Source organism: Bubalus bubalis, chromosome 2, assembly GCF_019923935.1.
Source record: "Bubalus bubalis isolate 160015118507 breed Murrah chromosome 2, NDDB_SH_1, whole genome shotgun sequence".
Classification (NCBI taxonomy): domain Eukaryota; kingdom Metazoa; phylum Chordata; class Mammalia; order Artiodactyla; family Bovidae; genus Bubalus; species Bubalus bubalis.
In genome coordinates this window covers 150,530,512-150,818,869 of record NC_059158.1, presented here as the reverse complement: position 1 = coordinate 150,818,869, position 288,358 = coordinate 150,530,512, and the positions used below count along the sequence as shown (strand labels likewise).

The 288,358-nt window shown below is 37.8% G+C and overlaps 1 protein-coding gene and 2 long non-coding RNA genes across 3 annotated transcripts; 1 reads left to right on the top strand and 2 right to left on the bottom strand.

Annotated features, from left to right (window-relative positions):
• Positions 1 to 53,854: 53,854 nt before the first annotated feature.
• LOC123332174 lies at positions 53,855 to 65,138 on the bottom strand. Its single transcript, XR_006548940.2, has 2 exons — positions 64,127 to 65,138; positions 53,855 to 54,415 (listed from the first exon to the last, which is right to left on the bottom strand). It is a non-coding gene; the product is annotated as an uncharacterized LOC123332174 (long non-coding RNA).
• A 1,043-nt stretch (positions 65,139 to 66,181) lies between these two features.
• On the top strand, positions 66,182 to 66,996 carry LOC123332175. Its single transcript, XR_006548941.2, has 2 exons — positions 66,182 to 66,492; positions 66,828 to 66,996. It is a non-coding gene; the product is annotated as an uncharacterized LOC123332175 (long non-coding RNA).
• A 45,263-nt stretch (positions 66,997 to 112,259) lies between these two features.
• On the bottom strand, positions 112,260 to 256,980 carry CPS1 (carbamoyl-phosphate synthase 1). The gene is made up of 38 exons (XM_025278184.3): positions 256,710 to 256,980; positions 236,384 to 236,493; positions 232,733 to 232,877; positions 231,943 to 232,032; positions 227,544 to 227,600; positions 221,561 to 221,653; positions 218,647 to 218,736; positions 217,042 to 217,170; positions 216,373 to 216,479; positions 215,066 to 215,204; positions 214,364 to 214,441; positions 210,045 to 210,143; positions 208,199 to 208,294; positions 204,880 to 205,069; positions 203,431 to 203,588; positions 201,795 to 201,923; positions 198,643 to 198,787; positions 196,680 to 196,890; positions 194,675 to 194,873; positions 190,570 to 190,746; positions 186,690 to 186,808; positions 163,765 to 163,906; positions 162,355 to 162,420; positions 161,823 to 161,886; positions 159,935 to 160,116; positions 148,553 to 148,747; positions 148,064 to 148,131; positions 146,297 to 146,372; positions 140,947 to 141,024; positions 135,089 to 135,196; positions 133,267 to 133,356; positions 130,863 to 131,033; positions 128,066 to 128,140; positions 125,179 to 125,277; positions 116,876 to 116,935; positions 116,039 to 116,151; positions 114,073 to 114,202; positions 112,260 to 113,354 (listed from the first exon to the last, which is right to left on the bottom strand). The coding sequence occupies exons 1-38, from the start codon at positions 256,833 to 256,835 to the stop codon at positions 113,256 to 113,258; spliced, it is 4,503 nt and encodes a 1,500-aa protein (XP_025133969.1). The 5' UTR covers positions 256,836 to 256,980; the 3' UTR covers positions 112,260 to 113,255.
• Positions 256,981 to 288,358: the final 31,378 nt, after the last annotated feature.

Below are 288,358 nucleotides of genomic sequence, written 5' to 3'. Positions count from 1 at the left end.
TTTTCAATGCAAAGAGATATGAATGACTGAATCTTATTCCAGGTGCACTATCTCCCTCCATATAGGACCAGCCTTCTGCTGTAAGATACATATTAATGTGGCTCTCTAACGGGTACTTAGATATTTTCCTCCTGATTTTCTTCCTTTATGTAACTGTAATATCTAAACACCAAATGTGCCAACCTTCTATTCACAGCATAAATTTTATGAGACATCCAGTAAGTCATTATTCTATCGTTTTCTATCTGTAGAGATCTTAATCATAAATAGGTTAACATGCTGGGATTTTTTTCAAGTTTGTTATGGGATAGGTAAAACTGTACTCATTTTAATATCTGAATATGTCCTCCAAGTCTAACTTAATTCCCTGAGCAGTACAGAAGGTACAATTTAAACAGTTCAGGTAGAAATGAATCATTTATATAGAGAAATGGTTCTTGCTAATAGCATCTAAAATGATTTCTATTTATTCACCGAGACATGAGACAGAATGTTTCCCTCTACTGATGACCGTCACATTAAGATAGGGGTCACATAGAAGTCAAAAGTGTAATTATTAGCAATAAATCTTCCAAAGGCAAACATTTAGTCCTATTTTCATATCATGTTAGATATTACTATTTAGCACAATAACTGGAATATTGTAGAGTCAGTTTTTGAACAAATAAATGAGTTAATGAGTAGATGAGTGAAATATATCAGCAATTTAGTAACTTAATGAACTCACTTTGACCTAAAGTAATGAGCCTGATAGTAGACACAAGATGTAGTTTGGAATAGGGGGAGGGACTTTAGAATCCATTTTCCATAATCTTTTCCCAAAAGGCATTGAAATAAAACATGAAATCTAAGTTAAAACAGTCTCCATATTTCTATGCAGACTTCAGTTCAATAGTCAACTGATACGTCATCTCAAGAAGACTGCCCCAAATTATGCCTGTTTTACAAAGAAATTCTAGAACTGCAATTCAATGACTAAGCCAATATGTAAATATTCCTTATTTTCCTCCCAAATATTTTGTTGAAATTTCCAAAATTCTATACAAGTCTGCCACTACCTTTCTCAATTATTCTGAATCATTAGAATATCAGCCCTACAGGAATAGGGGATGTTGGACTTTCTTGTTCAATAATGTATTTGAAGTACCCAGAGAAGTGCCCTGAAGGTAACACACACTAAATAAATATCTACTGCAATTTCTTTAATGTTCCACTCACCTCAGGGAAGGACTGCCCTGGTGGCTCAGTGGTAAAGAATCTGCCTGCAAAGCAGAAGACACATGAGATGTGGGTTCAATCCCTGGATCAGAAAATTCCCCTGAAGTAGGAAATGGCAACCCACTCCAGTATTCTTGGCTGGAGAATCTCTTGGACAGAGGGGGCTGGTGGGCTACAGTCCACAGGGTCACAAAGAGTCGGACACAATGGAAATGACTGAGCAGCAGCGCCTCAGGCAAACACACTGCAGCCTTTGGTGCCTCATGACACTGTGTAACAGTCTGCCTACATTTATCCCTGGTTATTTGATTTGATATCGTATTTTCCAAATTATTTTTTCCTTAGTCAAAACCAATTTTTAAAAAATGGAACACCATAATCAGCATAGTGGAGACAGTCATTAGTCTGTCCAAACAGACTCCTATTTGGACACTGTTTCTTTGGGTGCCCAATAGTGACACACTATAGACTTTTCCACTTAGTGAAAAATCAGGAAGATACTGAAAAAAGAGGGTGAAATAACCATCAGCAGCTCCACTTTGAAAAGCACCGTTATATATACGACTTTATTTAATCTTCATACCTGTTTTGTAGAGTCAGAAAGATCTTATTTTCTCAATACTTAGTAAAAGAAGTTGAGGCTCAGATAGGCTGATTTGCCCAAAGTATATAAAACTAGTAAGTTTGACTCTTCCCTTCTGCTACCCATTTCCCTTGGAAATTTGCTTTCTATCCAATACTTTAGGCCCAAATGCAGCCTACAGAGTTATATGCTCAGGAAGTTATAGACAAACCAACAAACAGAAAATAGAGACAAGGATCATATTCACCATTTGGATTGTGGTGCAGTAGCTTTAATAAAACTGATGAGTAAAATACAAACTGAAGAACAAGCCTTAATCTGTTTGAAACCAGCCCTCCAGTGAAACAAATCTACATGCAGGAAAAATTGGAAACCTGTGAGAAAAGCAAAGTACATAAATGCACAGGTGGACAACCTTTCAAAGTGAAAAAGATAATTGTAATTCTGCAGGGATATCCACCCTCCAGTCCATGTGGCAGCTGCTTTCTAGACCTCTGTCACACTCTGCTCTTCGTGCCCCCAAAGTCAGTGGGGGGAAGAGGGCTTCCTTCCTTTCTCACTAATCATCCTTGACATCCAGTTGGCACACCCATCAGGGACAGTCTATCTGTGGCTTTCTAGGGCAGCCTGGCACTGTGCAAGGAGAGTGTCAGTATTTATAGGTAGCCTAGGGTTGTAATTAGTGCTCCTATGCATCATTTGGGGGAGCTCTGGGGTACCTTTGCTGTCGCTGGGATTCAATTTGCAGATGTGTTTCTGTGTCCTTTGAGGGAGGCAGGTTCAACCTTAAGTTAAAGATGCTTAAGCTGCAGGGCCCCTCATTTGCAGTAGGCCCCTTCTAAGATCCTGGGAAAAGTTAACTACCTGCACATAGTCATGTATTTTGTAAAATGTGTAAAAATTGCTATATTCTTCTATCTACTCCTTTATTATATTTTCCCCTGTGTCTGGTGACACTGACATAGCTACTAGTACCTTTTGGAGCTAAAGTGAGTTATATTTTAGATACATTAATTTGGGCTTCCCTGGTTGGGTCAGAGGGTAAAGAATCTACCTGTAGTGCAGGAGACTCGGGTTCAATCCCTGGGTCAGGAAATCCCTTGGAAAAGCGAATGGCTACCCACTCCAATATTCTTGCCTGGAGAATTCCATGGACAGAGGAGCCTGGCAGGCTATAGTCCATCAGGTCACAGAGAGTCAGACACAACTGAGTGACTAACACTTTCACTTTTGTATGGTTTACAGTCACCTCCCTCAATAGTTAGTTCAGGTCAGTCGCTCAGTCATGTCCGACTCTTTGCGACCCCGTGAATTGCAGCACGCCAGGCCTCCCTGTCCATCACCAACCCCCGGAGTTCACCCAAACTCACGTCCATTGAGTCAGTGATGCCATCCAGCCATCTCATCCTCTGTCATCCTCTTCTCCTCCTGCCCCCAATCCCTCCCAGCAGCAGAGTCTTTTCCAATGAGTCAACTCTTCACATGAGGTGGCCAAAGTACTGGAGTTTCAGCTTCAGCATCATTCCTTCCAAAGAAATTCCAGGGCTGATCTTCAGAATGGACTGGTTGGATCTCCTTTCAGTCCAAGGGACTCTCAAGAGTCTTCTCCAACACCACAGTTCAAAAGAATCAATTCTTCAGCACTCAGCCTTCTTCACAGTCCAACTCTCACATCCATACATGAGCATAGGAAAAACCATAGCCTTGACTAGATGGACCTTTGTTGGCAAAGTAATATCTCTGCTTTTGAATATGCTATCTAGGTTGGTCATAACTTTCCTTCCAAGGAGTAAGTGTCTTTTAATTTCATGGCTGCAGTCACCATCTGCAGTGATTTTGGAGCCCAAAAAAATAAAGTCTGACACTGTTTCCCCATCTATTTCCCATGAAGTAATGGGACTGGATGCCATGATCTTCATTTTCTGAGTGTAGATAAATATGCTACAATTCCCTACATCCTATCCATATACATCTTCTTGTACATACTCTTTTCTTGGCCTGAAATGGCCTCACTTTATAATATTTCTACAGATTCTTATTAAATTCTTATTGATTTAATATGAAATACTGACATTCATAAATACAGAATTCATGCCATGCTAATACTAAGAGGACACCAACGACAATTGCCTAATAAGAGCTGTCAGATCAAACAAAATTTAAGAATGCTCATGGAAAATAAAAATTTGTAATGCCTTGAATTCTTACACTTCAAATGAGAAAGATTTTTTTTATAAATTAATAATTTCAAGATATTACATGACAACACCAATAAAGAGTTTTAGAGACAAAAAATACTTTGCCAGGATGTCATTAATCAAATGTAATTTTTTAACAACCCTGGTAAAGAAAAGACTTAATCATGTTTCTCTTTTCTCTATAGAAAATGATATTGCAGAATTGCTGGTCAAAGATCATGCAACCAAAATATAGGTTAAAGGTTATTACAGAGGTGTGTTATTTACTAATAAAAAATAGTGTTCTATTTTTCTGGATTTTATGATTTGTAGCATTTGCTGCCCTCTTCAACATGTATACTTTCTTGCTATTTCTTTTTTCACTCTACATATTTACTTTGCTTGCATAATTTTACTTTCTTTTTCTTAAAGAAGACCCCCCAAACTGTACAAGCTTCAAGCACCACAAAACATGACTTTGTTGAAGGAAGACTTCAAAAGAAAACACACATTAATGGTGTGTCTACAGATCTGAGTTTAGATGATCTCAGGACAGCACAAAGAGTCTCCCTGGCAAAACAGAGAAGATGCAAGTCACTTGGAAATGACGGAATATTAATAGACTCCTGCCCCACTTAAGAATTCAGCAAAGGAAGCCCTGGGGATTCAGGAATGTGACACTCTGTATGGTTCCATGGATTTGTTTATTTATGCAATCATAAACAATACAGAGAGGATTCTTAGAAAAGTTGCTCTCAACAGATTTGCATTTCAGTGGTTCTGATGCTGGACAGCTCCTTGGGGAGCAGGTTCTACACAGCTTCTAACTGGGAGGAGGCCATATAGGACAGCCTCAGGGAATTACCACCAAGGACTGCTGAGACCAGGATATCTGAGGCCCTCAGTGGCAAGTCAGTGGTGGTAAAGGGGCCAAGAAGCATTTCACTGAAGCTATTGATCCATAGGATGCTAAGTACAGGATAAGACCTAATGTACAGCACAGCAATTCTCAGTGGGAGCCATGTCACACATAGAGAATGTTTTGGAAGTTTCTAGATCTGTTTTTGGGAGAAGGCAATGGCACCCCACTCCAGTACTGTTGCCCAGAAAGTCCCATGGGAGGAGCCTGGTAGGCTGCAGTCCATGGGGTCGCTAAGAGTCAGACACGACTGAGCAACTTCACTTTCACTTTCCACTTTCATGCATTGGAGAAGGAAATGGCAACCCACTCCAGTGTTCTTGCCTGAAGAATCCCGTGGACGGAGAAGCCTGGTAGGCTGCAGTCCATGGGGTTGCACAGAGTCGGACATGACTGAAGCAACTTAGCAGCAGCAGCAGCAGATCTGTTTTTAGTTGTCAAATGATTATGGAGCACCACCAGCTTTAGTGAGTAGAGACCCTAGATGGTACTCAATGTGCAGAACAGTCAAGCTTAATAAAGGACTATTCTACACCCTGCATTTCAAATGTTCTACTGGGTAGTGATATAGAATGGGTGATAACCCTGATAAATATTGTGTCTTTTATGTAAACACAAAGTACTTTTTCATGGTTTTCTTATAAACTGAATTTTATACTATGTAAATAATGGGAATTAGTTTATAACTTCCACCAGGCTTGTTCATCTTTTCCAAATATCATGGCCCTCCTGGCCAAGCAGTATGTTTCATTTTCAATACAAATATGCTGTACCTGAGTCATCCTTTATTTGCAGCTGCTGCATTTATAGAAACTGTACATATACATAGAAATACCCTTACATTTCATTGATTTAAATTGTCAAATGGAAGGAAAAGATTTTTAAAAGTCTTAAAATCTGTGTCATACAGAGTGAAGTAAGTCAGAAAGAGAAAAACAGGTATCATATGTTAACACATATGTGGAATCTAGAAAAATGATACAGAAGAACCTAGTTCCAGGGCAGGAACAGGAACACAGTAGGGGAAAGGAAGGGTGTGATGAATTGGGAGATTAGTTTTCACATATATACACTACCATGTGTAAAACAGATTAGCTAGTGGGAACCTGCTATAAAGCACAGGGAGCTCAGCTCAGTGCTCTGTGAAGACCTAGAGGGGTGGGATTGGGAAGTAGATGGGGAGGAGGATCAAAGAGGTAGGGGATATATGTATACATACAGTTGATTCACTTCATTGTACCGCAGAAACTAACACAACATTGTAAAGCAATTATATTCCAATTTTTTAAAATTATATGGAAAATAAAACATTGTAAATGAACTATACGCCAATAAATTTTTTTTTAAATATAAAAATAAAAATCTATTCACTATAAGTAGAACGTGTCGGACATGTGCTTTGACATGTTTATAGTGTCAACAAATAATTCAGAGATGTTCACAGCATTATTTTGTCCACTAAAAACTGGTTTCTCAAATATGAACCAGTAAGCTTGTAGGCTGAATAAAGTAATAAAGGCAAAAGTCAAATTTACAAGAGAAGGAAAGAAAGCTATAGGTCTGGGAATAGTGAATAATATGTATGAATTTTTAGCTAAGCCTATCAGCTGGAAACTAACATGGAAGTATTTTGAATATAACCAGGATATACAAAAGAAGATAATTTCAGTTATTTATAGATTCTCTAAAAAGCCTTGAGCATCCCAGACATAGGCATTCATGGCAGGTTGTATATGTTATGTTCCCATAGTTAGGTCTGCACTATATCCTTTATTAGAGTTTTTAAATATTGAAATTGTTGTTGTTCAGTTGCTCGGTTGTGTCTGACTCTTTGTGACCCCATGGACTGCAGCTTGCCAGGCTTGCCTGTCCTTCATTATCTCCCAGAGTTTGCTCAAACTCATGTGCCCTGAGTCAGTGATGCCATCGGACTATCTGGCCCTCTGTCATCTCCTTCTCCTGCCTTCAATCTTTCCCAGCATCAGGGTCTTTTCAAATGAGTCAGCTCTTCACATCAGGTGGCCAAATATTGGAGTTTCAGCTTCAACATCAGTCCTTCCAATGAATATTCAGGACTGATTTCCTTTAGCATGGACTGGTTGGATCTCCTTGCAGTCCAAGGGACTCTCAAGAGTCTTCTCCAACACCACAGTTCAAAAGCATCAATTATTCGATGCTCAGCCTTCTTTATAGTTCAACTCTCACATTCATACATGACTACTGGAAAAACCATAGCTTTGACTTGATGAACCTTTGTTGGCAAAGTAATTTCTCTGCTTTTTAATATGCTGTCTAGGTTTGTCATAGTCTTTCTTCCAAGGAGGAAGCATATGTAATATTTTATTTTAAACTACTTTACTTCTTTTTTATATTACTATAAAGATATTATATTAAGTTTTTAGGAGTTAAGTAAGTAGATGGGTTACATTATCTATGACTTTCGTATTGGGAGAATAGATGAACTTTACAAAAATATGGGCTACAAAAAAAGGAGAGTTGAGTCTGACACAGCTGAGGACCAGAGCACTGCATGAGCAGTAGGACAAGTTCACATTCAGAGATCAGGATTCACCCCTTGATCACAGGAGTCTCCCACAGGCAGAAAGGGGTCCAGAGTAATTCAATTCATGTTTAACACATGGATGGATGGACTTAAAATAAAATTAGGTTTCCCTGGTGACTCAGATGGTAAAGAATCTACCTTCAGTGCAGGAGATCCAGGTTTGATCCTGGGTCGGGCAGATTCTCTGGAGAAGGGAATGCAACCCAATCCAGTACTCTTGCCTAGAGAATCCAAACCCCATGGACAGAGGAGCCTGGTGGGCTACAGTCCATGGGCCGCAAAGGGTTGGATATGACTGAGTGGCTAACACTATGTGCCTCTGGAAAGAGAGTTTTGTTTTTTCATTTTAAAGAAATGATTTGCTGAATAGAAAGGTGATCTGACAAGTTGGCTGTTTCAGAGAAATTGTAGGCAGAGAAACAAGTAAAGAAACTCAGAATTTTCCCTCAAAAATCTTTTTGATTTGACCTGAGGAAGCTCAGCTGAGCACTTTTTAAAAAATCAATAATTTTAAATTTTACTAGGCATAAAAACATAAGCAGGTTCATTTGCTATCATCAATAAAGTTAAAATTTTGCTCCTAATAACCAAAAGCAGCTAGGCCATGTTAGATATGTTTACAGTCAAAAAGTTTATGGCTTTACAAAGTAAAAAGCTGAATCAATCTGGATATTGCATTATTTCAGAGAAGGTGTTTCACAGATCAGAGTACATACATCTCAGAATTTTACTCCATTAAAAACAATCTCATCATGATGTTTCTCAAAATGATGAGACTGTCATACATATATGTGTATGCATCTGTGTGTGTGTACGTGTGTATAAATGTATACACATACACATGTTAATCCATAGACTCTTGTTTCCCTCCCAGAGTAATAGATTAATACCCATAGTATGTTTGTCCCAGAACCACAAAGCCATTATCCTTGAAATGCTTCTCAAAAGGCTATTCATTCTGCTGCATTGATTAGGATTTCATCTGGCCAAGTCCTATTTATAACTAATAGAAAAATTCCAGTCAAATTGAGAATTTTGCTTATGAAAGTATATATTTATGAATATGATAAAACAAGTCACAAACCAAGAAGAGATATTTGCAAAGTACACAACCAACAAAGCATTTAAATCCCAAATTTAACTAAGTTCAAAATATCACTAAGAAAAAAAAAAAATATATCACTAAGAACATGACAGAAAAAATTGGGGGGAAAGAAAAAGAACAAATTCCTGAAAGGAGTGTCATAGATGAGCAAACATGAATGCTCATTACATTAAAAAAAAAAAATCCAAACTCTTATATAATTATAGAAATACAGATGCAAACCAAAGTGAGATATTTTTTAAAACCACTAGATTGGTAAAGATGTAAAGTTCTAAGAATATCAAGAATTAATAAATACATAGAACAATGGGAGCCAGTGAAGTATCTAACAATGAGAAAAGATCTAATGAGAGGATTTGGTAATGAGTTCCAATCGAATAAGCGGAGGTAGTTTGGGCCAGGAATGGCAAAGGCAGATGGCCATTCGGTTCCTGGAAACCAAGAAGCCCCAAGGCAGATAGTGGTGCTGAGGGGAGGAATATAACATGAAAGAAGCCTGAGAGTCAGTACCTGGGTCCCTACTGAATACTGGGTTCTAATGTAAAGCTCCAGGGCTGAAAACTAACAGGAACAAGCCAGGGCATGGACCTCAGAGGAATTGGCAGTGAGAAATAAAAGTAGAGACAGAAGTTCATGGAAATGAGATCACCATCCATTCTCAGAAATTGAGGTACAAAATACAAAACTGGTTAGAAGGAAGAGTAAAAGCAGGAACCAGGTTGATGCAAGAAGCAGGTCAGAGGCTGCCAACAGCAAAGCTGATGATGTTCATACACTATCTCAGCTGCTGGGCTGGGGTTTTTCAAAATTGCCTTCAGGTGAGAAGTCTTGCACCTAAAACAGGCCTGAACTTGGAGTACACCAGCTCTAAGGACTGAAGTGCTGAAAAAGCTAGCAGTATAAAAGACTCTTGCTTCATTCCAGCAGGCAACTACCCACAAACAGAAATTGCTCACCTAGAGTTGGGTTTTAAAGCTGGCCACAGAGGACAAAGAAGCAGAATAGCCATGATCCCAGCTGTTCCTATCCACTCCCAGAGCATAATCTTTGAATCCAGCAGCACCTCGAACACATACTATAATAGTCTTCACTAAATACCATTGAATGAATGAATGAATGAATGGACAGACCCACACGTATAGATGGAATTGCTATTCCCCATAAACACATGATTTGTCAATAGCAACATAAATGTTGCAGAGAAATCTCTTGGTGGGAAACTTGAAATCTGTAGTCTATCTCTTTCAAAAATAAGCTAGACATTGTTGTTTCTCAGTTACTAAGTCATGTCTGACTCTTTATGACCCCATGGACATTGGCATGCCAGATTCCTCTGTCCTTCACTCTCTCCCAGAGTTTGCTCAAATTCATATCCATTGAGTTGGTGATACTCTCTAACCATCTCATCCTCTGCCATCCCCTTCTTCTTTTGCCTTCAATCTTTCCCAGCATCAGTGTCTTTACCAGGAGAGTAAATCAACCTGATACATAGGGATTTCCAATCCACAGGTAGCATATTTTAGATCACCCCTACCCCCAAATGACTCCCGTCATCTCATAATTCCTTCACTCCAAGCAGCTTCTGTAGCTCTGCTGCTGCTTCTAAGTCGCTTCAGTCATGTCCGACTCTGTGCGACCCCATAGACAGCAGCCCACCAGGCTCCCCCATCCCTGGGATTCTCCAGGCAAGAACACTGGAGTGGGTTGCCATTTCCTTCTCCAATGCATGAAAGTGAAAAGTGAAAGTGAAGTCGCTCAGTCATGTCTGACTCTTCACGACCCCATGGACTGCAGCCTACCAGGCTCCTCCGTCCATGGGATTTTCCAGGCAAGAGTACTGGAGTAGGGTGCCAGCACCTTCTCCTTCTGTAGCTCATTTCCACACAAAAAGTACCTGTTAGAAATACACATCCATATTTATTATTCTCCCTTTCTAATTTGCACAGGTCAAGATCAAACGTTTTAAACAGAGCTTGAACTTCCTCCTTAAGTTGTAAAATGTATTCATACAATTAACACATATTTTATATATATAACTAGATAGCAAAATGGTTCTTCCAGTGGTCATGTATGGATGTGAGAGTTGGACTGTGAAGAAAGCTGAGCACTGAAGAATTGATGCTTTTGAACTGTGGTGTTGGAGAAGACTCTTGAGAGTCCCTTGGACTGCAAGGAGATACAACCAGTCCATTCTGAAGGAGATCAGCCCTGGGATCACTTTTGAAGGAATGATACTAAAGCTGAAACTCCAGTACTTTGGCCACCTCATGCAAAGAGTTGACTCATTGGAAAAGACTCTGATACTGGAACGGATTGGGGGCAGGAGGAGAAGGGGACGACAGAAGATGAGATGGCTGGATGGCATCACTGACTCGATGGACGTGAGTCTGAGTGAACTCCAGGAGTTGGTGATGGACAGGGAGGCCTGGCATGCTGCAATTCATGGGGTCTCAAAGAATTGGACACGACTGAGAGACTGAATTGAACTGAACTGAGATAGCAAAATAAGTGTTAGTAAAGATTTTGGTGCTTTTTCTATATATAGTCATTAATTTGAATCATCTAACCTACCATCTAAAACCCTCTCTTAATCATTGAAACTGACAAGGACCCTGTGGCACCTTCCCAGAGACAGACCTCTCTCTTAGGTTCCCAACCTGGTTCAGTCCTAGGCCTCTCTAAGTTCCAAAGAACAAATTTAATTAGAGAAGTGAGAAAATGCAGAAACAAAAGAAAACAGTCAAGCAAGACAAGATAACAATAGTTTACTCATAAAACAAAACCAAGGACCTTAGTTCCTCCTCAAGGGCTATAAATAATATACTGAGCCATATCCTTGAGTTGTTTCCCAGATACTAAACCCCCCTCCAGGTGGAAGCAGCTTATTGCATGCTGACCACCAGCACTTAGACTCCAGAGCAGTTGGAGCCAGAAAACTGGTCACTGAGACTTTCTATACATCACCTGTTACTTTACCATCAACCAATTAAAGCATTGTGCTGATAAGGCAGCCTGCGATCCACACCCCTAAACTTCCCTTCAAAACTCCTTCCATAAAAGCCATCTGGGAGTCTTCTGAACATGAGTTGCCTCTTCTCCTTGCTTGGCCTTCAGTAAACACTTTTTTTTTCTTCAGTACAATCCAGTGTCAGGAGATTGGCTTTACTGCACATCAGGTCAATGGGCTTCCCTGATAGTTTAGTTGGTTGGTAAAGAACTCGCCTGCAAAGAAGGAGACCCTGGTTCAATTCCTGGGTCGGGAAGATCCACTGGAGAAGGGATAGTCTACCCACTCCAGTATTCTTGGGCTTTCCTGGTGGCTCAGCTGGTAAAGAATCTTCCCACAATGTGGGAGACCTGGGTTCAATCCCTGGATTGGGAACATTCCCTGGAGAAGGGAAAAATACCCACTCCAGTATTCTGGCCTAGAGAATTTCATGGACAGTATATCCATGGGGTCGCAAAGAGCTGGACGTGACTGAGCGACTCTCACTTTCAGGTGAACAGGCCCAAGTTTGGTTTGGTAACAATATACTATATGGTCAACTTAAACTTCCTACTGGCATTATAAATGAGCCTATATCCCAATAACATCTCATCCAAGTTCTTTTTATATCTCTGTTGTGCCTCTGTTGGTACTTTGAATTGATGCTTTCAAACTGTGGTGTTGGAAAAGATTCGAGAGTCTCTTGAACTACAAGGGGATCAAACCAATCAGTCCTAAAGGAAATCAACCCTGAATATTCATCAGAAGGACTGATGCTAAGCCAAAGCTCCAATACTTGGGCACCTGCTGCAAAGAAATGGCATCATCAACACAATTCACATGAGTCTGAGCAAACTCTAGGAGATAGTGAAGGACAGGGAAGCCTGGCATGATGCAGTCCACTGGGTTGCAAAGTCAGACACGACTGAGTGACTGAACAACAACAACTTCTGTTGGAACAAACCTCAAAATCAATTCTACTTTTCAAGGCTTCTCTTGCCAGTTTTTGGCTTCCTTCTTACTGGTGGTCTGCTCCTGTCCATAAAGACCAGCAGTTTCAATGATAGGTACGGGTATATAGAAAAGACTTACTAGAAGTCATATCTCTAGAGATCTCAAAAGTTTCTCAGCATTATTATATTCAGATTTACTGTAGAATGTCATAATAATAATTACTTCATTCATTCATTCACATACTGTTGAATAATAGTTACCTTTTGCTTTAGGTGTAGAGAGTGATTTGACATTCAATATCCTATCAGCTAGTCTCAGACTGAACACAGTCCCATCATGAGACCAACAAATTTCCATCACTTGGCAGCCTGCTGCCAAAATGGCAAAAATAACATTGGGTCTCTGACAAAGTTCTTTTGCTGTGCAAGAATTTCACATGAAACTTATCAAAAATTAAAGCTGCTAAAAATTCTCTTCAGCTTTTTGGAAGTTAATGAAAACACCTGTGATGTAAAAATTGGGCAATTTAAAAAATCTTTTCTGAGTCTCTTTCATGAAGACATTGTTAAGCAGAATTCACATCCTGAAATCCTAAACCTTCTTTCTTGAATGTAAACTGTAGTAGCTGTAGCCTTGAAATACAACCACAAGAGACCACATCTTTGGCATTAATGTGTGCAACAAGGGCATGAAGAAAATAGTCAACTCGGTAAAAAGCAACACGTGATCTCAATGCCGTTTTCCACTTACATGTTTTCAAGATATTTTTTCTTTAGTCTCAATATGGTAACCCTGCTTAACAATAACCAGGCAGGACATTGCTTGCTACTTACAAAGAATTAAAATAAAATAAATAAACTGAATTGGATTATTTGACTTCAAGTACTTACATTGCTGATCTCTCCTTTCCAGTAGCAGCTGGGGAAATGCAGGCAAAACACCACGCTTCAGTTCAGCTTTACTTTATAGCTTGACTGACTCCAGATGCTAGGATTATTTGGGAAATGTAATTAGTTTCAATTAACTAACATCTGGCCAAACATAAACATCCTATTTGGGATTCAGGTAAAAGAAAGTACATTTCTACAGAGCAAGCTTGTTTACTGAACAGTCTGAATAGTTTTAAAAATTCTATTTATGTCATTGAAAAAGAACTAGCTTATTAGAAGTGGCTTTTAAAATGTATTCCTGAAGATTTTCTCCATGTCTAGGTTTCTGGATTTACTTTCAATATAGTTGCATGGTTTCCCTAGTGGCTCAGGCTGTAAGAATCTACCTGCAATGCAGGAGACCCAGGTTTGATCCCTGAGTCAGAAAGAACTCTGGAGAAGGGAGAAATCAATGAACAGAGGAGCCTGGTGGGTTACAGTTCATGGGGTTGCCAAGAGTTGGAGATGACTGAGGGAAGGACACTTTCTTTCACTTTTCATAATTACATGAACCAAATCTGTTTGCATAGTACCAAGTCAAATCCTATCCCAGCAAATACAAAGTCATCTGAAATCTCTCTATTTCAAGGAAATTTTAAAATCTATTTTCAGCATGACAAAATAAGCATCCCTTTGGAATTGTCTGTAATAGGATTTGAGTGGCTCTTCCATGTAATAATATGTTTGAGGGAAGAATCTGGCTTTGTGATAGTCAAAAGTGATTCTTTACATGGGAGCTGTACATGACAATATAAATGATAAATCTCTAAGTTGATGTGCTAAATGTAGAGGCCAAACTAAGACCACCAGGCTTAATGGGGATAAAAGTCACACTTTATTCAAGAGAACTTTTTCTATACATGAGTTTTGGGGCCATCAGCACATACACTTCTATTCATACTTGAGACTTTAGAGAATGTAAACCTGTCAATTGTCTACATAGAGAGCAAGTTTCAATCTGTAACTAGAAAAATGGCCAAGAACTCAAGTCCCGTAAGACCTAAGTGGGAAAATATGTGGTTTCTTGCTCATTTCCATATTTGTAATATTCAGATAAAACTACCTTTAATCATCATCCATACAAAAGACTCAAATCAAAAAGCATGTTTAAACTCATGAGGTTGAAAAAAATTTGATGCTAATGTAGCCTGAAGTCTTCTACAAATACAGGTTTGTAACACATTTTGACATTCTACCCTTCTGTAACCACAGAAAGAGATTAATTGCAGAGGTCACATTTGACTTCCTAAAAATCCTTTCTTATTTTACCTGTTCTATGTGGAGAAGGAGATTGTCCTTGGTGACAAATTTCAGTCATTCTACTAGCATCACTGCCATATTCCTCACAGCCTCGCTTAGGTATATAGATCATACACATGAAATAAATAGCACACAAAACTAAGGAATATATACAATAATGACAAGATATATTGTTAAGCAACTAAAAAGCAACTTCAAATTTATCTCTTACTTTTGCATTCATGCATACTAAATTTTCCCTTTTAGAAAGGAAAACACACACACCCCCATACACATGTGCACAAATGTGCACTATAGACACATTTCCCTAATACTATATACTTCATTCCTTGTGAAATTAAAAGACGCTTACTCCTTGCAAGGAAAGTTATGACAAACCTAGACAGCATATTAAAAAGCAGAGACGTTACTTTGTCAACAAAGGTCTGTCTAGTCAAGGCTATGGTTTTTCCAGTGGTCAAGTATGGATGTAAATTTGGACTATAAAGAAAGCTGAGTGTCAAAGATTTGATGCTTTTGAACTGTGGTGTTGGAGAAGACTCTTGAGAGTCCCTTGAACTGCAAGGAGATCCAACCAGTCCCTCCTAAAGGAGATCAGTCCTGGGTATTCATTGGAAGAACTGATGTTGAAGCTGAAACTCCAATACTTTGGCCACCTGATCTGACTCATTTGAAAAGATCCTGATGCTGGGAAAGATTGAGGGCAGGAGGACAAGGGTATGACAGAGGATGAGATGGTTGGATGGCATCACCAACTCAATGGACATGGGTTTGGATGGACTCTAGGAGTTGGTGATGGACAGGGAGGCCTGGCGTGCTGTGGTTCATGGGGTTGCAAAGAGTCAGACATGACTGAGTGACTGAACTGAACTGAACTTGTGGTCAAAATTCTAGACGGAGCAATTTACATTGATTCTTTAATTTTTCTCCTCTACTCTCTTTCCCCAAACCATGCCCTCCTTTCATCCCTTCACTGAAAGACAGGAATTTCTCAATGCTTTTCTTGCATTATCTCTATGCTGAGTTGAATACAATGAACCTTCCCTCTACTTGAAAATATTCTACAATGTTGGCTTTCAACAAACTTGCTTCTGTCCCCAGCTCCACACCTATACCTTCCCTATCTGCTGGCTCCACTTCCTCTGTGTTCTCTTTAAACGTTAGTGTTGCCTTGGATGTCCTCATGCTGTGCAGTCTCCATGGCCCTCCCATTTATGACTTCAACCACCTTTATGCTGACAGCTAAAGAATCTATATCCTGAGACCATTGTTTATTTTTAAGTTCCAGACCTATATTTCAAACTTCCCACTATTTACTCAGCCTGATAATGATTGTTCTTTAGATATCTCAAACTCACTGTGTTCAAAATGAACCTGCTCAACACTGCTCTGTAAGAACTAGCTCCTTTTTTTTTAATTTAATTTTTTTAAATTTACAATATTGTATTGGTTTTGCCATATATCAAAATGAATCTGCCACAGGTATACATGTGTTCCCCACCCTGAACCCTCCTCCCTCCTCCCTCCCCATACCATCCCTCTGGGTCGTCCCAGTGCACCAGCCCCAAGCATCCAGTATCGTGCATCAAACCTGGACTGGTGACTTGTTTCATATATGATATTATACATATTTCAATGCCATTCTCCCAAATCTTCCCACCCTCTCCCTCTCCCACAGAGTCCAAAAGACCGTTCTATACATCACCGTCTCTTTTGCTGTCTCGTATACAGGGTTATTGTTACCATCTTTCTAAATTCCATATATATGTGTTAGTATACTATATTGGTGTTTTTCTTTCTGGCTTACTTCACTCCGTATAATAGGCTCCAGTTTCATCCACCTCATTAGAACTGATTCAAATGTATCCTTTTTAATGGCTGAGTAATATTCCATTGTGTATATGTACCACAGCTTTCTTATCTATTCATCTGCTGATGGACATCTAGGTTGCTTCCATGTCCTGGCTATTATAAACAGTGCTGTGATGAACATTGGGGTACACGTGTCTCTTTCAATTCTGGTTTCCTCAGTGTGTATGCCCAGCAGTGGGATTGCTGGGTCATAAGGCAGTTCTATTTCCAGTTTTTTAAGGCTCCTTCTGCTGAATCCCCAATCATCATCTACACAATTTCCCAGACCAGAAGCGTGAGTACCATCCCAGTTTTCTCTGTCTTCTGGAACTACTGCTTTAAGCATCTCTCATTTGGATAATTAAAAAGCCTCATATAAACTCCTTGCTTTGGCCTTACCACCTTTGACCCCAGGCCTTGACAATCTGTATGTCAGAGTCTAGATGCAAATCCGATCCTGTCAGTCTCCTGAGAACAATCTAAAATGTCTTCCCAGTAAAAGTCAAATTCTTTCTGTAGGAAGAAATCTGATCTTTTTGTATCAGACCTGTATCAACTTTTTCAAGAATTGTATGCCACCAATTCTGATGTGCTTAAATGATCATTTGTCCACTTAATTTCACTGGGAATGGTTTTATAGAATTCCCTTTTCTATAGAATACCAGGTTAGAATTGACCAAAAGCAAGACCAAAGGAGACTTGAGAAGCAGAAGTAAAGCAACAACGAATACACTGTGAAGGCCACCGGTGTTCAGAGGCCAAGGGAGAGAGATGCAGACATGCTATAAAGTCTCAGCTTGGTCTCTTCCCTTTCCACTTCCAGCTTCCATTCCTGATTGCTGATTACGCTAAGTGATAGAAGCTTCAGGCTGGCAAAAATGTACTTTACTATAAATACACAAAAGCAGTAGCCACAAAGATTGACAAATGCCAGTGGACTTGTCTATCCCAGCTTCCTTAGAAGCTCTACTCCAGAAGCAGTTTCTCTTCACAGATTTTTCTTGCCAGCTCCATACTAAGGTTGGTGAGTGATATTTTTTTCTTGTCCTTCAGCTCTATTTTGGACCTTTGATCGTTCAGTCCCTGGGTCGGGAAGATTCCCTGGAGGAGGGCATGGCAACCTACTCCAGTATTCTTGCCTGGAAAATCCCATTGACAGAGGAGTCTGGTGGGCTACAGTCCATAGGGGCGCAAAGAATTGGACGGGACTGAAGCAACTTAGCACGCACATACTTGTGTTGGGTCCAATTCGTATGCTGCTGCTGCTGCTAAGTCGCTTCAGTCATGTCCAACGCTGTGTGACCCCATAGACGACAGCCCACCAGGCTCCCCCGTCCCTGGGATTCTCAAGGCAAGAACACTGGAATGTGTTGCCATTTTCTTCTCCAATCCAATTTGTATGACAGATTTCTTATTCTGTAACCCCATCTGACTAAACCCTGACTGACACTTCTGATGCACAATCTTCTTGCACTATATTGATGTAATTGAGGTTCTACATACACACCCTGCTCTTAAGTACAGGTGCCCATGCTGTTCCCTTGGCCTGCTATTCATCTGCCTATACTAGTCTTCTCCCCACATTTCCTTGACTAATTTCTGTCAATCTCAGCCTTCACTACATTATCACTTCCTGTTGGAAGGATTTCCCCACAATGCACCCACATAATAACTGACATTAATATATCAATTACTATAACACATGATATTTAAAATGTATATGCTATGCTAAGTCACTTCAGTCGTGTCCAACTCTGTGCGACCCCATAGATGGCAGCCACCAGGCTCCCCCATCCCTGGGATTCTCCAGGCAAGAACACTGGAGTGGGTTGCCATCTCCTTCTCCAGTGCATAGAAGTGAAAAGTGAAAGCGAAGTCACTCAGTTGTGTCTGACTCTTAGCAACCCCATGGATTGCAGCCTACCAGGCTCCTCCATCCATGGGATTTTCCAGGCAAAAGTACTGGAGTGGGGTGCCATTGCTTTCTCCAAAAATGTATATAATTTTTCTAATTACTAAACTACATAGTTTACCTAGGTTAGCCCTAGACTATGAGACCTCTGAAAGCCAGCACAATGTTTATCCTGTACCTTCAAAACCTGGTATAAAACATAAGTGAGATCTGAAGTAGTACCCAGGTAAGAAAAAAAAAACTCCAGCCAACCAAATCACCTGACATCAAGATCTATGGGACAAAATTCTTTACTTACAAAGATTTTGACCTCAAAAGAAACCATGATAACTGAGATAGGACCTTTGATAGCAAATAGAGATATTTTTTCAGAATTCAAAACTCAAGTTCAGTGCCCAAAGGACTGCTATTCCATTTCATTTTAACAACCTGCTTAAAACTTTCTAGGTATAGCTCATCCTCTGCAGCAGTGGTTTTCAAAGTAGGTCTTGAAATCCTGAGATTTCCTGGAATTGCTTCAATGGACCATGTAGAAGAGAAGGAGTTGCTATATCCTAAATGGAAGAATATGAGGTGTTATTTTATTCTCTAATCTTACTACATGAAATTTCCATGTAGATATCTTTTTGGTAAAAGAAAGATGTCCTTTATTTAAGAAAAGCTGAAAAACACTAGCTTACAGAATAATGTCAAAGTTCCTTAGCAGAGCTGGTCAAGGTTCCATGAACTATGTGCCCTAACTGCAAATTCATCTCCTGCCATCTCCTCTATTTATATTCTAATAGTTCACAACATAGAGCACCCTGGTTTTCTGCCTTGCTTCACACTATTCCCTCTGCCAGGAACGTCCCTCCCACCTCCTGACTAAATATACCTGTGTCAAAAATAAACTTCAACATCATTGTCTCCAAGGAAGCCTTTCTGAAAACACAAGAAAAGTAAGTTTTCATACTCTCCACTTGTGCGGTACCCCCAGATACATCTCTACTGTAACACAAAATTGCACTGATGTTATCTTTTCAACCAGCTGTTTCATATTCGACCATGAATAGTCAAAAGATGTGTCTTCTTCATTCTTGTGCCTCTAGGGCTTAACATAGGCACTGACACAGTGTTTGATAAATCAGTATTGAATAAAACACGTCCTTATATAAAGATCTTAACTCATCAAAAAAAAAAAAAAAAAATAGACCAAAGGAAGAAGAGGAGAAAAGGAAATAGAATTTTTTTTTTTTTTTCAGATCCCAGAATTTGCTAGCTGGCTTCTATACACAGCCTATTTGAGTCTTACCAGATCTGACACTGATACCATTGTTCTCCCTCTACAGTTAGGAAATTGTGGTTCACAGAAGTTAGGTAAATCCTCTGGGATTGAGTATCTAGGAAGAGAGTGAAAGGATTTGATCTCAGGGTTGCCTGACTCAAAGTCTAAGTCTTTGTGCCATTCTACACATGTGATGGTTAATTTTCTGTGTCAAATCGACTGGGATAAAAAGGATGCCCTAATATGTGACACAATTGAATTTCTGGGTGTGTCTGCAAGGATGTCTCCAGAAAAGATTAGTATCTGAATCAGCAAATTAAGTAAGAAGATCTCCATCACAGATATAGTTGGGCATCATTCAATCCATTGAAAACCTGAATAAAGTAAAAAGGTGGGACATTTTCCTTCCTTGTTTGACCTGGGATGTTCATCTTCTCTCGTTCTTGGACACCAGCATTCCTGGTTCCCAGACCTTTGGACTCGGACTGAAATCTCCACTGTTGGCTCTAATGGTTCTCAGGCCTTTAGGTTTGAATGGGAGCGACACCATCGGGTTTCCTGGGTCTCTAGCTTGTGGATGATGGCAGATTAATACATATTAAAATATTACATTAAAGAAAACTGGCCAAGAGAGTGCACTTACTCTACAAATGACCCCATAATACTGCTTATTTTTTTTTCAAGTTTTCCTGGCAACCAAAATTTTGAAATGAAATATTCCTTTCAAAGAACAGCCATCTATTTCTAAGTATATGCCATCTACTCAGTCAATTTAATAAACATTTATTTAGCACCAACTAAATGCAAGTCACTAAATATAGCCTTAGGGGAGACATCAAATGAGAAAGGCATGGTCCTTGCCCTTCAGGAGCTCATAATCTAAAAATACACATTAATAACTCTGAATGGAGGCAGATGGTGATAAGTGCTGTAATAGAGGTACTTACAACGTGCTAAGGAAGCATAAAGTGGGGAGAGATTAATTCCAACCAAGGAGTAATAAAACATCTTGGTAAACGTATCTTTCACTACACACCAAGAAAGTCTTTTATGACCCAAGCCAAAGAATGCATTTCTTTGTAAAATACCAGAGCTTATTCAAGAAACTAACAGGCATGGGTTTTGTTAGCAAGAATAGAATTTAACAATAGAAGCAGCCCTACCTATATGTGTTTTCCATACCAACTGGAGGAAACCAATGGGTCTATTGATTTAAAGGGCCCTCGTTCTGTTTGGAAGAGACTATACGTGGTCCTGCCTGCAAATCTATGTCTATTCATAGCATTTCTTTTCAGTCCACTTGTGCACTTAACATGAAGCTCTGAATAGTCAGTCTTGACACAGGAAATGTATATTTCAAAGAATATAGCTCAGGCCTAACCAATAAAAGATGAAAGCAAATCAGATTTTTCTTTAATTTTAACAAGAAGCAACTACAGCAACTTAGCTAGTTGAAATCTTGATTCTAAGTACTTAAATAACTGTGAATGAGGCCAGCGCAGCTAAATGAATTCCTCCATGTGCCAAGTAGATTTATTAGGCACTGGCACCACTGTACCAGACTAAAGTGGTTAGACTGGAATTAAAAGTGAAGGCGCAGACAATTCTGCAGGATTAACTTACAGAATCTGTTTCTTTAGAGATGTGTATGCTGCCTACATGAAGAAAAGCAGATCATTCACACTAAACATGTTTTAAAATAAGGAAATCCATTTAATGTAAAAATAAATGATATGTATTTTTGCATATTTTCTTTTAATTAGCTGTATTCCCAAGAAAGATATAGTCATAGAAAACAATATAAGTTCCATGTGTTGCTATTTTTAAAAGCTGTCTCTCTGATAAACAGAGAACAAGTGGGATCTGACAAAAGCCAATAGGCCATTAAAAGGTCTTGTTTCCGTAAAATCTTGAATCTGCTTAGATAGAAGAGGAAATTGATGAGAAACTACCCATGACCTTATTGCCTTCCTAGTCTACTGCTACCAATATATTATTCTAATAGACACAATCGTCCTTCCCTTTGATTGGGACAAGCAGTTTATAGTACCTGTGTCTACTTTTTTTTTTTAACCAATGTTCTGTGCCATATCTATTAAATCTGGCCTTTATCCTAACTATTGCCATTGCACTAAAATAGTCTCAATATTTATCAATTACACCCTCCACATATGATAGTCTTCTCTTAGTCCTTATAAAGGTGATCTCTCTCTTCTACCTCTAACCACTTGTTAGGGGAACATTTCTCACCATATTTACTGTGAATGATCTGTGAGGACACAGTCTCTATCCTCAAGGAACTTACATTTGAGAAGTATTAGAGATCCATAATTACAAAGTGTGAGAAATAGTATGGGAAAAATGTGCTATTGTAAGAGAAGGAATTGATTTCCATTGAGAGGTGAGGGAATGTCTTGCTGGAGAAGAGACATTTCACCCGAAACTTGAAGAATGGTTGAAGTTAGATGAGAGTCGGAGGAACTTGTGGGGCTTCCCTGGTGGCTCAAATGGTAAATAATCTGCCTGCAGTGCAGGGCACACAGGTTCAATCCCTGGGTTGGAAAGATCCCCTGGAGAGGGAATGGCTACCCTCTCCAGTATTCTTGCCTGGAGAATTCCATGGACAGATGAGCCTGGAGAGATAAGGGCCACGGTGTTGCAAAGAATCAGACACAACTGAGTGACTAACATATCAGGATACATTATCAGGAAAAACTTGTTTATTTTGGGGGGCTCCAAAATCACTGCAGATGGTGACTGCAGCCATGAAATTAAAAGATGCTTACTCCTTGGAAGAAAAGTTATGACCAACCTAGACAGCATATTGAAAAGCAGAGACATTACTTTGCCAACAAAGGTCCGTCTAGTCAAGGCTATGGTTTTTCCAGTGCTCATGTATGGATGTGAGAGTTGGACTGTGAAGAAAGCTGAGCACCGAAGAATTGATGCTTTTGAACTGTGGTGTTGGAGAAGACTCTTGAGAGTCCCTTGGACTGCAAGGAGATCCAACCAGTCCATTCTGAAGGAGATCAGCCCTGGGATCACTTTGGAAGGAATGATGCTAAAGCTGAAACTCCAGTACTTGGCCACCTCATGCGAAGAGTTGACTCATTGGGAAAGACTCTGATGCTGGGAGGGATTAGGGGCAGGAAGAGAAGGGGACAACAGAGGATGAGATGGCTGGATGGCATCACTGACTTGATGGACGTGAGTCTGAGTGAACTCCAGAAGTTGGTGACGGACAGGGAGGCCTGGCATGCTGCGATTCAAGGGGTCGCAAAGAGTCGGACACGACTGAGCGACTGAACTGAACTGTAGCTCTTACAGTGAGATCAGAGATGTTTATTATACTTCATATGTGACTGCATGTATAAATATATTCAAGTTTTAAAGGTTATTAAATAAAAAGAAATTATCATAGGAAGATGAGCTTTTTCTAGAACTATAGGATAAAATTTATTACAAGTATATGGTTTTTTATGTACATATACACATACATATTTCTTACAGGAATCAAATAAGTTTAACAAATGGCTAGAACTGAATCAGACAAACGCCCTTGGGATCCAACTTTTAAAAATCTGAATCTTGCTCATCCAGGACATTTTAAAATGGATTTGCATCAAGAGATATAATATATATGGCTTTCATGTCACTCACACTGCAGCATCTCCTTTAAAAATAGATTCAAAGTAGGAGGTTGACTTCCAAATTCATTGATTCCAAATCCATGACCCTCATAGCAAAAATGATGAAGGGGATGAATATGAAAATTACAATTTATAAGGCAGAACAGGAACATTATAGTCAGATGGTCCTAAAGTCATATCTCAGATATAAATTCACTTTCCTCATAAAATTCTACTCTAAAAAAATGTTGATAGTGCTCTAGAAGCAGCCTCTAGATAATATTCTTATTATATCCCAGAACAGCACATTCCAACTTAATCTTGACATCGTCTTGCAGGTGTACAGCATGGAGTTATGGGGGAATGCTCAGAGTTGCTACATGTAGCGTTTTATGTCTTAAAGTAGGAGCTTAATTACTCATATTATTTTCATTGCTTCCTTTCAAGACATCTTATTTATAAAGGTTTTTGACAAATAACAAAATTATTATGCTAAAACTAGTTCAAAAACTTTAATGATATTTGTTGCAGTTAAAATAAAAATTCAGAGAATGTGTGGTAAACAGATTATTACATAAATATCAACTTTCTTTTTTAACATCAGGATATATTTTATAAAGACAGTTTTCTAAAGAATATGTGCAATTGTTCTCAGACATGAAATAAATAGTAAATGTGTTTCTTGTATTGGCTAAACTGCTGCTGCTGCTGCTGCTAAGTCGCTTCAGTCGTGTCCGACTCTGTGCGACCCCATAGACGGCAGCCCACCTGGCTCCCCTGTCCCTGGGATTCTCCAGGCAAGAACACTGGAGTGAGTTGCCATTTCCTTCTCCAATGCATGAAAGTGAAAGTGAGATCATTCAGTCGTGTCCGACCCTCAGCAACCCCATGGACTGCAGCCTTCCAGGCTCCTCCATCCATGGGGTTTTCCAGGCAAGAGTACTGGAGTGGGGTGCCATTGCCTTCTCCATTGGCTAAACTGGTATTTCTAAATTTTAAACCAAGTAGTGATTTTGGTTTATACTGTTAATTGATAACCTGGGATATATTATAATTTTAAGAGTTTATTTGAGCAAAAAGTGACACACATTAGGAATCATTCAATCTGCCAGATAAAAAAGAGTTCCAAAAGAGTTTAATAGGCAGAAGAAAGTAGAATAAAAGGAAGTAATACTAGGCAAAAAGGCGGACTGATTATTGCAAAGTTATTTCCCTTTGGGGATTACAGGGGAATATCAAGCAGATTATCTAACTAGTGCTAATCAGGCAATTCATGATCAACCAGTTTAAAATTCCATTTCTGGAAGAGATGAAAGTCTTGGTTTGGTGATATGGGGTTTAGTATAAGGAACTCCATTTTGGGCCTATTATCTAGTTTTTAACAACATTTAAGGCAATTTCCATGGTGTGTGCTCAGGGGTATTATTAGCCATTTAAAAAATACAGCCCAGGGTTTCCATCTAGATTTCACATCCCCCTATACCTCAGACTAGAGCTTAGTCCTAAAGGGACTGGTGCTCAGAAAGTATGGCTCATTTCCCACAATATTTAAGGTTTCAACTACACAGTTAAGAATGAAAAATGAATAAACAAATTGGACTTGCCAGAGCTTGTATTACCAGTCAGAAAAGCAGAGAAGGAGAACAAAGAGAAAAAAGCTTATGTATCTTTGTCCCATTTTAAGCAATGTTAACACACGCAGTTTAGGAAAAATCTCTTAGCCTCCATTTACCCAACATGGAGACCGATATTGCAGTTCTAAGGCATGCAGGAAGCACATACTCACACAAGGAATACAACAGTGAATGACTTCTACAAAAATATCCCTTGCTTCACTCTATTTTCCTCTAACGCAGGATCACATAGAGATTGCTGACAATGTCACATGTTAAATTCACTTTGTGCTTTAGTGGGCATGATCTGTTCTCCTGACAGAGACAGAAATCCCCTAGGGACACCAATGGGACTGTCACACTCATTTCACTTGGGTGCTAAAATAGATTGAAATGCCAAGAGTGGTACAGTGGAGTGCATGAAGAAGTGCATGCTGGACCACTCAGCCTTGTTTCTTGGCTAAATCATGGAAGCACGGCTGATGCAGGCATCTTCCCCAGCTCTTAGCAGCAAGAAATCATCAAAACTCACCGAATACAAAGCAAAAAAGAATCAAAACATGGTACAATTTTTAGTTTAAAATGTTTTAGGGGACATTTAAAATGTTTAGGGTTATTTTAAACAGAACTATCCCACTCTGTAAATGAATATATAATTTGATTCCTCCCCATCCACCCAATACCTCTTCAACCACTCTTCACCCTCAAGCATCCCCACAACTTCCCCCAACAAAGAGCAATTAAACCCCATTAACCTTCAGCAGGACCACTCAGGCACAACGGTCACTGCCAGCTTGTGAAACAGTCACCAGTCAAGGTGGCTCAGAGCTTCCAGCAAGAGCAGCGAGTAGCTTTTAGCCCGGAGCTCTGAAAATGCTCTAGCCCTCTCTCTGGAATCCTACCTATTCTCAGGGAATCCTGACTCCCAGCTTTTTTAAAATGATCAGTTGTTACTGGAACAAAGTCTTCTGAGACTTCCAGAAGGGAAAGCAGCTGCCTGCCTAGTCTATTTCCCACAATATCTAACTGCCCCCAGTGGGAGTTCTTAATGTGAACTCATGGGAAACTTGAGGGAATAGAAGTGTTACTGTCATTTACATATCATTAAAGAAAGACCCATGGCGAACTGCAAGATGCTATCTGGTCACCTGAGACCGTCATGAATGTCCTGTGGCAAATTCCAAACTTGTCATTCTTTCTTGTCTCTGGGTACCACCTGCTCTGAGAACCTGGTTTGGAGACACCCCCCACCCGATCTCATATCAGTATGTTCCGCTCAGTGCTCTCCTTCTGCCACACTTTGTGAGGGGCAAGCCTAGTTTTCATAAGTCACATCAGTCTATTAACCTTTAAATATCAGTATGTTCCAGTCTTGCAGGTAAATGAATCTTGTATGAACTGTTGGTAGGTGTGCAGCTCGAGGGCAGCATTCAAAGGCTCCTGGCCTGACTCAGAAAGGGCAACTGCCTCTAGCTTCCCTCAGTAGACCCTTCAGCAGGCAATGAGAGGAATAAAACCTTAGTTTTGTTGTTTCTCTTCATCTCAGAGATGCACAGAAGTAGATAAATGGAGTGTAATTAACAAATATGTCCTGAGTGTTTGCTGGAGGTAAGGTATCCATAGAAGAGGGGGGAAGGGAGTTATGAAGTAATCCTTCCCACAAAATTAAAAAGGAGGGGAGAAGAAACAAAGGTAAAAGCATTCTTGTTTGCATATTTATATATAATGAAGTCTATGGCTTTTAGGTCAGCAATAAATTAATTTTACAAACTCCTGGTTTATAAACATTTAGAGAAAAAAGGTAAATATTCAGCTCATAGACCAAAGAGCCAAAGTGGACCTTAGAGATTATCTGGATTAACCTTTTCCATTTGCTGACAAGGGAAACAATATTTCTGGGAAGTAAGTGACTGAGAGAGCTCACACGTTTCTGTGTAAACAGAGTGGCTGTTTCTTCAACAAACAAATTGACTGTCTCCCAATTAACCAGAAAGTCAGCAGCAAACAATTAAAACATCACTGGACCCCCAAGCACGTGTGTTTTCTTCCCCTATTTTTATATATGTTATCCAGCCCATTTATGCAGATAAAATGCTAGGAAATCACTGTAACAGTAAGAAATATTTATCCACAGATGATGAAAAACAAAGAAAGGGAAACAATAAATGGATATCATAAAATCTAAGTAATTCAAACTACGGGGATGATAGGCAGGGAGAATTGCTCTATTTGGGTGAAAACTTTTATATATTTTATATATTTTTAGGTAAAGGCAGAAATACAGCAGCAAAACATTGTCTTACAGGGGAACTTTTAGATCAACTTTTATGAAAATGAGTATACTTTGCTTTATATGTGGATGTGCTTTCTAGAAAGGTATGTGATGGCGATGATATCTTGAAAATCCTCCAGGTTATTTTATCTTTGTTTTCATACAGATTTTCCCTTCTGCATTTTCCCTTCTTGTCCCCTCCTTTTGTTTCATTAGGGATGGGATAAGAGACTTTTGGTCTGCAGAAACTATAAAACTCCTAGAGGAGAACATAGGCAAAACACTCTCTGACATACATCACAGCAGGATCCTCTATGACCCACCTCCCAGAATATTGGAAATAAAAGCAAAAATAAACAAATGGGACCTAATTAACCTTAAAAGCTTCTGCACATCAACGGAAACTATTAGCAAGGTGAAAAGACAGCCTTCAGAATGGGAGAAGATAATAGCAAATGAAGCAACTGACAAACAACTAATCTCGAGAATATACAAGCAACTCCTACAGCTCAACTCCAGAAAAATCAATGACCCAATCAAAAAATGGGCCAAAGAACTAAGTAGACAGTTCTCCAAAGAAGACATACAGATGGCTAACAAACACATGAAAAGATGCTCAACATCACTCATGATCAGAGAAATGCAAATCAAAACCACTATGAGGTACCATTTCACGCCAGTCAGAATGGCTGCGATCCAAAAGTCTACAAGTAATAAATGCTGGAGAGGGTGTGGAGAAAAGGGAACCCTCTTACACTGTTGGTGGGAATGCAAACTAGTACAGCCACTATGGAGAACAGTGTGGAGATTCCTTAAAAAACTGGAAATAGACCTGCCTTATGATCCAGCAATCCCACTGCTGGGCATACACACTGAGGAAACCAGAAGGGAAAGAGACACGTGTACCCCAATGTTCATCGCAGCACTGTTTATAATAGCCAGGACATGGAAGCAACCTAGATGTCCATCAGCAGATGAATGGATAAGAAAGTGGTGGTACATATACACAATGGAGTATTACTCAGCCATTAAAAAGAATACATTTGAATCAGTTCTAATGAGGTGGATGAAACTGGAGCCTATTATACAGAGTGAAGTAAGCCAGAAAGAAAAACACCAATACAGTATACTAACGCATATATATGGAATTTAGAAAGATGGTAACAATAACCCTGTGTACGAGACAGCAAAAGAAACACTGATGTATAGAACAGTCTTATGGACTCTGTGGGAGAGGGAGAGGGTGGGAAGATTTGGGAGAATGGCATTGAAACATGTAAAATATCATGTATGAAATGAGTTGCCAGTACAGGTTCGATGCATGATACTGGATGCTTGGGGCTGGTGCACTGGGACGACTCAGAGGGATGGAATGGGGAGGGAGGAGGGAGGAGGGTTCAGGATGGGGAACACATGTATACCTGTGGCGGATTCATTTTGACATTTGGCAAAACTAATACAGTTATGTAAAGTTTAAAAATAAAATTAAAAAAAAAGAGAGACTTTTGGTCTAAAAGAGGGAAGAAGTAACATGTATTATAGAAAGCAATCCACTTCAAAGGAATAGAAACTATGGGAAAAAAACCTTCCTTTGGAGTCAGCTGCTGTATATGTTTTGGGGGAAGGGATGGTGGAGCCTGGAGCAGAAAAGAACTGACAGATTAAGAGTGAGATGTAACTGTTTTCACTGTATTCCTTAAGGTCAAGACATGAAGAGAGGGGCTGATAGAGGAGGAAAAGCTGGAGGGGTAGATTAGATATAGTATATCTACCCCTTGGAGATATCTAGTTCAGTTCAATCACTCAGTTGTATCCAACTCTTTGTGACCCCATAGAATGCAGCACGCCAGGCTTCCCTGTCCATCACCAACTCCCAGAGTTTACTCAATCTCATGTCCATCAAGTTGGTGATGCCATCCAGCCATCTCATCCTCTGTCATCCCCTTCTCCTCCCACCTTCAATCTTTCCCAGCATCCGGGTCTTTTCAAATGAGTCAATTCTTTGCATCAGGTGGCCAACGTATTAGAGTTTCAGCTTCAGCAGATATCCAAGAATAATTCAGGAGATATTCAAGAATATAAAAATTAGGTCCCCACTGGTCTGCACACAGACTATGGAAAAATTGTCTTAGGGAAGCCTTGGCTTTGGTACAGTCCTGAATCCAACATGGCATGGCATTCTCTCCATAAATCAGCTATAGCTGAGCAGGTACCTGAGTGCAGTCTCTTGTACCATGCATATTGCAGATAAGTATGCAGAGAAACAGTGAAGGATCCATGTGTGCATTTTTGGGAGGGAAAGTATACACTGGGCTCATATGTATTGAGAGGCCCGATAGACTAGACTTGGCCTGGAATAAAAACAAGGTATCAGTAGAGGCCTATGAAATCCATGGCTTTTCATTTGCAAATATCTTATATTTACAGATTTTTCTCTAAATCTCCCATTAGCTGCTCTAACTGAAACCTAGCTCTGTCTTGAAGACATTGCCTGTAAATGGCAGTGGCTTTTATTTCCTACTCTTCACATTACTGTCTTTGGAGGTGGAGTACGTATTCTTCTTGCTCCTTCAATTTTCTTAAAACCCACTCCATCTCTGTACCACCCACTTCCACTCCCTTATCACAATAATTCACAGACTTGAGAAGGTGGCAGAGATGAACTTTTTATTTCATGAAACTTAAGACCCTGCTTCACTGATGCACCCAGAAATAACTACCTGTGTCATAACTGGTATTTCAACTTCCACACAGTTACATAGAGAAGCTTCCAGTATGCTGGCTTTTTAATTATTTGATTTGTTCCTTGATCTGCTCTTCACTGATAGCATCTTCCACGTGCTCCTGTAAATATAACTAGAAGTCACTTTTGACTCTTTTTTTTCCCTACTCCCAACTATCCTGGCAACTTGTTGAGCATCTGACTCATCTCCAAGTAGCTCCTGTGTTTCAGAAGATGCTTCTGGGGTGGGAAATCAAGGGAAAGTATGATTTATTGGGGCTAACTGCATGCCTCTAGCCACAGTGATTGGTTCAGAAATGGGAACGTGATCTGCATACCTCAACAAAGGTGAGGAGATGTTTTTAGGGAGCATATTTCTTGATGAACTGAGATAACTACCTGAAGAAGTTCTTACTCTTTTTCTGAACAAGGTGGTATAAAGATTTGTCATCTGGAACTGCTATAACTAGCTCTGCTATGACACTGTATACCTGAAGTTAGGTGAGCAAATAAACCCTATTCTCTATTGTACTGATGCACTAAGCCAAGGAATGGGCTAAGTGATGCAGAGACCAACAATGCTAAATTAAGTAAGTAACCAAAAGCTAGATTTGCTGAAGACATATCAGTGGCCTAGAGAATTCCATGGACTGTATAGCCCATGAGGTCACAAAGAGACGGACACAACTGAGCGACTTTCACTTTCATTTTATCAGTAAGCTAGGCTTCAGCAGTACGTGAACTGAGAAATTTCAGATGTACAAGCTGGACTTAGAAAAGGCAGAGGAACCAGAGATCAAATTTCCAACATCCATTGGGTCATAGAAAAAGCAAGAGAATTCAGAAAAATATTCACTTCTGCTTCATTGACTATGCTAAAGCCTTTGACTCTGTGGATCACAACAAACTGGAAAATTCTTAAAGAGATGGAAATACCAGACCACCTTACCTGCCTCCTGAGAAATCTGTATACTGGTCAAGAAGCAACAGTTAGAACCAGATGTGGAACAATAAACTGGTTCCAAATTGAGAAAGAAGTACTTCAAGATTATATATTGTCACCCTACTTATTTAACTTAAATGCAGAGTATATCATGTGAAATACCAGGTTGAAAGAATCACAAGTTGGAATCAAGATTGCCAGGAAAAATATCAACAACCTCAGATATGCAGATGATACCACTCTAATGGCAAAAGGCAAAGAGGAACTAAAGAGCCTCTTGATAAAGGTGAAAGAGGAGAGTAAAAAGCTGACTCATTGCTCAACACTGAAAAAGCTAAGATCATGGCGTCTGGTCCCATCACTTCATGGCAAATAGACGGAGAAAAATGAAAACAGTGGCAGAGTTTATTTTCTTGGGCTCCAAAAATCACTGAAGATGGTAACTTCAGCCATGAAATTAAAAGACACTTGCTCCTTGGAAGAAAAGCTATGACAAACCTAGATAGCAGAAACATTACTTTGCCAACAAAGGTTCATATAGTCAAATGTTCATTGAAAGGACTGATACAAAAGCTGAAGCTCCAATACTTTGGTCACCTAATGTGAAAAGCCAACTCATTGGAAAAGCCCCTGATGCTGGGAAAGATTGAAGGTAGGAGGAGAAGGGGTCCATGAAGGATGAGATGGTTAAATGGCATCACTGATTCAATGGACATAAGCTTGAGCAAACTCTGGGAGATAGTGAAGGACAGGGAAGCCTTGTCTGATGTAGTCCATGGGGTCACAAAGAGTTGGACATGACTTAGCAACTGAAAAACAACAACAAAACCATAGCTTTGATATGTTGAAGACATACAAGTAAATTTTTGGAAGAGGCTCATCTCTTCTTTGAATTGGGGTTGGTAAATTTAGTAAGAAACAGAAATGACATATTTTTTTCAGTTTTATTCTCTTTGAAAACTTATGATCACCTGAACAGATTAACTGTATTAACCACAGAGGGGTTTTGTCTTATAGAGCTGACACTATCCTAAGTAGTGTGTGTGTGTGCCACATGCACACTCAGTTTCTCAGTTGTGTCTGACTCTTTATGATCTCCTAAACTATAGCCCTTGAGGCTCCTCTGTCCAAGGGATTTTCCAAGCAAGAATACTGGAGTCGGTTGCTATTTCCATCTCCAGGGGATCTTCCTAACCCAGGGATTGAATCCACGTCTCCTGTCTCCTGCATTGACAGATAAATTCTTTACCAGTAAGCCACCTAATAAGCCCACGTCTAACTAGTACAACCTTGTAAACACGAGTAAGAAGTTTGAATTCTATTCTTCATGCACCAGGGGAAAGCCATAACAAGATTAAAGTAAAACATAAAACAAGTAAGTGATATTTTTCTAAATTTTCTTAGATACTCTAAAAATTTGAAGTCTCAAAACACAGATTCTGACTGAAAACTGGGCCCTAATACAGAGAAACATTTCTTAAAATGCTGAATTCACATAAAATGATCATAGCCTTCATTATGTACTTGGGTCTCCCCTATGTTGATTTCTTTTAGTTTTTCCCCAGTAATCATTTAAGGCAGTTAATTGATTCAGAAACACAACCAAGGAAACTTTAGATAACTTCCATTTCTATCAGATCAAATCAGATCAGTCGCTCAGTTGTGTCTGACTCTTTGCGACCCCATGAATCGCAGCACGCCAGGCCTCCCTGTCCATCACCAACTCCCAGAGTTCACTCAGACTCACGTCCATCGAGTCAGTGATGCCATCCAGCCATCTCATCCTCTGTCGTCCCCTTCTCCTCTTGCCCCCAATCCCTCCCAGCACCAGAGTCTTTTCCAATGAGTCAACTCTTCGCATGAGGTGGCCAAAGTACTGGAGTTTCAGCTTTCGCATCATTCCTTCCAAAGAAATCCCAGGGCTGATCTCGTTCAGAATGGACTGGTTGGATCTCCTTGCAGTCCAAGGGACTCTTAAGAGTCTTCTCCAACACCACAGTTCAAAAGCATCAATTCTTCAGTGCTCAGCTTTCTTCACAGTCCAACTCTCACATCCATTCATGACCACAGGAAAAACCATTTCTACAAGTTTATCCAAATAATTGTATTTCTCTGGCTTTTTATTTAAAATGGTCTTCATGCTGTCTACTGCTCCCACTTCAGTTCAGCTCTATGGATCACAACCTATAGAGTCACTCAGGTTACAGGCTTAGTGGGGCCGAGTTTTGGTTTAATGCCATTTTTTTGCTATCTTCAAATCATTTTGGACAAAAGGACCCACATTTTCCTTTGCCCTGGTCTTCACCACCACTGTACATACACATCCACACACACACCGACAAAGACTTCTGGACCAAACTTCACAGACTCTCTGAGCCCTCTTTTTGACTAGCCCTCTACTCCCCCACCCCTGTTGTCTTTGGCCTGCCCATCAGCCCAGTCTTCACAAAGAATCCCAAGAAGTCAGTTCAGAGAATCCTTCATTGTTGATACCTCATCAGTTTCTTCCTCTCCCATCTTTGATGTCTGAATCCTTGACCTGTCTTTAGCAAGAATCCTATTACAACAATTAAGCAAGAATTCTCCTACCCATGATGTCTCCACAGAGTAATTTTTATCCATTGAACCCCACATTTCACATCAGCTATCAATCCCCAGCTATATTTGCTGTTTTTGGAGTTGAGCCCAATCTTTCCCACTGCAATGCCCTTATTATAGTAGTTTGAATAACTCTTTCTTACCATGAACAAGTGTCAGAATAATTTTCCTTTAACAAAACACACACACATACACACTTTACTCCATTGCTTGCCTTCTTGAATAATAACTAAAATAGCTAAGGTTCAATAGCTTCATTCATATTACACACAAGACACTATACTTAATGCTTTAGAAATAATATTTCATTTAACCTTTATAACAACCCTGTGAGGGAAGGATGTTTACTTTTTCTATTTACAGTAGAGACAAGGAGAGATCCTGTACATTTTTACCCAAATTTTTTCCAACTTTCAAGAGACTGGACTCTGATTTGAATTAAGGAATTCCCTTTTAATCACTCTGTTATGCCATATAAATTTAAAGTAGACTTAAGATTTCATGTTAATAAAAGAGGAGAGGGAAGAACACACTCTGCCTAGCTCTGCTTTCTGGTTCAAATAAGTATTCTTGTTTTGGATCAGGACCATGTATACGGTCCCTATGAGTATTAAAGCCATAGATAACAATGACTTTTCTTGAGTGAAACTCATGGATCTGTGGTTTCAGTATGAGAAGCAAATTTATTTCAAATTATATTCTCCTAGTATTCTACAAGGCAGCTATGAAAACTAAAATATATGCACAATATTCTCCTTAATCTCCTTAAATATCAAATTTTGACTCATCCAGTTGTTTAACATTCAGAACATAATGTTATAGGAGTTGGGGATGAATTATTAATCAGAATCTGAAAAAAATCATAATTACATATTTATAAAAGTAATCCCTATCTTTGCTTCTACACTTACGGAGAAGAAAAGACAGCTGAATATCTGCTAGAAGGATCCAGCTGCCAGCTCCTTTCACTGCAGCACGAAACAATCCCAGATGTAATGTCTTTTAAATATGCTTAAGACGCACATTTAAAAAATACTTTATTTCTAAAAAAATAAACTGGGAAATATTAACACACTATGGTGTAATTAATATCAATTCATTAGTAAGAAGCAAAGGCCATTTACCCATTTTTAAAAGCAGGTTAAATTTTTGAAAATGTCTCAGATTGATTGCACTTAACATAGCATGCTTTTTCTTATCATTTTGGGCACTTGAGGCAAGACAACCCACTCTACCAATTAGAGATAGATGATCCCTTCCTTCTGTCCCATCAACTACTACTTTAGGATGTTCTTTTCAAATCACCATTTCACCCTCCCCTTACTTGCAGAAGATGAACCATACTTATTCTGGCAATTACTCACTTCACTTTCCAGCTTAATGATGAAAGGCCCCAGTGAGTTTCATTTTCCTACCCTATAGGGTAGCAACGTAAATTGTCACTGCATTTATCTTCAAACTATTCATGTTTCCTTTCCTTTTAATCTGGTTTGTCCTCTTTGGGGGTTATTTCTTTTCAATTTTGACTGCATTTTTCCCATTCACAATAAATCACATCAAAATTATTTCCAATTTTCCTGATACACCCATGTCTTAAACTTCCTTTATTTAAATCACAAGGCAAATGGATACAATCCTTCCAAAGTATTTCCAAAGTACTTTCAGAAGCACTTTCTTAAGAAGCCTTCCCTGATTCCACCTTTCCCAACAAATGTGGTAGGGATCAAATGTCTCCCAGAAGTTTTCCTTTATTATAGCTTGGATCACACTATATTGTATAATAGTCACTGGTTTTCCTGACTCAGGATTTGATCTCAGTTCTGTAGGAGAGGAAAAAATATTTTGTCTCTACCCTTCTGAGTGGGCGGCTGTGCAGTGCTGGAGTGGCTGAGAGGAGATACCCCACGCCAAGGTTAGGAGTGGTGGCTGGAACAGTCATAAAGAGATACTCTATGTCAAAGGTCAGGAGTGGCAGCTGAGCTTCACTGGTCTGGCCATGAGGAGATAACCCACATTCAAAGTCAGAGAAACCCCAGTAAGATGGTAGGCACTGGAGCAGCTGTGAGGAGATACCCCATGTCCAAGGGCAAAGGAGAAGCCCCAGAAAGATGGTAGAAAGGGGGAATTCACATTTACAATCAATCTCACTCCCATCAGAGACGCTAAGAGGACTCAAACAAACCTTGTGCACACCAGGACCCAGGGACCCCACAGAGACTGAGACAGAACTGTGTTTGAGTGTCTTTTGTGAAGGTACAGGTCAGCAGTGGACTGCCACAGGGATAGGAGCTTTGGGTGCAGCAGACTTGGGTATGGAAAAGCCCTCTCGGAGGAGGTCACCATTAACCCCACGATAGAGCTGCCAGAACTTACACAGGACTGGGAAATAGACTCTTGGAGGGCAAAAACAGAACCTTGTAAACCAGGACACCCAGTTGTGGATGTGACGTGATGGAAGCAAGCTCTGATGCTGTAAGAGCAATATTGCATAGGAACCTGGAATATTAGGTCCATGAATCAAGGCAAATTCAAAGTGGTCAAACAGGAGATGGCAAGAGTGAACATTGACATTTTAGGAATCAGCGAACTAAAATGGACTAGAATGGGTGAATTTAACTCAGACAACCATTATGTCTACTACTGTGGAAAAGAATCCCTTGGAAGAAATGGAGTAGCCATCACAGTCAACAAAAGAGTCCCATATGCAGTACTTGGATGCAATCTCAAAAACGACAAATGATCTCTGTTCATTTCCAAGGCAAACCATTTAGTCTCACAGTAATCCAAGCCTATGTCCCGACCAGTAATGCTGAAGAAGCTGAAGTTGAGTGGTTCTATGAAGACCTACAAGACCTTTTAGAACTAACTCCCCCAAAAGATGTCCTTTTCATTATAGGGGACTGGAATGCAAAAGTAGGAAGTCAAGAAATACCTGGAGTAACAGGCAAATTCAGCCTTGAAGTACAGAATGAAGCAGGGCAAAGGCTAATAAATTTTGCCAAAAGGACACACTGGTCATAGCAAACACTCTCTTCCAACAACACAAGAGAAGACTCTACACATGCACATCAGCAGACGGTCAACGCCAAAATCAGACTGATTATATTCTTTGCAGCCAAAGAATATAGAAGCTCTATACAGTCAGCAAAAACAAGACCAGGAGCCTACTGTGGCTCAGATCATGAACTCCTTATTGCCAAATTCAGACTTAAATTGAAGAAAGTAGGGAAAACCACTAGACCATTCAGGTATGACCTAAATCAAATCCCTTACGATTATACAGTGGAAGTGAGAAATAGATTTAAGGGACTATCTGAAAGACAGAGTGCCTGATGAACTATGGACAGAGGTTCATGACATTGTACAGGAGACAAGAGCAAGACCATCCCCAAGAAAAAGAAATGCAAAAAAGCAAGGTCTGAGTAGGTCTTACAAACAGGTGTGAAAAGAAGAGAAGCCAGAAGCAAAGGAGAAAAGGAAACATATTCCCATTTGAATGCAGAGTTCCAAAGAATAACAAAGGGAGATAAGAAAGCCTTCCTCAGTGATCAGTGCAAAGAGATAGAGGAAAACAATAGAATGGGAAAACTAGAGATCTCTTCAGGAAAATTCGAAATAGCAAGGGAACATTTCATGCAAAGGTGGGCTCGATAAAGGACAGAAATGGTATGGACATAAAAGAAGCAGAAGAATTTAAGAAGAGGTGGCAGGAATACACAGAACTGTACAAAAAAGATCTTTATGACCCAGATAATCACGATGGTGTGATCACTCACCTAGAGCCAGACAGTCTGGAATGTAAAGTCAAGTGGGCCTTAGAAAGCATCACTATGAAAAAAGCTAGTGGAGGTGATGGAATTCCAGTTGAGCTATTTCAAATCCTAAAGATGATGCTGTGAAAGTGCTGCACTCAATATGCCAGCAAATATGGAAAACTCAGCAGTGGCCACAGGACTGGAAAAGGTCAGTTTTCATCCCAATTCCTAAGAAAGGCAATGCCAAAGAATCCTCCAAATACTGCACAGTGCATTCATCTCCCATGCTAGTAAAGCAATGCTCAAAATTCTCCAAGCCAGGCTTCAACAATAGGAGAACCATGAACTTCCAGTTGTTCAAGCTGGTTTTAGAAAAGGCAGAGGAACCTGAGATCAAATTACCAACATAAGCTGATTCATGGAAAAAGCAAGAGAGTTCCAGAAAAACATCTATTTCTGCTTTATTGACTATGCCAAAGCCTTTGACTGTGTGGATCACAAAAAACTGGAAAATTCTGAAAGAGATGGGAATACCAGACCACCTGACCTGTCTCCTGAGAAACAGTTAGAACTGGACATGGAACAACAGACTGGTTCCAAATAGGAAAAGGAGCACATCAAGGCTATATATTGTCACCCTGCTTATTTAACTTATATGCAGAGTACATCATGAGAAATGCTGGGCTGGATGAAGCACAAGCTAGAATCAAGACTGCCGGGAGAAATATCAATAACCTCATATATGCAGATGATACCACCCTTATGGCAGAAAGTGAAGAGGAACTAAAAAGCCTCTTGATGAAAGTGAAAGAGGTGGGTGAAAAAGTTGGCTTAAAGCTCAACATTCAGAAAACGAAGATCATGGCATCTGGTCCCATCACTTCATGGGAAATAAATGGGGAAACAGTGGAAACAGTGTCAGACTTTATTTTGGGGGGCTCCAAAATCACTGCAGATGGTGACTGCAACCATGAAATTAAAAGACTCTTACTCCTTGGAAGGAAAGTTATGACCAACCTAGATAGCATATTGAAAAGCAGAGACATTACTTTGCCAACAAAGGTCCATCTAGTCAAGGCTATGGTTTTTCCTGTGGTCAAATATGGATGTGAGAGTTGGACTGTGAAGAAAGCTGAGTGCCAAAGAATTGATGCTTTTGAAATGTGGTGTTGGAGAAAACTCTTGAGAGTCCCTTGGACTACAAGGAGATCCAACCAGTCCATTCTAAAGGAGACCAGTCCTGGGTTTTCATTGGAAGGACTGATGCTGAAGCTGAAACTCCAATACTTTGGCCACCTGATATGAAGAGCCAACTCATTGGAAAAGACCCTGATGCTGGGAAAGATTGAAGGCAGGAGGAGAAGGAGACGACAGAGGATGATATGGTAAGACAGCATCACAGAGTCAGTGGACATGAGTTTGAGCAAGCTCTGAGAGATGGTGAAGGCCAGGGAAGCCTGGCATGCTGCAGTCCATGGGTCACAAAGAGCTGGACATGACTGAGGAACTGAACAACAACAAAGTTCCAAAATTAATATCAATGAATATTAGTTGACTTATTTAACAATAAATAAGGATAACCCGCAATGCCAAGAGGACAGCCAGTGTGGTGTAAGTTTGGAGGAATGGCTAAACTTCAAAGCTATGTATTCAAAGGAAATGCATCACTACTTTGGAAAACAGATTCAAAGACCCTGAATATTCCACGTTAGGTGTGAGGCGAATTTTTATTTGTGAAAAGAGCTATTTCTCTTCTACATTCACTTAAAATTTAGAACATCATGTATTTATTGTTAAGTATTCTGAGCAGTGAAATGTGTTGACAAATCAGCACACTTACTTTATTTAAATGACCTAATAATCTGTCATTTGTATTTTACAAAACAGAAAGAGAATTTAATTCAGTGTCTCACCAGTTTAACCACTGATCTAGAGTCTTTCATATGCCAGTAATTTTGATAATATTTGCTCACAGAAAACAAATATAAAGCTTGTCCTTGCAGGATCTATAAACTCATTTATATGAATAATCACCAACAGATTATGGCTGTGATACAGCTTCACAAATCCCTGGAGTGTAAAACTGAACATGGAAATTAAATAAATCACAATAGCCCCAATCAAACTAAGCAAATCTCTCTTCTCACTGGATTTTACATTAAATTCCACAAGGTCATTTGACTTACCCTGAGGTTGCCAGGATTACCCATGTACTATTAAATTCCCTGCCTTTTTATTTTTTTCTAACAAAATTAGTTGAAGTTGCCACTCTTTTCTGAGACATCCATTTTACTTCGAGTTGAGTCCCTCAGCAAAACTGCAGAATGATTGGGATCTGACAGAGCCACTGGTAAAGACTGCCCACTGGCCGTTCCTGCTGTAGGAATAGCTTTCGTTTCACACGTGGCACACAGTCAACCTCCAATGTTCCTGCCAGACCTCATGTTCTAAGTTTCTGGATTTAGAGATAGAATCACTACAACCCAAGAAATCCCTGCAAATACACTAAGAAAGAGATAAATGTGTTTTATGTACGACATGCTATGGTTCAAAGTTAGAGCTTTGATGCCTTTGGCCTCTCCCATCACTTATGGCATTCTGTTGTTAAGGAAGACCAGCCAAAGGGAATCTATACCAAAGAGGACTGTTTCTGAAAACTTGATCATCATTTGCTTTTTACATTGCTCCATGTGTGTGCCCAGTTGAGTCTGACTCTTCATGACCCCATGAACAATAGCCTGCCAGGCTCCTCTGTCCATGGAATTTTTCAGGCAAGAATACTACAGTGGATTGCCGTTTCCTCCTCTGGGGGATCTTCCCAACCCAGGGATTGAACTTGCTTCTTTTGCATCTCCTGTGTTTCCTGCATTGGCAGGTAGATTCTTTACCACTAGTGAGAGAATTAATTCTTAGATGGGTTGATAAGGAGTCTGGGGCCCTTGAGGAGGAGAAAGGGGTCCGGGGCCCTCGAGGAGGAGAAATTCTCTCCTCTGGATCACAAATCCGACACCGTTCACCATAAGCTATCACTAGCACCACCTTGGAAGCCCTACACTGCTCCAACAGGAGAAAATTCCTAACCACAAAGCAGAGCCTCTCCTCTCCCCTGAAAAACCAGCACCCAGAAATCAAACCATACTGCAGCCCTTCCTTATCTAAGTCTCTTAAAAATTTTGTTAAACATGAAATCAATCTTTTAGTTACTTTCACTTTCTAGCTCATGCATTTTCAGTTTGTGCTTTTAATGATTAGATCAGCTTCCCAGGTAACTCAGTGGTAAAGAATCTGCCTGCCAATGCAGGAGACATGGGTTCAATCCCTGAGTTGGAAGAACCCTTAGAGGAGGAAATGACAACCCACTCCAGTATTCTGGCCAGGGAAAGCCCATGGACAGAGGAACCTGGTGGGCTATGGTCCATGGGGTCCCAAAGAGTTGAACAGGACTCAGCAACAAAACAACAATCAGATTAAAAAAAAACAAAGAAAAAAGTAAGCCTATCTTCTTTACCAAGATCATTCATAAACTCTACATTTTATCTTAAGATTCTTAATCATGTTTTCACATGTATTGATTTCTCTAGGAAGTTTATTCACTCAGTTGTGAACAGTGCGGTCATACTGAATTATCTTCTTCTTTATACATAAACAGTGTTTATAGCAACTATTGTTACCAAATTTCATGAAGTTTCTACTTTAGCCAGAGGAGTCTCAGCCACAACTAAATAAAGCAGTGAATTGGCCAGTGTTTGTGCTAAAAGTGGGTTTCTCTTGCAGTTTTTAGGCACAGACAAGATCTAGTACTCAAGAAGTACAATAATCATTTAGGAAAAAAAAATTTAACAAACCAAAATGTGTAATTTAATCAGAAAATCCCATTATACCTTTTTCATTCATTAATTCATCCATAAATCACTCAACAAATCCTTACAGAGTCCCTACTTTGGATAATCTTATAGGTTGTGCAGACAGGTTAAAAAAAAAGTCAAACCCATGCCTTCTTGGAATTTATATTTTAGCAGAAAATGACGGAGTAAACTGGCCAGATGAAATATGTAATATGTCAGATGGTCACCAGTGCCAGAGCCAAAACAAGCAGGGAAGTGGGGTATGGAAAGCAGAATCAAGAAGGGACTGGAAAGGATGAGGAAGATAATGTGGGAAAGACCAACTGGAAAGGAGTGTGTGAACAAATATTGAAAAGAAATGAGGTGAAGTTACAAGCCATGTGAATATCCAGGGAACATTCCAGGTGGAGACAGCAAATGTCTTTGGAGCCAAATGAACCAGAGCAAGAGGATTAGAAGATAGAGATGAAGAAAGAACCATAAAGATGAAATTTTGACTGGGGGTCAGGAGGCTGACCATGCAGGGCACTAGGGCCTGGCCAACACGGGAGGTGCTCGGCATTTACTCTCAGGAGGCCAATGGCATTGAAATGTTTTGAACAAAGGAATGACATGATCTGGCTTAGGCATCACTATGATTATTATAATGAGAAAAGAGTTTGGAAAGACAATGAGAGAGCAAAGAAACCTTCTTACTGTCCTTAACTGTCAAGCAGAACTTTTCATCCCTCCTTCTCTAATAAAAATTCTCAACATCTGTTTTCTCATGTGGTAAATACAAAAGTGTACCCATCATGTCTTTGATTAAGAAACTCCTCCACAAATACCAAGGCAACTTCTTGTATGTTAAGAGTCATTCTATCAACACAACCAAAGCTCCCTCTGGGCTTAAATGCTTTGAGAGAGCATCTTAATTGCACCTAATTAAAAAAGCATGTAAACAATCTTAATTTGAGATGTCTATGTGAGGATGGATTTTAATTATTTAATATTAAATTTAAAAACTCTCCTCTGTAAGTGGAATTTTTCTCATATGAAAAATTGATATAACTACAGTCCCTGGACTAGTCACATGGTGAGGTAGCCTCATAGCCAAGTAAATATAAGCAATTTAAATCTGATACATGCTTAGAATTCTATAATATTGGTATTAAATAAGTTGCATACAAAACATTTAGAAATATACAAGGAAAAATTTTTAAACATTTTTGTGTTTGGAAGAGTTTCTTTAATTCAGAAAATAAATCATCATAGGATTCCGATAAACAGAAATAGTAAATTATTGATATGCTGATATTAATATATTTAAGAAATATAATTATTCTTGAAAAATTGAGACTTCCAACCTGGGCTACTGGGGTTCATTACTAGGTTTCCTAAAGTCTTCATTATTAGGTTTCCTAAACCTCTTAAATTATGTGCAAAGTTGTCTGTGTGTATGTAATATGTATTTTAGTATTTATTCTAAAAGTCTTTTTCCAGGGTCTTCTAACTTCAGAGTCAGAAGCATATTCAAATATTTGGTCCACCTGATGCAAAGAGCTGACTCAGTGGAAAAGACCCTAATTCTGAGAAAGACTGAAGGTAAAAAAGGAGAAGAAGGCAGCAGAGTATGAGATAGTTAGATAGCATCACCGACTCAATGGACATGAACCTGAGCAAACTCTGGGAGATAGTGAAGGACAGGGAAGCCTGGTGTGCTGCAGTCCATGGGGTTGCAGTCAGACAATACTTAGCGACTGAACAACATCAATGTCAGAGTACTGGAGATCTCACAGAGAGACTAAAGCAAGATCTAACTGTCCTCAAACTTATGTTCTTCTTTAAAAGATAAAGAAAATCTACAGAAAACAATTCAAGGAAAAGGCAAGGACATGATCTTACCAAGGATTAGAAACCCAATCACAATGAATTGAGTAAAACATAATGTATTATAAGGAATAGGAAGACTTAACTAGACCCCAGGTATGCACCCGGTGGCTCAGGCAGTAAAGAATCCACCTGCATTGTGGGAGACTTGGTTCAAACCCTGGGCTGAGAAGATCCCTTGGAGGAGGGTCATGGCAACCCACTCCAGTATTCTTGCCTGGAGAATCCCCACGGACAGAGGAGCATCGTGGGCCACAGCCCATGGATTCGCAAAGAGTCAGACATGACTGAGTGACTAAGCACAGCATACACACAGCATAAGTATGCCCAGCTATGATATGAACTGAGATGTTCTTGCTTGCTCCCCCTCAATCTCTCTTCTACTCTGCAGTTTATCCGATTCACATTTTTGTCTGCAGATATCTCTAACAGGCTTCTAAGTTTTGCTCCTCCAAACACTGCTTACTATTGGCTTTGTAGAAGCCATAACACTCATGCTGAATTCCCCATTTGCCGAGATTCTAGGTATCCAAGCTTAACAAAACCTGATTCAGGTCTCCATTTTTTTTAAGACTGTATTAATTCTTTAGAGAAAGGGAATTTGATATTCTCTGCTTGGATTCTGAATCCATCTCTGGACAAACAAGGCATAAAATCATCTGATAGAAGCCTGGTCACTGGCCCCTCCTTCAAGGAAGGCAAGTAAGCATATTCAGAAATGGTTACACAGTATAGGCTGACAGCCAAATCTATCTATCTCAGTGGTTTATGACTCAGTGTGTAAACCAATAAGTGATTTGTTTTATCTTGAACGTGTGAAGCACCTAGGATATCACTGGGCTTCACTAAATATTAGTGTTTTCAACAAACATGCCCTCCATCAGTCTCATACATGCACTCAACAAATACAGCTGATTACAAGATCTTCCTTATGTACTCAACCACGAAAAGGATAACAATAAACATAAGTCTCCTTTCTGTCCTTGGGGTCCTTAAAATCTATTACAATATTAAATAGTATTTGATGAATACCAAATAGGTGATTAATATAACAGTGCTATATCTAGAATTGACACCTGAAGCAGATCATTTTTTAACACACCCCTCTTGTTATGACAAAATTAAGTTCAGTAATGAGCTTCAGATTAGCTGTTTTGTGGCAATAAACACCTTTAACAAACACAATATTTACATACATGTTAATTTGAATAACTTCTGATATATTTGTAACGAGCCATTAGTGTTCGAGTTTGTATTGGGCTCAGTGCTTATTTTCAACTTACATGATACCATGTATTTCTCCATCTAAGCAGTACGTTTGAAATAAACTGTGAAAAGAGTAACAGTTAAAAAAAAAAAAAACAAAACAAAAAAAACCGAGTTACTTCAAATTTCTCATTCTGTTATTCTGGAGTTTTTTATGGGATTTTAAATGTGATCTAGAAACAAATCTAGATTTATAATCACTTAACTCAACCTCCAAGCAGAATACCTGATTTAAGAGGTGTTCAATAAGTATTTGTTGAAAAACATGCCCAAGAAGAATCCAAAATACTCTCAAAAGTATATTAAACTTTCATTTGTTGTTGCTATTGTTTAGTTGATAAGACATGTCCAGCTCTTTGAGACCCCGTGCAGTATAGCCAGCCAGGTTCCTTGGTCCATGGAATTTCCCAGGGAAGAATACTGGAATGAGTTGCAATTTCATTCTCCAGGGGATCTTCCTGGACCAGGGATCAAATTCACATCTCCTGCATTGGCAGGCTGATTCTTTATCGCTGAACCACCAGGGAAGCCCAGTGTTACTGATAATAGTCTAGTAAATAGAAACTAATACAATCATAGTCTTCAAGGTGCTAAAAAAACCTGATTTGGTAAACAGTTGGAGACAGAAGGAGACAGAAAAATTGCATGATAACCACAGAAGAATTTTAGGGCTAATGTTTAATGTAGATCTGTGATGTGGATGTGTGATGTGAAAGATAAGTCTTGGTTTACCTTTTTGGTCTTGCTAAATGGACATGGGTTTGGGTAGACTCCAGGAGTTGGTGATGGACAGGGAAGCCTGGCGTGCTGCGGTTCATGGGGGTCACAAAAAGTCGGACACGACTGAGTGACTGAACTGAACTGAACTGAAATACAGTAAAGGAAAATAGGGGTGGGGAATCACAATTTTAAAAAATGATCAGTTTCTTGTAGGTTTTCTCTCCACTTGCTCTTCTTGCTTTTGACCTACAGATATTTTGAAGAATATAAATATTTCTCGCTAAAAAGTTTAAAATCATAAATCTTTCCTTGCTCCAGTTAAAAATTTTTTGAGAGAAACCCACCTGTCTTATCTCTGTGAAACTAAGAGGTAGGCAATACTTTTTCTTCACCAGAATTCCATCAAGATATTATATCATTAAATTCTTTTATTTGTTTTTCTTCTTTTGTAACAACAATGACAATGAAGAATAATTGGGCCACATTAAGTTACTGGTGACATCTTGATCTCTACCAAGTAAAGATTAAATGGATATGTGATCAGTATTTTACTGACTACAAAACTAAGAACTGTACAAAAAATATCTTAATGACCCAAATAACCACGACGGTATGATCACTTACCTAAAGCCAGACATCTTGGAGTACAAAGTCGAGTAGCCCTCAGGAAGCATCAGACAAAGCTAGTGGAGGTGATGGAATTCCAGCTGAGCTATTTCAAATCCTAAAAGACGATGCTGTGAAAGTGCTGCACTCAAAATTCCAGCAAATTTAGAAAACTCAGCATTGGCCACAGGACTGGAAAAGGTCAGTTTTCATTCCAATCCCAAAGAAGGGCAATGCCAAAGGATGTTTAAACTACCACACAACTGCACTCATTTCACATGCTAGCAAAGTAATGCTCAAAATTCTATAAGCTAGGTTCCAACAGTATGTGAAATGAGAACTTTCAAGTGTTAAAGCTGGATTTAGATAAGGCAGGGGAACCAGATAGCAAAACACATAATTGCCAGTATGTAAGATACAGAGGTAAACCACAATGTACCATAATATGGAGATGACATATATTTAAATTCAAGATAAAAAGAAATGAATGTGATAGCTTTCCATACTAAATGTTTATGTAATAAAATTAAGAATCTCATATGGTAAAGAGTAATTTTCAGAACAGTTAATAGATTTAAATGCATCTTTTTGGGGGCCTCATTTCTTCATTGCTTTCTAGTATTTTCCAGATATGAACTCATATGGCCACTCCTAGGGTCTTGCTAAAAAATCCAAATGATTTCTTAAAATTTGTGTCTGACCTGGATATTTCATGTTATCACTATTACTTATATATTTGTTGGAACATGTTCTATATTTGAAAATTTGTTATATATATGTTCCATAAAATAAAGAAAAGAGAGGTTTAACAACTTTGGTAGTATTTGAAATGTGACTTTAAAAAATGCTTTCATTTAAGCCCAAATACCTACAGTGACTAGGCAATGAAGTGGGTAAGTGTGAAAAAAAAAAAAAAAAAAAAAAACAGAAAGCAGAGACTATTAAATTGGAAATACTGTCCATGTGAACAGGAATAAAATCTCTGAATTTCAGTTGAGATTGGCCATGTGGGAGCTTAACCCCGCATTGCCAATACCTTGAATTTTCAAGAAAGTCAGAAATCTAAATTTCATATTATTTTTAAATGTCAATAATGAACTTTTTAGCATTCAAAACTATGTGGGATGACAAAATGGGAACCTGAAAATGACCTATCATCAGATCTTTGGCCACTAACCTATATTGGGTTGGCCAAAAAGTTAATTTGGGTTTTTCCATAACATCTTACAGGAAAATTCGAACGAACTTCTTGGCCAACCAATTTATTCAAATGAGACTTAAAATGCTTAAAATAAAGCATAAGATAAAGTTCATGTCATACAATGTTTCTTAACTGAAACAGAGTGCTACCTATCTCAGATGCTCAGATATATTGTGAGCTATGAATCACAAAACTAATTCAGAATATAAATCTTATTCCTGTTATAAAATTATGCAAACTAATTGAGCAATATTACCTTACACATGCGCTAGGATTGGGGTAGACTTATTTCAATTAGGCAAACACACAGTGCTCTGACAGGCAGAACATATTCTCAGAAGAAAAACACCAGGAAAAAGCCTGTATAAGCAATTCTGTTATGATCACAAACTGTTTCAAATCAACATCATCAATCTGTTTTAAATAAGCAATAAACAACTAATTAAATCCAGAATCATAACAGATTCAACAGTTAAAATTCTTACTGCCAAACCAGCTATTTTTTTTATCTAGAAATAAATCTTGAGTTGACATACACATAAGTTATAGCTTCCAGGCTTCTATTACATACCCGCCTCCCCTTTATAAAGGCAAAGATAACATCAATTAATTATTTCACAAGTACAACAATTATAGGGTGCAACCCCATCAGAAGTCCTGTCAGCTTCCAGGCTCAAAAACACTCAGAAGCTTGGCTAGAGAAGTCTGCTTTATTGTCCAGTGCTGGTAGCCTGCCTGTAGAGGTCCCTGGTATTTATTGTTTTACTTTGGACATGAAAAGTCTACTCACATAGAGAGGTTGATATGACTGTTGACAGTTTTTAAATCCAAGTGTTAATATGCAAAGGAATTAACATTTCCCAAAGCTTCTGAAAATGCCTCCCTACTTCTAAAACTCCAGATGACATCCCAAAACTTAACCTTGATATTATAGCACTTAACATAAATCTTGCTTTGTTTCAAATAACTTGTGTATATGCTGTTCTCCACTGATTTGTATCAGTACCTGAAAAGTGTTGGTTTGGTCTTTTTTTTAACATTTATTGTTTACCCACAGGAGACCAACCCATCATAAATCCTTATGTAGATGTGTACAAATACTCAATATATGTGTACAAATTAATCAAAATATGAAAATCTGGAGATTCAGAGATATGGATGCAAACCATCCTTTCCATGGTACTTTATGTTTTCTGGTTGGTACCCAAAACTGACCTGCAGGTGTCACCCAATAATTGCATAAGATATGCATCATTGTATTGTTAAATTATATAGAAGAGCTCTTGAGTTTCCCATTTGCCATGGAAGATATCTCTTAAGAACATGAGGATGAGACGTACACATACATCCCCCCCTTAACTACAATATGGAGAGTGATAAGAGCAATTATCACGTTATATGAAAATCAAAATTATACAGACCAACAATAAGAACAAATAAAAACATACAAATTCTATGTTTTCAGCAAAACTAGAAGACAGGACATAGTAAATTTCAGATTATCTAAAAATGGAAAAATATATGCCAATTCCCATCAGAACTATTTCTTGGGCTCCTGCCACAACGTTTTCAGGAAGTTAGTGACATGTGGAAAATGGTCCAAAAGAGAGAAAAGGGGTTTGAGATAAAATATACTCCCAAGGAAGAAGAAAAAATCAAAACAAAACTGAAGAGCCTATTACACCAGAACAATGACAAAAAGAAAAAAAAAAATCTGATTTCCAGAGTTATTACATCCAAAATATGATTGTTGTATAGGCAACAAATAGATGCCAAAATATATTTTTAAAAACTGACCAAAAAGACATTAAAAGGTTAAATTAAAAAACAGAAAAACAGGGCATAAAATATATAATTATAAAGGCAATTGCTAGGGGAAAATGTATAACCTTCTTAAATGCAAAAATATCATTTTTTTTAAATAGGTTAAAATCTTCATATCAAAGTACAACTCAAAACAAAATTTTAAATGTTATCATCTAAAATCACAATTCACAAGTTGAAAAAGTTGTGACTATACATCAAATAGCATAAAACAACTTTAAAAATTAGAAGCTATTGAAGACACAAGGAAACATACACTAGTAAGATTTGAACATATTACTTTTAATACAAGAACAAAGTGCACAAAAATAAGCCTGGATATAGAATACTTAAACAACATAGTAATGTAGACTATGTGTGTGCGTATGTATAGTTAAACTTTATACCTTAGCAGAGAAAAAATCTTTAATACAGGAAATAGTCACAAAATTATACATATTTTATTACAACCCCAAATATTGTCATGAAGAAAACACTACTGACTTCTATAAACTAGAAATATTACAAAACAAAATAAAACTAGAAATTAATAACAATATTAAGAGCCTTTCTATATAGAAATTTAAAAGAACATATCAAACAACTCTTGCATGAAAGACAATACAAACTAAAATGATAAGATTTATCATCACTTTTGAGAACTTCTATGCATCATCATAACCTGGACAATACTGCAAGCAGTTATCAGATGAAAATTTACCAGCAGAAACTCATCAATTAAAACAGAAAAAATGAACTGAATGAATTAAATTCCCCAATTAAAACAATAAAGTAAAAAATTAATGAGTAAAAGTAGTACTGATCACTAGAACTTTCAAGTGTCTACGCATATAAAATGTAATTTAAAAATAAGTTGTTTTATTTGCAACAATATGGATGAATGTCAAAAACATCAGGCTGCTTGAAAGAAGCAAAAGACAGATAAAAGAGAAATCTAATCTACAGAAGTAGATAGTGGATCAGTGTTTATACAGAAGATATGAATAGTATGCTAATCTTTGGACTGAAAACTATCTTAGGATACACATATTTGTTTATACATGTTAAAAATGATGCAATACATGTATATAAAAACTCAGTGGGAACTACACATATAGTCAAAAGATATTTTTTAAAATATATTTTACTCTTAGAAACTTTTTCTCCTAAACAAGTAATCTAGCATGATATGAAGTCAATATATGATTAAAAAAAAAGTACTGAAAATTGATAATCAAACACTTTCCAAATGATTTACAATGGTGGTAGAACAGGCCCATGGTCCCCAAACTAAAATTTTCAGGCCAAATCTCAAAATTCAGAATTACTCAGACCTTAGAAAGATAATACACAGTACAGCCCTCGTGTATATGACACCTCCAGTGAGGTGTGAGGCAGTGCCCCTTAATCAAGCACATTAATATTCTGTGGTGAAATGTATAATTATTCAAATTGAGCCAAGTTTTAAAAAAGCAATATGCTACCTCAGCTCAGTTGAAGCAGATTTTGCAGCCAAATGACTGAAAAGAAAACTTTTAGTGTTCTGAGATTTGGGATTTCAGAAGTGTAGATAAGGAAATCAGGATCTTTATTTGCCCACAGCATTGGGCATATAGAAGATTTTTTTATGGACCTATTAACTGGGTGATTGCCTGATAAAAAAACTTCATCAAAACATTCATGTGTGACATCACCCACATTAAGTTCAGCAGTTTAGCTAGGACACATGAACATTTCAAGACAAGAAAGGTCTGCTAAGACCAGGAAATGGGGCTGCTTCCCAGTGGGTTGCCTCATTAGAAGATCTGTAACAGTTTCTGAGTCTGGATTGGATTCTTGTTAGGATATTCAATAGTTTGGTTTCAGTTCTTCCCAGATTCTCAAAATACAAAGAAAAGGAAATAAAAAGGATTTCATTAAAGAGGAGGAGGAGGGAAAAAAAGGTTCTCATGTATCCAAGTTCAATGGAAATTTGCAATTCAGCATTCATTGCTATAATAATGAAAATTTTATAAAAGCTTTATCTTGTCTTCTATACTTTTAATGTTATTAATATAATCCAAAGACTGTATAAACTTTATCATTTCCAAAAAACACACATCCAAATAATTTTCTTGATGTGATCAATTTGAAGAGTCTTCAGACAATGATTTTTTAAACAAAAGGTAATGCTAATTTTGCTTGTTGCTACTTTTGTTTGTGCTCGTTTGAATTTACACTAATTATTTAAATGTTCGTGTATTTAATTAATAGGGGAAATGAGTAGAATGCTTGGATTGATGGAGTGAAAGGTCTTATAATTATGCTGACAATTATTAATAATTGCAACAATAATTCTGAATAAATTAATTTTACATGTACTGAAATCAATAAGGAAAACTACATACTAAGCCTGCAAACATTATTATAATCAATTGTAATTTCTTTCTCAGCAAATTTGTTTTTCATATCTGGCATACATACATCAAAAGCTATGGATCTCTGAAGCCCAGAAATAAAGTGAAATAATCCAATGGGCAGTTCTAAACTGAGAAGCACTTCTAAGTGGAAATCTCATCACTATCTCAAATTCCTTATTCTCTTTGGCCAAAGTCACCTTTAGAAAGATAATCAATAAAGGGAGATAAATATTAAGAAGACTGCTATTTTCAAAATATTAAAAAATATTCCAGTTTTAAACGTCATACTCCTGTTGATTTATCTTTATGAGATTTTTTTTACTATCACCTTCCTGTGTCCAGTGGATTTGCTGAACTGTCTGCAAACCCACTAATATACACACAAGCATCTGTCCTCATTTCTGGGGTACAAAAATTAGCACTTAATATCAGGGCTAAGGAAAACTAGCAAATTTTAAATTTGACTATTCTTTGACTGATGTCTTAGAGGTCCAAGAGAGGGATTAAAGGGCTTAAAAAAAAAGAAAAAAAAAAAAACAGCAGTTGTTTTCAAAGCCTCTTGTTTTACCCACTACATCTGATAAGAGAGTTTATGAGAAACTGGGTTTCATCCCTTCCCTTTAAACGGGTACTTCCAGAATAAAGTTTCAAACTCAGTGAGAGAACCATCACTCTCACTGACCAGGTTGGGAAGTGTTTCTTTATCATGCTCAAAGCTGAGAAACAAAGCTTATCTTTTCCCAAACCAAAATAAATCACTCGACGTCCAGTTTGACACTAATACAAAAGAAGTCAAGGGCCTCTTTGGGTTTGCTGAAGGAAAGGAAGGAACATCTAGTTCTTGCAAGTGCCAGTTGCAAATGATTAATGAATCAAGAGAAACTAACAGGAAGGGGAGTAAATCAACACAGGGCCAAGTGGTCCAGATGTCAAAAGGCCGGGCAAATAGGTAATTTGTTGAGATGCTTATGAAGGATTTTCCCAGAGAAGGTCACAAAGTTCTGTGACTACAAATAAGAGCAATGGAAACTCTTCCACAGACCTACTGGGAAGAACTGTCTGCAGACCCACTGGACACACACAGAAGCATCTGTCGTCACATGCCTGCTGATCTTGTTAGAGGAAGTGAGATGGCATCTTGAGAACACCTTCTCTCTACTCTAGTTTATTGGAACAGATGAACAGATCTTCAAGTGCACAAAGTAACTATTCAGGGAAAGATGAGGGGACCAGGAGTGGGAGGAATCTCAGAAGTAGAAACAGAGAAAAACAGAATATGAACCCTCATAAAATAGAGTGAAGAATATAAGAAAATCTGGATCTTTGTTTATCAAAGATTCATAGTTAAAGCATCTGCCTGACAATGCAGGAGATGCAAGAGATGTGGGTTCAATTCCCTAGATTGGGAAGATTCTCTGGGGTAGGAAATGGCAACTCACTCCAGTATTCTTGCCTAGGAAAATTCTGTGGACAGAGAAGCCTGGCGGGCAGAGGAGCCTGGCGGGATACAGTCCATGGGGCTGCAAAGTCAGACATGACTGAGCACACACACACACATAGTTTGGCAGAAATGTTAATAAAAAAGCCACAGGAACATACTCTCTATTGAATATAAAGATGGATTGCTTAGGTCACAACAGGCAAGAATCTGTTTCATACCCATAAGTGAAGTCTTTCTGAGGAAAAGAAAGATAACTATACTCATACCAGTTGTTATTAACCACTATTTTGGTCCTAATAACCATGACTATAGTAAAGGCTGTTGTTCTGCCCAGACAGAGCAAAGACCACGTTAACGCTTACCCAGCACACAGCCTGTGTGTTCACCTCAGAAGAGTGAAAAATACCTCCAGAAGCAACTAGGATTGGTCTTTAATGCAAAGGTACTTCATCTGGTTTCCACAAACACTATTTAGAAGTCAAAAATCAAATTTCACTACCTCCCATTCCCCCCACCGCACACAGAGTACATCAATGAATCTATGTTCATTGCTCTGAGTATCTGATAGCTTCCAGCAAGTTATCAGGCGGTTCTTAAAGGATAGTAACTACCTATATAATACCCTACCCATAAGGCCAGTGGAGAAGGAAATGGCGACCCACTCCAGTATTCTTGCCTGGAGAGTCCCAGGGACGGAGGCACCTGGTGGGCTGCTGTCTATGGGGTCGCACAGAGTCAGACACGACTAAAGCGACTTAGCAACAGCAGCAGCAGCAGAAGGCCAGTAGTAGATAGAAGGGTACTAAAAAGGAAAAAGTAGTGACCATCCATTTAGTTAGCTAACCCAAGAAGAGAGCTTGTTTCATGGAACGTGTGTATGTGTGTGTGTGTGTGTGTGTGTATACTTGAGAAAAGTAAAACAGAATCCAATATCCTGGCATTTATTTTTAATATGAATAATCCTAGAATTCTTATCAATTTTACATCAGAATAAAGAATTTTAGCAAGGGACAGGAAGAATGTCAAAGAAAACTGGGGAAAATTGTTAGGTAGGATATCTGCCAACTAATCAAAATGTATTTAAATTGAAATTTGAAGGGAAGAGAAACTATTTTACAAGTTTATAAGAAGATACCAGACACGGCGTCAGAAGAGACAGAATTGTGGTGACACCGAGGGAAGCAACTGTCCCTCAGGTTTCATTGGTTTATATTAAAAATATAATAGATTAAATAATTTAGTAAGTAAGGAGTAAATATTTCACATATTCTGCTCCCTTTTCATCTCACTGGTGTATAGTGACCTAAATTACTCTAAAATCAAAGGTTTCCTTGTGAAGTATTCATGTAAGATTCTTCTGTATAAGTGGATAATAACCCTTAGCACTGAAAAACCTCCTGGGTTTTAAAACTGCTTATAAAAATAGTATAGAACACATATGAGAAAGAAAGTAAAAGTATTAAAATTTTATTGTTTTTATCTTTTAAAAATAAAAAAAAATCAAAATGGAAAAAATAGATATATTATTAAGTGATAACTGTAATTAAACATAATATGGATAAGAAGATAATTAGCTTCTTTTTAGAAAAATAAAATCCAGGAAACAGAAAGAACTTATAGATGAAATTCATCATTTTCTGAATCTTCAAATTATGGAAATTTTTAAAAGAGGTATTATAACATCAAACACTGTTAAATACCTTGCTTTTCAGAAAGAAGAGACTATTAAATTCTGTACATGCCAATGGTTTACATTAGCATTGTTCCCTGGCCAGAGTTTAGAATAAGTTATTAAACAAATGGATGATGAGTACATAGAAAAGAAAGTGAAGATACTAATGGCCATCATGGGTTCACTGGAAACAGTTATGCCAAGTGAACAGAGTTCCTTTTAACAGCTTCTAGTGCCAACTGGGAGAGTGAGTTCTAAATCTTCAAGCAGATTCTGTAGGTGTTTTCCCTTGTTGCTCGACCATATTTCTTATCAGCGACTTTTAGTGAAGGCCTGAAAACTTAAGAAGAAAAATGTCTGACTAAATTGGAAATAGTAAGAGCAGTTATGGTAGCTGAGAGATTCAAAAGTACAAAAACTAAAACTGGGAGAACTTGAAACCAACATAAACAAGATTAAACTGTGGCAAACTCAAAGTACTCCCCAGAGGATGGGTGGCTGTCAGTTACTTCTGGAAATTGAGAAGGACAGTATGCGTCTGAGCAGCACCTTGGCAGGGATACCTTAATTAATATCAGGCTGCCAAGTCCTGGCTGGCTCGTATGCCTAAGTATTTGATGGGCTTATCAAGGGAGGATAAGATGCCTGGGAAAGACCCCAAGACAAATAGCTCTAAAATGAGGACAAATTTTCAATTGTTGACTTGCTTTTTAACTTCTCTTATCTTTTTTACCAATGACCTCATTGCTTATCATGGAAAGGGTGCTACTAAAATGATTAGAAAAAACCATTAAAAGGTTATTATGAATGATCATACATAATATGTTGAGAGATACAGTCTAAATAAACTTGTCGACTCTTATTCCTTTGAGTTATGTTTTAAAATATTATCATATATTCTCTTGATGCCAACATGCATTTTGAAATCCACAGATCCCTCTAAGATTTCCAAGGAGAGCATGTCTACTACCTGAGGCATGGAGAAAGGATAAAATGAATAGATTTTCAAGGCAACAACTTCAATTGGGTAAAATTAAACAAAAAACCAAAACAACAAAGAAAATTGGGTCAGGAAGAGGGGAAGGTGGAAGGCCAAGAGAAAATATCTGGCTGAACCTGACTAAACTCATCTTTTATGTCAAGTGTGGTGCGAGTATGGTCAATGCCCTGCAACACTTAGTTTCTACTCTTTAATGAGATTGTAAATTTCCATAAGAATAAAGATCACAATTTTATTGACCTTCTTCCAAGCTTTGTCCTGTTCTGAGCTTCCATAGTCCTCATGTCAAAATTACTTGATTTTTGTTTGTCCATTGAAGTATAATTGATTTACAATGTTGTATTAATTTCAGGTATACAGCAAAGTGACTCAGTTTATATAAATAAATATGCTTAATATATTGCAGCTCAGAAAATCAAAGACCAAATATTTCTTATGTCATAATGACCACTCAATGACTTATTTTACCTTTTTTTCCACTCTTCAATAATTTGTGTAATAGTGATGCATCCAAAGAATGCAGAAAGAATGAAGGGATGGAGCCAAGGCAAAAATAATGCCCAGCTGTGGATGTGACTGGTGATAGAAGGAAGGTCCAATGCTGTAAAGAGCAATATTGCATAGGAACCTGGAATGTTAGGTCCATGAATCAAGGCAAATTGGAAGTGGTCAAACAGGAGATAGCAAGAGTGAATGTCAACATTCTAGGAATCAGCGAACTAAAATGGACTGGAATGGGTGAGTTTAACTCAGATGACCATTATATCTACCACTGCAGGCAGGAATCCCTCACAAGAAATGGAGTAGCCATCACGGTCAACAAAAGAGTCTGAAATGCAGTACTTGGATGCAATCTCAAAACAACAGAATAATCTCTGTTCATTTCCAAGGCAAACCATTCAATATCACAGTAATCCAAGCCTATGCCCCAACCAGTAACGCTGAAGAAGCTGAAGTTGAATGGTTCTATGAAGACCTACAAGACCTTTTAGAACTAACACCCAAAAAAGATGTCCTTTTCATTATAGGGGACTGGAATGCAAAAGTAGGAAGTCAAGAAACACCTGGAGTAACAGGCAAATTTGGCCTTGGAATATGGAATGAAGCAGGGCAAAGGCTAATAGAATTGTGCCAAGAGAATGGACTGGTCATAGCAAAAACCCTCTCCCAACAATGCAAGAGAAGACTCTATACATGCACATCACCAGATGGTCAACACCGAAATCAGATTGATTCTATTCTTTGCAGCCAAAGATGGAGAAGCTCTATACAGTCAGCAAAAACAAGACCAGGAGCTGACTGTGGCTCAGATCATGATCTCCTTATTGCCAAATTCAGACTTAAATTGAAGAAAGTAGGCAAAACCACTAGACCATTCGGGTATGACCGAAATCAAATCCCTTATGATTATAGAGTGGAAGTGAGAAATAGATTTAAGGGACTAGATCTGATAGATAGAGTGCCTGATGAACTATGGACTGAGGTTCATGACACTGTATATGAGACAGGGATCAAGACCATCCCCATGGAAAAGAAATGCAAAAAAGCAAAATGGCTGTCTGGGGAGGCCTTACAAACAGCAGTGAAAAGAAGAGAAGTGAAAAGCAAAGGAGAAAAGGAAAGATAGAAGCATCTGAATGCAGAGTTCCAAAGAATAGCAAGGAGAGATAAGAAAGCCTTCCTCAGTGATCAATGCAAAGAAATAGAGGAAGACAACAGAATGGGAGAGACTAGAGATCTCTTCAAGAAAATTAGAGATACCAAGGGAACATTTCATGCAAAGACGGGCTCAATAAAGGACAGAAATGGTATGGACCTAACAGAAGCAGAAGATATTAAGAAGATGTGGCAAGAATACACAGAAGAACTGTACAAAAAAGATCTTCATGACCAAGATAATCACGATGGTGTGATCACTGACCTAGAGCCAGACATCCTGGAATGTGAAGTCCAGTGGGCCTTAGAAAATATCACTACAAACAAAGCTAGTGGAGGTGATGGAATTCCAGTTGAGCTATTTCAAATCCTGAAAGATGATGCTGTGAAAGTGCTGCACTCAATATCCCAGCAAATTTGGAAAACACAGCAGTGGCCACAGGACTGGAAAAGGTCAGTTTTCAATCCAATCCCAAAGAAAGGCAATGCCAAAGAATGCTCAAACTACTGCACAATTGCACTCATCTCACACGCTAGTAAAGTAATGCTCAAAATTCTCCAAGCCGGGCTTCAGCAATATGTGAACCGTGAACTTCCAGATGTTTAAGCTGGTTTTAGAAAAGATTTGTTAGTGGGAAGCAAACACAACATTAAATAGATAAAGTTTGAATTGGACATACAGTTACTGAGGCATTTTGATTTGTCTTTTTAATTGCTTTGTTATTATTATTTTAAATGATTTGCTTCTGTAAACTCTTGGGACCACCAGTATTGCAGTAGGACCTGGATAGGGACTGGAAGTCCTTGGCAGGACAGCAGCCATCTTAATACATTTCATATCACATGTCCCCTTGTGCACATGCAGTTAAATCTTACACTGTGGTGAAGGGATGGTTTTTATAATGGTGTAGTAAAATTGGATTACTTAGGTGTCCTTGTCTGATACTTAAAGTAAATGTTTCATATTTCCACATGGGGGGAAAAAAAGCATCATGAGAGAATAAACCTAAGCCTCTAAAAGTTCCATGAAGCATAAATCTTAAGGTATTTCTATCTTGTTTAAGTCAGTGCTGTTGTTGTTAGGATTACCTATAAGTAACAGAGATACTAAGCAAATAACAACCACCCCATCATTGTACGTGACCACATGATTCAGACTGGCCCTTTATAGTGTTCCCTATCCCCACAGTGCTTAGAATTCCCCAAGCCAGGCTTCAACAGTACATGAACTGTGAACTTCCAGATGTTAAAGTTGTATTTTAGAAAAGGCAGAGGAACCAGAGATCAAATTGTTAACATCCATTGGACCATTCAAAAAGCAAGAGAGTTCCAGAAAAACATCTACTTCTGCTTTATTGACTACGCCAAAGCCTTTGACTGTGTGGATCACAACAAGCTGTGGAAAATTCTGAAAGAGATGGGAATACCAGACCACCTGACCTGCCTCTTGAGAAACCTGTATGCAGGTCAGGAAGCAACAGTTAGAACTGGACATGGAACAACAGACTGGTTCCAAATTGGGAAAAGGATACATCAAGGCTGCATATTGTCATCCTGCTTATTTAACTTATATGTGGAGTACATCATGAGAAATGCCAGGCTGGATGAAGCACAAGCTGGAATCAAGATTGCCAGGAGAAATATCAATAACTTCAGATATGCAGATTACCACCCTTATGGCAGAAAGTGAAGAAGAACTAAAGAGCCTCTTGATAAAAGTAAAAGAGGAGAGTGAAAAAGTTGGCTTAAAACTTAATATTCTGAAAACTAAGATCACAGCATCTAGTCCAATCACTTCATGGCAAATAGATGGGTAAACAATGGAAACAGAGAAAGACTTTATTTTTTTTGAGCTCCAAAAATCACTGTAAATGGTGACTGCAGCCATGAAATTAAAAGACACTTGCTCCTTGGAAGAAAAGCTTTGATCAACCTGGACTGCATATTAAAAAGCAGAGACATTATTTTGCCAACAAAGGACCATCTAGTCAAGGGTATGGTTTTTCCTGTAGTCATGTATGGATGTGAGAGTTGGATTATAAAGAAAGCTGAGTGCCAAAGAATTTATGCTTTTGAACTGTGGTGTTGGAGAAGACTCTTGAGAGTCCCTTGGACCGCAAGGAGATCCAAGGAAATCAGTCCTTAATATTCATTGGAAGGACAGATGCTGAAACTGAAACTTCAATACTTTGGCCACCTGATGCGAAGAACTGACTCACTAGAAAAGACTCTGATGCTGGGAAAGATTGAATGGGGGATGAGAAGGGAATGACAGAGGTTGAGATGGTTGGATGGCATCACTGACTCAATGGACATGAGTTTGAGTCAGTCCCAGGAGTTGGTGATGGACAGGGAAGCCTGGCATGCTGCAGTCCATGGGGCTGCAAAGAGTCAGACACAACTGAGCAGCTGAACTGAACTGATCACCACAGTGGCGGCTGGCTTAGCAACAAGCACAGACTCTAAGTTGGATCAATCTGGGGGCTTCAGAGAAACTTAATCAATATAAGTGTCTTTCCTTTGGGCTGTTAGTCTGAATGATGTAAGTATAGCAATGGTTGCAACCTCTAAATGTCTCCTACCACATGAAGACAGTTTCCACAGTAAAAGGAATGTGGAAGGAACACAGAGGAAAACAAAGATAGAAAAAAGGAGAAGAGACAGAAAAATATTTGACATTATGTGACTTTATGATACCAACTGTGCCCATAGATTTACCAGTTCCTTACAGTACTCATTTGGTGGTGAGGGAGAGGTTGATAGAATTAAGGTCCTTGAGTTGAGTTTCTGTTACTTAATCCTATAAGAAATCTGACTTAACAAGTCACTTCTTATAAAATGGCCATTCCAGAAGACTAATTGTTTCAAGTGTCATACACATTTCCAATCCTCTTGGTCTTTGTAGATGTTTTTACTACCTAAGTTACAATGGGGAAAAAAGGAGAATCCATCACATGAAATCTCCTTTAACTTTTTAGACCACCCTAAGCGACTGATCTGATCTGATCTGATCTGAATAATAGTGTGAAATAAAACCTGTTCTATCCACTGTTATCCTTCTCTCCTTCGGTACTATGATTGGGAAATCTGCCCAACTTTCTTTCCCAAACTAATATTCAGCCTCATCTTTCATTAATTTCTTCTCTAAACATGCGCTGAGTATTTGTTACTATGCACTGGGCACCAAGTTTGACTCTGGTAACACATGGATGACTAATTCTCAGCCCTTGTGCTATTCTGTGCTTAGTCGCTCAGTTGTGTTGGATTCTTTGTGACTCCATGGACTGTAGTCTTCCAGGATCCTCCATCCATGGGGACTCTCCAGGCAAGAATACTGGAGTGGGTTGCCATGCCTTCTTCCTCCAGTGAGTCTTCCCAACCCAGGGATCAAACCCATGTCTGCCACATTGCAAGTGAATTTTTCACTGTCTAAGTCACCTCTTAAGAAACTCACAACCTAGAAGAGTACACGGATATAGAAATGGACAATTGATTGTTATTGTATTAAATGAGTAAAAACATGCATAGAGGTTTGGGAAAGGAAGGAAAGCAGTTCTCTAACCAAGCATGCAAGCAAAGGAAGAAGGAATGAGAAATAATATCTGGGAAAATCTAAGAGAAGAGAGACAATCTAATTGTAAGAGTTGGTGGAGTCAGGCAAATAGGGAGAAAATATTCCAGTCAGAGGAACCGACTGTAGAGGACACAGAGATTAACAGCACAGTGTGTGCAGTAAGCCACAGTTCTGAGCTGGTGACAAAGTAAAGTCAAATGAGAGAGCCACGAGATAAAGTCCTTATGGTCATAGTAAAAGGTTTAACAGAGGGTCCACCCTGGAAAATGGAATTATTGGAACATTTTAAGCAAAAGAATGACATTATAAATTTCTATTTTATAAGCTTACTCTGGATGCTCTGAAGATCATAGAGGGGTATAAGATGAGGCAGAGAAATCAGCTAACAGAATATTTCTGAAATCCAAGGGATGAACAATGTGGCTTGCAAAAGGGTGAAAGTGGTAAGAAATATTTCAAAGCTGGAGCTAACAGGATTTTATCAATGGGTTAGAAATGAACAAGAGAGGAAATGAATGGTACCAACAGTTTTGGCCTGAGCAACTGAGGAAAGAGAAATGCAATGTATCAGGATGAAAAAGATTGAAAGAGAAACAGTTTCTAGAAGAAAATAAGGACATTATTTATGATCACAGAATGATGGAGATGAAAATTAAACATTCATATAGAAGTCTGGGCTAAGAGGATTAATCAGGATTGAAGATAAATTTAGAATCCAGTAGTACATATACATTATCTCAAGATAGGAGGCTGTGTAAGATGACTCAGAGAATAGACTATAACCAGAAGGGATCTGAAAACTCTAAGATGTTTCAATATTCAGGGGCCTTTACAAGATGAGGATTCAGCAAAGGAAAGAGAGGAAAGAACTGCCAATGAAATTCAAAGATATCAGAAAGGAATATGTGAGAATGTTTCTAGGAGGAAGAAATGCTAACCAAATGTTACTGAGTGCTTCGTTTTCAAATTTAGGGTTAGAAAATGTTTCCAGCAATATCATTCTGTCACCATTTTGTGCACCCCCCAACTCCAGCCTTAACCCTTATTCTGTCTCCACTGTAGCCCTGCCACCTGACAACTAGTTCTTGCCTAGCAGCTAGGAAACTGGTCCTCCTAAGTTTTAGCATCTCTTCCCAAAGATAGGGTAACTAAATCATATTTAATATGTATCAGGGGGCAATAGTTTAATAGTGTGCAAGACAGCAGAAGCCAAGAAAAGCAGACTCAAAAAGCAATTACCTTGGACATAAAATTAGAAGTTTTTTAAATTGGGTGAAAAATGTCACAATCCTTTATGCTTTTCTAATTTTCTTGCCTCAACAATTCACTGAGGCAGCATTACATACAGCTCAGGGATTACCCAATTTGAGAGCTTCAGTTCTTTCCATTTGGAAAGTGATTCTGATGGATAGTATTAATATTACAGTAGTGCATCAGAAAAGCTATCAAATATTCATTTTTAAGTAATTGTAACACCAATTTTCATTACCTAGAATGATAGCAGAGATCACCTAGGAGAGTACTGGCAATTTCACAAATAAATCCTAAGATGGATCTAAAAGTTTTGTTGATTTAACATGGAAGCAAAGACCAGGTCATCATGTCAGTTAAAGTGGCTCTTAATGTATGGTCCCTGGACCAGAAGCAGCAGCAGCCCCTGGAAACTGCTGGAAATACACATTCTCAGGTCCCAATGCAAACCTACTGAATTAGATACTCCGGGGGTGGAGGCCAGCAATAGTGCTTGAACAATCTCCCCAGGTGATTCCAATGAACAGAAAAGTTTGATAAACCCTGGGTTAAGGGATGAGAAAGGGATACAGCAGCAATAGAGAAAAGGAGGACCAGGAAGAAAAGAGTCGGGGGGAGAGAAAGAAAAGATGAGGGCACAAGAAGGGGATGAGGGCTAGGGAAACTGAGTGGGAGGCTGAGAAAAAAGATGGGAAGGATGTAGGAGTGTGAGAGGAAGGGAGAACCACAAGTGTCCTTTGATGCATATCTAGGGCTTTCCTGGTGGCTCAGATGGTAAAGAATCTGAGTGCAGGAGACCGGGGTTCTATCCCTGGGTCAGGAAGATTCCCTGGAGAATGAAATGGCTACCCACTCCAGTATTCTTGCCTGTAGAATTCCATGCACAGAGGAGCCTGGTGGGCTAAGTCCATGGAGTCACTAAGAGTCAGACACACCTGAGCGACTAACACTTTTCAGTTTCACATGAGTACTTACACGTATATGATCAACAACTTTGTTCTTGTTTAGTCACTAAACCATGTTGAACTCTTTTGTGACCCCCAAAGACTGTAGCCTGCCAAGCTCCTCTGTCCCTGGGATTTCCCAGACCAGAATACTGGAGTGGGTTTTCACTTCCTCCTCCAGGGAATCTTCCTGACTCGGGAATCAAATCCACATCTCCTGCATTGGCAGGTGTATTCTTTACCACTCAGCCACCTGTGAGGTGGTATTTCGAAGTGAATAATAATTACCTCACAATATTATAAGAACTCATCTGAGAAAATTAAAGTAAAATGCATTTCTGGCACCTAATATGGGTAATCTGTATAAAATTACTAACCCCCAAACAGCTTAATATTAGCTCACAGCCCCTTCAAAATCCTAATTTTCCTCCTTTATTAACTATTATTTTCATTTATTTTCTCCAAGGCACATCTGTCTTAGGAGGCCTATTCTCCATCTAACTTGCCTCTTGGTTTACTTTAATTTTGCTTTCATTATAAATCCTTCACTACTTCCTTGAAACCCCCTTTACTGCCTATGTTCAAACTCATCCAGCTGATTTTCAACCAATAAAAAAGTTGAAAAAGATGCCATCTGGGGAGTGGTGAGACTTAGACGGCCATGTAAAGTCCACCGTGTAACATAATCTTAGCAAAGAATCATAGATAAGATTAATGTTTGTTCACATGGAGACAGGAACACTTTTCATTTAGAGCCAGAGAGAAACAGACTCAAATTATTTTAGTATCATTTGACTTCCTTATGGAGACCTAAGATTTCCTGGAGTTTTATTACCAGCAGAAAGTACCTGAGAGGCCAACTAATTCCAAAGATTCAGCTCTTCTTCGTTGTTTAATAAAAATCATAAAATACACCTGGCTAGGAAATTTAAAGCTAAAAAAACAACTAATTAAACTTAATTGGGTCAGTCTGGGCAGGCTGATTACTCTGATTGGCCTCGGGAGAATCTGATCATGGATTCACCAAGAGAAACATGGCAAAGGAAAGCTTGAAATCAGGACAGGTGCTATATTTCTGTCTGACTGGAGATGTAATTTTTAGTGAGAAATACACAAAAGAGGCTAAAGAGGAAACAGGGTATTGGGGGAAGGCACAGTCAACTATAAGCAAGTCATTTCAGGCCCATCCTAATTTCTCAGAGGGAAGCAGAGGGAATTATTATAATAAGGTCACAGGCTTATATTATAGGCCCTGGATTTCTTTTACCTGAATTAATCAAATACATTTTATCAGTTTTTGTTGATATTTTGTTGGGGCTTTTATTTTTTTTGCAAATGCTTTCTTGCTGGCAACCCAGAAGAGGAACTAAAGAAAGCAGTGTAGAACGACCATTGATGATGGTCACATTTGTCTGAGGAACCCAGACTACTATACAGTAGAAATGTCAATTCCTAGAATTTGAGCACAATCTTATCCCACAAGCATATATGCTTATGATAATTATTTACTTGTAACCTCTTCTTTTGAATTGTAGTATTACTCTGGTTAATTAATATTGATTTTGATTACATCAAGATAAAAATGATTTTTGCACTTAGAAAACCACTTTGGAATTTCAGTCTTACCTTATAGAAGAACTCCAAGGATTAAATGTTTTATTTAAGGTTATATAGATCCATGCTACTCAAACTGACCCGTGGAACTCCTGCGCTTAACTCATTAAAAATATGGCTTAAAAATATAAATTTCTAAGCCCTAACCCAGGCTACCAAATCAGAGTTTCTTATATTAGTTTCAGGGAAATGTTCCTTTTGTTTGTTTGTTTTCTAGTGCTTTCAGGTGGCTATGATTCACTCTAAAACCTGAGAAATGTACTTCCTGATTATGAGACAAGAAATGCCGGGCTGAGGAGCACAGTAGTAAAGGGTGCCAGCTCCATCATACTATAAGTGGCATAATTTACCTTAAGCAAGTCATTTTACCACCTTGTACCTTGTTCCTAAAATGAAAATATTATTATCCCAAAGTATTATGGCAAAGATTAACACATGGCAAGTGTTTAGTACATTGCCTTGGCTCTTACTGCTGTTATTAAAAGGAAGGTTACCGGGGTAAAAATGGTAGGCCAAACAAAAAAATGTCTCAATGATTCCATGAGGTGATCCTGTTTTACTCTTGCACGTTTCAGTTCCTGCACTATTCTAGACACTCTTTAAAAGCTAATTTTTATGCTTGTTGAACCTTCTTTTTTGTCTTTTACTGTTACTCCTAACACGATCAATCTCTTGAAAGAAAATAAAGCAACAGACAAGGAAACTTTCTAAGACACAGGGATAACACGAGAGATCCAGGTTTAAAGAGACGTGGCAGGGATATCCATCATGACCATAGGAGGAAATAGCTGTAGATCTTATGACCTGCAATTACCCAGCATAAAGGGTGATAGAGCCTAGAGAAAGAAACTCAGACACAAGCCACATTATTAAAAAAATTAGTTTTGTGTCTTATGAAGTATGTTTCTTATCACTCTGAGATATGTACATTTTTCATCAAAAAAATAACAAGATAATGAGATGCATACCATGGAAAAGCCACAACCAAGTTATCTGTGCTTAATCAACCATAGTTTTTATGCTGTTCCTACAGATTGATATGCATGATTTCTTTTAATTTAATTCTCAGAAAACTGTGCAAGGAAGATAGTCTTTTTCACAGGGAAGGAAAATAAGTTTAGAGAGATTAAGTAGCCTGCCTAGGGTGGCACTCTGCATTCAGCTGATGGCTGATTGTTTCTGGCCCCAAATCCTGTTCTTCATCACTTGACCTGAGCAGTAGATACACAGCAGCCTGCTGGGTGCCCAACATTACTAGCAGCTGAGGACACAGCCCCAACCTGTCCTCCGGAAGCTTTCAGTCTAGCAGGAAAGCCAGAGAATGAATACTTTCTGAGCAGCATTACAAGTGGACCATGGGAGACATAAGGAGTTCTAAGAGCATATATCATGGAAACTAGTTTTACTGCAAGGATGTGAAAAGGCCTCCTCAGGGAAGGGCCATTTAACCTGAGAAATGAAGTGTGAGTAGGGTCAATAATGGGTAGGGAAATAAAGTGTTGGTAATGGAGGGAGCAGCATGTATGAAAACACCCAAGCTACACTGAAGGAAAACTATATCCTGGAAGGCTGGAGCACTGAAAGCAAGAGCTGAAAGGAGACTAAAGAAAAAATAATGGGAAGTCTTACAGGTTATGTAAGGTTCTTGGAATTCATCCTAAAATCAAATAATAATAATACTTTAAATTAAAAATTCAATAAAGAGATTAAGTAGATGAAAGATATGTGCAGATTTTCTGATTTATAAGGCTCTCCCACATCAGTGACTGGCATAGAAGATTCTACATACTATGCCCAATGCATGTTTGAGCATCAGATCCATGGCTCTCGATACTGTACTCTTGCCAGTTAAACTGATGCACCACAAATACAATAAATACTATAAATATACTGCAATTTCTACTAAACTATAGCTCTAAGCACCACCTCTTATCTTGATTTCAAGATGTACATCATCTGTTTCTCTGTTGGCTTATTGTCTGCAGCTGTGTAATAATGACACCCCAAGCACCCATTAGAGTCAATTTTATGGGTAACTTCTGCTTACTTAGGAAGACTATCATTAATCAGCCTCTGGCAATCAAAGCCGACCACAGCCTCTGCTCTAACATATACCTGCAGTCTACCAAGTACCAGAACTATGAGGAAAGACAGAGCAATTAAAAACCAGCAAACAAAAAAACTCTGTATAGAGAAATGGCCCTTCTGTGTCTCATTGATAAGACACTGGCTACCTTAGTTTTTAGTTGGAGTCACTGCTGACTGTAGAATGAAATTCACTGTGTTCATCTTGACTAATATCTTAGCCTTGAATGCTCCTCACACCTTCTAAACTTTAAAAAAAAATTCATTAACTGATTAACTGAAGATTTTAGAAGGTGTATGAGTCAATAGCTGAGCTGATTTTATTCCTCTTTTATTTTGATTTGCTACTGAACTATAAAGCAAGATTACAAAGTCCTTCCTTTTGTCTCCTTACTGTTCTTGTTCTTATCTCATGTATACATTTGTCTCCTAAAATCCTCCCCCTGGCTAACCCAGTCCTGCTTCTTCACACCTTTCCTCTCCCAAAGTTCTCATTTTCAACATTGAGTTTGGAACTAACAGTTTGCAAGGATGAACTCTGCTCCTCGGAGGCTGAAGCCACAGAATGTAAAGGAGAAATGGAAAATAAATAATGTATGTTGTAATCTGATGTTGTGATTCTCATCAGAACCTCCAGAGCAAATACAGGAAGATCGGGGCACTACCTGGAGAAAGATTCTGCATCAGGGAGGCTTGGAAGGAAGATATTCATCCTGCTCTTCTCCATGAACTGACTGTTCAACTACTAACTCGCCACTGACTCTCCTAAAATTAAATAAAACCTTGTAGACTGGCAAGTGTTAAGTATTCTTTCAAAATTTTCCTAGTATAGATTTTTAGTGGACATACCCTAAGGTGACCCCAATGAGGCATATAATTACCTCCCTTGGAGCGGGGATGGAACCTGCTGCTGCTGCTAAGTAGCTTCAGTCGTGTCCGACTCTGTGCGACCCCATAGATGGCAGCCCACCAGGCTCTGCCGTCCCTGGGATTCTCCAGGCAAGAACACTGGAGTGGGTTGGAACCTGCTAGAGCTTCTAAATGATATATTATGGCAAAAATGAAAAGATATCAAGCCTTTGATTAAGGTGGTTTGTATAGCAAATGTGATGTGGTGTCACTCCTATGAATACTACATAAGACTCTGGCTTAGAAGACTGGAGAGAGAAATTCTCCTGGTGGCCTAAATGTAAGGCTGTCGTATTGTGAGATGGCCCATCAAGAAGCTCATGTTGTATTGAAGTGGGGGGCCTTTGGTAGCTGAGAACAGCCAACAGCAAGCAATAAAACAGGGACCTCAGTTTCACAAGTGCAAGGAGTTAAACTGACAGCAACCACAGAGAGCTGAGAAGCAGGACTTCCTCCAGCCAAAGCTCTGATGAACCTGCAGCTTGGCTGGTACTGAGAGAGCAGACTGTAAGATCCCAGAGGAACCATTTCTAGCCAAGCTGAGCCTGTGCTCCTTCCCGACAGACACTGTGAGATGATCAGCTGGTTTTCACACCACCCCCTCCATTTTCCTTTAATACTTGAGTAATAATGACAACCCACTCCAGTACTCTTGCCTGGAAAATCCCATGGACAGAGGAGCCTGGTAGGCTTCGGTCCATGGGGTTGTGAAGAGTCAGACATGACTGAGCGACTTCACTTTACTTTTCACTTTCATGCACTGGAGAAGGAAATCGCAACCAACTGCAGTGTTCTTGCCTGGAGAATCCCAGGGATGGCAGAGCCTGGTGGGCTGCCATCTATGGGGTTGCACAGAGTCGGACACGACTGAAGTGACTTAGCAGCAGCAATATTTCATTATCTTCTTACAACTAGTTTTCTGTTGCAAAAATTGTGACTTACAACTGATTTGGGGTTTTTCGTAGGGATCCCCCCTTGTTCTATTGTAGTTGTTAGAATTTTCATTTTATCTTAACCAAATTGGGATTTATATGGATGGCACAATCTCAAGAAAGCACAGATACAGACGTTTCTGAAATAGCACAATAGGAGCTCTGTTGACCCTATTACTGGTGAAATAACCATAACCGGTGAATATAAGTGAAATTAAAAAAAAAAAAAAAAGTCTCTGGATATTGCCCTAAGGACATAAGCAAATGGAGAAACACTTAAAATCTATTCAGCCTAGGTAAGAACACAGAGTCTGTGTTATTTTAACCCTCTACTTTCCTCCCCCCAGCTCACCATGACTGTGACCTTAACTCCACCTCAAGCAGGTTCAACCAAGAACCCAGGGATCTCTTCCCCTGGGGTCACACCATCTCCCCTGGCAGGGCAGGCTGCCAGAGCATTTCATGCTCCAGCTCTGTGCTACAGAAGCCATATTCCAGGCAAGTGTGGCTGAGTGGTCCAATGATCCCTTCTTCCACCCAGCTCTCACTCAAATCGTGGAAGCCGACTTCCCCCTGCATCAGATTAAAAATACTGGTTCCTGATTGGCTCATCTCTACTGGCTTGTAGATAGGACAAAGTTTCCACATGTGAAGAGGCAAGCCAAGGCCAGAAGCTAATGCCCCACCCAGTGGCCCACTTGTGAGAAAGGAATGTCATCTCTTGATAAGTGGGTTATAGCCCTTGGCCTCAGCTCTGGAGCAGTGGTACAAAGGTTTGGTGGTAAGCAATTAAAAGGAGCAAAAGAGACACTGATGTATAGAACAGTCTTTTGGACTCTGTGGGAGAGGGAGAGGGTGTGATGATTTGGGAGAATGGCATTGAAATATGTATAATATCATATATGTAACGGAAAAAAAAAAATAGGAGGCCCATAGCTCCTTAAATAAGCAACCAGCTAAACCTTAGACCCAGGAGAATTTTAACAAAGAGCACCAGGGAAAGAGACAGACAACTAAGAGGATCCCTTCTGAGGTCAGAACAAACCTCAAAGGCACGCTTCAAAGACTACCCTGCAGAGAATGGACTTAAATTGGATTGGACTGTGGAGTGGTTTATGCCCCAGGACATTGTCAAAAACAATAGAACAATCAGCCAGCAATTAGAGGAGGCTGGCAGTGGGTGTGATACCATCAGAGGCAGACAGTTTAACAGATCAGGGAAACAGAGAGATCAACTAAAGCCACTGTCATCCCAGGGTACCTGTGTGTACTACAGAAGGCTACATTCTCTGACACTGCATCCTGTGAGAAAACAGATTTCACTAAAATGTCCAGCCAAGCAACTAAAAGGATAAACAAACATCAGCAACCACAGAGAGCCCTGGAGGGACAAATCAGTATCCAGAGATAGAACCCACAGAGAAGACTGATGGAAATAAAAAATGGTGCAGTCACTTTGGCAAACAGTCTGATGGTTCTTCAAAAGATTCAACAGGCAGCTACCATATGATCTGGGCTTCCCGGGTGGCTCAGTGGTCAAGAATCCGCCTGCCAATGCAGGAGACACAGAAGAAACTGTTTCAGTCCCTGCGTTGGGAAGATCCCCTGGAGGAGGGCAACCGACTCCAGTATTCTTGCCTGGAGAGTTGCTTGGATAGAGGAGTCCAGTGGGCTACAGTCCATAGGGTCACAAAGAGTTGGACACGACTGAAGTGACTGAGCAGACTGAGCACACATGCACACACCACATGATCTAGCAATTCCACGCCTAGGTGTATACTCTGCCCCACAAAAGAAAGCACACATCAACTGAAATAAAAGCACACAATGTGAAAGTGATGAGTTTCAGTTTTATTTGGTGACTTCCTGAGGACTATTACAGCTCAGGACACAGTCAAGGACTGCAGTCCTTGGGTCAAGGACCCAATTCTTATAGAAGTGGGTTCAGTTCAGTTCAGTCGCTCAGTCTTGTCCAACTCTTTGCAACCCCATGGACTGCAGCACTCCAGGCTTCCCTGCCCATCACCAATTCCTGGAGCTGATGCAAACTCATGTCCATTGAGTCAGTGATGCCATCCAACCATCTCATCCTCTGTCGTCCCCTTCTCCTCCTGCCTTCAAATCATTCCCAGCATCAGAGTCTTTTCAAATGAGTCAATTCTCCACATCAGGTGGCCAAAGTATCGGAGTTTCAGCTTCAGCATCAGTCCTTCCAATGAATATTCAGGACTGGTTTCCTCTAGGATGGACTGGTTGTGAACAACATTTCTTGTTGCCACAAGTATGGGTAGGCCATTCGAGATGGCTGTTGTCTGGCTCTCTGTATATCCCATGTTTGACCAACTCTGATTCACTCATAGGACCATCTAATCTCCTTAATTATGGACCTTAATTAGTAACTGCACATAAGCTGTCCCCTGCCCCAGCTGCTGGTTTCCGTGATAACTGATAAGCCACCTTGACATCAACTCCCCTTATAAATGGTTGCCTTCTCCCCCAAGTAGTGAAAATTACTGCCATGTTCTTCCTGACCTCTGCCATCCATGGTGGGGTGTCAGTCCAGAACCTTTGGTTCAGACATGTAAACTCCCCTGTCCAATAAATTGTTGATTTCTCCGCTGCTGTCTTTAAGGTCTTTGTTCAGTCTTAAGACTGGAAAACTATCAGGCTTGCAGGCCTTTGGGGTGCAGCCTAATTGAACGTGTTGTTGTTGTTTATTCAGTAAGTCATATCCAACTCTTTGCAACTCCATGGACTGTAGACTTCCAGGTTCCTCTGTCCATGGAATTTCCCAGGCAAGAATACTAGAGCAGGTTTCCATTTCCTTTTCCAGAGGATCTTCCTGACTCAGACATAGAACCCACATCTCCTATATTGCAGGCAGATTCTTTACCACTGTGCCAACTGGGAAGCCCTAACAGAACATGCCTCCATACAAAAACATACACAAATGAACATAGCATTATTCATAATAACCAAAAAAGGTATCAGATCAGATCAGATCAGTCACTCAGTCATGTCTGACTCTTTGCCACTCCATGAATCGCAGCACACCAGGCCTCCCTGTCCATCACCAACTCCCAGAGTTCACTCAGACTTATGTCCATCGAGTCAGTGATGCCATCCAGCCATCTCATCCTGTCGTCCCCTTATCCTCTTGCCCCCAATCCCTCCCAGCCTCAGAGTCTTCTTCAATGAGTCAACTCTTTGCACGAGGTGGCCAAAGTACTGGAGTTTCAGCTTTAGCATCATTCCTTCCAAAGAAATCCCAGGGCTGATCTCATTCAGAATGGACTGCTTGGATCTCCTAGCAGTCCAAGGGACTCTCATGAGTCTTCTCCAACACCACAGTTCAAAAGCATCAATTCTTCAGTGCTCAGCCTTCTTCACAGTCCAACTCTCACATCCATACATGACCACAGGAAAAACCATAGCCTTGACTAGATGAACCTTTGTTGGCAAAGTAATGTCTCTGCTTTTGAATATGCTATCTAGGTTGGCCATAACCTTCCTTCCAAGGAGTAAGCGTCTTTTAATTTCATGGCTGCAGTCACCATCTGCAGTGATTCTGGAGCCCAAAAAAATAAAGTCTGCCACTGTTTCCACTGTTTCCCCGTCTATTTCCCATGAAGTGATGGGACCCAAATATCCAACACTGGTAAATTTACAAATGAAATGAGGTCCATATATCCATATAATGGAATATTATTTGGCAATAAGAATGATGAAATACTGATACCTGCTATAATATGAATAAACCTTGAAAACATTATGCTAATGAAATAAGCTACTCATGAAGACCACAATTTGTCCATAGAGAGAGAGGGTGAGTGGTTGCCTAAAGCTGAGGCTGTTGGTAAGAAATGGAAAGGGACTGCTAAAAGTTATGACATTTCTTTTTGAGGTTATTAACAGTTTCTCATGTTGATTATGGTGATGGTTACACAACTGTGAATTTTCTAAGTGAAATTGAACTGTACATTTTAAATGGGTGAATTATATGGTAGGTAATTTATATTTCAACACAGCAGTTTTTTAAAAACTAGCAATTCAACTAGTTACCTTCCTTGATGAACTAACATACATACACTATTAGGATTTTACCTAAAATTTTGTGCTTTTTCCCAAAATTTTTAGAGTATTCCTATAGTTATGTGGTGGAGAGAGGGGACATTTTTAAACTACTTTGCAGGCTCTTTTTTCCAGTAGTAAAGTACGTGTTACTGTAGATGAACACATGGCCAGGAATTGAAAGGTTCAGTATTGCTCTGGGATGTGAGGTTTGCCTCTAAAGACCTGAGGCTTAGTAAATAAGATCCATAGTTTTCCTTCCATCCCCACATCAGTGATTGGCCTAATTCATTATTAGTTATGTATTCAGGTATACAACGTGCTTCGATGCTGTGCTTTGAGTTTAGGGGAGTCAGCTCTTAAAATTAGGCTTATTTACCACTCAACAATATTAAACCCATAGTTTTTGTCACCACACCACATCTGTGCTTTTTAAAAAAGCTATTTATATTTAAGAAAAGAGATTAGAATATATCTTATGATACCAAAACATAACCCTTTATTAAAGCAAATAAATATAAGAAATATTGGTCAATGAAACGTAATTCTTTTAGAGAAAGATTCCTTTCAGAAATAAAAACCTAGGATGTATTTCTTAGCAATTCCTTTAAAGGGGTTGGGAGTGGGGAAGACCTCAGACATTTCTCTTTTAACACATATCTCAGTATGTGCTTAAAAACCTCACCAGAAGTTTATTCTCAGCCATCCCCAGTATTTGAGTGTCCAAGGCTCTCTTAACTTCTCTGTCACAGCCACAGACTGTAAATCAGTGTCCACATTAATTAAGGAAAACATTGGTTTACCTTTTCTACTTGAGGGTAGAACTTCTGTATTTCTTCCGTGCACTTAGCAGAAAAGATAAACTTCCGCACATTTCCTTATACACCTTTCACATGATGATGGTCATTCAGAAAGTCCATTTTCAAAGGGAGCAGTACAGTCATTGGTCATTTCTTTCCATGAATCTTTTTAACTCCTCCCTCCCAGCAGTCATTTGTCATTTGGTGCCAGATGTCACTTAATTGATGTGTATCTGTTTACATTTTGAAAACAATCTAAGGTAGGCCCCATCAAAAAAAACTAAATTGTAGAAACTATCCTAAGGCACTGAGGTTCCTTAAATGATCACAATAATTTGAAAACAACTTAAACTAGACTTTTAAATAGAAATAGTGCTTGTCAAGCAGGGCAAAATGCTGAACCGTATTGGGCATCAGTAAGAAGCATGTATCTAGCCAACCACATCCAATCCAGCAATCAGACCCTCTCCTAGCTTGTGGCAGCCGCAATAAATTGATGGCAATGATGGATCATTAAATTCTGGTAATTAGTGGGATATTATTCCTTCTATCAAATTTAAAGTATAATTGATTAATCCCTTAACTTCGAGATATGTCACATCAATTTATTTGGCTTGTCTCAATAACAATCTTTCCATGCTCTTAATAGTTATTCCAAAATTATAGGTCAAACAATCAATACAAATTTACAAGTGACAAAAAGATGTGAGTTATTATGCTGGACTTTATGAGAAATACATTAGATAAAATCTCTTTTGTTTCTAAGTCACTTAAATTTTAGATGGACAATTGGGAACTGCTAGGGAGGGGGAAATTTCCCCTCTACCCATATTGTGTTCTTGTGGCCAAACTAACCATGAAATTGACAAAAAAAAAAACAGGTTAATAGAAGAAAAAGAACCAGATTTTAATTCAGGCATGTGGAGGTCTCAAAGAAATGAAACCTAAGAAGTGGCTAAAGCAGGCAGCTTTTATACTTTTTGACAAAAAAAAAAAAAAAAACCATTTAACATATAAGCAATTGACAGGAGGGTGCTGAATTAACAAAGAATCCAAACAGAACTGGGGCTTGTGTAGTAAATTAAGGAGGTAATAATATTTGTTTATACAGGCTTCTGGGCCTAAATTCCCTATCTCTGGCATTAAGGGTGCCCTTGTGCTTCCACATGCAGGGAACGTATCTTCCATATGAGAGATTTATTTCCTGTTTTCAGGGAGCAGGAAGGAAGGGTCAGAGTGTCCCTCTTGTGTTGACTGTTTTTTAAGTAACTTTAATTCAAAATAATCAATATGCCATTGTGGCATATTTGGGGGTGGGCTGCCTTGAGACCCAACAGAATTAAATAAATTTTTTTTTTTTACATAAAAGAGAAAGAGAGAAAATGGGATGTAATAAGTATGCCAATGAGTGGTTTGAATCTCTTTAAAGCAATGACCACCATATTGGTCTTCAGATTATTATGCATCAGGTTTATTGCTCATAGTGTTCACATTGGTTGACCAAAACTTCTCGTACTTGGTGGTATAAATAAGAATATTTTCACTTTCTTCAAAAATGAAAACTACAAAACAGCATTATTTCTAGTGGCAAAGGTATTTTTGTTTTGACTTGGCATTAAAAAATATTCACCTTCAGATTATTGCTGAAAATATTGCTTAAAGCATTCTGATAATCAATTATTACTTTCCATACTAGGCTTTCATATTTATTAGTGAATATTCTAACAACTATGGTATAAACATACATTTTGGAAAAATGTAATCTACCAAACCAACTAAACTACAAATTGCAGAGTTGCCTATGTTGTAGTGAAAAGGAATAAAGGGGAATGAGTTTTTCTCTTTCCCTTTCCTGAAAACAAAGAGGATAAAGAGAATAGTGAGTAGACCTGAACATTCCTAGTTTTTTACTTTAATTGCTCCTAACTCTAAATGTCTGTAACTAAATTTGCTTTTCTGCCCCCTAACTCTTCAAGAGCTACAATTCACTTTTTTCTTTTCCCTTTGACTCTATGCTAAATACATCCCGTATCTAGTTTTACCCTTACAACACCATTCCCATTGTATGAGAAAGCAGACCTCAGAGCCACCGAACTGCCAGACTCAATTACTGGGTTACTGACACCAGTTCATGACTGTCTGAAACAATGCAAGAGGAAGAAATCAAGATCCTATCACCTTTGTTCCTCATCACCAACTTCTGACTGAGAGCCTTTCCTTATACAAGACCCTAGACTCCTCATGGAGGGGGTCACAGTTCTAGAGGCATGAGCCTGTGTTCCCCTCTCCTTCAGCTGAGAATTAAAGCCACCTTTTTATTTCCTCCAAACTTTGTCTATGTATTTTTTAAATTTGGCTTTGGTAGGCAAAGAAGGCCAAGATTTTGGCCAGCAACACCTACACTTCACACAGCAGGAAAGAAAAACATTGACAGCTTGGAAGAATTTTGAAATATATAGATTAGGCAAGCCATTGAGTGTGCATTCACGGCTCAGTTATTTTAATTTTCATTGCTCTTTTTTTTTAAAAAGGAAACATTTCACACCAGATTATTTAATTAATGATGGATGTGTGACCCTGTGTACATTTCAATCCACTCTAATTGCTGGCTACACCAATAATTTATATCAAGGAAACTGCGTATATACAGGAGAGAGAAGCAGTGACCTGGAGCACCATTATCAGCCTCATCTCTAGTAGGTGTCATATCATAATTCCTTCTTCCATTTCCTTTTAAATTTGATTAAACAAGAGCAAATATGTTACTGCTGTGCAAGAATGACACATTCATTAATCACAATACAATTTACAACTATGAGCTACATTTGTTTTTTATACTAAAATAATAGCTGTCATAAGAATAACTAATCTGACAATAATATTCTGTTAAGAACATTCAACAGCGCATTATAAATCTAAACTACAGAGAGAAATTAGAGTGATTGGAGAGTCATTGTGTTCCAAAATAGAAGCTATCGTATGCCAGCTATTGTCATGAGATGGTCATTAGAAAATACATAAGGCACAAATTCCATTGTGAAGATACCTACAAGTAAACACAGAGAAGAAATATTTCCTTTTATCCTTCTAGCATCTTAACTTCAGTTATAAAAGCTTTTATTCAAAGAGTACATGAAGGCTTAGGGTTATTAAAGCAATACGTTTTATGATATGTGCACAAAGATAAAGGTAACTACAAATGTCTGCCTTCTAACTCACGCTGATAGTTCAGAATTTTCTCTTTTTCACAAATTCATGTTTCTTCTAGATAACAAGCTGCCCTGGGGAAAGGGGCCCTGGAGAGAAAAGGGTAGTAGCTATTACTGGGAGTTTACAAAGTGCTGCACTCCATTAACATTTCTGGTTCCCTGGGAGGCTGTTTCTGAAAGCTCCCAAAGCTCAGCACTAATGCAAAAGCTTAAACAGGTGGATGGTGGGCTGTTATACGGGCACTGTTGCATTCTGGAAATAACACAAGTTTAAAATCACACAGATCTGGGTTTGAAACATAACTGCCACCTACTAACTCTGCCCGCCTTGAGTAGATGATAATCTCCTGAGTTTTAAGTTACTAATATGTAAAATACATAGAGAATTCTTTACCATCAAGGTAAAATGATATAGTGCATACAAACATCTGGTAAATCTATAAAGAAAGTGAAGTGAAAGTGAAAAGTGAAAGTAAAGTCGCTCAGTCGCGTCTGACTCTTTGCAACCCCATGGACTGTAGCCTACCAAGCTCCTCTCTCCATGGGATTTTCCAAGCAAGGGTACTGGAGTGGGTTGCCATTTCCTTCTCCAGGGGATTGTCCCAACTCAGGGATCAAACCCAGCTCTCCCACATTGTAGGCAGATGCTTTACCATCTGAGCCACCACGGAGTCCTAAATCTATGTGTTCAATTAATTAAGCTAAGATTTACTTGAAATACTTAAGATCCATAAACCTTTGGTACCTGACATGAAGAGCTGACTCATTGGAAGAGACCCTGATGCTCGGAAAGATTGAAGACAAAAGGAGAAGGGGACAACAGAGGATGAGATGACTAGATAATGTTATAGACTCAATGGACATGAATTTGAGCAAACTCCAGGAGACAGAGGAGGAAAGAGGAATCAGATACCACTTGTTCCGTCCCTCAGTAGTGTCCAACTCTTTGCGACCCCACAGGCTACAGCACACTAGGCTTCCCTGTCCTTCACTATCTCCTGGAGTTTGCTCAAACTCATCTCCATTGATGCTATCCACCATCTCATCCTCTGTTGCCCTCTTCTCCTCCTGCCTTCCATCTTTCCCAGCATCAAGGTCTTTTCCAATGAGTCAGTTCTTCCCATCAGGTGGCCAAATTATTGGAGTTTCAGCTTTAACATCAGTCCTTCCAATGAATATTCAGGACTGATTTCCTTTAGGATGGACTGGTTGGATCTCCTTGCTGTCCAAGGGACTCTCAAGAGTCTTCTCCAACACCAGAGTTCAAAAGCATCACTTCTTCAGCACTCATCCTTCTTTACAGTCCAATTCTCACATCCATACCTGACTACTGAAAATACCATAGCTTTAACTATATGGACCTTTGTAGGCAAAGTGGTGGCTCTGTTTTTTAATACACTGTCTAGACACAATTTTGAAGAAGGGAATGGGGCCCCACTCCAGTACTCTTGCCTGGAAAATCCCATGGACGGAGGAGTCTGGTAGGCTGCAGTCCATGGGGTCACGAAGAGTCAGGACACGACTGAGCGACTTCACTTTCACTTTTCACTTTCATGCATTGGAGAAGGAAATGGCAACCCACTCCAGTGTTCTTGCTTGGAGAATCCCAGGGACAGGGGAGCTTGGTGGGCTGCCGTCCATGGGGTCGCACAGAGTCGGACACGACTAAAGGGACTTAGCAGCAGCAGCAGCAGATACAATTTAGCAACTGAATAACAATAACACCATGTGGCAGCTACCATGCTGGGAGATAGTGGTGACTAAAGTAGAGTGACTTAGCATGACCAACTGTCCTCATCGGTCCAGGATTTTCCTGGCTTTAGCAAAGAAAGGTCTTCATCCTAGAAACTCCTCAGTCATGGACAAATAAGGACAGTTTGGTCATCCTACCAGAGTATTCAGCCAAACAGACTATACCTAGATGCCAGCAAGGGTGTGAGTACAGCGTGAAATCGTAGCTTTAGAGGGTGGTCAAAAGGGAAAGTAAAATTGTCATCTCTCATCCTGAATTGAAGTGAGCCTGAGAATTATTGGATTCTCAAGGGGTTGGTGAGAGAATAAAGAACTGGATTATGAACAGGGAGTGCTAGAGAAAACAGCTCAGCAAAGAGATAACAGAGCCAAACAAGATTCCTTGAAGCTCCAGCCTGTCTATGAGAAAACTTTCTGTAGTATGTGACCTACCTATAGGCAGCCAATTCAGAAAGAAGGTATAAAGGAAGCTAGGCATGTGTGTAGGTAAACATACCACTTGATGAGGAGCCAAAACATAATATATTTTGCAAGAAAGGATCAGTGGGCAAAGCCTGACTAGACCAGAGAAGTGAAGTGTTCTATGAAAATAAAAGTGACTCAGTTGTGTCCAACTCTTTGAGACCCCATGGACTGTAGCCATGTAGCTATAGTCCATCAGGCTCCTCTGTCCATGGAATTCTCCAGGCAAGATTACCGGAGTGGGTTGCCATTCCCTTCTCCAGGAGATCTTCCTGACCCAGGGGTTGAACTCATGTCTCCTGCACTGCAGGCAGATTCTTTACCATCTGAACCATCAGGGAAGTGTTGTATACACTTGGATAATATCTCCATGGTGTCTCCATCAAGTAGTGATAGAAACTAAAGCTCCAGATGTTACTCTCACTCTTTCCTTTCAGAGCCACTCTTCCTAATGTAAGTGAATCCTCTGGAGATTTCCCTTGGTGGTTTAGTGGCTAAGACAACGAAATCCCATTGCAGAGGGTCCGGGTTGCATTCCTGGTCATGAAATTAGATCCCACATGCCACAATTAAGATTTACAAGACCCAGCTGAGCCAATTGGGCTTCCCTGATGGTTCAGATGGTAAAGAATCTACCTGGAATGTAGAAACCTGGGTTCAATCCCTGGGTTGGAAAGATCCCCTTGAGAAGGGAATGGTAACCCACTCCAGTATTCTTGTCTGGAGAATTCCATGAACAGAGGAGCCTAGGAGGTTTACAGCCCATAGGGTTGCAAACAGTTGGACTCTGAGCAACTAACATTTTCAGTTTCAATGCAGCCAAATAAATATGATAAAATAAAATTTCTTTTTTAAAAAAGCTCCTCTGTTTTTTCTTCCTGTCCCAGATTTTTATTCCAATACTGCTCCAAGCTTTATGCCTCCACTGCCTGCCTTCCCAACCAAACTTTCCTACAGCCTCCAAAACCTGATATTGTTATTGGTATTTCCCATCAGATTTTACCTGCTTCAGCAACATCCACCTTGTTTATCCTCTCCTCTCCATTCCATTGCCACTGCTTTTGTTCACACCTGCATTGCTGTTCTTAAAGGCCACATCAGGCTCTAATTAGTCTCTGCCCTGTTTCATCCTTTTCCAATGTAGCCTCCAAAGCTGGCAGCATCCAAACTTCCAGAGAGAGTTCTAAAATGAATGCTTCATCATATCAGTTCCCTGCTTTAAGACCATTCACACACTCACAAATAATAATGAGGTATGAGAAAACTTCTGGAGGTGCCAGATACATTTAGGGCATAGATTGTGGTGGTAGTTTTATGGGTGAATACTTATCTCCAAACTCATCTAGTTTTATACATTAATTCTGCACAGCTTTTCATTAGTCAAAAAGAAACTTTTTTAATTATTAAAAAGAAAATTTTAAGAAGTTTAGGGCTAGCAGAATCATGCTAAAGGAAGTATTTTATATTAAAGAAATATGATTCTAAATAAAAATACTGGTTTCAGAAAAATAATGATAATTAAAGACATTGACAAATGTGTTGAGTTAATGTCAAAACTCCATTCAGCTGTCTGCCCACACGTTCCCAAAATGAAGTCTAACTTTTTTTTTCTGGGTTGCAAATAAATCCTGACCTTTTCTTCTATAGTACATTCATGTTTCCCAAAGTGAGCACCACGGAGTAGCATTTCTGTGTATTGAAAGTGTTGTATTAAAACAGGAAGTTCTTTGGTACAATAGGTTTGGTATTAAATGAAGTTTAATAATATCAGTTCGGTTCAGTCACTCAGTCATGTCTGAACATTGCGACCCCATGGACTGCAGCACATCAGGCCTCCCTGTCCATCACCAACTCCTGCAGCTTGCTCAAATGCATGTTCATCAAGTTGTGTTGACGTCAAACCAGATCATCCTCTGCTGTCCCCTTCTCCTCCTGCCCTCAATCTTTCCCAGCATCAGGGTCTTTTCCAATGAGTCAGTTCTTCACATCAGATGGCCAAAGTATTGAAGCTTCAGCTTCAGCATCAGTCCTCCCAATGAATATTCAGGACTGATTTCCTTCAGGATTGAGTGGTTTGATCTCCTTGCCATCCAAGGGACTCTCAAGAGTCCTTTCCAACACCACAACTCAAAAGCATCAATTCTTCAGCTCTCAGCTTTCTGTAAGCCCAACTCTCACATTCATACAAGACTGTTGAAAAAACCATAGCTTTGACTGGACAGACATTGTCAGAAAAGTAATTTCTCTGCTTTTTAATATGCTGTCTAGGTTGGTCATAGATTTTCTCCCAAGGAGCAAGTGTCTTTTAATTTTATGGCTGCAGTCACCATCTGCAGTGACTTTGGATCCCATGAAAAGAAAGTCTGTCACTGTTTCCATTGGTTCCCCATCTATTTGTCATGAAGTGACGGGACCGGATGCCATGATCTTAGTTTTTTGAACGTTGAGTTTTAAGCCAGTTTTTTCACTCTCCTCTTTCACTTTCATCAAGATGCTCTTCAGTTCCTCTTCACTTTCTGCCAAAAGGATGGTGTCATCTGCATATCTGAGGTTACTAATATTTCTCCTGGCAATCTTGATTCCAGCTTTTCTTCATCCAGCCTGGCATTTTGCATGATGTATTCTGCATGTAAGTTAAATAAGCAAGGTGACAATATACAGGTGTTATGTATCACTTTCCCTATTTAGAAACAGTCTGTTGCTCCATGTCCAGTTCTAACTGTTGCTTCCTGACCTGCATGCAGATTTCTCAGGAGGCAGGTAAGGTGGTCTGGTATTCCCATCTCTTGAAGAATTTTCCACAGTTTGCTGTGATCCACACAGTCAAAGGCTTTGGCTTAGTTAATAAAACAGAAATAGATGTTTTTCTAGAGTTCTTTTGCTTTTTCTAAGATCCAACGGATGTTGACAATTTGCTCTCTAGTTCCTCTGTCTTTTCTAAATCCAACTTGAACATCTCGTAGTTCTCAGCTCATGTACTGTTGAAGCCACACTTAGAGAATTTTGAGCATTACTTTGCTAGCATGTGAAATGAGTGCAATTGTGTGGTAGTTTGAACATTCTTTGACATTGCCTTTCTTTGGGATTGGAGTGAAAACTGACCTTTTCCAGTCCTGTAGCCACTGCTGAGTTTTCCAAATTTGCTGTCATGTTGAGTGCAGCACTTTAACAGTATCACCTTTTAGGACTTGAAATAGCTTAGCTGGAATTCCATCATCTCCACTAGCTTTGTTTATAGTGATGCTTCCTAAGGCCCACTTGACTTCAGACTCCAGGATGTCTGGCTCTAGGTGAGTCATCACACCATAGTGGTTATCTGGATCATTAGGATATTTTTTGTATAGTTCTTCTGTGTATTCTTGTCACCTCTTCTTAATATCTTCTGCTTCTGTTAGGTCCTTACCATTTCTGTCCTTTATTGTGCTCATCTTTGCATGAAATGTTCCCTTGGTATCTCTAATTTCTTGAAGAGATCTCATTCCATTGCTTTCCTCTATTTCTTTGCATTGATCACTTAGGAAGGCTTTCTTTTCTCTCCTTGCTATTCTTTGGAACTCTACATCCATATGGGTATATCTTTGCTTTTCTCCACTGCCTTTAGCTTTTCTTCTTTTCTCAACTATTTGTAAGCCCTCTTCAGACAAACATTTTGCCTTTTTACATTTATTTTTCTTGGGGATGATGTTGATCACTGCCTCCTGCACAATGTCATGAACCTCTCTCTGTAGTTGTTCAGGCACTCTGTCTATTAGATCTAATCCTTTGAATCTGTTTGTCACTTCCACTGTATAATCATAAGGGATTTGATTTAGGTCATACCTGAATGGTCTAGTGGTTTTCCCTACCTTCTTCAACATAAGTCTGAGTTTTGCAATAAGGAGTTCATGATCTGAGCCACAGTCAGCTCCTGGTCTTGTTTTTGTTGACTGTATAGAGCTTCTCTAACTTTGACTGCAAAGAATATAATCAATCTGATTTCAGTGTTGGCCATCTGGTGATGTCCATGTGTAGAGTCTTCTCTTGTGTTGTTGGAAGAGGGTGTTTGCTATGACCAGTGCATTCTCTTGGCAAAATTCTATTAGCTTTTGCCTTGCTTCATTTTGTACTCCAAGGCAAAAGTTGCCTGTTACTCCAAGTATCTCTTGACTTCCTACTTTTGCATTCCAGTCCCCTATGATGAAAAGAACTTTTTTTTTTTCGGTGTTACTTCTAGAAGGTCTTGTAGGTCACCACAGAACCATTCAAGTTCACCTTCTTTGGCATTAGTGATAGACTTGGATTACTGTGATATTGAATGGTTTGCCTTGGAAATGAACAGAGATCATTTTATCATTTTTGAGATTGTGCCTAAGTACTGCATTTCAGACTCTTTTGTTGACTACGAGTTAATACTATAGGGTTTCTTAAAATGATAATCTAATCAAATATTTTTAAATCTCCAGAAGAAGGATAAAATTATTTGTTTCTCCAAATCAACTAAGTCCAAAATAGTTGTTTTCACTGCTTCTAGCGGAACTAATATTCTTCAAAAGATATTTGGAAAGTGTTATTCTAGCCTCACCTTCTACTACCCTCTACGTTTACCCACTGCCTATGGAACTTCTGGAATCCATCACCTCTTGTCAACCTCTTATCTTTTTAGTTCCAGAAATGTTCTGCTTTCACTCTTTTGCCTAGCTAACTTATACTGGATCTTCAAGATTAGGTTCAAACACATCTTAGGCCCCTCTATCCTGTTTACACTCCCTGCCTGTACCTCCAGAACACCCAGTTCATTCCACTTAGCTGTTTCCCAAGGGAAGTGGTCCTCTTCTTTGCTTATGTTACTTCAGGGATTTTTACGGTATCTGACATATACTAGATGTTTGCTAATTTTGAGCAAATAAGATGTTGAATACAATAGAAAATAAATCATTGAAATAAAATTCAATGGAATTTGGATGAGCAGTATAGCAACTGCAAAATTAATAAGAAGAAGCAAAGCTGTCTTTCTGGAGTGCTCTTAGAACAGGAAAATGAACTGCATGACCTCTGGGGTCTTCTACTTGCCTTTGGAGTCTGTAAAGTTCTGGGAGAATAATACATATCTCTATGAGTTTGATCTAGTCCTTTCAAATGGATTTATTATTCTTTATTTAAATAATATATAGCTTATGCTTTCAGCTGAATATCAATAGGAAAAACAAATCTGATCTTAGATTTCCTAATGTATCCAAGTTAGAATCACATTCAAATTCAATGAGATTAAAAGACCTTAGTCAAAAATTATTAAAGATTTCTCTCCATTATTTAACTGTCACTTGTATGGTGTTTTTACATCTATTTTGACTTTCCAAATCTTTGTAGAGATTTAAATTATCCTTTCTTGACTTGTTTAGTGAAAACATTTGAATCTACAGAGGAAATTTGTTGCATTTATAACCATCTTTTTTTTTCCTTTTCAGATTTTTTTCTGTTCTTTTATGACATTTTTTTTTCCCACTAATCTACTCTGCCAGGGACTTTGACAGCTGAAATATGTGATTATTGCCATTTTATATCTCAATGTATTCATTTAAAGTTAGTCACAGTGGTTCTAGTTGAAGTTTTGATTTGTCAAAATATTTTAGTCTTAAATGAAAGCTACCCACACATGCTTTTTACAAAAACAATTCTTGCATAAAAAGATTTATAACTCTCTTTCTTAGTCATTTTGAATAGGTGACCTGAAGCATCTAAAAATGAAGGTTTCATTTCATTTTCTAAATTTTGGGCTTAGATAGACACAGTAAAATTTTTCATGCATACCAGTACTTACGATTCAATAAAGGAGCTAACTTTCTTCTCTTTGGAAAGTACTATTTGCTATCTTCTCTGCCCCCACTTCCTGTTCACAACACACTCAAGTGTGGCTTGCAATCCAATACCTCATGAGAACATTATTTAAAATTTTTTTAACCTTTGTGACATGCCTCAGCGTTGTGTGAGAAGTAGGGGGAAATTAAGTATTTCAAATTCTTATACAGGTAAGAAAAAATAAAATTTTATAAAATTTTAACTTTTAGGGCTTCACTGGTGGCTCAAACCATGAAGAATTTGCCTGCAGTGCAGGAGACCTGGGTTCAGTCTCGGGATCAGAAAGATACCCTGGAGACGGGAATGGCAATCCATTCCAGTATTCTTGTCCAGAGAATCCCAAGAGGACATAGGAGCCTGGTGGACTACAGTCCATAGAGTTACAAAGAGTTGGACATGACGGAAGCAAAAACAAATTTATTTATGTAATACCCTCTTTAACTATGCTCTATAAAAGAAGTTTGTTGCTCTTTTTAAGGAGATGTTTTACTAGCAAAGCCAGAAATATCTCAATCAAATGTGTATATATTAAAACATATTGCTCTAGAAATAATTTGGTTTTAGTCTAAATATGGATTTATAAATGTAAATTTAATATTTGAAGAGTGACAGAAGGGCCTGGTGGGCTTCCGTCTACAGGGTCACACAGAGTCGGACACGACTGATGCGACTTAGCAGCAGCAGCAGCAACATACAGTGAAAGTTTTGATTGTGTAGATCACAACAAACTAGAAAATTCTTAAAGAATGGGAATACCAGACCACCTTACCTGCCTCCTGAGAACTTTGTAGGCAGATCAAGAAATAGACATGGAACAACTGACAGGTTCAAAATTGGGAAAGGAGTACATCAGGCTGTATATTGTTATCCTGCTTATTTAACTTATATGCAGAGTACATCACTTGAAATGTCAGGATGGATGAATCATAGCTGGAATCAAGATTCCTGAGAGTAATATCAACAACCTCAGATATGCAGATGTTACCACCCTAATGGCCGAAAGCCAAGAGGAACTAAACAGCCTCTTGATGAGGGTGAAAGAGGAGAATGAAAAAGCTGGCTTAAAACTCAACATCCAAAAAGCTAATGCCATGGTATTTGGTCCGATCGCTTCATGGAGAAAAAGTGGAAGCAGTGACAGATTTTATTTTTGGGGGCTCCAAAATCACTGTGGACAGTGACTGCAGCCATTAAGAAATTAAAAGGTGCTTGCTTCTGGAAGGAAAGCTATGACAAACCTAGACAGCATATTAAAAGCAAAGACATCATTTTGCTGAAAAAGATCCATATAGTCAAAGTAATGGTTTTTTCAGTAATCATGTATGGCTGTGAGGTTGGACCATAAGGGCTGAGAGTGGAAGACCTGATGCTTTCAAATTGTAGTGCTGAAGAAGGACTCTTGAGAATCTCTTGGACAGCAAAGATATCAAACCAGTCAATCTTAAAGGAAATTAGCCTTGAATATTCATTGGAAGGACTGATGCTGAAGCTCTAATATTTTGGCCACCTGATGAGAAGAGCTGACTCATTTGGTAAAGATCGTGATGCTGGGAAAGACTGAAGTCAGGAGAAGAAGAGGGTGACTGAGGATGAGATGGTTGGATAGCATCACCAACTCAATGTACATGAGTTTGAGCAAACTCTGGGAGATGATGAAGGACAGGGAAGCCTGGCATGCTTCAGTCCATGGAGTAACAAAGAATTGGACACAACTTAGCAACTGAAAAACAACAACAAAAGTTTTAATGTGAATATTAAGAAAACAATCTCTTTAAATTCAAAACATAATTAATTCCTTGCTTTCTGTTTCTTTATCTATAATGACTATCACACAGGTAGGCACACAATGTTAGTATGTAAAAAGCACTCCAAATTGAACTTAAAATGAATGATTAAGGCAAATGATGGAATAATCAAAGATAGGCAGATTTTAACTTCTGATTTCAAAAGCCACCTGTTGGCCTTACCAATCACCACTCCACAGGGAGATTTTATTTAAGATAGTAGAATTACCTTACAGAGCAAACCTACCACAAGACTTTCCTCAGTTAAGCAACAAAGGAAGTTTGCTTTCAAATTGCTTCTCTGTGGTCTGGTATTAAAGTACATTGGAGAGAGACAACACAGAAACTCTTTCAGCCAGGCTTGTGTTGCCAGGGTCATATCTTGAATCTTTCTTTTGCTGTTACTGTTGTTTGTTGAGCAATTTAAAAATAAATTAATTGGAGTATAGTTGATTTACAATGTTGTGTTAGATTTTTAGATAGCTCCAAACTGTTGAAGAGAAGTAACACAGTGGGGCACATTTATGTTTTCGCAACTCATCAAGGCCCTTAGGACTGCCTGCCTTGCTTTCCTACTCTCATTTCAACATTTCTGCTTTCCCCTGATTTTCAATCCTTCTCTATCCTCTGGAATTTCAATGCAAGATCCCCTCTCTGATTTTGCAAATAAATTAGAAGCACAATTCTCATCACCAAATACATAGACCTACTCATATAGGCTCCCAGATTCACCTCTTTTTCTACTTTAAAATCGGAGGAAATATCCTGCCTCCTTAAAAGGGCCTTACCTGTCACCATCCATAACTTCTCAACTAGAGGTTATCTTCCCTGGCTTCTCTGCTATCTCTCTTTCAGGCCCTGTTGTTGTTATTGTTTTGTCACCAAGTCACTTCAGACTCTGAAACCCCATGGACTGAAGCACACCAGGCTTCCCTGTCCTTCACTATCTCCAGGAATTTGCTTAAATTCATGTCCATTGAGCTGGTGATGCTATTTAGACATTTCATCCTTTGCTGCCCTCTTTTCCTTTCTCCTTCAGTCTTTCCCAGCATCAGGGTCTTTTTCAGTGAGTCAGATCATCACATCAGGTGGAGACTTAGCAGTAAACATTGGCTCAACAAATGAAAAACCCTTCACCAAAACGATTTCTAATCAGCCCATTATACTTATACTAATAATTTTCTAACTTTTCTAAGGAAACTGTTTTTAGAAGGTTTAAAGCATCTCGTGCCTCTCACGGTTGGGAGGCTGTGAGCAATCACATGTGGCCGGACAAGCCTGTCAGGCAGGCTAGAGAACCTTCAGATGAGTTTGTAGGTTGAAACATTCCTATCACACCCAGGAATTATTATTAACTGGAGCTCTAAGTTAACTCCTTTTCTGAAAGAGGTGGTGGGGGACAGCCCCCCGTAAAGTCAGAGGTGTAGGTAAGAGCACAAAGTAGTAAAGTAGGCAGGCTCTGGTTATGGGGGTAGATGCTCGAGGATTTCCAGGGGGACTCCTGAGGCTCGATCCCGCCTTTGTGTATGTCAAGCCTCCTTCCTCATGACCTTTGCCATGGGCGGAGTGCCTCACGCCGGCCCCCAACAATAGGCAATATGTTTGTGTGTGAGTCTGTCTGTCTTTTTGTCTGTGTGTACACGTGCATTCAGTCTCTGAGGTGTGTCTGACTCTTTGCAACCCCATGGACTGTAGCCTACCAGGCTCCTCTGTCCATGGAATTTTCCAGGCCAGAATACCGGAGTGGGCTGCCATTTCCTACTCCAGGGGACCTTTCCGACCCTGGGATAAAACCTGCATGTCTCACACCTCTTGCATTAGCAGGCAGATTCTTTCACCACTATGCCACCTGAAAAGCCCCCTTTTTATATTTAAACTTACTTTAATCATTCCCTTAAAACATAAGAAAGATAAATCATCCTTGGATCCTATGTTCCCCTAACCTATTCTTCCCTTTTCTCCCCTTAACTCTTGTAAAGATTTCTCTGCCTTTACTCTTTTTACTTTCTATTAACTCTTCAAGCCATTCCAGTATGGCTTCTGTGATAGCACCAATGAAAGCATATTTCAATAAGGCAAATAAGCTTTGTGACTCAAAGAAAGTTTTGACTCTTCATTTTATAGGACTTCATAAAAGCATTTCCCATAATTGGCCTCTCTTTTTAAAATACTTTCTTCCTTAGATTCTGTGACCACAGATTTTCCAGGGTTTTCTTCTAGGTTGCAGTGACCAGCCATCTCTGTTTCCTTTGATAAAATCATTTGAAAATACTTTAAGAAGGAAAAAACAGAAAAAGCAAAAGGCAGGTAAGAAACAATAACTGGAAAAAATGCCACAAAGCAGATAAAAATATAGGCCAAGCTTATTGCCATGTTCAAAGTAACTAAGTAAATTAATAAAAGAGCTCAAAGAACTATAAATCCCAGAAAAAAATACACTGAAACAGTAGAGTGAGAAGAAACATAATCATAATCCTTAGTAAAAACTAAGGAACTATGACTAAAGTATTGACTTTAGTTGATAATATGTCACTATTGATTCATTAATGAAATATACCATATTAATGTAAAATGATTATACTAGGGGAAACTGAGTATAGATTATATGTCAACTTCCTGTACTATCTTTGCTATTTTTCTGTAATTGTAAAAGTATTCTGAAAAAAAAGGTTGACTATCAAAAAGCCCAAAACAGCAACAACAAAAAAGGAATGGACACATAAAAATCAAGCCTAAATGTTGACTATGTGAAATAAATGCTTGTGCGTTTAAATAAATGTGACTTTGAAGACTGAAAACAGCATTATGAACAAAGACTTACCTATCACATACAAATTTAAAATCAATAAATAATAAAATCAAAATTTGGCCATAAACATAATAGCTAACCAAGCTGGATATAGAGACAAAGGTATTAATAATAAAATAAGGTAGGACATTTTTAATGATATTATGCTATGTCTCGGAGAAGGCAGTGGCACCCCACTCCAGTACTCTTGCCTGGAAAATCCCATGGACAGAGGAGCCTGGTGGGCTGCAGTCCATGGGTCGCTAGAGTCGGACACGACTAAGCGACTTCACTTTCACTTTTCACTTTCATGCATTGGAGAAGGAAATGGCAACCCACTCCAGTGTTCTTGCCTGGAGAATCCCAGGGACAGGGGAGCCTGGTGGGCTGCCGTCTATGGGGTCGCACAGAGTCGGACACGACTGAAGTGACTTAGCAGCAGCACTAGCATGCTATGTCAATGGAATATGCCATACACAAAACTCAATATAATATATGCAATAAAGATCATCCTACCTTGAACACTTTGTGCTAAACAAATCATTAAAATTCAAAGTATAAAATCTATAAGAAAAATACACAAAAGTAAATTTGCCTATCTCTCCATGATATATCAAGTGGACAAAATAAATAAATATCAAACACTATACATACTTTCTATATACTCTTGGAAGTTCAATTATACCCACCATATGTAAAGGCAAAAAAAAAATCCATTAAAAATTAAGAAGTGTAAATATAGCAAACAATATGATTTTTTTTCAAGATGTTTAAGTCTAATTGCTCTTGTTTAGTCACTAAATCATATCTGACTCTGCAACACTGTGGCCCACCAGGCTCCTCTGTCCACAGAATTTCCGAGGCAAGAATCTTGGAAGAGGTTGCCATTTCCTTCTCCAGGGGATCTTCCTAACCCAGGGATCAAACCCTCAGCTCCTGTGTTGCAAGAGGATTCTTTTTAACCACTGAGCCACCAGCGAAGCCCCTGGATATTAATAACAAGACACAAAAGCAGTTAAAATCAAAATACTTGGAAATGTAGGGCTTTTTATTAGAGAATTATTTGATTTAAAATCAGGATTCAAACTGCACATTAGTTAGGAAATACCTGAAGTAAAAACAACAGCTATGAGGTTCTATTGAAAATTCATATAAAATGGTGGCTTAGAGTATTGTTCTTAACATTGGAGACACATTAATTATAGAGAAAGAATGAAAATAAATCAGTAGATCAATCATCAAATGATGTCACAAATAAAATATAGTAAAATAATGTAAGAAAATTGGAAGAATAAGTCAAGGGAATAGTAGAAATCAATGACAGGGAAAAAGAAATTTTTAGAATTATAAATAAACCTGGATAGATTAATTGTGAAGAGAAGGAGAAAAAGTGATAGAATACATTACCTATTAATTAACATAATGAAGGAATAAAGGATGGGGGAAAGCACGAATACACGAGAGAAGCATAGTAATGGGGATCCAATCATATAAAAATTTTAAACATAGAGATACCTTGCTTAACTCTAAATAAATTTATTCTAAAGCACAAATTAAATAAATAACTTTTCTTGAAAAATATAAAGTTCCAACAAAGCCCTAGAGAGATTAAAAACCTAGATAGAAAAATTATTTTAGATTAAGTGATGTTCAGAAGTCAATCACTCCTCCACAAAAATAATGCCAGTCCTGGAAGCTTCACATTGGATTGATATCATGTCTTTAATTTTTAAAGACTTAATATATCAGAGATATACAACCAGACTAAGATAAAACATAAAGGAACACTACAGTCTAATTTCATTTACTAATATGGATATAAAAATTCTAGATACAGTAAGAAGAAACTGATATTTTTCTTAATATGATTATGCTTAATGGAAAAAGTCAAGAAACACTCCCCCTCCTTAAGATCAGAAACACAACAAAACATCAACTATCACGATTATTACTTATAATTCTTTTTGAGAAATAGCTAGAAGAGAGCAGAGTGAAAAAAAAGGAAGGTGAACAGAAAGAGGAAAAAAATTATTTGCTTAAAAAACTCAAGCAACTGTCAGTTCAGTTCAGTCACTCAGTCGTGTCCAACTGTTTGTGACCCCATGAATCACAGCACACCAGGCCTCCCTGTCTATCACCAACTCCTGGAGTTCACTCAAACTCACATCCATCGAGTCAGTGATGCCATCCAGCCATCTCATCCTCTGTCATCCCCTTCTCCTCCTGCCCCCAATCCCTCCCAGCATCAGGGTCTTTCCCAATGAGTCAACTCTTCCCATGAGGTGGCCAAAGTATTGCAGTTTCAGCTTCAGCATCTGTCCTTTCAATGAACACCCAGGACTGATCTCCTTCAGAATGGACTGGTTGGATCCCTTGCAGTCCAAGGGACTCTCAAGAGTCTTCTCCAACACCACAGTTCAAAAGCGTCAATTCTTCAGTGCTCAGCTTTCTTCACAGTCCAACTCTCACATCCATACATGAGCACTGGAAAAACCATAGCCTTGACTAGATGGACCTTTGTTGGCAAAGTAATATCTCTGCTTTTCAATATGCTATCTAGGTTGGTTGTAACTTTCCTTCCAAGGACTAAGCATATTTTAATTTCATGGCTGCAATCACCATATACAGTGATTTTGGAGCCCCAAAATATAAAGTCTGACACTGTTTCCACTGTTTCCCCATCTATTTCCCAAGAAGTGATGGGACTGGATGCCATGATCTTCATTTTCTGAATGTTAAGCTTTAAGCCAACTTTTTCACTCTCCTCTTTCACTTTCATCAAGAGGCTTTTTAGTTCCTCTTCGCTTTCTGTCATAAGGGTGGTTTCATATGCATATATGAGGTTATTGATATTTCTCCCAGCAATCTTGATTCCAGTTTGTGCTTCTTCCAGCCCAGCGTTTCTCATGATGTGCTCTGCATAGAAGTTAAATAAGCAGGGTGACAATATACAGCCTTGATGTACTCCTTTTCCTATTTGGAACCAGTCTGTCATTCCATGTCCAGTTATAATTGTTGCTTCCTGACCTGCATATAGGTTTCTCAAGAGGCAAGTCAGGTGGTCTGGTATTCCCATCTCTTTCAGAATTTTCCACAGTTTATTGTGATCCACACAGTCAAAGGCTTTGGCATAGTCAATAAAGCAGAGATAGATGTTTTTCTGGAACTCTCTTGCTTTTTCGATGATCCAGTGGATGTTGGCAATTTGATTTCTGGTTCCTCTGCCTTTTCTAAAACCAGCTTGAACATTTGGACTGTAAATAACTATAAATAATTAAAGACTTCAGTTATGATGGCTGGATACAAAATCAATGTATGAAAATAACAGCCTCAATATATAAAAATAAAAGTCTACTAGATGTTATGATGGAAGAAAACATATTCTTTATAGAGCTAATCATGGAAAAAAAAGTAATGTAACTAGGAATACTCTTAAGAAAAGTAAGAGATCTTAATGTAGAAAAATCTTAATGTGTTACTTCAAGGATTAGAAAATACCCAAGGAAGCCTAGGATAAATATAAAAGCAATCCTTCGTCTTAGATGTCAAAGCTTCATGAATTAGCTTATAAATTTAAGATGACCTTGTTAATTAAAAAACAAGCAGTATAATGGAGATAACTTTTAAATGAATAAGATTAGGAAAGCAGTTAATCCTAACTACTCTTAATACTTCATATTCTGTAAAAATAAGTTCTAGATAGATTATAAATGTAAACATGAAAGAGAAGTACTAAGTTCCTACTTTTAAGATATAGGCAAACACATCATGATATTTAGTTAGGAAAAAAATCTGAAATGGTGTACAAAATATCCAACCAAAATGTAAAATATTGTTAACCTTAATAGTTTAAGCTTAAGAATTGTCAAAATATGTCATAAAAATCTGAAAAAAGCCAATCATGGAATAGAAGAAATATTTACCCTACACAATCACACACATTCAATAATAATCAACAAAGGGCTCAAATCTAGACTATACAAAGCACTCCTATAAATTAGTAAGAAAAAAAAGATAACCCAATAGAGAATAGATAAAAGATTTAAACAAGCAGTTACAATAAAGGGTGTCCTAATGACCAAGCATGAAGAGCCATTCAGTTTTATTTATCATCACAGAAATGCAAATTTAAACCATATTATAGCATCACCACACGTCCACCAGGTGAGCATAATTACAAAAAAAAAAAAAAGGAAAAACAGAAATTTTGATGACAGTCTATAGCCAATAAAACATTGATTTTTGGCAGGAGTGTAATAGTTTCAGCAACTTTGAAAAATTGCTTGGCAGTATCTGCTGGAGCTGAAAATGTATGCACACTCTTTGACTCAACAGCTCTTTCAGATAAATGCCCAACATAACTAAACTCCTATCCACCAAAAGAGAAGAGGATGTTCATAGCAGTATTATTCAGAATAGCCAATTAAAACAGCTATTTAATGAGGCAGATGAACCTAGAGCCTATTATACAGAGTGAAGTAAGTCAGAAAGGGAAAAACAAACATCATATACTAACACATATCTATGGACTCTTTAAAGATAGTACTAATGAACCTTTTTGCTGGGCAGCAATGGAGACACAGACATAGAGAACAGATTTATAGACATGGGGGCAGAGGTGATGGAGGGGGTGGGATGTATGGAGAGAGTAACATGTAAACATATTTTACCATATGTAAAATAGATAGCCAATGGGAATTTGCTGTATGACTCAGGGAACTCAAACAAAACATGGGCACTGCAATAACCTGGAGTGCTGGGATGGGAGGGAGGTGGGAGGGAGGTTGAGGAGGGAGGGGCATAGGTATACCTATGGCTGATTCATGTTGATGTTTGTTAGAAACCAACACAATACTGTGGAGCAATTATCCTTCAATCAAAAATAAATAAATTTAATTAAAAAAAACAGCTGTTTAATAACAACTCAGTGCTATTCTCCCAAATCTTCCCACCCTCTCCCTCTCCCACAGAGTCCATAAGACTGTTCTATACATCAGTGTCTCTTTCGTTGTCTTGTACACAGGGTTATTGTTACCATTTTTATAAATTCCATATATATATGCGTTAGTATACTGTATTGGTGTTTTTCTTTCTGGCTTACTTTTTTCATGTATGAAACGAGTTGCCAGTCCAGGTTCGATGCACGATACTGGATGCTTGGGGCTGGTGCACTGGGACGACCCAGAGGGATGGAATGGGGAGGGAGGAGGGAGGAGGGTTCAGGATGGGGAACACATGTATACCTGTGGCGGATTCATTTTGATATTTGGCAAAACTAATACAATTATGTAAAGTTTAAAAATAAAATTAAATTAAAAAAAAAATAACAACTCAAGTCCCCATTAAGAGTTAGAATGGGTAAATAAGAAATAGTGTATTCACACTACAGACTATGATTTAACAATGAGAATGAACAATCTACAGCTATACAAAACAATGTGGGTGAGTATTATTATCATATTTTTAGCCAAAGAAGTCAGATACCAAAGAATATGTATACAATTCTGTTCTGTAAAGTCCAAAGCAGGTACAATGAATCTATGGTGTTGGTAGCAAGGTAATGGTTACCCTTGTGAGGAAGTAGAGGCTAGAAGTGGCATCTAGGGAGCTGGTTAAGTCTTTCTCTTGGTTTGGATGATGATTAAATGTGTATGTGAAAATTTGTCAATCTGTATATTTATGATTGGTGCACTTCTCTGTATATATATATTATAGTTCAAAATCAAAGTGACTAAAGCAGACTTTTAGAAAAAGATATGACAAATTTTATATACAAACACTAACATCAACAATTAGCTGGGAGATTGTAAAAGTTGAAATATAACAAGAAAGGACAAATCTTTTATTAAATCATATCTCAATAAACATATAATAGTGTAAAGTAGTTATTTTCTGCTTTTTTTCCTACAAATTCATTGTTGTCTTTGTCTACCCTGCTCTGGACAAGAGACATGACTATCCTGGGGGATAGTTATGGCAGGATGAGATGATGTACTTTCTTATCATATGTACCATGTGTATAAACTGCCTATCTTAAAAGTGAATTAGTCATGGTATTTTAATACAATATTTTCCCATTGCTCTTAAGATATAATCTAAACATTTATTGTTGCCCAGCCTCATCCCTCTCTCAGTTGGCTTGGTGAGGCTGTCAACAGTTGAGAATAATCTTTGTTATATTGTTTAGTCACTAAATCATGCCCAACTCTTTGTTACTCCATGGATTGTAGCCCGCCAGGCTCCTCTGTCCATGGGATTTCCCAGGCAAGATTACTAGAGTGGGTCACCATTTCCTTCTCCAGGGGATCTTCCAGATCCAGGGATCAAAGCCACGTCTTCTGAATTGGCAGGTGGATTCTTTATCACTGAGCCATGTGGGAAGCCCTGAGAATAATTATCTCACTCTTATTTTCAACGCAGCCCTCTATTAAGAAGGCCCAAGGACCCAGGTTATAGAAAGCAGACTGTCTACTATGTTGGCTGACTTAACTGGTGAAACATCTATCTTCTCCCTGCCTCAAGAAAAGACCGAAAGTCCGAAAGACAGGATGTCTGTATATACTGATCACACGTTTTATTGTCATCAACTAAGAGTAGCCTCAGTGGATAACTAATTCTGTCACCTTATTACTAACAGAAAGTATGGCTTAATATACCTACTTGAAAGCTTTAAAACCTTTTGGCAGGCTTCCAAATCTTAATTGGCTTATAGTTAACAACTTTATATCATAGGTCAATTCAATTAGTTACCTAGATGTATGTTTTTCTCATCACAGTTTATGTTGGAGATATACCAGGAATTGTGTTGGGCTAATATTAGGCATTCTGTTGTTTCCTTTTTGATATTTTTATGGCTATCATGAACAACTGGGAATGCCTTCTTTGGCTTTGTTTTTTCAGAATAAAATATTTATAACCATGGTATATAGTTATCTGGCATAGAATTTGGGGAACTCAAATGCCTCTTCATTCATTTGTTGAATTCTACATGACACTAAAAAATGCCTTGGGATCATATGGCTTGTGAAATGTTCTCCCCAAATTCAGATAATAAGTAGAAGTGAGAAACAGCTCTTAAAGGAATTTCTGATTTCCAAGGCTTATTGGAGAAGATATTTTCAAATCATCTGATGTTCAATTCTTTAAATAGACAGGAAATAAAATTCAAAGAGGATTTCAAGTACCCATTTTTCTAAACATTCCAAATCCTGAAACCTGTTTTCCACTGCCCTTAAAATAAAACCCACATGTTTTACCACAGATCACTATGTCTCCTAATTCCATTCACTATGGTCCAGTCACACCAGTTTCCTTGTAATCTGTCCCACTCAACAAAACTGTTTCTTTCTCTGGAAACTTGAAATTACTTTTCTCTAATAACTTTTTTTCCTAATATTTTCATGTCTATTTCCTTAACATTAAAAATGTGCCTCAAAAAAGTGACTTCCCTGGTAGCTCTAGTAAAGACCCTGCCTGCAGTGCAGACCAGGGTTAGATCCCTGGGTCAGGAAGATCCTCTGGAGAAGGTAATGACAACCCACTCCAATATTCTTGCCTGGAGAATCCCTAAGGCAGAGGAGCCTGACAGGCTACAGGCCATAGGATAGCAAAGAGTCAGACACGACTGAGCGATTAACACACAGACACACACATATATTTATCCACCCAGTTATTCTCCATCACATAGTCCTGTTGTATCATTTTCGTTATTTGAAACAAATTTAGTTTTGGTTTTGGTTGTTTTATTGCCTATTTTCCAAACAGTACCTCATTTCTGAAACCATATCTATCTCCAATGTCTAGAACAGAGTTCACCACATAGCAAATGTTCAATATTTTAAGTATTTTTTAATTGAATAAATAAATAAATCTAGATTTTTAGAGTAGTCACCTACATTGAGGGACAAGCAGCCATAAAATCTCTCATTTAAAAATTTGAGAATTTAATCTACCGTATTTCACAGTATTCCTTTAAAGGAGTCATAGGAGTTATTTATTTTACATATTTATATACAAGAGCAGCTAGCAACTTGTATACTCAGACCTGGGATCACATATCTCTTGTACCCTATCTTGTTTCTAATCTTTGCTGCCAAGAAACCCAGGACCAAATCTGAGACCCACCTCCAAAAGCCAGACAGAAATTTATGATGCATATTGGGAGTCCTGAGCTCAACCCCAGAATCATTGCATAATATCATTTTATCCATCTCTTATTTTATTTTAGTGTTGACCTGTATGCATTTCCATAAGTTGTTTCAAATTCTATTTGGAATGAGACAAGTTGAAAAAAAGAAAACTACGTAAAATATGCATGTCATTTGGTGTCTGTAGGGAGCCTAGCTCAGGATTTCCTTCTGCGTAAATTTTCCAAGTGCTTAATTTTTTCAGAATGAAGGTGGCTCTTGTCCATTGACTACAATCATATATGTTGGTTACAGTTCAGTATTTGGTCAAATACTGTCTTATAGTATGTTCTAGTTGCTTTGTAACATAGATTCCATAAGACTTTAAGTCCTTAGGTATCTACATATGTTCTCCACAGCACTTAGAATAGTACCTGCCACATAATAGGTATTCAATAGACCTCTATTAAATTAGTAAATTGGAGAAGGCAATGGCACCCGACTCCAGTACTCTTGCCTGGAAAATCCCATGGATGGAGGAGCCTGGTAGGCTGCAGTCCATGGGGTCGCTAAAAGTCAGACATGACTGAGTGACTTCACTTTCACTTTCCACTTTCACGCATTGGAGAAGGAAATGGCAACCCACTCGTGTTCTTGCCTGGAGAATCCCATGGACAGAGAAGCCTGGTAGGCTGCAGTCTGTGGGGTCGCACAGAGTCGGACACGACTGAAGCGACTTGGCAGCAAATTAGTAAATGAGCAAATGGCTTAATATGGCCCATGGCTCAATGAAAGGATAAAATTGTTTTAAAACTTCTAGAAAAAGAGAAAAATCCATTCAACCTTTCTAATAGTCTTTAATCATACCAATCAAAACAACAGGAAATTAGGGAATTTTTTGTCTAATAGGTTTCCTACAAGAATAAAGAAAGCATTGATGATGTTCAACTGTATAAATATTAAGAGACAGTGTATGCCATGCTTTCAAAATACAGAATTTTACTAGACACAGATTCGTCAACTCTGCAGTGTTTTTGTATTGATTCTAAAGTGCTTTTTGGATGAACTTTGAAAGCCATTTGCTGAGTGTGGGATTTTGCATACTTGGGGTTGTCAATAAATATGTTTTGCTGTAATTATTAACTATATGTTCTTGCACCTGTGGGGACGATGAAGCATCTAATTTCACGTTCAGCAATAAACATGAGAAACTGTCTGCAGGATTCCTCTTTTGATTCCAGCTGCCAACAGCTTGGAATGCTTTGAGTCCGGCTAACTCTACATTCCCTCATTAGCTGGTGTCCCCATTTATTTTTCTGCCTAAATGGGTAGAAAAGTCATTTTGTTTAGCTCATTCGGATCTGTTGAGAAAGATACCAGCAAATCAACACCTGTCACTTTTCAGTAAATCCTAAGAGGCACTGGGGCTTTGTAGCAGATTTGCCTTGGCAGGAAACAAAATGCTTGAGGGTTGCAGTAAATGACTGGATTCTCTGAAACTGCCATCTCCTCCCTTAAAGTGGAGAATGAGCATCAGTCTATTATGGACATAATCCAAATCACTTATAAGATAATAAAATTTAATTATGTATTCTTAAAAACTGAGAACCCACCAATTGTTGTTAACAAGCTTTTCCTCATTTGTAGCTAGTGAATTAAATTTGTTGAGGCTATTTTTCCAACAGTTAATTTTTTAAATACCATTTTATTTTTAGTTAAGTAGCTTTGGTATAACATTGCTTTTAGTGGTAGATTAAATACATCCATTAATTTCAACGTTCCTACATTTTGGAAACCAGGAACTAGATTCCTGGGTGTGTCTTTATATAATTGTAATTCTCTACACCTTAGAGACTTTCTCTGTTTATTATCTATTAGGAGAAGTATTCCCCTCTCATCTCTGAACAGCTGGGCATCTGTCTTTGCATTGATTTTTAGGTACCTCTGTGCTTGAGAACACAAACATGGCAAAGCATTTCAAAATTCATTCTGATTTGGTCAGATCCTGTTTTGAGTTAACTGTTGTGAGTGAGATTGTCCCTTAACAAGGACATTATGGATTTAATGACCCTTATATCCACAAAAGGTTAAACTGACCCCAGAAATCTGCAGTTCATTCTTAAAAAAGTAATTTAAGAACTGACACATTAATTGTTTTGCTATGTACCAGATATTTTGCTGTAGCAGTCTCCATGGTTTATCTTTCTTTTTCTTTTCCATGGATTATATTATTTACCTGAACTAAAATATTCTATAAACCAGATACTATATCACCAACCCTCCTTCAATTCAGTTCAGTTCAGTTCAGTTGCTCAGTCATGTCCGACTCTTTGCAACCCCATGGACTGCAATAAGCCAGACTTCCCTGTCCATCACCAACTTCCAGAGTTTACTCAAACTCATGTCCATTGAGTCAGTGATGCCATCCAACCATTTCATCCTCTCTCATTCCCTTTTCTTCCTGCTTTCAATTTTTTCCAGCATCAGGGTCTTTCCCAGTAGTCAGTTCTTCTCATCAGGTGGACAAAGTAATGGAGTTTCAGCTTCAGCACCAGTCCTTCCAATGCATATTCAGGACTGATTTCCTTCAGGATGGACTGGTTGGATCTCTTTGCAGTTCAAGGGACCCTCCAGAGTCTTCTCCAACACCACAGTTCAAAAGCATCAATTCTTCGGTGCTCAGCTTTGTTTATAGTCCAACTATCACATCCATACATGACTACTGGAAAAACCATAGCCTTGACTAGATGGACCTTTGTTGGCAAAGTAATGTCTCTGCTTTTCAATATGCTGTCTAGGTTGGTCATAACTTTTCTTCCAAGGAGCAAGTGTCATTTAATTTCATGGCCACAGTCACCATCTGCAATGATTTTGGAGCCCCCCAAAATAAAGTCTGTCACTGTTTCCACTGTTTTCCCATCTATTTGCCATGAAGTGATAAGAACAGATGCCATAATCTTAGTTTTATGAATGTTGAGCCTCAAACCAACTTTTTCACTCTCCTCTTTCACTTTTAGCAAGAGGGTCTTTAGTTCTTCTTCGCTTTCTGCCATAAGGATGGTGTCATCTGCATATTTGAGGTTATTGATATTTCTCCTGGCAATTTTGATTCCAGTTCGTGCTTCATGCAGCCTGGTGTTTCTCATGATGTACTCTGCATATAAGTTAAATAAGCAGGGTGACCATATACAGCCTTGATGTACTCCTTTCCCAATTTGGAACCAGTCTTTTGCTCCAAGTCCAGTTCTAACTGTTGCTTCTTTACCTTCATAGAGGTTTCTCAGGAGGCAGGTAGCATAGTCTGGTATTCCTATCTCTTAAAGAATTTTCCAGAGTTTGTTGTGGTCCACACAGTCAAAGGCTTTGACATAGTCTATAAAGCAGAAGTAGATGTTTTTCTGGAACTCTCTTGCTTTTTCAATGAACCAAGGGATGTTGGCAATTTGATTCTCTGCCTTTTCTACATCCATCTTGAACATCTGCAAGTTCATGGTTCATATACTGTTGAAGCCTGGCTTGGAGAATTTAGAGCATTACTTTACTAGCGTGTGAGATGAGTGCAATTGTGTGGTAGTTTGACCTTTCTTTGGGATTGGAATGAAAACTGACCTTTTCCAGTCCTGTGGCCTAGGAACTGAAGCACAAGGAGTTTAAGCAGCTTTCCCAAAGTTACACAGCCAGTCAATGGTGAAGACATACTTTAAACCCAAGAAATCCAAATTTTACTCATGATACTCCTATTCCCTCACTTGGCTATAGGATAGAAAAGTATGCACATATACATGTTCATTCATTTCTCTAAAGCCTATACCATGCTTACTGTCACAGACCGCTGTGATCAATACCATAAAACCCCATATGTGTGTAGACTCTATGTAGGTGCCTTTTTGGTAGATCATATCCAAAGTAATAGTTACTGCCAGATGACAAGTCGCTCCTAGTTGTAGCTACACAGCTGTTTTAGAACTCCCTGCCTGTCTCTTTTTAAGCCTTTTACAAATAGAGATTTCTGGCAAGGATTCTCTGTTTTACTTTGAGTCCGTCAAAATTGCTATTATTATAGATCTTGACCTCAGTTGACTTTAAAGTATCGCCTAACCTTCAACAGAATTACTTTGTACTGTGGGAGAGTTGGGTTTGTCTTCAAATAAGAAAATACTGTTCACACACTGCTGATAATATTTGCATTGTGAATAGTGTTTGCAGCCATGATGGTGATGATGCACAGATGTCTTCAGGCCCATGAATCAACTGAAATAATTTGCAAGTTATCTAATAGGAGTTAGGGGTGTGTGATAATTAAATACAGATATAAATTCTTTACTACTTCTCCCACTAAGAGGTGGAGTTTAATTTCTCTCTCTCCTTGAATCTGAGCTTGCCTTATTGGTGTATTTGACCAATTTCAATGGGGAGAAGAAAGTGATAAACTGGGAATTCCAAGGATGGGTCATAAGGCAAGAGCTTCTCCTTACGTCTTTCATTTGTTTACTCTGGGGGAACCCAACTACCTTGTGAGAACTTCAACTTCCCTGAAATCACATGTTGCAGATGCCAAATATAGGTGCTCTGGTCAGCAGTCTCCACTGAGTCCAGCTTCCATTCATTCTTACTATCTATTGAGTGAAGCCAGCTTGGACCTTCAAAACCAACCCAACCAACTACAAGCTGAGTATACAAAGTGACCTCAAGCAGTGCCACAAAAGCAGATGAATCATATAGCCAAATCTGGCCCAAATATCTAAACTACAAAATTATGAGATACAATAAAACATTGTTTAAAACCACTGAGTTTGGGAGTAGTTTGTTATGCAGCAATGGATAAATAACCACAACAGAAAATGATAGATGGCTCTGCCACAAAGGAATCAAATATGACATTCTACCATCACATAACCTCAAAGTCCCCAGGCTCTAAAGAAGTCAGTTCACATTTATAAGCAGATTTCACATCCATTTTGGGATTCAACTCAATAAACATGGGTCTCTGACTCTACTTTATTGCTGCCCCCTCAGAGTACATGCCCCACGTATTCAGAAATGAGTCCAGGGACTTCCTTGATGGTCCAGTGGTTAAGGATCCACTTTCCAATGTGGGCTCAATCCCTGGTTGGGGAACTAAGATCCCACATGTCTAGGGGCAATTAAGCCCACAGGCACAACTACCGAGCCTGTGTGCTCTGGACCTCATGTGCTAACACAAGACCTAAAACAGCCAAATAAATGAATAAATAAATATTTTTTAAAAAGAAATGAGTCCATACAAGCTGACTGCTTTCCTGGAAGAATTCTTTATCCTCTTGGCCAATTGAAAGAGCTTCAGTTCCCATAGCTTCTGACCATAATTCATATTTTCATTGACATCTTCACCTGGACACAAAAATCAGTTCATGCAACTAAATAAGTATTCAGACAATGTCCAATTCTTCTTTCATCTGCATTTCCTCCCCTTCTGCCCTCCTCTGTCAACTTCTTTGATCTACCCCTTGCTCTCATTGATTCTCTCCCCTGCAGCTCCATCTCTTTCCCAAACATGCTGCTTCTTTCTGCCTCCTCCTTTCACTTCTGTTTGACCTCAGGCAGTCTCTTTACCTCTCCTCATATTTGTAAATTAGGGATGGAGTGAACATTAAAATTAGGTCATGTGTGCATGCTAAGTTATTCAGTCGTGTCCAGTTCTTTGCGACCCTCTGGACCTGGTAAACTGCCAGGCTGCTCTGTCCATGGGATTCTCTAGGAAAGAATACTAGAGTGGATTGCCATGCCCTTCTCCAGGGGATCTTCCTAACCCAGGGATCAAACCTGTATCTCTTGTGTCCTGCATTGGCTGGTGGATTCTTTACCACCAGTGCCTCCTGCATCACATAATTTAAACATTAACACAGGATACAGAGTAAGTGCTCAAAATATTTTCACCGTATTAAAACATCATTACTAATATCCTTCAGCCTAAAGGAATAGTGAGCTTGACACTCATCTCATGCCAACACAGGCCAAAAAACACTTGTCTGACTACGTCTATTACAACATGTCAAAACTCCTTCTCATAAAAATCTAAATTCCATTTGGGCTCATTCAGGACCACTTCTACCATAATCAAAACGTTCAAATCAAAGTAACCACACTTCCCAGGAAAAGAGTGTGCCACGGTGTGAATAAGTATAATGCCCAATCCTAGCGTGCAAAGAAACTATCTATCAAACTGTCACTGAGGTCATTCCAGAAATCCAAATTATGCAACAAAATTACTCTTTTTAATTTCATAGTTTTGTTCAATACGATTGCATTATTTTTAATGGACATATCAAAATTATTTTAAATTGAATCAATCTTATTAGCAAAATATCAAAATTTATTAGGGTTTCCCATTTGGTGCTAGTGGTAAAGAAGCATACTATGATACTGAAATACATTTTCTTATCAACCAAGAAAAATAATAATTCTTCCTAGAATACTTTTTTATTCAGAGATCTCTAAACATTTTAAGATTATATGAATTTCACTTTTATAATATGATAAGGTCAGTAATAACTATTAGAATTTCCCCTTTAGGATTCTTTTCCCCTCAGAATATAATATATATTGAATAAGATGGGTACCTACTAATAACCAATTTTTAAAAATAAACATACAGCTGCCCACTAGACTTCTCTATTTAGATGTTCCAAAAAATAACATCAACAACAATCATAATAATGACTGAAACTTACCACAGCACTTACACTGTACTCAGCACTATTTGGAGTACTTAATTTACATTTTCTCAATCTTATCATCACAGCTGTCATTGCAACAAGCCTATGTATAGGGATTACTATTCCCATTTAATAAAGGAAACTGAAGTATGAAAGTTTAAATAATCTGCTCAGGATCACACAACTACTGAGTGTCAGAGCCTGGATTTAAACCCAAGAAGACTCCCAAGTCTGGCTTTTAACCACTGCTTATACACCTGACCCGCCTCTTGAGAAACCTATATGCATGTCAGGAAGAAACCTATATGCAGGGAAGGTTAGAACTGGACATGGAACAACAGACTGGTTCCAAATAGGAAAAGGAGTACGTCAAGGCTGTATATTGTCACCCTGCCTATTTAACGTCTATGCAGAGTACATCATGAGAAACGCTGGGCTGGAGGAAGCACAAGCTGGAATCAAGATTGCTGGGAGAAATATCAATAACCTCAGATATGCAGATAACACCGTACCTTATGGCAGAAAGTGAAGAAGAACTAAAGAGCCTCTTGATGACAGTGAAAGAAGAGAGTGAAAAAGTTGGCTTAAAGCTCAACATTCAGAAAACGAAGATCATGGCATCTGGTCCCATCACTTCATGGCAAATAGATGGGAAAACAATGGAAACAGTAACAGACTTTATTTTTGGGGACTCCTTGGAAGGAAAGTTATGACCAACCTAGATAGCATATTAAAAAGCAGAGACATTACTTTGTCAACAAAGGTCCATCTAGTCAAGGCTATGGTTTTTCCAGTGGTCATGTATGGATGTGAGAGTTGGACTGTGAAGAAAGCTGAGTGCGGAAGAATTGACTCTTTTGAACTGTGGTGTTGGAGAAGACTCTTGAGAGTCCCTTGGACTACAAGGAGATCCAACCGGTCCATCCTAAAGGAGATCAGTCCTGGGTGTTCATTGGAAGGACTGATGTTGAAGCTGAATCTCCAATACTTTGGCCACCTGATGTGAAGAGCAGACTCATTTGAAAACACCCTGATGCTGGGAAAGATTGAGGGCAGGAGGAGAAGAGGATGACAGAGGATAAGATGGTTGGGTGGCATCACCAACTCAATGGACATGAGTTTGGGTAAACTCCAGGAATTGGTGATGGACAGGGAGGCCTGGCATGCGGCGGTTCATGGGGTTGCAAAGAGTCGGACATGACTGAGTAACTGAACTGAAACTGAAATACACCATTTCAATTCTGCCTTTCACAGACACCTGAAAAATCTCATGCCTAAAACAGAATGTACCATCTTCAACCAACACTCAGCACTAACTCCTGGGTTCATTAATGCCAAAAATATCATATGACCTTTTACCTATTGCTCGGGCAAACAGGCAGCTCTGAATCTGAGTAACTTCTCTGAGTCATCCAAACATATTATGACAGTTGTTTCTCCCAAATATCAATACATCATTCTTCTTCTTGCTTTCTCTTTCCTATTCTAGTCCAAGTGATTCTGTGTGTGTGTGTGTGTGTGTCTCCTAGATCAGATCACTGTATTTGCCTCTTAACTACTCTCTGCCTCCAATCCTGGTTCATTCAGTCCAGTCTCAATTCTGCAGTCAAAGTGACTTTCTTTAAAATACTGAAGCAATTATGTCACCTTCTAACTTGAAAAAAAAAAAAAACTTCAGCAGCTTCCTGCTATCCTTAGCAAAGTGTCCAAATTCTCTAACATGGCTTCCAGGGCACTTAGGTCTTAGTCTGAGCTATTTCTCAGCCTTACCATCAACCCTGCCTGCACAGTGCTCCAGTCACACTCAGCTGCCTTCAATTCTTCAAACTCAATATATTTCCTTGCCTCAAGGTCTTCACACACATTATTTTCACTGTGCATACACACTGTAGAACACACCACACTTCTTCACCTGGAAAATTCTTACTTATCCCCTGGGTTCCAGTTTAGATGTTCCTTATGGAAGCCTGCCAGGATCCACCCAGGCAAGTGTTCACACAGACCCTGAACTTTCTTATGGCAGCATTAATCAAGTTGCACTATAGTAGTTATCTTTAAATTCTCTTCATCCACCTCTAAACTATAAGCTTCATTAGTCCAAATTTACTGTATTTTATTTATAAATACTCAATAAATGTTTGTGAATTTAATTAATGAATTTAAGACACAAAGCACTAAAGAAAGGTGATATAGATATTCTATATATAAGAAACTACATACTCCAAAATTATCTATTTTCTACCAGAAAGTATATTTGCATTACTATTCTGTATGAAATATTCTAAAACAAGCCATTAAAAAGATGAAAAATGGTAAATGAGTGGTCATGAACAAACTATAATGGAGAAAGAGTAAATGAAGGTACAGATTAAATATAACTTTTGGAGGTTGATAAACACCTAAGATGGTTAGATAGCACCACTGACTCAGTTGACATGGATCTGAGCAAACTCTAGGATATAGTGAAGGACAGGGAAGCCTGGCATGCTGCAGTCCATGGGGTCACAAAGAGTCAGGCACCATGGTCACAGAGATATACGCAAGTATTGATAAGATTACTGAAATAACTAAGATTGAAGAGGATTCTTTGGATCTATGATAATCTTGAGGGGAAAGTTGACTGAAGATTTTGGAAAATTAGTGTTTTCAGGGTTTCCTTTACAAACTCTTCCAGCCCCTGAATATATGAACAGTGAAGTTAAGACTGGAGGCCCGATGTAAACTGCTGCTGCTGCTGCTGCTGCTAAGTCACTTCAGTCGTGTCTGACTCTGTGAGACCCCAGAGACGGCAGCCCACCAGGCTCCTCCATCCATGGGATTTTCCAGGCAAGAGTACTGGAGTGGGTTGCCATTGTGGGCCTCCCTTAAGCCAAGGGAGGAGATAGGAACTTATAACTCAAAAGGAGGACCAGAAAACAATTATTCTGATGAAGCACTTTGTACCACAATCATTTTTTGGAGTCAAAACTGTGTGGAAGCTATAGTTCTGAACACCTATTAGGTTCCAGAAATGTAATAGTCAATAGAACAAGTATGTCCCTACCTTCCATAGATCTGCATAAGAATCAGAGACTCGCAACTGGCTCTCAGCTTTAGCTTTCAGGTTAAAGAAAATAGGTGTTGAGATGATCTGAAATAATTGATAGTGGAATAGCCCCAATAGATCAAAGGAAATCATCATTGATTAAAAGCAACCCTGTCATAATGACATTAGTACAAATATAGTAACCAAAGAACCATGTATTTCATGTATTTCTAAAAATATCTGTTTGAACTCACCTTTCCAGAGAGATTAGCATGGCAAAACACAAACAGGGTAAGCCAAGGACCATTCTCTGACAAATCAGTCTACAAAGTACCATCTGTTTACATTTAGAAGTCCCTGAGTGCATGTGAGCTAAGTCACCGCAGTGGTGTTCAACTTTGTAACCCTATGGACTGTAGCCCCCCAGGCTCCTCTGTCCATGGGATTCTCCAGGCAAGAATAATGGAGTGGGTTGCCATGCCCTCATCCAGGGGATCTTCCTGACCCAAAGATTAAACCCAGGTCTCCTGTGGCTCCTGAATTACAGGTGGATTCTTTACTGCTGAGCCACCAGGGAAGCCCTTATAAGTCCCTATGGCCCCACAGATCTATAGATTTCAACAGAATCAGACTCTAGAGTGAGTGAGTTACTTCTGAAAAGACTAGGACTTCACAGAGTACATCAAGGCATGTAATGATAGATTTAGCACAAGGTAATATTTTTTTGCTCTGGAGGCTCCCCCAGTGTTGTGAAAGTTAGTATTGCTTTGTCTTATTGTGATATAATGAATAAAGTATGAACTTAATTTGCATCAAATACTTGTGCCTCATGGTTTTGAAAATCTCTGAAAACTCCTACTCATTCACATCTTTACTGCAATGAGACCATTTTCCCCCTGAAGCTCCCTATATATTTTAATTATGAGTGGGAAGAAAAGTGTATCAAACCTGGCAAATAATATGACATTATGTCCTTAGTTTAATTGGAAAACAGTCTTTAAAAAGGATCCATATGTAAATCCTCTTGAATGGAGAGATTAAAATGAATGTTACAGTCTAATTAAATTATTTCATATAAATTTCCTTTGCAGCATTCTATGTGAAAATTTGTAAAGAGTTATGGGAAACACTTAGCAGAATATTTCTTTTATGCTAATGACCTCAATGCCCTGCTATATTTCATCCTTCAGGACCTTGCATAGGCAGGTAGAAGAGAGAGTATGAAAGAGATTACTGAATGTGCTTAAATTTCAGAAAGAAAAATACAATTATCTAGACACTGGATATTAGAATGTATTTTTATTAATAAAATACATTTTCAAATTATTTCTCTTTTTTAATAACTTGCTTTGAACTTTCAGATTCTTTCTCCTTTCTATGTACTCATATCTTGGTCTTCATTACAGCTGCCAGCAGCACTAAGATTTGTGTGGGAAATTGTCATTTGGGAACACAGCATCTTTGACTTTTTTGTGTGTATGAGACTGCTGTGTTGCCTCCTTTGATGAACAAAAGCACTTCTCTGGGGTTTGTGTGTTTCTTCTAGGAAACACCTTACAGAAATAATTAGCTAGGCTGGTAGTTTCAAGAGAGAGAAAGTGAACCTTTACTGCTATCAGAAAAGCCTATTTTTTGTTTTGGTCAACAATCAATAGTTTTCTTTGTGAACACAAGTCCTTTATAAAATGAAAGTTGTAAAGACTCAAAAAATGATCTTTCAGAAACAAGGAGCTCTCACAAATGGTGCAAATTTTGCTTTGCTGAGGGTTTTTTTTTTTTTCCATTACTGCATGATCTCAACAGCTGTAGGTACTTAAACTCTCTTCCTGGAACCCTTGCACCCTACATTATGCACAAGAGAAGTAGCGACAATTATTACCAATTTTTCACAGAACCTAGGGAGCCACTCAGGAGGATAGACATTCTTGCTCCTGCCACATTCCTTTCACACTCACCAACTGCAACAGCATCTCATAAAATAGCACAGTAATATTCACTAGGGAAAAGAAAATTTTATATATAAGAACAAAGGAAAAGGAAACAGAGAAAGAAGGGAAAGAAAGTTAAGCCAGTCTTTTTCTAGCTAAGGTTGTCTAGAATGATATGTAATGAAAGGTCTTTGTGGATTTGATTGGGTGTGTGTGAGTATTCGTGGCACCTGTGCCTGCAGGGGGGCTGCACCAGCAGCCAAATGGTAATACTGGTGTGTAATTACAGAGCACTTAACTGCATTCAGCCTTGGTTTGTTTCTCTGATAATTTCCACTTTCATTGTTCAAGAGGCTGTGGACACTGTGGAAGCTGAGGTTCAAGTACCTGCAGCTGTTGAGATACATGAATGTAGTAGCTGTTTTTAAAAGTTTCCAGTAGGAATGCTGTTTAAGAGGAAAGTTTAACAGAAGTACAGTTAAAATATTATACTTACCTTTCCAAAGCCATAAAATCCTCCATCTTTAACTGGATCATTCTTTAGTCCTCTTTCTTCTTCATTTCACAAGCTGGCTGAGCTCTCTTTTCACCCCACCCACTAGAGCTGGTCCTGCTTCCCTGCTATTAAATTCTCAGTGTGGAAAAAGCTACTTCAATTCCTATTCCCCTTTACAGACATAGCCCCCATGTTGTATGCAGTTGTGATACATAACAGATTCAGACATTTTAAAATGTGTTAACCTGTTTATATTAAAAAATACAAATATTCCAAAAGGACAAAGACTTGCCAAATCTGAACACAAATATGCTTTCATTTGCTTCCACTTCCCTCCTCCAACCAAACTGTTGAATACAGAATTTGTGTTTAGTTTTCTTAAAGGTTGGAATATTGGAAAACACAAAGGTAACACAAACAAAAATTAATATAATTTCATTTTCAGCACCTTGGAGAGAGTGTATGTCATCTGTTTTCCCAAAACCCTTAATTTCAGGAACAAAAATATGGGGATTATTTAGAAACAATACTGCTTGATTAATTATTATTACTCTACCATTTTATCATATTTTATAAATAGTCTGTTCAAATTAATATAAAAATTGAGAGCCTTTATTAAATTTCCACAGTATAAACCTTAACTATTGCTTCTCTGACAGCTCAGTTGGTAAAGAATCCGCCTGCAATGCAGGAGACCCTGGTTCAACTCCTGGGTTGGGAAGATCCCGTTGAGAAGGGAAAGGCTACCCACTCTAGTATTCTGGCCTGGAGAATTCCATGGACTGTATAGTCCATAGGGTCACAAAGAGTTGGACACGACTGAGTGACTTTCACTTTCAATTGCTTTGAATATTTGGTACTTTCAGCAAGCAATTCTGTTTGTTTCAAATTATGAGTTAACCTTTTGAAATTGGTCACTAACAGTGTGCTTACTTTTGGCTAAAGTGTAATTGTTCTCTTCCTCTGAGTATGCATATACATATGTGTATTTAGATAGGTGATAGATATTAATAGATTGATTGATAGAGGATAGATGGAGTAAGCAATAATAAATCAAATGGGATCAAATATTACCGATAGGTAAATCCGGATAAAATGTGAACAATTTTTATGTTTGCAATTTTTTAAGTCCAAAATTCTTTCCAAATAAAAAGTTTTGAAATTTCTGTGTGATTCAAACACGTACAACCAAAAATTCAGTCTCAACCTCAACCCTTAGTCCTTTCTCTTCAAACATAGCCTGAGCTCCAGTTATACCACACTGCTTGTAATTTCTTCAAATTAATGTCCTTATCCTCTTGTCTACCTGGAGAATGACAACACATGGTATAAGACAGGGCATCTCCCTGGAAAAGCATTTCCCTGATGTCTGCAGGCAAGTGTTTTCTTCACCATAAGAAATGAATTCTTTTACATATCTGTCTTCATCAAAATACAAGATATTAAAAAAAATGAAACTGCATTTTTTTGTGACTCTGGGTATGTTACTTGATTTCTGGTATTTGACTAAAAGACGCTTACTTCTTGGAAGAAAAGTTATGTCCAACCTAGATAGCATATTCAAAAGCAGAGACATTACTTTGCCAACAAAGGTCCGTCTAGTCAAGGCTATGGTTTTTCCAGTGGTCATGTATGGATGTGAGAGTTGGACTGTGAAGAAGGCTAAGCACTGAAGAATTGATGCTTTTGAACTGTGGTGTTGGAGAAGACTCTTGAGAGTCCCTTGAACTGCAAGGAGATCCAACCAGTCCATTCTGAAGGAGATCAGCCCTGGGATTTCTTTGGAAGGAATGATGCTAAAGCTGAAACTCCAGTACTTTGGCCACCTCATGTGAAGAGTTGACTCATTGGAAAAGACTCTGATGCTGGGAGGGATTGGGGGCAGGAGGAGAAGGGGACGACAGAGGATGAAATGGCTGGATGGCATCACTGACTCGATGGATGTGAGTCTGAGTGAACTGCGGGAGTTGGTGATGGACAGGGAGGCCTTGCGTGCTGTGATTCATGGGGTCGCAAAGAGTCGGACAAGACTGAGCGACTGAACTGAACTGATCTGATCTGCAATGTGGAGATGATAGTACCTACTCATAGGGATATTTTGAGGATTAAATGGGTTAACTCATATATAGGACTTAGAACTACCTGAGGAATAGCAGGTACTCCATAATGTTACCAATAGTTATTTATTATGCTGGTGCTCGTGATATGATGGTGCAAAGTAATACAGCATCAGAAAAGTACTAGACTAGTCAGTGTAGGAGGGATCATAGTATATTATACACTAAAACTTTTATAAACTCATTAAATATTTTCAGGAAAATGAATGGATGATCATGGAGTGCATTGCCAAGATCTTGTGAGGAAGAAGTAATGAAGGTCTCAACCAAGGCCATAAAAAGAGGGAAATAAGATAAAATCAACTCTGAAAGACTTTGTGTAGATCTACATCAAGAGAAGGGATAAAAGTCATGTTGTCCTCATTATCTTAGAAACTTCACAAATCCACGTCTTAGGTGGTATTTCTAGGCTAGCTATGGTGTCACTGCGGCCCTTGATACTGTCTATCAGACAATATGGATCAGCCTCTGATTGCCTTCAAATACTTTTCTCTGTGTTACACAAGACATTTTTTAAGCTTAATTTATTATATATGTATGGAAATCTTTGGTCAGTATGTGATTTTAGCTATATATTTGAAAGAATCTGGGCATGACATACTGGTCCAGGGGTTAAGAACCTGCCTGCCAATGCAGGGGACGTGGATTTGATCTCTGAAAGGGAAACTAAGAGCCCATATGCTATGGAGCAACTAAGCCAGTGCACCACAACTACTGAAGCTCACGCAGCTTGGAGCCCGTGTGCCAGAACTAAGAATCTGTGCCCTGCAACAAAAGATCTCGCGTGACACAACTAAGATTCTGCATGTTGCAACTAAGGCCTAAGGCAGCCACATAAATATTAAAAAAGAAAGGCTGCAGATCAAAGGTAGTATATAACCATGTAACAAGAGAATGAATTTTTAATGAGATTTATAAGCAAGGGATGGGAGGAGGAAAAAAAGAGAAATGAACAGCTTAAACTTCATTATTTTTAATATTAATTTGCTCATACCCTATAGGGCTTTGTGTGGAAAAAAGAATAAAAAAAGATGTAATCCTGGTACCAAGCCCTGTTTCATCGAGAAATGAACCGATTTTGTGGATCAGTGTAAAGATAAATGAATAAATAAATGCAAGAATACCACTGTCTTCTCTTTCAACAGTATTTTATTTAAAAGTTCACAATTAGAGCACTTGTAATAACACAAAAACTTTAAAAGTGACAAAGGCTGCCCTGTAGGAAAGATTTTTCTTGTATGGAGAAGGAACAAGGACTTTGTGCCTAAAATGTACAAAACTTAACATTGCATCAGGGGACTCAGTAGATCAACAGACTCTGTACTCGAACATAATTTCCAAGTTATTCCAAAGTGGGCAGAAAGGAGGAGGGTGGCAGAGATGGCATAAATCTGAAGATTTCACTTGGCTCAGGTTAAAAATCCAAAGAGAAACAAGAACAAAACCTCAGTGGTATCTACCATCTGCTGACATACTACAAAACACCAAATTGCAAACCAGTATCCTTTAAATAAATCCATACTTTAAAGACCTCTGCCTCACTTCTCAATTTCAGCTCTGTGGGAGGGGATGTGATATTCCTGTATAAGCCAGAGAGAATGATTATTGAAAAGCAACAATATACAGACATCACGATGGAGGAGTTCTTAAATTAAATCCATATTTCATTTGAACCATTTTTAGAGTATTCTGCCTTGTTATGTGAAAGTATCCTGAGTATGGCAGATGCTGTTTAAAAACGACAATAGTGTCTGTAAAGGATATATAGAAAGAGTTCAGAAGACAGAGCAGCAATTTTTTCTACCTTGATCATCATTAATCAGCACTATACAATGTTAGCTGCAAAGAAGCACGTAGATAAACTTGGCCCACCAAAAATAAGGCATTAATAAGTGAAGGCTCTCATGAAGAACAGTTACTTAGGGAGGCCTCTCTAAGTAAAATTTTTAAAAGGTGACTGACAACAATTTAATTGTGAAAGAAAAGAATATTAAGGCACACCTAAGTATACTGAAATAAAGTTTGGTATCAATATTTGTCTCTAGAAAAGAAAGCTGCAAATCAGTTCCTTTAGATAAAAAGTGGCTTAGGTTGATTTAAGAATGGAGACAGCGTGTCTCTATTTCTCTATAGTTCTTTCCCAGCACTGTACTGCCTGTAGTGGAAGAGACTCTTGGAGTCCACATTGCGAGCTTTCTTCACAGCTTCAGCAAAAAGTTTGGTCACCTGAAAATATGAGGGTAGGAATCTTAGCAACACATGAAATAAAAGTGAATGTTCAATGAAGCAGGAGCAAAAAGTCACAGTTTCTGTTCCTGATTTTCAAAGGGGTATGGGATGAAAGACACAAACATTTTTATTTAATGGGGACTTTCTCCAGTATCTCAGACCTCAACATGAATAAGCTTATTTCCCCCCACCATTCACAGAAACTAAAACTGACTCAGGGAGAAAAAAATACAATGGCCAGAAATTTATAGGGTCTTGACAAACAGTTCTCCAAGTGATAAATTTGTTGGGTCATGTTCAAGTAGAAGAGAACATGCCTTCGTAATCATTTCCTGTGGACTGGACAAGTGCTTGTACTATATCTGCGTTTTCAATTACCATTAACCTGTTGCTTTTATGCGGTGCCTTTCATTTAGACACAATAGAATAAAATTGCATATCTTTATTACGTGCCATACCACACTTTTTATTTAGAGGATATTTGTATGTGTAATGAGAGAACCATGGTTATCCATGGCTTCTGGTTATCTCAACTCCTTGATTACCAACTGTCTCAGGCCATGACCTACCATAATAGACCATTAATTTAGATTCTATTTAGAAATTCTTCTGCTTTCTGAAAGTTACAAGAAAGAGAGAAGAGAGATGTGTACTCTCAAGAGAGGCACAGAAATAAAGACTCTTGTGTGGACTATGTTTGAGGAAAAGAACATACCTGGAAATTAGTGAGGAGAGCAATTCCACTGTCAACAGCTGTCCTCCGAATCACATAATTATCATGGACAAATTTAGTGTTGTTATTGGGGAGGTTAATCACCAGGTCAATGCTGCCATCTCTAATCAATCTGGAGAAATAAACAAATACAAGCTTGCAGGTGATGATGTATATTTTATAATTCGTTTTCAAACTACTAACGTAAATTAGTCTCAAAATCATTCAAGTCAATGGCATACTGAATTGACTGACACCTGCCCTCCTTTATTCCTAAGTAGATTTTCAAACTATACATATTTGGGGGCTATAATATTTTTATTGTGTTCTTGAAAGAATGCTGTTGAATGTCTAATTAATCAAATGGAAATTTGTTTTATCTTTAAAATGCTACTGATAGCAAGAATTGGTAATTTGAGAGACAGTTACTTATTTTACAAGGAGGTGGTTCTTCCAGCATTGAAGGCCACTCCCCTCCCCACCCCTCACACCCACTTCAGATCAACTTTACTTCACTGCCTGCTTCCTAGTGTCTCAGCTGATGTTATGAAATACAGGCTGCCTGATTTTGAATTAAACCACTTCACATTCTGTTGCTGGGCTGTGATAAACCTTAGGAGATATTTAAATGTCAAAAGCAGGAAGCAGAACTAATTCTTGTTTAACAAAGCCCTAAGAAGGGCCTCTGGGCTTCCCTTGTGGCTCAGTAGTAAAGAACCTCCTGCCAATGCAGGAGACACAAGACACGCAGGTTTGATCCCTGGGTTGGGAAGATCCCCTGGAAACGGAAGTAGCAACCCACTCCAAAATTCTTGGCTGGAAAATCCCATTGGACAGAGGAGCCTGGTGGGCTACAGTCCATGGGGTCACAAAGAGTCAGATGCAACTGATTTACTAGACAATGACAACAAAGAAAGGCTTCTAGCATCATTGGAATAATTTGCCTTCTTTTATTAATTTGATAATGATTTGTAGGTTACTTTCTCAAGAGCCCTAACAGATAGTATATCATATACTGTTTGTTAGTTAGGACTTAGCCATCCAGTAGGCTGTAACATCCTGGAGCAACTGAGAATTCTCTCCTATGTACCTACACCACATAGTTCTGTATGTGTTAATGTGTCAGTGTTTCTGAAGGTTCAGGCAGTGTGCTGAAATAAATGTCTTACAAAACCTAATGAGGAAATAGCCTAAGGCATAATAACCAACCTGATCAAAGAATGGCAAATCAGGTAATCTAATAGGTGACATTATCATATCTCTCCCCATGGTGCCCTTCAAGTAGCAAGTTCTCAATAAATTGACTGTTTCATTGATGCACAACCTCAGTGAAATGCAGTTGGTTAATCTTACACTTGATATACACATATATACACAATGCAAGTTGACATAAAATGCAAAGCACTGCATTACTTTCTTTAGGCCCATGATTCTCATCACTGAGATCTTGGTTGCTGTCCGTCAAAGGAATGGACATTTACTTGGAAATAGTTGGAAGACGCTACATATCTCCATGTACATATACGGCATTATGTGTTTTACAATAACAGCAAAGTTCATGAGAAGGAAGCTTTACTATCATGCACAAATTTCCTCATTTTAAGTTGGTTAACTGAAAAGATTTTTAGAAGACTTGCAATAGGGTAAGGTGATATATTTATATCATGCGTGTGTACATACTCAGTTGCTCAGTCACGTCTGACTTTTTGTGACCCCATGGTCTGTAGCCCACCAGGCTCCTCTGTCCATGGGATTTTCCAGGCAAGAATACCAGATTGGCTTGCCATTTCCTCTTCCAAGGGATCTTCCTGACCCAGGGATAAAACAAGTGTCTCTACGGCCTCTTGCACTGGCAGGTGGATTCTTTGCCACTGAGCCACCTGGCAAACCTCATATTTATATCATACTAGTTCCCAAAGCTAATTCTCCATCTATTTTGTTATCTCAGAATAACCTGCCCAGTTCTTACTTTCTGATGGGCGAGAGGCTGGGATTCTGTCCTTCTTGAGATGGCCATGCCACTGGGGTAGCAGGTACATTGTTGGCATTGAGCCAGTCTGATGTGGCTTCTGTGGCAAAGAGCTGCATTTAAAATTTTTTAAAAAGTCAGTTACTGTATCAGGAAAAAGCTTTCATGAAGCAAAGGGACCCATTAGGACATTTGAGTCATTTAAAACATAGAGCAGGAAAAAATGGTGAATATGAGATGCAAAATGATGTCAGAAATAGAGATTAATACATAATCTAGAGTAATAGACATTTTAAATATTTTTAAAATATTTGCAATAAGAAAAAAATTAATAACCTCAACTGTAACTGCTTTTGTAGGAGAGAAAAAGAAAGAGTTATTGGTGACTGAAAATTCAGTTATCAGACCAATAAAGCCTCATGACCACAGGCCCACCCTGAGCCTTGGGACTCATTCTGTTTTACAGAACCAGGCTTTGTGTGCAGATATTCATGGCAAAGAAGTTTCGCCTGTAACTGTTGGAAACTATGACTTCATATGGAAACAGGAAAAGGGAAAATATATGGAAATGCATTGAAAGTTTATCCCAGTTCTGTGTTAGGAAAACTCTCTAGGTTTTTATCCAGCAAATTTAGTAAGTTTGTGAATTGTGCTAAAACTTAAAACTAGTCTTTCTAATTAGTTTAGTTCATTGAAGCTTTAAAATTATAAAGTTAGTCATAGTTTTCATATGGAGAAGTCACATCTTGCATGATTTTATTCCCCAGTATTCTTCAATATTCTTTTTTGTGGATAGATTGCTGACAGAAAGCAATTAAGGAAAATAATATCACATACCTTGAAGCCTTCATTGTGTAATTGTTCAGCCACACCAAGGAATTGTGGACGGAATGATTGCTGAAATTAAAGGAATTTAACAAAATTCACTTTCTAAATACACGTTATTAATTAGTAATGCAATACAGCATTCTGTTATGTCATAAAAGGAAATTCCATGTATTGCCTGGTGCTTTATATTCAAAGATGACAAGTTTCATCCTCCTAGAGTGATTATAAACTCTTACTTATTTTCTCATATAGATGAAATTCCATCCACATTGTATTGCTTTCTACTGTCTTACTTTTTACACCTCAAATTCCTTTACTCATTGCTTAATCTATTGAGTGTCTGAGTATAGAGTCAGATTTACCCCTGGATTTACTTCTGGATGGATCATTTTCCTGGTTAGAGAGAATTTAAAGTCATCTCTCTTAGGTGCTCAATGCCACATCAGCCTCTTTGGATGTTCTGCCTTTCAACCTGTTCTAATTGCTGAATTCTAAGTTTGGACTGCACTTCAATTCCTAGGCCTTGACCTAGCAATTCATGCAAAGTTCCCTACAAGTTAATCATTTGGAACTCAGTTGGGCATTTACTGTAAAGCAAAGAGCAAAAGAATGGACTCTGGAGTCACTAAGCTGCATTTCACTCTGTCTTTACCATGCATTTGTATAAAAAGTTAATGTCTTTGAGCCTCCATTTCCTCATTTATAAAACAGTGACTCCGATATTAGTGTATCTACTTCGTGATGGTCCACAATAAATTGTGTGACCTTGACCAACTTACTTAATCTCTCTGTGATGAATAGGAATAATAGTACAGAGGATGAGATGGCTGGATGGCACCATCAACTCAATGGACATGAGTCTGAGTAAACTCTTGGAAATGGTGAAGGACAGGGAAGCCCAGCATACTGCAGTCCACGGGGTTAAGAGTCAGACACAACTGAGCGACTGAACAACAAAATGTCAGCGGGTCCCTGTGAGTATTCAATGAGTGACGTCCACCATAAGTGTTAGTACAGTGATCATGCTCGATTACTCAGTTGTGTCCAATTCTTTGCAACCCCATGGAATGTAGCCCTCCACGCTTCTCTGTCCATGGGATTCTCCAGGCAAGAACATTGGAGCAGACTGCCATTTCCTCCGTGGGACGGGGATCTTCCCAACTCACGGATCGATCGAACCCGCATTTCCTGCATTGGCGGATGGATTATCTACCACTGAGCCACCTGGGAAGCTGCCAATTTAGCACAATTGCTGGCTCATTAATAGTTATAATTAAATATTATTATTAAAATGATTGTTTTTTCAGCCTCACAGAGGCTATATTCCTGTCCCTGCACTCTAGCTCTGAAGCCTGGGTTCCTCTACTGGCTGTCACACTTAGAACACAAACCAGTATCATCCTCATATATGTTTTCCTTCCCACCAGGCTCCTTAATATTCAATCTTGCCATTCAGATATTTTCTTAGAATTGTGTGCTCTTCTGAAAACCCCAGCTGGACCCATTCAATTTCTGGGTCCTGCCTTTCCTGGACTGCCTGTCGCCATCAGGGTTCCTTAATTCTGAACACACTTCCTTCCTGTGACCAAAAGCACATATTTGCAATACAGTGATCAGGGTGGAAGAAAACAAGCTCAGTAGCCTACCCAATCGTCAACTTCTGACCTTGACCCCATTAACATGAATGTCTGAGTAATCGAGCTAAACAAATATGCAAAATTGTACAGTGTTAAAAACATATCCATTCTGCTTCAAATGAGAAATTTTCACATTTTTTGAACTATTTACAAAAGTTTGTAAACAGATGATATAATTTGGTTACTTTAGGAAATATTTTATAATCTATTAGAAATTATATTAGTAATGGTTGAGAAAAGTCATGGATATGATCTTATTTCAGTTTCAGAGAAACTAAGAATTGTGATAAAACATCCAGATCCTTGCACAATTTTGATAATGTTCAGCCCACAAAACTTCCTAATACTTACTTGTAGAGGCTTTTTGAGAAAAGATCTAAATCCTAGGTAGAGACCCCAAGACTACGTTCAAATATAAAATTCTTTCAGAATCTGGCCCTCTCAATCCCAGAACTGCAATTTTATGAGAAGAAACTATTGGCAAATAGAAAAGATAAATGCAACAGGATGAATCTCAGCTAAAGCAGGCTCAGGGGTTATTCATGACAGCCTTCTAGAACACAAATTGTAACCATGCCCAAGGCAGTAGCTTTTCATTCCCACTTAGGACCCAACAGGAAGAAATGGGCTTAGATGCAAGAAGTTCATGGCTAGATATAAAATTAAATAAGTATAAAATCAGAGAGTAATTCAAGACATTAAGGTAATTTAATGAGTTTTGTGGCAGTCTCTTTAAGAATAGATTAAGCAGAAGATTAGGACAATCTTTTACTCATTTAATTCTGCTTAGAAAGCAAGGGACTGAATTAAATGGCATTTTAGGTTTTCTTGGTGTTTTAGATTTCTTGAAATATAGCAAATACATGTGAAATATTCTAAATAAACCTCTGAATTTCATCAAGCACACCTAAAATGGAACATTACCTTGTGAACCTCTGTTAAACACACAACAAACACAAGGAAGCATCAAAGCACATGGGAAGCTCACCATAAAGGTAACCCATAGTTTTTGATCTGTTGATACATTAATCAGGTACTAATCTCAATCTCTTACATTTCCCCCTAGCAAAAAGTCACTAATAATATACGGCCATGTAATAACATAACATTGCATCGATTTTCTAAAATACCATTTCACAGGTATAATAGTTCTCAAGATGTGGCCTCCAGAGAATCAACATTGCCTGGGAATTGGCTTAAATTATGAAAACTTGGACCTTACCTCTAGATCTATAGAATTAGGAACTCGGGGAGTGGGTCCCAGGGATCTGCAGTTTAACAAACCCTCCAGTGATTCTGGTGTGGGTTTACATTTAGAAATAGGAAGGAAGAGGGGATAAGAGGACTACCCTTCATTCATTTTGTAATTCAAGGTGAAGATGCATTAACCTTAGCCAAAGACACTATGAAAAAGGTTGAGGGAGGAGTACTAGACTATAATTTTTTTTTCTTTGCCATTTTAAAGTAAAATAAATCAGCAAGTCCTCTAAGTCCTGCAGACACCAGTCAGAACCTCATTATGGAGCTGTTTCAGTGCTGTCCCCCAAGTGGAAAAGATAAATATTCGACATGACAGTATTGGCAGTTTCCAGCCAGGGAACTACTCTGCCTTCTGGTCTGGGGTGTTGGCTTTCATAGTCACATTATAAACTTCTATCAAACATGTATTGAACACTTGTGACACATAAAATAGCCTCTCTACAAAAAGAAATTACAGCTGTCAGCTTGCATCTGAGTAGCCCCAGATTTAATAGCTGAATGAAAATACCTGGGTAAGAAACCATTTGTTACTAAAGGTGAAAAGTGCAAGCTGATTTATTTCCTGGAAAACATTTGTAAGAAAGAAAGTCCTTTAAAAGTGAAAAAAAAAAAAAATATATATATATATATATATTTCCTCCAATTATCATTTCACATTAATCCAAATTCTGGCTACAGAACCGAAAGCCAAGTTAAGATGGTGTGATGTCTGTGGACTCTACAGGGATGTCAGGATTGACAACTCTATGGTTGTTCATAATGATTCTGTATAGAAGATAAAAGGTTATTCATGTCACTTGGAGTTGTCTTTTTCAAATAAAATGCTTGCTTTGTGTTTCTGAGCCATGCTGAAGCACAGATGTCAGGATGGGGGCTCTCTACGAGCATCACTGAATAGCCCAATCAGAGGGCGAAAAACAGGAAGGGCTCTTGATCTGCTCTAGAGTAAATCATTTATTGTTGAAGAGTGTTCCAGAAAACTTCAAGACAAGGCAGATTGCCCACTCATAGAAACTAAATAAATCCTGATGGCATGAAAAGAGGCTGGAAATATTGCAAGAAAAGCAAAGATGATTTTGTTGCCACATAAACCTACATTATGCCTTTCTTATATTAGGATCTTTGCTTTAAAAGGCTCTTGGTAGACACACAGTGCCTATAATAGTTAAGTTAACAAGAATCCTTTGATAAAACCCGAATCTTGATTTTTCCCCCTAAATCCCAGTTATGCGAGATTGATGTTATCAAAATATTTCAAATTTCCCAGGTAATTTGACCATAGGATTAATAGTGAATGGACAGAAACAGTCTATGTGCATAAAGGAGTAGGATAAGAAAGAGAAGAGAAAGAAAAATTAGGAAAATTAATATAACCAACAAGAGTGTATATAAACTCACATGCACATACACACACACAATCTATTTATTAAATGTTGAAAAGTGGTTGATACTTGCTAGTGATAAACTGCTACTTAAAATATGTGTTAAAAAACCAGCAATAAAAAAAATATTTCCTGTATCAGAGTCACTTTTGCCTTTCCTCCATAGTTCTCTTTTCCCCCTAGTTTTCTCTTGCAACCTGTTGTGAAAAATCAGAGTTAAGGTTTCTTCAATTAAGTCCTTTACTCATAGCAGCAGCTGCCTCAGGAAGGGGTGATGAAGAGAAAAGAAGGTTTTTTGAATTAGTTTATATGAATTCTTCTGGCTAAGTGAAATGGTGTTAAGATGATTTTTTTTTATTTTATTTTATTTAACTTTACAATATTGTATTGGTTTTGCCATATATCAAAATGAATCTGCCACAGGTATACATGTGTTCCCCATCCTGAACCCTCCTCCCTCCTCCCTCCTCCCTCCCCATACCATCCCTCTGGGTCATCCCAGTGCACCAGCCCCAAGCATCCAGCATCGTGCATCGAACCTGGACTGGCGACTCATTTCATATATGATATTATACATATTTCAATGCCATTCTCCCAAATCATCCCACCTTCTCCCTCTCCCACAGAGTCCATAAGACTGTTCTATATTCAGTGTCTCTTTTGCTGTCTCATATACAGGGTTATTGTTACCATCTTTCTAAATTCCATATATATGCGTTAGTATACTGTACTGGTGTTTTTCTTTCTGGCTTACTTCACTCTGTATAATAGGCTCCAGGTTCATCCACCTCATTAGAACGGATTCAAATGTATTCTTTTTAATGGCTGAGTAATACTCCATTGTGTATATGTACCACCACTTTCTTATCCATTCATCTGCTGATGGACATCTAGGTTGCTTCCATGTCCTGGCTATTATAAACAGTGCTGCGATGAACATTAGGGTACTCGTGTCTCTTTCCCTTCTGGTTTCCTCAGTGTGTATGCCCAGCAGTGGGATTGCTGGATCATAAGGCAGGTCTATTTCCAGTTTTTTAAGGAATCTCCACACTGTTCTCCATAGTGGCTGTACTAGTTTGCATTCCCACCAACAGTGTAAGAGAGTTCCCTTTTCTCCACACCCTTTCCAGCATTTATTGCTTGTAGACTTTTGGATCGCAGCCATTCTGACTAGCGTGAAATGGTACCTCATAGTGGTTTTGATTTGCATTTCTCTGATAATGAGTGATGTTGAGCATCTTTTCATGTGTTTGTTAGCCATGTGTATGTCTTCTTTGGAGAAATGTCTGTTTAGTTCTTTGGCCCATTTTTTGATTGGGTCATTGATTTTTCTGGAGTTGAGCTGTAGGAGTTGCTTGTATATTTTTGAGATTAGTTGTTTGTCTGTTGCTTCATTTGCTATTATTTTCTCCCATTCTGAAGGCTGTCTTTTCACCTTGCTAATAGTTTCCTTTGTTGTGCAGAAGCTTTTAAGTTTAATTAGGTCCCATTTGTTTATTTTTGCTTTTATTTCCAATATTCTGGGAGGTGGGTCATAGAGGATCCTGCTGTGATGTATGTCAGAGAGTGTTTTGCCTATGTTCTCCTCTAGGAGTTTTATAGTTTCTGATCTTACGTTTAGATCTTTAATCCATTTTGAGTTTATTTTTGTGTATGGTGTTAGAAAGTGCTCTAGTTTCATTCTTTTACAAGTGGTTGACCAGTTTTCCCAGCACCACTTGTTAAAGAGATTGTCTTTAATCCATTGTATATTCTTGCCATAGATTCTAATTACTTTATTCATAGTTGCTATGAGGTTTTGGTTTATCCCATTCTAACTAAGATGCCCAGTGAGTTAGCTATCTCTGATTAGCACATTCTATCGTATTGTTCAGTCAAATTTATGACTATACATTTGAAAAAAATCACTACAAGTTAAAATCTTCCATATAGTAATGAAGAGATTATACACTGACTATTGATGATGGCAGCTTTTCTTTGCTTCCCATATAAAGTAGGTTAGAAAATGGTTCCTACCTATCTCTAGAGATTTAGAATCTTGATGATTAATTTTACCACAGCTGCAAGTATTTTATTAAATATCAGTTTATTAAATATTTCCTAGAATATACTTTTAAGCTCTGTAATTAAAATATGTATATATTTAAATTCCTAATATTATGCACGCATGCACAGAAACAAAGTTCTTTGCAAAAATTCATGTAGCTGATAGAACATTGATTTCTTTAAAAAAGAATAAACTGAAAGGTAGAACATTGCTTTTAGAAGTCTCTTTTCCCTATGAACTTCCTTCTTTCCCTACAAAGCAAAAATTCTGTTCACTATTGCCAAAATCATACTAGTACTTCATAGGGATCAAATTAATTTTTGCTTTATATTTCCCTGCAGCACTGGAACCAAACAAGGCACAATTTTATACATCACTGCCTTCTTAAAGTGGTATTTTAAAATGTTAGCACTATTATGATTAGTTGTGAGGAGAGGGACTAAGGGCATGGTCTCCTCTGAATGCCCCCAGGTCTCACATTAAACTTTAAGCCATAACTGGAAGCTGGACAAATACTCTCACACTTGTGACTTAATAATACTTAATACCCATTATAATGTGATGAGTCTCTCATATGGTGTGATGTGTCTCTAAACTGCCATTAAGCTTCACAATGGCAAGTCATCTTGTTAGCCTCTGTTCTAACTGTTCTCCATCGCCCTTCTGGCACCTTTATGAAGCAAAATCCCAAGTTACTCTTTGCAGAAACTTCTCCAAAGCCACCCATCCAGTCTCCAGAGTCTAGTTTGCTGATACTAAGGCACCCTAATGCAACAGCATCTATAATAACAACCCATTACTTGAAAATACCTGGTATTATTCTAATTATAATTTTATTGACCTGTACAGAACCGTGCAGGGTTTGAACTGATTGAAAGAATGGCAGGGGTGGTATATCAGACCATCTATTGTTTTTATAGGCCCAGGGATTGCTAACCTCCAATGAAAGTGAAAGATCAGTTGAGAAACATCTAGTATTTTTTAGAAACTTTATAAACAAATAGTTTGTATATTCTTGCAATAATTATTCCAAAGAGTAATGAGTTTCCTGGCTCCCATTTTGCCCTAAGATTTACAGTTGACTTGCAATAATAAACCAGTGATGTCCTTTTCATCGTATGAAGATATTCACTTACAGTTACTACACCCTGCTTTGACTTAGAAGGTTTACGAGGTAATAATATTTCAAGAACTTCCACAGTACACTGTGGGATGGGCTGACTTTCTTAAGCCCATTAGGCCACTGCCCTTTAAGAACTTTCAGTCAGTCATGGAGAACTTTTAATTACGTTAAGAAAATTTCCAGATAATGCCCATGTCTTCTTCAACTCTGAATCTTTGATATTTAGTAGAAATTGAAATGTGAACGAGTAAAGGAAAGAACAGAGGTTTGGAGGGGGTAATATTCGTTTCAGTTTGGGATATGTTGGTTTTGAGACATCCAGATGGAGGTATCCAGCAAACTGCTGGAAACAGGGGACGGCTGAGGATAAAGACTTAAAGATGATAGTTTGAAATGGGAGAGTGGATGGACATGAATGAGCTGGCAAAGGGGAAAGTCAAGAGAAAATGCTAGACACAGTCACAGAAAGAAGCTGTGAGACCAACTTAACGGAAAGCTTATATTCAGAGGCCAAGGAGACAGTACTAAGAGTAAGCCATGTAGAAAAGATGTAACCAAGGGAAAGAACGGAGTCCTTTTAAAGGTACCCTGAATCCCATTCAGAATAAACATCCTTCACTAGAGCTTTTTTTCTTTCTTTTTTTTTTTTGTTTATTCACTTATTTGTATTGGCTGCTACAACAGAAAAAGGCAAAAAGTCAAGGAACATACAGAGAAAAAAATGTCCATTATTGCTCAAATTTGCTGGCTTTTTAGTGGAATTTAAAAAATATTTCCCCTCTTCTCTAGCACCATGAAGGTCACTTCCCCCACCAGCTCCCAGCACGTGTCCACAGTCATGCACACAAGCACACACTACCCACCTGAATTCCAATCAGGATGCCTTTCTGGGGTAGCTTAAATCCTGTGGAAAGCATTGCCTTTAGGAAAGCTGTATGAATACCTTCACCAAAGCAAGCCACCTGTTTAGAAGAAATGAAAAAAAATAAAGTAAAAGGAAGCAAATGACAGTCACCCAACCCTACCAAAAAAGAACCACAAATGAAGTCATAGATTCCTATGCTAGATTTTATTGAGTTGCCCAAAGACCACTCAGTCTGAATCTAGGGATTAAAAGTCTGGCTAGGGCAGATGTATCTTATGTTTTTAATTAAACATAATGAATGAATAAGCAATTCTTTCTCCATCCAACAACACTCCATGGAGCAACATAACTGGATTCTACTGTGAGATATTTGGATACAAATTACAGCTTCTGGCCCATAATATGGTGAGCTGCCAAATGTTAATACGACTTAATGTTTAAATAATAGTATATGTATGTATACTATGCAACAGTGCATGAATTCATGGGTCAGTAGCACAAATGCATAACTGCTAATCAATTGGTTAGGAGTTATTTCATACACATGGGAAAGCCTTCTGAAAAATTCAGTAAATCTGTGAAAATCTCAAAGGAACTTCTTCATTATTATTGCCTTCATAAAATGAGGCAATATACCTTGCTATCAGTTCTTAATACTACAGCCCAAAGTTAAAAAAAAAAAAATCCAAATTAATATAGTGTTGGGATATACAGAGCCTTCCTGTAGGGTAATAGCACTACAATATAACTACAAGTTGATTAGCTACCCTAACTATAGAATAAGGGGTTAATCTGAGCATGATGGAAGTAAGCCTCGCCATGTCATCATTATTTGACAAAGGTACAGAATCACCATTAGAGTAAATAACACTGACGGCTAAATTCATTCTTTAAGCAAGTGACTCCTTTACTGTCAAAGGAAAGTTCTCATGACTATGATTTTCAGTGGACCACTAGGACCTGCTGCTTTTTACAGCACAGTGAACATTTTCTGTGTTCAAGTACTGGCTAACCAACTTAAGGAATGTCAATCTAAGTTAATGGGACCCAAACCCTACTGAAAGAACCTAGGCAATTTCATCATAAGTGCATATACAAACACAAGGTTTCAGCAGTTTTCTACGAAAAAAAAAAAAAAAAAAAAGAAAGTAGTTAAGGAGGTGCTAATGGTAAAGAACCCGCCTGCCAATGCAGAAGATGCAAGAAACATGGATTCAACCCCTGGGTTGGGAAGATTCCCTGGAGAAGGGAATGGAAAACCACTCCAGTATTCTTATCTATAAAATCCCATGGACAGAAGAGCCTGGTGGGCTACAGTCCATGGGTCACAGAGAGTCAGACACAACTGAGCACAAAGATTAAGACTATCATCCCCACCTCATCATTAGGAAAGCTAAAGTTTTATTTAATCCCACAACAAGCCATTTTAACACTGAAAATGTCTCTGGAGCATAACTGAGATTTCACTGAGCTAGAATTATTATTCTGATTTCAGTAATAAAATAGAACTTGTAACATCACACTAAGTGACATTTGGAAATATGATTCTAATAATGGAAGAGGAATTATCTCTCTGTACTTCTAAAACAGATACGAGGAAGGAGAGGGCTGAATTTCTAATTCTCTCATATGTTCGTATTTCAACAATTCCAATAATGTATGTCTGGAGGCAGAATGGACACAGGTGCTGAAAACAGATTTGCTACACCAGAGAAAACAGCATGAAGGAAAGCAGATCTCACCCTGATCTGAATCCTAGGCTAGCTGAAAACAGCCCTGCTACTGAGTGACCATGGGATCAAGATGAACATCAGGGGATCTCCTTAAACGGCAGAGAAATTCAACGTTAATGTCCCTTGTCTTCAAGTTAGGTTTTCTCGTCTATTAAATTAACAGAAGCAGCAAAGATACTAAGAGAAGGCAATCAACAGTCCAAATACAAACAAGATAGCCATTTATTCCTCACTGCCTCCCTTCCTGTCTCACTTGGCTTCTCATCACAGATTTTGCTTGTAACTAGGCAACCATATAAAACATCACATATTTGTTGCAATTAAGTCTTTTCCCCTCTCAGGTTTTCCTCAACACCGAGAGGAAACAATGATGCCTCCCAGTCTGATGTTGCCACTCTGGTGTGCACTGATGAGAATCTGAAGGTTGTGTACAGTAAGTCTGTCAAGGGCTAGGTGATTCATACAATGTCCTGACACTGACATGTAGGGAACTCTCTGGAATCTGACAGCTTTCTACAAGAAACACATTTCACATTCTTAAAGAAACCTCCAGCTGACAAAGGCTCCAACACAAGTGAAGAGGGACATCCAGTGGTCAGTCTCATTATAGTTTTTAGATAATCTCCAGGTGGCTACAGTTGCTTTGAAAAACAGTGGTTCTGGGACTTTGCATATACCTGCAGATCCCACCGTATTATGGCCCCATTATCTTTCTACTGTTGTACATTCATTCTACATGTTGCTATTAAAAGCTCAATGATCTAATTTCACAATAGCAAGGCAAATTAGAGGGGATGAGAGGTGCTTTACAGAGATACCTGAGACCCTTAAAATAAAAAGACCTGGAAGGTATTTACCTAGACATCTAAAGAAATATTTGAAAGATGCTCTCAATTTGTAATGTGAAAACGAATGAAACACACAGACAATATAGCCAACTGTTGAAATATAAGTGAGAATTTAGACTCTGGGCTACAAAATTCAAGGATTTTTTTCTTAGCTCAAAATTCCCAGGCCATTTCAGACTTATTCTGATCACAAAAGAAGTGTCTCGCTTACTACTTACTAAATTACTTTATTATATTCTGATCATAAAACCATAGACTTCAAAGTAGATTTAATGAAAGTGTTCATGGATCATTAACTAGTTACCTCTCCAGTGGAAGCCATCTCACATCGTAGAATGGGGTCAGCGTCTCTCAACCGGGGCCAGGAAAACATTGGAGCCTATCAAAATAACGGGTAGGAAAAATATGTGAAAGAAGGGTATAACAAGAATAAAGGAGGATAATTATATTTAGTGAATCATTTCTCATAGGATTCATTTAGGCTATGGTAGACACGTAAAAAAACATCTTTGGTCCAAGCAACTGACTTGAAAAATAGCTTTAAACCTGTGTTCCAAGAATTTCTTGAGCTTTTGGCCCAAAATTGGGTTAAATAATCACAATTTATTTCTGTAAATAGGGCCCCAGTGACCAGTCTAAGCCAATGTTTCTGATCTAGCCTACACATACTCTTACTGGAGTGATTTCAAACAAAGTCTACTGGGCATTGGTCTCCCCAGACACAGAGTTCAAACACTTTTTCCTTGGTAGGCTTTTGAAACATTCTTCTTCTTGTTCTGATCATTTGGACTTACAACAAGCCACCTTGCCAGAAATGTCTGTCTGCAAGCTGACTTCTGAGACATTAAGCTGTTGTTGACACCTCTTAAAAAGCTTTGAAAAATATTCTTCTTGGAAACACTTTTGCCCAGAACTTTCATATGAACTAGAACATAGATAGGAGTGCTTTCTTTCCATTTATTTTATCAATGCAGTTCACTAAGAATCAAATTTTTGTTTCTTTCATATATCTATTTATCCAGCCTAGACTATTCCTTCTTTGATTCGGGCATGCCTCTAAATCATTATGGCAATTAATTCTAGCTTGGAGTTATTTCACTGGGTCATCTCAGTCATTATTACATTATATTCCTGCGTTCCAGCCTCTCTCTACCTCAACCATTGATATCTACCCACCTCACTAGGACAATATGAAGATTGACTATGAAAAAGTAATTTGACCAAAAAATCAAGATTAATGTACAAGGATAACTAGGAAGAAGTAAACTAGAAGACAGTGAATTTTGAAAAATTCACATCTATCCATCAGTATTGTTACTAGTTGGAAATTGTTTCAGACACATGTGTGTATATATGTGTGTGTGTGTATTCCTGTGTCTAAGAATAAAGAAACATGAGTTTGAAATTTGTATTCAGAATCTCCAGTGGAAAAATATTTTGGGGGTCCTTCTACTTACTGGTCTCAAACAATAAAACCCTATGTGTATAGAGTCCCATTGAAAATTTAACAATTTGTGTCGTGTCATAGCATCCAGGAATAAAATGCTACCCTAAAATAAGAAGTGACATTCTACCTCAGTGTACTGTAAAATCCAGGGAATCCTAAATTATTAAGTTAAATAAGATTAATAAATATTTTTTAATTTACAGCTTCAACTTAAAACTTCCACTGTAAAAGTCAGAAGTCAGAGTCTCAATTGTAACACAATTATGGTTGAGGCCACTAGTATATATAAGAACAGAAAGCTCTGAAGGCACCCAGAATATGTAAATATCACATAAATATATTATACAATATAAATTAATTTCATTGTGTGCTTTATCTAAAAAATTCAGATATATTTATATAATATCTCACTAATCCTCATACTGTCCAGTGAGGTAGTTAAAGGTCATAATTATAAATACTCTGTTCATGGGCATACTGAGGCAGCTAGAGGAGCACAATGGATTTATTATTAAGTTATTTGAAATATACAAATATATACAGGCATTTCTTGTCTTATGATGCTTTGTTTTATTGTGCTTCGCAGATAATGAATTTTTTAAAAATTGAAGGTTTGTATATTATGGCAACCCTACGTTAACCAAGTCTCTTGGCACCATTTTTTCCAACAGCATTTAATCACTGTGTCTCTGTGTCACATTTTGGTAGTTCTCACAGTATTTCAAACATTTTCATTATTATTACTATTGGAAAAAAAGATTATGACTCACTGAAGCCCCAGATGATAATTAGTATTTTTGAGCAATAAAGTCATTTTTAATTAAGGTATGTGCATTGTTTCTTTAGACATAATGTTATTGTACACTTAACAAACCACAATATAGTGTGAATATAGCTTTTATATGCACTGAGAGGCCAAAAAATTAGTGTAGAATTAATGTGGTGGTCTGGAACCAAACCCACAATATCTCCAAGGCATGTGTGTATTTAGTGAACAAATCTTACATTTTCCTGGTCATTCTTCATAAAGGTGCCATCAATTTCATTACCCTCACAGTACCACTACAACAAAATTATACCACTAAAGAAATCGGAACTAAGCAAAGGTGGTCAAGGCAATAAAATTTAAGTAACACCAGAAGGTAACACTTTTACAAGACTCATGCATTCCTGAAAGCCTTGGCATAATTCAAGCCTTATCCTAAAAGTTATATCCAGAATTTCTATTTACCAACTAAACTGGCAGCATTAAGCATCACCTTCATAAATGCAGTTTATGTCACTCAGCTAGTTGGTTTCAAAGTTATGTAATTCTAAATATTTTTTTTTAATTTTTGAAATGCACAAGAGTACACATAAAGTTGCCTATAGAGAAACTGCATTGCATTACTCAAAGCAAACATTATAAATCCCTAGTCTAGCACTTTAGTTAGAAGGTTCATAAAGTATCAAGATTATTTTCAAAAATTATTTTTGGCTAAGCTGGGTCTTTTTTGCCCCATGGCATGTGAGATCAAACCCACATCCCCTGCATTGGAGGGCAGATTCTTAATCACTGGACCACCAGGGAAGTCCTAAGATCATTTTTTAATGAAAAATTATTCCTTTAATTCCTTTAGAACTTAAAAAATGACTAAGATTTTTGAAAATATACCTTAATTGCAACATAGTCGGCTGGAATTATGGGATGCTCCAGTGTTGGAAGGGGTTTCTCATCAATGTGCTCCCCAATCATCACCTTGGTGGCCACATCAATGAAGTCGATTCCAAGTGTCTTGGAAACAAAGGGGAAGGATCGAGAAGCTCTCAGGTTACACTCAATCACCTGTAGAGATAACAAAATTCAAAAGAAGAGAAAGGATGGTGAGAGACAATGTCAATATTCATCTGCTCCCTGCAACTTGGGCCCAGCTCTTGCTTTGCCAGCCTCTTCCTTGTCTCCCCTGATAGACTTTTTTTTAAATTGATTAATATTTTAATTTAAGGATCATTGCTTCACAAAAGTCTGTTGGTTTCTGCCAAACATCAACATGAATCAGCCATATGTATACATATGTTCCCTCCCTCTTGAACCTCCCTCCCCATCCCACCCCTCGAGGTTGTTACAGAGCCCCAGTTTGAGTTCCCTGAGTTATGTAACAAATTCCCATTGGAGATCTATTTTACATATAGTAATATAAGTTTCCATGTTACTCTCTTCACACATCTCTCCCTCTCCTCCCTCACCCCCGGTGCCATGTCCATAAATCTGTTCTCTATGTCTGTGTGCCTCTTGTAGACTTTTGCTAACTGGTTTCCTTTTTGGTCCCGTGGTGGCTTAGATGGTAAAGCATCTGCCTGAAGTGCAGGAGACCCAGGTTCAATCCCTGGGTTAGGATGATCCCCTGGAAAAGGAAATAGCAACCCACTCCAGTACTCTTGCCTGAAAAATCCCATGGACAGAGGAGCCTGGTGGGCTACAGTCCATGGGGTTGCAAAGAGTCAGACATGACTGAAGGACTTCACTTTCTTTCTTTCTTCTCAGTCAGTATCTTTGAACTCTGACTTTTTCCCACCCCTTTGTGCGGTTCCATCCCCACACTCTCTTGACATGCATGCTTGTGTACTCGGTTGTTCAATCATGTCTGATTCTTTGCGACACCGTGGACTGTAGCCCACCAGACTTCTCTGTCTGTGGCATTATCCCAGCAAGAATAGTGTAGTGGGTTGCCATTTCCTCCTCCAGGGGATCTTCCCAATCCCAAGAATCAAACCCGCAGCTCCTGCATTGACAGGTGAATTCTTTATCACCAGCGTGACCTGGGAAGCCCCACAAGCTCTTGACAGATTTGTTTTTATGCAGAGTTCAGATCGTGCCACATCCCTACTGGAAAGTCTTCAGTGGATTTCTACTGGCCCTGATAGTGAAGTCTAGTCCTTGACAGCCTTCTATCCTCTTGCTTCAGTATAGCCCTCTATGTTATCTTGTACCACTTTCCTGGTCTCAGTCTTTCTTTCCAAGTTTACCTTCTATGATTTCTCTGGAAAAATAATCTTGATAAACTGAACTGGTCACTATCTCCTAAAACGCACTGAACTTTCCCATAGATGTTGTATGTGAACTGCCCTCTCTATCTTCCTTTACTTGTTATTCATTCCTTAAGACCCAGCTCAAATTACAAAATCTTCCTTGAAATATTTTATTATCCACCCAAACCAGGCATATGACACTCAAGTACATGCTCTACACACGTGTAGGCACAGACCCCCACCCTCACCACCCGCCCCCAAACACAGGCACTCCCTATTCTATGCCTCCAATATCACTTTATTCGTACATTCCTTCCAGCAGCTATTATATGCTAACTTATAGTTATCTATAAATTCATCTTTTTCCCAGTTCTCACTAAATTATGAATCTCTGAGAGCAAAAACTGGGTTCTATACATCTTTGTTGCCACCTTAGGACTTTGCATAGTAGGTGAGAAACAATATTGGTTACTGACTAGTTACATTAAGTAGATTAAATTAATTAAGACTAACCTCATCACCTTAACCTTTTTTTTAATTTCTTTCTTTTTTATTTTATTGTTTTTTATTTATTGGTAAATGGTATCCAAAAGAGCTTTCTTTTCCAGCAAATGAATAAAGCAAAACTCCAGTGCGTGTAATTATGACTGCTGCTGCTAAGTCGCTTCATTCGTGTCCGACTCTGTGCGACCCCAGAGACAGCAGCCCATCAGGCTGCACCATCCCTGGGATTCTCCCTATTCCACAGTAACCCGAACAGATTACTTTGTGATGATCACCACATCCATCTACACTGTACTGCAGGTGGCAGACAGTGATCTTCTTTCCACTGGATCAGGGTGTTTACAAAGCTGTCACTGACACCATCAGTGCCTCCAAGGCCAGTGTTTTCAAACAAGGCAGGTGTTATATGCTGTGCAACACCCCACACTAAGACACAATCAGCTGCCAGGGTCTCAGCTGCTCTGTGGCTGTGTTCACAGAGGAACATAAACCAACAGGACCTAACAGAGCAGTGGTGTCCCTTCAAACAGTTTGGCATTTCTTACCAAGACATCATTTCCTTTGACAAGAAACTGGACGTTGAACGGGCCAGAGATGGCAAAAGCCTTTGCGATCTTTCGGGTAGCATCCTTCACCTAGATCAAAAGGACAATGATACTGTACTAAAGAACATTCCTTAGTTTAAAAACAAACAAAAAAGGTACAGCACCTTAAATTTAGATTTCTTTCATTTCTCTTTACAAAGAACTATATCTCTACTAATAATGGAGTCATACTATGTAATAATAATAATGGAGTAATAATAGAAGCCATTCTTAGGTTTCTATTAACAAAATAATAATTATACTAAATGTTCTAAATATTCACACCAGGACAGCAGGGAAAAGAGCAAATAATGGTACAGGATTATCTTTCTGCCAAATGCCCCATCTACCTACCATCATATACTCTGGTTTTATTCTGAGGGCTAAATGGAATCCTTTCAGTCTGGTTGCTTCAGCACCAAAAGCTGCAGTCCAAACTCTGTCAATCTAATGACCTACCTGCTGAGAAGTACAGGCCCTGAAATTATATGGTACTGCAAAGACACCAGAGAGATTCTTTTATGTGCTTTTCTTTTCCCCTGGACTCTGCAAGGGTGGATATTATGGTCAGAAGGAAACACATTCCCTTGCAGGGAGGTGTGTGTAATCTATAGGGATTCCCATATCCAACCACAGCCAGAAGGGTCACATGCAAAGAGAGGGCACTAGCTGCTGGAATCAACAGCTCCTCATTCACTTATCTTACATGCCTTTGCAGTTCAGCAACTCAATCAGTTACAAAAGGAAGTAGGGTCCATGACACACTGAGCTTTGAGAGATTTCAAAATATCTGCGTTTTGAGATCATTTATTCCGATATGAAAAATTAAAGCACATTTGAAATCCCAGGATACTGTTCCTTCATGCTGCTGCTAATCGCAAAGAACCTGCTACCTTCACATTCTAGAACAAGGCAAGACCTTTGGAAACCAGCCCAACATACAACTAGCCAGAGAGGCTGCCGAGATTTTGATGGCAGGATTATTGGGAAGTCTCATTTAAATAGCTAATCCTCACCTCACATACCTGAAGACTAAAGGAACATCCCCAAGTTATTTATGATGGCAGTCTTTAAGATGAAACCTAGCAATGCATATTGAATACTGAGGCAGAATCATCATTCTTGGAAAGGTCATTAAAGTAGCAGTTTCAAAACCACTGGAAGACACATATCTTAAAGTACTTTTTGGGTGAAGGTAAGGGTAGACAGTGAAAGCATTGGTTCCAGAATTGGTTCTCATGTGACTGCTGCATATCTGCTTCTAACTGAGAAATATTACTTTAGGTGCTGCTCACCTGTAAGTGGCTCAAATATTAGAATCATCTGCAGCAGTAGTTATCCAAATGTAGTCCCTAGACCAGCAGGAATAGCATCACAAGGGAACTCAATAAAAATGCAAATTATGGGGCCTAGAACTACAGAATCAAAACTGGGGATGGAATCCCACAACCTTTTAACAAGTCCCCCAGGTGGTAACAGTGAGCACAGTTAGAGGACTATCGCACTAGAATACAATCAAGAGTTCTAAAGGGCAGAAAAGGAAGCTGCTATCTTTAAAATACACAGCAAACTCAGAGGAAGAAGTCCCCTTCATCATTAAATTTTACCTGGAGTATGTCGTATCCTACTACTTAGTTTAACTTGTGGCGGATTCATTTTGATATTTGGCAAAACTAATACAATTATGTAAAGTTTAAAAATAAAATAAAATTAAAAAAAGAAAAAATAAAATAAAAAACTTTTAATCTTTTCCCCTCTTCCACCTTTATTTATAAATGATGACCTTTTCAATGGCTCCTTGGCTGATGGTTTGTGTGGGCAGCATCAGAGTAGCATCCCCGGAGTGGACGCCTGCATCCTCCACATGTTCAGAAATGGCATGGGAGATGACCTAGCCAAAAGAAGATTTGAGAAAGGGTTGTCAGCTCTTCTTCAGTGAAGCTGCTACCTGGTGTACCCCTTAATTCTAACAGATACTTCCAGCACTGAGCAGTTTCTTTGCTAAATCTCCAATGAGGGGGCAGAAGGAACTGCACATGCAGCCTCACCAAGCTTCCCTGTTCAGTGACAGATCACCTTGTGGGGCAGCTGAGAATGTCTGAGAGCTTACCTCCCTATTCCATTGATTAGAATCGGTATAAATGCTAGGAAAAGAAGGTAACTAAGCCAACTCATGGCCCTACTGGTAAAGAACCCAACTGCTAATGTAGGAGACACAAGAGACATGGGTTCAATCCCAGGATTGGGAAAATCCCCTGGAGGAGAATACAGTAATCCACTCCAATATTCTTGCCTGGAGAACCCCATGGACATGGGAGACGTGTTGGGCTACTGTCCGCAGGGTCTCAAAGAATCAGACAGACTGAGCGACTAAAACTTTCACACTAAACTTTCAAGCCCGACTAAAACTTTCACACTAAACTTTCAAGCCAACTTGCAATGACTTTTAAGAATAGATAGGAAACTAAAGCATTCTGGGGGCACTGGAGACATCTTTGTCCTTTCCTTCCAGGTTAAGTTTTAAACACTGGAAAAGAAGACAGAAGAGGTGAATTAAAGCTTAGGTAAATGTCATAACTTAGGTGGGTCAGAAAGAAAATGTAAGATCTGAAGTTCAAGGGATTCTTATCACCTCCACACCATCACACCATAACCAAATGAGCTAATTCACCACCTACAAGAGATCTTTAAGTGAAAATTTGAGACAGGAGGGAGTGCATCTTTGGTCACTCAGTCATGTCTGACTCTTTGCAACCCTATGGACTGCAGCTTGCCAGGCCCCTCTGTCCATGGGATTTTTCAGGCAAGAATACTGGAGTGGGTTGCCATTTCCTCCTCCAGGGGAATCTTCTTGAAGATAGAAGGAAAACAAGAGGAAAATATTCTTGTCCTCTTTTAAAGGTAAGAAAATGAAGGCAATATAAGAATAAATAATGCAAGTACAAGTGTCTATATGACCAAGACAGGATTTTGAGCCCTTAGCTGTCAGATTGCAAAGTTTATGGCCTCAGTCACCATAACCTAAATGTTAACAGCATGTGTGTCTTCAGAAAATGATAAAGCTGAGAGTGGGGGAGAATAATTGGATAACTTTAAAAGACTTTAATAAATTACAGTGAAAATTTGTTTGTCAGATTTACAGATGACTTAAAGCAAAGTGTCATTTGAGTGCCAGTACTCCTGCTGTCGCTTCCCTGAGAGCTCAGTTGGTAAAGAATCTGCCTGCAATACAGGAGACCCTGGTTCAATTCCTGGGTCAGGAAGATCCGCTGAAGAAGGGATAGGCTACCCACTCCAGTATTCTTGGGCTTCCCTTGTGGCTCACCTGGTAAAGAATCCACCTGCAATGCAGGAGACCTTGGTTTGATCCTTGCGTTGGGAAGATCCCCTGGAGAAGGGAAAGGCTACCCACTCCAGTACTCTGGCCTAGAGAATTCCATGGACTGCACAGTCCACGGGGTCACAAAGAGTCAGACATGACTGAGCAACTTTCACTTTCACTTTCATTCCGGCTGTCACTTATGAGTTCTGGGACCTGGACAAGGTACTTTAGATGTTTAGCCGTGGTTGCCGATAGGAATGAAGATGGTATCTGCCTCATAGAATGAGGATAAACACAAGTACAGTCTGGAATGATATTTAGTGTGGAGTAAGCACTCAAATTTTTTATACTGTCCAGAAATGGGCAGGCAATGTCCCACTGATTAAACCAGTCAATCCTAAAATAAATCAGTCCTGAATATTCATTGGAAGGACTGATGCTGAGGCTGAAGCTCCAATACTTTGGCCACCTGATGCACAGACCTGACTCACTGAAAAATACCTGATGCCGGGAAAGACTGAGGGCAGGAGGAGAAGCTGGCAACAGAGGATGAGATGGTTGGATGGCATCACAGACTCAATGGACATAAGTTTGACCAAACTTCAGGAGATAGTGAAGGATAGGGAACCCTGGCATGCTGCAGTATAGGAGGTCACAGAGTCAGACACAAATTAGACACTGAACAGCAACAATGTCCCATTGAGCTCTGAAAACATTATAACATGTCTGAAGTATGATGTCCATTTCTGAGTGTGACTGTTTAAAAATTATGTGAACAACCTGAAATACTTCCAAAAGAAGGAATCCAGAATGGTAAGCAATGTTGGGGGTCTAAGAGAAGCTTAGGGAAAGAGCATATCCTAGCAAATTGGAACTAAATAAGGCCAACAGACCAGCATTACTTTACAGCACAATATTTGAAAAAACACAAATGTATGTAGGTCAGTCTTACATTCTCCACTTCCACATTGGTATAGTCACATTTCTCTTATTTTACACCTCAGTCTCAAATAGGTAAAATGTTGAAAAGAGGGAAAGATTAAACATATGCTCCATAACTCTGGAGGTCAGGAGGTCAGGGATGAAAATTCTAGGGAGGCGTACATTAGAAAAGGAATATATTAGAAGTCCAAGAAATAAAAGCAAAAACTATATACATATATATATATATGTATCATGTTGCATTTTTTATGCTTTGTATAACCAAAAGAGTTAAACAGAAAACAAATGACAACTCTCCAGGGATAGGAAGGAAAACTAAGACAAACTGAGATAGCATATTATAAAGCAAAGACATCACTTTGCCAACAAAGGTCCATATAGTCAAAGCTATGTTTGTTTATTTGTTTTTTCCAGTAGTCATGTATGGATGTGAGAGTTGGACCATAAAGAAGGCTGAGTGCTGAAAAATTGATGCTTTTGAACTGTGGTGCTGGAGAAGACTCTTGAGAGTCCCTTGAACAGCAAGGAGACCAAAGCAATAAATCCTAAAGGAAAACAACACTGAATATTCATTGGAAGGACTGATGCTGAAGCTGTAATACTTTGGCCACCTGATGTGAAGAACTGACTCATTGAAAAACACCCTGATGCTGGAAAAAAGTGAGAAGAGGGCAGCAGAGGATGAGATGGTAGATAGCATCACCAACACAATGGACATGAATTTGGCAAACATTTCATGCAAAGATGGGCTCAATAAAGGACAGAAATGGTATGGACCTAACAGAAGCAGAAGTGTTAAGAAGAGGTGGCAAGAATACACAGAAGAACTGCACAAAAAAGATCTTCATGACCCAGATAATCACAATGGTGTGATCACTCACCTAGAGCCAGACATCCTGGAATGTGAAGTCAAGTGGGCCTTTGGAAGCATTACTATGAACAAAGCTAGTGGAGGTGATGGAATACCAGTTGAGCTATTTCAAATCCTAAAATATGATGCTGTGAAAGTGCTGCACTTAATATGCCAGCAAATTTGGAATACTCAGCAGTGGCCACAGGACTGGAAAAGGTCAGTTTTCATTCCAATCCCTAAGAAAGGCAATGCCAAAGAATGCTCAAACTACCGCACAATTGCACGCATCTCACACGCTAGTAAAGTAATGCTCAAAATTCTCCAAGTCAGGCTTCAGCAATACATTAACCATGAACTTCCAGAAGTTCAATCTGGTTTTAGAAAAGGCAGAGGAACCAGAGATCAAATTGCCAACATCTGCTGGATCATGGAAAAAGCAAGAGAGTTCCAGAAAAACATCTATTTCTGCTTTATTGACTATGCCAAAGCCTTTGACTGTGTGGATCACAATAAACTGTGGAAAATTCTGAAAGAGATGGGAATACCAGACCACCTGACCTACCTCTTGAGAAACCTGTATGCAGGTCAGGAAAACCAACACAATATTGTAAAGTAAAATAAATAAATAAATGAAACTGAAAAAAAAATTTTTTTAATAAAGTTAATGTAGAAAAATTGGGGGGGGGGGGGGGGGGGAAGAACTGGACATGGAACAACAGACTGCTTCCAAACAGGAAAAGGAGTAGGTCAAGGCTGTATATTATCACCCTGCTTATATAACTTCTATGCAGAGTACATCATGAGAAATGGTGGGTTGGATGAAGTACAAGCTGGAATCAAGATTGCTGAGAGAAATAACAAAACCTCAGATATGCAGATGACACCACCCTTATGGCAGAAAGTGAAGAAGAACTAAAGAGACTCTTGATGAAAGTGAAAGAGGAGAGTGAAAAAGTTGGCTTAAAGCTCAACATTCAGATAACTAAGATCATGGCATCCAGTCCCATCACATCATGGCAAATATATCACTGCAGATGCTGATTTCAGCCATGAAATTAAAAGACTCTTACTCCTTGGAAGGAAAGTTATGACCAACCTAGACAGCATATTAAAAAGCAGAGACATTACTTTGTCAACAAAGGTCGACTAGTCAAGGCTATGGTTTTTCCAGTGGTCACGTATGGATGTGAGAGTGGGACTATAAAGAAAGCTGAGCACCGAAGAATTGGTGCTTTTAAACTGTGGTGTTGGAGAAGACTCTTGAGAGTCCCTTGGACTGCAAGGAGATCCAACCAGTCCATCCTAAAGGAGATCAGTCCTGGGTGTTCATTGGAAGGACTGATGTTGAAGCTGAAACTCCAAAACTTTGGCCACCTGATGCAAAGAGCTGACTCATTTGAAAAGATCCTGATGCTGGGAAAGATTGAGGCCAGGAGGAGATGGGCACAATGGAGGGTGAAATGGTTGGATGGCATCACTGACTCAATGGACATGAATTTGGGTAGGCTCCGGGAGTTGGTGATGGACAGGGAAGCCTGGCATGCTGCGGTTCATGGGTTCACAACAAATCAGACATGACTGAGCGATTGAACTGAACTGAAGGAGATGGTGAAAGACATAAAGCCTGGAGTTCTGTAGTCCATGGAGTCACAAAGAGTCAAACATGACTTAATGACTATTCAATAAAAGGGTGCTTAAACTGTAGATTATATAAGAGGTCATCATTACTATAAATGTAATTTTTTTTAATAACACTACTTTGAACTGTTAATCTGGAAGAAAAAAACAAACAGAAAAAAAACTTTATCATTTTCAGTAGAGTGTAAAGTAGAAGATGAAGTCCAAGATAAAATCCATTTTATTTCCTTAAAGCAAATAGAATGATATGGACTCTAAAATACAACTTTCTCTGTTTCAAGATAAGAATAAATGCCTTACTAGTACAACCTTAAAACTAAAGAAAGGCATTCTTCATACTTTCATTTCTCCCTGAAGTTAGAGACATTGATTATATTAGTGCTACCAGATGTGATGTGGTAAGTCATTTTTATATTATTATCTTTATCCATCAACTCTATTTAGTTTTGTCTTTATTAACCCAATAAAAAGAGGGAGAGTGGAAAAATCAAGAGAGACGAAGAAGTAGGGATTCAGTTAGGAACTTCAGAAAGAAAGTATCAGATTTTTTTGTGATATCCACTGAAACATAAAAGGAAACCCACAGACAAAGGAAAATTAGAGAGAAAATCTATTCAAAAAGAATGAGTACAGGATGATAATTAATTTTGAATATCATCAAAGAGAAATTCTAACAACATGAAAAGCAGAAGAAATGATACATATGACACAACTGAATCGTCAGTGAATTTGAACATTTTTTTGACTGAGCAGCTTGTCCATTAGTATTAGAGACTATTTTGTAGAAATCATGAGCCCTAATCTGTGCTATGTTTCTAAATTGCCAAGGAAAAAAAATTGTTGAGAAGGCAGGGATGGGGGAAGAGAGGGAGGATACAACACTTACTCGTCCATCTTTGCCAACAGCATCCATTTCCACTTCCCGGGCCCCCTCAATAAATTTCGTCAGCACCACTGGGTGTTCCTGTCATCAAGGAAAACGGGGGGGTAGAACCTTTAGCTGAAATTTTATGTAAAGTGTCAAGTAAATCATGTACCAAGTCAATACTTGGGCAATACTTGAAAAAAACTGCTCAACACACAGCACAAATTCATCAGCCAATTTGTCTGGTAAGAACAAGGTCACTCTCTGCTTACAGTGAGGAACAGGAAATCTTTCTCCAATTTTGAGTCCTCAGTGTATTGAACATGAGTTTTGAAATTTCAAATGTAGACTCTAGGTGAGTTAGAGAAAAAAAGGAGGCAAAGGAGAGGACAGAATGAGGTTCCTTTTCTCATCTCCAGAATTATAAATATCTCTCTATTTTATTTATATCAGTTTTTGGATCAGGTATTGTTTCTCTTCCTTATCTTTTCCAAGCACTACAATTTCCTCAGTCACTTCTCTACATGAGAATCGAGAATGAACTTAGAAGGAGAGAAGTATTTTGTTTCAGTTTTGTTAGACCAAAGATGGAATTATTTACCTGAAATTGGCGTGCTTTAAATCACTTCTACAGTATGACATTTGCAACTGCAAAATCAAACATTCTTCAAAATGTTCTTGCTTTCTCAGCTGTTTCAGACCCCTCAATATTCTTTAACTTCTTCCCCCTCAGCTCCTCCACAGCAGTACTGCAATGCCCTCCACAGCCCAATCACTATGTGCTTTTTCCAAACTAAATGAAGTGGTTGAATGAAGACCTCCAGAGTTTAAACATCTCTTCTCCTCTTTGCGCAAGACCCTAGCACACTGCACACTTGTTTTCTTGTCAAAACCTGCCTTTACCTATCTCCATGCCTCTCCTCCCCCAGTGTACACCAGCTTCTCTCCTCACTTCATCTTTCAAATTTCAACCCATCCTTCAAGGCTTGGCTCCAATACCACTTCCTCCCTGAAGCCTTCTCTAAACATCTTTTTGCTCTGAACACAAACCCCTTTTGCCCACTATTACGGAATTCATCATCTTTGGCGTGTGTGTTGAATTTCATCTATCTTATCGCCTTAGCAGAGCACTTTAACTAGAATGGAATTTAGTGAAAAATTCAAAATAACCCATGTCTTATGCCATAAATAAGCTGTTCTCTTCTTACATTTATTATTAAATGAAGAAACGTTCCCAACTCCCTTTTCTTCAAAAGCCTATTAGGCATTAAACTGTTGATTAGCCACACACATACACAAAAAAACTTTTTAATCTCTGTTCCTTCTTTTTAAAATATTGAATATTTAGTGTTGGCAGGCCTGGTAGAGCTGTATTGGGACCTTTGTGAAAATTTTCCACAAAATATATAATGATAAAAATATAACTGCAAAAAAAAAAAAAAGAAAAGTTCAATAGCTGTCTTAGTTTCTCTAGCCAAGCCTAAGACAGGGGTTCTTATTCAAGTGATTTATTAAGGGATTGAGAAAAGCAGGATGGGACACAGCGAAAAAAACTAGGTAGTTTGTGGGGTCACTGGGGACTGGATTCAGCTTCACCCCACAGGGAGCTCTCAGTTACAGCACAGAGTAAGTCCTAACTTGAAGCAAAGGGCAGTCACTGTCCAGGGTTTGAGGGTGGTGGTGAGGTGAGGAGTCTTGCTTCCTGGTGCCAGAAGCTCCCATTTGACTGAGAATAGTTATCCTGAGTGGGCTTCCCAGGTGGCACAGTGGTTAAGAAGCTACCTGCCAATGCAGAAGAGGTGAGTTTGATCCCTGGGTCAGGAAGAGCTCCTGGAACAGGAAAAGGCAACCCACTCCAGTATTCTTGCCTGGGAAAGTCCAAGGACAGAGAAACCTGGTGGGCTACTAAGTTGATGGGGTCATTAAGAATCGGACATGACTTAGCAACTAAACAACAAGTTATCCTGAGAAATGTAGCTGGGAGGTATCATCAGCTATCACAGCAGCTGGGGGGGTGGGTGCTCCCACAGGTAAAGGATCTGAGAGGGGCAACAACATCATTCTCTATCTTGACCAATTAAATACCTTTACAAATAGCCCTTACTATGTTGAGGGAGAAGATTTCTTAATAAATTTCAACCTTTCAGCAGTTGGCTTTCTTAAAGCACTTTCTTCCTTAGGTATCCATGATCACATTTTCATGCTTCTTTCTCAGACTCCTTCATGGTTCTTTCTTCCCTACTCAGCCCTCAAATGCCAGTATTCTTTTCATCTCTTTCCTAACTGTTCCTTTTCCTCTATACTCTCCCCAGTGACTGCTTCCAATCTTAAAACTTCAGTTACAATAATATGCTATTGACTTCCAAATCTATATTTAGCTCTCTCTCTTTAGCTGTGATCTTGATCTTCAATTTCAAATCTATATAACCCTCTCCTTTCAAAACATCTCTATTTGAACTCTTCACAGGCACCACATATTCAAAAGGTCAAAAATTAAATATGATTTCCCCCTCTAATATTTCTCTCCTTAAGTGTTCCTTGTTTCAATAAATGATGCCTCTGTCCATCCAGCTGTCTAAGGCAGAAACTCAGGAATCATCCTTCATCCTCTCTTCACCCTCCATCTCCATCCATTCACATCCTGAATGCACATCCTCAGTATTTTTAGAACACATGCCCTTCCCTCCATATGTACTATTTCTGACCTTTTTTTTCTTTTTTTGGCCCCAACGCAAGGCACGTGGGATCTTAATTCCCCAACCAGGGATCATACTGCACCCCTTGTCTTGGAAGTTCAGAGTCTTAACCACTGGACTGCTAGGGAAGCCCCTTTACTCTCATTATTCTTTTATATATACATATATATATATATATATATATATATAATTTTATTTATTTATTTATTTGGGGGTGTGCCAGGTCTTTATTGCTGCAAGGGCTTTTCTCTAGTTGCAGCAAGTGAGGGTTACTCTCCAGTTGTGGTGCATGGGCTTCTCACTGCGGTGATTTTTCTTGTTGCAGAGCAAGGGCTCTAGGGTGTGAAGGCTTCAACAGTTGCAGCAAGAAGGCTCAGTAGTTACAGCTCCCAGCTCTAGAGCACAGGATCCATAGTTGTGATGCACGGACTTAATGCTTCACGGCATGTGGGATCTCCCTGGATCAGGAACTGAATCTGTGTCTCCTGCACTGGTAGGAGGATTCTTTACCGCTGAGCCACCAGGGAAGCCCTACTATCATCATTCTGATCCAAGGCACCTTCATCTCTACCCTGAGCTACACAATAGCCTCCTAACCTCTTTCCATGAATTCAGTCTTGTCCCAGATTTATTTCACTCTCTGTACTGCAGAAGAGAAATTTTTCTTAAACTTTCAATTGTTCCTTTTTTAAAATGGAACTATAATTGATTCACACTATTGCATTAGCTTCAGGAATACAGCACAGTGATTCAGTAAGAAAATATGACTAAAATCTAAACTCAATGACTGACAAGGTTCTCTCTATCTGCTCCTTCACTTTCTACTCTATCATCATTATAATTAATACTTCCTACCATGTTTGGCATCCTAGGCATAAAAGTGAGTGCTTTGTCAGTTTCTAGAAACTTCATGCCCTTTCTCAGCTTCAGGCCTTTATACTTGCTGTCCTTTCTTACTTCATACCCATGATGTAAACCTTTTAATTCTGAATCAACAATTCTGAACCAAATTAAAAGTCCCTTCTTCAGGGACTGGTCCCTAATTCTTTTATACTTTCCCTCAACATCATGTATTTTGCTCATCATATTTAATCATCATTATTTGATGTCTTATGTTCCTAATAAAGAGAGTCATCTGTGAGCACAGAGACTCTCTTTTCATGAATGTAATTTCTGATTCTGAGAATACTGCCATTATATAGCAGGTGCTAAATATGAATGGATACATAATAGCTCATCGAACTTGGGTCTCCTGCATTTCAGCTAGATTCTTTACCATCTGAGCCACCAGGAAAGCCCTACATAGCAGGTCATAATGAGTGGTAGTTTTACTCTAAGATCACTGAATTGAGAATCCCAGGTCCTGCTGTAGTTTAATGGAAGACTTCAACCTAGTACTCCATTAGGACATCTCTATGATACAACTTTGGGCCTGTTAGGATTCTACCCATATGAAAAAAAAATTTTTTTAAATATTCTACCAAATAGAGGGCCTATGAAATCCAATATCCCAGACAGAGAAAACCTGCCTCATCACTCACATGAGACTAGCTGGGTGTAGCTGCTGTTTTCTCAAAACATCAGAGTTGCAGGATCCCTCTCAGGGAGTGCAACAGAGAAGAGGACCATGTCTGACTTCAGAACATATTAATGAAAACTGACCCGTTGGAGAGAGTCCCTCCTCAGTTATCTAACTTTCACACAAAAGTGAATTCAAAATCCACTTGGTTGCTTTTTTTTTTTTTTACTCTTTGTCTCTCCTCACTCTTTATCATTATCCACTCTTTACAGTGAACAAATTTCTATGGGGAGCAGCTACCACACAGAGAGGAAGCGCCGCTTCATGGTTGCAGGGACTATCCACACTCTTTATTCCCCTTTGAAGCGCGTCTGATTTCACTGCCTGGCTCCCTCCAAACTCCACTTGCCTAACATCAAACTCGTCTCTATGAGTTGTGCTTTCTCTCTCTCGCCTTTTTTTTTCTTTTAGCCCCAACTAGCTTTTGAAAGCTTTTAAAAAGAAAACGTTACTTTTATCCTCTACAGTATGAGGTCTGCAGATCAATAACCCCACTGGGTAAATCTTAAATGGATCACACTGAGGTAACGCTGAAGGAGAAAGTAAAAGCTGGGGGCAGTGGAGGAAGGTGGTTGAGTGGCCAGAAAATTATAAACATTTTCATTAACTTACAAATGGAATGTACCAGAATGAGAAAAATCAATAGGTGAGTGAGGGGATTTACTATTAAATTTGCAGGGTTGACTAAGGCAAAGAACATCTCTCCAGGCCTGAGAATTAAAAATCAGGGAAGCCTCACTTGTTCGTGATGACCATGGTTGGGCTGCCCATAAGGTTGGGAATCCCAAGGGTAACTTGACCAGCATCTAACTCATGAACAGACAAAGTTCACACTTATTCAGCCTTGCTCCTGGAGACTAAGATTGTATAAAACTCTATTATGATAAAATATTCACTGGTCTTCCCCTTCTTCCATTAACCCCAAGGATCCAAATATAATTCAATGCATTTGTGTTTTCTCATTTCTGTATTTGGGAGAATAATGGGTAGAAGGGAAAAAAAAGGAAAAACATCCTGTGCAAAGAAAAACAACATATAAAACAAGGTAGCAATTAACCGAAGAGGTAAAAGTCACCAAGAGGAAACAGGACACTACCTGAGAGACTCTAGTGGCCTCCTCTAGGAATTTTTTCATCTCATCTTCGGAGAATACCACATTCATGGCAGACCCGCTGAGTAAGAAGGAAAAAACAAAACAAAACAAAGAGGTCAATTTCTTTCACCACTTCGGAAGTAAAGCATGCTAGACACGATTGCTTCTCAGAGTAGTTCCAGGAAAACTCAAGTTTCAATTTAGGGTGAGTAAGAAGGTGTCTCTTTCTACATTGAAACTTTACGTAATCAACAGGACAATCAACCAAAGTAAAAAGTCCCCCAGGTTGGAGACAGGGAAAGGGGGTGAGAACTGTGAAAATGCCCAAAGAGAACAATGGTAGGTCTTAGAGATGACACATTCTCAAGGTTCATCCTTTCTCTTTATCGTTTTAACTCTCTTCTGGTTCCAGGTAACACTTAAAACTGTAACAAGATCCCTGCCAGGACATAGTTTTCTAAACTTGTGTCTTCAGAGTTCAGTACCTACAGCAGACTTTAACCCACAAATATGCTGTCAAAGCAGTTCATTCCACTATCTCAGCTGGGTTACAAAAGAATCAATTTTTTTAGTAACATTTGCTAATATAATGTACAGTATCTGACTGAAATGTATTCAGCTGTGTCCTTTCAAATTCTTGAGAAAGGATACTATCTGAAATCAATTTATTCGGAAAGCTTGCATTTGTAGAATGGGATAGGAGGGGAGGAAAGAAGGAAGACTAAGAGGAAGGGAAGCCATAAAGAAGAAAAATATCACTTTCTACTTCCTTTTAAAAAGTATCATTCGCCTTACCTTTTCTACTATACTGCAAATTTTATGCATAAAGAGCTTTCCATTTCTTCATCTATTTAAGGCAAGAAGGCTAAGGTAATAATAATGTTGATAATTCACAGCCTAAGAAACTAAAAGATATGGACTGAAATGATGAGAAGAAGCACAGAACTCAGAGTTGCTTTCTGCAATCCTCCTTAAATGTCTGTGTTGTTGAAATTAACTTACATTAATACTTCAGAGAAGTAGTATTATCAGAATGTGGTTTACACAAAATGTCATTTAAATAAAAAGGAAAGTTTTCCACCTCATTTGAAATTTTTCATTATTTTAAAGGATCGCATCTCCAATTCCATTTACACTTGCAAATTGTGCACAGCAAATTACATTTCTCTTATTATCCCCTGTTCACTGAAATTGTTCCTCACATGTGGTAACATCTGAAGAAAATAAGTAACAATTGACAACTTCTCCTTTGATAGTAAAACTTAGTTTCCAAGTTTATTATAAAAGACACTGTCCATGTCCTCCAACATTATAATTCACTTATTAAAAATTGTGATCTCAAAAAGACCCCACAATATTCAAACCACAAGCACTATAGGAAGGAGATGACAAGAGTCAAAGATTAACTTTCATTTCTGAGTATCAGAAAACAGAGGCTGCTGAGAGACACCCCAAGCTTGTTTTTGCTCTTTGGTTTTTTTAATTGTCCTCTTCTCTAATGTAAAGATATCGTCCCTTTGCTTGGCAAGGAGAGGGCGTAAGCCATGCTTCTAGGATGTAGGACTGGAGACACTATTGTCACTCCCAGAAGGAAAAGCACCAACTGCACTGAAGAACCGTGCCCAGGTCTTCACCCTGGCTTTGTTGGCGTGGGGATTGTCGATGGATTTACAAATTACTACACATCAAAGCCTAGTGCTCCTAGCATGCAGAATGCAGTTTGGTGTCTCCTCTTTCTGAATAATTGTTTCAGAATACAATATATATTACCTCAAAACATAGGAAGGTCTCAACAAGCAGGGGTAGCCCACAGACTTCGCAAATTCCAATGCCTCGTTCTAATGAACAGAAACAACAACAAAATGCATGAATAGTGTAAAGTGGTCAATAAAAATGCAGAATGGTATCATTAGAACAAGTGGTAACTCAACTCCTTTTATTCTTCCTCTCAAAAGACACCATTAAAATGTAAATTGGACATGGAAATACATAAAATTTCTAGTTTCTAATTCTAAATATCAAATCTAGTTCAAAAATAGTGTGAACCTCTTTTCATTGTCGGAATCTTAATGAGAATACTCCTATCAATTTATAACCCCCACTTAACTGCAATCATGGAAATACAGCGACTTTAAAAAGTAAATTCACTCAGCATAGTGTATTCTATCTGCCCTGCAGTTAACATCCGCAGTAGCTAGCATTCAGGTCGTGACTTTTCAAAAGGAAATGTTAAAAACAGACACGTGATTCTCTTCTTACCAAAGTGTTAACAGCTTTCCATGGTGCCTGAGCCACCTTCAGCTCATCCAAGACAGCTGAGAAGATGGAGCGATCCTCAGCCCTGTCAATCTGCAGAGGGCTCGTGCCCATGATCTTGACGCCATTCTTGTACAGGGGGACCGCCAGGTTGTTTGGAATCTGGCCCCCAACTGATATGATGCAGCCACCACACGCCTGAAAAATATGTCCTCTTATCAGCTATTGGATGATGAACAACTGGGCTAATACTACTGCCTCCATTTCCTTACCGAAAATGTGGAACATGAATGTGATATTTTCATTATTCCCATCAATGGATAATATTAAGTTATGCCACAGAAAGATAAACGGATTTCGTCCTGACTTTCCAGGTACACACACATGCACACGCACACTAGTCACTCAGTCTTGTCCACCTCCTTGCAACCCCATAGACTGTAGCCTGCCAGGATCCTGTCCATAGAATTCTCCAGGCAAGAGTACTGGAGTGGATAGCCATTCCCTTCTCCAGGGGATCTTCCCAACCCAGGGATCGAACTTGCGTGTCCTGCATTGCAGGCAGAGTCTTTACTGTCTGAGCTACCAGGGAAGTCCCCAGGCACACAACATCCAAATCTTTGATAAGCTTTGGAAAACTACATGTGATTAGCATGAAAGACTCCTGTATATGATTACCAAATATGGCTTCCATACAATTGCATGTCAATGTATGACATTTGCATGTGTGGCAATTAAAAAATCAAGTCAATGAATATTTTCATCCTGTGCTTTATATTATATTCAATTAATTCTTGAACTACTGTTGTAATTTCCTGAATGGATACAGATCTCTCCTTTTAACACTCATCTCTGCTGTTCTTCTCCACTCCAGCACTTCATATTTAGATTGTGCATGCGTGCTAAGTCGCTTCAGTCACATCCGACTCTTTGTGACCCGATGGACTGTAGCCCGCCATGGACAGGCTCCTCTGTCCATGGGATTCTCTAGGCAAGAATACTAGAGTGGGTTGCCATTTCCTTCTCCAGGGGATCTTCCCAACCCAGGGATCAAACCCACGTCTCTCTTACATCTCCTGCATTGGCAGGTGTGTTCTTTTACCACTAGTGCCAAGTGGGAAGCCACAGATTCAGACTAATTGTTCACAAGACTCCTCACCAAGTTACTACTGTATTCAGAGTTCTCCAAATGTTTCTGTTGCCTAAAGGGTAAAGTGTTAACTCTTTACCACCGGGGCCATTAAGGCTTTCCAGTCTTATCTACAATCACTCCTCTCAGCGCCAGGAAGACCACCTACCCCCGTCACCACCTACATGCATTCCCACCAGCAAGCTCTCTCACTGCTTAACCTTTCCCGACCTTGTTTCCTTCCTTCCTTCTCCTTCCCCTTATCTAAACTAACCACCCCTGAAGTGCAGTCTAAATCCTAATTCTCACTTTGACATCCTCTCCCCTTCACTGCTGCCTTGGTACCTGTCTACAGTACCCATAACTGATTTTAGTTCCTATTTCCTATATAAGCAGTCCTTGAATCATTAACATTAATCTCCTATGAATAGTCAAAACACTAAATTTTTTTTTAAGCCCACAAAATCTCAAATTTCTCAAGACTAGTGTTATCGAGATGATGGGGGAATCAGTGAGGGACGGTGGGGAATTGAATTTGGGCTTAGAAGTCCCTCCCCTTCCTGGTTCCCTCTGTGAAACTCTCCCTGGGGTTCCATCCCCTTGTCTATAAAATTAGGATAATAATACCTGCCTACTTCATAATATTTCTATGTATGTAGATCAAATAGGGTAATAAACATTAAAGGTGTTACACCTTGTAAGCATATAAATAAGACATTATTATTTATATTAGAAAATATTACAATATCAGATAGGCCATTGATCTTGGCATAATTTATCTTTGCCTTAACAACCTACAATTGAATATTACTGAAGTAATAGATGGCACTAGTGTTAAAGAATCCACCTGCCAATGCAGGAGACATAAGAGGCACAGGCTCAATCCTTAGGTGGGGAAGATCCCCTGGAGGAGGAAATGGCAACCCACTCCAGTATTCTTGCCTTGAGAATCCCATGGACAGAAGAACCTGACAGGCTACAGTCCATAGGGTTACAAAGAGTTGGATATGACTGAAGTGACTTAGCACACACACAAATGTTTTTTTGTCAGTTTGAAATTATTCTGAAATATTACTGAAAGGGGCAAAACTAATTTCTCTCTGATAAGAGAAATTATATACTGCCTAAGCAAACACCCTGCAATTGAGTACTTAAATGCATTGTAAACATTATGGAAAATAACAGTCCACATTTCTGCATACTTATGAGTACACTTAAGCTGCTTTTATCATCATTTTTATGTTCACTATTTATTTTTTGCAAAACTTTTAATAAAAATTATTCTCTTAACTACAGTATTTTTATTTGCTTATTATTTTAGTTTATTAGTGGCATTAATATTTTAGAGACCTAGAAACTAATTCTTCAATTAAATATTAAATATATACAAAAAGTCTCTTATGTGAAAGTCTTCAAAAATAAATTCTAAAATTAAGGGAGAAGTAACCAGCTATGAGCAAATATTAGAGTCAATTGGACTAAAATAGGCATTTAAAGATGAATTAAAAAGCTGTGTATAATAAATATATCAGTAGTTTAAATAACTCTATGGAATTGATTTCAATTTTTCAATAAATTAACAACTTTATAAATAATAATATAAACTGCTGCTCCTGTTTTGTGTCCAACTGTTTGCAACCCCATGGACTGTAGCCCACCAGGCTCATCTGTCCACAGGATTTCCCAGGCAAGAATACTGGAGTGGGTTGCCATTTCTTTCTTCTAGGGATCTTCCAGATCCAAGGACCAAACTGGGTCTCCTTCTTGACAGGCAAATTCTTTACCACTGAGTACCTGGGAAGCCCCATAATATAAACTACTACTACTTAAATACGTTGTGTGTGTGCATGCTAAGTCACTTCAGTCATGTCTGACTCTATGACCCCATGGACTGTAGCTCATCAGGCTCCTCTGTCCATAAGATTCTCAGGCAAGAATACTGGAATGGGTTGTCATGCCCTCCTCTAGGGGATCTTCCCAATCCAGGGATTGAACCTACATCTTTTATGTCTCCTGCATTCACAAGTGGATTCCTTACCACTAGTGACACCTGGGAAGCCCATTTAGTACATTACTATACATCTAAACTACATTTTGACCTTCATGGTTTTCACTCTGAGGCAGTTATTACTTATCCCTATTTTACAGCTAAATAAACAGGCTTGGTGAAGGTCAAGTGACTTGCCGATATTTCTTACCTAGCAAACACAGAATTACTTGAATGAGATTCTGCATATTGTAAAGCAGCTGCTGCTACTGCTAAGTCACTTCAGTCGTGTCCGACTCTGTGCGACCCCATAGACAGCAGCCCACCAGGCTCCCCCATCCCTGGGATTCTCCAGGCAAGAACACTGGAGTGGGTTGCCATTTCCTTCTCCAATGCATGAAAGTGAAAAGTGAAAGTGAAGTCGCTCAGTCGTGTCCGACCCTCAGCAACCCCATGGACTGCAGCCTTCCAGGCTCCTCTGTCCATAGGATTTTCCAGGCAAGAGTACTGGAGTGGGGTGCCATTGCCTTCTCCGTAAAGCAGCTATGCTTACCTAATATGCCAAGTCTGAATTTGAAACCAATCCTGTTTTTCTGGCTTGTTTCAAAGGTGGTGAATGTTAAAGGGTAGAAGAGATATTTCTCAAACATTCTTTCTGGGAAGTAGTAGATAGAAACACTTTCACTCCAATATCCTATTCTCATCATTGACCTCCAAAAATAAAGACCATTATTTGGAAGACAAATCATATCCATAGGAATGTTTTAGAGTAATGGTGTGATGGTTGAGTGCAGATTTTGCCTGCACAGCAAAGGGAATTCAGTAAAAGAGAACGTATTTGAGGGATGAAGTTAATAGAGGAGAATTTTGTGGAAGAATTTTATCTTAGATTGGTCCCAACTCTAAGCACAGAGCTTGTAGAGACTAAGAGAAGAGAATCTGGTATCTACACAGATGAATTAATATCATATACAATCACTTACACTTAATTTCAAGTAATTTACTGAAGCAAAATATTCTAAAATGCAGATTTGTTTCACAGATTTCTAAATATGTTAGGCCTAAAATAATTCCACTAGGCTCCCAAAGTTCTACTGATCTTACCTAAACATGTTTGTAGCTTAGTTTCCTAGTTTTTAAACCTGATATCATGAAGCTAAGGCATTACCTTACAAAAATATTTCTGCAATAATTTTTAAGCTGAAATCACACCACAAATTTATTTTTAGTGGTGAGGAATTAACAGAAAATACTTCAGATGTATTTCAGATCATTTCAGTTTCTTTTATATATGAATCACTTAGGTCAGTCCTTATTTTACAGACAAATTAAATGTTTTAATATAGACAGAATGCAATATAATAAAGTTTGTCTTACTAACAGATATACCATTTACTTCACCAAAAAATAGCCCTGATTTTTGTAATTTCATGTATTTTCTCTAATTTACATCTTCATTATTTATATATCCATCAGTGAGGTTGCACATGCATTATATTTCAGTAATTCACATTTTAGTAAAACATTTGTAACATTTCAGACAGAATCTTAAGATTTAATTGCAATGAAACCAATTGCTAGGAGTGAAACCCAATTCTAGTTTAGAGTGATCCATTCCCTGAGGTATTTTGTCTATCACTAATTCATGGCTGTCACTCTTTCATTCACTTAACTCAAGCTGTGGTACAGAGGTACCACTGTCTATTATGCATATGATGTGCTTAGTTGCTCAGTCGTGTCTGACTCTTTCCAACCCCGTGACCCATTTGCTGACTGTAACCCGCCAGGCTCCTCTGTCCACAGGATTCTCCAGGCAAGAATACTGGAGTGGGTTGCCATGTCCTTCTCCAATACATACGGCATCAGGTGTTAAAATTAGGAGAATTAAATCATTAATCAGAGTACATCTTTATAGGGTATGATCCAGTAAATTATACATTGTAAAAGAAAAAAAAATACATAATCAGGACTCAAATCATACAGGACATCATAAAGTGTCAAACATGTTGCCTGAATTTTTAAACTCGACCTGTTTTTTAATGAGCAAATACTAAAAGAATTAAGAAATGGGTCCTAAGTAGGGTTTGGAAGTAAAAGAAAATAAATGTGATTTGTTTATAACTTTTCAAACCATGAGTCTCCAAAGAAAGAAAGGGAAATGTGAAGTTAGAAAGGATCTGTGAAAGTCTCCCTTATCATCATAGTCTATAAAGATCATTGCATAACCCATCACAACTGAAGCAACTTAGCAGCAGCAGCAGCATCCCAGGGAAACAGATCTAACAATAGATCTAATTTAAAAAGGGGCTTCCTAGATGGTGGGGTGGTAAAAAATCCATCTGCTAATTCAGGAGATGCAAGAGACATGGGCTTGCTCCCTGAGTTGGGAAGATCCCTTGGAATAGGAAATTGCAACCCACTCCAGTATTCTTGCCTAAAAAATTTCATGGATGGAGGAGCCTGGCAGGCTACAGTCCATGGGATTTCAAAGAGTTGGACAAGACTGTGTGACTGAGCACACTAATAAAAGAGAAGATCAGTGTTAGCACTTCTATAAACAAAGTAATTATTTTCAACTCATATACCTCAATATAATTTGAGAACATCTTTTTCCTTTTTAAGGAGTGTCCTAAACAAAACTGAACCAGGCAAAAAATATCATCCATCAAAGCCATGTAGATGGCGTGCTAAGTCACTTCAGTAGTGTCCTAGTCTTTGTAGTCCCCCAGGATCCTTTATCCGTGGGGATTCTCTAGGCAAGAATGCTTGAGTGGGTTGGCTTGCCCTTCTCCAGGGGATCTTCTGACCCAGGGATTGAACTCATGTCTCTTAGTCTTCTGCATTGGCAGGCAGGTTCTTTACCACTAGCACCACCTGGGAAGCTTTATAGATGGCAGACACCCACTTCTCAATGTCTTGGCTCTTCTCCACACTCACACACCAAAACATAAAAAATAAAAATGCAAAGCTCTTCTCAGGGAACAGAATCCATGAATACAATCATAAGGAATTAATGACTTCAGTTTAAAGTGTTGCCCTTTACAACTACAAAAAAAAAAAAAAAATGCCTGAAGCTAAAGGGATATATCACTACAAATTTTTCTATTAAAAAAAAAAAAAAAAGAAGAAGTGGGAAGGAGATTTCAGCATTTCTAGCATCCTCTCACACTCAACTTCTGATCCAGACGTCCCTCCAAAGCAGCCTGCTTTTCTCACAGGGCACATCACTTTTCTGACTTCCCCTTAAGGTTTTCTTTCGAGGTGCTCCTTTGATGCCATGGAAACAAGCTTGGTCCTGAACTCGACCAAGTGACCTGGACCAAGGGACCTATCATATTTTCTATCATCCCATGTAGCTATGTACCCTTGGGAAAGCCTATTGCCCTTCTAAGTGACTCAAATGTGTGCTTTTAAATAAGATTAGACGTGCTTCCAATTTTCTTCAAATTTACTACTGAATGCTTCAGTGCTTTCCTGATCACCAGGGGCATCCAAGGTCGAACAAGGGCAGCCTCCTGAAGGTTGATGCACACCCCTTATGAGAGACAATGCCTGTAAAGCCTGCTGTGAGGAGATACATAACAACCTTATACAAGGAAATGTATACACAAATATATATACATATGTGCCTGATATGTGCATGTGATATATTAAAATCACATTTCTTGTAGGGTAGCATAAAGAATATATCAATGGTATACTGTTCTTATGGTCTTCAACACAACATTTAAAATTACCTCAGTATATGTAGTGGCATTAAAAAAAAAAAAAAAACAATTTTAGCTTCAAATAAGGGCCAGTTTATTTATTTCTATCATACTGAATTCAGTTATAAAAGGACTTCATTAGCATTCATATGTATGAAGGCAACTATAGAAGTTTTTCATCTTTCCTTAAACCAATTCATACAGAAATCATTAACTACATGTTAAATGCCTGCCACTATCACTTGTAATGCTTGTTAATATTTTTTAATAATTATGTAACTTTTCAGATATTATGTCATTCAGATCAGATCAGATCAGATCAGTCGCTCAGTCATGTCCGACACTTTGCGACCCCATGAATTGCAGCACGCCAGGCCTCCGTGTCCATCACCAACTCCCGGAGTTCACTCAGACTCATGTCCATCGAGTCAGTGATGCCATCCAGCCATCTCATCCTCTGTCGTCCCCTTCTCCTCTTGCCCCCAATCCCTCCCAGCATCAGAGTCTTTTCCAGTGAGTCAACTCTTCGCATGAGGTGGCCAAAGTACCGGAGTTTCAGCGTTAGCATCATTCCTTCCAAAGAAATCCCAGGGCTGATCTCATTCAGAATGGACTGGTTGGATCTCCTTGCAGTCCAAGGGACTGTCAAGAGTCTTCTCCAACACCACAGTTCAAAAGCATCAATTCTTTGGCACTCAGCCTTCTTCACAGTCCAACTCTCACATCCATACATGACCACAGGAAAAACCATAGCCTTGACTAGACGGACCTTTGTTGGCAAAGTAATGTCTCTGCTTTTGAATATGCTATCTAGGTTGGTCATAACTTTCCTTCCAAGGAGTAAGCGTCTTTTAATTTCATGGCTGCAGTCACCATCTGCAGTGATTCTGGAGCCCAGAAAAATAGTCTGACACTGTTTCCACTGTTTCCCATCTATTACCCATGAAGTGATGGGACCAGATGCCATGATCTTCATTTTCTGAATGTTGAGCTTTAAGCCAATTTTTTCACTCTCCTCTTTCACTTTTATCAAGAGGCTCTTTAGTTCTTCACTTTCTGCCATAAGGGTGGTGTCATCTGCATATCTGAGGTTATTGATATTTCTCCAGGCAATCTTGATTCCAGCTTGTGTTTCTTCCAGTCCAGCGTTTCTCATGATGTACTCTGCATATAAGTTAAATAAGCAGGGTGACAATATACAGCCTTGATGTACTCATTTTCCTATTTGGAACCAGTCTGTTGTTCCATATCCAGTTCTAACTGTTGCTTCCTGACGTGCATACAAATTTCTCAAGAGGCAGATCAGGTGGTCTGGTATTCCCATCTCTTTCAGAATTTTCCACAGTTTATTGTGATCCACACAGTCAAAGGCTTTGGCATAGTCAATAAAGCAGAAATAGATGTTTTTCTGGAACTCTCTTGCTTTTTCCATGATCCAGCAGATGTTGGCAATTTGATCTCTGGTTCCTCTGCCTTCTCTAAAACCAGCTTGAACATCAGGAAGTTCACAGTTCACATATTGCTGAAGCCTGGCTTGGAGAATTTTAAGCATTACTTTACTAGCGTGTGAGATGAGTGCAATTGTGCGGTAGTTTGAGCATTCTTTGGCATTGCCTTTCTTAGGGATTGGAATGAAAACTGACCTTTTCCAGTCCTGTGGCCACTGTTGAGTTTTCCAAATTTGCTGACATATTGAGTGCAGCACTTTCACAGCATCATCTTTCAGAATTTGGAATAGCTCAACAGGAATTCTATCACCTTCACTAGCTTTGTTCGTAGTGATGCTTTCTAAGGCCCACTTGACTTCACATTCCAGGATGTCTGGCTCTAGGTCAGTGATCACACCATCGTGATTATATGGGTCGTGAAGATCTTTTTTGTACAGTTCTTCTGTGTATTCTTGCCATCTTTTCTTAATATCTTCTGCTTCTGTTAGGTCCATACCATTTCTGTCCTTTATCGAGCCCATCTTTGCATGAAATGTTCCTTTGGTATCTCTGATTTTCTTGAAGAGATCTCTAGTCTTTCCCATTCTGTTGTTTTCCTCTATTTCTTTGCATTGATCACTGAAGAAGGCTTTCTTATCTCTTCTTGCTATTCTTTGGAACTCTGCATTCAGATGTTTATATCTTTCTTTTTCTCCTTTGCTTTTTGCTTCTCTTACTCCCAGTTTTATTTCAATGTCTCAAAGGTAAGGACCTGGTTTTACAGCTCTCTATCCTCCCTGAATATTTCTCCCTTATGGCAGAAAGCAAAGAAGAACTAAAGAGCCTCCTGATAAAAGTGAAAAAGGAGAGTGAAAAAGTTGGCTTAAAACTCAACATTCAGAAAACTAAGATCATGGCATCTGGTCCCATGATTTCATGGCAAACGGATGGAGAAACAGTGATAGACTTTATTCTTTGGGGCTCCAAAATCACTGCAGATGGTGACTGCAGCCATGAAATTAAAAGACGTTTGCTCCTTGGAAGAAAAGTTATGACTAACCTAGACAGCATATTAAAAAGCAGAGACATTACTTTTCCAACTAAGATCCATCTAGTCAAAGCTATGGCCTTTCCAGTAGTCATGTAAGGATGTGAGAGTTGGACTATAAAGAAAGCTGAGCACTGAAGAATTGAAGCTTTTGAACTGTAGTGTTGGAGAAGACTCTTAAAAGTCCCTGGGAGTGCACTGGGACAACCCAGAGGGATGGTATGGGGAGGGAGGAGGGAGGAGGGTTCAGGGTCGGGAACACATGTATACCTGTGGCGGATTCATTTTGATATTTGGCAAAACTAATACAATTATGTAAAGTTTAAAAATAAAATCAAATTAAAAAAAAAAATCCCTGGGATAGCAAGGAGATCCAACCAGTCCATTCTAAAGGAAATCTGTCATGAATGTTCATTGGAAGGACAGATGCTGAAACTGAAACTCCAATACTTTGGCCACCTGATGCAAAGGAGCTAACTCATTGGAAAAGACCCTGATACTGGGAAAGATTGAGGGTGGGAGGAGAAGGGGACGACAGAGGATGAGATAGTTGGATGGCATCACTGCGTCGATGGACATGAGTTTGAGTAAACTCTGGGAGTCGGTGATGGACAGGGAGGCCTGGCGTGCTGCACTCCATGGGGGTCACAAAGAGTTGGACATGACTAAGTGACTGAACTGAACTGATCTTGCTGAACCTGAGTTTTAGAAGATACTCAAGAAATATTTGTAGAATATGTACTTGCTTTGATCCCCACCAGTTTATCTAAAATGAATAAAGAAATTATGAGAAAAATCTGGTCAGTGAAAGAACTGGAAATTGTGTATATTCTACCTAATGGTTTGTGTGCTGTGTGCAGTTTTGTCCAACTCTTTGCGACCCCATGGACTGTAGCCTGCCAGGTTCCTCTGTCCATGGGATTTTTTAGACATGAATACTGGAGTAGGTTGCTATTTCCTCCTCTAGGAGATCTTCCTGACCCAGGGTTCAAACCCTCATCTACTGTATTGGCAGCCAAATTCTTCACCACTTAGCCACCTGGGAATCCGTACCTAATGGTTTCGTTTCATTATATTAAAAGATTAGTAGGCCAGGCCTAAATAGAAAACTATGATGATACATTAATCCTAAATTTGTCTATTTCTTTTCACAGTAATAAAATCATCACATTGTTCCAACACTATATTTATACTTGACAATGCGATCTCAACCACAAATCTATGTTACCATCACAAAACCTACATGTACCATGTTTTAACACTCATATGATTCATTAACAAAAATAACAAAGATGAAGCACAGAGGATTTAAATAACTGGCACAAATCAACAAATTTTCAAGTCAAAAATTTAAGTCTTATGGCTCCAAGTTAATTGTTTTTTCCTTAAGTGACCATATTTTATACATAGGGATGATTAATTAATTATAACAGCATCAAAAGGCATGACTAAAATTTTCAAGTAGGCATTTTTTTAATTGTAAAATAACTTGTTAACCTAGGATCATATAAACCCACAGTGAAGATACACTCTATAATATTGGAGTGGAAGTAGAAGAGAAGGCTATAATGCTACCAAAATCATTTAGAATGAACTCATTGATTTTTACACTGAAGACTAACAGCTTCATCTGTAGCACAAAGAATTAACCAGTCTTTTGTGAATGACAAACCTGTCTCCTCTGAGAAGTGGTCATCATTAAACCACAACAGGATGTGAACTAAAGAGAGGCTTCTTATCGTGGGTCTCCATGATCAATTAAATGGCTTTACAAAATATCTATTGGGGCGGTCTTATGCTAATTAATATGTGTCTGGCACATGTTACCAAGAAGAATTTTCAGTATAGATGGAATGCTGAGAAAGAAAAGGTGTATTGTATATGAAAAAGAATTACTCTGTGCCACGGCCTCAAGAATCTAAGGCTGGGGTGATTATTTTTCAGAGTTTCATTACTAAATTAGACAATGGAAGACACCAGAAGCTCTTTCTCTGAAGGTAACTTGCAATATAAATCCACATATATGGATACACATATATAAAGTATGCATTGTATATATTTTTATTCTTTTTTTTTTCTTTTCTTACCTCCTGATGGTAGATGTCTAGGATTCTTTCCAAGGACAACTCTTCAAAGTACAGTCTGTCACACTCATCAAAGTCTGTGCTCACGGTCTCAGGGTTACAGTTCACCACCACTGTCTTCTTGCCAAGCTGACGCAATGTGCGGATACTGGAGACGGCACACCAATCAAATTCCACACTGCTACCTACAGAGACAATGAAATTGGGGAGAGAGGGGAAGAGAAGCCTGAAGTTATAACACAAAGAGAAGCAGAAATATATTGCCAGTCAGTCAATGCTAAGGGAGCTAATGCCCTTTCAATTTTTTTCCAAAATATAAATGTCAGATCTATTGATATTATGCATACTATTTCCTACTATATTATTAGTAGGAAAAACAGGGACTCGTTAAACCACAACGACGGGTTGGCTTGCTTTGTATACTAAGTTCTGCAAGAGGTAATCTCCATATTTGGAACATTCAGAACCTCAAAGTTAATGCAGGAGAACTATAATAATAATTTTTATAAACCTCATTTACTGAAAAGAAACTCAAAGTGAACATATTGACCTCAGCACACATAATAAAGTTTGTGATCAGAACACTTGAGTTCTTGTTTAAGTCCTTCCACTTACCCTGCTGTCTGAGAGCCAAACCCAATGATCCCTGAGGTGCCTTGCAGCTCTGACATGTCTTGATTGATTGGAAAGTCCTGGCCTTTCCAAGCATATCCTTTTAAGCTTGGCAAGGCCACCCCATGCAGAGTGAGTGACCTTCTAGGAAGTGATTTGATGTATAATAATGGCCTAAATGCCTCAAAATATCACCTCTACTGGGATGCCATAGAACTGAAGTTCAGGGATTTGTACTAATCCTTTGCATTAGGACTTTGTCTCCTAAAAATGCTTGTCAGCATAATAAGTTGTCCAAATATAGTAGCATGTTAAATCTCACTATCAATTAAGTACACACTTGATTATTAGCTCAGCTAATCTTTCTTAGACCCTAAAGTAATGTAGAATGGTTGCATAAATTAGGTGAAATTTGAAAAGGAAAGAAGAAAGGTTTAGAGAAGGGTAGGTCCTGGTGAAGGTGTCCAAGCTATTTAAGCATAAGATAAAGTGGCAAAGGTATAAACACTTTTGGCCTACTTTAAGGTTTGGCCAAAAATTGGCAAACTACCACTTCCTGAAACACTTAATTGTAAAAACTGTAATAAACTCTATGTTTAAAATACATTTAAATCATATGTTTCATCATTTCCATATTAGAACACCTTGCAGAGGCTAGATGTTAGATATACTTGCTAAGAAACATCTATTTAAATATATACTTTGTAACTGTAATAGATCTTGATTCATTATTAAATATCTAATTTTAAGTGACTGGGAGAAATACAACAAATTCTGGTGAGAATGTTTTAATTAAACTATGTGATACTCTTCCTGGGTCTCAATGAGATGAGCTCTTTGCATCTGATGTCAACCCACGTCATATGTTAGGTCAGACATTGGATCTACAAAAATGATTACTCTTTTATGTATAAAGTTATTGAGCAAATACAGATCTTGGTGAAAATTATGCAGGAAGATAAAAAGTTAATGTGTAATTCACTCCCCAACCCCAGTAAGAGGCTAAGTTTAGCTCATGAGAATGAAAATGAAAAAGGGATAACAAGGTAAAAGGGAAGGAGATGGAATTTGTGGTTGAGACCTACATTTGAGTCCTACTTCTTTCATTTAATAGCTATATACATTGGGATACATGGCTCTGAACCTCTGTTTCCTAATTTGTAAAATTTTTATTTTGACAGCTTTTACTTTACATAGTTCTTAGAATAATGGAATTAACATATGTGAAAAGTACTACATAAACTGAAAAGTTCTATGTAAATATAAGTTATCACTTTACCAATGTGATATGGACCACAGCCCAGCACCATCATTCCATGATCATCAAAATTGATATCATGCTCCTAAGGGGGAGAAAAAGGAAGATGTGGCAATTATTATGTTATTCTTCCCTCTAATTCAACTGTGTCATGCCTTTGAGTGTGTCTTTCTCATTCTTTCTCTTGTTCATATGCATCTTCTATTAGTCTTTGGGAATCCATAAGTATAAAATGTTATATAAACCCTACTTATTTGTAAAAAAAAAGTATTCAGTATTTTCAATTAGCCATGAGAATACAGTATAATTTTATGTTTATGTCACCAGTCTTTTTTTATTAATTTATAATGTTGTGTCAATCATATAACCATTATCTTTATCTCTCCACTTGTTTTATTTCATCATCTTAAGGCAGTTCTTAAAAGACTGAGTACAAAAGTACATCATCACATTCAATTCAAATGATGTCATTTTTATTTACTAAATATACTAGTAAATAGACCATCTACTAAATGTAGAGCTTTCTGCATTACAGAACTTTGGCAGTTCTTACCTGACCATTGTAGGTAACATAGAGGTAGTTTGTTACTGATGGGTATTCTGCAGCCAGTGTATCAATCTGAAAGAGAAATAAATACATATGTAAAATAAATACATACATACATGTGGGTTTTTATTCCCCCTTAATACAATTTTTTTCAAGAAGGTCATGAATTTTTTTTTTTTGGTTCTGCATTCATATTCCTTTAATGCCCATTTCTATCAAAGAGAAAGACAAGAAAAATGTATGTATCATCCAGTTGCTTTCTAATTATAGAAGGGAGAGCAGAGAAAAAAACAATATGATTTAGCTATCTCTTGGGCAATGAATGACAATACACATTACAGAGTATCAGATTACTAAGTATTAGCTCTCAGGAACACAAGAAAATGCTCATATAGTCAACTGGTTATCAGGAAAACTTACCCAACCATCTGTCTTAAGCAATTACAAATAAAACATAAAACCAGAACAAAATGATCTATATATATGGATGTCTTTGGTTTGCAGATTAATGCATAGGACTGAAGTTACCTATGGCACTGCGCAATGGGATGACTTAAATACCACAAAGCATAGACACGTAGGGAAGGGGACTAGATCTCATTGAACATATTTGGGGAAAGTAAATCAATTCAGCTCTCAAGGACCAGGAGCTCAGCTTAGTGAGCAAGATTTTGGGGCCAACAGGGCAAACTAATGTAAGGCAAGTGAGAAGGAAGAAAGATAATAATTGCTGAGTAGAAAATATTCAGCATCAAGTCCCAGACCTAAGGTTATGTGTGTGCCCCCTGAGCACACAGAGAAAAGCCAATGATTTTAAAGGACAAAAACCAGCTGGTGGTACTTTAAGCCAAAACATCTCTTCTCCTAAAGGCCAAAAAGAATCACAACGGTACACCTATGAAAGTTCTAGTGTGATTGTCATGAATACTAGATGAGCTCATTATGCCCAGCCCTATCACAATGAATACTAAATGAACCATAATGATAGGGCACTTAAAATAAAGTATTACCCTGTAAAAAGCCAGTGCCAAAAGAGATAACTATTCTTTTCAAGAGAGTTAGCCACTACACTAGGGCATTTCAGGCCCTTCTATTACACTAAGGATTTCTCTTACTACTGATATATTTGCACATGGGTCAAAAAGTAGAGGAGAGGTCATTTTAATTTTTTTTTCATTCAGGCCAAGAAAATCATGTTCTCACTCTTCCTTCTACATCCCAATGCCCCTATCCTTTCCCCTTTAAATCATAAATCAATCCTGTGCTGAATAAAATAAGTGACGTCATGTGCATCGGTTGAACAAGTAAATTCACTTTCGAATTCCACCTCTTTCTATTAAAAATGGCTCTGTGATTGGTACCCATATTTTACCCATGGAATCCTAGGAAGAAAGACAAAGTCCTTTATTCCTTTACCTGTTTAACCCAAGGATGAATGTTTTTCTTTAACCTCAGCTCTCTTGTCTGGGCTTCAGTCAGCCCGAGGCATTTTGAAATCTGCTTGTCTGAGAACCCAATTTCCTTTGCCTTTTTCAGGGTTTCTTCTGTAATGGACTCACTAGGATTTAATGAAAAAGAGAATTCAAGTTTAGACCAGACACAGTAAGAAGCAGTGAACTAGTCAATTTTGAAATCACCAGTCTCCTTATTTTCCAACTTTCCAAGTAGGTCTGCTGACTTTTAAAAATACACAAATAACCCACTAAGTGGTCTAGGCTCTATGAGGTGCCATTAGCAGTGCCAGCTTTCAAAACATGTGGTTTCCCACTCCCACCCTATATATCCTCTTCTCTTCTTATTTTCTGAAAGGTGGCTTCTTCATCTACGGTCCTAATGAAGTTGTTCTTTCAAAAATAGTCGGGACCTTCTAAACCCAAGAGCACTTTCTTAATTTTCACCCTCGCAGTCTGTCATCACGTGACCCTTTTGATGTTTCATTCCTTAAAAATATATGTCTCTGGCAATAAGTTGCTTCTCACCCTACTTTATTACAACAATTTACTGTTTATTCTGTATGGCTCTGTCCTCTGTTGCCTGCTTACATCTGGCTACTTTCTCTCCCTTCCTAAATTTAGCCACTGCCGTTGGCTCATAATGACCAGTTATCCTACATAACTAGTTGATAATCCCCAAATTCACAGCCCCTTCTCCAGTGTCTGACCTGTGCTCCAGGTCTTTATGGGCTTTGAGAATTTTTCCACCTAGGCATCCCAACATGGCATTGGGCTGGGTGTCCTCTTCATAAACTATCTCTATTTACTAGTGTCATATATCTCTCTGTGTTGAGAAGATAGTTCTGTGATTTTGATATTATTTTCCACTCAAACCAGATTTGTCTCCTCACTTTCCCATGATGATTTCCACAGTGTAGACACCATTCACGTTATGTCTCTCACCAATAACGCCTTTAACATTCCCATCACCTACCTGTCCTCTCTCCAAATCCCAGCCATGCCTCATAGGTCAGCTAAAGCCAAGGCTCATCCTCTAAGCCTTCTTAGTCTGTCCTAACCAACATGCATCTTTCTGGACCTTTAACTGACTCTTGTTGGAGCCAGGGGCATAGTTGGAATGATATTCTTTAGCATGTCATTATCTCCTGATCTTTTTAATGTTTCTTAGTTTTTCTTAAGTATCCAGACATTTTTCCTGCTAGATTCAAGTTCCAGGAGGGCAAAGAATATATTTGTCTCATTTACCAGATTATTCCCAAAGCCGAGCTCACTGTCTGGCTCACAGAAAGCATTCAATAAATATTTATTACATGAATGAAGGAAACTGTAATTCTAGAGCTTTTTTACTTTACAGGAAAGAGAAGCTATTGAAATATACTTGTAACTAGAATTCAAATGTACACAAAATAATTTTCAAAGGGTTGAGGTACAGAAGAATTAAATACTACAAAAAGTATCTCTAACCGAATAGCTACAGCCAAGCTGTTTCAAGCAGTAGTCGATACAATAAAATTCAATTATAATAGTTTGATAGTCAATACAATGAAATTAAAATATAAAAGTTTTTGTCAGAAGATGTAATAATAAATAAAACATTTTCATCAAAATTCTGCTAATAGAGTATGATTGAATTAAATCTACTGCATTTTGTTCATTCTATCCTTCAATCTTCTTCATTTAATTAATTCATATTCTGAGTTCACAGAAGAAAGAATCAAGCTGGTACATTTAATAACTATTTCTCTAGCTTTTGTGTATCAGTGTTAGTTTGGATTTCTGAAGCTTCAGCAGTTCCTAGTCAATTCGCTTTCTCAGTGGGACCTATTTTCTCTCCTCTCTCTCAAATCTATTATTTCTCCTAGCGAATTTAATTTCTTTTTTCCTATTTCATTTTGATTTCTTAAACTTCCCAAGTATTTGATAAGCATTCTCCCCAGAACAACACATTTTCCTGCCAAATTTCTAAACACAATCTGCCTATTAAGTATTATTTATTATGTACCAAGCACTGTGCTAACTAGAACTATGCCATCCAAGATGGCAGCCACAAGCCACACACAACTACTTAAATTCAGATGTTCATTGGCTTAAATTTTTTTAAATTATTCAGAGCCACACTTTCACTACTCACATTTCAAGTGCTCAGTAGCTATACAGGCAAGTGGCTACTATGTTGGACAGAGTAGATTACAGGATAAAATATCCTGTAATCCACTTGTAGATTACAGGATATTTTATCATCACAGAAAATTCTACCAGACAATGATGCTCAAGAAGATACAAAATAGTATTTGAGACGATGCAGTAATAGAGAGTGATTCCAAACCTTTTATGGAGAAATAAGCTATGTAATGCAATGTGACGTCAGAGAAGAGAGATAACCGTGTGAGTGGTTGTACTTGAGAAATAATATGGCAGTGGAGGGATGAATACAGAGCCATCAAGTAAATTCAGGTTTATACAGAAAAAAAGGGTTGACCAGGCAAGGGCGCTGTGTCTGCAATAATGTGAGGAAGCAATGGGCATGGCAGGGCATATAGGAACTTACAGAGGATTTGTTGTTGGAAATCCGAGTTAGTAGGGAATTGTGGATGCTGAAGGTTGAGCAACACTAACTGTCATTCCTTCATTAGTTCTTTAACACTTGGTGAACAACTGCTCCGTGTATCAGAGCTCTGTCCCATGTATTTTAATGATGGAGAGATTAAAATATCATATCTCTACATTTATGGAGCTGAGAGTATATTACCAGGCAAATGAATCACTATTTCTCTGATACCACAGTGAGAGGTACTATGAGATAAACGCACACAAGAAGATGATGTGGTTCAGAGGAAATGCTCCCAACTTCCACTGGGAAGGGCTTCCCTGATAGCTCCAGTCGGTAAAGAATCCACCTGCAATGCAGGAGACCCTGGTTTGATTCCTGGACCAGGAAGATCCACTGGAGAAGGGATAAGCTACCCACTCCAGTGTTCTTGGGCTTCCCTTGTGGCTCAGCTGGCAAAGAATCCACCTGCAGTGTGAGAGACCTGGGTTCAATCCCTGGGTTGGGACGATCCCCTGGAGAAGGGAAAGGCTACCCACTCCAGTATTCTGGTCTGCAGAATTCCATAGACAACAATCCATGAGGTCACAAAGAGTTGGACACAACTGAGTGATTTTGACTTTCAGTTTTCCACTGGGGAAGTCTGGAAAAGTTTTACCCAACAGGTGAAGGTGACTGATGAGCTTCTGAGGGCCCCTGAAACACTCAAATTGATGGCATTTGCTTTTAGTTAAAAAAAATAAAGTTCCAGACAAAAGCAGAGAAAAGATTTTTTGTTGTTGTTTCTACTTGTTTTAGAAATGTATATTTCTACTCTCCTTGCCAAGACTATGTTCCTACACCAATTGCTCATTTGTTTATGTGCAAATGTGCATTCAGGCTCAAAATGGAAATGCTTGACAAATAAACTATTTTCCTAAATTAAAACTTTGGATGATGTTCTTTTTAAATCATGACTTTCCTGAACAGTTCAATCATGTTTACCTGTGTGAGGAAAGACTACACATTTTCTCTGTGATCTACAATCTTATTATAAACACTGGTATGAAGCTTGAGTTGGGTGGAGAAACACTGTACATATAACACTGAGTAAATTCTTACCCGTAGATTTTTCTAGCTATCTGCTAGAACACTTTCCCATCATTGTGGGATAGCAGTAAAAGGAAAAACAAGCAAAAAATAAATAAATCTTCAATTAGACATTTCTTCATTATTGCAAAAAACTACATGAGGCAAAACCCATGTTACCATATCAACAATCACTTTAACTAAAATGACTATATTCTAACCTTGAACAAAATGATACAGACACACTAAGAAACATGCCTTAAAAAGAACCATCACACCTATAATTATTACTATGGACTATTAGAAATGCAAGTTCTTCAAGTCAAAAAATAACCAGAAGTAACATATTTATCTTTAGCCCTATTGGTGAGTTTTTTTATTATTTTGCTTCAAATGATTTATTTTTCTTATAATATAGAGGATCAGTCAATTCTTCACAGACTGTGATAATAATTTAAATAAAAATTATAAATAATGGTATTAAACAAACAAACAAAAAAAAAGAAAACATTCAGATTCCTCAAATTTCTATTAGGGATGCAGAAATTTGCATTTGTTTTATCCACATTCAGCTATGCAGTCTTTTCTATTGCTGAAATATGCATAATTCCTCTTATTCTTTCCCACCAAAGAGTCCAATAGAGCATATAAAGACATCTCCAGCAAATACACAGTATTCCTCCTGTACCCACCAAATAAAATTGAAGTCTTACCAACAAACAAATTTAAAAAAAGGAAAGAAGAGGAAAAGAAAGGTTGATTGATAAAATTGACCCTCTGCATACAAAAGTAAACTGAATTAATTTTGTGTTCAGCTTTGTGGCAAAAAATAGCTAAAACTAACTCAATCATTACTGCTCCCATAGCATCCCGACCACAGAGAGTTTTCATTATTTAAGGGCGATGCTGAGAAAAGCAACAGTAACACAAAATAATGAATAATGAATGACAGAGTTTCAGAATAGGGGTGAAAACTATTTCTCCATAGGTGCCCCCTCAAACCATACCTGGTGAGAGTTCCAAAACAGATGCTTCAAGCTAGACCTGCAAAGTGCATGTTTTAAGCCTCACAAGCTCATTTTCAGAATATTTCTTGGTGAGCCAAAAATTGCTTTAAACTTTCATTCAGTATTCAAATAACTAGATCAATAGCATGATATTTTTACATATCTTAAAAATTAGGATGTACTAATTTGGAATGGCATATGAATATATTCATGTTCATCTCAACTTGAATGAAAATTTGGGATAGATACAGTCCTACGGAGTTCAAAGTGATATGTCTTCTATAGGCCATGAATGAAATCATGGCCTCACTGGTTAATAATTTCGACTCTTTAGACATGTTCATGAAATAGTGCAAAGTACATTACAATCCTCCTCACTGAAAAAAGAGATGAGGATTCTGACCCAACATGGCAGTTACAAAGATACAGACAAGTTAGACTTCTTCCCGTATTGACCAGAGTCCTTGTTCTGTGAGGTGTCCCTAACCCACAGGACGACATAGGTGGCTGCTCTCCAAATTTCCCTCGTTCACTCTCTCCACTGTATCCACTGCATCACATAAGATTGGCTGGCATGTCATTACACACAGTAGAAAATTCACTTCATTCCCTACTTGTTCTGATACAAAATTTTATTTTGAGTTCCATTATAATAAAATAAAAGAAGAGACAGTTTGAAGACACGATTCATTAGCTTTGGGCCAGTGATTTAGATAAGGTTAAACCTCTTAAGAATCAGATACAAGATGAATAATCTTCAGTGAACATAAAGCTCATTTAACAATGTGGAGATTTAGATATATGCTCCTCATCTTTATCAGCATATATTGGGCTGCCCTCCATTTTGTCTGCTATAAAGAACCTGCATCAGAATGAGATTTGTCTTTTAAAATCAAGCTAGGTAAAAATTATTTTAGATACATGGCTATCATATTTCTATTTTTTTTAAAGGAAAATCTTAATTTGGAGCAAACTTAAAAACAGAATAATTACTAAAAGAAAGACAAAATTTGAATTTGTAATTCAAAACTGTATTTTGAATCCTCAATAGAAAATGTTCCATTTATATTATCTTGTAAATTGAAAAAGCATTATACCAAGTGAGAAATGTGCTCAGCAGAATGGAGCATCTTGCACTAAAGCACACAGTTTTAAAATCTATACAATAAATAAATTACTCTTCCGTTATTTTATATGTATTTGGTGTACTAGAAAGTCTATGTTTATCTTTACTCTTATGAATATGAACACATTAAATCCATATTCAGAACTGTATCCTCTAAAATACATATACAGCTTTTCTTTCTCCTAACAGCTTTCCTTGCTTTTGGAGTTCAAGGGCAAACTCTTTAAAGGTTACACTTTCAATATAGCTGAATAGAATCTAAACAATAAAACAAAGAAACACCGAACAACTCCGAGGCTGGCCTTTTCATAACCTTCAGTTTTTCTCTCCTGAGCAGCACAAAATGACAGTCTGAAATTTTAGAGGGGGAAAAAAAGTCTTAAAAATAAGACGATCATACTTTCACACACTCTGCCATCATCTTTTAACCGTAAGACGGGATGGCTCAGCTTCTAGAGGGAGAAGTGTTCTCTCCCGCCTTCTCTCCTTTTATAAACAAAACAAGCCTCTCTACTCTTTCTGTTCTACTTCCGGTGTAGATCTTGTTGTTTAAAATTCTAGCCTGTCATCTCTGAGGTTTCCTCCACTCACACTTAGTCTTCAATAATAAATGATAAAAGGAAATGGAATAAATTCCCCTTAATGAGGAAATTTCACCTGGCACAGAGGAGCTGGGGAAATCTATTACCCGACCAGAGGAACGCCTGCAGCATTGCAATTACCGGGGGAGCCCACATACTTCACACAGTCCTCTCTTCCACTTGACTGGCTTTTATCTGATCCACCAACTCATAAGTAATACTAAACAAATTTCCCTCCAGATTGCACAAGGCCCTAATGTGAAAATGAGTGCTCCACCTGGCCTACAATTATGGGATGGGCTTGCAATTGTTATTATCGTCTCTTAAAAAAATCCCCCCAAAGGCAGGAGCTAAGAAAAGCTACGGAGAAGGCCTGATGTTCAGTAATGACAGCAAATCTCATAAGGGAAGAGAACTGAGTAAGATGTATGTTCTCTGTTCCAAGACCCCTCACCAGCCTCTCTTCTGAGTTCTGCAGGGCTTCATTGATTATTTTTGGCATTTCATGGGTTCAAGCCCATGCCACAATCTCAATAATGCAATTGAGTGGAGACGTTATTTGTCTTCTCATCTTTTCTTTCAAGGAGACAGGTTGTTACCTCTTTCCTTGAGAGAAATGAGAAAGACATTTTTCAAAAGCAGCAGAGGCATTTAGGAAAGAAAATGATAAACACCCAGGAAATTGGGTAAGTAGCACTATTTTCTCTTAATTTTTGAGAGCACCATGCTTCATTTCTGTACAGCAGTGAGGTCCTCAGAGGATTTAAAGAAAGCCTTAATCTTTTATCTCTCGTGTCCAGGACAAACAATTAGATCCCATGTTCATATGAAACCATGTGAGTATGAAAAGTATTTATTAGGATCTGGGCTCACTTAGCACTATCACAACAATGCTATAAAATTGCAAGTGCTGATGACAGACAAAATTATACTTCACTTTAAAGGGTATTACAAGCAACAAATCAAACACAAAAGAAAATACTATGAGAAATTTATATTATAGAATATTTTTAAACTCCTGAATCCCATGTTCATTTTTAACCAATCTTTAGCAATCCCAATAATCCAGAAATATTGTTATATAACTTTTAATCTGGTATATTTATAGACTGTGGATTATAATCTCATAATTGTGTCCTATGAATGTGTATGCTCAGTCCCTCAATAGTGTCTGACTCTCTTGCGACTCCGTGGACTGCAGCCCGCCAGGCTCCTCTGTCCATGGGATTTGCCAGGCACGAATACTGGAGTGGGTTGCCATTTCCTCCTCCAGAGGATCTTCCTGACCCAGCGATCAAACACGCATCTCCTGCGTTGCAAGCAGATTCTTTACCACCGAGCCACCATGTTTACTAGCATATAAAAAAGTTCTCTGCTACACTCAAAAGAGCATATTTTTATTAAGAAAATAGCTTTTACCTGATCAGACTGAGCTAAAAGGCACAGTTTATACTATGGGATAGTGCTCCTGTTATTTCTGCTTAGCAAATTTATTCATAATTTTAAATGAATTCAGTGTATTCTTTTTTAAAAAATTAACAGAGTATTCAGTAAGCAAAATCCTAGATTTTTCTATGAACATAGGTTTGTTATACATCCAGAATTTAAATCCAACAGATAAAAAGAAATATTGTATAAGGCTCCAGTAGAAAACTGACACTAAGTGAGTATTCTTTGATATTTTAAAATTTGTTATTTCACAAACCAGTTTATTTGGAAGCCCTGTATTTTAAAATTTATCCATCATCTTTGTTTAAAGCATGAGACTTTCCTGGAGGTCCAGTGGTTAAGACTTCAACTTCTAATGCAGGGGATGAGGGTTTGATCCCTGGTTGGGGAGTTAAGATCCCATCCATATCCCTTGCAATCAAAAAACCAGAACATAAACAACAGAAGCAATAGTGTAACAAATTCAACAAAGACTTTTAAAATGATCCATACCAAAAAAAATTAAAATCTTAAAAAAAAACAAGTCATGTTTTCACAGAGGAGTTTTCCAAATGTCACATATGTTGTCCAAGAAACAAACGTAGTATAAATTTCAATATGTGACTTCCTTTGACTTCTAGAAACTGTTACTTAGAATCTTGTGTGTTAGTCATGCACTCGTGTCTGACTCTTTGTGACTCCATGAACTGTAGCCTACCAAGCGCCTCTGATGATGGGATTTCTCAGGCAAGAATACTGAAGTGGGTTGCCATTTCCTCCTTCAGGGGATCTTCCTGACCCAAGATTGAACCCAGGTCTCCTACATTGCAGGCAGTTTCTTTACCGTCTGAGCCATCTGAGAAGCCCAGAATTACATGAAGCCTATTTACTGATAACTACTGCTTGCTGCTGCTGCTGCTGCTAAGTCACTTCAGTCGTGTCCAACTCCGTGCGACCCCATAGACAGCAGCCCATCAGGCTCCCCCATCCCTGGGATCCTCCAGGCAAGAACACTGGAGTGGGTTGCCATTTCCTTCTCCAATGCATGAAAGTGAAAAGTGAAAGTGAAGTCGCTCAGTCATGTCCGACTCTTCGTGACCCCAAGGATGGCAGCCCACCAGGCTCCTCCATCCATGGGATTTTCCAGGCAAGAGTACTGGAGTGGGGTGCCATTGCCTGCTTAGATTTTTTTTTTCCTTGCTAAGTGTAACATATGTAGAAATAACTTTTGACCAATATTACCCAGTTCTTGAATAAGAAAATGTAAACCTTTTCTAGGAAGGAGAAAAATCTGAAGCCATTTTCAGGAGGATGTGGAAAAATTCTCAGATTAAAGTCCTGGTACCATGTCACACTAGATCTATGTTAATTTGAGGATTACTACCCACATAGAAGTCAAAAATCTTTGTCACTGAGAGTTTTTCAGAAGAAGACATATAATATCCAGATAGCAAAAATTCTCATCTATTTCATACTTATGACTGTAGATTCAAGAACTAACTCAGTAGCCCCCACCTCAAGCTAGCTAGAGCAAAGGATGGTCAATTAAACCAGACCATCAGCCAAAGGTAGATAGCAGGTGCAGTATGAGGCAGTGTGTGTAATATCAACATAACCATGTGATGGCCTTTATATTACCATCACTATATTTACATAGGCAAATAGTGCCTAATTGCCTACTCAGCCTGAGATAAGCCAATATTACTGGCTGGATCTAGAGTTAGGCTCCAACTAACTACACTAAGATAAAAATCTCCTTAATCAGATGAAATGATAAACATGTCAAGTGTTTAGCACAGTGCCAATTAGGTAATAAGTGCTTCATAAATGCCAAGGCCAGAAGACAAGGAAAAGGGGAAGGAGCAGGCACAAGAGAGGAGAAAGGGGAAGAGGAGGTAGAGGAGAAGCAACAGGAGTTTAGCAGAAAAAGATTGGCAAGTCCTCTAAACATGGCCTTAGCATCTTGGGTTGTCTGTCTCCTCCCTCTTTCTGTAGCATTCCTGTATCCAGATCTTGAGGGGGCAAGGCCCACTATACTTCATATCTACTGCAAAGCATAAACAATCTTCTGGAGATAATGTTCACTCAGGCATTTACTCCACTGTCAGAAGTCAAGGCCACTGCCTCACTCCTCGAGGTAGGCATCACCCACTTCAGCTCCCAGCGTACATGCGGTGGTCTTACACCCACTAAGGCATTTCAGGAATGAATGAGCAGGTGAAAAATCCTGGAAGCCAGTGAGTGATTATCTAGCATCTGTAATTATTGCTCAGGCAGACTATTTTGACTAAGTTTAATTTCCATTGTATACTTCAGGAGCTTTAAACTCTCACCTTCATTAAAATGAGAGATAAGGCATTTACATTTTATTTAAAGAAGAAATATACGTATTTGTATGTATATGTGCATACACAGAGAGAGATGTCTGTCTTATAAATACAGCAAAATTTAAAAAGAAAATTCTTATGCTAGCTCTCCATACCCTTGAAAATTCTGTTTACATCTTTTAAGGTGACTCACCAAGGCTTTCTCCCTGCCAGGCCCCCATGTTTTCCTCACAAGAGTTCTAGAGAAGGGCACATCTCTTACAAGGCTTCTGCTCTAAGTGAGGTCAACAATCCAGGCAGGAAAACATGCAGCTCGCAACTTGACAGCTAAGGAGGAACTGATCTCCAGCTGTCTGATTTAAAAGTCATATCTCTACAAAGAAGCTTTTGAAAAGGGTTAGTGACTAGAACTGAAGGCAGAAGCCCTGGGCTAGATTTATTGCTTCCTCTGACTGGTGTGACATAAAGCAGGACACACACCTCTGGTGACTCAGTTTCACCTTCTACAAAAATAGAATAGTAATTATTTTACAACTGTATCATAACAGAAATGTACTTTGTCACAAGAGAAATATAAATCCCTGTATTATAAATGTTATAGCTATGTACTTTTGCCTTAGCTGTGTTTGCTGGTTAATTAAATCATAGCCTTTGCTACCACTCTACATATTTATGAATATTCCTTATAAAAACTTTTCTAAAAATTTGCAATTTTGAGGACTTAGATAATTTTTAAAATCAAAGCTTTCTTAATTGTAGCTCATTCCCAATAGAGTTTATAATGCCCATGTTAAGTATTATAATACTCCCAGTGCATAAAATCTCTATTTGACAATGAAAAATAATTAGATAAATCCCCTTTTATTAGAAAACAGTTTATTCAGAGCCTTCCTAGTAAATACGTGTGTGCATGTGTGTATGCTAAGTCACTTCAGTCATGTCTAACTCTTTGCAACCCTATGAACTATAGACCACTAGGCTCCTCTGTCAATGGGATTCTCCAGGCATAAATACTGGAGTGGGTTGCCATTACCTCTTCCAGGGGATCTTTCCAACCAAGGATTAAACCCATGTCTCTTAAAATCTCTTGCATTAGCAAGTGGGTTCTTTACCACTAGCACCACCTGGAAAGACCCTCCTAGTAAATATATAGTCACTTAAATAATGAGAACCTAGAGATGCTGCTTTCCAGTGTCTTCCAACACAGAGCTTATATTTTGCACTACATATTTGCCAATTAATAATTTTGTGAGTCCCTTGGGCAATCAGGAATTATAATACATTTTCTTCCACTCCAATTTCCCTTCTGCGGCTTGATTGAGAAATTCTGATTTTTACTTTCTGATTTTATATTCTGATTTTACATTTCTTGGTAAATATATCCAAGAATATATTTTCATTCATTTAATGGGAAAATTATCATACAAACATCATTGAGTTTTACTTTATGCAAGATCAATTCCCAAGAAAATATATAGTAAATAAAGACTTGGAAGCCATTCTTATCTATTCTAGAATTGACACAATACTTTAGAATGGTGAACTCCATTCTTCGATCACATAAATCAGCAAAAGCTCTTAAGAAAAATCTCCTAATAAAAGTAAAGTAAGACGTTATGGCCCTTGAAATTTACCATAATGGAATTTACAGTTTAATTGGAGGATGTTAATAGCAGGAAACAGTAGCTGACTTTATTCTGGGGGGGACTCCAAAGTCACTGCAGATGGTGACTGCAGCCATGAAATTAAAAGACGCTTACTCCTTGGAAAGAAAGTTATGGCCAACCTAGACAGCATGTTGAAAAGCAGAGATATTACTTTGTCAACAAAGGTCCATGCTTATTTAACTTATATGCAGAATACATCATGAGAAACACTGGGCTGGAAGAAGCACAAGCTGGAATCAAGATTGCTGGGAGAAATATCAATAACCTTAGATATGCAGATGACATCACCCTTATGGCAGAAAGTGAAGAGGAACTAAAAAGCTTCTTGATGAAAGTGAAAGAGGAGAGTGAAAAAGTTGGCTTAACGCTCAACATTCAGAAAACAAAGATCATGGCATCTGGTCCCATCACTTCATGGGAAATAGATGGGGAAACAGTGGAAACAGTGACAGGCTTTATTTTTCTGGGCTCCAAAATCACTGCAGATTGTGACTGCAGCCATGAAATTAAAAGACACTTACTCCTTAGAAGGAAAGTTATAACCAACATAGATAGTATATTGAAAAGCAGAGACATTACTTTGCCAACAAAGGTCCATCTAGTCAAGGCTATGGTTTTTCCAGTGGTCATGTATGGATGTGAGAGTTGGACTGTGAAGAAAGCTAAGCACCAAAGAATTGATACTTTTGAACTGTGGTGTTGGAGAAGACTCTTGACAGTCCCATGGACTCCAGGGAGATCCAACCAGTCCATCCTAAAGGAGACCAGTCCTGGGTGTTCATTGGAAAGACTGATGCTGAAGCTGAAACTCCAATACTTTGGCCACCTCATGCGAAGAGTTGACTCATTGGAAAAGACTCTGATGCTGGGAGGGATTGGAGACAGGAGGAGAAGGGGACAATAGAGTCCATCACCTACTCGATGGACATGAATTTGAGTAAACTCCAGGAGTTGGTGATGGACAGGGAGGCCTGGCGTGCTGTGATTCATGGTGTCACCAAGAGTCGGACATGACTGCGCAACTGAACTGAACTGAACTGAAGTAGAATTTATCCATTTACCTACTTCCTCTTTCTCATTGCACATTTGGTCCTTATAATCTAGCTCCTACTCCTACCTCCCCATCATCAATTTTGGTGGACTTGATCAATTCTCTCCCTTTCTGCTCTCCCTAAACCATGCCATACTGTTAAAAAGTATCTTTTCCTATATTATTTATTCATAATTCTCTTTTCCTTTGGTTCCTATGACATAGGTATATATTGAAGAGAAGACACTGTCCTTGGATTCTGAAAGTCCTGAACTAAAATCCTGAATTCAATATGCACTTCCCCTGAAATCTTGAAAAATTTACTTAAATATTCTGAGTCATAATTTTGTTTATAAATTATGGTGTAGGGATCCATACATATGAACTCTTAAACTGTGACTTGGATAACATACACAAAGGTCTTAGAGCTTTGGTTTTTAACCTGCATTCTACTTCCGTATGGAGAAGGGTATGGCAACCCACTCTAATAGTCTTGCCTGGAGAATCTCATGGACAGAGGATCCTGGTGGGCTACAGTCCATGGGGTCACAAAGAATTGAACATGACTGAAGTGACTTAGCACACATGCACGTACTTTCCTGGCTTTGCATTTCTGCCTCTTGTTGGTCCATTAAAAGCATCCTGTCTTACATATACCTAAGTGTATACAAATCTTCAAATCAAAATTTGAAGATTACATAAATTTTCAAAAATAGGTTACAAACCCACTGAAGGGAACTAACAATACCATTTGGTCTAATAACATTTCCTAATAAAGAGAAATGTCATCAAGCAAATACACATCCTATCAAGCTGAGATCACTGATATTGACATAGGGAAAATCTGTTAAGTCTTGACAATTAATAGATACATAAATATATACATACAAAGTATGAGTATATGTTATTTTAAATTAACTTAAAGGTTTTGGAACTATCAAACATGTGCAGAAAATAAATAATATTTATTTTATGAGTGATGTGGCCATCACTCTGAAAATATTTTAAATGAAACATGAATCTTGCCCATATAAGATTCAAGTTCTCTCACATACTTTCAAAATGCATAATTATTTGTCAAAACAATGAAAACATTGTTTAATAAATTCAATGAGATTTCTCAGGACATTAAATGTTTAATGTGAAATTTTATTCAAGATGTAACCAATATAATACATTATTAGTTGAAATTAATAGAGGCCTGTCAAGTCTGTGACATTGCATAAAATATCCTATCTTAACACATGGCCAATACTCTGGCCACCTGATGCAAAGAACTGACTCATTTGTAAAGACCCTGATCCTGGGAAAGATTGAAGGTGGGAGGAGAAGGGGAAAACGGGATGAGATGGTTGGATGGCATCATTGACTCGATGGACATGAGTTTGAGTAAACTTTGGGTGTTGGTGATGGACTGGGAGGCCTGGTGTGCTGCAGTCCATGTGGTCACAAAGAGTTGGACACAACTGAGTGACTGAACTGAACTGAACTGAACACATGGAACATAAAAACAAATTTAAAAGGAAAAGTATTTTTTTTGCGTTAGTTCACAGGCATGGAAATTCCCATAGTAATGTTCCTATTTTACAGAGAAAAAATAACCATTTTATATAAGGTCCAATATTTAGTATTCTTTGTTAGATAAATGGTTTAGGGTATTCAAGATTAAAATCATTGGCTAGTAATATATAGTAACTAATAAAATTATTTTGCTTTTGAGTCAATTAGTTTATACATAATACATTATATATTCATCTTAGCAGCACGGTTAATAGTGAAATAAAAATAGTGAAATATATTTTTTAAAACTAGGGTGAAACTGAGACTTAGATATGTTGTATGAGTTGATAATGAAGTCAGAGGACACAAACTATTTTCTGCAAATCAGATCAATGGGTTCCACTAAAGTGAGCAACCATTTCTATTCTCATTCTACATTCAAAATAATACAGAGCCACATACCTAGACAGAACTGAACTGAACTGAACTGATGTGTGTGTATATATATATACACACACACATACATATATGTATATATGAATTTCCACAGACTGTAGTGGAGAAAACAACAAATGATATCACAAGCAAAAGTAATAGTGCATGTATGCTAAGTTATGTGCGATTCTTTGTGGCCCCATGGACTGTAGTCTGCCAGGTCCCTGTGTCCATGTGATTTCCCAGGCAAGAATACTGGAGTGGATTGCCATTTCCTTCTTCAGGGGATCTTCCCAACCCAGAGATCAAATCTGCATCTCCTACATTGACAGGTGGATTCTTTACCACTGAGCCACCAGGGAAGCCCCATAAATCATAATAGAGGATCATAAAAATATAACATTTGTTATATGTTATACATAATGAAATATATATTTCCTTCTCTAAGTCACTTCTATATTTAATACACTTTAAAGATATTTGCTATTGCCATTTTTTTTTACCAGAAAGTAAAAATTATCTTTAGAATGTACTGACCCTTCTCTGTCTTATGCTTAAGTTTTTTAAAAACATTTTATTAGAGTATAGTTGCTTTGCAATGTTGTTTTAGTTTCCTGCTGCATAGCAAAGTGGTTCAGTTATACATAGACATATATCCACTCTTTTTTAGATTTCCTCCCTATTTAGGTCACCACCGATCACTGAGTAGAGTTCCCTGAGCTAAACAGTAGGTCCTCATTAGTTACCTATTTTGTACATAGTAGTTGTGCCTAAGTTACAATAACTTTTAGGTAACACTTCTCCCTTGAAAACTACAATTAAATACAAGCAAAAAACGTTCTTCTCTGGTTTTGCTATGCCTGCTGAGCAAGTTACATAAAAAGTCAATAGAAACTAACATATGTAGAAGAGGATATTCAAAGGGAGTGTTCCAGCTAAGGTGATACTTGAATTATTACATCTGCCAGAAGTTTGTGGCTGCAGGGAAATGGCCAACTTTACTGAGCTCAATTTAGCACTTGAATGCCCAAGTGGAACTCACCAGGCTTGCCCTAGATTGTTTTCCTAAGCTATAGGCACACCTATGACTTTTCAGCACCCATCAATGGATGTAGTTTATCACACTGAACACTGAGATGCTCATGTGAAATTTAGTGTCCTTCAAAAGCACACTTTCCTCTTTTTTACTACATTGAGTACAGTAATAAGTGGGCAGTGTAGAGGGACGAGATATTAATATTATCAGAATTAATAATTAACCAACACATGAATAGTGGGCAAAATCTAAACAATTTGCACATTAATTCAAAGTAAATTAAGCTTGTATCAACAATTAATAAAGTAAATCAACTATACTCCAATAAACATTAAAAAATAATTATTTTAGAAATAAATCCAAATCTTAGCCTCATATATGGTATGCTGCTGCTGCTGCTAAGTCGCTTCAGTTGTGTCCAACTCTATGCGACCCCATAGACGGCAGCCCACCAGGCTCCGCCGTCCCCAGGATTCTCCAGGCAAGAACACTGGAGTGGGTTGCCATTTCCTTCTCCAATGCATGAAAGTGAAAAGTGAAAGTGAAGTCACTCAGTCCTGTCCAACTCTGAGCGACCCCATGGACTGCAGCCTACCAGGCTCCTCCATCCATGGGATTTTCCAGGCAGAAGTACTGGAATGGGGTGCCATTGCCTTCTCCAATATATGGTATAATATATTATATATTATATATGGTATAAACTGTATCACAATGGTCATGCCCTCTACTTTTTTTTTTTTTTGTGGCAAAATGATGTGCTTAGGATTAACTGCCCTCTACTTTTGAACATCTAAAGTGGATGAAAGCAGAGTCCTTTTAAACAGTTAAGCATTATGTTACTAACATATATAGCAGCATTGTGAGGAAAAAAAAAAAAAAAAAAACAGCAAAATGGACCATACTGGGAAAACTGCCCAATTTGAATGAAATGCAAAAGAACAGTCATCAGAAATGGTGGAAACTTTCCATTTGGCGACTTACCAAGGTACAGCACAAGCAGTGGCTAGCTGCCTTCTTTAAGCTAATAACTGAAAGAAGGACTCAAAACTTAATTCAATCTAGTTTTAGCCAGTAAAAAAGCAAAATTATACAATTTAGAAGGGTATAAGAAAATTCTTGAGCTAGACATGTCAGTCGGAAATAACAAAAGAACCTAAAAATTAAAATAAGGAAATAAAAAAATTAAAAAGAATTATAAGCAGATGTTCAAAGCTGGTAATTAGCACATTCACATTTTTTTCTTGCCTGTTCAGATTGGGATTTTTAATCATGAGAGATCTTTCAATCTAAAATTGTTAATTCAACCTGGAATTATAAATTAAAAGGTTTGGAGTGTAGTGTCTTGAAATAGTTCTTGCTGACAAAGAAGATTTCCTACAGTTAACTTTCTTATTTATAGTGAAAGTGATATTTTGAACCTGTGCTTATCTATTAATTATTAATACTGTTGAAACCTTTATCAAATGTATTAGTTCTATGATGATGCTAGATCTATGATATGGGATTATCATCCCTTTATCAAATACTGTTACTGAATTGGAAGTATCTACTACATGTAATCTGGTTTCCTCCAGATGTTACATAATCTACCTTTCTACATTTTCACAAACCTAAATATATGTGTGTGTGTGTGTTCCCAACCTAATATTAATCACTGAATTTTTTGACTATATATCAGGCACTGTTCTAATTACAGTTAATCCTTACCACAACCTAAGAAGGTCAGTAATCATCCCAATTTCATAAATATTAAACTGAGGCTCTTGATATCCCATGCTAATAAATGATAGAATTGAACTCCAGAGCCTAGAATATTTGCTATTAAACCCCTAATGTATACATAAATGTGTATATGTATACACACAAACTTACACACATATTACTGGTTTGGTCAAAGTTTGTTTGTTAAGTGAATACGTTGTTCAATAAGGGTCTTAGTGAAAATGAAAACTGTCTTTAACTTTTACTTAAAACCATAGGAACGTTTCGGCCAACCAAATATCTTAAACTTGGAATGTGTTTGAATCAAAATTCAGGTTTCTATATTAATAAAGTTCTAAATCCATTCTTTTGTTACTTTAGAGAGCCAGCTATGTCAAGAGAATCTAATGATAAAGACATTTGACATATTTATCGGTTTGACTTACAGTACCAGTCATTCTGTCCTCCAATCCAGTTTTATTTGCACAACTAAAACTGAATCTGCCTATGAACCAATGGAAGAGAGAATTTCAGGTGAGATTTTTGTAATCTTTAATAGATCAAAATAAACATATTTTTCTTCTAGTGAAAACACTATATGGGAGGAGCAATATATCTTCTTGGGCCTCCTTTGTGGCTCAGCTGGTAAAGAATCTGCCTGCAATGTGGGAGACCAGGGTTTGATTCCTGGGTTGGGAAGATCCCCTGTAGAAGGGAATGGCTACCCACTCCAGTATTCTGGCCTGGAGAATTCCATGAACTGTATAGTTCATGTGGTTGCAGAGTCGGACACTACTGAGTAACTTTCACTTTCACATTATATGTGAGAGTCAGTGTTGGTAAGATGAGTATGAGAAAAACAGATATACTAAAGTCTGTATAGCTTGATAGTGAAGGCCATTGAAGAAAGGTTTTGTAAATGTTGCAGTTACACAGAAAATTCTGACGGCTTAGTTTTTCTTAAACTTCTTGCTAAGTGACCCAGTAACGTGAAGTTAATAGATCAAACATATAAATCCCAGTACATAAGTGTAATATGCATTGGAATCCTTCATGACACAACTCATCACTTTAAGAGAAACTCTTCAAAACTGAAAACATCCACTGTGAAATATGTTATCATTCTAGGTCGATTCATGCCACTACACCGGCTTATAAATTTGGGGAAAGCCTAAGACAGTCAACTTTCCTAGCACACCCTTGGGCCGCAGTAAACAATTTAAAAAGAAAAAGAGAAAGTCAGTGAACTGAAGTATAGAAGAGAATTTTTTTTTCTTCTTCTTCTTCTTTTTTTTTTTTTTTCCTGAAGCTGTCTGAATAATGATTAACACCAAAGTTGGGAAGAATGGATATTTGCTCTGGAAGTTTCCAGACCATTGCCATTGCTATGCTCATACACTGAGGACAGCAAACTGAGTTGTGATGAAAGCAAGCACTCAGACCTGGGATACTGAGTTCATTATTCTAACACCTAATTTGGCTTATCACTGAATAAGACTAGGATTTCATACTTCATCCTCAACATGATACATGTTAATCTCCACCCTTTAAGAAAAATAAGAAAACTGTAATTTCTACTTTGTCATAGACATATAAAATATATCAGTTATTTCCACAGTGCTAACCTTGTTACAATCACTGTGGTTTTGGTTTTTTTTCTCTACTCTAATCTGTGGGCATCCACATATGTACCTAATACATGGGTATTCCATTTGGAATTAAAATACTGAGCTTCATTTCAGGTGACTATATGTAAATACAAGTAATAGACTGCTGTCAATCTAAGTGCTAGTCTCATCTTCTGCTAGTGAATGTGTTTATTGCATTTAGAAAAATTTTAGCATGATTGGGAATATTTGTTCATTAGTATAATGGAGTATTATTGATCTTTTGATAAGAATGGCATTTGTATCACTAGCTATCATTGCTTCCTTATAAAAATACATTTGGTATTAAAATAAGTGACAATGCATCATAAATAAAATTAAGAAATGATACATTATAAAAAATATATATATACAAATGCAAATTATGACTCTGAAAATGAGCATATATCTAAAATCACAAAATACTCTTCAGTATAACAAGTAACATTTTCATTTTCAGGGGGCATAGAGAAAACTTTCCTGGACACTCATCTTGTGCAAGGGATCCTTTGTGTTTATATTATTTAAGCTCCAAAACAAAACTATAAAGCTGACATTAGCAGGAAGAGGTTGGAGAATTGAGGGAAGTGACATGCCCGTGATTCCACAGTGGGTAAGACTGCACCCATCTGACTGGTTCTATAGAATATACTCCTTCCAATGCACAAGGCAGGAACCAGCTGAAATTTAACAAATGCCTATAATTCTATACTTTATCCTCTCTTTAAGTGTCTTCTTTTCTCCTAATTAAGATTCCCATTACCTATTTTCCCAGGAACTTAGAAGAAAGTTGCTGAGGGACCTGGGCACACAGGTACCAGGGATATGATCAGGTAAGAGAATTTGGGAGTTGGCCCAAATCAGACCAAATAAATAGCTACTTCCTGGGCCTACATCTAACATCAGCCTTTCCAACATGGAAGCAGTTGAGATTTTGAAACAAAGTGAACCACAGATAAAAATGAACCAGTCCAGGTTCGATGCACGATACTGGATGCTTGGGGCTGGTGCACTGGGATGACCCAGAGGGATGGAATGGGGAGGGAGGAGGGAGGGGGGTTTGGGATGGGGAACACATGTATACCTGTGGCGGATTCATTTTGATATTTTGCAAAACTAATACAGTTATGTAAAGTTTAAAAATAAAATAAAATTAAAAAAAAAATGAAGTTAAAAAAAAAAAAAAAAAGAACCAGCTTGTAAAAAAAAAAAAATGAACCAGCTGACCTTGACTTTCCTCCAAACTGGCAATACTTAACTGAGACAAATAATAACAAATGTTATTAGAGAACTATCACTATTGGAGTAGTATCTGCCTCAATGACCAAGCTTCCTTGGATATTTAGAGGCTAAAAAAAAAATACTGGAAGATGTCATAATCCAGGGTAATCATGAAGATAATCAAAATAGGGGGAAAACAAACAAATAAAAAAAAAAAAACCTCCAAGTCCTACACTCACCCTCCATCAGCTACAATATCCTTCCAACTTCAGATCTCAATGTACCACACAATGATTGAGACAGGTAGCTTCAGTAGCCATCTATTCTTATTTCATTTATCCAACTTCTCTAAATAACAATCGTTATCAAACTTCTATGTGTGCATCTAAGATATTTTAAAAAATAAACAATGAAGTGTCCATCACATAATAATAAGTTCAGTTTTAAGTTTACCAACACCATGGATCCTCTGTTGAGGTCTTGAAACAAGAGATAATTGTTAAGTACTATGTTTTAGATTCTTTTAAATTATTAAGTTTTACATTAAAAAATTTATTGTAGGTCATTATGAACAATAGAAAAATCTCTACTTACAATTATATTTACACCAGAAAATGGAGACTTTATTTTAAAATGTCAAATTAACAGCAAAAAATACAACAGAATGTTGAAATCAGAGCAATGTTGTAGGTGATCTACAACAGTGAGTGATTCTAATAAGCCTCCAAGCAGCTTTTTCACTATCAATATACACTTATTTCTGCTTAGTTAGAATTTCAACCTGCCTTCTGGTTGTAACAAAAACTATTCAATTAAAACACTGAATTTGTCCAAAAATCAGAATGTATATCAAGTGGAAATTTAAATCACAATAACATCTGCTGTTTTTCACCCCAGGTCTCTTCCACTGCTGCGATTGGCATACTGTATGTTTCTAGCACCCTCATGTGGCTTAATTGGAATGGTTTCATAGGCATTTGAAATCAGTTGTCTGAAACTGAAAACAGTAGAACAGACTATAATTCAACACAGAAGTTCTGCTGGCATCGTAAACCAAGAAAGCAAACCTTAAGTCAGCAAAATTCTAAGACGAATGTATAGGCTCAATTCTTAACTTCAATCTACTGTTCATTTTATGTGATCACTACAAAGGATGACCTACAAGCAACTATTGCTAGTTTCATTTTTGACCGATTGGAATCCCCCATTTTCAAAACTAAGTATTTGTTGGGGGTGATTGTTGAATAGATGAAAAAGAACCTCATTTTGCTCAAAAAAAAAAAAAAAAAAGGCAAAATTTTTTTACTGCCCAGTTTGTGTATTTTTCAGGTAAACCCAGTAACCCAATTATATGTTGCAGTTTCTAAATAGTTGAGAAAACTAGGCTTTGAGAGCTTCCTCTGTCTTCAACATTTTAAGCAATTAATTCTTTTACATTTCCTAAACTCATTTGAGAATAATTTCTGCAAACAAAAATTTTCCCTCTCTAAACATACACCTAGGCTTGTAGGTGAGATTTTGTTTTTTCCAATAGTAGTGTATTTCAAAGCCTTCTTAAAGGAGACCAGCTAAAGAGAATTACACTGTCTTTCTTAAATTGGTAATATATGCTTCTATTATCACAGATCTAAGTTTAAAATCTATTGTGACTCATATGCCTGGGTAGTCTCTACAAACATTCTCAGGAAATAGAAAAATGTAGATTTTAAAGCACTGACATTATCAGAATATTCTGAACATGAAATAAAAATTTTCAAATAATTGGTCATGAAGGAGATAAAAATGCAAATTACTGAGAGGTAAAAGTCTATTAACAAAAATTTGAGTGTGGCTTATTTGTATGATTAACTGGATGTCCTAAGATTAAAAATATCAGTAGAATACAAGAGGAATATGCTTGCTCACTCTGACACAGAAATGAGTAGGTTGATGTTAAAAGAGAAAAACAGATTCCAGCATTTGGAAAATGTATAGAAAGCAGAAATAGTTTCATTATTATTAATAAAATTTAAATCTAGGTCATGTTTGAAGGGCTTCCCAGGCAGCATTAGTGGTAAAATTACCCACCTGCCAATGCAGGAGACTTAAGAGATGCGGGTTTGACCCCTAGATCTGGAAGATCCCCTGGAGGAGGGCATGGCAACCCACTCCAGTATTCTTGCCTGGAGAATCCCATGGACAGAAGAGCCTGGCAGGCTAGTCCATAGGGTGGCAAAGAGTCGGGCACAACTGAAGCAACTTAGGACACACGAAGGTCATATTTGGTAATTATATAGCACAACAATTCATAAATGTACATAGATTTTCATAAATTCAAAAGACCTAATAAAAACATCACTATGTTTCATGGCAAGAGAAAGGGTAGAAGAGAAAGAAAATTATTAATAGAGGCCTTTCAAAAAGTAAACATCTAAAAGCTGCCATTTCTTCTGACTATGGCTTTGTCTTTCCAACATTGGCACTGTTTATTTCACTGAAGCAGAATTTTGGCCAAACATGTAAGGGGAAAAGGAAGACAAAATTGCACAGAAGATACCTGGAGTGAATCAGAGCACTAGGGCCTTACCTGTTGAGCCCTTTCAGTGTCTTTTCCATGTTTAAAATGTCACGCATCTTATACAGAAACCACTTGTCAATGGATGTGAGCTTCATAATCTCATCAAGTGACATGTTGTCTTCCAAGGCCTGCCAAAAGGAGAAGAGATGCTTCTTTGGCAAACATCTCATAAATGTCTTATTTGGTTAAAAACATGGCAGGCATTCCTCTCCATGTTACTCAGAGAGCCTGAGGCTACAGGCTGAGAATGAAACTGGTATCATATCATTGACGTTTCTCCCAATAAACCTACAGATATTGCCAACTATATCTACAAATGGGATACAAAGGAGGTGCCCTGAGTTAATCAGAGCAGCGTCTGCTCAGAAAAACCCCCCTAACAGGCTCTGCGTCCTTGCTTTTTACATGCCTGTGTTACCAATTATGTTCTAAATCTGCTACATCTTTTTGGCATTAAGGAGAATCTCTTGAAACTACAGCTGTGCCAAACTGGTAAGAAAATGTAGAATCAATATAATGATCATTTAACTTGTATTTTGGATAATTACCCTTTCTCATATTTAACAAATTTTTATCACTTCATTCCATAGTCACACAAACCAGTCATTGAGAATTTATGAATCATATCTGGCTTGGTGTTATTTCTCTCAAACATTTCCTCACAGAGACACTTCAAACAAACAAAAAAAAATTATTTTGAATCAGTTACTCTGACTTTTGTCCTAAGACAGGCATTTTACAATATCCTAATATACTCCAAAACAATGTAGTAATAACTTCTGATAGGCAGCTCAGCTTTTTATTCAAGCTTACTTTAGCAATTTCTCAAAAGTAAAATTACAACTATGGGTCATTAAGCTGAGTACAAAAGACAGCTGAAAAAAGAGAGAAACTCTCAAAGCCAAAACCTTCACTTTCAAAAGATGTCTACTCTTATTTTTTGCAATGTTTATATACACATTCATACTCAATGAAAAGTGATAATCACATAATACTTCAAAACATATATTTTAGAATGGCACACTATAGTTTTAAATCCCATTAAGAAATATATGTAACTAATAACTGCTGTTATATCTCAAATCAGAGAGCTTAATTTTTAAAAAAAAATTTACTCATTTCTAGAATCAGAGAAACCATGATCATACATGTTGAGAAACAACATAACTCATAATTCTATAGATTAAAATAAAATGACCTCTAATGTGAATACTCAGACATGTTTTTTCCTAAACCTATTTCTGTTTTTTGTTTGTTTGTTTAATTCTCCCTCTAACTACAGCCAGGTTCCCAAAGACTTAATTCTGCTTTATTTGCCAAGTGATTAAAGGGACAATTAGCTATTTGGCTATCAACACTGTGAGGGGGTAGAACCTTAAGGTAGTGACACTTTTGACAGACTAAAGGACATTTTCATACAGTTGCACACAGTAATTATCCTACGACTGATGGAGGACCCAGAATCTGTAGTCATTTTACTGTGAGAAAGGACAACTAGAATCACATGCACAGTTTCAAACAGATCCTGCCTGTCTTTCAAGCGCTGCAACTTTGCCATGTCACACAGCTGTAATGAAGATCATAATGACCCCAAACACACTTGAGGTTACTCTAATGTTCACCAAATCTAAAATAATACCCTGTATGCTCGCCAAATCAAAAGAGGTGATGATCCAGTCATCCTGAAATAAGACTGCTGCAAAAATCAGACCTCAGAGCAAGTTGCCCTTTCTAAGAATCATGAAAGCGAGTGAAGATTTACTCACTCCCTTCATTCTGTTTCCCCGTCAGCCCTCCACACTCCTTACACTCTTTGTCAAAATCACCAAGTTCCTGGTTGCTGTGGAAATGAACAGTAATGATGACCTCTAACAAACAGAAATCAGTTCCTTCTCCCAGCACGCTGGCAGGCAATAATTTATACCTCAGGCTCTGCACCTCATGCTCATACTCTGTACAAGAAAGAATCTCTACGCATTTTCCCTGAATTCTCATCCTTTATAAGTCTGTTAGAAAAGAATGAGAGACTTTCTTGAGTTTTACAGCCTCACTAGGAACTTGGAAATACTCCCCTTTTTCATCCACCTCAAAATGGCAGAAGGATGATGACTAGACTCAAGTGGGGGGATCTATTTACTGCTCTTTGGGAAAAAAATTATATGTATACATACATACACATGCACATATACATACATGTATAAATGTGACAAGTTGCTTTTTAAACAGAAGTCTGAAATAAGAACAAGAAGTGAAATGGCTTTCTAAAACAACTTTTCATCACTAGCATCATTCCTACCATCATGGAAAAATGTTAACTATTACTTTGAGATTCAACACTGAGAAATGTCACTCAAAAAATACTAGTATCTCTCAGACTACTTCAGAATTTCAATGGAAATGAAATATTCTGCATTTAGAAGCCACAAAGATGAGGCAGGTATACATTAAATGCAATGAAGAAAACATTCCCTCCCCTCCTTCTATATATGAGCATAAAAGTTGCAGAGTTTGAAATCACTAACAGCACTTGTCACCACAATGACAAGCTGGGGCTTCCCAGGTGGCACTAGTGGTAAAGAACCCACCTGTCAATGAAGGAGAAACAAGAGACATGGGTTTGAAGATTCCCACAACCCAGGGAAGAGTCCCTGGAGGGCATGGCAACCTACTCCAGTATTCTTGCCTGGAGAATCCCATGGATAGAGGAGCCTGGTTGGCTACAGCCCATTGGGTCACAAAGAGTCAGACATGACTGAAGTGACTTAGTACACACACATTCACAAAGACAAGTTACAGAGACAGATTCCCATGACAAATTTCATATTCTCATCAACTCATTCCACATGTACATATACACACATAAAATGGTCAGTTGGGCTTTGCAGCTTCAGTGTGGTTTGATACTGTTGGAGGATTAATACCTAAGCTTCCTTAAATGTCAAAAAGCAATTCAGGGATTTCTGACCAGACAGATCTCAGCTGCCAAAATCACCTTTTATAAAATCAAATGAACTGAAACCTCAAAACTCTAAGCATAGTAAACATGAAAGGAGATTAAGATGGCATTTCATTTACATTAAAGGGAACTGGTGAGTGGAAGTGAGAAATGTGGGGCTTTTTTGTTCTCTAAGAACAATAAAATAATTACACAGAAAAGCCTATAATCATGGTAGTTCTCTAGAGTTTGTTGTTTAAACACAGAAGAACCATCAAATAAATAAAGTTTATTCTGGAGTCTTAGGTAGCACATACTAAATGATACCATTTTATGCATCTTTCTTTTTAAAATGTAATTTTACCCATTTTTCAATAAGCAAGTAATGACAGTGATGGGAAATCAAAAGTCAATCTTATCAAATATTTAAGAGTATTGATAACATCTGTACTAAAAGGGAAGAACATTTAATCTATGTGATCATCCTTTAAAACTGCAATGTTGGAACTTCCCTGGCAGCCCAGAGGTTAAGAGTTCACCTTCCAATGCAGGGGGTACAGGTTAGATCCCTGATCAGGGAACTAGGATCCCACATTCCTCTTGGCAAAAAAAAAAAAAAGAAAAAACCCAAAACATGAAACAGAAGCAATATTGTAACACATTCATAAAGACTTAGAAATAATCCACATTAAAAAAAAAATCTTTAAAAAATAATGCAATGTTCTCCTTAAGTCCAGGCTTAAAGTGAAACAAAATTTTTTATTAATTAGGGGATGATCTGATGAAGTCCATAGAAATAAATCTCCAGTTTAACACTATTAAAAAGAATTAAAAACTTTCCAGAAATCCCTGAATTCAAGACCACTTTGTGATTCAGTTTTACATTGAAGTCCAGACTGACTATATTATGAAAAGAAAATAAAAGGTAGCTCAGGGCCCCTTGTCACACACTACCTTGGCAATGGCATAGATGCGGATGCTGGATGGGTCAGCCAGCTCTCTTCTGAGATCGATGTCAGATGGCCACTCTTTGTTCATTGGGAGACGGGAAGTAAAACCATCTATAGAAGGATGGCACATCCGTAATGCCTTCTGAAAACTCTCCTCAAAGGTGCGGCCAATAGCCATGACCTGTAACACAGGTTTAAGACTCATATTTTTAAAAATAGCTTGAATATTTTTAATTGGTAACAAAGCTAGAAACTGAATATTTTTCAGAAAAGACTTAGGAACAAGATATATAAAGGAAGGGTGCTACTAAAATTTAAGTTATTTTTCTTCCTCGCCTTTTTAAAAATTATTTATTTTTAATTAGAGGATAATTGCTTTCCAATGTTGTGTTGGTTTCTGCCATACATCAACATGAATCACCTATAGGTCATCCTTGCCTTTTTACCATGGTTTTGATATAATGAGTCTTTAACATCATCAGGTCACTCTTTTACCACTTAGGGAATTTAGCTTGATTTGATGAGACTGATGAAGAAATCATCTGTACTTGCTCTGAACCATAGCATCAAAAAAAAAAAAAAGAATCTGTGGCCAGAACATTAAGACCCTTCCTTAAAAAGATCTTGCTTTCATGCAGATGTCCTTTAGAATAAAAAGTAAATGAAGAGAAAAGACATATATTAACACAAAAACAGAACTATTTTTAAATGGCAATCAGTCAGTATGCAAGACAGGTTGGCTTTCTTTACAGCTAAGCACTAATATTAATACAACCTTGAGAATCATAACAAATACCGATCGATTCAGATTCTGAATATAGATGGAGACTAAATTCCCCATGACAAATTCAACATGTCTTCCCACAATCTTTGTAGCTGATTGTACACTAATCAATTAGGAAAACCACATGCTGACTTAGTCTGGACAAGTTACAAGTGAGAACTAAACTTAAATTAATCTTAAAGCCTACCCAGTTATTTTCAGTGGATAAACACTGGCTTTGATTCTTTCCGTGGAATAATAGATTGCTATGCATTTTTGGTCTACAATTCAAAATAATAACAGGCATAACACTGCCTTCAGTAAACTTCCATGAGGCCTCAAATAGACCGGAATTCTCATTAATGTCAATTTAGTAAATCTTCATGTCAGTTGTGTGACAAGCTGCATATTCAAAGATCACTAAAGTCAAACAGATAACCTTTTCACACTGCTCCAAACCTAATTATAAATAAGGGAAGAGTCTCAAGAAAAGGATTTAAAAAAAAGGTTAGTCCAATTCAGATATGCAATTTGTGAAGCATAGTGGTATTTGAAGAGTTAGACAATGTATTCATAGATTTGCTAGCGTAAGCATAGGAGAGAGTAGCAGAAATAAGGTACTTTATAGTATTACCAAATTAAGAAAATATTTTCTTTTTTTTTTTTTAATTTTATTTTATTTTTAAACTTAACATAACTGTATTAGATTTGCCAAATATCAAAATGAATCCGCCACAGGTATACATGTGTTCCCCATCCTGAACCCTCCTCCCTCCTCCCCCCCCATTCCATCCCTCTGGGTCGTCCCAGTGCACCCCAAGCAAGTACTTTATAAAATTTTTAGTATCAGTAACTAGTTCTATAAGTAACTCATCATGAATTTTTATTATTTTTGAGTGCATGATAGTATATGGAGAACATTCAATAAAAGAGAAGGAAATGTAACAATAAAAGAATATATAACCATGTTTGTTCAAAATTTGTGCTTTTCAATACTTTACATTATTAAAATTCATATCCATTAAGTGAAGAGTGCACCATTTTTCAATGGAATAACTATTGAGGCTTTCCGTGACCCTAGCCAACTGCATTTGCATAATGCCTACCTGTAAATACTGTGTTCTAACTTTTACCACAGTTTGCTGGGAGGGATTGGGGGCAGGAGGAAAAGGGGACGACAGAGGATGAGATGGCTGGATGGCATCACTGACTCGATGGATGTGAGTATGAGTGAACTCCGGGAGTTGGTGATGGACAGGGAGGCCTGGCGTGCTGCAATTCATGGGGTCACAAAGAGTCAGACACGACTGAGCAACTGAACTGAACTGAACTGAATTCATATTATACTTAGGTCTGTTAATATATTCTGAATCTACGAGCTGGAGATAATGTGTCACCATTATCTACATCTCACTCACTATTTCTATCATTCCAGTGTTTATATGTAGTAGTTCAGTTCAGTTCAGTAGCTCAGTTGTGTTCAACTGTTTGAGACCCCATGGACTGCAGCACACCAGGCTTCCCTGTCCATCACCAACTCCCGGAGCTTGTTCAAGCTCATGTCCATAGAGTCAGTGATGCCATCCAACCATCTCATCCTCTGTCGTCCCCTTGTCTTCCTGCCTTCAATCTTTCCCAGCATCAGGGTATTTTCCAATGAGTCAGTTCTTCACATAGGTGCCCAAAGTATTGGAGCTTCGGCTTCATCATCTGTCCTTCCAATGAATATTCAGGACTGATTTCCTTTACAATTGACTGGTTTGATCTCCTTACAGTCCAAGGGACAAACTCAGGAAATGTTTACTAATTTGAGTTGAGTTGATCATGGCATCCAGTCCCATCACCTCATGGCAAATAGACAGAGAAACAATGGAAACAGTGAGAGACTTTATTTTCTTGGGCTCCAAAATCACTGCAGATGGTGACTGCAGCCAGAAAATTAAAAGACACTTGCTTCTTGGAAGAAAAGCTATGACCAATATAGACAGCATATTAAAAAGCAAAGACATTACTTTGCCAACAAAGGTCCTTGTAGTCAAAGCTATGGTTTTCCAGTAGTCATGTATGGATGTGAGAGTTGGACCATAAAGAAAGCTGAATGCCGAAGAATTGATGCTTTTGAACTGTGGTGCTGGTAATGACTCTTGAGAGTCCCTTGGATAGCAAGGAGAACAAACCAGTCAATCCTAAAGGAAATCAACACTGAATATTCATTGGAAAGACTGATGCTGAAGCTGAAGCTCCAATACTTTGGCCACCTGATGCAAAGAACTGACTCCCTGGAAAAGACTCTGATTCTGGGAAAGACTGAGGGTAGGAGGAGAAGGGAGCAACAGAGGATGAGATGGTTGGTTGGTTGGAATCACCGACTTGATGGACATGAGTTTGAGCAAGCTCAGGGAGTTGGTAATGGACAGGGAAGCCTGGTGTGCTGCAGTCCATGGGCTCTCAAAGAGTCAGACATGACTAAGCAACTGAATTGAACTGAACTGAAGTACAATGGAGTACTACTCAGCCATTAAAAAGAACACATTTGAATCAGTTCTAATGAGGTGGATGAAACTGGAGCCTATTATACAGAGTGAAGTAAGCCAGAAAGAAAAACACCAATACAGTATACTAATGCATATATATGGAATTTAGAAAGATGGTAACAATAACCCTGTGTATGAGACAGCAAAAGAGACACTGATGTATAGAACAGTCTTATGGACTCTGTTGGAGAGGGAAAGGGTGGGAAGATTTGAGAGAATGGGATTGAAACATGTGTAATATCATATATGAAACGAGTTGCCAGTCCAGGTTCGATGCACGATACTGGATGCTTGGGGCTGGTACACTGGGACGACCCAGAGGGATGGTGTGGGGAGGGAGGAGGGAGGAGGGTTCAGGATGCGGAGCACATGTATACCTGTGGTGGATTCGTTTTGATGTTTGGCAAAACTAATACAGTGTTTGAGGTTTAAAAATAAAATTAAATTAAAAAAAAACTGGGAAAAAAAATAGAAATAAAATGTATTGTCTTAATATGAAAAAAAAACAAAGAAATAATCAAAACATGTAAGTTGGGGCCAAAAGGTGATTTAATATCAGGATGGAGATGTGTAGCATCAGATAAACAACTGGAAATACCTTAGGAAATAAAAAACCTAAATGTAAACATATTAAATTAAGTATTTTTAGGAATGGAAATAAAACCTTAGAAGAGTAAAGTGAAAAAAAAAATTTTTTAAATTAAAAAAAAAAAAGAACCCAGTAACCAAGGAAACTTAAGACTTTCAAAAACATTAAGGGTTTGACAAAATAACTGAGAAGAGTGAACTAGAGGAATTAACTAAGGACTCACCTCTCCTACACTTTTCATAGAACTACCAATTCGGCTAGAAGTTCCATGAAAACGATCAAGATCCCAGCGGGGAATCTTGGTAACCATGTAATCCAGGCTAGGTTCAAAGCAGGCTGATGTCTTCCCTGATACAACATTCTTGATTTCTGGAAGTGGAATTCCCAGGGCAATCTTTGCAGCGATGAATGCCAATGGGTAACTGTAAAGGAGGAGACAATTTTTTCTTTCAGCAATAAGTATTAACAACAGCTCAAAATATAAATTGGCTTTTCTTAGAAATTTTTGTATTATTTCACATCAGGGTATAAAGCATACCTGATTTTTGGTTATGTATGAACATTTAATAGCTCCTTATAAAACATAGTGAGTCATAACAAAGTACAGAGGCATGAATCACAAAAGAGTTCACTCTCTATGCCTGACATGCAGTGTTACAACTCCCAACCTTCAACTCTTCAGTCCAAAATCAATAGTTTCCTTGATAAATAAAGTACTCACTTGTGTATAACCTTCACTAAGAATCTACAAAATATTCTTTTATAAAAATATATACATGGAAAGACAGTGAAGTTAGCTGGTACTATGGCTTCCCAGCTGGCTCAGTGGTAAAGAATCTGCCTGCCAATGCAGGAGATGCGGGTTTGATCCCTGGGTCAAGAAGATCCCCTGGAGAAGGAAATGGCAACCTACTCCAGTTTTCTAGCCTGGAAAATTCCATAGACAGAGGAACCTGACTGGCTACAGTTCATGGGGTCGCAAAGAGTTGGACATGACTTAGCAACTAATCAACAATAATAACAATGGAGTACGTAATGATCATAAAATGCAGTCCTTGAAAGTTTGGGTCCTTGCTTTGTCTCCAAATTATCTTTGAACTTTGGGTTCTTTACACAGCTAATATTCTGGAAACTTGATTATACTCTTCTGGAATGTCAGTTTGGGTACTTGTATTTGAAAAATCAATTCATAGAACTATAGAATTATATATGAGTCCTTTAGTACAACTTCCCAATCTAACAAGTGAGGAAAATGACAGAGACAATATTGATGTATCCAAAGTCCCACAGTCAGTGGAAGAATGAAAAGGATAATTCAGGTTCCCTGACTCTTTCTTAAGTCAAAACTTCTTACACACTCCATGAAACACTGTAGCTACATAAAAATACCTTTGTGTGTGCTTAGTTGCTCGTCATATCCGACTCTGCAACCCCACAGACTATAAAGCCCACCAGGCTCCTCTGTCCATAGGATTCTCCAGGCTAGAATACTGGAGAAGGTTGCCATGCCCTTCTCTAGAGGTTCTTCCCAGCTCAGGGACTGAATCTGGGTCTCTTGCATTGCAGGCAGATTATATACCATCTGAGCTACCACCAAGGAAGCCCCCAAAATACCTTTAGAGGTAAATATATTTTCATATAAATGGCATGGATTTTAAATACCAGATGTTAAATATATTAATAGATACAAAAGGCATTAATTACTTATCCTTCCAGTTGTGCTTGCTAGCAATTGTTAAACAGATATAAATTCCTTTAGTTGTGAGATTTACCTATAGACAAACGACATGTTGTTTGGTCTTGCGAAGTGTTGCTGAAATAAAATAATGTGTATTACATCCTTGAGTCAAGAGAACTATATTTTTTGTCTAACGCTTGCTATACACCTGACAAAGATAGTTGAGGACTCAAATTAAGGATTAATTTGCACTTTTTAACAACATCTGCAAAGTGCAATTAAGAAGCAGATTTTTCACAGCCGGTTTTGACCACCCAGATTTTGATTAGTTTATGATTAGCCAGCAAACAAAGCCAGCTCACAAAACCATTTGCCTCAATCTGGCAGCAAGCTCATTAATAACCACGTTCATAGAGGACGTGACTGGGAGCCAGCCTACAGAAATGGGGACTATAATTTGCAAATGCAGCACAGTCTTTCACTAGCTGTCACTTTTCCAAATCAGTCTGTAAAGAATCTGCAGACCCATGGTCAATCGTTCTGGTCTTACCCGGTAGCCTTTGAGGCCAGGGCAGAGCTTCGGGACAATCTGGCATTCACTTCAATGATGCAGTATTCCATTGAGGTAGGATGAAGGGCAAATTGAATGTTGCATTCACCCACGATGCCCAAATGGCGAACGACATTGATTGAAACACGTCTCAACAACTGAAACTCCGCATTGGAGAGTGTCTGGGCAGGGGCCACGACAACTGAATCACCTGTACATCCAAGAAACACTTGTTATTTGGAAGCATATATAAACCAGCTTAGTGATTTAACAATCCATTTGCGTGACCCAAGACACAGAATAGGCTAAGGGTTTGCTGGGAATAGAATTATCTTAAGGAAATACATACAAGGCACGTTCCCTCTGATTGTTTCACCTATATTACTCAGACAATAGACTATACAATCCATGGAATTATCCAGGTCAGAATACTGGAGTGAGTAGCCTTTCCCTTCTCCAGGGGATCTTCCCAACCCAGGAATAGAACCCAGGTCTCCCACATTGTGGGCAGATTCTTTACCAGCTGAGCCACAGGGGAAGCCCATGAATACTGTAGTGGGTAGCCTATCCCTTCTCCAGCGGACCTTCCCAACCCAGGAATCAAACCAGGGCCTCCTGCATTGCAGGTGGATTCTTTACCAACTAAACTATAAGGGAAGCCATGATAGCTCAGACATGTTTACAGAAATCACTCTAAGCTTTCCCAAATGTATCCAGCAATCAAGGCTTAGTCATCTACTTACTTGATTGACATTAACTTCTTCAGTTTCTCTTCTCTGTATCATAAGCCATCTCTCAACTTATTCCTTCCATAAAATATCAACTCCTCTTCACCTCTACTGACTCATCCATCAATTTTCTGTATCACATCCCTTCCCATTTTCTCACTTCTCTCCCGTCACAGCCCCCTGTATCTTCAATACGTTATTCCTTAGTCACCATCCTTTCCACCTACAAACAAGCTCTAATCACTACAAGCTCAAAAATCCCCTTTCCCAACTGCCAGATGGTTACAAAAAAACATCTCTCTCATTCCTTAATGACTAAACCTCTTGAAAGTTTACCAGTTCTACTCATCACTTGCAGCCATATAATTCCTTTCCACATGGCTCACATAACCAAACTTGCATTCAAACTGTTCTCTTAAATATCCAAAAGCAACATTGAATCCTCATTCTTGACCTTTCATAGTATTTGCTACAGTCAAAATCAAAGCTCTTTTATAAAATTTGTGCCTACATTGGCTTACTTGGTAACTATCACTCCCTTCTTTTTCTTCAACACCAATCCTTTATTTTTCTTCCACCTATAAATCTGTTTCCCAGGGTTTGATCATTGACTCTAGTTTTCTTTCTACATCTATGGTCTTGAATACTCAGTCTATGCTTCCAGTTTCCACGACTTCCAATAACCTTGCATTAACTTCTTTACTTTTATCCTTTTTCTTGAATTACAACTCCATATTCTCAAACCTCTTTTAGAGATTTCCACCCACCCTTCAAATTTAGCATTTCTAAATCCTAAGTCATCATCTTTGCCCTCTTGTCTAACTAGCTTCACTTGCTGAGAAACCTATTTATTTCATCTATTTCTATTTACTGTGGCTATTTTCTTATTCACTTGGTGACTAAAACTCAGTCTGCTTTAAGCCTTCTTAATCTCATGCCCTACTTCTCAACATCAAGTCTTATATATTCCATCTTCACTATATTGCTTATGTTTGACCCCTTCCTCAAGTGAAATCAAGATAATAATACATCCCCTACTTCAGAGAGTTTTTGTGAAGATGAAATTAAATATGGGAGTATTTTGAATCCTGTGAAATATGTATGTATAAAATTGTATCACTATTGTGCCCGCTAAGAATACTTATTTAAAGAAAGGAACTTAATAACAAGTGCTTTGAGCCATCAGATACATGAGTTGAAGGCATTACCATAATGCTTGAAGATTCCTTGCCTACCTGTATGAACACCCATGGCATCAACATTTTCCATGTTACAGACAGTGACACAATTGTCATTAGCATCTCGGACCACTTCATATTCTATTTCTTTCCAACCTGTCACTGACTTCTCCACCAGAATCTGGTTGGTCATAGCAAAAGCCTGGAAATTGGTGAAGAAAGAAACCAAAGAATAAGAAAGGAACTAGGTTTAATGTATTTGGCAAAGTGCCCCAGCCTAAACCCTGGTCCCACTGAAGTCTCAAGCCTAGTCCCCACCCTTTTCTATGCTCCAGAAGGCACCATGTGTCAGAAAATCAGTGAGGTACTAGGAATAGCATCCTGCAGTGAATATGCTTGATTTATATTATTGAGGCTTGCCATTCAAAGTGCTGATATGACATTAAATCAAACTAATTTAGGCAAAAGGGAAAATAATTGAGCAATCAGGCAAAGGAAAATGAAATTATTTCAGTAGCTAGGCTTCTGTGAAACCAGAAAATGTGATAAGTGCAAATAAATATGGAAAAATAAGTCTAAAGACTCTTTCTCTAAAATAGCTGAGGATGCTTTGTAAAGAACATACACAATAAAAGTCACTTGATGTTGATGAGGGGAAGAAAGGAGATGATGATGGTTGTAAACAGTTAGCCAAGATGGCATATGAAACTTGGGAATTAGAAGAATCATATGCAGCTATTATTATGGGTAATCACTGCCTAAGTGCTTAAATATTGAGTCATAGATCATGCATGCTTGATTAAACAGATATGAATTAGTATAATTATCGTTCCTTATTTACTCTGTACCCATTGGTGAGTAGAATGCTGAACCCAAAATCTGAAAGAGGCAGTCTCTAACCTTAGGACATTTAGTTGCTGAAAAATCCAAGGAAGAAATGTCCCTTTGTCTCATAATAGATTTGATTTGTGATGGCAATAAAAGCAACTGGACAACGTAGTCTGATTTTTTTCAAATTATTAGCAGGTACCATAATGAAATAATAACTCAGCGTAAGTTATTCTGTGATGTGCCTCAGCACTGTTTTTTTTAACCTCAGTCAACACTACAGGCTTCAGCATGTGCACTTGAAAACCTAACACTTTTGGCCTCACAGCTACCCATGATGAGGTTTTCAAAGTGGTTAAGAAACTCTGTAGCCAGTGTGAACAACTTAAGAATGATTAATTTATCATTTGGATCACCTGCTAATAGAAGAAGTCTCGGAAACAAAGGAGATGATTGGGGGAAGCCTTTTGCATTCTAATGGAATAGACTGGACACAAGGACAATTAAGATGAGCTTCCATTGTTGCCTCAGCTTCTTTTTCTTTCAAGTCTCAGCTTTTATAGAAAGATAATTTAGGGACCTACATCAGGTTAATGTAGTTTCTAATGATGCTAAATATAATCTCAAGAGAGTAAGGGGTAGCTTGAAAGTGAAAGTGTTGGTAGCTCAGTTGTTTCCCACTCTTTGCGAACCCATGGACTATAGCCTACCAGGCTTCTCTGTCCATGGGATCTCCAGGCAAGAATATATGGGTGGGTTGCCATTCCCTTCTCCAGATTTTCCCAATTCAGGGATTGAGCCCAGATCTGCACTGCAGGCAGATTCTTTTTGCTTAGAATATAACAATATACATCATTTTTCTCACAGGAAAAGCTAGCTGTATAAATAATTTTAAAGTATCCCATTCCAAAGTTAATCTTCATTGTAAATATTTTGGACGACTGAATATTCAGAGTGCTTGTATACTGTAAAAAAATATTTTTAATTGAGAATAAATATGCATTGTCACGACTGACAGTAATAACGAGGTTGTTAATATTAAAAACATTAGAACATCTAATGTGCTAGAGGAAAAAAAAGTATACCTCCATAAGCATCTTTTCTTTAAATACATGATTCAAAAGTCCAGAATGGAAACAAAAAGCATTTATATTAGAAACGTTTCCCTTTGTGGAGGTTTGTTTTGGCAACTTTAGAAAAACTCAGTCCATGTTTTGGACATATAAATTTGCCATTGCAGGTATTTTGTTGTTGTTTAGTTGCTAAGCCCAAATATGACTCTTTTGCAACCCCATGGACTGTAGCCTGCCAGGGTCCTCTGTCCATAGCATTTCCCAGGTAAGAAGACTGGAATGGGTTTCCATTTCCTTCTCCAGAGGATCTTCCTAACCCAAAGATCAAACCCATGTCTCCTGTTTGGCAAGTGGATTCTTTATCACTGAACCACCAAGGAAGCCCTGCAGTTATTTAACTTTATCTATTCTCAAAATCTTGCAACAATTCAAGGACATCATCTTTTTTGTTTCACTCCCAAAAGTAATGATAAAGGTATAAACTCTGCTTGATATTTACTCAACACCCCCTAAAATAGCCATCACAATAATTCTGTCAGCTTTGTATCCACAACTGCCCCATGGAAAGTTATATGAGCCTCTTGGGCACAAACACATCCATTAAATGTGAACAAAAGTCACTGCTCTCATGGAGCATGATTTCTGTCTTAATATCTATTTTTTGGAGCATATCTGAATTTTCTCAAGATTTTCCCTTTAACACTTAAGAAGTATTCAGAAATCCATTAGAGTGATTTTGCTGAAAAGTAAATTGTAAGCACTCAAATCTCACTTTTGCTTATATGTATGTGTGGCAGTTGGCAGAGAAACCACTCATTCATGATACTATGAGGTTTATACTGTATTTATTTTAGACACCTAAATTTGAGGTAAAGCTAAGCTGCTCAATATGTTATATTTTCCTTACTGGACACCATCCATGTCAAATTGTTTCAAAACATAACAGCAAAATGGAATATCATATTCTGGGTGTTTTTTTTAAGCCACTAAAATAAGTTTAACATCATATGTGTTTTGGAGCAGATTTTGAAGCAGAGGAAGATAGAATTGGATTGGCTGCCCAACAATGAAATCAGTAGACAGTACAGTGAAGATGGACCTTGGGTTAAGGCTGTGTCCAGTGTAAATAACTGCACTGTACTTCCATTTCAAAAGTGTCATATCTTGGACAACAATTTAGAGATGTGGCAGTGATTTATAAACAGAGAAAAGGTCATTTTTTTTTAATCTATGTAACTTTCTTTAATTGAAAGAGTACATCAGGGAGTTTTCTTGGTTGGTAAGAATTTGGTCTGCAAAAACACATACCTTTGTGCTGAGGTCCATTAAGGTCTCCCTATTAGGACAGAGGCCTGAGCCTAACCCGCCCAGGGCGTAAGCAGAACGGATCATCACCGGATAGCCAATGTTGTCTGCTGCCTTCAGTGCATCCTCAATCTGTCAACAAGAACATGGACTCAAAGCTGTAAATGCTGACCACGCTAGCAGAGAAGACCAACCAAGAGAATCTGGTGATTCAAGTGTGTCAGTTTATTTGGGAGAAAAGACTATGTTCAATTATTCCCTCATTGCCTTCTGAGAAACAAGTATTATTTTAAGGATTTTAAGTTAAATTTTAGGATTTTTTAATGTACAGTGAAGGCTCTTTTCTAATCCCTCTGGGGTAAATTTTATTAAAATTTAATAAAATTATTAATGATAAATTGTTAAAAAATAAAAATAATGACCAAAGGCAAAATAATTGTCATTAATTTGAGAATGAGGGCCATATTGAAATTTTACATTCAGTGTAAAAGTCTTCATCTCTTAACAAAACAAGGTTTTCTACTACAGAATCTAACTGGAATGCTATTTAGAATGAGAGTTTTCATTTTCCAAGTTCAGTCAGAGAGTAGTCCCAGAAGCTTGGAATTTTTTTTTTTTAAACTTACAGAATACAACATATGGTGGCTATATTTTTCTGTCATGGAATATTATTACACTACCAATGGGAGTGTAATTACACCTTTCCCATATGCCTGTTTCTCATCCTAAGGAAGCAAGGACATAATTAAATCGGGCAATGAAAGAATAAATGTATAGCAGGAGCTTTCCAAATGTTCAGCAGAGCTATCCTGGGACTACTCCTGATTGACAGCTTTGCAACATGCTATGTACTTGATAATGCTCTTTTCTGAAAACACACATAGCCCATTTTCAGTTGTCCCAGCAATATCTGCCTTATCCCAGAAGATTTGCCTGTTTCTACAATGGGGAGGTTGCATCAGAAACTGCTTCCACTACCCCCATTTCACCAACTGTATGCCTGAAATCAGGAATAAAGTCACAGACAAAAACAGATATACAGAAAGTCTGACTTTTTCCTGGCACCCGGTAAAAGCCTATCAATAGGTACAGGACACCATGGAACATGATTAAGAGAAATGCAAAACAAACTTTCCTCTTTAAACAACTAAGCCACAGGTTTCTCAATTATAAATATTACTGATTAGATCCAATGGCCTTTTTTGTAGATGATTTTATTGTAAAATATTTATTACATTCTAACAAAAAATTTAAAATCAATCATTTCCCATTTGTAGGACATTCTCACAAAATGTGTGACTAATCCCAGGAAGAAGTTAAAAATTACTTTGGCATTGCGAATTGATATGCTTCTTTGTTTTGATTCAGGAGATCTGATACTCAGGGCACTTCAGCCATTGATAAACCACATCACCTGTGGGTTTATGCTTCCCTTTTCATAAAATAAAATATTAATATGTATCCTAATGTTTCAGTATTGAATGTTACAATTAATACACAGTGTCCTTGAAGTACTAACACATTTCTGGAAGAAAATATATGCAAATAAAACACTTTATTATTTTTCAGCATGACAAATCATTCTCTCTAAATGCAAGACACATAATGGTCCTGCTTCTCTAGAACAAAGATTTCTTACCGATTCCACTGCAAAGCTTGGAGCAATCTTTTCATTAATTTCGTTTAGTTTGTCTGAGAACAGCTGTCTATCTTCTGTGGCCATAATGGATTCAACTGAAGTTCCCAGGACTTTCACACCATATTCCTTGAGCACACCTCTCCTGAATAATTCCACTCCTACAGAACAACAAAATAAATAAATCAATACATAACAATAATAAATAAGCAAAATAAATCTGTTTTTAAAATATCTTATGTTCTCTACAACAGATATCTGAATGCAACTTTTTAAAAAAAATCTTAACTACAAAAAGCCCCCATCGGCCACAAAAGAATTATACTTAGGGTAAATAAAAGTTTGGAAAGAAAAATTCTGAAGACATTTTAGCAACATATTTTGCTGATGCTTAAATATCTTCAGAATTTTTTTTTTTCCAAAAAGTTTTTGTTGGTACTGGGCTTTTCAGGTGGCACTAGTGGTAAAGGACCTACCTGCCAGTGAAGGAGGTTTAAGACATGTGGGTTCAATCCCTGGATTAGGAAGATCCCTTTGAGGAGGGTTTGGCAACCCACCCCAGTATTCTTGCCCACAGAATCCCATGGACAGGGGAGCCTGGAGGGCTACAGTCTATAGGGTCGCAAAGAGTCGGACATGACTGAAGCTACTTAGCACACACACACACTTTGTTGGTGTTACTATTACATGTATGTTCACTTTTATTCTTAGAATAAAAATTATTATTCTAATTAATAAAAATCATGGGATTACTGTAAGGCTTAAGATTTTAGTATATTTCCTTTCCTTCTAAGGAAAGTCTATTTCTATAATGAACTTCTCTTATTTAAATAATCCCACTGATGTGGGTATCTATCTGGGCTAAAAATTATCAAAATTTTTTGTTCCCACTAACTTGACATCTAGTTTTGGCTGCTTTTTACAGTTGATATACACATTACATCACCAATTGCTTCCTGGAACTAGCAATGGGAGTCTCAATAACGATCTATTTCTAAAGGTTTAAAACATTTTAAATAGGACAGAGCTTGGACTCAGCAGTTGTGTAAAGGGATGATAGAAAGACTCATCTATGTGACCATGAAAATATATGTGACACATAAGAGCACAGAGTACTTAATCAATGTTAATTTTCATTTTTCATTCATAATAGTTTTCAGAGTTTCACTGGAAGCAGAGAAAAGCAGTATCATGGGACAGAGGAGGGGACTCAAAAAAACCTACTTAATTACCGCAAAGCATTAAAGCAAAAGGTTTCCCTTTTGTCCCCCAGCTGTTCTGGGGAATAAACTGGTAATATTCATCATGTGACATTATCAGGTGGCTGTTTGCTAAGATTCCTCACACGGAGGAAAGCTTTTATGAACACACAGAGCACAAATGTTAAATAAATTAAAATAAATTGTTATATATAAGGACATAAAGCAAAACTCTGCAAATAAAAGAACTCACCGCAATTCAGAGCTGTCTGGCCACCCATGCCTAGAATTAACCCATCTGGCCGTTCCGCTTTGATGACCTCTGTGACAAACTGAGGGGTGATGGGAAGAAAGTAGACAGTATCTGCTTGCTTTAAGCCCACTTCATTGGTTTGCACCGATGCAATATTTGGGTTCATCAGGACAGTTTTGACATTTTCTTCCTGAAAGAAACAAAAGGATCTAGAATCTTAACACATGATCTAAAGAGAATAGTCATAATTCAAATGAAGAGTATTATTCAGTAACAAAATTTTAGGTTATTCCATGGGCTGCAGAGATCAGTAACAGGACCATTGTGAATGGAAGTTAAAAGATGACAAACATTTGGTGAGAGGAAGAAAGAAAATTTCTTGAAAATAAAACTATCCAAAAAGAGCCGCTACCTCATGACAATCATTCTAAATTCCTTGTCACTACTTGTATCAAGCAAAGCTGGAGATGTTTTCTATAGAATTTGACCAGAGGTCCACAAATACTACGCAACTTTACAGCTCAATTGACCCTAAAAGAATAAAATATTCTGAATTTTTCTGAATGAGTAAAATATAAAATGGAAAAGAAGACAACATCAAAACTGTTTCCTTTTCTAACGTTTCTTGAAAAATAACATTGAACATGTGCTTTAAATGCAAGATAATGTATTTCCATCTAGCTGGAAGCACTGAAAGCCTTCTGCTGGTTTTCATTTTCCTTAGATTTTCATGCCTGCTGTAGTGCTTTGACAAAGAGCGTTATACAACTGTTTATACATATAATATAAAAAGAAAATGACCATATGGCAAAAAAAAGAAAAAATAAAAATTTGTGTGTATATGTGTGTGTGAAGATATTCATAGCCCTATCTCGTTCCTGACATCTGGAGAGACCCCTAAAATAATTTATGTAGGGTACTAAGGATAATAACTTTATAAACCAGGATAAGGGTGACAGTTAGTAAAATAGTTATTATGAAATATGGCCAGATGGTTCTTTTTTTTTTTACCCATCAACATGTCAATTTTGAACTCTTCTAAAAAGTCAACAAAATGTTCAAATGAAAGTATAAAAATCATCCTTGAAAGCCCTACATATTCGAAGGGGGAGGGTCTGGATGAAAAATGAGATATATTTCATGCTACCTTAAATTCAAATAGTGCCTTAAAACTTGTGATGATCTTTTTACTTGATTTACATGATTTTTATAGTAAAACTGTGAAAGAAATTTTCACTTTACAGACGAAGAAATTGAGATTCAACAAGATTAAGTGACTTGCCAAAGATCACATAGGTGATAAAAAACAAAATTAGGACTATAATCCAAGTCTTAGGATTCAAGTCCTATGTCCTTTCCTCTCTAAGAATGTAAGGAATTGTTTTTTAAAAAGAGTATTATTAACAAAATATTGAATGGATACATATAGATAAGCAGATGCATTTAAAATATAAGTTAGAATTTAAATAATTGAGTCCAAATGAAGAACACATCATTAACAGAAGTTATAGAAGGTCTCACTGCTCTAGAAAAGTAACATCAAATTGTATTTGTTAAGTATTTTCCTGAATGTGCTATACAATGAATATAACTATTTTTATAAATCAAATTACATAGGAAAAGTTCCCATAAACACATGTAATGAGTTTCTATTCATTTTAAAACTTAGAAATAATTTCAAACCATTTTAATAAATGTTACATCATTTTTTCTAATATATTTCCAGCTATAATATATGCATAATCTAAGTTTTTAAATATTTAGTTCATAAATTCATCTCTATTAACCTCTTAATTAATTACAGTACTATATCTAATAATTCCTATTCTTCATCTAAAATGTATAACTTCACCTTTTGGATGTAATGCATATAAAAAATACTAATACAACTTATGAAAATATTAGTTCATAATAAAACTACCAAATAGGATAAAGAAATTGCAGGCTAGTTTAACGTTTTCTAAACTCTGAACACATTTAAATTGTGTTCTAACCAATCTTAACCATTGGACACCCACTAATTATCTATCTAAAGATAAGTTTAACCTCAATACAGTGAAATACAGGATGAGATGGTTGGATAGCATTAGCAACTCAATGGACATGAATTTGAGCAAACTCTGGAAGATAGTGAAGGACAGGGAAGCCTGGCATGCTGCAGTCCTTGAGGTCGCAAAGAGTGGGACACGACTGAGCAACTGAACTGACTGAACTGTGAAATAAAGCACACTTTGAAAATGTACAAAAAAGCCTGTGTGCATGTGGGTGAACACACATGGGTGTATGGAGAAGAGTATTAAAAATAAAAACAAATGGAAAGAAGGGTAAAGTAATTGGGGCAGGGGGCTGTGTCTATTTTCAACAGACATCTGTCAGGAGAAAAATCTCTGTATATAGAATACTGAATAAAATAAAGAGAAAAAGGAAAAATTTGGCCATCTTTCATATTGGTTGGCCTCTTGCTGCCTTCCCTATGTAGCTCTCTCCTAGCCAGGTCTCTTTGTAAGAGTGTCTTGACACCACAAAACCTGTGGCAAGGTCACAGAGAGCACACATTGCCTTTGGATGGCCTGATTAACACTAAAATGTGGACTATTCTGGAAATAAGGACACCAAAGAGAAGCCAAGTTAGTTTTTCAACAGAAATAGCATACATGTACAGTGAGTTTTCTACAGGTTTATTTTACTATGATAAAGATGGGGAAGATTTCCAGAGACTGAGGAAACAGGGAGGATATTCTTCACAACTTAGTTATTAAACCCTCTATTCCACTTGAAAATCCAGTTATACTATCCTGGTAGGTCATCCAGTCCAAGCCACAGATAGTGAAATTAGGTGGCCCACAATAACTTCTAAAGATTGGACAAAAGGCACTGTTGCCTTTACTCCTCTAGTTGGATCTTCCCCATTTCAACCAAAGAGAAGCCTGAAATATCCCTTAGAACATTCAAAGTACTTTACAGCACCAGGTATGTCCAAATTCTCTTTCATACAAAAGACAAATATGCTTTAAAAGCTCACTGCCTTAACAAGTACTATCTATAGTGTAGACTTATATGTTTTTAGTTTAAATAGGGATATCTTAGATAATTTTGGAGATCAATCCAATCTTCTTAATTTGCAGGCGTGCCCAGTTGAGAAAGTTAAAACTCTTGTCTGTGATCAAACTTCCTTTTATATAAGATGTGTAAGGAATAGTGAAGGAAATTAATTATAGTGACTTTGAAAAGAAGTAGTGTCATAAATCTAAATTATAAAATACTAATTAGACTCATTAAAGGGAGTATATTAATTCCAGGAAAGATCATGGTCTCTCACCTTCATGGCTTTTACAGCTTGCGATCCCGAGTAATCAAATTCACCTGCCTGACCAATGGACAGACCTCCTGATCCTAGGATAAGGACTTTGGAAACCTGTAAGCAATAAAAAAATGACATCACTTTTATTACTAATATGGGAAAATAAGTCATTTTTAAGTATGGTAAATATAAACTATATTGTCTGGCTTTATGTGGGGATTTAAAGTACAATGTTTTGAAATATACATGAGTAAAAAGATCAACAATTTAAACATCTCAAAAAGAAATTTCCAAAGATCATGAAGCTTTTTTCACTTAAGCAAAAAATTTTTGGAAGAGGTCTACATCTTATTTAAACATATATAAATATCTAAAAATAACTACATATATATGGAAATGTATATCTATATGTGTTTATAATAAATATAATATATATATAATTTTTAGATAATCTCCTTAAAATTTATTTGGCTAAATGTATTATTATTCCGTGGGTGTCTGCTGGACAAATAATGGGCATAAATGGAAACAAACCTGTGAGCCTTTCCTAACAAACGAAAACACAGAAGGCAAGCGGAAACAGGAACACCTTTATATTTACATTTTGCCTTTACTTTGTGGTTCAATCCAGAAATATTTACAGAAAAAACAATAATAAAAAGATCATGTTTTAGCTACATACTGAAATTCATACAAGTTATACATATGACTTCAAGCAAGTAATAATACTGCTTATTTTTAACCACAACTGCCAAGCCATTCAGAGGAAGAAGATGTTCTAGGTCACTGCAAGAAACGAGGACTTAGGAAACAGTTTGTATTAATGGAGTGCCTACTGTGTGTAATGCTATGTAGAATCCCAAGTTCCCCTTTACCTCACCATTTAAAACAAGGAAGGCATCTGAGAAATATGAGTTGATATTATGAGAAAAACACTATATGGTGGATGGCTTCGTTAGCTATGGAGAACCCAGTTTGATTCCACACTGAGTGGCTGGATTACCTTCAATCTCTCCATCTCAGTAAAACAGGCTGTCATAGAAATCTTTAAAACAAACTATCTAATTCAACTTATCATTTTATGTAAGCATATAAATCAATTATTTTTGTTCATGATAAGAGGATTTTACATATATGTGTGTGTATATATACACATATATATAATAAATATACATATATGTACATGTATGTATGTACCTATATACATATATGTGTGTATACATATATAATATACATATATGTATATATATGTATATATACTTAATAATACATCTATAGCCTTCTACATTTTATGTAATAATGATGTGAATGTGCCTTAACTTTGAAAGAAATGAGTGAAACCTTTTCATATTAACATACATATTCAAACAAATAAGGACTCAAGTCTTAGACTATATTAATTCTTATCTATCTGCTATTTGGAGGTAAAATAATATTATTCCATTCATGATGTTAAATAATAGATCTTCTAGTTAAAAAAAAATGTGATCATTATAACAACTGTAGTCTGAACTGTATCTCAAGCACGCATCAGGCTCTGGTTTATCGAGTAATGGACAATTCATCAAATTTGAAATTAAATTAAGTCTTACTCCTTATTAAATTATTTTTATTAAAAATGTTCTAGAAGAGGTGAACTTTAAAAGACATGATTTTTAAATCACAACATGAAGATTCCAGTGAACATCCAATGACTCATGTAGAATAGACCAAATAGTTAGCTGCTAAAATGATGGGTGATTGCAATATTACCAATCATCTTTCATAGACATCAAAACAGTTTACTTCATTCACTTAATAAAGGCATCACACAATAGAGAAAATTCAAAATACATACACCAAACAGAAGCCCACATATACTGACCTCAACTCGAGATGCTACTAGGCCTGGCTTTGGTAGTACCGATGTAATGGTGGTTCCTTTCTCCTTCTTTATCAGTGAGACAAAGGAATCAAACAGGTACTAGAAAAAATAGAGCCAACTAGTTAGAAGTGGCAAAACTCACAAAATTGTCACTTAAAATACAATATGTCCAGTTCAACTTGAAATTTAGATAAGCAACAAATAACTTTTTAGGATAAGTATTCCTATCAATATTTGTTTGGGGGTGGGGGTTGCCAAAGCTAGCAAAACTAAATATTTATTATGAACATAGATGCAAAAATCCTTAACAAAATTCTAGCAATCAGAATCCAACAACACATTAAAAAGATCATACACCATGACCAAGTGGGCTTTATCCCAGGGATGCAAGGATTCTTCAATATCTGCAAATCAATCAATGTAATACACCACATTAACAAATTGAAAAATAAAAACCATATGATTATCTCAATAGATGCAGAGAAAGCCTTTGACAAAATTCAACACCCATTTATGATAAAAACTCTCCAGAAAGCAGGAATAGAAGGAACATACCTCAACAAAATAAAAGCTATATATGACAAACCCACAGCAAACATTATCCTCAATGGTGAAAAATTGAAAGCATTTCCTCTAAAGTCAGGAACAAGACAAGGGTGCCCACTTTCACCATTACTATTCAACATAGTTTTGGAAGTTTTGGCCACAGCAATCAGAGCAGAAAAAGAAATAAAAGGAATCCAAATTGGAAAAGAAGAAGTAAAACTCTCACTATTTGCAGATGACATGATCCTCTACATAGAAAACCCTAAAGACTCCACCAGAAAATTACTAGAACTAATCAATGACTATAGTAAAGTTGCAGGATATAAAATCAACACACAGAAATCACTTGCATTCCTATACACTAATAATGAGAAAACAGAAAGAGAAATTAAGGAAACAATTCCATTCACCATTGCAACGGAAAGAATAAAATACTTAGGAATATATCTACCTAAAGAAACTAAAGACCTATATATAGAAAACTATAAAACACTGGTGAAAGAAATCAAAGAGGACACAAATAGATGGAGAAATATACCATGTTCATGGATTGGAAGAATCAATATAGTGAAAATGAGTATACTACCCAAAGCAATTTATAGATTCAATGCAATCCCTATCAAGCTACCAACAGTATTCTTCACAAGCTAGAACAAATAATTTCACAATTTGTATGGAAATACAAAAAACCTTGAATAGCCAAAGCGATCTTGAGAAAGAAGAATGGAACTGGAGGAATCAACCTGCCTGACTTCAGGCTCTACTACAAAGCCACAGTTATTAAGACAGTATGGTACTGGCACAAAGACAGAAATATAGATCAATGGAACAAAATAGAAAGCCCAGAGATAAATCCACGCACATATGGACACCTTATCTTTGACAAAGGAGGCAAGAATATACAATGGATTAAAGACAATCTCTTTAACAAGTGGTGCTGGGAAATCTGGTCAACCACTTGTAAAAGAATGAAACTAGAACACTTTCTAACACCATACACAAAAATGAACTCAAAATGGATTAAAGATCTAAATGTAAGACCAGAAACTATAAAACTCCTAGAGGGGAACATAGGCAAAACACACTCTGACATACATCACAGCAGGATCCTCTATGACCCACCTCCCAGAATATTGGAAATAAAAGCAAAAATAAACAAATGGGACCTAATTAAACTTAAAAGCTTCTGCACAACAAAGGAAACTACTAGCAAGGTGAAAAGGCAGCCTTCCGAATGGGAGAAAATAATAGCAAATGAAGCAACTGACAAAGAACTAATCTCAAAAATATACAAGCAACTCCTACAGCTCAACTCCAGAAAAATAAATGACCCAATCAAAAAATGGGCCAAAGAGCTAAATAGACATTTCTCCAAAGAAGACATAGAGATGGCTCACAAACACATGAAAAGATGCTCAACATCACTCATTATCAGAGAAATGCAAATCAAAACCACTATGAGGTACCATTTCACACCAGTCAGAATGGCTGCGATCCAAAAGTCTACAAATAATAAATGCTGGAGAGGGTGTGGAGAAAAGGGAACCCTCTTCCACTGTTGGTGGGAATGCAAACTAGTACAGCCACTATGGAGAACAGTGTGGAGATTCCTTAAAAAACTGGAAATAGAACTGCCTTATGACCCAGCAATCCCACTGCTGGGCATACACACTGAGGAAACCAGAAGGGAAAGAGACACGTGTACCCCAATGTTCATCGCAGCACTGTTTATAATAGCCAGGACATGGAAGCAACCTAGATGTCCATCAGCAGATGAATGGATAAGAAAGTGGTGGTACATATACACAATGGAGTATTACTCAGCCATTAAAAAGAATACATTTGAATCAGTTCTAATGAGGTGGATGAAACTGGAGCCTATTATACAGAGTGAAGTAAGCCGGAAGGAAAAACACCAATACAGTATACTAACGCATATATATGGAATTTAGAAAGATGGTAACAATAACCCTGTGTACAAGACAGCAAAAGAGACACTGATGTATAGAACAGTCTTATGGACTCTGTGGGAGAGGGAGAGGGTGGGAAGATTTGGGAGAATGGCATTAAAACATGTAAAATATCATGTATGAAACAAGATGCCAATCCAGGTTCAATGCACGATACTGGATGCTTGGGGCTGGTGCACCGGGATGACCCAGAGGGATGGTATGGGGAGGGAGGAGGGAGGAGGGTTCAGGATGGGGAACACATGTATACCTGTGGCAGATTCATTTTGATATTTGGCAAAACTAATACAATTATGTAAAGTTTAAAAATAAAAATAAAAAAAATAAAAAAAAAATTAAAAAGTACCATAAAAAAAAAAAGAATTAGATCAAATAAACACTTCTAACTGCTCATGTCAAATTCTATTAAAAGAACATTTTCAGCAGACAATGAACATTTCAGATAATGCCTTCTGAGAATGTCATTTTCAGCCCCTTGATTATGAAGCATTTTCTTCTTCTAAATAAAGCTCTAGCTATGCAAAAAAAAAAAAAAGAAAAGAAAAAGAAGCTGTACTACTTATGCACCCTACTGTGAGAAATAACTGGATTTTTAAATTGTCTATCAGGTCTAAAAATATCTCTAAAGATTGTGTTACATATACAAATATTTCTAAGATTCATAAGCTTTACAATGAATTTATTTCCACTGTTTCACTAGACATGACAAATTTCAACAAATACATTCATTTTGCAACCATTTGGCAGAAAAAAAGAACTAAGTGAGACCAGATATCACATATTTTAATTTCAGTGTTCCTAATCTGAAGTAGGCAAATAATAGGCAAATAATCTAAATTTTAAGTTAAGTATTTAGCACGCATTAGGCAATAGATGTATATGTATGCAACTAATGTTATTTTTGAGTGTAGATAATGTTGTACTGACTTTGGCTATTAAAGAACCATTCTTTCCTAATAATACTGAAACAAGAAAAAAATATAAATATCTGAAAAGGGCAATTCAGGGATGAGGAAGTAGAGTCTACAAAGGGAAAATTCCTATTCTCCTCTTCATTTTGCCTAGCTGTCTTTTCTGAGAGCATCTGCTGACAAGGAAGAATTGCCAGTATCACTACTGCAGGCCCTGGCATGTACAAGAGGAAGAGTCACTTCAGACTTCCCAGACTTTTCTGAATATCTCCACAAGCCCTTTTTGGAAAGATGTTCTTGAACACTGAACCAAAAACTCACACAAATATGTAAAAATATTAAATTTAAAACAAAACTCCTCTAGGCATTCCTTATGGTTCTTTGCTTAAGCCGTCTGACTCATATGTGTGTGCAAGCATACCTTCCCCACTCCCCACAACCCTGCTCTTCTTCTTGCTCCTGCTGCTGTTTATTTTCCCTTTATGGCTACACAACCAGTTGCCATAGGGATTTTCGTGAAGTCACAGATGGGGGATTAAAATTTCATTTCAGTTATGAGAACCAGAGAGCAAGAGGGAATTCATTTGCATAGTGCAACAATTGTAAATTTCAGAACTAAATATATTAAAATGATAATCATTTAAATAAAAATCACATTGCATTAGTTTCTTAAGGGCTTTCCGACTTCAAATTTTTAAAAAGATTGAAGTTTCCTCCATGATACTCATGGGGAAATTTTTCAAACAACACAGGCATTATCAAAGCACTCTTTTTAAGAATGCTTTGTACCGACACCACCTAGGTATTTATTTTTTTTCTCAATTTTTCACATAAGTATATTTCTGATTTTCAAAAATTTTAATATGTAATAGACCTCATCTTTCTGACATACCTCAGTGTCTGTTGGCCCTGGGCCAACTTCTGGGTGGAACTGCACACCAAAGAAGGGTTTGCTCTCATGCATAATCCCCTAAAGGAATAAGAAATTGGAAGAAATTCATTCAGTAACAATGAGTGTCAACCAGGAATAAGTATGAATCAGTGGACAATGAAGTTCAAATTTTCAAAACTAAGTTAAAAGTTTGAGAAAGTTCTAAAAATAAACAGTACTAATAAAAATAGGCCAATAAAGACTCAACTGATGTGTTTCCCCTATTAAAAAAAAAAAAAAAAACTAGCCTGTTCTATAACATTTCAGGCCCTTCTAGGCTCTGATCAGAACCAACTCAAATCCTCTTCTTTTTTCCAACTCCTAAATTACTTCTCCAAAGGTTTCTCAAAGGCTACTTCAGTGTTGAGTTGCAGAGACCTGCATAGACTGGTCCCAAACAGATCTCCTTCTACCAATCACCCATTAGCAATGAATGTGTAAAACAGTCATTGATTAACCACTCAAATTGTGGGTCTTTAATGAGTCAACTGATAAGGGAATAAGACAGAAAGAAATTACTTTTTTAAAAAGTAGAGGGCTATGGAAAATAATCTATAACAAGAATTATTCCACATACATACCCTAGAAAAGCCCATATAAATAAGGGAAAGGTATTTGCAAAACAGAGTATTAAAACTCCTGAATTTCTCTTCACTCACTTACCTCGTTTGTTTGATCATTAACATTCACAAAAAGTGGTTTCCAGCCAGCAGGAAGGGTGCTGTCCAGGGCATAGCCATGATTCTGAGCAGTAATGAAAGCCTGTCTATTTGTGATATTCAAAACAGGTTGATTCTGCCCTCTGGATAGAAAAGGTGAAAAAGAATATAGAAAAGGAAAGGCAAAGAAAATAATATAAATGCATTAGATGTAAAATAGAGGGTAAGAAAAGCCTATTAAAATTCAAAAGTTTCAATTGCTTAGTGAAAAATTACTCCATGAGAAAAATCACAGATTGTTAATCCCATAATTTTAGCAAAAAAAAAAATCAATTCAGGAAGCTTTGTTGTGTGCTAAATATCAGGTCTATTAAACTTATATGATCAGTTTTAAAAAAGGGGAATTGCACTCATAACAAAAAAGTTAAGATATGCTTACTAGCTTGCTGCTGCTACTGCTGCTAAGTCGCTTCAGTCGTGTCCGACTCTGTGCAACCCCATAGACGGCAGCCCACCAGGTTCCCCCGTCCCTGGGATTCTCCAGGCAAGAACATTGGAGTGGGTTGCCATTTCCTTCTCCAATGCATGAAAGTGAAAAGTCAAAGTGAAGTCGCTCAGTCGTGTCCGACTCTTAGCAACCCCATGGACTGCAGCCTACCAGGCTCCTCCGTCTATGGGATTTTCCAGGCAAGAGTACTGGAGTGGGGTGCCATTGCCTTCTCCGATGCTTACTAGCTTAGAGACAGACAAATATAAGCAATTTCTTTTAATGCTGCTGCAGTAATTTTAAAGCCAAAAGAGGGTACTTGGGGGATAATAAGGAGGTTACTCCTCAGTCCTGAATCATTTTGAATCATACTTCATGTGGAGTGTGGACTGGGAGGGAAAGTTCCATGTTGAATAAATTAACATCATTTAGGGTAAGGAAGTAAAACCAATAGGATCTGAAGGTTTCTGGGTTCTTGAGTTACACTAGTTTTATAAAATTGTCAGCAGCAGCAGTGCTCTGAAATCAAGCTTAAAATCCAAACAATTTCCCTTGGAATATCATTTGAGTATTATAACTTCAATTTAAGTCAAGGAAAGGAAAATAACTTTAAATTTTGACAAAGTTATTGTTAGAGAAGGCTGCCTTTCCAATATGTGATAAAAATTGTAGCAGGTAGTCAGACAACTGTGAACCATGTAATAGTGTGGCTATCTATTTATTCTGAAGAAAACGCCATGTAAGTTCTCTAAGCCTTTTTGGTTTAGTTACTAACAGTATTTCAGAGCCAGTCTGACATGTAAACAGAAGCATAACTGCCTTACCTGTTGGCCATGGACATCTTGTAGACTTGGGCACCAGCAGCCAATCCTGTTATTAAATTTCCTGTACTGATTCCAAACAGTGGTTCCTTGCGATCACTGTCCAAGATCTAAATTAGGAAAAAAACTTTATTAATCCAAAAGATCAGGTCCAAAATATAAAAATATATACAACCTCTGAAGAAGTAAAATGAAGCATTTTTGCCCCTTAATTTACAAGGTAAAGAAAATAGTAATTGAATAAAAAGTTAGATTATGAATAAGGACAGGATTGACAATTTGCAAGCATTAAAATTCAATAGAATGTACTTAACATCCAGACTAAGTTAAATCTAGTTTAATATTTCTCTAGAAATTCGAAAGTCTTATAGGTCCCAAGGTCATGGTGAGTAACACAAGTTATCATTTTACAATTGTTCAGACAACACATTTGGAAATCGGACTCCAGCTCTCAACATTCAAGGACACAATCCCAGTTACTCTGCCTGAAGGTCTTTGCTCTTTCTCCTGTAGAACTCTCTCCTGGCTTGTTCCCCCTATACACTATCTGTGTGACATTACCTCAAAAGTCACAAACAAAAGTACTAAAAATATTTTTGTATAAATAAGTATATTGCAGAACAGACTCCCTCCAGTTCACACACAGACACACACTCTCCAGGTTCACTATACCTTTTTTACATTCTGAATTAGTGGTTGTGCAAGAGCTGGGTTACCAGGTCCTCCAGCAATTAAAAGCCCATCGTACTCCATCTTGGTGAAATCATGATTCCAAGGCACTACATGCACTTCTGCCCCTCGCTGGAAAAGAAACACGAGATGGTCAACTGGGGACTTCCCTGGTGCTCCACAGGGAGTATGGGCTCGATCCTTCGTTGGGGAGCTAAGATTCTCATGGCCAAAAAAACAAAACATAAGCAACAGAAGCAATTTTGTAACAAATTCAATAAAGACTTAAAAATGGCCCACATCAAAAAAAAAATTCTTTTTTATAAAAGAATTTAATAATATTTAATAATTCAATTTAATAATATTTTTCTTTGCCAAAGTGCTTAACCTTCTCTTGGCTAATAATTTCCAAAAGGGAAGGGAAACAGAGTACATGATTCACATAAATAATGCTGGGCAAAAATTATTTATGGTGACATATTTTGTGTGGTGTAAAGGGACTCTACAATAAAATGTGGAAAAAATAGCATTTAAGTTTTGATTCCAAAAAAAACAGATAATGCACTTTCCCATACTTCCTCTCACTTCAGGAGGTTGCAAACCTAAAGGCTTCATGACTGGGCACACAAGAACACAGGTGATCTTCACTTACTCCAGGAAAGGGAGTGGCAAAACAGACGATAAATCCATTTCCTCCAATATTTATTTTGGTCCACCTCTCACCTTTTTCAATTCCTCATTTTTTTAATCTTACCAAATTTTAATCAGCTTTCTCTCCTGGGTTTTTTCATATTTATATTCTAATAGAAAAATTAGAACGTTTCTATACAAAAGTGGATGGAAGATGGCTTTGATTGTTTTGCTAGAAGCATTTAGCAAGTCAAGAATTTGAGAGAAAGAAGTTTCTTTGGAAAAGTTTCCAAGAAATACTAATAGTAAAGCAACATGGTGAAAGACCCTAATAAAGTATGCATTATCAATCAGATACCACAATGCACAAATAGAGCTTCAGATCACTGGGGAACTCTGAGAGCCAGTATAGAATATTCACCTAAAAACAGTCTACCCATGTGGCAAAGGAGCTGGGGAATTGACACTGTCATTGATTGGGGCTGCTCCAGGGATCATTAATTCTGTATCATTTTCTGCCTGCCAGCAGCCTCCAACCAACCAAAGAGAACCCTCAGGCAATGGGATGCAGACACTTGCAATTGGAAGATGGACTAAATGGCTTAAAATGATAAAATAAAAGGGCCACATGGCTAAGCCATCTACAGCATCTACTGTTTATGAGTCCATGCACATTTTTGTTAATAAAATGAATCAGCGCTTGTGCCATGTCTCAGAATGTCAATTAGTAAGTGAAAAGAACAGTCATCATTTTCTTCTGTGTATTGTAGCCTTTGAACGTTTTTGGTTTTTAATAGCAATCTACATCTCTAATTTTAACAGGGATAAATGTATTATCTCATAGACCAAAGGCAGCAAGAAAATATCTTCTAACATTCTGAGAAAGTATACAAGCTTTCTCTGAAACAGAGAAAATCAGATTAATACTAGTGATCAGTATTATAAACCCCCATCCTTGAGATGGAACAAATTACTTACCTTTACTAATAAGCGGATTACATTGTTTTTTATCCCACAGTCTACAGCTACCACTTTCATGGGATTTCCTTTGCCGTACACCTTGACATCCTGCCATTTTAAAAAACCAGAGTCAGAGGGAATGTCCAGCTATGAGCAACACACCAATATCATAAACACATCTCAGGATGCTCTGCACTTGGTAACAGATTGATAGCTAACTACTAGGGAGTGGTTGGCCGTTAAAAATCGGTTTGTAAGAAAGACATAGCAAATGCCACAAATTCTATCTTGTTCATGAGAACAAAGTATTTTGCTGTTTGGTATAAAATGTTGATTACAGTAATAACAATTATCCCTAAGAAATTGATTGCTTCCATAATTAACAAACATTTTTTTCCCATGTTTTGCCTCATTAACAACCAGTAGCAATGGAATTTCCAAGTATTATTGCCTGATTCAGCACTAAACAGATGTAATAATAGATACATCATGCTTTAAACACCTCTTGATCCTCAACTTGCAATAAAGTTTGGATGAGGTAGAGCTATTGTGCATGAGGCTTAGGAAGTGGGGCTAATGGATAAAATCAGTCTGAGTCAGAGGAATTGCTAAGCTAGTGTAGACCACTGGTCCCTTTAGGTTACTGTGCAATCATTTGCATTTAAATGGTAGACTTCATAAAAGGATCCCAGAGCATATCATAATCATTATGTACGTTTTAAGCACTGCTCGGAGTCAGATCCATTTTCACAGGCATTTACCCAAGAAGCAGTTCCCCAAAGTCATAAAAGAAGAAATAATAGAAATAGAGAGAGAGAAAGCCTCGAGGGCTGGGTGCCTTCGCTTGTTCCAGCTTCAAGAGTCAGCAAACACACTCTGAGTTTAGGATGATTTCAAAGTTTCTTACAAGTTTTAGATGAAATGTGCAATCTGGTCTCTTCACAAACGTACCATATACCCTCAGTACAGAGTAAGCAAGACCTCATAGAAACAGGAATACATGAATTTGCTAGGACTCTCCAAGAGAGAAATACATTCTGCAGTGTTTTTCAACCTTATTTGACCATAGAATTTTTTTAAGGTGACTTTCTCCAGGCCAGTGCCCCTCACATTCAGGAAATGCTACCCCAAGTTAGTTCTAAACTCTAATAAAATTCTATAAAAATAGCCCTTTATCACGCTGTGTCTCACCTCTTCATAGGGAAGTGAAGTGAAGTGAAGTTGCTCAGTCGTGTCTGACTCTTTGCAACCCCATGAACTGTAGGCTCCTCTGTCCATGGGATTTTCCAGGCAAGAACACTGGAGTGGGTTGCCATTTCCTTCTCCAGGAGATCTTCCCAACCAAGGGATTGAACTCGGGTCTCCAGCATTGTAGGCAGACGCTTTACAGTCTGAGCCACCAGGGAAGTCCTCATAGAGAAGTGTGTTGAAATCTCTATCTCCTATTTGTTTGCTGCTGCTGCTGCTGCTAAGTCTCTTCAGTCGTGTCCAACTCTGTGCGACCCTATGGACTATAGCCTGCCAAGCTTCTCTGTCCACAGGATTCTCTAGGCAAGAATACTGGAGTGGGTTGCCATGCTCTCCTCCAGGGGATCTTCCTGACCTAGGGGTCAAACCCGCATCTCTTACGTCTCCTGAGCTGGCAAGCAGACTCTTAACCACTAGCATCACCTGGGAAGCCCCCTATTTGTCTAAGCCACCTTCTTTCTCCTATTTGTCTAAACCATCTTGCTGTTTCTTTTCCTGCTATTGCTGGTCAGTCTGGGCTTTCGTGACTTTTGTCCGAATTAACTGCAATAACTTTCTAGTTACCTGCTCTTTTATCCAGTCTATTTTGCTTCAAAATGTTGCTGATTTTGGAGTTCAGTTGATTCATTGAGTCAATGACACTAATCCCTCTAGCTCTAGCCCCGTGCATCTCCACTCAACTTTAGCCAAATGTGAACAGCTGTATTTGTGAACTCATTGGTCAGACACACCGAATTAAGCATAACTTTTCAAACACACCATATCGTTTCACACCTCTGTGCCTCTCAACACATGCCATTTCCTCTGCCTAAAACAAAGCCCTCCTAGTTCACCATCTACTGACTTACTCTTTATGTCTCAGGACAAGCCTGAATCCTCTGCGGGGCCTCCGCTAATCTACCTCTTTAATTGGATGTTTTCCCACACATGACCTTATGGTGTCTTGTGCACACTCCAAGGACAGCATTTATTATAGTATTTGCTCCATGATGATTGCTTGTTTGGATACCCCACCAAACGCTATGGTCCCCAAGAACAGAAACTATAGCTCAAGAGACTCACAACTCTAATCAATATCAACACATGCATTGATTTTATAGAATACTTAGATGTATTGTATGCCTTCTTGTAAATATACAATATACATATCTCACTTTGGAGTGATATAGCCATCATGAAGAACACTTAATTTTTGAAGTGAGCTATAATACACTAAATTTTCAGTATGCACAGGAATTCTTTTCCCTGCACAAAATAACCCCAGATTCTCATTATAATATTGGGTCTGAATTATAATATTGGGTCTGAATTCTATAAAATGCTCTCAACTCTCTGGCAGACCATTAGCTCTGACTACTGATTGTCACTGTACCTATCTTTGGCAATTGAATGACCCTTGTATTTGACATTTTAAAGTCTTGAGTGAGGGAACCACAAAAAGAAATAAGAAAAATTAAAATAATAGTAAACAGACTCTAAATCAAGCCATGCAAGTTCCCTATAAGTAGAAGTTGCTAACTTTAAATGCACTGCTTTTGCAATATATCAATTTATAACTGTTTTCCCTTCAATTCTGATGCTTGTGGAAGATGATTTTTGCTTAAATGTAGATTTTGGTATTACAAAATAGAAAGGTCTAAAGGGAATAAAATAAAAACACAAAATATAAAGGAAAATCTCTCACCTTGGTTGAAATCTCAGCAATCAAATTCTGCTTATTTGGATCCACAAAATCCACAGACTGACCTTCAAATTCAATCTTCCCAAGCATGGTACCCTATCAAATTAAAAAATTAGAGAGTTAACAGGGGGCAGTGATGCAGGCGCTGGCAGGATAAATTCACAGGAACTTACACAGCCGCTCCAATATTTAGATGTCTTTATAACTACTCATAACCATCAGCAGATCTTCATCTTCTCAACTCGGAAAGATGAACCAGTTTGTACGGTACATTTTGGGAAACATGCTCGGAAGTAAAATTACTTCTTTTAGGGCTGAGATAGTCACCTGGGGTAAGTGAAGTCAAAGGATAACAGAATTTGGGTTGTCAGGAAGTGCAAATCAGAGTATTTAGTGTACTTATGACCTAAAACTACTTCGTTGGAGATGTGGCAAGATAATAGATTGAGAAAAAAAAAAAAGGAAATCTAAAACTTGCTGAAAATTGAAAAAGAATGGAAATATTTTAAAGAGTAAAATTCACATGCAAAAAAAAATGTGAAATGTTGTATAAGTCACAAACTTTGAGAAATGGCAATGAAAGTTTCATTTTTTACATATGCTAATAAGGGCTTGAAATTTAGAGAAGGCTTAACCTTCTATAAAGTTTTCACAAATTAGCCTTGCTAGCCAGAAGGCAATGGCACCCCACTCTAGTACTCTTGCCTGGAAAATCCCATGGATGGAAGAGCCTGGTAGGCTGCAGTCCATGGGGTCGCTAAGAGTCGGACACGACTGAGCGACATCACTTTCACTTTTCACTTTCGCGCATTGGAGAAGGAAATGGCAACCCACTCCAGTGTTCTTGCCGAGAATCCCAAGGACGGGGGAGCCTGGTGGGCTGCCGTCTATGGGGTCGCACAGAGTCGGACACGACTGAAGTGACTTAGCAGCAGCAGTAGCAGCAGCCAGAACATGGCAAATGTCTTCATATTATTCTTTGCTCTCCTGAGATTAGCTTATTTATTAGTAAATCTAGTTTGACCTATTTAGAAAAATGTTATATTATGTTTAGTAATGAAGACTTTATTGAGAGGGGAAAAGATTTTTTTAAATGGCATATTATGTTTCATAATGATGACTTTATTGAGAGGGGGAGGAGATCAAAATAATTTACTGATTTGCTTTTCTCCGAGGAAATTGTTGCACTAAAGGGAATAGAAGAAAGTCTTTATTTCCCTCTGAAACATATTTCTTAGGGGAAAAAGTAACTTGGGAATGAGCTGATGCTAGTACATCATCCAGACAGTTATTTCAGTGTGATTATTACAACCAGAGTACTATCTCAAACACTGGGAAAGACAGTGAAAACCATCTTTCACTTCCATACTGGATTATTAAGTTTCATGGTGGCCTCCACTTACTTTTATAGTCCAAATCACAGAATTCCTTGACTATATTTATGGATTCCTAATTTTGAACTTTCAATAACCTCAGATATGCAGATGATACCACCCTTATGGCAGAAAGTGAAGAGGAACTAAAAAGCCTCTTGATGAAGGTGAAAGTGGAGAGTGAAAAAGTTGGCTTAAAGCTCAACATTCAGAAAACATAGATCATGGCATCTGGTCCCATCACTTCATGGGAAATAGATGGGGAAACAGTGGAAACAGTGTCAGACTTTATTTTTCTGGGCTCCAAAATCACTGCAGATGGTGACTGAAGCTATGAAATTAAAAGATGCTTACTCCTTGGAAGGAAAGTTATGAACAACCTAGATAGCATATTCAAAAGCAGAGACATTACTTTGCCAACAAAGGTTTGTCTAGTCAAGGCTATGGTTTTTCCTGTGGTCATGTATGGACGAGAGTTGGACAGTGAAAAAGGCTGAGCACCGAAGAATTGATGCTTTTGTACTGTGGTGTTGGAGAAGACTCTTGAGAGTCCCTTGGACTGCAAGGAGATCCAACCAGCCCATTCTAAAGGAGATCAGCCCTGGGATTTCCTTGGAAGGAATGAAGCTAAAGCTGAAACTCCAGTACTTTGGCCACCTCATGCGAAGAGTTGACTCATTGGAAAAGACTGTGATGCTGGGAGGGATTGGGGGCAAGAGGAGAAGGGGACGACAGAGGATGAGATGGCTGGATGGCATCACTGACTCGATGGACGTGAGTCTGAGTGAACTCCAGGAGTTGGTGATGGACAGGGAGGCCTGGCGTGCTGCAATTCATGGGGTCGCAAAGAGTTGGACACGACTGAGTGACTGATCTGAATCTGAATCTGAATTTTGAACTTTGGTTTTCAGTTCTTATTCCCTTTTACTTTAAGCATGCTAAATGAAAAACACCCTTACTCTCCAACCTAAGACTCACAGAGCTAAAAGCCACAACATACATTTTTAATATGAGCCCATATTACTCATAATCAAATATAATAGGCAATACCACTATTTTGCTTGCTAATCTATTCAGCCAGATTTTGAAAACCTAACTACCTCTGATAAAAGCAGTGCTCAGTCATGTCTGACTTTTTGAGACTCCAGGTAATGCATCTGCCAGTGTCCTCTGTTCATGGAATTTTTCCAGACAAGAATACTGGAGTGAGTTGCCATTTTCTACACCATTGACAAAAGCAACGTTCACCTTAAACTAATATATCACATGAAGAACATAATATGGTCTTATATTTTCCCAAATTACTAAGCCTGTCTATATTGTATCCAATCTGCCAATTCTACAGCTGAATTTCCCAATTTTATTCCCCTCCCATCTGGCACTCTCATCATTCTTTACTGCTCCCACAACATCATCGGGCTAAGAAAATGCAAAAGTCTACCTGGGATGTATAATCTACGTATATAACCTAGAACATTTATTCTCAGGAAAATCATGGAGGAGGGAATGAAATCAGAGGTAGAGTAGAAGGACTGCAAACATTCCCTCTGTCTTCCTTCTGGTCATAAGTATGTGGCCATGTTCTTCTTTTTAAAGCTTTCTTTCTGTTTACAGAGAACCTGAGTCAATATGTATTCAAATAAGGAATTTCAACAGATTTTCTTGGAGAACCTTTCTCACTTTGAAATTGTATCTATCTTTTTCAAGAAAATGTATAGAATATAATGAGAAACCTTTAATGGCATTTAGGGAATTTAGTTAGCATTCACGAGATAAAGTTTCTTTCTGGTCTGGGATATGAAGGTTTCATGTAAGAAAAAAGTGTCCACCTCTTATAACAAGGAGAAGGAAGCAGATGGTGATGAGACATTCTCAGAGGAAGGGTCAAAGATTTCAGCAAGCAGATAGAAAAGCAACAGACAAACTTACCTTCATCTTGGTCACTGGAACAATTTTAAGAAAGACTATTTGAATTTATCTCTGGGCTTTCTATTTTGTTCCATTGATCAATATTTCTGTCTTTGTGCCAGTACCATACTGTCTTGATAACTGGCTTTGTAATAGAGCCTGAAGTGAGGTAGGTTGATTCCTCCAGTTCCATTCTTCTTTCTCAAGATCGCTTTGGCTATTCGAGGTTTTTTGTATTTCCATACAAATTGTGAAATTATTTGTTCTAGCTCTGTGAAGAATACTGTTGGTAGCTTGATAGGGATTGCATTGAATCTATAAATTGCTTTGGGTAGTATACTCATTTTCACTATATTGATTCTTCCAATCCATGAACATGGTATATTTCTCCATCTATTAGTGTCCCCTTTGATTTCTTTCACCAGTGTTTTATAGTTTTCTATATATAGGTCTTTAGTTTCTTTAGGTAGATATATTCCTAAGTATTTTATTCTTTCCGTTGCAATGGTGAATGGAATTGTTTCCTTAATTTCTCTTTCTGTTTTCTCATTATTAGTGTATAGGAATGCAAGGGATTTCTGTGTGTTGATTTTATATCCTGCAACTTTACTATAGAAAGCCCAGAGATAAATCCACGCACATATGGACACCTTATCTTTGACAAAGGAGGCAAGAATATACAATGGATTAAAGACAATCTCTTTAACAAGTGGTGCTGGGAAATCTGGTCAACCACTTGTAAAAGAATGAAACTAGAACACTTTCTAACACCATACACAACAATAAACTCAAAATGGATTAAAGATCTCAATGTAAGACCAGAAACTATAAAACTCCTAGAGGAGAACATAGGCAAAACACTCTCTGACATACATCACAGCAGAATCCTCTATGACCCACCTCCCAGAATATTGGAAATAAAAGCAAAAATAAACAAATGGGACCTAATTAAACTTAAAAGCTTCTGCACAACAAAGGAAACTACTAGCAAGGTGAAAAGGCAGCCTTCCGAATGGGAGAAAATAATAGCAAATGAAGCAACTGACAAAGAACTAATCTCAAAAATATACAAGCAACTCCTACAGCTCAACTCCAGAAAAATAAATGACCCAATCAAAAAATGGGCCAAAGAGCTAAATAGACATTTCTCCAAAGAAGACATACAGATGGCTCACAAACACATGAAAAGATGCTCAACATCACTCATTATCAGAGAAATGCAAATCAAAACCACTATGAGGTACCATTTCACACCAGTCAGAATGGCTGCGATCCAAAAGTCTACAAATAATAAATGCTGGAGAGGGTGTGGAGAAAGGGGAACCCTCTTCCACTGTTGGTGGGAATGCAAACTAGTACAGCCACTATGGAGAACAGTGTGTAGATTCCTTAAAAAACTGGAAATAGAACTGCCTTATGACCCAGCAATCCCACTGCTGGGCATACACACTGAGGAAACCAAAAGGGAAAGAGACACGTGTACCCCAATGTTCATCGCAGCACTGTTTATAATAGCCAGGACATGGAAGCAACCTAGATGTCCATCAGCAGATGAATGGATAAGAAAGTGGTGGTACATATACACAATGGAGTATTACTCAGCCATTAAAAAGAATACATTTGAATCAGTTCTAATGAGGTGGATGAAACTGGAGCCTATTATACAGAGTGAAGTAAGCCAGAAAGAAAAACACCAATACAGTATACTAACACATATATATGGAATTTAGAAAGATGGTAACAATAACCCTGTGTACGAGACAGCAAAAGAGACACTGATGTATAAATCAGTCTTATGGACTCTGTGGGAGAGGGAGAGGGTGGGAAGATTTGGGAGAATGGCATTGAAACATGTATAATATCATGTATGAAACAAGTCACCAGCCCAGGTTCGATGCATGATACTGGATGCTTGGGGCTGGTGCACTGGGACGACCCAGAGGGAGGGTATGGGGAGGGAGGAGGGAGGAGGGTTCAGGATGGGGAACACAGGTATACCTGTGGCAGATTCATTTCGATATTTGGCAAAACTAATACAATATTGTAAAGTTTAAAAATAAAATAAAATTAAAAAAAAACAGCAAAAAAAAAATTTTAGCTAAAAAAATAAAGTCCGTTTTGTCTAAAAAAAAAAAAAAGAAAGACTATTTGAGGTAGCACATAGAGGGCTCATTTAATATACTCACAAATTTCACAAACTCCTTCAAGAGGACTAAATAAATAACAGCCCTAGTGCTGTACACTTCCTGGTTTGCATCTTTCAGCAAGTAGGTATTCAATTTAGGCAAAATTCTTATGCATCTAGCTCGCTTCTCCACTTGTTTCACTAGCCCTGTCACATGAGCTGCATCACCAAGGCTTTACTTGGGATTGTGAACATAGAGTGGGCACTGAATTAACTACTGCTGAGGGAATTAATCTCAAAACCACTCATGAACAAACATCCCAATCAAGTATTCAGTCTTGAAAGTCACATCAAGTAACTGAAAAAGTAAAACAGGATGACAGAGACCCAAATGACAGAAATGGGCTGGATTTGTTCTTTTACATACCAATGGGTTCTTTGGGCACTGAGGAAAAAAATACATACATACATATATATGTATACATAGTTATATGTATATATATGTATGTATGTATACATAAACATATATACGTATATACGTATATATAAACATAGATTTGGCTAAATATGATTATTATACCTTATCTCGAATTATTTTAGTCAGCATTCTTGTATCCACTCCATAAATTGCAGGGACCTGTGGAAGAACAAAAAAAAAAAAGGGTAGTGACAGTAAAATTCGAGGAAATTAGGTCCAGCATAGTGTTTTCAAGTTACCAACTTAACATCATCTGTCTACTTGAGCAGTAAATAATTTCCCTACTCCTTCTTTTCTCTGATCTAGCATGACTGTGTTGTGAGAACAAGGTAAATTGCTGTTCCTGCTGGGCATAGGACTCTTAATACCCAGACCATTCCTCAGAATGAAAAATGAGAAATTCTGAACATCGATCTTCTACTAAGTTTTGTTACCTTTAATCCAGGATGTTAAACACGTAACAAAATTTTATATATACATGTATATTTTAAACTAAAAGAATTTGTGAAGTGAACTCCATAAGCAAAATTACATCAATTAAAAAAATTACATAAATTATATGCAAACACATGATTCTGGCACATAGTAGGCAATCAGTGGGTTTACCTGGAGATGGTTCTAGTTGTTCAGCCACTCAGTTGTGTCCGACTCTTTGTGACTCTGTGGACCGCAGGACAGCCGGCTTCCCTGTCCTTCACCACCCCACCGAGTTTCCTGGAGGTGCTTCTTAAGCACCTGTGTTAAATTTTGCCTAGTCTATTAGTCAATCAGGCAACACTTCCACTTGATTTAGTTTCTTTGACTAGATTAGATAGGGATAGATGTGGTATCTATCCCTCGTATCCAGTTTTGCTTTCTGTGGTTTCAGTTACTGCTATTGTCAATAGTCTAAAAATATTTTTTAAATGGAAAATTTTATAAATAAACAATTCATAAGTTTTCAATTGTGTACCATTCTGAATAGTGTATGTGAGCCACGCCTTTGCCCAGCGAATCCCACCTTGAGTCACTTAGTAGCCAACTAAATTACCAGATTTATGGCTGCAATATCTCAGTGCTGTGTTCAAGGAGCCCTATTTTACTTAATATTAGCTCCAAAGCACAAGAGTAGTGATGCTGGAAATTCAGATGTTCCTTTACTGTGCCTAATTTATAAATTGGATTTTGTCATAGGTATGTATACATAAGAAAAAATATCACATTAGTATATATATCAGTTCAGTTCAGTCACTCAGTTGTGTCCAACTCTTTGTGACCCCGTGGACTGCAGCACACCAGGCTTCCCTGTCCATCACCAACTCCCGGAACCTAATCAAACTCATGTCCCTCAAGTCAGTGATGCCATCCAACTATCTCATGCTCTGTCGTCCCCTTCTTCTCCCACCTTCAATCTTTCCCTGCATCAGGGTCTTTTCCAGAAACTAGAAACAGATTCTAGTTCTTTTTACTTTCACCAATTATCTGAGTGATGTATGAGCAAGGTGTCTTCCCTCACCTGTCCATAGAAGGAGGTAAACTGGCTATTATTTTGACCCTGTTCTACTCTATGTGTCTATGATTATGGAAGAAGACTCAAGGCACATTTTTAAAACAAGCTAACAAACCATGGATTAAGTTTATACTTAAACTATTAATACTGACACAAAGCAGTTATAATATCAGGTGCCTATATAACACAAAGGAAACATTAATGACAACCACAAAGAGGTAAATTCAGATAATGATTGAAAGAAACTAGAAAAGACCTGGGAGATAATACAGATGCTTTATTATCTCTTTTAACATTTAGCAGTTATGATATCCAGGAAACTAAGATCAATATTCTTTTTAATTGTTAGGAAGACGCAACACTGAGCCCCAATTAGTAGATGTTTGGGCTTCCTTGGTGGCTCAGATGGTAATGAAACTGCCTGCAATGCAGGAGATCTGGGTTTGATCCTTGGATTGGGAAAATCCCCTGGAGAAGGGAATGGCTAGCCACTCCAGTATTCTTGCCTGGCATGGACAGAGCAGCCTGGCGGGCTACAGTGCATAGGGTCACAAAGAATCAGACATGACTGAGCACCTAAGCATACACAGGCAGTAGATACTCATCAGAGTGTCAGAATTTTTCAGATTAATATTCTGTCAATTACAGGCCCAATAGCAACTTAAGAAAAAGCAACTACTATAATGGTAGAAATGAGGTTTAATATAGCAGGTCCATTAACTCTAATTACTCTAAGTATGTCTGACATTCAACCCAGGAGAATACTCTTATTTGATTAGAAAATAATACTCAAAGAAAGGCAGATATAGGGTTTCCCAGGTGGCACTAGTGGTAAAGAACACGCCTGCCAATGCAGGAGACATAAGAGAAGTGGGTTCGATCCCTGGGTGGGGAAGATTCCCTAGAGGAGGGGATGGAAACCCATTCCAGTATTCTTGCCTGCAGAATCCCATGGAGAGAGGAGCCTGGTGAGCTACAGTCTATAGGGTTGCAAAGAGTAAGACATGACTGAAGTGATTTAGCATGCAAAGTAAAGTTAGTAACTTTTTTCATTTATTACTTCAAATGAGATGATATCCAATTATATGTCATTGAGTCATTACCTTTAAGCCCAACAAGACCTGATGGCAATCTGTTCACATTCATTAAAAACTAAAATTAAGAAAGATTGCATGACCAGAGCAAGGTTACACAGCTAGTTAATGACTGAGCTGGTACAAGAATCTATGGCACAAGTTACATATCTAGATTCTGGTTAAAAGTGGATGGAGTAGTTAAGTTGTTCCAGACTACAGAGAATTCTAAAATTTTCTCTAACCCCTTTCCAGATTGAGAAAGGCTTCCCTGGTAGCTCAGTTGGTAAAGAATCCACCTGCAATGCAAGAAACTCCGCTTTGATTTCTGGGTGAGGAAGATCTCCTGGAGAAGGGAAAAGCTACCCACTCCAGTATTCTGACCTGGAGAATTCCATGGAATAGTCCATGGGGGTCACACAGAGCTGTACACTACTCAGCGACTTTCACTTTCACCAAGCGTGTATGAGTGCCACCTAGTGGATAAACTGAAAATATAATCTCACGGGCTAGCAAAGTAATGCTCAAAATTCTCCAAACCAGGCTTCAACAGTACGTGAACCATGAACTTCCAGATGTTCAAACTGGATGTAGAAAAGGCAGAGCAACCAGAGATCAAATGGCCAACATCTGCTGGATCATCAAAAAAGCAACAGAGTTTCAGAAAAACAGCTACTTCTGCTTTATTTACTATACCAAAGCCTTTGACATTGTGGATCACAACAAACTGTGGAAAACTTCTTAAAGAGATGGGAATACCAGACCACCTGACCTACCTCCTGAGAAAATCTGTATGCAGGTCAAGAAGCAACCGTTAGAAGTGGACATGGAACAACAGAATGGTTCCAAATAGGAAAAGGAGTACGTCAAGGCTGTATATTGTCACCCTGCTTATTTAACTTCTATGCAACATACATCATGCGAAACGCTGGGCTGGATGAAACACAAGCTGGAATCAATAACCTCAGATATGCAGGTGACACCACCCTTATGGCAGAAAACAAAAAAGAACCAAAGAGCCTCTTGATGAAAGTGAAAGCGGAGAGTGAAAAAGTTGGCTTAAAACTCAACATTCAGAAAACCAAGACAATGGCATCTGTTCCCATCACTTCATGGCAAATAGATGGGGAAACAGTGGAAACAGTGTCAGACTTTATTATTTTGGGCTCCAAAATCACTGCAGATGGTGACTGCAGCCATGAAATTAAAAAAATGCTTGCTCCTTGGGAGAAAAGTTATGACCAACCTAGACAGCATATTTAAAAGCAGAGCCATTACTTAGTCAAGGTCCATCTAGTCAAAGCTATGTTTTTTCCGGTAGTCATGTATGGATGTGAGAGTTGGACTATAAAGAAAGCTGAGCGCTGAAGAACTGTTGCTTTTGAACTATGGTGTTGGAGAAAACTCTTGAGAGTCCCTTCGACTGCAAGGAGATCCAAGCAGTCCACCCTAAAGGAAATCAGTCCTGAATATTCATTGGAAGGACTGATGCTGAAGCTGAAACTCCAATATTTTGGCCATCTGATACAAAGAACTAACTCATTGGAAAAGATTCTGATGCTGGGAAAGACTGAAGGCGAGAGGGGAAGGCGACGACGGAGGATGAGATGGTTGGATGGCATCACTGACTCAATGGACATGAATTTGATTAGGCTTCAGGAGTTGGTGATGGACAGGCAAGCCTGGTGTACTGTGGTCCATGGAGTTTCAAAGAGACAGACACGACTGATCGACTGAACTGATAAATTCCTCTGTTTAAAGAATGAGTTCTGGACATTCAGCCTATAGTAACAGAAGGAAGCGCTCTCTGAAACAAAAGGATCCCAAAGTGTGTGATCTGCCTCATCTGTTTGGCCCTTTGCAATTACATACACCTTCCCAACTTTCCAGGACCCCACCAATCATCCTTAGGTGATGCTGGCTGCTGGATATTTCTCACCTTTTCTTCCCGTAGCCACTGTCCTAGACTCTTGGTAGCCAGCCAGTGGTGGTAGTCATCACTATAATTCAGCACCAGCAAACCTGCAACCTAGAAAGACAGGCAGTCAGTTTTTTAAAGTGATCACAAAATGCTATCCAACTCTTTTAACTTGAGTCAGCTCAAATTTTTTATTACCTACCAACAAAATGGTTAAAATTTTGGAGACTTGAAGAACAAAATATGATAAAAAAATTTTTTTAAGATATATAGTCACTACCTTAATTGTCGTGTGGGGGACAGTCTTACCAGGTTTGCCAAATCAGAAGGCTAAACTAGATCTCCTTTCTCAGCACCCTGTATAAATTTTTGAATAGTTTATATGGTTCATATCTCCATGATATTACCCAAATTTACACTGAATAGAAATTTTTCATTGTATTTACTTTTAGGCTGGCATACATAAAGAGTAAGATTTAAAATATAAATAGCTGATACAGAGTTGATTCTTAAAATCCTTTTAAAAAGTGATTCAACACAAATTCTTGTAGCATCGCTGTTATCTGAACTTAAAACAACATTTTTACAAATGAAGCCACATTTCATCCACAGCATTAAGCATAAATACAGAGTGCCCTGAGAAATGAAATTCAGAATAGTTCCATGCTAAAACTTATTCTCATATACCTAGAAATGAGATTGAGACTATACATTTAATTATTTTTACTACAGGACAGAGGCCTAAACTTTGTCCAGCCTAGATTCTAAAAAAAATCAACTATACTTTTTAAATGGTCATCACTGGTACTACCTTAATCCCATCAGATTCCAAATATTTGCTGAGTCCCAATTCATCCAGTGCAGCAGTGTCCGGGGCTCCACCATTCCCAACAATAGGATTGGCCATGGTAAGAATCTGCCCCTTGTAAGCAGGGTCAGTAAGAGCTTCCGGGTACCTGAATAAAGATGCCAAAAAATTACCAACAAATTCTTGATTTGTATACATTATCTAATTTATTCTGATTCTGCATACATGATCTGAATTATTTGACTCTTAAAAATTAAAGAACATGAGAATAGTCTTACAAGCTTGTCTCTAGATATTGCCAAACTTAGGTAAATTTTACACTAAAATATGGAAATGTATCCCATGATATTACTGATATGAAAAGACTCTTAAGTACTATGGCATTAGTTCAGTTCAGTTCAGTCGCTCAGTCGTGTCTGACTCTTTGTGACCCCATTAATTGCAGCATGCCAAGCCTCCCTGTCCATCACCATCTTCTGGAGTTCACTCAAACTCACATCCATTGAGTTGGTGATGCCATCCAGCCATCTCATCCTCTGTCTTCCCCTTTTCCTCCTGCCCCTAATCCCTCCCAGCATCAGAGTCTTTTCCAATGAGTCAACTCTTCGCATGAGGTGGCCAAAGTACTGGAGTTTCAGCTTTAGCATCATTCCTTCCAAAGAACACCAGAATGGATCTCCTTTAGAATGGGCTGGTTGGATCTCCTTGCAGTCCAAGGGACTCTCAAGAGTCTTCTCCAACACCACAGTTCAAAAGCATCAGTTCTTCAGTGCTCAGCTTTCTTCACAATCCAACTCTCACATCCATACATGACCACAGGAAAAACCATAGTCTTGACTAGACGGACCTTTGTTGGCAAAGCAATGTCTCTGCTTTTCAATATGCTATCTAGGTTAGTCATAACTTTCCTTCCAAGGAGTAAGCGTCTTTTAATTTCATGGCTGCAGTCACCATCTGCAGTGATTTTGGAGCCCAAAAAAAAAATAAAGTCTGCCACTATTTCCACTGTTTCCCCATCTATTTCCCATGAAGTGATGGGACCAGATGCCATAATCTTAGTTTTTTGAATGTTGAGCTTTAAGCCAACTTTTTCACTCTCCATGCACTACGGCATATTCTCATTTAATTTTCTATTCCCTCAGTTTCTTAAATTTTTAATACCTTGAAAAATTCTTCATAAGGTATTAATCTTTTAATTAATCTGTTTATTTTAATTGGAGGCTAATTACTTCACAATATTGTAGTGGTTTTTGCCATGCATTGACATGAATCAGCCATGGGTGCACATGTGTTCCCCATCCCAATATTGCTGTATTTAAAGTTTATAGATATTTTAATTCCCAATGATTCCCCTAGTACCAGATATGAGTGAGTCCAAACTGATATTTACTACTGATGGATGACAGTTTTGCCAAAATACTAACTGTCAAAAGTTGAGAAGTCTTTTTATCCTTTAGCATACTGAAGAACATACTGATTACATCAATGATGGCTGCCTGGTATATATGTTTGTTAAAATTTATTGAATATTTAAAATACTAATTTATTCTCTATGAAAAAAATTAATAAATTTTTAAATACTTGATTTTTAAGTATTTTAGTTATAGAGAGGTATATGTTTGATAATTATCGTTATTATTGATAGTATATGTTTGATAGTATTTTTTATTGAATAAAATCAATGCTACAAAAATTGATCAAAAGCATTTCTGTCTTCTAAATTAGAAGATTCCAAGTAACTATTTTAAAGTAAGGATATGGAATTAAGAATAAATGCAGAGAGCTTTATTTTAAAGTGTAAGGAGGGAAAAATAAAAATACATGTATTCTTGTTTTTGTTCTATAATAAATAAAATTATATATAAAATGTTTATTCTTAATAATATGAAATATTATTCAGGATCTAGCTATAGCTATTCCATATTTTGAAATACACTGCAATGAGATTTTTTCCACTCTCCTACATTTTTACTTCCCACAGAGCGAGTTAAACCTAGTCTTTCTTGTGGATTACTATTGAAATTGAATTTAGGTGCTGAGGGGGACAGAATGACAACCTCAAAACCTCTGCTCCGGCAGTAGTCAACATGAATTCTTCAACCCCACCCAGAATAACTCCTCCCAGAACTCCCTTGTCAACAGAATAACTTCTCAGCTCAGCAAACTCTTAAGTGACGAAAGTGCTGTGATATTTACACCTACCCACACCCCCATCAGCTAATTTCTCAAATGTCTCTGGCCTGTCAGGAACTAATAATTTTTTAAACCAAAGCTTACACACAATATAAATGCTTTTCTTGCAGATGAAAAACAAAATAACCCCCTTAATTATCAACCACCTTACTGGGTGAGCCACCCAATGAAGGAAAGCAGCATTTCTCAATGGAAAATAGGTTCTGTGGACTAACCTTATTAATGAACGCCTTTTTCTACATGAAAAAAAAAAGCCTTTAATTAATTTAATTTTACTTCCTTTCTTCTTTCTCTCCATAAAAGAACTGGCTGCTCCCTTTAAACATAAGTTTACAATGCTCTCTCCAGTAAATGAATAAATACAGCTTGTCTTAGAGAACTGCAGTGTTGGAAGCAAATTAATCCATCAGGTCCTGTTTGACTTTTGTGATGTGACAAGATTTATTACCCGTAATCTATCACAAAGAAGAAAACTCTAGTGCCCTCCATCATTCTGATCTATATTAAACAGTTGTTTGTTGGCAGGTATATTAACACAGCTAGTAATTAGTGCTGTCGAAAGGCTTAAATAATTGCCTGGTGAAGCAAAACTTTGCAAACAGGTCTCATACTCTGTAATTTAATGTTCTCACCAGTGGAACTATTTTAAAAATAATCTAATATTCTTTATTTCAAACAGGGAGCAAGAGTTTAGTGAAGAATGTACATTAAAGATATAATGGAAGCTTGGTCAATCAATATCTTCAATATCAGTTAACACAATGCCTGCTTGTCTTTATTAGGTAAGGCTAACTGAATTTCCCTAAAGAATTCATCAACTATTTTACAGTTTAGTCTTTTGAATCTCTAATGGAAACCTTTTGAAACCACCTAATTTTTTAAGACATAATTTTTAAATCCCCAGCTATAAATTACTCGCTGATCCAATTCCCTCACTCTTTACATATGGAAACTAAGACTTAGAAAGCCTGAGTGATTTTCTCAATATCACATTATCAGTTACCATTAGCACTGAGACCAGAACTTCAGCCTCCTGGTTGCCAGATGAACAATTGTTGGCTAGATAAAAGCAGCTGCATAATTTCTGTAGCTACTCTTACCTTCATTGATGTATATCTATTAGCAGGTCTTAAATACTAAATTCAGTCTCACTTGATAAATTTTGAAAATATCAGATCTATGTACCAGGTCTCCCATGGATTACCTACCCTAAGTTTCTAGAATTAATTTTGTTCTTTTTCACCAGGGGAACACCAGTGTCTGTATTCTCTTTCATTTACAGCCACAGGGAGGAGTTTGTGTCCAAGGTTCGAGCTGTGTACAAGAACAAGGCAACTTCAGGATAATGCGTAGTGTGATAATGATGATGCGGTGATTTCAACTTCCCACCATGAGTCATATCATCCAGTTATTCCTCTATATCAAGGAAGAAGAAAGCCTTGGAAGAGAAGCATTACTCACCCTGCTAGGCCAGTATTAAAAACCACTTCACCAGCAACAGAGGATGGATGGCCAAAGGAGTAACCTTTCATCTTAGTTCCATCTTCCAGGACAATGTGTGCTGTTTGTGCCTAAAGAAACAGATGTGTGAATCTTAGCAGAATACAAAATATAAAGCACAGCTAGCTGAAAAAAAAATCCAAAATTACAATATGCAAATGTATTAAATAAATGCACAGTATATTTGATAAAACCATACTCTCTAGATTTGAAGTTGTTATCCTGTTACTGACCTCTTTTCTTCAAATGTAGGCTCTTCTCACTGGCAGGTGTTTTGGTTTGCTTGAAAGAGGAACTGAAGCGTATCAATACTTTGTCTATCCTCAGTCCACTTGTAGAATTATTGACAACCCAGAAATACTTCAATTTAGCTGAAATGCTATGTGTCTGTCTTTTCCCTATTAGTATTCCTTAGCTTTGCTCAAGTATAACTTAAGGGAAATAACACTGAAGTGTACCATACAGCTCATCAGTATTCTGAGGCTTAGAACTAAAAGGGATCTTCAAGGTTATCTATCAAACTGTATTCCACAGACCTCTTGTGTTTGATGAACTTATCTCAAGTGCTGCCCCTTCCCTGAGCTTTAGGATCATAAAGAAACTTAAACTGTATTGTTCTATGAATACTGATGCAAAAGCAAGCACTATGGAACATCTGAAAATACATTGCATTTTGCTTTTTGGTAGAATTAATTATATCCAGGATGCTTCGCTGGTAGCTCAGTAGTAAAGAATCTGCCTGCCAATGCAGGAGATGCAAGTTCAAAAATGGCAACCCAGTCCACTATTCTTGCCCGGAGAATCCCATGGACAGAGGAGCCTGGTGGGCTGCAGTTCATGGGGTCTCAAAAGAGTTCAGACACAACTTAGCCACAGGAGCTAATGTTCATTGCGGTGCCTGGGCCTCTCACTGTGGTGGCTTCTCTTGCTGTTGAGCGCAGTCTCTAGGGCACTCAGGCTTTGCAGTTACAGCACACAGGCTCAGAAGTTGCGGCTCCCAGGCTCTAGAGCCCAGGCTCAATAGTTGTGGCCCACGGGCTTAGCTGCTCCACAGCATGTGGGATCTTCCCAGACCAGAGATTGAAGTCGTGTCTCCTGCATTGGCAGATGGATTCTTTACCACTGAGCCACCAGGGAAGCCCCCAACATTTTGATTTTATTAAAAATAAACTATAAAGGAAAATACCTCAGTAATAATTGAGGAAATTTGAAACTAAATTGATATATTGTATTCAGTGTAATTTTTAAGACAGATAATAGCATTATGATTATATTTTTAAGAAGTTTCATTTTTTAAGATATATACTGAAATACTTAAGGATAGACTAATATCATATCTGGGATTTCTTCAAATAATCAGAAGTTGGGGGAATGAATAGAGATATGAATGAAACAAATTTGGCCATGAGTTGAAATCACATAAGTAAGGACGATCACGATGCTATTCTCACTTCAAGGGTGAAATGCCGCTATCAAAGATAGAAGTATACTAATTCTCTCTTTTCCTTTCCTCACATTTTTAGCTCTGGACCCCATGGTGTCAAATCCTTTTCTATCCTATCACTCACCTCCAGTCTTACCACATACACACACACACACACACACACACACACACACACACACACCCCAACCTTGGTATACAATAGGAACACAATACATGATTTCTAGACCTCTGTTTCTATGTTCTTCTAGTTTAACAAAGTGCACTCAGCTTTTCAAGGGTTAAAATGGTAAAACCTCATCATTTTTCTGTTGTAAACTGCTCTTTAGAAATACAATGCCTCCTTTAGTTGCAAAGTACAAGTTCCTTTCAGAAAGTTGGAGTACTATCTAGCACATTTTATAGGTGTTCGTATCAGTGTATACATGAGACTCCATGAGCAGAGTTAACCAAAAGTATGTTATCCTTCACCTAACTTATCAAATAATCTTTGAGGCAAAGTTTTCTTATATCTACAACCTTGGAACCAGTGTTCAAGATCTCAAGCTTAATACTTTATCTTTAAATAGTCATGATTTACCTTCTCAGCCACTAAACTAAAAAGTTTTTGGAATTAGCACAGAGGAAAGCACAATAAGTAATTAATGTATGTAATGAATTAATGTAATTAATGCATGATAACAAGACTTCCCTGACAGACACTGGCTTAAAACACAGTTAGCCAGTCTGAATTCTGTTTCTATCTGGGAAATCATCTTTGCATGTCACTTCTCATAATATGATTTCCTTATTTTACATTTTAATTTGTCAACCATTCTTTATTTGTAATTCAGGACAGAGGCTGATGATTTTAGGAAGTAAAAGTGATCATGTTCAGTACATTTCCAAAGAATATTATAAGTTAATCAAATGTCCAAGGTGGTGGTTCTCAGTAGGGGTAAATTTATTGGGAAAATGTCCTAGGTATCTCTGATGTATTTCAGCAGGTGAAAACCTTCATTTCAAGTCATGGAAATACACTGTCAAAAAATAATTTCTACTGAAAGTATTATTTTCTGTTCTTGAGGAAGTCATGTGTAGCCAAATGTTTTCATAAAATGGAGGTAAGTCAGGAAACATTTACCTCCTGATATTTTTTAAAATAATATTTAACTTTCTTAGAACCTAAAATAAGTGTACTTAGTTGGCAAAACTTAGCATGTGAACTGCAAATTTCACAGTTGTCTTATATATGCCAATTTATCTACTGTACTCAGTCATACCTGCCTAAAATAACACCTCTGTTTATATTTTTCCCTTTGTTTTCTCTATTCTCTTCTCTGCCAACAAAGGTCCATCTAGTCAAAGCTATGGTTTCTCTAGTAGTCATGTATGGATACGAAAGTTGGACTATAAGGAAAGCTGAGCACCGAAGAATTGATGCTTTTGAACTGTGATGTTGGAGAAGACTCTTGAGAGTCCCTTGGACTGCAAGGAGATCCAACCAGTGCATTCTAAAGGAAATCAGTCCTGAATATTCATTGGAAGGACTGATATTGAAGCTGAAACTCCAATACTCTGGCCACCTGATGCGAAGAACTGACTCATTGGAAAAGACCCTGTTGCTGGGAAAGATTGAAGGCAGGAGGTGAAGGGCATGACAGAGGATGAGATGGCTGGTTGGCATCACCAGCTCTATGGACATGAGTTTGAGTAAGCTCCGGGAGTTGGTGATGGACAGGCAAGCCTGGCGTGCTTCAGTCCTTGCGGTCACAGAGTCGGACATGAATGAGTGACTGAACTGAACTGATCCTCTTCTCAGATAAGAATTTCAGATTCCCTGATCTATCTGACACCATCTAATTATTTTAAAGAAAGGTAAAAATTAGCATAAGCAATCTGACTCTTGTTAGCCTATTCCTACAATTCTATTTGGTATTTCTCTTCTTCTCTCCCTGGGACTATTTTGTACTTTACATTCTGTCTTTTAAAGGTATATTTGAGGAGACATTTACTGTTGTCTGAAATAGTCCCTGAGATTGTGTTCAATATGTCTTTTTGCCCCTTTAATTATATTTTTTGTTCTTTTTTGCAGCTTTTATTGATCTTCCAGTCTCTTTTTCACTGCACATTATATTGTTACAAGTCTTCTGTTTACTGCCTGTACTATCCTTTATATTCCACTTAACTACATTGGCCTCTGATGAGTTTCAAATGATAGGTGCCAATTGACTTATCTATGAATCGCTCAAGATACTCTGAACAAAGAGCTATTATTTGGAATCCCCTCTTCTAGCTAATAGGTCCCCAAATGCTATTTCATTCCAACGAGTCTGAAAGAAATCACTGTTACCATCAAAGGATATTTTAGTTGCCTCAGTCTTAGTAGAAGAGGTGCATAGTCTAGGATTTAGACTATAACCTTAAGTGATCATTTAAATGCCTACTACCAGAGCACTTTTGTAGTTTGATGCTAAAAGTGCAAAGGAAACCTTAATGAAGAGAAGTCTATACACTCATAGAATGTCAGGAAAAGTAACCAAAGACTATATAAATATGAGTTCTATAAAATAAATGACCTCTATCATGGCATGGTCCCTAACTGTTTAATAAAAAAATTCATATGTCAATAAAACAGTTTAGATTTTCAGGTCACATTATTTAGCTCCTACCATATGCCAAGTACCATGCTGGGCTCTGAAGATACATGGATAAATGTCCTCGGTCCCCCTCCCATTCAATCTAGTAAAAGGGCCAGATATGTCCTAGGATGGTAAAATAGAGGAAACCTCAAAAAGGATACCTCTGAAACACCTGGAAATACAAAGATAAAAATACATCCTTTCCATTCAGAGATTTCTCTTTAATAAAATAATTCACTCTTTCCTTCCCATTCATGACTTCAGTTATTGTTGTTCAGTCTCTAAGTAATGTCTGACTCTTGACAACCCCATGGACTGCAGCACACTAGGCTCCCCTGCCCTTCATTATCTTCCAGAGTTTGTTCAAACTCATGTCTATTGTGTTAACGATACTATTCAACCATCATCCTCCATTGCCCCCTTGTCTTCCTGCCCTCAATCTTTCCCAGCATCAGGGTCTTTTCCAATGTGTTGACTCTTCACATCAAGGGGCCAAAGTGTTGAAGCTTCAGCTTCGACATCAGTCCTTCCAATGAATATACAGGGTTGATTTCCTTTAGGATTGATTGGTTTAATTTTCTTGCAGGCCAATGATTTCAGTAATAAACATTAAAATTTTAAGAAGAAAACATCAAATTTTGAATCTAAAGTTTAACGATTCCTTCAAGTCTTTACTCAAAGTCATTCTTCTTCTTGGCAAGACCTATTTAAAATTGCAATATGCCTAAATGTCCATTGATAGAGGAATGAACAAAGAAGATGTAGTACATATATATAATGGAATATTACTCAGTCATAAAAAGGAATAAAGTAATGTCATCTACAGTAACATGGATGGACCTAGAGATTGTCATACTGAGTGAAGTAAGTCAGATAAAGACGAATATCATATGATATTGATTATATATGGAATCTTAAAAAAAGTGGTACAAATAAACCTATTTACAAAACAGAAATAGAGTCACAGATGTAGAAAACAAATTCATGTTTACAGAATAGTATTAAGGAGGGGAGGAATAAACTGAGAGATTGGGATTGACACATACACACTACTAGATATAAAATAGATAACTAGTAAGAACTTACTGGATAGCACAGGGAACTCTACTAAATGCTCTGTAACGACCTATATGGGAATAGAATCTAAAAAAGAGTGGAAATAAATAGCAATATCCCCCTCAGCACTCTATTTCCTTAGTCTACTCTTTCTTCACAGCACTCATTGCCTTCTAACATATCATCCTGTGTCTTATTTAAAATATCTGTCTTATCCCACTAGAAAGTGAACCTCATGTGGGCAGAGGATTTGGTTAGCTTTGTTCACTGATGTGCCTGCCTTCAGGACCAACATCAGTGCCTGGTACAGAGTAGACAGTCATTTAAATTTTATTGGATGAATAAAGCATCTCTAGGTGATTATCTAAAGAAAATACTATCTTAAAAATACTGAAAAGCATGATTATACAGTTTTAGTTTGTTCTAGATATAAATTTTAAAATAACAAATATCTGTTTTGAGTTGCCTTTTCACAACAGTGGCTTAAGTGTAGTCAACTTGGAGGTGCTACGGTGGGAAAGAGATGTGACTGACATTGAGGGAGAAAGGTTAGAAGATGGTTATCCCAGGATATGCATACTGAGTATGCTGCATGCTGCTACTGCTAAGTCGCTTCAGTCGTGTCCGACTCTGTGCAACCCCATAGACGGCAGCCCACCAGGCTCCACCGTCCCTGGGATTCTCCAGGCAAGAACACTGGAGTGGGTTGCCATTTCCTTCTCCATGAGTATGCTGCATGTGAGTGTTCAAATACATCTTATGCAGAGTTAAAACAAATACTATGGTAATTTAAAACAAAAGGATCATTTACATCAGTTTATTAGGAATTTCACATGAAAGAGGCTGAAGTGCATGAATTATATGACAAACTATTTCAATCCCTTTCTCACTTTGAAAATATAGAAAAAAACGAGAATGCTATCCTTACCCAGTGTATCCTAAAAGATAGAAGTATGGAAAGAAAATCTTGTATTCTACCTAGGTTTAGAATAGCTTATACAAATGAATTTTGCAGAAACATCTTTCTCGTATTATTCTCACATATTTTTGGCATGGCAAATTCAAGTGAAAGGTCTAAGCCAAATTCAAAGAGATCAAAAGTTATTTTGAACATTGAAATCTATTAACTTTTTAATCATCAAAATTGGTTGAATTAGCATGGACTAAGATTGACCCAGTTCAATTTGAAATTTGAGTCTGCTGCTTCTCTCTAGGTTGATCACTACAGGGCAATAAAGCAGACAATGAATTCTAAGGTGAGTTTAATCTCACTCCCTCTTGGAATTGAGAAGGATTTGGCTCAGTTTGCTTTCACTAGACACAAAGAACAACTTTTCTCTTTCCAAAATATGAATATGTATATAAACATTATTGTCAGATGACTACGTTGGGTGGTTTTTTTTCCTTTCACTTTACTTTTTTCCAAGATTTGGAATAAACAGCCTCAATTCTTTTAATATGTCCTACAGCTCTTCTTTTCACATTTTCTCCTCTGGGTCTCTTAGTAAAATTCCAATAACTTTTCTCTGTAAAACCTTCTTGTAAATTAAATTCCACTTATGACAGGATCCACTCAGTGGCTTAATTTTAATTGAGTACTCATTTTCATTATAGTCTAATTCTTCATCACTATTTAAGTGCATATGAAATTATAAGAATATTCTTCAACTCTCAAGATCATAGTCAATTAGAAAAATTTAACTTTTAATTCATTATCTGATTTTAGATCTAAGTGCCTCAGAGTCAAAGAACTAGTTAGATGTCGTTGATGTTATCTTTTATTCATATTGACTTAACCAATTTGACATAAAATACTGAAATATAACAAAGTTTCAGGTTCTACTGGTACTCATTTTCAACTTAGAAGTTAAGAGATATTTAAACGGCTTTAGTTAATCAAATGTAAATCAATCCTTGACTCAAAGTTACTTATCAACCCAAATATTCATAGTCCATTAAAGATAATAATAAGAACCTTATGACAAGGGGCAGCAGAAAGATTAAGCTTCTATCTGGAAATCTCCTTTCAATAAGGTCAAGCACATTGTGCTTGGCAAATGCTCAGATCATAGATTTTGAGAGATAAAATAATTATACATGGCATATATACATATATATGTATAATCTATTACTATTCCCTAAATAACTATTACCCAAATCTGCTTACATACTCCTAATCTAAATTGTAAAGCAGCTTAAAAAGACATTTCCACATAAGAGTAGAGTATAATTTTTCATCCAACTAGAGAGGAATTATTTTAAGTATAAAGAGGACATACTTCTGAAGAAAAGCAGTGAGAAGAGCAGATGCATGAGAAAAAATAAATAAAATTCATAGACTAAATCACTTCCTGTTCCATGGCCCTATTATTCCCGCCCTAAGCAGCCCTATCCATTAGGAACTGTTTGAAATTGTGCTCTGGTGTAAGGGAAGAAGGGGTATAAATGGGGTTGGGCTGGAGAGAACAGTTTTGATCATCTCTTTCACCTTTCATTATCTGGCTTTCTCCTTCCCTTCCATACCCTGCCTGTTAAAATACGGATTTTATTCATTTGGGGGTTTTGTTTGTATGTTTGTTTGCTTAGTTTGGGTTTTGATTTGATCAATTGTTCCATACTAAAAGCCAACTCTGCAGATCTCTTGGAGACTGTTAGAGAAGAAAACCTTGAAGACCAATGGGCATAATGACTCCTGAATGCCCAGGCACTTTCCCTCATTCCTGCCACATATTGTCTCTTCCTTCCACATACCCAAATTCTACCTCTGCTAGAAACTAAAGCTAATCATCTCTGAATATTAACTAAACAGGCATTGAAAGACTTGTATATTTGGCAAAACCAATACAATATTGTAAAGTTTAAAAATAAAATAAAATTTAAAAACAAACAAACAAACAAAGAACAGGGAAGCCTGGAATGCTGTAGTCCATGTGTTGCAGAGTTGGACACATAAAAAAAACCTCAAAAAGATATCAGCACTCCAATGTTTATCACAATAACCAAGATATGGAAACAACCTAAACGTCTATCTAGGATGAATGGGTAAAGAAAATGTCACATACACGAACTATGATATATTACTCAGCCTTTAAAAAGGAAGGAAATTCTTCCTTTTTAAGGAAATGACCCTTGAGGATATTATGTTAAATGAAGTACACCAGCCACAGAAGGACAAATACTGCATGGTTTCATTTATATGATAAAATGAGAATAAAAAAGCAATTCAGTCATAAGCTGTAGTTAAATTTACTTATAAGAATTTTAATTCAAAACTGCCATGGATAAGCCACAACATAACCAGATCAACCCAGAGTTACCTATCTATAAGTCTGTAAGTCATTAGAGTGAAATGTCAAATCATTAATTACATCCTATAATCTGAAGAGAATAAGCAGATTTTGAGAACTCTTCACACTGACTCCAGGCCCTTGAATTCTCAAACTCTCAAGACTGTTAGGACCACAGGTAATATAAACGTGGAGATGCTTCTCTCAGTCCTCCTCCAGGAAGGACCTGCTACCCTGCTGCAAGGAGTGAGGTCAGTGGATGGTCACCAGGGTCTACCTTCCTGCAGGGTCTACCTCAGTTGCAGAGGGCTGCCTTGACTTTCCTGAAGTGAAAGTTAGTCGTGTCTGACTCTTTGTGACCCCATGGATTATACAGTCCATGGGATTCTCTAGGCCAGAATACTGCTTTGGTTAGCCTTTCCCTTCTCCAGGGGATCTTCCCAACCCAGGGATCAAATCCAGATCCCCACTAATGACTTTCCTAGAATAGCCCATAGCCACAGCAGGCAGAGATATAAAGACTAGAGCCCAACATAAGAAACACTGAAGGACAAGACTTCCCATCAGGTTTTGTCAAACTAGAGTCATAATTTACTTTATCTTTGCCCAATCATACTTTTTGAAGTGTCCCTCCACTAATATTAATCTCTAGTAAATATCTGACTCCTCAAACAACATGTCTGTGTCTACTTTCAGAGAACCTAACTCATGACAGACAGCTAAATCAAATGAATCTGGATAAGAATCCAAAGGCTTTGGAGAGCCTCAAGAAAGGAAGTTCTGCTATTTATAGTGTTCTAACTCAGAAGCCACCAGAGACATGTAGAACAGTGCAAGACATGTGAATGGTCACCTTTCTTCAAGTATCTCTATAACATAGGAACTAGTGCACAGTTTGAGTGAATTGGACACATAGGTCAGTCAAGGTCCTTACCCAAAACTAATGGTCCCCTCAAGTTGCTTAATGTTCAAGAGTACACATTTAGTTTAGTGGGGGCTCTAAGCACAAGTTCAGCTTGCAATTAGGTTAATAAAATTCACAAACACACACACATACACACAGAGAAAAACATTTCTCTATATGTTCTAAAAAGTTGTTTATTGACCTGAGTCAATGTTTAAATTGTATCTGCAATTAATAAAATTAACTCTACTTCTTCAGAATTATATTTTCCCCTTTCCATGTAGTCATTTGTGGAAAACATAATTCATCCCCCACTTTGCCTAGGGTTTATAAACAATATAAATAGTAAGGAAAATACATTAAAACTAATTTGTACTCATGGTTTGATTTCTTTAATTTAAAGCATAACTATATTGTAAATTTAGGAGTCAGATTATAAAATAAGTAGGCAAAATTATGTTTCCTAATGACTTCATTTGGTTTTGAAGAGTAAAGTATGAAATTAGTACTCTCTATATCTTAATACTAAATGTTACTTTTATCTGCAGATTTATTGGAGGAACATCGATAAGGCTGAGTATTTCCACACAAAATATTTAAATTTAAAGCTGAATTCTCTGTGTATATGTAATTGCTCCAGTCCTGTGGACACTGATGAGTTTTCCATATTTCAATCCCAAAGAAGGGCAATGCCAAAGGATGTTCCAACTACCACAAAATTGCACTCATTTCACATGCTAGCAAGGTAATGCTGAAAACCCTTCAAGGTAGGCTTCAACAGTATGTGAAGCAAGAAATGTCATATGTACAAGCTGGATTTAGAAAAAGTAGAAGAACCAGAGATCAAATTGCCAACATCTACTGGATTATCGAAAAAGCAAGGGAATTCAAGAAAAACATCCACTTCTGCTTCATTGACTATACTAAAGCCTTTGACTGTGTGGATCACAACAAACTGGAAAATTCTTAAAGAGATGGGAATACCAGACCACCTGACCTGCCTCTTGAGAAATCTGTATGCAGGTCAGGAAGCAACAGTTAGAACTGGACATGGAACAACAGACTGGTTCCAAATAGGAAAAGGAGTAGGTCAAGGCTGTTTATTGTCACCCTGCTTATTTAACTTATATGCAGAGTACATCATGAGAAACGTTGGGCTGGAGGAAGCACAAGCTGGAATCAAGATTGTGTGGAGAACTATCAATAACCTCAGATACACAGATGACACCACCCTAATGGCAGAAATTGAAGAGGAACTAAAGAACTTCTTGATGAAGGTGAAAGAGGAAAGTGAAAAAGTTGGCTTAAAACTCAACATTCAAAAAACTAAGACATCCAGTCCCATCACTTCATGACAAATAGATGGGGAAACAATGACAGACTTTATATTCTTGGGCTCCAAAATCAATGCAGATGGTGACTGCAGCCATGAAATTAAAAGACCCTTGCTCCTTGGAAGAAAACCTGTGACAAACCTAGACAGCGTATTAAAAAGCAGTGACATCACTTTGTTGAAAAAAGTCCGTATAGTCAAAGGTATGGTTTTTCCAGTAGTCATGTATGGATGTAAGATTTGGACCATAAAAAAGGCTGAGCACTAAAGAACTGATGCTTTCAAACTGTGGTGCTGGAGAAGACTCTTGAGAGTTCCTTGGACAGCAAGGAGATCAAACCAGTCAATCCTGGTTTGACTTGAAAGGAAAGGAAATCAACTCTGAATATTCATTGGAAGGACTGATGTTGAAGTTGAAGCTCCAATACTTTGGCCACCTGATGTAAAGAAGATCTGGAAAAGACCCTGACACTGGGAAAGATTGAAGGCAGGAAGAGAAGGGGATGAGAGAGGATGAGATGGTTGGATGGCATCTCTGACTCAATGGACATGCGTTTGAGCAAGCTCCAGGAGAAGGTGAAGGACAAGACTCTGTGCTGCAGCCCATGGGGTCTCAAAGAGTCGGACATGATTGAGCGACTGAACAACAAAATGTACTTGCTCCATTTTTAATCTTTTATTTCATAATTTTATCTTTATCTACATTAAGATGGATTACACAACTATATGAGCCCTATTCTTATATTATTTTAGAAACAGGCATTTTTAACAAACTGGGCAATCTTTGTATATTGTGCTTTCTGCTGCTAAGTCGCTTCAGTTGTGTCCGACTCTGTGCAACCCCACAGATGGCAGCCCACCAGGCTCCGCCGTCCCTGGGATTCTCCAGGCAAGAACACTGGAGTGGGTTTCCAGTTCCTTCTCCAATGCATGAAAGTAAAAAGTGAAAGTGAAGTTGCTCTGGTCTGTCCAACTCTTAGCGACCCCATGGACTGCAGCCTAGTACTGGAGTGGGGTGCCATTGCCTTCTCCGTATTGTGCTTTCTAGTACTTGTAAAATCTGAGGATTCTAAATTCTAATTGATTTTTTCTTAAAACGCATTTTTGTAAGGAAGATTTCACGTGAATAGAAATTCCGAAAAATTCTCTACTGATTGGCTTATCTGCAATGGATGTGACATTTCAAGAATGTGATACTGGAACCTCCCTAAGTGGTTAAGACTGCACTCCCACTGCAGGGGAAGCAGTTTCAATCCCTGGTCTTTGGTGAGATCCTGCATGATGCATGGTGTGCCCAAAAAATTTTTCTAAAGAATATAACACTGCAGGTAGATGACATTTTCTCTAAATGTCTCACTCTTTAGGATTTTTTATTTTTCCTTAAAATTAAGTTTTATTGCAAACCAATATTTAAAGGCCTATTTTCATTTCCTGATGACTGAATAGCTTTAGTATCAGTGTTAGTCATTCAGTTGTGTCTGACTCTCTGGGACTCCATGGACTATAGTCCACCAGGCTCCTCTGTCCATGGAATTCTCCAGGCAAGGACACTGGGCTAGATAGCCATTCCCTTCTCCAGGGGATCTTCCCAACCCAGAGGTTGAACCCAGGTCTCCTGCATTGCAGGCAGATTCTTTACCATCTGAGCCACCAGAGAAGCCCTGATTAGCTTTATGGGACCACAAATAAATGACCAGAATTTTACACTCTAATACTATCAGTCTGAGATCAAGTTTAAAAAGTCAGATGTCCCAAAGCAATTCAGGACAAGAACAATGCAAAAATAATTAATGGAAGACACACAGATAAATTTTTCTTTCAAAAAGCTTTGAAAATACATCCCTAGTACCTATGCTCGACTGACTTAGAGAGTTTTGTCTTAAGAAGGAACAATCAAATTCATACAGAATTTATAATATGACCTGTAAAAGTCTGTAAAAATTTTGAAACAGCCAAGCATGCGTTACTGCTGTTAGGTTTTCCTTTGCCTAATAACAGAGTATTATGTTTTTAAAAATTATCCACTTGCTCATTTATCATTTCATATCAAATATTATAAAGCAAAATTTGCTACATCTAGAATATTTAATGAGATTTATCTGCAGTTACAATTCCTAATACTTCAGGATTTCAAAGTATTGTAACATCAGTAATCAATTAAGCCTTACAACATCTTAGGTTAATAGCCTTACAACATCCTAAGTTAATATTAAGTCATCTTCCTTTGGTTAAATATAAGCCAATGTTGGGGGGAAAATTACAAGGTTAATTTACTTAAATATTTCTATGTTCTGGACATTTATAAACAAATGAGTCAGATTCATAAGTAATTTTTATTCTAGTTATGTTTCTTATTATAAATAAAATATAGCATTCAGAAAAATTCTACCACAAAAACATATAAAGTGAAGGTTTACTAACAAGCACTTAATGGGCATTTGCTATGTGGTAAATCATTCTGAATCTGGAAGGGATCTGCCATATTGTAAGCTGTTTATTTTATGATTATAAATTATTATGGGTCTTATATTTAGTTCTACATCATACAAGAAATATATTCAGTAAAATTCTTAGTAATACAGTAACTTTATTAATTCATTTGTAAGAGCCTCACATTAGCCAACAACCTCCCTATGATATTTAGATCAATATATGGCATTTACTGGGGCTTCCCTGGTGGCAAGCAGCAAAGAATCTGCCTGCAATGCAGGAGCTGCAGGAGGTGGGGATTCAATCCCTGGGTCAGGTAGATCCCCTAGAGGAGGGCATGCTAACCCACTCCAATATTCTTGCTTGGAGAATATCAGGGGCAGAGGAGCCTGGTGGGCTACAGTCCCTGTGGTCACAAAGAGTTGGACACAACTGAAGTGACTTAGCATGCATGCATGGCATTTATAAAGGTGAAAAAAAGAGAAAAATAATCGAAGAGCCTTGAAAATGTTTTCATGAGTTGAACTCATTTAGACTAGGCTTCCCTGGTGGCTCAGAGGTTAAAGCGTCTGCCTGCAATGCGGGAGACCTGGGTTCGATCCCTGGGTCGGGAAGATCCCCTGGAGAAAGAAATGGCAACCCACTCCAGTATTCCTGCCTAGAGAATCCCATGGATGGAGGAGCCTGGTAGGCTACAGTCCATGGAGTCGCAAAGAGTCGGACACGACTGAGCAACTTCTCTCACTCAGACCAGATGAAGGATGAAGGAAATCAAGAGTAAGCTAGGGATTGCTAGGGATGAGCAGTCCAACACTAGGTCTGACCTTGACCCATGTAGATTTCCTGAACTCTAGGTCAGTGTAAAGACCATAGGAAATATTGGTCACATCAAGGACATTCGGTCTTGCATAGCAAATTCCAAAAGCCTTGAAGTGAGTTCTGGTATGACCATTGCCCAAGAGATACTGGAAACGCTCTACTACACCCTCCAACTTTGGTATTACCTGGAAACACGAAGAAAGAAGATGTGAAGGCAGAGTAATGTTCTCTATTTCCACAGCAGTGAAATCTATACTTGTTCAAACTATCAGCAAATCTGGTAAGCATGGTTAGATAGAAACTCAAGGCACCATCAGCAGGAGAGGGCTGCATGAGGCCAAGATTAGCACCAGTTCTTTTGGCATGTCCTCACCCAGTATTCTTAGCTTCTGATCCAGGGCTGGGACCAGGGGAGGCGAGTGAGATGCCGAGGGCACAACATCAAAGAGGCCACACTGTCAGCCTTGTAGTGAGAACTTCCTTCAATATTAGACAGTAGACGTCTCACTCACCTACCTTATTCTGAGCCCTGTCCAACTATAGCTTGCTCAAGGGCTTCATGGCAAGAAGTTTGGGCTTCCCTGGTAGCTCAGTGGTAAAGAATCTGCCTGCAATGCACGAGACCTAGGTTCAATCCCTGGGTTGGAAAGATGCCCTGGAGGAGGGCATGGCAACCCACTCTGGTTCTTGCCTGGAGAATTCCACGGATAGAGGAGCCTGGCAGGCTACAGTCCATAGGGTCACACAGAGTCAGACATGACTGAAGTGATTAAGCAGTAGCATAGCTGCTAAGTCGCTTCAGTCGTGTCCAACTCTGCGACCCCAGAGGTGGCAGCCCACCAGGCTCCCCTGTCCCTGGGATTCTCCAGCCAAGAACACTGGAATGGGTTGCCATCTCCTTCTCCAATGCATGAAAGGGAAAAGTGAAAGTGAAGTCGCTCAGTCGTGTCCGACTCTTCATGACTCCATGGACTGCAGCCTACCAGGCTCCTCCTTCCATGGGATTTTCCAGGCAAGAGTACTGGAGTGGGGTGCCATTGCCTTCTCTGAGTAGCACAGCAAGAAGCTCATAATATGAAGGAATATGATGACAAACAGATGAGTCCATACCTTAGAAAAGGAGGTTAAAAGGTAGAGTAAACAAACAAAAATGTTCAAAAGAGATGATCCCTCTCAACTAATAAAATATTGTCCACCAAAAATATGCAAAGTTGCTAAATCATCTGAACTAATTCTGCAACATCTCATTTGGGATTGGAACACAATTTATTTTTAAAAGGGAATTATCATGTAAGAAATTCAGCCCTAAAATGTATTTATATGTAGTAAAAGCCTAATACAATCATTATTCTTAAATGTGTATAATAAATTTATTCCCACCACCACTTCTAATATGTACAAAGAGGACTCCTATATAATAATGAATTCTACTTCCTAAGAATGTCTTTAAAACTACTGCAAGATAACTAAATGCTTCTAATTGTAGGAGTTTTTGCAGTTGCCAATTTCTAAGCAAATAACAATAGCTCCTCAAGGTTAAACTAAATAGTTACTTCTATGTTAGAATCAGAATACAATATCTTAGGAAATGAAAACCTTTCAAAAGGAATGATGATTCCAAGGGCTCATTTGTATCTGAAGTACCAGAGTGAAGGACACTTAGATTGGTAGATTCTTGGCTTAATTATAACACAGGTCACCATTTTTTTTTTAAATGAGTAGATTAATGTTTAGAAATAGTACTTATTGAATCGTTTTCTACTCATAAGGAACTTAACCTTTTCAATTTAATACCTTGGATTTCCAAATTAATTTGCAAGGAAAAATAAAACTATTTAGTCTTAGTGACTTTCTAAGACTTGCAAACTCAGAATTTTCTGATTTGTATGTTTCCTGCAGTCAGAGACTATCCACTTATTATTCTCCATGTATACTCCCAGGATACAAGTTTCATATTTATTTGCTAAGTAAATAAATACATAGGATATTAAGATGTACACAATTCACTGTACTTTTGGAATTGAATTTACCATAGTGAAAAAAATTATTTGCTTCATAGTCCTTCAGTCCAGTTCCTTATAAGTAAACCTAGTGATAGGTTTACTATTAAGGCACAGGTGAAAAAAATCATCATAAGTATATGAGAATTTTTATCAGGTGTTATGACACTGTAGTAATTTATAGTCCACAAAAACATGAAGAAACTCTGATCTAAGTCTCTATGAGGTCCTTCTACTAAAATGTATAGAATAGAATGTTGTCTAAGTAACCAGGTTTTACTTTTTGAAAATCAAGCCCTTGTTGGTTTCATCATTTGCGTATACTTTCTCTCAGTACATAGGTTGTCTTTGCATTTTATTTATGATTTCTTTTGCTGTGAAAAAGCTTATAAAATTAATTAGGTTCCATGTGTTTATTTTTGCTTTTATTTCTATTGCCTTGGAAGACTGACCTAAAAAAACATTGATTGGTCCAATACATACATTGTATAATTGGTACAATTATGTCAAAGAATGTTTTGCCTGTGTTCTCTTCTAGATTTGTTATGGTGCCTTGTCTTATATTTAAGTCTTTAAGCCGTTTTTAGCTTATATTGATGTGAGGATGTGTTCTAAGCTTTAATGATTTACATACAGCTGTCCAACTTTTCAAACACCACTTGCTGAAGAGACTGTCTTTTCCCATTGTATATTCTTGCCTCCTTGGTTGAATATTAATTGTCCATAGGTGTGTGGGTTTATTTCTGGGCTCTCTGTTCTGTTCCACTGATCCATATGTCTATCTTTGTGCCAATACCACGCTGTTTTGATTACTGTAGCTTTGCAGGATTGCCTGAAATCTGAAAGGGTCTTGTTTCCTGTTTTGTTCTTTTTTCCCAGGACTGCTTTGGAAATTCTGAGTCTTTTATGGTTCCACATAAATCTTAACTTTATCTGTTTTAGTTCTGTGAAAAATCTCATGGATATTTTGATACATATTGCATTAAATCTGAAAATTGCTTTGGGCAGTATGGCCATTTTAACAATATTAATTTTTCCAATTCAAGAGCATGGGGGATATCTTTCCATTTCTTTGAGTGATGACTCAATTTTCATTATTAATGTTTTATAGTTGTCAACATATGTCTTTCACTTCCTTGGTGTGATTTGTTCCTAAGTTGTTGTTGTTGTTGTTGTTGTTTTGATGTGATTTTAAAAGGGATTGTTTACATTTCTTTTCTGATATGTCATTGTTAGTGTAAAGAAATGCAACCTATTTCTGTATATCAATCTTGTACCCTGCTACCTTGCTGAACAGTTTTTACTAAAATATTTTATAGATTTTTAGCACTGATCATGTTTTGTGGTCACACAATTCTTGGAGTAAATCGAGAATTGTTGCCACACTAAAGATGACAAAATTTAGGTTCAGAGAGAATATGTGGCCTGACTAAGTTTAGAACATTGATAAATGTATGAGAAAGGTTAGAATCCAGGTCTTTTGTTCATATCCAGTGTGTTTACCACTGCACAGATACAAATGACTAAATATAATAATGAGCATTAAGATTACTAACTCTAGAGATTTATACATTATGGTAGTTTGATACTCCTGATATAAAATGCCTTTAAAACAAAGAGTACCCTGAAATTATTTCTTCTTCCTTATAAATGAAATACAACTGTGTCTATTAACAAAGAAAGTGAAAGTGAAGTCTCTCAGTCGTGTCCAACTCTTTGCAACCCCATGGACTGTAGCCCGCCAGGCTCTTCTGTCCATGGGATTCTCCAGGCAAGAGAATTGGAGTGGGCTGCCATTTCCTTCTCCAGGGGATCTTCCCAACCCAGGGATCGAACCCAGGTCTCCCACATTGCAGACAAATGCTTTACCATCTGAGTCACCAGGGAAGCCTGTGTCTATTAACAAGGTACACTCTATAAATATTAGCTACAAATACATGAGGAAGGTCCACATAAAAGTACCAGTGCATAACTGCTGCCATCTAACTCCCTCTCCTTGTCAATTGCCAAGGGGATGGTGACCTCCAAAGACATTGAAAAGGCAATCAATTTACACTGCAGTGCTTATACATCTGATCCCAGAGTCTCTTCCACAATCCATTTAACTATTTATAACTGGCTATAAAGCTATTAACCTTTAGTGATTGTTCTCATTGCCCTTCACTAACCATATGTAACTATATCCTAATGATTTTAACTGTCTTTAAAATAGGATGCTCATATAAAAAGTTTAAGCTTAAATACACCTTTCCAAGAGAATTGAGTTTTAAAAGTGAAGGTATGAAGAAAAGTAGGTAGAGGACTGTTTCAAAATAAGTGAATAATAGCACAAGTTGCCTTGGACTGCTGTATAGAATTTTTATTCACTATTGTGAAGTTTAAGAACTTCTATTTTTCATGCCTGGCAGTCCTCCAAAACTTTGGCCAGAAATGATTGAGTGTGAGTAATGGCTTTTACACTATGAAATGATGGCTTATTCCTCCTACAAATTTGTCATTCTTAGCTGTGAACTTTGGCAGACCCTTAAAACAGATCTGCCACCATGAGCTAAAACTACTTTCACAGTGGACCATCCACATAATTAAACCATTTTATTGTAGTTTGTGATTGTATAGAGCACTTATTATGACGGTGGAGAATTGGTTTCTCATATCAGTCACATCTATGCCATTTTATGTGGCCACTGAATTTCTCTGTTTCATACGATGGAGATACACCTAACTCTATCTACCTGTTTTTGTGAAAAGGAAAAGCTATTCCAAGGCACACAACATTGAAGTCTTAAAAGGCACGTCTAACTTTAGGTAATTCTATTCATCACTACTTATTCTCTCTGAAGTGATATATGAGTACCCTTGAGATATTACTAACACAAATGTTCACTCATAGCTTATATGTTGTCACTCTATCTTTGATGATGGTTTAGAACACATCTCCTTCTGGCTCTCTAGTTACAAATAAACCAAATCCTAGAAAATAGTTGTTCCTGGGTTTCTTAATTTAAAATGGTAGTTTCTTTTTTTAATTTTTGCTTTATCTTTTTAGCCATGCTACATGGCATGTGGGATCTTAGTTCCCCAGGCAGGGATCAAACCCATGCCCCTTGCAGTGAAAGCATGGAGTCTTAACCACTGGACCAGCAGGGAAGTCCCTAAAATGACAGTTTTTTTATATTTCTCCTGAGATCTTGAGCTTTCTCATTCTCTTTTTTCTTTCTTTCTCTCCTACCACCATAAGTCTTCCTTCACACCTCCTTTCTCTTTCTGTCTCCCTCTTTCTTCTGTTTATTTCACTCTCTTTCTCTCCCACTCCTGTCAGTGGAGGTCACAAAAATCTATGGGCATTGCTTAGCCCTGAAGATATCATTCAGGGCTAAGGTCATGCTGAACTCTTACTTCAGCAACCTAAGCACTTGAAGCTGGGAAAGTATTTGGAGGACTTTTAGTCAACCCACTGAGCACACAAAGTAGAAACAGAACACTCAAAATATTACAATCTATTTTTACATCAACAGGTAGAGGTTGTTTGGGACTTTCTTCCTACTTCACTTTTACAACTCTTACTACTAAGAAGCAATATATTTAAAGCTTCTTTGATTACTTAAATTTTATATTCACTAAAGACAATTTTTATTGGCAAAGTTTCCTTATAGTAATTTCAGACTTCTCTGGTAATAAATGTCTTCATAAAGGTGTAGGAATGAATAGAAGTTCCTACTGGAATTTCATAACTCAGTGGTGGGGTGGGGGAATTACATCTAATGTCCTCTTCCTGGACCTGCTCCTCAGTTATGTACACTCAGAGAGACAGACTCATTAGCTACTAATTGCCTTAATGTCTTACTTCAAAATAAAAGTAATAAATTTGTCCTTCTAAAAAAGGGGCTAAGAGGAAAAAACAAAAAGCAAATACAGTGTCTACATGATGATCTGTAAATATCAAAATTATGTAGTTTTTTTCCTTCCAAAATTTTTTCCTAGAATACTTTGCCAGTGAACCAACAGAGAATAGAGGCTGAACACACTACCCACTGCTATCTGGCTAATGCACATATATGCACCTCCATGTTTGAACCCAAACTGTGAACAATGGTGTATGGGCACAGAGCCCCAATAGCCTTTTTAGAAAATTGTTTTCTAAACAGAACACTTATATTTTACATATTCACAGGACGTGTGATTCTTCTTTACACTGAGTGAAAACTCTTAATTTTCAGAGCATAATTATCAAAGCAGATAATGATTATTTGTGAAATATGTAGGTCCTCTAGCAAAGCAAATTTTAATAAGTAGGCAGTTCAGAACTCTGGTTTTCTTTTGTTAGTGACACCTTTGCTTCACACTAAACTACACCCCATACAATTTTTTTTGGAAACAATGAATATAGGAATATTACCTTGACAGAAAGGAGTCTGATGCCAGGTCTTGCAAATTTCCATTGATGGTGTGCCGTCACATTGGTTAAGCCAAAGCTTGTCTTCAGGGTCTTCACCACTTTGCAAGCTGTCAAAATCCTTGTCATTTTGAAGACGATTTGTGACTAAAATCAAATAAAATTACATATATTTTATGAGAATTTTGTTATAAGGTTTTTAAATTAATGTGAAGAAAGCTGGGGATATGCAGTTGTGTTAAGGCTGACTGCACAGTGATCTTTGGATTTCCATTCATTCTGTCATTAAATGTCTTCAGCCACAGCTCCTCCTTCTCTTAAGCCCTCCTCCCAAGGTAATGTCCAGAGATATTCCATGGACATGTAATACAAATTGCAACACATCAAACACTACCTTCTCCTGCTGAAATAATGCTAGTGCTGTGGAAAACCAGTCAACTGTCAAAGGAATTGCTTATGCAGCTGAATAGAATGACCTAGACACAGTGGACAACCTTAGGAATATCACTTACTCTAAAGAGTAGCAAATTCCTAATAATGCTAAGGGTCAAAGATTTTTGCTTATGTTAGATGTGATGTCCAATGTGCCTTAAAAGACATTTTGAATTCCCAAAGAAACTCAAGACTTGCCATTTTTGCTTGGAAAAGACAATGGACACCACACATAGGAAAAAAGACATCAGAACAAGCTTTTATCCACAAATATAGAATAAACCTTTCTACATTTTTTTTAGTTTAATAGTGTATTACATTCTTACTATTGCATTGTTTTTTGTTCCAAATTTTAAAGCAATCAGTAATATTAACTAAAACACAACTGAAGAAAAGCAGCCTATTTTTCTCTCTCTTACTTTTTCAAAATGTAAAAAGTATATGGAACATATACTTTGGTTTAAACCAAAGTAAACATTGGTTTTAATGAATGTTCATTCCTAAGTTGAATTTTTTTTTTTAGCTTTTAAACTGCTAGATATAAAATTCCCAAAATGAAAATATTTGCGTTTCAATCTGAGTTGAAATCAATTCACTTAGCCCTCAATCCCACAGTTAATCAGGCAACCAAAAGGTCTCATTGGCTTAAGGAAGTTCTCACTTAAGTCATGTGTTTATGTAGATTAGGAAGCACTGCAGTACTATATTTTGATATTCTTGTAAAGGAGGACAAGAAATAAAGACTTCCTTCTAGAGCTTTTCATAATGGAAGAGATGACATAGAATGGCATAAAGATTGTAAACTTCACTGATGTAGGATGAGCACTAGAACTGGGAGAGGGGTATAATGAGATTTTTTTTTAAGAACAAAGTTTAAACTCAGTCTTCTTCTATCTTACTTAATGTAATCATGTACAAACATTCTCTGAAGCCAATTTACTTCATATTACCTGGGGATAGAAAAGTGAAAAAAAAAAAAAGGCTCAGTCTAGTGTATATAATTAATAAAATAAGCAATGTTATGGTAGTGTGTCCAAATACAATGCAGAAAGAAAGGAAAAGAGAGGGAAAGAAGGTGGAAAGAAGCAGGAGACAAGGAGGGAAGATAAAGAAATAAGGAGGAAAGGAAGGAAGAAAGAAAGAAGGAAAGGAAGGAAAAGTTCAGCTCCCTGTGTATGTCCAGTAAAATTTAAATATGTGATCACATTGAACCATATTCTCTTGAAGGATGCAAAGAGTAAAAACTGTAGCTAAAGAGGGAAAAAGCAGGGGGGACAGCATGAGCAACAGCACAGACTCATGAAATCATATGACATATTAAAATAGAAAGCTAAAACAGTCTGCTAAAGCCTAGATGCACAGTACAGGTTGGGGAAATGAAAAGGAGCCATTACATGGAAGACTTTGTGTGACTTAAAATGGTTGATCTTAGATCAGTCTTATGGACTCTGTGGGAGATGGAGAGGGTGGGGAGATTTGGGAGAATGGCATTGAAACATGTATAATATCATGTATGAAACGATTCGCCAGTCCAGGTTCGATGCACGATACTGGATTCTTGGGGCTGGTGCACTGGGACAACCCAGAGGGAGGGTATGGGGAGGGAGGAGGGAGGAGGGTTCAGGATGGGGAGCACGGGTATACCTGTGGCGGATTCATTTCAATATTTGGCAAAACTAATACAATATTGTAAAGTTTAAAAATAAAATAAAATTAAAAAAAAATAAATTAAATGGTTGATCTTAATCCATAAAGAGCATTCATGGTAGTCATGGAAATGTTTTGAACAAAGGTGAAATCTGTGTGAAAGAAAGATTATGCAAAATGAATGAGGGTAAAACTAGCAGAAGAAAAGCTCTCAACTTAGAGAACTAAGAATCAATACTTACTGGTTTAGATCAGTAAGTACAATAGGCCTTGAACTCGTCCTGTCTACATATACATGTATATATTTATATAGGGGCTTCCCTTGAAATTCAGTTGGTAGAATCCGCCTGCAATGCCTGAGACCCCAGTTCGATTCCTGGGTTGGGAAGATCCCCTGGAGAAGGGAAAGGCTACTCACTCCAGTATTCTTGGGCTTCCCTTGTGGCTCAGCTGGTAAAGAATCCACCTGCAATGCAGGAGACCTGGATTCGATCCCTGGATTGGGAAGATCCCCTGGAGAAGGGAAAGGCTACCCACTCCAGTACTCTGGCCTGGAGAATTCCATGGGCTGTATAGTCCATGGGGTCACAAAGAGTAGGACTCGGTTGAGTGACTTTCACTTTCACATGTTTACATAGAGAAAAGGAGGTTCATCTTTCTTTAATGAGAAAAATTGTCATTTTTCAATTGTTAAATTGTGTATGACTCTTTGCAGCTCCATGGACTGCAGCACACTGGGCTTCCCTGTCCTTCACTATCTCCCAGAGTTTGCTCAACTCATGTCCATTGAGTCAGTGATGTCATCCAGCCATCCCATCCTCTGTCACACCCTTCTCTTCCTGCCCTCAATCTTCCCTGGCATCAGGGTCTTTTCCAGTGAGTCAGCTTGTTGCATTAGGTGGGCAAAGTATTGGAACTTCTGCTTCAGCATCAATCCTTCCAATGAATATTCAGGGTTGATTTCCTTTAGGATTGACTGGTTTGATCTCCTTGCTGTCCAAAGGACTCTGAAGAGTCTTCTCCAGCACTACAGTTTGAAAGCATCAGAAAAATGACATGTACTTATCATGAAAGTCTTCAAGATGCAGGGTAAATTTAAAACAGTCATAGTCCCATTACCCAGAGGTACCCATGCAATGAACACTGTGGGATGTTTCCCCCTTTATTCTCTGCACTTTGATTAAATATGACAGTTGGGATACTGAGGAGTCCAGAACTTAAACCAGGAAAAGACATTAGTAACTGACTTCATAATCACTTCTAACAGTTGGCCAAAAATCATCATAAATTAAACATGGTTTGCCAAAAAGGTATCAACAACTTTAGGATATAATTCCATGACTCTAGAATCTAACAAAAACTATAAGCCTGAGAGTTGTAATGGGCTTTCATTTTTTTTCAGTAAAATATGTTGGATGTAGGATATGGTCCATGTTTCTAGTTATCATAATGAAAAGAGAAGGGGCAAAAGATTTGGAGAGTTTGGTTAAATATTCTGAAAATTCATGCATCATGATTCTACAAACATCTTAGGAATTGGAAAGACCAATAAACTAAATGGTGGGTAGATTCAGATTTAAGTGATCAAGATGAACTGAAATCTACAACCAAACTGAAAAATAAAATTACATCAGTGAGGGAGTTTACATTAAAATAGCAGGAGATGTGGGTTCAATCCCTGGGTTGGAAATATCCTCTGGAGAAGGAAATGGCACCCCACTCCGGTATTCTTGCCTGGAAAATCCCATGGACAGAGGAGCCTGGAAAGCTACAGTCCATAGTGTCGCAAAGAGTCAAACATGACTGAGTGACTAAACAACCAATCAAGGGAGTGGGGTGATAAGAGCTGATTAATAGTCAATATGAAAGAGATAAAAATATTAGTAGAAATATTACATTTTTGTGAAAGAATTTTCAACATATTTTAAAAGAAAGTATTTTTCAGACTGGAATGATTTTCTTTCTCTGGTCACATTTACATGGTCCCCCTCTCACAGAAGCTGTCTGCATACAACTAAGCAGGGAAAGGCTTGCACACATGTACACACAGAAGGTTGAGGGAATTTGTATTTGAAATGTATTTTGGATGACCCATGACATTCAGAGTCCTCTTATCATATAAGTCACTCACTCAAAACGGCGAAATATTGCTTATGAATTTACCCCTTCTTTTCTACTGGTACATTTATCATAGTTATCACTGTTTACAGTACTAGGCTACTGTTTCTATACCATGCCATAGGGAAAATTAAGAATTATTAAGCTAAATATTTCTCAATTTTGATGGAGTAATGCTCTATTACTTTTTTTTTTACATTTTTTAATCAAAGTACAGCTGATTTACAGTGTTGAGCCAATCTCTCTGTTGTACTACAAAGTGACTCAGTTATACACATATATACATTCTTTTTTTGTATTCTTTTACACTATGGCTTATCACCATATATTTTCCTTTGTTATACATTAAGACTTTGTTGTTTATCCATTCTAAATGTAATACATTCTAGTACTTCTTAATCTAGTGCTGATAAAGCTTTTTATTTCTTCCATAAATTGGAAAATGCCTTAAATATTTGTAGGAATAAATATGTATATATGTATGTATATAAAGAGATTAAAACATATACATATTTATAGAGAGAGAGCAAGTAAAATACTCTTAACATAATTATTCATCATTTCTTAAGAGAAATAGAAACAGTCTTCCAAATCCCTGAGGAGATTTAATTTGATGAATTTGTCATAGGATATCTGTTATTGAAAATGTTACTATATCCATCATTAAATGGTATTTATTTTCATCCATTATTTAAAGAAATGTGGATAATACTGAAAAATAGATAATAGCCTACCACCCAAACATAACTTCTATTCATGTTTTAGCATATCTTCCTCTATCATTTATTTCTATACACAAGTCATAGTTTTGAAAACAGTGATTAACTTGCATTATGCTTTTGTAGGGTAATACTATATTTAAGGTATGTTCAATGTTATTACATGTTCTTTTCAAATTTTAACTGAAATGGTTACAAAAATCTTTCATTTTTATTGCTTCTATTGTTGCTATAATGCATATCAATATTGCCATATTTTATAAACAATGCCAAATCTCTCTTCAAAAAGAATGCACCTATCTACATACCAATCACAATATGTAAATGTATCTTTTAATGCACACTTGTCAACTTCAGGTATTATTTCTTAGTTGCTTATTTGAGCACAGGAAATGATATTTGTTTTCATTTGAATTTTAAATTACTCGTGAAGTCAAACACTTCCATATGTCTTTGTTAAGTACTATTTGTTCATATTTTCTTGTGTCTTTTTGCTCCCATTAATCCATTAACACTAATGGTCAAGAAAACCTCTTAAAATGAAACATAAAGCAACACTGATTAACAGCCTATATTTGCACTAATTTCAAGTGTACTAATTCCTTCTTTTGGATGATCCACTGGTATAAGTAAGGGAGACCTGGTACCAGTTGGAAGAAATGAAACCAGCTCATCCTGGATAATAAAGGCTTTAGGTTTTAGAATAAAGAGAAAATATAGTATTAGCAATTCTTTTTAAAAAAGTGCAAAAACTGCCAACAGCCTTCTTGAAGTGTGTCTTGCTAAGTAATGAATCTGAAACACTCTAAGGTAGTGATACATCTTTCAAAAAGTCTCTAATATAACAGGCATGCAAGAGGTGTTTTTGAAAAATGATTGAATGAATGAATGGAGTCCTGTATATTGAGTTCCTGCCTGATCAATGATGCTTATTTAAGCAGAAGCAGGTAAAATAATGTCAGATATAAGAGGAAATAAAGATATTTAGGAAAAGGAAAAGAAAGCTATCAATTAAGAATTCTACAAAAGGCTATTTTGAAGAGAGAAACCTAAAGCAAGAAGCGAGGTATGTCTTGGGAGCAAACAATTCAGAGTAAAAGAAGGTAAAGAACCACCACCTCCAAAAAAGTTCTATTTAGTATTTGAGCAAAGATGCATGAAAATAGAATAGAAAAGGTAGAAGTCATTTTTAGGGTTCAATTCTGATTTTTATTAGCCTAATATAACAAGAAACACTGTCACAAATGAGAATATGGACCAAAAAAGGGCTACTCTTTGAAGAAAAGCAGTGCAGGTTTGTACTCACATAAAAAGGAGTACTTTCTCTCATCATAAAAACTAGGATAAGCTAGTAGAAGGATTCCTCAAAGTCTGACCAGGGAGAAGATTTGTCAATAATGACAATAGATGTTAGGTTGTTAGATGAGGAGATTTTTAAATAACCAGATGTCTTTGAAAATCCAATCATTAAGACACATTCATTAAGATTCAATTGGCATTTTGAGGAATAGAAGGTGAAGAACCAATTTTCATGAATGTGCTTATCAAGCGAACATTTGATAGCATAAAGGTTGAAGTGATTCAAAGGAAAAGAAAAAATGAAGCTGGAAAAGAGACTTTGTCAAAATGATTTCACATATTAAAATTCTAGGTACATGTGATTATATTCTAAGACAATAAAAATGAAATCATTTTTAAGACTGAAAAAAAAACTTAAAGAGAGCAAGTTAGTTGGTACAAGTAGCATGTGTTTGTAAAGAATAAATCTTGTCATACCGATTTCTGCCTTCAAAATAGAGACATTATTACTAGACTCTGTAGAATTGTTAGACATAATCTACTTCAAGTGCATTGAATATACATTCTAGGGCATTATTAGGTACATATACATTTACTGGAGAACACATATAAATGTAGGAGGAAACTGAATTACACAGTGAGCAAAACAATCTTTCTATTTGTGGGATGAGAAGAACATAGTGGGCAATGCCTTAGAAAGTTGATTCAGAAATCACAGTGACCTTGGCAAACTGGAGCCATCGTCAAACACAAACAGATGAAAGTACAAACAAAGTGAGGTCAAATGTAAGTTAGTCCAAAAAGAGGAAGAAAAGCAAGTCACAAACACAAATTATAGAGGATTATATAGAAATAAGCCAAAAAGCATATACAGTAGTCATAAAATATAGCAGCTGCCCAAAATCATAGTGAGCTATAATCATTAAAGTTATAAATCATTAAATCATAAATCATACATAGAAGGCAGAATTTAGAGTCAAATTTAAGAAAGAAAATTCAAAGTTCACTAGGAAGTTAAATATTGAATAACCTGTAACACACACAAAAAATAAAATTTTGACCATGAGATAACTACAGATTTAAAACCATGTCATGTAGGATTCCTAATCAAAAATTTTCAGTCTTCCTAAAAGTCTTTTAAAAAATGTTTTAAAGAGGAAAGTCTTGGGTATTAAATTTTTAAGATCCTACAATAGAATTTAAAACATTGGAATTTGTAACCACAATATATTAGCATATATTTACATCTATGAGATATATACATTACTATTATGCCAGTAAGTGCAAAAAAGTACTTAAATCAATTTTAATGAGTTCAATGATGATAAATATGGTGCTGCTTGATAGTTGAGGTATTTGCCGTTTTTTGATCACCTATTAAGTGCCATATCTTGGGCAAGGCACTTGGAATACCATTTTTGCTAATCTTAAAAGCAATCTCTGTGCTAAATTGTAGTTAATTATATCCCTGTTTCACAGATGAAGATGTTGAGTGGGTCCCAGGGAGTTAAGTAGCTTTCCCATGATCACACAGCTAATAAGTTGCAAAGCCAAGATGAGAACTCAGCTCTTAGCCAATGTTCAGCCTCTTTCCAACATGTCAACTATATCTGGGAAAAACAGAGGCAGCAACACGAAATGATTTAGAAAGAGTGGGCTGGTTAAGATTAATTTCACAGGAAGAATACATGATTGTAGAGGTTGCAATGCTAGAAATACTATGACATGACCTGGAAATGGATAAAATGTAAGTTCAGTAAAAATCAAATGGAAGAAAGTATCCATGCTTCTCTGATTTATTATCATGTTTAAAATTAAAATAATATAAACATGAAGAAGGTAATATAGAAATGAAACTATAAAATTTTTCTAGCAATCTATCTAGTGAAACTAATTGGTCCGAGAGTCATACTTCTAGCTGGCTAACTGATTCAGCCCAACTTGCCTAAAATAGCAAAGGAAATTTTATATTTTTCTATGTTAGATCCTATTCTTTTAAGTTACTTCAGAATCTGAATAATTCAATGCCATTGAATTTTCATGATTGCTTATAAAGTCTAGAATTGCTAAAAAAAAAAACTGGTTTTACAAAATAATTTAGGGACTATTTATTGAGTGCTTTCTATTTATCAGACACTGTATAACAGAAAGCAGGACTGTTTCCAACTAAAAGATACTTTGTAGGAAATTAATTAAAAGTATTGCCTAAATTCTCATCAATCAGAGAATGTAATTTTGTGATAGATAGTTTTATATAGCTGAAAGTTATTTTTAAAATCTTTTCCAACTGCTCTGTTTTATAGATATAAGAAATAGATACCTAAATGAACAGTCATCTCATAATTTTTTAGTTAAACACCAAATCTAAAGTTTTTAGTAGAAATCATTGTAGAAACATAAGTTCCTGACAATTACTACATGTCAAATAGAAATAATTTTGTAAATGATGAAACAGTTAGTGAAAGAAACTAACAATTACATAAATCAAACTCTACACTTAATTTTAGCCTAAACATTTCCTTAAATTTTGGCCTAAACTTGCCTACAGCATAAACTTCATAAAATAGAATGGCTAAATCATTAGGCAATTTTCATTCTAAAGAGTAAAATATTTCTAAGGAAAAATTTTAAATTTAATTCATCATCAGCCTTTTTTGCACAATGATTATCACTACAACTAAATCATCTTTTAATGTGCTGAACAGAATGAATAGCTCTGATGGGCTTGTTAATTCTTAACTTCTGCCCAAAGTAAATACAAAAGATTTTGCAAGGCTCTAAAGAGCATCCCTAGCCATGAGGAGGGGTTACCAATGGTAATCTAGGTCATGGGCTGGGAGAATATTGGACTCTCTTTAAATTAAATATATTTGGGGATCACAAAGAAGCAAGTTGTGCAACGTGTCTTGAAACTAGGTACTGAAGTAAGGGGTGGCAATTTACATGGTAATGACGTAAAAGTCTTTTTTGTTTTTTAAACTAAAACAGGTCACCCACACACATTTCTACTCTACCCCCTCATATAGTACATTTGCTACATTAATCTGATTTCCTTCCTGACGTCTTGTTTTCAAGAGAACTTGGTCCAGGAAGATGTATTCAGACCTCCTATGATCAGACCACTACTCTCACAAACAGTAAATTTCCCCGACTTCACTTTCACTTTTCACTTTCATGCTTTGGAGAAGGCAATGGCAACCCACTCCACTGTTCTTGCCTGGAGAATCCCAGGGACGGGGGAGCCTGGTGGGCTGCCGTCTATGGGGTCGCACAGAGTCGGACACGACTGAAGCGACTCAGCAGCAGCAGCAGCAAACTGTTATTACAAATTGCCACGAACGGACATACATCTATCGCTTCTTCCAGCTTTGGAAATTTCTCCGTTTTTTCTAAACTTTTTATTTTGTATTTGAATATAGCTGGTTAACAATGTTGTGATAGTTTCGGGTGAACAGCAAAGGGGCTCAGCCTTACATCTATGTGTATCCATCCTCCCCAAACTCTCCTCCCATCCAGGCTGCCACATAACACAGAGCAGAGTTGTCTAAGTTGAATCACTGAAAGACAGGGTGCCTTTTTTCTTTTATCAAGGTTAAAAAAATATGGAGAAAAATAATGTTCTAGAGGAGAAAAAAGAAAAGGAGACAGAGAAGGGAAGAAATAAGAGGAGGAAAAAATATCCTGTTACTTGAATTCTACAAACTGCTAACAGTTAAAAAATGCCTATTTGGATGTTAACTCCTGACATTCCCTGGGGTGTTGAAGAGTTAATTGTTTTATTCTGGTATTGGTTATTTGATATCATTTATTTTAAACCTCTTCACTTATTCAAGATCATCCTCAGCTTACAGGAAGAGGGAAATACATAATGTTGTTGCAAATTGAACTCAAATTAAGGGATTGATTATTTCAAGAGAGTATTCTTGAATGTTCTGTGGACTGAAAAAGCAAAATATTGATTGTTCCAAGTTGACAGTTTCAAAGTTTCAAAAATTTGTTTTTAAAAGCTAATGGTCTGGGTATAGAAGTTGAAGTCAATGAGTAATAATAAAAACCCTACAAAAGAAATGATTAGACATTTTGTAGAAAGAAAGACAAATGAAAGAAAGTATCAGCACTGTATTAGTTGCTCTGGATGATACACCAATACATAACTTTGGAAAAGAGGATTGTCGAGTTAGAATAATATTTTTTCTAAAATTGGTGACTGCATTCCTTAAATTATTAAAATGGTTTTCTACCATTAATTAACTGGATTAATTAATAACTAATTAATCAATCAATACTTTTAAAATAGCAAAACAATGATAGAGTCTTCAGGGACATATATTAGCTATAAATTATTGCTACTCCCAACATAAACCAAAGATTCTCTCAAAAATATGTCTAGTTCTCCAAATTTACCAATAGTAAAATTATACATCCTCTAGAAAAATCGACTGTGTGTTGTCTTTAAATAAAAAAACAGGCCTTTTATTAATACACGATTATTTTCTTATTTTTCTATTCATATAAATTTTGAAGACTTGACCCCTAATGAAAGTTACTAAAACCTTCAACTGAAGGTCTTTTAGGAGTGTTATTTAATTTCCCCATTCACATGCAAATCAGAGAACCTATGATCTAATGACCATACTATGAACATTACATGAAAAGAATTGCTATCCACGGGACTACATAACTCTCGTTTTACTTTCATTTTTAATGTACAAAATAAGAAAAATTGGAAATTTCTTTATTGTAAAGTTATCCTAATATATATCTTTGTAATACTTAAAAGCAATTGAAATATCACAGTGAACTGAAATTGAAAACAGATTTTAAAATGTTTAAAATTAAACTTAAAATTAAACTCTTGAATTGACTGCATATTTTGCAAATTGTCTTTGTGTCTAACTCTCTGCTTAAAGGCCAGAATGAATTGCAATGAAAATCAGTCTTTTAAAGAGAAAGTGCTTTTTTAAAAAACTTTGTTTACATTTAAATAAAAGTTGCTTATTATGATAACTGACCCCAAAAAACCACTAAATATATCTATGAAGCACCATCACTTTTTTAGCTGTTATTTTAAGTCCTTGCAGTTTATAAGCAGAGTCTTCTGCTCAGCTTTTGGGCAGACACAAGGTTGTGGGGGCAGTAAAATGCCCAGATGGTTCTTAAACACTCAAGGTGGGACATACAGCTATTTCATAAGAATACTATAAGGAATCAAGGCAAAGTCCTACGCAAAAAAAAAAAAAAAAAATTAACACTGAAGACCATGACTGGCTCCTGTCAGAGACTAGAGCCACTACTGATGTTCATGAACTACCTTCAACTATGGCCACCAGCTAGAACCCAAGGCATCTTAGTACTCCCCACCTCTGACTACTTTTTTCTCTTCTTTTCCTCATCTTGCCATGCGAATTTCACCAGAGAAAACACTTAGGACATGATAGAATGACTACAAGGAATAAGAAAAAAGAGAAGCCAAAGGAGAAATGTGTGATTTTCAGATTTTCAGACTGTACATTTAAAATTTGTAAATCTGTCTCACAGTGTCTTGGCACACTGTCCATGGTGTCAAAGACCACACAACTTCTTCATATTGAACTTGTCTCTTTATAAAATGCAGTAGATAAAGAAAATGATGAGAGGTAATTAACAAAACAGATTGTGAATCATTTAGCCAACATAAGGTGGTAGAATCTGATGACGAAATTTAGGACTGTACATTTCTTGGATTAATTTTTTCAATTAGTCTACATCCTGTCAATTCTTCAAAGCTATATGAAATCTTACTTTACAAACTTTACCAAAAAATCTACATCTTGTTATACCATACAGTTGCTATTTACATACTCTTAACTTATACACTGATACTTTCTTGATTAAAATCATTAAATAGCTCCTCATTGCTTCTTGACTACAGTACAAAACTAAAAATACAAAATATACTCTTTTCTACCACTTAAAGATCTTTTCTATGTCATTCACATTGTGTGATTGATCCTAAGTGATTTCTTTATTGTCTGTGTTTTATATCAATAAATTGGAAAGAATAGCAACTGTGACCTCTCATAAGCCATAAGTGATAGTTAATTCTCTGACTCTTCCCTTCCTAATTTATTGAAGGCTGTTTATGTTCCAAGGACAATGCTTAATCTTAAAATAGAAATAAGACTGGGAATGCAAACTTGCCTCCCAAACAGCTCACTCTTGAAAAGCCTTTCAGGTTTATTCTTAAGAAGAGACATGATATCTATTTTCTACTCTCAAATTGAACAATAAAGAATAACAAAAAGAACTGAAGACCTAAGAAACTCAAGACCTGGAAGACCCAAGGATAACAAAAGCCAAATCAATATATATTCCTCTCCAGGAGCACTCCCAGGATGAAATGTGATCACCTGTTAAAGGCACTTTACAAAGTAAAAAATCCTCATATCATCTTTCATTTCCCAAATGAGTTGACCCACACCTTAGAAGCTACTTCAGATCCAACAACCTCTTAAGAGAACAAAAAGAGTAACACTTTTTCACCAGCCAATTCTGGCTAAAGGACATAGTGATCAACACTGAACAAATTAACTAGAGAAGACTGTAAATATCCATACCACGTGTGACTACAAAGAACTAAACCCTGAACTCTCACATTAATGGCTTTAAGAAACCAAATGCTTTCTGAAAAACACATGAAAAACAGAGATATTTATGATAAAGTACATTTTTAAAAAAGTTTAGTTTAATACTGAATTACAAACACTTAAGGCATTATATTAAAAAAAATAGTGAATTAAAAAAAAAATCCCAAACACCCATGAATTATAAATGTATAGCTACTATAACACTCAATAGGAATGCCAAAATATAATTACTAAAAGGCAGAGGAAAAAAGTCAAGATTCATACCAAATTTATAGTAAAGTCACAAGGGTTTAAAACTCAGGAATAATAAAATTTCTCAAGAGTTCCTCATCAGAATCCAATGAATCACTCAGCTCACCACTGTTCCTTCTTTTCCAAATCTTGAATATGAGCAGCTAAGAAAAGATGAGCCACATCAAAATTAAAGCAAACAAACTTCTGACTGCTAAAGCTTATATATAGGATGGCTGGAAACAGGATTGCCATGTCCAGGCCCAAGTTAGCAAAGTCCTTTTTTAAGGAGATTAATCTTTTTCTTCAGGCTTGAAAACCTTGTGCTATGTCTGGGAAAATAACTACTCCACTACCTTGATACTGGATTCCGTGTTTCTTCCAGACCTAAGATAAGAGACTTTTCCTTATCTCCTCTGAAGAAAAGACATGGCTTCAAAGTCCAGGAGAGAGGTTAAATTCTAAAACCAATAGAATTAGAGGTCTTGCCAGATCACCTAATTTAGGATTAGTATAGGTTGAAAAAAAAAAAAAGTACCAGATACTTTAATTCAATTAAAAAAAACTTCAAATTAACACATTTCCTTCGTAGATATACCCCTATATTTTGATGAATTTCAAGATGAAAATTGACAACCATTCTTTGACATATTAATACATTATACTTCAAAATATCATATCATATTTGACATAACCAGCAGAAATACAATCCAAATTTTATTTGCAATTATATTTCAAGTTATATGTCATTGTTTTATTTCAGGGATTATCTATACACTCAAACCAATGTGAGGAAAATTCTCATTAAAGCCAGTTGAAACTAATTTATGACTTAAGCATATTTTAAGTAATATTTACATGTATAAATGGCGATTCCCAGGTGGCAAAGTGGTAAAGAATCCACCTGCCAATGCAGGAGGCACAAGAGATATGGGTTCAATCCCTGGATTGGGAAGATCCCCTGGAGAAGGAAATGGCAACCCACTCCAATGTTCTTGCCTGGAAAATTTCATGGACAGAAGAGTTTGGCAGGCTACAGTCCATGGGGTCACGAAGAGTTAGACACAACTGAGCAACTGAGTTCAGAACAACACATGTATGAATGATCCAGAAAACATTGAGTAGAAGGTTACACAAAATATTTCCCTATCAAGACTCAAAGCATCCTGGTTCCTATTAATCTCTATTTCATGTGTGTGTGTGTGTGTGTGTGTGTGTGTGTGTGTATGCTCAGTCGTGTATCTGAGAACCCACATCTCTTGTGTCTCCTACACTGGCAGGTGGATTCTTTGCCACTGTGCCACTAGGAAGCCATTTCATATGTTAAAGTCTTAGCAATAGCATAATTGGGATTTTTTATATAAAGTGTAAAACCATTCTTCAAATGAGGATGAAAAACATAGCTGTGTGTTTATACAAGTCAACTCAAAACCCCAGAATGAAGCTTTAACATGAATTCACTCTACCACAGTGACTGAGTTATTTAACTGTTGTCCTTATCATTTATCTTATCATTTTCTTATCATTTTCTCACAAGGAAATTAAGAAAGAAAAATAACCATGAAAAAAGAGTTCTTGGCTTAAAGGTGTATCTCATCAAATATGCTACGTGCAGAGGAGTATATATAGTACTACATTTCCAAAGGAAGTTTCTAGTTTTACAAACCTACTGATGTGGATATATTCCCAATATATTTTCTTTAACCACTAACAAGTGTGCAAAATACTAAACTAGTTAAAAAGTAGAGACAAATTCTATCACTGGCTCTGTTGTAAACTTGTTCTATCCTAAGGCTAACACAGATATTCCTGCATGACTCATAGTTTCATTGAGTTAGACAAGGCTGTGGTCCATGTGATCAGATTGGTCAGTTTTCTGTGATTGTGGTTTTCATTCTGTCTGCCCTCTGACAGAGAAGGATAAAAGGCTTATGTTAGCCTTGTCTAATTCAATGACACTATGAGCCATGCTGTGTAGGGCCACTCGAGATGGACAGGTCATGGTGGAGAGTTCTGACAAAACATGGTCCACTGGAGAAGGGAATGGCAAACCACTTCAGTATTCTTGCCTTGAGAACCCCATGAACAGTATGAAAAGGCAAAAAGATAGGACACTGAAAGAACTCCCCAGGTCAGTAGGTGCCCAATATACTACTGGAGATCAGTGGAGAATTAACTCCATAGAGAATGAAGAAATGAAGCCAAAGCAAAAACAAAACCCAGTGGTGGATGGGACTTGTGATGGAAGCAAGGTCAGATGCTGTAAAGAGCAATATTGCATAGGAACCTGGAATGTTAGGTCCAAGAATCAAGGCAAATAGGAAGTGGTCAAACAGGAGATGGCAAGAGTTAACATTGACATTTTAGGAATCAGTGAACTAAAATGGACTGGAATGGGTGAATTTAACTCATATGACCATCATATCTACTACTGTTGCCCTTAGCAGCAGCAGCAGCAAATGATCTAGATTTTTCCTTACTTTCTTCAATTGAAGTCTGAATTTGGCAGTAAGGAATTCATAATCTGAGCCACGAATCCCTTAGAAGAAATGGAGTAGCCAACATAGTCAACAAAAGAGTCTGAAATGCAGTACTTGGATGCAGTCTGAAAAACGACAGAATGATCTCTGTTCATTTCCAAGGCAAACCATTCAATATCACGGTTATCCAAGTCTATGCCCTGAGCAGTAATGCTGAAGAAGCTGAAGTTGAACCATTCTATGAAGACCTATAAGACCTTCTAGAATGAACACCCAAAAAAGATGTCCTTTTCATTATAGGGGACTGGAATGCAAAAGTAGGAAGTCAAGAAATACCTGGAGTAACAGGCAAATTTGGCCTTGGAGTACAGAATGAAGCAGGGCAAAGGTTAATAGAGTTTTGCCAAGAGAATGCACTGGTCATAGCGAACACCCTCTTCCAACAACACAAGAGAAGACTCTACACATGGACATCTCCAGATGGCCAATGAATGTTGAGTTTTGATTGATTATATTCTTTGCAGCCAAAGGCGGAGAAGCTCTATACAGTCAGCAAAAAGAAGACCGGAAGTTGACTGTGGCTCAGATCATGAATTCCTTACTGCCAAATTCAGACTTCAATTGAAAGTAAGGAAAACCACTAGACCATTTGCTGCTGCTGCTGCTAAGTCACCTCAGTCGTGTCCGACTCTGTGCAACCCCATAGACGGCAGCCTACCAGGCTCCTCCGCCTGGTAAGAGTACTGGAGTGGGTTGCCATTGCCTTCTCCGACTAGACCATTTAGGTATGACCTAAATCAAATCCCTTAAGATAATACAGTGTAAGTGACAAATAGATTCAAGGGATTAGATCTGATAGACAGAGTGCCTGAAGAACTATGGACAAAGGTTCATAACTTTGTACAGGAGGCCGTGATCAAGGCCATCCCCAAGAAAAAGAAATGCAAAATTGTTGCATTTTTCAAACTGTTGTCTGAGGAGACCTTACAAATACTTGTGAAAAGAAGAGAACTGAAAGGCAAAGGAGAAAAGGAAAGATATACCCATTTGAATGAAGAGTTCCAAAGAATAGCATGGAGAGATAAGAAAGCCTTCCTCAGTGATCAATGCAAAGAAATAGAGGAAAACAATAGAATGGGAAATAGAGATCTATTCAAGAAAATTAGAGATACAAAGGGAACATTTCATGCAAAGATGGGCTCAATAAAGGACAGAAATGGTATGACTTAACAGAAGCAGAAGATATTAAGAAGAGGAGGCAAGAATACACAGAAGAATTATACAAAAAAATACCTTCATGACCCAGATAACCACGATGGTGTGATCTCTGACCTAGAGCCAGACATCCTGGACTGTGAAGTTAAATGGGCCTTAGGAAGCATCATTATAAACAAAGCTAGTGGAGGTGATGGAATTCCAGTTGAGTTATTTCAAATCCAAAAAGATGATGCTGTGAAAGTGCTGCACTCAATATGCCAGCAAATTTGGAACACTCAGCAGTGGCCACAGGACTGGAATAGGTCAGTTTTCATTCCAGTCCCAAAGAAAGGCAATGTCAAGGAATGCTCAAACTACCACACAATTGCACTCATCTCACACGCTAGCAAAGTAATGCTCAAAATCTTGAAGCCAGTCTTCAACAGTACTTGAACAGTGAACTTCCAGATGTTCAAGCTGGTTTTAGAAAAAGCAGAGGAACCAGAGATCAAATTGCCAACATCCATTGGATCATTGAAAAAGCAAGAGAGTTCCAGAAAAACATCTACTTCTGCTTTATTGACTATGCCAAAGCCTCTGACTGTGTGGATCACAATAAACTGTGGAAAATTCTGAAAGAGATGGGAATACCAGACACCTGACCTGCCTCTTGAGAAACCTGTATGCAGGTGACACCACCCTAATGGTAAAAATCAAAGAGAAACTAAAGAGCCTCTTAATGAAGGTGAAAGAGGAGTGTGAAAAAGCTGGCTTAAAACTCAACATTCAAAAAAATTAAGATCAGGGCATCTGGTCCCACTTCATGGCACTTCATGGCAAATTCAGGTCAGTCACTCAGTTGTGTTTGACTCTTTGAGACCCAATGGACTACAGCACACCAGGCTTCCCTGTCCATCACCAAATCCTGGAGCTTGCTCAAACTCATGTCCATTGAGGCAGTGATGCCATCCAACCATCTCATCCTCTGTCATCCCCTTCTCCTCCTTCCTTCAATCTTTCCCAGTATCAGGGTCTTTTCCAATGAGTCAGTTCTTCACATCAGGTGGCCAAAGTATTGGAATTTCAGCTTCAGCATCAGTCCTTCCAATGAATATTCAGGACTGATTTCCTTTAGGATGGACTGGTTGGATCTCCATGCAGTTCAAGGGACTCTCAAGAATCTTCTCCAATACTATATTTCAAAAGCATCAATTCTTTATGCTCAGCTTTCTTTATAGTCCGACTCTTACATCCATATATGACTACTGGAAAGTAGATGGGGAGAAACTGGAAACAGTGACAGACAGAATTTTCTTGGGCTCCAAAATCACTACGGACAGTGACTGCAGCCATGAATTCAAAAGATGCATGCTCCTTAGCAGAAAAGCTATGACAAACCTAGATAGCATATTAAAAAGAGACATCACTTTGCTGACAAAGATCCATATAGTCAAAGCTATGGTTTTTCCAGTAGTCATGTAGGGACCATAAAGAAGGCTGAGCACTGAAGAACTGATGCTTTCAAATTGTGATGTTGAGAAGAATCTTGAGAATCCCTGGGACAGCAAGGAGATCAAACCAGTCAATCCAAAAGGAAATCAGCTCTAAATATTCATTAGAAGGACTTATGCTGTAGCTGAAGCTCCTATATTTTGGCCACCTAATGGGAAGAGTCAATTCATTGGAAAAGACCCTGATGCTTGGAATTATTGAGGGTAGGAGGAGAAGGGGAAGACAGAGGATGAGATGGTTGGATGGCATCACTGACTCAATAAACATAAGTTTGAGCAACCTTGGGAGATAGTGAAGGACAGGGAAGCCTGATGTGCTGCAGTCATGGGATCTCTAAGAGTCTGACATGACAGAGTAATTGAACAGAAACAGCAATGTAGAGCTTCTCCATCTTCAACTGAAAAGAATATAATCAATCTCATTTCGGAATTGACTATTTGGTCTTATCCATGTATAGAGCTGTCTCTTGTGTTGTTGGAAGACGGTGTTTGCTCTGACTAGTGTGTTCTCTTGGCAAAACTCTGTTAGCCTTTGTCCCACTTCATTTTGTACTACAAGGTCAAACTTCCCTGCTACTCCAGGTACCTCTCGAATTCCTATTTTTGTATTCCAATCCCTTATGATGAAAAGGACATCTTTTTTTGTTGTTCGTTCTAGAAGGTCTTGTAAGTCTTCATAGAACTGATCAACTTCAGCTTCTTTGGCATTCGCAGTTGAGGCATAGATTTGGATTATTATGATGTTGAATGGTTTGCCTTGGAAACGAACCAAGATCATTCTGTCATTTTTGAGGTTGTACCCAAGTACTGAATGTCGGACTCTTGTTGACCATGAAGGCTACTCCATTTCTTCTAATGGATTCTTGCCCACAGTCGTAGATATAATGGTCATCTGAACTAAAATCGCCCCTTCCTGTCATTTTAGTTAACTTGACTCAGGATATCGATGTTGACTCTTGCCATCTCCTGCTTGATCATGTCCAGTCTACCTTGATTCATGTAGCTAACATTCCAGGTTCCTATGCAATATTGTTCTTTACAGCATTAGACTTTACTTTCACCACCAGACACATCCACAACTGAGCTTTGCTTCTGCTTTGGTCCAGCCGCTTCATTCTTACTAGAGTTATTAGTAATTGCCCTCTGCTCTTCCCCAGTAGCATGGATACCTTCCAACCTGGGGGGCTCATCTCCTGATTTCATCTTTTTATCTTTTCATACTGTTCATGGGGTTCTTGTGACAAGAATGTAGAGTGGTTTGCCATTCCGTCCTCCAGTGGATCATGTATTGTCAGATCTCTCCATTATGACCCATCCATCTTGGGTGGCCCTGCATGGCATGGCTCAGAGCTTCATTGAGTTATGCAAGCCCCTTCTCCATGATGAGGCTGAGATTCATGTGGGGCATAGTAGTTTGTAGGACATGTTAAGATGTACATTTATCATTCATGGTACAACAGGATGTCACTAAAGGACTTTAACATTTTAGCTCAGGCTGCTAAAATAAATACTATGAACTGAGAGGCTTAAACAACACACATTGATTTCTCACAGTTCCAGAGGCTAGATGTTTTAAGACCAAGGTTCTAGCACACTCAGGTTCTGATGGGACCCTTCCTAGTTTTCTCACAATGCAGAGAGAAAGAAGATGCAAGCTCTCTTGTTTCTCTTCTTATAAGGGCACTAATTTCATCAGGAGAGATCCACCCTCATGAAATAATTACTTCCCAAAGGGTCACATCTCCAAATACCATGACATTGAGAATTACAGTGTCAACACATGAACTTGGCTGGATTTGTGTTGGAGGTTGGGGAGGGAGTGGGGTGGGGGGATGGAGACAGGAGAACATAAAAATTCATCCTGTAGCACAAAGAAAGTTAAATTATTTATGCTATAAAGAGATGAATCTGATTGCTTTAGAGAGAATGCATCACATGTGAGGTGAGTCCATGCAAAAAGCTAACTGTGGCAGACCTGACTGTGTGCCCTGCCCAAAGACTTTCTACCAGGCGAGCATATCCATCTCACAGCCACTGTGAGGACTGGCTGCTACTCAGTTACATCTGATACCTTTTCCAGAGAACTTCCCTGCTTGATGAGCACTGCCTTGCTCCACCATAGATCATGAAAGACCAAACTCTTTTCACTCCAGAGGGGACAACATTGCTATGTGATTTGTGCTCCAGAGCACTCTCCTATGGATTAGACTAAGGCTAGAATTTATCTGAGACCACATATTTAATTTTATTGAAGTGCTGATGGGAGAAGCCAGATTGAAGTGCGTACAGTGAATGGGACATAACAAAGAGAAGACAACATGGGAAGAAAAGCAGTTAAGTAAAATAATAGAAACTTGATGAAATGGTGAAGCAAGTAAGAGTTTGTTTTCTGTACATCTGTGTGTTTAAATGAAAGGTGATCATGGTATATTTGCAGTTGATGAGACTGTTCTATCCGAAAGGGGAGTACAAATTTTCATGAGAGTATAAGCAAAAGCTGAAGGCTTTGGGAGAGTTAAGATGAAATCTAGAAAACATGGAGAAGGATTCATAGAAGGAGGAATGTTTCTACCATTGTAACAGGAAGGCCATAGAAGTAGATGCATGAAACATCCCTTCTCTAGCTAAGGGTTGGTAGACTTGGTAGTATAAAGATGTGAGCATGGCCACATTATGGTTCTAGTTTACAATGGAGTAGGATGCATGGTTTTTAACTGAGGATGGAAAGGTTTAAAATAATTCCTGTAAAGAATTAGATCATGGTTTCATTGAAGAACCATCACGGGAGATCCAGTATACTAGATTCCCATTGGAAGTTGGTGATCACGACTTTACAGTGACATTAGAATGTTCATGTATGTGGTTTTCTCCAGCTGTGTTCAATATATATCAATATAGATACTAGGGAAAATTCCTAAAGAGAAGGGAATACCAGACCACTTGACCTGCCTCCTGAGAAATCTGTATGCAGGTCAAGAAGCAACAGTTAGAACTGGAAATGGAACAATGAACTGTTTCCAAATTGGGAAAGGAGTACATCAATGCTGTGTATTGTCACCCTGCTTATTTAACTTATATGCAGAGTGCATCATGTGAAATGCCAGGCTGGATAAAACACAAGCTGGAATCAAGATTGCCAGGAGAAATATCAATAACCTCAGATATGCAGATCACTTCACCCTTCTGGCAGAAAGCAAAGAGGAACTGAAGACCCTCTTGATGAAACTGAAAGAGTAGAATCATAAAGTTAGCTTAAAACTCAACATTAACAAAACTAAGATCATGGCATCTGGTCCCATCACTTCATAGAAAATAGATGGGGAAATGATGGAAACAGTGATAGACTTTGTTGTTTGGGGCTCCAAAATCACTGCAGATGGTGACTGCAGCCATGAAAGATGCTTGCTCCTTGGAAGAAAAGCTATGACCAACCTGCTGCTGCTAAGTCGCTTTAGTCATGTCCGACTCTGTGCGACCCCATAGACGGCAGCCCACCAGGCTCCCCCTTCCCTGGGATTCTCCAGGCAAGAATATGGGAGTGGGTTGCCATTTCCTTCTCCAATGCATGAAAGTGAAAGTGAAGTCGCTCAGTCATGTCCGACCCTCAGCAACCCCAAGGACTGCAGCCTTCCAGGCTCCTCCATCCATGGAATTCTCCAGGCAAGAGTACTGGAGTGGGGTGCCATTGCCTTCTCTAGACAGCATATTCAAAAGCAGAGACATTACTTTGCCCACAAAGGTCCATCTAGTCAAAGTTATGGTTTCTCCAGTAGTCATGTATGGATGTGAAATTTGGACCATAAAGAAGGCTGAGTGCTGAAGAATTAATGTTTTTGAACTGTGGTATTGGAAAACACTCTTGAGGGTCTCTTGGACTGCAAGGAGATCCAACCAATCAATCCTAAAGGAAATCAGTCCTGAATATTCATTGGAAGGACTGATGCTGAAGCTGAAACTCCAATACTTTGGCCACCTGACTCATTGGAAAAGACCCTGATGCTGGAAAGGATTAAAGGCAAGAGGAGAAGCGGATGACAGAGGATTAGATGTTTGGATGGAATCACTGACTAGATGGACATGATTCGAGCAAGCTCCGGGAGTTAGTGATGGACAGGGAGGCCTGGCGTGCTGCAGTCCATGGGGTTGCAAAGAGTCAGACATGACTGAGCAACTGAAGTAACTGACATAGAAGATTGTTCACCAAAGATTTGAGTTTTGCCAGTTCAGTTAGAGAGAAACAGGGGTGGGGAAGTTGAGAATATCTAGAAAGGAATGATTATAATGGTATACCTTAGACTCTAAGTTACATAAGACAAGGTGCGCTAAAAATTATTAAAAGTGTGAATACTTGAGTTCATGGGGTCAAAGAATAAGGAAGCGGCATGTGGAATGTTTGAATTCTGGAGGTGGTTCAATTTCGAGTAAAGACAGGTCTAAATGTGGCCACAGAAGTTGGTGGCTGGAGTCAAAGTTAAGGCACAGGAGTGAGTTGGTTTGCTAAAACTGACTTTTATCATACCCTTCAGTTCACACAATTCCAGGACTCTGTGGTCAACCAACACCTGTCAGAAAACATGAATTCTCTTTACAAAAATAATTAACCATCATGACATTGCAAAGCAATCTCGATGAGTATATTGTGCTCATTGAAGGACAAATATTTTCCAGTTTTTCCCCTCTGAGGAGAGTTACAACTTCTCAGCTCAAAAATATGGGTTCAAAGAAAGTTCTAAAAATTTTTTGTTCTGTTTTTCAGGGGTTAATAGTACTAATGCGGCCTTGAACTTCTCCAAGTCAGCACAACCGATCAATCAGCGTTTCACTGATTGCTTAATTCCTCCTTCTCTACATAAGAGGGGGGGAAAGCCCTTGCAAAATGTGTTTGTTCTGTTTGTTATTCTGGACAAAGCCGATAACGAGTTGCAGCTGCTGTACAGAGTGTACTGCTTGCCGAGGCCATTGCTTTAACTTATAGATAGAAATGGAGCAGCCAGAGATGTGCCTCCGGCTGAAGCGGGTGCTGTAAATAGGACAGCACTTTTCAGCTACAGTATCTATGTTTCATTATCCATCAGTTTGTTCTGCAAGGACAGTTTGATTGGCCAGGCAAGAGACCAGAAGAGAGGTTTTTAAATATCACGACTCAGCTGAAAGAGTTCTTCTGTTTTCTGACCTGAGGAATTTGCTCTGTCAGTCTCAATAAAGATGTTTGTAATAGCAGGTGAGACCAACGTTGAAGGTGTGTGTCCCTCTGCATCACACACCCCTGATGATTAGTCTTGGGGCTATGCCTCAGGCCTCAAAATTCCTAGTCCTAAAGCTACTTGCAGAGCCAGCCCTTCATTCAACTGAGTTGTGTACTTCTTCTCCTGTATCACTAATGACTGTGAGTCAAAAAGATGTGAGGGAAACTGTTTACCCTTGACCAGTAAATAGGTGTTTGAACTAACTAAGAAAATAGCACTATTTGTCCATGACTTGCACATTATTTACCATTTTATCATAGATGATTAACCAGGACATGAGAAAACAGCGGTAATCAATATCATAAAGCTTAACCCCAAATAAAGACAAATGTCTGGAACGGAGGGATTAAGTAGTAGGTATCTTATGCTTTGCTTTAAAGGGTTTCCAAATTAGCCAGTTACTGTCTGTGTGACCTTGAACAGGTTGCTTTTACTTTTTGAATCTCAGGGTTTCCGTATATAAAATGCAAATAGAATTCCTCCTGTGGAGGATTGTTGAGAGAATGTAAGTGGAATAAGTTATGTAAAAGGTCTGATACTGGTGATAAAGGATCCTCTCAGCCATTCATAGTGTGAGTGTAAATCGATGTAGTCACTTTGTAACACAACTTATCATTATACAGTAAAATATATACTGTAAAATGTGCATACTCTATGGCAGTTACAGTTCTCAGTGTGTAACTTAAAGGATGGCTTCCCAGGTGGCACAGTAGTAAAGAACCCACCTGCCAATGCAGGAGACTCAAGAGACGTGTGTTCAATCCCTGGGGGTGGGGAAGTCCCCTGGATTAAGAAATGACAACTCACTCCAGTATTCTTGCCTGGGAAATCCCACGGACAGAGAGGCCTAGGGGGCTATAGTTTAGAGGGTTGCAAAGTCGGACACGACTGAGCGCACACACATACATCAAGAGATACTAAAGCATGAACCAAATGGTATATAGATAGACAGCACAGAGAGCAGACCAGCTCAGTCCCTCTGTAGATATCAACAAGGGTCCATAGACACTACATCAATCCAGACACCCTGCCTTTCTCCACCACCAAACCACATAAGCCTAACGGACACATGCCCTCATGAAATCAAGTGAGCCAATGGGATACGGAAAAACTGAGCATCTACGTAGGTCAACCAAGCAGGGACAGAGTTACCTAAAAGGAGTGTTTGAATTACAGCGTTGGACTCAAGACCACATTTACCAGATTAAAGTTTAATTTTTAGCAGGTAACATAGATCAGGTTAATGATTAAAAAAAAATAAAAAACATAAGCTACATTTTCTTTGAAAAGTTGAGGTTTCTGTGGGTAATTTCAAACCTTACTTCAAAATATCCAGTGGAGCTATGACACAGTATGTCAATTTTGTGGACTATTTGGCATCAGGTTAAAAGATTAAAGCAGATCTTTACGCACAAAGAGTAAGAGCAAACACTGACACAGCATTTGCCCTGTGAATTGGCTCCATTCTTGGTGGTTCACACGCGTTAACCCTCTTCTTCCTTCAACAAGCACTCACGCCGATTCCGTTCTTACTCTCATGTTGTCTGTGAGGAAACTGAGACCAAAATTATATTGTCTTCTCAAGATCCCCCTACTAATTAGTGCTGATGTCTAGCAGAAAGATTTCTGAGGCATACTGGTGAGTGAGAAAGGCAATTTATAGAGCAATGCCTGCTGCATAACATTAAGAAAACACACAGAGGCAAAAGCCAACACCCTCTGATTTTTGTCTGTAAAAAACTGGGAAAAGACATGAAAAGATACGTCACATTGGTAATAATATTCTCCTCAGAAGCTGAAAGAGTTTTTTCATAGAGAGCAGTGTGTCAAAGAAGATTTTACCTTTATCCACATGCTTTAATTTTTCATATTGAGACTATAGCAATGTATTCTTTGCATTGCCAAGTTGATAAAAATATATGTTACTAAAAAAATGGTGGTGTGAGAGTATGATGATATATAACTTTTTATCTTCTACTTTATCTGCAGTATTCTTATATTGCAGGAAATTATAAGCAAATGCAAGCATATGAATTGGGTAATGTCGAAAGTTAATAAATTGCACAACATTCATCCTACTATCCCCACCAGATGTCATTAGACTGATTTTTTAATCATGCAACAGCAATTAAATAGAGATCAATAGCATTCTCTCAAGAACACTAACACAAACAAAAATAGTTCTTTGAGATAAAATCATTTCTATTAAAAAATAGAAGAATGTGAAGTAAATTATTGAAATTAAAATGTATATCTTTACTTAAATGCATAAAGATATCTCATTTTAATATAATGAATTAGTTTACACACTAAAATTATTTTTTTTAATTTTTTTTCAAATATCAAATGAACCTTCACCCTTGGGCTATATCATATAATTTTTAATATACAAAATTGAGCATTTCAAGTGAGGCATAATTATGTACATATATACATAAATATGGAAAGAATTAAGGAACAGGCTTATTATTAAAATATAAAATCCAGGCTTCTGTAAAATAATGGCCTTTAAAACTTGAATAGTGTCTTGAGACAAGATACAAAATCTGAAAATAGCACCTTATTAATTTGGAAGATAATTTCATTATATAAGTATACAATCTCTATTGTTATTTCAGATCCTTCCACAAACAAAAATGGATCATGCAAGAGGATATTATGAAAAGATTGCCTTCCCCTAGGCCAGGAGGATCAAAGCACCTGTATTCTATAGGAAGAGAATCCATTTCTACACTATTGTTCTCTCAGCCTGCAAAGATTAGTAGTACTGGAGAGTAGTGTAGAAATGGCATGCGTTTTGTAGGATAGCAGACTGCTGTAGCCTCTGTGCAAAGCCAGACAGCACATCATCTGTCAACAGTACTCAATAATCACATCTGGTGATCCTAAAAGAATCACTGCGTTCTTAGAGTTTTCACATAAAATGACATGCCATTTGGGGAAATGTTGTAGCTTACTACAAATAGATGGTATAAGGCATTCACCTTGAAATCAGGGTATCATATTTGATTAAAACTGTGATTTGGGATTTCCCTGGCAGTCTGGTGGTTAAGACCTCACGTTCCAATGCAGGAGGTGCAGGTTGGATCCCAGGTTGGGGAACTAACAGTCCCACATGCATTGCAGCCAAAAAAAAAAAAAAAGCAACATTCCAATAAATTCAATAAAGATTTTTTTTTAATTTTTTAAAAAGACAGAGTTGACTATTGTTACTGTAACATGTAGAGAACACTGGGGTATGTCAGTACTCAGAATTTCAGGCGGCTGTTTTGGCAGGTGTTATGTTTTTTATTTACATGTGGCAGGCCTATCACTGGAAGAGGAGGCAGTTCCATGCTAGAGCAAACTTGCTGTCCTGTACATGGAGTCTTTACTAAAACCCCATGCTTGTTGGGGTTTCCCTGGTACTCAGCTGGTAAAGAATCTGCCTGCAATGCAGGAGGCCCCATTTCGATTCCTGGGTCAGGAAGATCCCCTGGAGAAGGATACCCACCCCAGTATTCTTGGGCTTCTCCGGTGGCTCAGATGGTAAAAAAAAATCCGCCTGCAATGCAAGAGATCCGGGTTTGATCCCTGGGTTAGGAAGATTCCCTGCAGAAAGGCATGGCAACCCACTCCAGTATTGTTGCCTGGAGAATCCCCATGGACACAGTCTGGCAGGCTACAATCCATGGGGTTGCAAATGGACACAACTGAGCAACTAAGCACAGCACCCACAGCACATGCATGTTACTCCAACCAAACTAAATTAGGCAGTTGTTCTTTCTGGAACACACAGCAATTACAAAAGAGAAAAATATTCACATGGAAAGAATTTTACCAATTGTAATTGTTTTTGTCTCCTTCTCTTATCAGTAGCCCTTCTCCCCACTCATTGGTTTGAAAATTAACCCCTTAACAATGTGCTGTAACTGAACTTGGTGGTGACTCGAGGAAATAGAAATCCAAACCTGATAATTCATTTTTAGATAATGTATGATATACCTCTGGAGCTTATCAGCATGTCAAAGTACAAGAGTCTTAAAAATTCCTGTTAAAATGCATCTGGTATCATTAAGAAAGGGAGTGGGTTTCTGGTATGTTCATAAACATGACATAAATTCATCACAAATTTCAACTCCTGACATTTCTACTACTTGAAACAATGAAATCACCTGTTAATACTACATAAGCATTTTTCCTATTCACATGTATTTATCTTGTGCTATATAAATTTTTAGAAGTGATCTAAAACTTATTCAAGTTTTCCATCCGATAATTTTTCTCTTTTACTCTCATTTCCGTCTTAATGGATATAAGCTCTTTCAGGCAAATTAAATTCTCTAAAAAGGTGTTATGATGTAAATCCATACATTTGGTATTTGTAATTCCAGTGTTCCTTGAAGGCATATGGACCCATTTTAAAACCCACTCCCTTTCTTAATGATACCAGATGCGTTTTAACAGGAATTTTTAAGACTCTTGTACTTTGACATGCTGATAAGCTCCAGAGGTATATCATATGCCAGTCAACGGAGCTCATATCTAAAGAGTTACCTAAGCACGGTTTAATCAGAATGATGTTTTTAGATATCGAGAAAAAAACTTTGAGATTACTAGAAACTAAAGAGCTGATTTTCTTTCACATTTAAAAATTATGTGTAATTTCTTAATTATATACTTGTAAACTCCTTTTATAGGAAATTAACTTCCTTGTAGTGTATTCAGGATGGATTTAACCTACTGTTTGTGTAGTAAGTTTGTAATAGGCTAGAATTGAAAACGGCAGTATAATGTCATCTTTAGAAATTTTAGAGAGGAAGTTACAGACCTGGGTTTGAATCTCAGCTTTGTCACTTCCTAGCTGAGTGAAACTGGACATAGTCTGTTGAAATCTGTTTTCTCATCTGAAAATGAAAACTCATAATACTGCCTCTCACATAGACAGCATTCATTTTAAATGGCCTACAGATGGGCAGCAATCGGATTTGGGGGAACAGAGGTTAAGCTGCAGTTGCTTAGAACTCCACCCAGAAATGTGGAAGTTTCAACGTCATCAAAGAAAGGAGAAGGAAAATAAAGGAGGAGAGAAAAATTTTAAGTGCATGAAGTTAAAAAAAAAAAGGTATCATAGCTAGGATAATATTTTTGAAATAGTAACTGATACATTTTCTTCCCCAGTAGTCTCTAATGTTTCTTACTCTACCCACTGAATCAAACAACTGCATTTTTTCTTCCAGGAGAGGATGAAAACAGCAGAGAAAAAAATGTCATTCTTCAACTTTGATATTCAAAACTACCTTTTGAAATTCAGTAGCTGGGTATATGCCCAGTAGTGGCAGTGCTGGATCATATGGTAGTTTTACTTCTAGTATTTTAAGAATACCCCGTACTATTCTCCATAGTGGCTGTATCATTTTACATTTCTACTACTGGGCATATACCCTGAGAAAACCATAACTGAAAAAGATACATGTACTCCAATGTTCATTGCAGCATTATTTATTAATACAGTAGGCAGGACATGGAAGCAACCTAGATATCCATCAGCAGATGAATGGATAAATAAGTTGTACACCGGTCAGAACGGCTGCCATCAAAAAGTCTACAAAAAATAATTGCTGGAGAAGATGCAGAGAAAAGGGAACCCTCTTACACTGTTGGTGGGAATGCAAACTAGTACAGCCACTATGGAGAACAGTGTGGCGATTCCTTAAAAAACTGGAAATAGAACTGCCATATGACTCAGCAATCCCACTGCTGGGCATACACACCAAGGAAACCAGAATTGAAAGAGACACGTGTCCCCCAGTGTTCATTACAGCACTGTTTACAATAGCTAGGACATGGAAGCAACCGAGGTGTCTTTCAATAGACGAATGGATAAGAAAGCAGTGGTACACATACATAATGAAATATTACTCAGCTATTAAAAAGAATGCATTTGAATCAGTTCTAATGAGGTGGATGAAACTGGAGCCTATTATACAGAGTGAAGTGAGTCAGAAAGAAAAACACCAATACAGTATATTAATGCATATATATGGAATTTAGAAAGATGGTAACGATGACCCTATATGTGAGACAGCAAAAGAGACACAGATATAAAGAACAGACTTTTGGACTCTGTGGGAGAAGGCGAGGGTGGGGTGATTTGAGAGAATAGCATTGAAACACGTATATATCATATGTGAAACAGATTGCCAGTCCAAGTATGATGCATGAAACAGGGCACTCAAAGCCGGTGCACTGGGACAACCCAGAGGGATGGGATGGGGAGGGAAGGGAGGTTCAGGATGGGGGACGCATGTACACCCATGGCTGATTCATGTCAATGTATGGCAAAAACCACCACAATATTGTAAAGTAATTAGCCTCCAATTAAAATAAATTAATTAATTTAAAAAAATAAAATAAAAACAAAGCAAAAAAGCCAAACCCATTTATGGTCCTCCCTCTTCCTACCATGCCCCATTTTGAAGAGATTTGGAGTTCAAAAACATACTGTGGCATTAACTTCTGGTTGCAGAGACCAATAGATTCTAAACCATTTTAACTAATTAACATCCCTATTTTTGGATGACATCATCAACTCAATGGACATGAGTCTGAGCAAACTCCAGGAGATAGTGAAGGAAGGGGAACCCAGGCGTGCTGCAATACATGGGGTCACAAAGAGTCAGACACCACTGACTAAACAGCAACAACAATTTATTTATCTGCAACCTCAGAGCAATATTTTATTGTTTCTACAGAGTTGGCACCTACATGAGTCACCTGAATAAACTTGAAAAAAAGGAGTAGTGTGTATTTAAACTTGCTGAGAGTAGAATTTAAATTTCTTCACAAAAAGAAAAAAGACTGACAGAAAAGAAAAGGGAAGAAAAGAAAGATAAATATTCATAGTGATGGATATGTTAATTAACTAGGTGGTAAGATGTCTTTCACACAATGTATACAAATATCAAATCAACACAATGCACACATTAAATATTTTACAATTTTATTTGTTGATTATGCCTCAGTAAAGCTGAAATCAGTCAAAGAGTCTCAAGTCCTCCCATCTCCCAAGGAACCTCTTCAGACCCCTATGGAACACCTTAGAGGACAATTTGAAAATGACTGCTATAAAGAAATGGAAGTCATTTATTTTTCACACTTTTTTTTTCAGGTCAAAGCATTGTAAATTTGTTATTCAGAGACTACCTGTGTTGAAATGGATAAAAAAATATGTGAAAAATAAATAACTACGTATTGATTAATAAATAAATAAAAATGAGAACAAAAGAAAAAAAAAAAGAACGCATTTGAGTCAGTTCTAATGAGGTAGATGAAATTGGAGCTTATTATACAGAGTGAAGTAAGTCAGAAAGAAAAACACCAATACAGTATATTAATGCATATATATGGAACTTAGAAAGATAGTAACAATGACCCTATATGCAAGACAGCAAAAGAGACACAGATGTAAAGAACAGACTTTTGGACTCTGTGGGAGAAGGCGAGGGTGGGATGATTTGAAAGAATAGCATTAAAACATTTATATTACCATACATAAAATAGATGATCAGTGCAAGTTCAATGCATGAAGCAGGGCACTCAAAGCTGGTGTTCTGGGACAACCTAGAGGGATGGGGTTGGAAGGGAGGTGGAGGGCGGTTCAGGATAGGGGGACACATGTACACCCATGGCTGATTCATGTCAATGTATGGCAAAAATCACAACAATATGTTTTTGAAGTAATTAGCCTCCAATTAAAATAAATAAATTAAAAAAAAAAAAGAGTTTGCCTGCATTGCAGGAGATCCTGGTTCAACTCCTGGGTCCAGAAGATCCCCTGGAAAAGGGATGGGCTACCCACTCCAGTATTCATGGACTTCCCTGGTGGCTCAGCAATAAAGAATCTGCCTGCAACGCAGGAAATCTGGGCTCAATCCCTGGGTTGGGAAGATCCCCTGGAGGAGGGCATGGCAACCCACTCCAGTATTCTTGCTTGGAGAATCCCCATGGACAGAGGAGCCGGGTGGGCTACAGTCTTTGGGGTAGCAAAAAGTCGGACACAACTGAGCAGTCAACCAAGCACAGCACAGCTCAGGAATAGGGGAGTTTTTCATTACAAAAGGAGAGCACAAGGGAGTTTTGGGGAACAATGAAACTGTTCTGTGTC

Bases quoted from the DNA above. Each gene is read 5' to 3' on its own strand.
- CPS1 (XM_025278184.3), bottom strand. From the start codon at position 256,835: ATGACAAGGATTTTGACAGCTTGCAAAGTGGTGAAGACCCTGAAGACA. The intron at 214,442-215,065 runs GTAAGTGAGTGA...TTATTCCTTTAG, and splicing joins TTAATGATCAAACAAACGAG to GGGATTATGCATGAGAGCAA. The intron at 210,144-214,363 runs GTATGTCAGAAA...TATTTTTTCTAG, and splicing joins CAGGGCCAACAGACACTGAG to TACCTGTTTGATTCCTTTGT.